Source organism: Tyto alba, unplaced genomic scaffold (genome assembly GCF_018691265.1).
Source record: "Tyto alba isolate M040663 unplaced genomic scaffold, T.alba_DEE_v4.0 Super-Scaffold_49, whole genome shotgun sequence".
In the NCBI taxonomy this organism is placed as follows: domain Eukaryota; kingdom Metazoa; phylum Chordata; class Aves; order Strigiformes; family Tytonidae; genus Tyto; species Tyto alba.
In genome coordinates this window covers 3,830,161-4,077,351 of record NW_024881325.1, presented here as the reverse complement: position 1 = coordinate 4,077,351, position 247,191 = coordinate 3,830,161, and the positions used below count along the sequence as shown (strand labels likewise).

Here is a 247,191-nt window from a genome sequence, read left to right as displayed (position 1 = left end):
GTTTAACAACTCTTATGTCCCCAGGTAGGATTCCTAGAACTACTCTGTTTATCGTTTACATACTTGGTAGCAGTCAGTTGCATTACACCAGCTAGTCAACATAATAAATACTGTAACTGGAGAGCAATATGACAGTTTTTACTTTAGGCACTGAAAATACTTGTTGAATTGTATGCAAGAAACTAGCAGAGTATATTTGCTAGAACACTTGTCGTGACTATATAGTTTTGCATTTGCTATAATGGGAGCTTTATCTGCAGGGTGATCTAAGAGAGAAACATTTTATAAAGATATATATGTGTGCAAATGTCAAAAGAACAAGAACAAACCTGTTGAAATAGTAGAACAGTGTGACTCAAAAATGCTTTAGTAAGAAAATAGGAGAATATTTAGCTTAAAAGCTTGTCTAATGAATGGGTATTAATTAAAACATCAATTTCTTTGGCTTTTCTGTGTAGAAAAAATACAGTGCCAGGAGGGAATGTTGCCTGTGCTGAACTGGGAGGGTGGGTCACCCGCTACATTCCAGACTGCAGATGTTGCTGTATTTAGTCTCCGGGAAAGAAATCTGCCAGTTAATATAACACTTCTGCTTGCCACAGATTCAGTAATGCAGTAGTGATCATTTGTTTCTTGCAAGTAAGGCCTGAAAACAAGCTACTAGCTTCCCAGAGGAGGAACAGGGCAGATTTTCAGATGTACTTAGATGCCTGAAAATAGAGAAGCCAACCTGAAGGTCCCCGTGTACCTAGTTTTGTGGGATGAAGATGAAGAAAATTAAGACATAGGTGCTTTTTGGACATCCCATCAGATAAGATGGTAAAATTCAGCTCCACAAATATTTACAGAAGTTACAGTTTCAAAAATATATTCATATTAAGGGGTTTTTTAAGGCTGATGATGTAGATTGACCTACAGGACCAGGAAAAGGTATTTTTCCACCCAAGGACTTAGTAATAAAAACAATAAAAAACTATAAAGATCACCTCTGTGAGCTCAAAACAAGCAAAGTAGCTAGGTAATATGATTGTTTTGAATAGATTCTTATTTTGAGTATTGAGTGTTTTTCTATAACAGCTTCAAGCAAACATTCATTAGTGGTTGCTGGGAAAAACACTCATGCACAAACTAGTCAAAAGATTACTTTATCCTATTCCTTTTCTTCCACTGGAGTTGCTGCCCTTTCCCAGTAAAGGGGGGGGGGGGTTGCTGCTTCTCAGTACAAAGGCAAATTTCCACAAGAAGGAGCCATCACAGCTGCAAAGCAAACTTTTTTTCCACTGTATTCGGAGCATAGTATTTCCAGGGTAAACTGAGACGTGATTTTGTACATCAAATCTGTATCAGCCAGCCTTACCTTAACCAACCCTGTGACTTTGGGACACACTGGTTTTAACTAAGTCATCAGATGTGATAATTGTCAAGTGAAGTGGTTGTAAAATGTCTTGGATCCACTGATTGTTTAAAAAAATAAAGCAACAGCAAACAAGCAAGCTGGATCTGGTTCTAGATATTAATGTAGAGTATTTCTGAAGTAATATACCAACGGGGAGTAGTGTAATGAAAGCTGATTTTTGTGATTATGCTGGAGAAAACCTGGGAGTTTAAAATTTACTTAAAACTGAATACAAACTAATACTTAACTAGGACAATATATGTAATGTACTACTTGCTGATTAAGGCTATATACATAAGAAAGCTAGAGTTAGCTACATATAGATGAAGTGAATTTAAGCTAGGCTGAAGTGAATTCTAAATACACACACCCAGATTTCCACCAGCTTAGCAAGTAAGAGTCAAAGTTGGTTAACTAAGCTGAAAATTACTTTAAGGACAGAACCCACAAATACTATGGCTTTTTACTGAATCACATGTCAGGTTAGAACACTGGAAGGCCAGAAATGTACCTGCTTAATTCTCTTTGTTGCATGAATTTTGAACAACTTTGGTTTTTTAAAATATCTCTGATTTAACTTTTAAAAATGTCAGCAGGTGGACACTTGAGTTCTGAATGTCTTGTGCTAAAATACTGTAACATGCTTAACAGGCAGGAGAAGCTTTAAAACTGATGATCTAGTATATAGTTTTAAAGAGATCATATGTAATAGAAGAGCAGAATTTTTAAAAGTAAATTTGTGCTAACACTTGCATAATCCATTCTCAGTCACAGTACATTTTATCTTTTTTGAAACTGATTATTTCTGCTGTTCAAACAGCAATGTATTTGAGGAATTATAAATTTTCATATCTGAGGAGGAAAAAAACAACTGTTCATTTTAGTATATGTTGCTTCATATTGCTTGACATTAAAAAGATAGTTTATATTCTCCTTGAAGCCTTGCTCCCTATTTTTTACACAGAAATTTTAGGTTAAAACAGTGTCCCAATATTCAGGTGCACACTATCTCAAAGCTAAGGAAAACACTCAATTTGGCAATTTCATAATCACAAACATTTTCCCCTTAATTTCTAGTGATGAGACTGTTCCTAACTAGGACAGTTTGTACCCTTATTCCAAATTATACTGAGTAGACATTCAGGCAGCTTCTAGTAATCTCAAATGTTATTTAGCTTATTTTCCTGTATGGTTTCTACCCTGGAATTCAAATGAATGCAGCTCAAGGCTTCATCGAGGGATGAAGAGTAAAGAATTTGATCCAGTAGTAGCACATTAGCTTCCTGTTACCACCAAATGAACAATGAGCCTTTATTAAGCCAATTATCAAAGCGTTGGAGACCAAGCATTAATACCCCTCCCTTCAGAAGACAGACGTCTCTGTCAGGAAGACTGATGAGCCTATGCTATTGACAGTTTTGGGAGGAGGTTTGCCTGGATTGAAATAGTAGCCTGAATTTGTGCCTTATTAGGATGGGGAAAGCATTAATTCTTTTCATCTGGCAGTCATGTGGTTCTTTGGTAACAGCACTCAAAACCAGGATTCACTTTGTAAAAGCAAGTTCCTTGTAGTTTTGCCTTTCTCCATAGGGACACAATTCCTGGCTATCATCTATCACTAGTATATGCATGCTTTTCATGCTTAGGGTGGCAAGGTTTTTTTGGTTAGTGCAAATACTTGAGTCAAACAGCAGAGAGCTCAAGCATGACCAGAGCAGCCAACACCCCAGCACCTGCTGGCAGGGAGTTGCCTGTGTGGTTTTAGCTGCAGGTGCTGCTAGTCAGTTTAGCACTGGTAGTTACCACTACAGCCTGACATGCCAGAGGCTTTCTGTGCTTCACATTTGTTGGCAAAAAGTTGTTTACTCTTTCCTGACTCTGGATGCTTTAATCTGAATAACAAATTTGATAACTGGGCAGATTCAGAATAGTGTGAAATTCTGTCAAAGTATCTGAAGATGCTGTCATGTTGGAGGATGCTGCAGCTACTCAACTGAGCTGGAGATGAAGTGGCATATCTGACCATGCTTATAAAACTGGGTCAAAAGAAGACTTACCGCACTGTGCCACTGCTGTTAAGTGTCAGACCAAGGTCCCTGTCTTCCATCTGTTCTCTGACAAAGTAGTCTTTGTCTTTCAGATGTGATGCCTTCAGATCTTGCTGCAAATGTGAGCACTGGCTTTTCTCTTGCAGGTTCTTGTCCTGCTGTTGGGTTTGTGAAAGCTGCTAAGCAGCCATTAGGTATCAGTTTGGTCTTTGTTGACATTACTTTAGGAACCAGCTGGAACAAGAATTAATCCAATTTTCAGGCACCATGTAATTTGGTTTTTGGTTACAGAAACAAAGCCATCTGACTCTAAGACCTGCTGGCTGGTTTTTTTACAGGGCGATTCACTGTGGCTGGCACCTTCTGTTTTGCTGCTGGAAATTCATCAGAGATGGTGGCATCTTACAGATGTCTCTGAATTGCACTTTCCTATGGGCTGCCAATGAAACTACATGCCTGACTTTGCATCACTGATAGTGTTTTTTAGGGTTTGTGGTTTTCTTAAATTACCACTTTTAGGTACAATAACTAGAATGGTTCACAACTCCCCAAAGTTATCAACAGTCCAAAGTAGAACTGGAATTACAGCCCAAAGAAGGACTGAGAGCTAAAGATGATCTTTGTGTTCTGCCTTTTTAATCTAACTGCAGAAGCTGGTTGGGCAGTGGAAAGTAGAGTAAGAATACATGCCGCCTTCTCCTCCCCTTTGTTTCTTGTTACACTTAGCATCATTGTTACCATCTTTCCTGATTCCTTCTCTGGCTTGGGTTAGACTCTTCACTGTCATCTGGAAGGCTTTTCCCAGAGGTGTAAAGTGAGACTGTCGTTTTTGCTGCTTCATATCTACGGAGCTCAGGACTCTTTTAAGAAACCTGACAGAACATCTGCCAGCAAAGGGACAAAAAATATATCTTCTTCCATCTCTTTGTCGTTTGTAGGAGGCAAAATTGTAATTGCTGTTTCTCCCATTCTTCTGAAGGCCTGTTTTCAGCAGTGTCCTGTTTCAGAAGGGATATTACTTTCATGGAGGCAGAAAAAAGCTAGCAAAACCAGCCACTGGTCCAATCCCAAATATTTATTTGTAGAAAACCTAATGTGTTTCTGTGGGGGTGAGGAGAAGGGGAAGTAGCAGGAGGAGAAACAAGAAAGTGGGAGGAAAGAGTGTAAGCATGAAGCAGATTTTTTTTTAAGAAAAAAAAAAAGAGGGAGGTATGCAAGACTATGAAAGAGGCAGCAAGGGAAAAATGGCAGCAATGGATTAGGATGGACTGTTGAGCAACTTGGAGCAGCTGGATCTGCCATGGGCAGGAATTGTTTGGCATAAAGCCTAGGAGCAACTCAATTCCATGAAAGCAGCTGGCAATTTAGTGTAGTCTAGTAGTACAGACTGCATAATGTGCATTTCTCCATCTTAAAGGGGTCAGCTAACACATTGATTAGCCGTCAGGGGTTAGGAAGAGGCACATGAGACTACAGAAAGAAGGAACAGTGCAAAAAAATGAGGAGAATGTGTGTGAGAGGATTATGTTCCCTGGCATATTTGAATGCTTTTGTCTGTGGTTTCAGAATGTCTCATGAGTCTCCTGGGTTGCAGCAATCCTCTTTCTTTAAGCTTCAGTTTATAGAATGATTACCTATCAAAGTATGTAAAGATATTTCTTCTAATTAATACCTGAGTCAATCTAAAGACACCCGTACTTATCTGAAGTCAATACCAAGTGTAAGCAGATACATTTGACTAGCCTTAGGTTAGGTTGCTTTTAAACATGGTTTTAATTTAATTAGTTTCTATGCTGTTATATTCAGAGAACTACATTTGCTGCCCCAGTTGCCTATGGAAAGCTACCAGCCAAGTCAGTGTCTGTGTCAGTACCAGCTTTCAAAGCTAAAATAGCCCAAACACTGTGCTACCTTATCCTAGTGATGGACACATGCCTGGGAGGGCTAAAGGATCTGCAACCTTCAGTACCTTCTAGAAATTGTGCAGAATGTCATGGCTAGAGGGAAACAGAAGGGCAATTAGGCAGAGAGAAGAAAACCAGGCAGTGCAAGACAGGTCCACAGGGAGGGAGCCATAAGATTGGTGTGGGTGACGTGGCAGTCAGTCCCTGAGCATTTTAGAATTTAATATTCAGAGCTGTGGTATCACTGTGATAACCACATAGTGCTCAGCTCTACCTTATTCATTTAGAGCCTCCATCTCTGCAGCATCCTCATGAGAAGTTCCTCCTTTAGCCTGCATTCGGTGCACACAGCTAAAATGTGTAAGTGCAGATGCTGTTGTAAGTCTGCTGTGGTGGTATGTTCACAAGAAAAAGGTTGCAGGGTTTGTGCGATTACAAGGCTCCTGACATAAAATACAATTATTCTCATGTGTAGTTGTTCATTACTGGGCAGTCTAAAACTGGTTTAAGTGGTGTGAAGGAAGTTTGTGAGCTTCAAGAGGGGAGTCAAGAGTGCAAGTCCTTGCTAGGCAGGACATCTGCCTGTTGAAGACTTGACAGGAATGCTTGTTCTTTGACCTTGCTGGCAGTGTGTTTTATTCTTAGTGCCCTGCAAATCAAGGCATAAATTTGGACAGATGAGTTAGAATTTGTACTAGCAGATGAGTTTATGCATCGTGGCTGGAGGATCTGGCCAGTATGAAGGTGCCTATTAAACTGTGTTCTTTACAAGTCTGGCCACTACTGACGATCTGAATAGTTTTTTTCTTCTACATGGCATTTGTGCTGAAAGCACCAAATTTCCTGTTCAGTCCCCTCATGCTCTGTTAATTACAGACCTGCTAAATGTCTGGAACAGCTCTCTTTGTGATCTCAGCTCTGTGAAATAAGATTCACTGTGGTCTAAGAGAAGGGAGGAGAATCCAGAATGGGAGATAAATCTTTTTCCCATCTTTCCAAGAACTTTTCCAGATATCGGGATACAGAAAAAATTCCAACTGTAGAAGCCCAAATACCAATGCTTTATATTTAGTGCCAGTGCCCGGTTTTGAGGTCTTGCCTATAAAACATTAAAATACTTTAAAAGGTAAAAACCATGATTAAGTTCACTGAAGCTCACAGAGAAAAGACTGGATGCCCTCGTAATTCTTCTCACTGGCTTTTGGGAGTCTTGTGAAAGGTTATTTCATCTTTGTTAACTCTTTCATTCCAGGTTAAGGGTATGTTCCTGCAATAAGTACTGTAAAAGCTTCGTGTCCAGTTCGCAGCTCTGTGTGACATACTTCCAATCATAACTAAATGGTAAAAAATTTAAAAGGGATACGCTCATTATTCTTCAACATGCAATACCGTTGCTTGCAACTCTTTGACTGCTTTATTTTGGAGCAGTTCTGCCAAGCAAACACGAGATGGCAGCACAATACAGGGCGGCTCAACAACGCAGGCGGCGCACAGTATCCTTGACTGGCTGTAGAGAAAATGTGTGCTGATAGCAAAGCAAAAATTGTCATGTTTCTTCCATGCTAAAAGATTTTACTTTTGTCTTAAGAATTCCTATTCCCCCCCAACACCACTTTTTCCTCTGTTTAATGTTGCCAGTGTTCCCCATGGCTTTTTACAGCTCATCTTGAATTTATTTCTTGCTCTTCTGACAAGTTGCTAGCTTGGCAGGTTTGGAACATAAAGCTTTATGAATGGTTACCACTGCTGCAACTAATTACCCTAAAAATCACATGATAGACAATAAATGGAAGCACAAGTGTGAAGAAATTTTTCTACTTTTTTTGTTTGCATCCTTCTGGTAACTCCATTTGGTTCTTGAGTGCGTGCCATTAGTCAGTGCGCCACATAATCACCTACTTTGGGCTTGTGCTGGACCTGCCGTGACCAGGAACCTGCCCTGCCTGCTAATTTTAAAGCCTTTAGTATGAATGGGTTGTGGGCCAGCAAAAGCTGTGTTTCCAGCTGCACGTTAGGTCAACAGGCTTGATCGAGTGGTTGTCAACCAGAAAGAGCTCAGCCTGCGTCTTCCACTTTGCTCATCCTTAATCCAGAGCTTGAGAGCGCTGTTTCAAAACAGCAGGGCCAAGATTTCATCATGGGTGAGTATAGCAGACTGTGGTCAGTTCTGGGGGAGGTCGCTGCAAATAATTGAGTACTTCTACATATTTTCAGCTCACCACTTACCACCATTACCAGTTTGCACAGGGTATTTGTATAAAGGTAAGAAGCTAGACAAGCACTGCAGAGGGTCTTGCGGCAGACATAGAGTCCCATTGCACAGAGAGGAACAAAGCTAAAACTATTGTAATAAATCATAAATCTCATTACTTAATGGATAGCATGGTCACACATGCACAGCAGAGAGAAAAAACTTGGATATGGAATATTTTATAGAAACTGTTGTGCTTTGGCTGTCTTCCCTGTCATGACATCACTGTTTGGGATCTCATGCTATTTTTAGGAGTCGGAGAACGAGGCATATGCTCTTGCTTTGCAACTGGATCAGGAAAAGATTTAGAGCTGATGGGAGAAGTACATTGGGCTTCCTGCCACCCCTGAGCTACTTTCCATTAAGGAGCAATGGTGAATTCCTGCATCTCTGGTCTCCTCATTGGTCGTTTCTTGCTGTTTCCATTCTAGCTTACTCTGACATACATTTTGGGAAAGGGTTCAGGGCTCTGCCATGCACTGAATCATTCAGAGATATGATAGCTTTGCTTATCGAATGTTAAGTGCTTCAGTTTTGTGTCCTACTCATTATGTCTTCAACAGCAATTTCCTTAATAACAGCTGGTTTTTTCCCCTTTTTCAATGACTGCAGGAAAATGCAGTGTCTGGTCACAACGTGATCAACTACTCTGGAAAGTTATGAAGAAAGATGGGTCTAGCTGATAGCTCTCTTCTGCACTAGAGCTGAACTCATGGTGTATCTTTTCGGTTACTAACACTCTTCACAGAAGAGAAATAATGCCATAGATGGTTTTACCACCTGGTAAAAAGCAACCCCCAGTGCCAAACAGCCTGTGTCTGTGATAAAACTGAATGCAAACCTAGACTTCAGTGGGGAGGTATGAAGGCAAGAAAAAGAGGACAGAACTTTACTACTGAATCGTGGTAAGATGTGGAAGTCCATAGAGACATGGACAAAAACTGGCTCAAGAACATTTTAAGGGAATTTGATAAATACACAGAAAGGACCTTAATGGTTTGCACTAATGCTGCCACCTTTTCATTTTTTAATGGTTCAGCCTTCACAGAGGTGGACTCTTCCTCTCTTTCACAGAAGGGATTTACACACAGACATGTTTTGTTCCTTTCTGGACACTGGTGGAGAAATGTCTGAGATAGGTTACTCAGTTGTTAATAATACTGGGAAGAAAGCCAAAGTTGAGCAAAGTGAGGTCTAGGTGACCAAATTCTAAGTACCAAAATGAAAAGTCTAGTTTCACTAGTTTATGAAGTTTTGCTGCCTAGTGTTAGTGTAGAAACTACAGCAATTAATTCCAGTGGCATACCTTCTACAATTGGTGTAGTTTCTCAATAGGAGATGGACTTGCTACATCAAAAGTAGTAAATAATCCTATTATTTAATAAACAATTAAAGGCTAATAGCACTCCAGGATAGACTTGATTTCTTGCAGCTATTTAAAGAAACTCCACTTCTGGGTCTGTAGTTCATTTCTATTTTTTCCCTCATGAGTAAAGTCATGTGGTAGAATAGTTGGTGTATTTAAGCCATACAAATGGATCCCTAGTTAAGCCCATGCTACTTAAAGCCTGCCTTTTCTCATTACAGTGACATCTAAGAAAATATAGGTATAAAGAAAAACAGGTAGTTTAATATCCAAAATGTATGCACAAAGTAAAAATTACATCTACTATATAATTCAGTAGATAAAGATCTAGAAATAAAAGTCCTTTGGCTAAAAAGCCGCTCGCAGATTCTGACTTTCAAGGAAGTTCAGGCTTTATACAAGTACATACATTAGGTCAGATTTTAAAAACTCGTTTTTGAAGAGGTCACATAAGATGCTTATGCTGATTCAGCCTACCCAATAAATTCTATGAGAGGGCTGGCCATCTGACTCCTTGAAGACGAGAGATGAAAATTGACTGTGCTTTAATAAATTCTTTCCTGGGGACACATGTAGTACAAGGTCTTCCATGTGACAGAAAACAGGCACATCATCGCGGTGTAGGAACTATACATAGACCTTTCTCTCCCCCTCTGCTTTATGATGTAGCTAAGACCAATCATGTGCTGGTCAGAACTGTAATTATCACCATATTAAGATGTGGTTGTAAGTGCAGCTTTGAGGGCTGAAGGAGTAAACTGCGGGTAATTCTTGATATTATTGCATTCATCAAGATCCTGATAACACATAGACTATGTCTGTGAGAAGAGCAATTGATGATGGCTGGTTTGAAACTTTTATAAATGATCATTCAAGAATGTTATAGTATGATAACCTTTTAGTAGTCTCATAAAAGGTCAAAGAGAATCTATTTTTAAAGGATATATGTTTGTACTCTGGTTGATTTAGTAATAGATTACATAAATATTGTGCTAACCATTTTGGTGACTTTTTTCTTTTTTTTGTTGTTTTTTCTTCAGAGTAAATAAGTTCTACTAAATATTTTGGCTTCAGCTGATTTGCAGTGTTACCCGTAAGTCGCGGAATGATCACATAACTGATGTGATGTATTTAGAGTAACAGAAAATGATACAAGAATGCCTTTATCAGAACTCAAAACAAGTCAGTGTTTGTTTCTGAACACAGATTAACAGTGACCAGGATGACAAAAATCAAGTGCTGTAATTTCCTCTTCCTGTTTAAAAGCTAAACCTTATTGTCTGCCAGACCGTTGTGGCATGTCTTAAAAGTCAACATTTCTAGCCTCTTTCAGGCCAAAGCTGGAGCAGATTTCTAATTTAATGGTGCCCCGAAAAACAGTATCTCCCTCTCTTCCAATCCAGAGATTACTGTTTTAGTATCTCTCTAATCAAAGCAACTGACAGAATCTAATTTTGGCTGATCTTAGGTTACTGAAAACTTTGGGGTAAAATCTCCAATGCCCTTTAGATTATTTAAATATGTAACTAATAATTTCTGGAATCTCGCTCAACACTAAGAGCATTTAGGTACCTCTGTCCTTTTCCTTTTGAATAATGGAGTTTATGTTCCTGAAAGACATTGGTTTTGAAAAATATCACCCTCGATGCATCTGTGCCATGTCAGATGATTCAATTCATAAACCATATCTTGTTTTTGAGGGTAGTATGAAAGTCAGTGTTGTTTGGAAATGTTTAATTGAATGGTGACAAGTTATAACTCCTCATTTACTTTTTAATGTAATACAAAATATATTACAAACACGGGAGTTGAAAGGACCTTCTGGGTCATTGAGTTAATCCCCAATTCTGCAGATGAATATACACATGTGACAAGTCTATTGCTTTCAGTAATCTAAAAATATAAATGCAAACCCACAGTAAACAGAATCTAATATATGCATAGAGGTTTCTGTAATGCTACTGTGTTCTGTCGTAAGTTTAGCTTTGGTATTCTGGTTGCGGCTAGCAGACACTCACTGAGAGATCAAGAGTCTGCTGGCTGCCACATGTTGGCTTTTAGCTAAAGAGGTCTGTAACACCTCCTCATTCTCATCATCGGCTCTTGTGAGTGTGGATAGTCACACATTAAGTGTAGCTTTTCTGGTCAGGATATTAGAAGTCCCCCCATTTTACATTATGTACAACCTTCATTTCACACTGAACACAATGGTGGATCCACCACCATTGTAGCTCAGTGTTACTTGACAAGTAATAGGATTATTGTTTTTCCCAGCCCAGCATTTAAAAGATGAAGAATTGCTCTGTTGCCCACCCCAAGAGGTACATTTTTAGCTGTGAAGATCAGGCTCTGGAAAGAGGTGGGACACTCTGATTGTTCATTATCTGTGATATGAACCTGCTTCTGCTTTCAGAGAGTCCGGATAACAACTTTGATGTGTATTACCTTAAGAACATCTGAATCAATTTATATGAAAAAACTGTTAAGCCAGTGTCTAAAGAATACCTGTGGAATTAGAAAGTCCAGGATTTGAAATGTCTCAGTATTAAGGAGAATTAACACTGATCCAGAATACAAGCCCCAGTAAATATTCAAGTTCAACTCCATTATGAACAGGGGATAAAATACAGACTATTCCACTCTCCTATAAAAATCTTATGCCAGAGCATAAAAGCTGCTACAGGACTTGTGTCCTGAATGGAGCACTGCTTTACTTCTTTTATCTGCAGTTCCTTATTTTTGTTTCTCTTGGTCTGTATGTTGTTTTTTTTTTTTTCCTCCTCCGGATTCCTGGCTGCTCTGGTAACAGGTGTTGGTGAATATGGAATAAACTTGCTTTTGCCTAAAGTATCATTAAAAAAACCTCAAACCCTACCTCAGTAGGTTTTTAGCTTAAAAGTACTTGCCCTTGAAATCTACCTTTCATGAATCATTTTTTCCTACTTTTTTTGAAATTTAAAGTAAAAGTAACAGAATCAGTTTCAGTGGCTGCCATAATTTTTTTTTTTTTTTTTTTTTTTGCAATTGCTGGTGTAATCTCATTGCGAATGAGAAATAAAGCAGTACTTCTTTCTCTGCAATTGAAAAGGCTCAGTTTCAGATTCATGAAAATGAGATTGTATAAATATTCAAAAGACATGATCCAGTAATCTTCAAATCTTCATCTTCAAATGAAAAGTTGTCTCTTCGGAAAGGAATAAAAAAGCTCTAATCAAAATTCTGAGAGTTACAAATAAGGGCTTTGTACACAAAGGAACCTTGTATATTCAGTAGAGTGTCATAAGATGGCAAAAGCACGCGAGGGTCACCCTGAGGATTACACCATCCGGAAGAGAGCACGACATGCATCTCTTACATGAAAAGCATGAAGCATGTCAGACAAAACCCATGTATTTGCAAAGCCTTAGTTTCCTGGTCTCCAATGGCTCATTAAATCTATAAGAGGTTATTTTTACCCTCTTTAGATTTATCTTTCCTGGATGTGCAATGGTAATCCTTATTTAACTGCAAAGCCTACCATGAGGGAGAATTAATTTGTGTTGAAAGAGCTCTTCTTGTAAAAGAATTTTAATGTGATATGACAGACCACTTTTTTCTTTTGGGGGGGGAGAAAGAATGAGTATTTGTGTGAACTTTATTAACTGCTTACATTACATTTATTGACCCTTTTCTCTTACCTTGGCATACATGTGCATTAGACATCAAAGGTTTGAAAACAATAAAAAATATCCCACAATGAAGAACACATTCAATGGACATTGCTCAATGCCTCAAAGTTTAAAGGAAAGAAGTATACTGTACTGGGTACAAAGTGCAATGCATTTACAAATAAGATTTTAAACTAAGAACTTAAGGTGCTCAGCAAGATCCAGTTCAATGAAGAAGATTGCCAATCAATTTCTATTCTATTTAATAGAAGCTTTGACTTCTTTGAGATTAAGCCTGAGGTAACAGAAATGTTAACAAGGCGGACTTGTTGCCAATACAACTTCCTTCAAGAGACACTGAAGGGAAACAGCTTGGGTGCCTGAAATAGGTTAGGTGGAAAGGGTTTAACAGAGCTGGATATGGATCTACAGCCTGCAACTTAATAAAAGTTTGAGTCCTTTTACTCAGGAGTCATAAACTGTGCATAGTCCCAGGTTTTGTTCCTCACACTTTTAAAGGACTGGATGTCTCTCAATTCAGGGGGAGAAAAGTTACAATATTCAGAGGATGTGTCCCAGCAAAGGCTTTCCTGTTCTGAAACCAGATCTGTGCTGGTTTGCTTTTTTTGCTGGTAGCATCAGCCTACCTTGTCAGTTGCTTTTATTCCTTCAAATCCCTAGCACAGTTGCAAAAAAGAGCCCATCTTTTCTTTGTTGCTTATCTACTGACACTGTTCTCTGACTCTGAATTACTCACCTTGGTTGAAGAAATAGCCTATTCTTAGATGTGAAGAAACTTACACTGACCCTCCTTTGTTACAATCTTAGCTGGCCAAAAGTAACTGCTACAATTTAATGTTTGCTTAAATTGTAAACTTCCTCCAGAATTACTCAACTGAATCTGGTCAGAGATACAAATTAAATACCGCAAATGCTCAGACTGGAAGAGTTGAAAGCACCTACACTGAAAAATGCTCTAATGCTCTATGAAAAAAAAAACAACAAATAGCCACATTGGGGAAAGAGTTGAACAAGAAATAAAATAATCCTTTTAAAGAACACAGGTTATTTGGTGTTCTGGTGCAATATCAAATATGCTCAGCATTATTTACTCCTTGCAACGAGGAGCCAAAGATCTTAACTCTCAGAAAGCTCTCCTTTAACTGTGTGTTAGCAATCGCAATCATGAAGAAAACTCATCTACATAAAGTAGATAAGAAGGCACTTCTTTATTTCAGCACTGGGGAACATGGGGGGTAGCTCCACCAAAAACATGTTCCCCAACAGGTACAAAACACGACATATTTAGGCACTTTTTTAGCAGAGTCATGGTTACATAAGTTCTTTTACATAAAACTGCATAGAATGTTCACTTCTTAATTTGACCTTTACAGTGATTGGTTTTATCAATTACCTCACCTTACCCATACTCCTATTCTAAAGTAAGCATTAGTTAACTTTACTGATTGTAATCCTTGATATTCAAATCAAAGAGGGGAGGGAATCTCGATAGTAGTGAATAGCATATTCAAACTATTTCCTAGAAATCATTATCATATGCCGATATCTCTAACGCATGTGTGGTTATTTTGGACAGGGGTCCTCTGGTGGTCGATAGTCTTCCTCACTGTGTCCGCTGATTGAACTTCATCCTTGTGCATGGTCATTTCATCCTTTGGCTGATCTCCCAAACCAAGGGCAGTTTCTTCCGGTACCCGTTGTTTTAATTCAGTGACCATAACGATTTCCATAGTAATTGAGGCAAACACAATACTAGTTACTTATTCCTAAGACCTTAACTTATCCCATGTTCTCATAGCTACTCTAACTCTTTATCACCCATATAACCAAAAATCAAAGTAACGTTCTAAGATTCAAGCTGTAATTAGTGTAATTGTTAACACACGTACCTCACCTGAAAAGGCGAGCTTTTACCTTGGCTGCAGCACACCCTCTGTGGAAGGAGGACTTCGCCAGCTCCCTGTTACCATCCTGCCACCCGTGAGGGAGAACATCACCCTTCAGCTCAGCTGTGATTGCTCCTGGCGAGCCCTGCTCCCTGGGCAAAGCACAGAGCAGCAAGTCTGGAGGGCACCTCCTGGTCTGACTTTTCGACAAGTCCTCAAAGACCCTGGCGCTTGGGGTAGGTTTCTAGGAGGTGGGAAGAGGCTGGCTGAGGCGACTGAACAACTGGTCTTGTATCTGCATTGCTCCCACCCGTGGCCCTGGGACACTCAGACTCAGCTGGGCCTCACCACATGCAGCTGCATCAAGGAGCTTTTGGCTCTTAAGGCAACAGGTGGTGTGGGAGCCCATAGCCTTTTGAATGCTCCCTTTCTGTAGCCTTGGATGTGATTTTGGACTTTGCTCCGGGGACACCTCCCATTTCTTGACCAACGAAACACGGATGAACCTTTTCTATGGTTTGGTGTGGCTGTCCTGAGGGGCCTGCGTGCCCCCTTCTCACCAGCTGCGTGCAGCAGGCCGGGCCTCCGGGTGGGTTTACGGGAGGGGCAGCAGGATGCGGCCCTCTGTCCGCACGGGGGTTTTTGGCTCAACGGGGGCCACACAAGCAGTGGACGTTGCTCTACCCGGAGTCCCTCGGCGGGCCGGGAGGGACGCGGTGGGGGTGTCTTCTCCTCCCCGCCACGGCGGCCTGCGGCGGGGCCCCCGCCTCCCGACCGTAGCCAAGCGCTAGGCCGGGCGGGCGCCCTCCTCCCCGCCGCCCCCGGGCCGGGGACTGCCCCTGGTCCCCGGGCAGCCAGCGCGGCGCTCACGGCGGGTCCCGCCTGGGCCGGGCGGCTGCGGGAAGCGCCTCCCGCCTCCACCGCCTTTGGGGGCGCCTCGTCCCGCTCGCGGCGCCTCATGGCGCGATGCAGCTGCAGTGGGAGGGAGAGGAAACCCACCCCCCTCGCTCGGCGGCCGCCTTTGTAACCGCTCAGCCCGGCGCGCCGCCTGGCCCAGCTCGCAGCAGCTCGGGGAACGCGCCGGAGCGCCGCGACGGGAGCAGATGGAGCCGGAGGGTAAGGCTGCGCCCCCTTCCCCCACCGCGCCAGGCCCCGCTGCCCGCCCGCGGAGCTGCCCAGGCGGCGGCACGGCTGCTGCCCCCGGCCCCCCCCCCGCCGCAGCCCCGGGGAGAGGTTTCCCCGCTCGCCCGAGTTTTCTCCTCAGTGAGGGCTGGGGCGGCCAGAGGCCGCGGGGAGCGGGGCGGGGGGGGGGGGGGTCTCTCAGCGCGGCGGGAGTCGGGCAGCGGGCCGGCCCCGCTCTGGGGGCGCGCGGGCCGCAGGGGCAGCGCGGCCGCCCCGGGAGCGGCGACCCCCGCCCGCCCCCTCCCTCTTCCTACGGCTTGGCGGGCGCTGCCCCGCCCGGTCCCGGCGGCGCCCGGGGCCGGGGCCCCGCTCCTCCCCACACGGGGAGCTGGGCCCGGCTCGGAGCGGCGGGGGTCGGGCTGCCCCGCGCGGCACAGGCCCGGCCTGGAGCGGAGCAGCAGCCTGAACAGATCGGAGTGATGCTTATCTTTTTTTTTTTTTTTTTTTTCCTTTTTTCCTTGCCCTCCCCCCCCAACCCCCTCCCCACCACAAGCAAGCTGGCGTGTTTCTAAGGCAAACCCATTGTCAGAGGGGCCCAAACCAGCCCTCCGTAGGTCTGAGCTCACCAGCTGGGGCTGGCGAATGCTGCTGCCCTGGTCTTCCCCCTCGGTGGAGGTGAAGCACTGGCTGCGGGGAGTCGCACCTCGGTGCTTCCCTTGCAAACTTGGTGGTTGCCTGCAGGCACCTAGGAGAGCCTTGTCCCTGCACGGATGACAATGCTCATAGATTGCACGTTTGAGTAAATGTAGTACTAAGCTGTGTAAATATATTTTTAGTTCTAAAACCACATAAACCCGCTTTTGTTAAACACTGATTTTGGTAAGACTATTATTAAGTGCATAGATCAAATTTATTTTCTGCCAATCCATATTTAGGCACTAGTGAAATGCTAAGTTTTTTTCCACTCTCTTTTTGAAATACCTTTTGGAGCTGTTAGTACTTAAAATGTAAACCATTTCTAGTTGCAAATTGGAAACCTCTGAGCCATAATGGTCTGTTGCATTTAGCTGGCTGTCTCATGTAATCTCTACATTCTCATGCAAAAAAAGAAAGGAAAAAAAGTGCTCTAAAAAACCTTATGAGATGCATGTTTAGAAAATTGGCTGCATACGTCGTAGCTGTTTTTTAAACCTCAGTACCTAAGTCACATTTTCCATTCCAAATATTAAGAGTGGTTAAGCTATGTTAAAGGGATATACTCTACCTTAGTTCCCTTGCAAGCTTTATGGAATTTTAACACAAAGGAAAATGGCTCTACAATTTCATAGAATCAGGGACTAACCACTTCTTGCAGTGTCTGATACCCAGCAGCACCAAAGAGTGGGAGAGACTATTGGCAATTGTCAGTGACCAGAATTGGTTTTGTTGTCCAAGCGGAGAATTATGCAGAATGTAAATAGGATATGTATGGTGACAAATGTGTTGATAAAAGTATTTTTGGATTCTTTATGAGAAATTTAATAAAAAGCTAGTTTTCACAATGCTATTAGGAGGTTTTAGTTACACAGTTCATACTCAAACTAGCAGAGCTGTGTCTATAAAATCATACCCTGAAATAAGCAAGCTGGTTTTGTTCCTGATTTAGCTCGTTTATGACCCAGTTCTCTATACTGTATGTCTCCTTACCTTAATAAAGCTAGAGAAAAATGATAAAAATAAAACTGGGTTTAAGGGAATTACTTATTTTGAAGAAATAAATCCTTATTTGTTAAAAATGGAAGTTGTCTGCCCTGCTTCTCAGGTGGGTAAAGGCTGGATCAACCCAAAAAAGATTATGGTGAGTAGCAGATCTCCTGAGGTTCCCCATCTGCCCTGGATCCAGCGATATCCAGGCAGTCTGACTTCTGGCACCTCCTGAACTACTTGGGTACCAGTTTCCAGTACATTAAGTTTGGAGATGGGTCCTCCCACATGGATTGGAGCCTGCAGGAGCTGGGGTACCTGTGTTAGCAGCCTCTCTCTCCATTAGTTATAGAAGGAGCCAAGGCTCGTGCATTAGGTGCTCGTAGATAGTTGCTATACATATCCCACCGTGTGCGTGAATATGGAGTTTTGTTGTCTGTGGTTGTCTTCAGTAAGAGTTATTTCTGTTTTCAGAGTTACTGCACCTAGAGTGTTGATCTAATAGAATTCTGTAGAGGCTAAGCTTACCTCCTCTTGTGAATTTGATCAAAATGTGCTCTACTTGTGTAGTCCTGGCTGAAGTTATTCTTAAATGAAGCTGGAATTACTGTTGTCTAGTCTCATTTGATGCGTGTCTAAAACTCTTGCTGAAAATGAAGCCAGGACTCTTCCCACGGGAGCTCTGCCTCTTTCCAAATGTGCAGATGCAAGCCCTGTCAGGTGTCTTCCTCAGAGACAGGGAGGAAAGACAGGGGTTTGATACTAGGCTGTCCTTTCCTTAAGGAAATCCAGTATGGTATAGTAACGCCAAGGGAAATACTGACCCACGGAGTTCTTGTGGATGTTCCCCAAGCTCCAAATGTTGACTGAGGTGATAATGTGCGAGGAGGTTGGGACTTCAAAGCTTGAAGTGTCTCAGAGATGCAAGAGAGAATGTTATGTTCAAACCGATTAAAGTGGTGGAATCAAAAATAGGGTGGTGATATTCCTCATGGCTGGCTGTGTGGTATGAGCTTTCATAGCATGATCCAGAGTGAGGAAGACCCTTTTAGGTCAGTAGCTGTGGAAGCAGGTTGTCAAAACCCTGGGAGGGAAAGACTTGGGAAGTCAGAATCCAGGGTGATTATTTTTTTACTTGTTCATTGTTTACATTGCAGTGTTTTCAAGACAGGCTTTGTGGCTGGGTTTTTCAGAGCATCCAAAAGGTCTCAAACAAGCTGTGTGAAGTGGAATGATTTGGGAACTGCTGCCCTCTGAAAAGCTATCTAAAATCCATGTTTCCCACTGTTTTTCAATGAAAAATGAACAACTAACTTCTGTAGGAGGTCTTTGGGAACAGCTTTGTCTTCCTGTGTGTCTGTAAAGTGTCCCGCTCAATGGACACTGGATATTCCTCACTAAAGCTTGTCTGTTACTACTAATGCACCTCAATAATAATTAATATATGGGTTTTTTTCAAATTGTTTGTATTTTTTTTATGTTTTAGGGATCCTGTTAAGGTTATCAGACATCAATGAGATTGGTGCAGATGGTCCTGCTTTGGTTAGTGAGTGTGACCAAGTGGTCTATATGAGAATAGAAAGGACAGAGAGACAATGATGTGATTAATAGTTTGTTTCCTCTCTGACTGTACACTGGTTCTGGTTTCTGCAAAAGCTATGAACTTGTAAAATGCTTTTGAGTAAGATTAATTTTCTTCTTCAAGCTGTTTTGTAAACATTTAAAATATTTTTCATTTACTAAATACTGAAAACTCGAAGAATTTGAAACTGTTTAAAAGAGGGGTCTGGTAAAACCTAAGTAACACATGCTTCTAGCTCCCAGGACTGGATACAGATACTGTGTTAGAGATTTGAGCTATTGATTATGTAGATGTTAATTTGTCTGAGTGGAGTAAATAGTGTGGCAGATTAAAAGCAGTAATAACTACTGTGGTATTAATTTCTGTTGGCGTTAACAAATTTTTATGTGAAAATGATGCCATTTGCAAAATATGGCTCTTATTCTAAATTCTCTAAACTAGTTGAAAATTTCTTTTAAGTTAAAAAGTAACTTCATATATTTTCCAGACGTGAAAACAGAGAATTTGAGATAGCCTGAGATACGGTGAACTAGTGAGAGAGGGAAGAGAAATTATGAGCGAGTATCATTGAACTCCTCAGCTAGTTTTTTCCATGATGTGGCAACTCTCAAGCCATGCTCCATACCCACCAAAAGCTCTGAGGTCTGTCATTTTCTTGTCCTCTGACAACCCCTTCTGACAACTCTCCACTGAGCACCGAGCTCAGTTCCCCAAGCACAGGACCCTGGACCTCCACCGTGAAAATCCACATGAAATTGGGAATAGATGTTTGCAGATCAGTGTTGCATTTTCTGGAGCGTATGGTAATTAGAAGGCAGTCAGTCACTGCATGAAACTTTGGCTGGTTTGGAGGTTATGAGTACTGAAATTTGAGAAGGCCTTTGTTGGTGAAACAATAGTGGAGGTACACTGAAAAGTGTTTCCAGTGAAACTTCTTGCCCCTCCCTCTACTCTCCCCCATCCCATTCCCCAGCCCTCTCCCAAAAGCAAGGTTTAGTATAACTATATTTACATTTCATGCTTTGCAACGTCTTAAAATTTTATGGGTCTTGAATTTTATTTCGCAGTTCATGGCTTTTCACTTTATGTGTACCAGCTATCATTCATTTGTGGTACTGAAGTACTGTGTGTTTGCTTTACCTTGGTACTGGGTCAGTGTTATAGGAACCAGTGCAGAGAAGAAATGCTAATCCATGGTGACTTGGATGCTGCAGTCTGAATGGAGCTACAGCATGATGTTCATCTCCACTCCTTCATTGGTATTGCCATTGCTTTTTCTGGTCGTAGTCACCATGTACTTCTGTGAGAAGTACCCAGGGTGTGCAGTTGTAACCTGGCTTCTCAGAGTTAATTTACTGAGTTTAAATGGTGTTATTTAAAGTACATTGCCTCTGTGGTCCCTGACCGCTACCGCTCAAAATGCTGCTCTCCCTGCTTTTTCTTCTGGTGTCATTGACTTTTGTACTATTTTCATCTTTCTGTGAAACACGATTGTATTTCAGAATATATTGGTATTAGCCGCTTCCTTGTTTTTTGAGTTGCACTTCTCTTATTATTTGTCCAGGCTTAGGACCCTGGTGTGGGACAGAAAGCCAGCGATTTAACTGCTGTGGGAGGGCTCCGTGGGGAATTGAGCAGGAAAGTTGGGGTGAAGAGGTTGTTTACACATTATAACCTCAGTCATCTCATGCGGGATTCCCTGCACAGTCCTTGGGGGACTCAGAGAGGTGATTTCATCAACTCTTTACCTCTAGAAGTTCCATTAACAGAGGGTCGAGGTGCCTACCTCAGAGCTGGGCTGTCTTGAGTAACCCTTCAGATGCCGTCAGGGTACTTTTTTCCCTTTGCCTTCTTTCTCTCTTCGTATGATTAATGTTTTGGTTGTGAACTCTAGAAACCTATGGCTCTTTGACAGTCAACTGTCAGCATAAAAAAGTTGCAGAAGTGATAACAGGGGATTTTTCTTCAGTGTTAAGACCCTTAGTACTGCCTGAATGATGTAATAGGCATTGGTGGTGGGACTGGGAAGTCCAGGCTTACTGTCTCATGGCATCTCCGAGAGACCGGTGTGACAGACCTTTGTGGGTTGCACTCTGTACTCCTGTTGGGCATTAATAGCCTGGAGAAGGAGCTTTTTTGTTTTGAAGAAATGTGCCAAGCATTACCAACTTTTTGTGTCTTAAATGCTGGTAGCTTTCTAGAGGGCTCTGTTACTAAAAGCAAGAATAACCATGTCTAAGTTTTCAAATTGCACAGGCTTTTATGGTATGTTTAAATGTGTTGGAAGTATTGGTTGCTGTTCTGAAGCAAGCTCCTGACATTGGGTAAGAAGCTGTCATCGGGCAGTGAACGGAGTAATGTATAATTCATGGTCTTCAAATATGTTGTTAGTAGTAGGAAAAGGCATCTCTTGGGATGACAGAATCTTCAGGGTGTTAATAGAGAGGGATGGAGCAGACCACTGGCAACTGCTGTGAGAGGCAAGGAACTGCTAAACATTGTAGGTCTTAATGAATTTCACTATGGCTATGAATAATTATATTACTGAAATTATATTTTTAAATGCTGAAGCACCACCTTTTGAAAGATAATTCTAGTTCTTTAATTTCTTCAAAGACTGATTTGATGCTGCTTCTTAGAAATTCTTTGGCTTAAAGAAGATTCGAGGAGAGATTGTTTTTAGGCTGGATGGCTGTATGAACCAATTTTGCATTATATTTGCCATTTTCTTCTCTTCAAGCATTTTGCATACTCTGGTGCTGAAGCGTATAGAGCCACTGCTTTAAGTGTAGCTACCTCTACTGTTAATTTATGATACTCATTGAGCTGGTTAATTAATGTGAAAGGCTAAAACACTGACACTTTGGACTCTGGTTAGGTGTCAGCCTGTTATTGGAAGCCCAACCTGTGTCCTTTGGAGGAGGCATTTGGGTACAGTGGATGCATGCAGCATACACATCTCTGCATGTCATCGTGGCAACCTGGATGGAGATTTCTGGAAGCTACCAGCCTTCATATTAAAGAATCTTATTTCTAGAAGTCCAAAGAGCCCAGTAGTCCCAGTATTTTGTGAAAGGCAGGGAGACATCTAAATATCGCTTGGATGTCAGAGGTTTCTCCTGTTTATTTTAAACTTCTGAAAAGCAGGCAGGTGTCTGACTATAATAAAGGAATTTAACACTGGGCTCTAGTTTTCTTAAACTCTTGGCCTCTTTCTTCTTTTTGAGCTTGCAGGCTCTGAACAAAAATTCTCTCTTGGTAACTTAACCCTGAGAGCAAATATTTACATTCATGAGATTCTTGCTACTTCAGCAATCAATTTTGGGCCTTGAGGTTGGAACAGGGTGAAAGTTACTGTACAAAACATTGGGGCTGGGAAAGGAGCGGGGAGAAGAAGCCTGAAGAAGCCTCCAAATATGGTTTTACTGTGTTTGGTAGGAATCACCTGTTCCGTGTATTTTGGTTGTGACTCCACAAACACTGTTCTATTCCAGAATGAGTTTTGCAGAGATACCATATTTCCTGCCACTGGCCCTATGCATCTGATGGGTGCTTGTGATGTAAATTTCACCCATGTCTTCAGAATGCTGAATAAAAGTGTTTGTGTGATAACTGAATTAAATGGAGCAGTAGAAGGGAAGACTGAGATGGAGGAAAAAGTGGTGAGCACAATGCAAAAAACATTGAAAGGATTGTAGGAAGAGATTTTGAAGAAAGAGTGTTTTAAAGTCAAAATTAGCTAAGAAATCTGAAATTTGTAGAAGAGGACATATTTACAAAACACTGTTTGAAATTAACCCGTGGACACTGCAGAGATAAAGGAAAGATTCTCCAGGGTACAGAACAACAGAGAACTGAATAAGTAAGAAAAAGGATGGAGTGGTCTCTCCCAAAACAAATGTAGAAAAATACCACCATGTCTCAGCCTCCTGTGTTTTTTTTACTGCTGTCATCCAACTGCGTGCCCTGTGCTGGCTGTCACCATTCCTGGGAAAGAAAGAGGATCACAGCAAACTCAGTTCTCACCTTCTGTGGGAGAAATAGGCAGGTTTCTCATGCTGGTTCACAGCAGAGGCTGCACACTGCTGCAGCTTCCTCTCCCCAGCCCATCTCTGATGCACGGCTTGGGACTATTTTTGGAGCCCTACACTAGTGGTTTGGCCCTGGGGCTGAACTGCAGCTGAACGTTCCTGACGGTAAGCTGCCACGAGCATGGGAGAGAGCGTACGCTCGCATCGGAAAGCCAAATGCATAAGCCAGTGCAAACTGTGTACCGTATTCCCTCTTAAATTTGACAGAAAAAGGGATTGTGGCCCCAAAGCTACATTTGTACTGTTGATGGACAAGGTTCTACTGGAGTGGTGGTTCAATCTCCAATCTAGCCCTCAGGCTGTAACAACATATAGCTACATGTTGGAGCTGTTATGGTTTGCATTGAAGTAGCATATACGGTTTTGCTATTTAATTCCCCGCCCTCTCCTTTTTTTCCCCTATTTGTTGAATATCTGCAAAGCCTGGGATTGGGGGTGTATGAATTTTGCCTGGAGGAAAGTCTCAGCTGTTCCAATTTCCTGTGGAGCCAGGTGTGCCACCTCTGTGCATCACTCCTACCAGCTGTGGGAGTTGTTCACTCGGAGTGAAGTTTCCCATAGAGCAACAAACAGTGTTGCCTGCTGAGCCCTGCTGGATCTGTTTTACTAATTGCTATTGAAATTCTTACAGCCTGTTTCTTGGCTGCAAAAATGCAGAGCCAAATATCAAAGTTGGGGGGAACCCCCCCCCCCTAATTATTATGCAGTTAGGAAATTAATTTTTTAAAAATTTTTTCAACTTAACCAAATACATACCTTGCCATTCGTAGTTTACTAATGGAGGTGCAAGTGTTCACAGCTAGCAGAGAGTAAGACCTCCTCAAAAAAGTAAACTGAAAAAAAAAAAATAAACAATTCCCCTGTCTCATCCATACTGTCTGGAGTTGTTGGAATTGGGTTGTTGGTCTGAGTTATAGCTGCTTGATTTTAATGGTTGTGCAGTCGAAAAAGTTTCTTTACTTGGAATGCAGAACAGATGCTTATTCACTTGAAAGGATAGTCTAATTTTTTTTTTTTTTTTTTAATTTCCCAGACCATGCAAGGCCCACAAGTTATTTTAAAAATTGCTAATCCTCTTGTTAGGACAAAGAAACTGTGGAAGTAAATTTTGAGGGTAAAGGAACTGTTGAGTTAATTGTCCATCTAGTCCAGGGTTCAAGCTTTGCCCTGGTCACAGCCACTGCTTCAGCTGTGAAAAATTTTGTAGCAAATGGTTATGGAATAGCTGGCACCAAGATGTGGTTTTATTTTTTTTTTTTCTTCCCCCACACCCAGTTATTTAAAAATTGGGTTGTGTCTTAAATCAGGAGGGTTCATAAACTTGCAGAATTCATGGACTCCACTGAAATAGAAATTTTCTAATGACTGGTAACAGATTTAGTGTTGTTATAAGTTATAAAAAAAGTTCATTTCTAGTTGCTGAGAAAATATCTACAGACTGGTGCCACTGTTTTACTTGTATGTTCAAAATGTTAAAACACGGTATTTTGACAGTAAACTTGGGGAGGTGCGGGGTGTTCAGCCCCATTGCTGTGTGCACAGGCAAAATGCTGCATTTTGAATTTAAACTGACTCTCCCAAAGCAGTAAGAAACCTGCAGATAAGTTGCCTCCAACTGGAGCACAGTGTACGCTGTTTTGATGCTTCATTTTCTCTCCTCCCTCCTTGTTGAATTAGGTTTCAAACAAAACCACTATTTAAAATTGAACAGGATCTTGCTTAATGATTATCTATGGCAGCAGAGCTTCCATAGGGTGATGTTTTGTTTTCTGTTCAATGGAGAGGTCAGAAACCTAGGAGCTGCAGGTGGCGCCTGTAATTTGGGAATGGCTTGGTGAAATGCTGTTATGAGATCTTAAACCTTGAGAGCACAGGTTTTAAATGTGGTCATTTGATTTCCACTACACCTGCTTTTGCACCTACATTGCTTGGGTCTCCCAACCACACAGGTATCAGCTATGAAGAGTATATTCAAAATCTGCCAAACACATTAGATCATCCTGTTTCCTGATTTATTCCATCAGGTTCATTGGATGAACCTCAAACTCCTGCTGAGTCCTGGTCACTTGTTTGTCCTACTCCAGGGTGACTGAGGAACCCTCGTGTGCTACAGGTGGAGTTCAGCATCATCCTCCTACTTGCTTTTTCCATTTCTCACTGTTCTTGGACCCTTACCTCTCCTGACATCTTGCGGTTCTGTGGTACCTTCAGGATATTCCTGATGACATCTCTTTTCAAGATGTGTTTCTGTTGTGGCATCTGCTTGGCTGACAGTCTGCAGTAAAAATTAATAAAAAGCAATTTGCTACAGTTATAGGCTAACTTAGCATTGATCTTCAGATCCTTCTGGTGGCCAGATTGCAAAAATGCACATTCAGCCCTTTGAAACTTTTGATTTTAAATCCTGAACCTTGAGGCTTAGATAGATCATGTGTGTGCAACTTTGATAACTGCATAATTATGCTGCTGTTTCCCCCTTTCTTTTTTTCTGTTTTTTTTTTTTTTTTTTTTTCATCCCTATAGAATTCATGCTCCTCTATTTTGCCATGGAAAAAAAGTTCTTATGTATCATCAGACTTTTGAGCACGTTGGCTCTGGGTGTAGCTTGCAGAATTCTGAGTGTGGTGGTATGATAAATCGTCATTCCCTAGAACTGTGCATCTTATGGGGAATTCCTCAGGTACCCTACAGAGGAGGCACTTTGCATTGAAAACTGATTTTTTATTTCACCATGTAGTAGGGAAAAAAAGATGAAGGTTCATCTGATATCCATTTGATTGGTAGATTGATATATCATATTGATCTATCTTTTGAATGCATTAAAGATGTCTAAATGTCATGCATCTTAGTTTCTGAAAATACTGTAAAATCAAAAATTTGCACTGAAGTCCTTCAAATACTTTTTTTTCTGGAACATGAGTTATTTTTAAAATGTTGGTTAGAATTTTCAAAGGGAGCACAGTTAAAAAAGGGGACCAGTTTAAATGTGACTTGATTCTGTAACTTGCATTTTGGTTTTGTTTATTTTTTTTAAGACTTGAAAATCTGGTGGTTGTTTAAGTTTTTTTTTAAAGTTGGTGATTGTGACTGCAGTGGTGCCATATGCTTTTTCAGCAAGGAGACAGACCTTAAAATCAAAATTACTATTTTTCATTCAGGGGTAATGATGCAAAAGAGAAGACTTTCATTTATTTCACTTAGAAGCAGAGTATAGAGAGTGCTCTGGTTCTTAGTTTTTCAGCAACTTTGATATTAAAAGACATGACTCAAAGGAATTTTGCATTTTACACCTGATGCTTCTGCTGCCAGATATTGAGGCGAGGTCACACTTAAAGGGATTAACAGAGGATGGAGCAAGATAAAGCCTTGTCTGAACAGCCTAAGTAGGTAGTACTTTGCATGGATATTGATTGTTCTTGTATGTATTATAATGTCAGTGGATACAGAACTAGAGTCAATCAGTCTAGAGATTCTTAGAGAAAGGGAATCTGTTTGAAAAATGCTCATCCAAAAGGGTGCCTAGACTGGAAATATTGCTGGTGATGTTCAAGTTACTGTTAGATTTATATGCAGAGTTCTGCTTAAAATGCTGCTTCTTTATCATATGTATTTGTAGGTGGTGTTATAGCTGGGTAATAGACTCATGGAAATGTGTCTGTTGATTGAATGTGTAATTAATGCTGTATGTTATGTCCAGAATAAGAGGTGTAATTCACGAGATTTTCCTTCATGAAGACTGTATTTAGCAAATAGGTTTGATTTTTGTATATGTTAGGAATGTGCAGAAGCTGGATGTAGATTGTTACACTTCCTTGTTTTGGCTCTGACTTTCATTGAATTTGGTTTTTAGTGATGAAAAAGTGTTGCCATGTCTTTAGCTGACCCTTCAGCTGACTCTGAATTTGTTCCCACTCCCTGCACCCAGCTGGCCTATTCAAAATAGTGTGTAGAGTCTTCATTTAAATTGATTAAACGGTAGTGTCTGATTTCTGCCCCTGCCCCCTTCCCCCCCGCCCTTTTAAAATACACTGAATGTATTTTTAAGAGCTCCATGCTGGATCTCACAATTGCAGGATTTCAGCTAGCTTGTTTAAACAAAAAACCAACAATAACTGGAAGTCTGCATTTTTTCTGCATTGTTATTTTTACATTTATTTAATGGCAGGCATGATAAAGTCTGATTTATGTAGGGTTTGTAGTATAGACTCAGCTGTGGATTTCTACAAGCAGAATTTTAGAGAGCTAAGAAGTGTTTGTAGAAGTTAGATAATGACAGTATTTGGTGCTGTGCCCTGGCTAAAATATGTTGTGTATTAAGTAAAGATATCGGTATATCTGGTCTCTTATTTGGAGCTGGTCTAAATGAGTCAGTGTTGCTTCTCTCTTCAAGCCTACCCATTAAATCTGTTCTCTGTGTAGTCTGAATATAGGGGCTAAAAATCAAGTTAAATGCTTTTTCAGTTTTTGTTGACTAGTGAAATTAAATCTCACATGGTTTTTGGCTTGGGTTTTGTCTTGTAGTTTGTTTGGGTTTGTTTGTTTTTTAATATCAGTTGTAGCACAGTCCCTGCTTGACAGCAGTCAGGTATATGACTTCCTTCTGGGCTGTTTTTCAGCACTGACAGTTGTCTTCTAAATATTTGGTCCAAACTGGCAGATTCAGACTCCATCAGGCAGACCTGCTTCCGAATCCATTCCTGGTGCAGTAACTTTTCCAGAAGGTTAATGCAAGTGCTTACAGTTTCTTCCTTCCCTCAATCTCTATCATACTGATCATGTAAAAATAACTATTTGTGTTTAAATTTTAATTGTTTCCTTTTTCTAGTCGCCAAATCTAGGAGCACTCCTTAAGCAATATGATCCTTGGCAGTATGAGCTCAGCTTTAGTTTGCATTGTATGTTGCCAGATCCTTCTTGTCTTCTGAATTCAGTTTGGCTAACCCACTATTAAAAGTGGGCTTGCAATGTTTGTAAGCTAGGGCACTTATATTGTGTAGCCTGAATTATTATAAACAGTGAAATGCTTTCCACTCTCTGCACAGTGATGTTTAGTTTCATGGTTTTGGGGATGACACTCCAAAAACAAGCACTGATACCTGATTTTTAATTGCTGTAGGTGGTCTACAATACTAAGCAGACCCAGTACAGCAGGAGATAAAATATTTACCAGTGTCTTGTCAGGGGAAAAAAAAGGTTCTTCTGAGTTCATGGGGATTCATTATATTCCCTTGCAGTTATATCCAGCTTTGTAAGAAACTTGGTATTTATTTTGCTCAGGTTTAGGTCATAAATATGCTCAAAGACCTGACCCAAACAGATTTCCCTGCAAGTCATGGCATGAGTTTTCTTTCCTTCTTGTTCAAATGTTTGGTAATCCTTAGATTATTTTAAAAAGTGTTTCAGTATAGAGATTGTAAAGTAATGTCAGTGTTTAAGATCTAGGGTGCTTAAGAGTTAATGATTTTTTTCAACATATCAATATCATTAGGAAAAAACCCAAGCTATTATAAGTTGTTTTTCTACAGTCTTTTCCACTCTCTAATTACAGGTTTGATCCAGGTTTTATTGTTTAGGTGGCATGATAGACTTTGGTCAATAAGAGCAGGAAATTACAGGGACAAATGTTTACTGTATGCTACATGCCTCTGTTTCAATGGGAAAATAAAAGTAGGGGCAAAACTTTTTTTTTTTTTTTTTGCCTTCGTTTTCCTCTTTGTCAGATGGGTGTGAGTTCATTACAATGGAAATTAGTTGAAGAGGCTCCATTTGCCATACTGCTTATGAAGAACATGGATACATCTAGAAAGACTAGATTTCTTTGAATTTGGGAGATGATGAAAAATTAATGTAATAGAAGATGTTCTATGATCAGTGGCTTGAGGATTACATATATACTTCTGAGAGCAGTGGGGAAAGTAAGATGCTGGATGCTGAAAAGTGAGGGGATTTGGGTTCTGTCAAAGAAAGGAGCTTTGCAATGATCTTATTCAGTGGGGAATGCTCTAAACCATTGATGCTCCTCTGCAGCAATTCTGCGTCTTGCAGGGAGTCACAGTGGTAGCAGAGATTGTCTTGGCATCTTATAATGGCTAATCAAGTCTCAGAGAAGAAAAGCATTTTCTGCATTTCAGCAGCTGTTCACCAGTGCTCTGCTGGTGCTGTAGGAAACTCCTAATTGTTAATATTGTTAGGAATGCTCCCATCCCACCCGCCCCCCCCCCCCCCTCGTCCCTTCCCCCCCAAACACATTGCAAGCCTGAGTGACTACTGTGCTGGCAGACAGCATACTTGGCACCAACAATAAAGGCAACACTAGAAAGATGTGTATTTAAGGAATCTGTAAGATGTATGTCAGGAGATTTCTTTAGCTGGAAGCTGGTGCTGTGGTGGAGTTATGTCTGTTTGTATTGAATAAGCTGCCATTTAATTGAGTCCTCAGAAGACCACAGATCTCCTCTACTGGAAAAAGTGGGTGTTATAGGAAACTCTAGATATAGCCATGCTAATTCTTATAAATCTCTCAGCTTCTTTTCATGCCCCTAAACATAGGGTTTGCAATCCCTAATGGGGGTATGAAGACACCACATTGAAGTGGCTTTACTTGGCACTGTGTTAAGACATTCTGGTGCCTTGAGCCATAACACAACTTGATTCTGGCACTTTCACTGCACTGCAGTTCATGGAGGAGGGCTCTTCTTATCATATATGCAGAGTTAGGAACTTTTTATCCTCCTAGGACTAATAGCAAGACCATATTTTCACCTTGGAGCACCAAGGGGTATCTTCATGGAGCAGTATACCAATTATTACTTTTTCAATTTTTAATAGATATTTCAACCTTTAAGGTTACCTTTAAAGTAACCGTAGTTACTTTTAAGTATTTTTAGATTTCACCCAAAACCATTGGGCATGGAATTAGGAGGTTACTGGGAGGTAAGGTGTTGCTCAACTGACTATTCTTTCAGCTTTTTCTGCAGTTTTTAGGCAGATCACATTTTGCACTTAGTCACTTGAGAGTTTTTAATCAGGAGAACCAGAAACTTGTCCTGTTTTAAGTACTGACACTTTATAATTTAAACAACTGAACCTTTAGATGTTAGTATACGGTACTTGCACTTTAATCTGACTGTGAATCAGCTACCTTTGAGCCTTGAGGTAAAGCTTTTTGGTCTTTGTCAGCTCAGTTGGACTTCTGACAGCTATTGAGAAAGTCAAAAAGAGGATTGGCTTTGTTTCTTCTGATCTGTTGGAGCTTTTTGTTTCTCCTTACCTCATCTGGGGCAGTTGAGGACTTTATTTGGACTCTGTAAAAAAGAGGATTAGGTTATTTGGACTGACTGGAAAACCCTGCTGAACTTGGGAGGTTCAGCTTTAAGGATGCCCAAAATCTTGGGTTGGATCGAGGCTAGTTTGTTAAAGTAAGACAGGACAGCTCTTTGCATGAAGAGCTCTGCCTGTTGGTGTTTTGGATAACCTTTAAGGTTTCAACTTGATTTAGAGTGTGTAAACACATGATCTCCCTTGCAGTCAGATGGATCAGCTCTCTATCTGTAGCATTGCCATCTTATCAGTAGCAGCTGTGACTTGGGATGCAGAGGTGAGCAGTCCCTAACAAATGTTTTTGCAGTGGGTGCTGCCTGTTAGAAATCCCTGCTGAGGAGCTTGCTCTCGCCTCCTTATGAATACCCTTGTTTAAAAAAAAAAAAAAAAAAAAAAAGGCTGCAGCGGTTGGTTTCTTTCTTGTGCCAGGTTTGGGGGAAGACTGGATTTGTCTAGTAGGGGAGGCATGTAAACAGTTCTTGGAGTATTTTTCTTCCTGGTTCAGGAGTGGGAAGCAGTTCCAGTTGCTTTTGTCCCTATTAAGATGTATTCTTAGTTTTTAATGTTTAGCAGTAGGTTTTGCTTAACATTAGCTTTTACATTAAAATTAGTCAAAGAAAGGAAAAATAGCTTCTGTCAGTTCTGTCTACATCAGCAATAAATGCAGCCTATGGAGGTGAATCTATGGAAAGCAGCTGGTGCTGAGGGCCCTACATCTGCCTGGTGTATTTGAAGGGCTTTAACATTGTATCAGCTCTAGGTAGGCCCTGCGGGTCAAATGCCTGTTAGCTGCTCTTGTATGCTAGAAGCACTCAACGAATGCCTCTTCTCATTTAATTTCTTCTGAAGGGAGTACAGGTCATACGCTCTGAGACTGTGCTGAGCTACAAACCAAAGCAGGGTAGGGTGAGGCAAGTTGAAAGACTGGCTTCAAAGGACCCTTTTGGTCAGAAGGGTAATGGGGGTGGGGACATCTGTAGCCAGCCCCGCTGAAACCCTGAACAGCGGCTTTGGACAGCTGGCTTGGTAGCGCCGTGCTCCAAGGCTCAGACTGAGTCTTGGCCGGTATTTTCTGTCCGAACCTTTGATCCCGCACAGGAAAGGAGCATCAGAGAGTGGATTGATTCTATATCCAAAATATACTTTGCTCTTCACTTTAACTTTGGATTAATACTTGAACTTGATGGAGTCTGACTTCTGTAGACCTTGACAAACAGAGCCATGTTGTGGAGGCCGGGTTGTTTTCTCTGGCAATCAGATTTTGTAGTAGTTTCAAACAGTTAAAAATCACTTTAATACCATCGATAGCCATGATCTTCCACAGCAAGTGATTAAATTGTTTGAAAGGAACATACAGATTATTTTTCTACCTTGTAACTTAATAAACATTCTTCTTCCTAAAAACTTGAGTGTTTCCTGACAGTATCTGCCCCATGGTTTGCTTAACAAGTTTGCTAAATAATGTATTACAAAATCAATGTCTTCAAAGTAATAAATTTGTCAGGGGGGAGTTACTTTTAGAATAGAAGCATTAAAAATAATAGAAAATAATCTTTTGGTGGTGATCCTGGCAAAGGATTTTTTTTCCTTAAATTTTTTTCTTTTTTTTTTTTTTTTCTTCTCTAACTTCATCAGGAGTTTGTAGTCTCTCTTCTCTTCTTGACAAGGTCTCTTACTTCTCTTCAGTGATAAGAAAGGAGGTGTATATTTTTTCAAATCATGACATCAGAGGTAGTTAATCTTGGTTTAGAGAGAGGAAACCAAAATGTGTCTTGAAAGGGCACAGAAAGAAATAGGTTTGGTTTCTGGTTAAGTATTTGCTCTTTCATTTAAAGCATTGGAGCATACTTTTTGGACTTAAGGCATCTGATTTTTTTTGATTCTCTTTTTTTTCCACATGAGGAAAAGCAGTTTGACGTACCACTGAAGGCAACTGTTTTCCTTTAAAGCTCCGGTTCCAGTTTCAGGTAGTTACTTATGGATCTCAGATTACATTTAAAAATGTAATTTGACTGAGGTTTTTTTTATGTCTTTGCTGGAAACATACAGCTTTTTAGTAGCTTTTGGGCAGTAAGTCATAAATAACTCAAATTTCCCAAATTTCAGTGAGATAAGTCCATCAAATCCCTAGGTGTGTTATGAGAGCTTTATGACTGATCCTCTTCTAAACTCCTGCACCTGATAGAGGTTTGTACTTCTATTATTTGCATCTCTGAGGTCACAAGTAAATATTATCTCTGCTTAGTTTGTTTATTTTTACTTCCCTAGTAAAATTTGCTCTAAGGAAAGGTTACTTGCAGTGCAGTTCTGTGTCAGTCCACCAGATGACACTTGATGCTTAAAGATTAAAAGATGAGTGGTCTTGCATTAAAAATTCTGTATTCCTTTGTTGATTTAGAAAAAGACTAAAATTCGGTAAAAATGTTTTCATATGGTACTTTTAAAATTTTAGGTGTGCGTATCAAAAATGCTTATATGCTCTACTTGGGCTTTTCCTGTGTGCCCATAAGAAAAAAAAAAAATGAGGGGAGGCTTTTCTATAAAGACTTTGAACAGAACTTTACAGAAGATAAAACCACAGACGTCATCAGCTTCTGATAAACTGTTATTAGAAATTATACTCTTGTTGAACAAGAGGTTATTAGTGGGAGCAAAGACACTCAGAAGGGTGTATTCTTACACTATTAAGTTCATTGGAAGAGGGGTGTGTTTGTGATCCATTTGTGTGGCAGAGTGCCTTTGCAGGATTTACCACAATATTGACAGTAATTACAAATATGTAAATGGTTTGGACACAACTTTGTGTCGATGCAGAATGTTCTTGAACACATACTCATCTGTGCAAGCCAAGCTGTGATGTAAAACCAAGGGAAGGTGATTCTGTTTTGAACCAATGCAGTGCTGAGCTCACTCTACAGAAACGGTGTGATAAGCCAGAGGGTTGAAATCCAGTGTTAGCATATGTGTCCTGTGTGTATAAAAAACAGAGTAGGCAAATGAGCCAGAAAATTTTGCTGTAGCAGTATTTCTTTTCTTAGGTCAATGAAATAATACGTTGTAAATGGTTCTGGGTGGTGTTTTTTTTTTATCAACCTGGACTCACACCATCAGATACCAAACATGAGGTGAGTGCCAGAAGGCTCACAAACGATGAGAGAATTGAAGCTCAGATCTTTTGCGACAGGTCCTGGAGGCATGTACATCCGCAGCACTGTCATCATACCATATTTATCTCAGCAATACTTTTGTACACATGTAACAGTTTCTCAGTGCTGTTCATGCTAAGAAGCAATTCATAATTAGAGAGGAACATATGAGATGGGTCACATTTTGCTGTTCCAGTTCAAACTGCGTGGTATTTAGGAGTCTTACACATGTGTAAAAAGTTGATGGCTGCTTTGTAAGTAAAATGCATAATTTTATAGGAAGTAATCTCCCTTGTGTCAAATTACCAACTTTGTTGCAACTTCTGCTCTCTCATATCTTTTTCTTTACTGTCTGCTGAACATATTACTAAGGTGTTGTACCTAAGCAATGTGATCAATTCCAAAGTTGCAGTGTAAGTAATGTGCCTCACTGGTGTTTTTAATCAAAAGCTTTAAGATTAATCTAAAATGTAATTGATACTATTTTTGAAAGAATACAACTAAAATAGCTAGCACATGAACTAAGTTTCTTCTCCCAATCAAAAACATAAATCTATAGCTGTGCCTTACTTGTTTTCCAAGGTACCTTACTTGTGTTGCCTTTGTTGTTTATTAAGCAGCTGGTTTGCATTGCTTAGCAAAGTGTCTGCTTTGAGGCCCTCAGTCCTGGGAAGCGCTTTTGCTTTATGGGGTTGTGATGTGGCATTAGTGGTTCAAGGGACTTTCTCCAAGACACTTGACATTCTTGTTTCTATTCTCTTGATGCCATTTGTGAAAATTAAAGGAGACACACTGTACACAGGTGTTTAACAGAGACATTTTCAATCTGATACGTTGGGGTATGGTCCCAGGATTTGGGAAATTTACTGGACTGACTGAAGTGATTTTCCTGATGGAATTTTTCTTTTTTTGTTTGCCTAATTGAAAGATTCCAAATCATGGCACCTGATGTAGTTCCTCTGAAATGCTTTGCATTTAAATATACTCAGCATCCAGGATGTAGGCAGTGAGGTGGTGACAGCACCCACTGAGGTCTCTGCGGACCTTCCAGGCACCCAGGATGCTGATACCTCTGCTGGAGCTGGGAGGCTGCGAACTGTGGGATGTCCTTGCAATCCTGAGCACTCAGTGCTGTATTTTGTTCTTTGAAATTAACTTTTCCAAGGACCAGTATAAAGTTTGAAGAATTTAGGGGTTTATGGGGAAATTTTGAAATATCAATTTCATTTTTTTGTTTGTTTGTTTTATTCGTTGTTATTTTTGCTTTATTTTTTAGTAAAAATGAATCAAACACACCCCCACCCAACCCCGATAAACCTGGTCTACCTTTGCTGTTTTAATGCAATATAACCTATTACTCTCTGGACAACTAGTAAAGGGCAAAAAATCTACAGAACTGAAGGGGAATGATATTTCTTGCTGAACGTGGGAATCATCTGCTTAGCAGATGTTTAAAATAAGTCTTGCAACTGTTCTGCTTATAGATGTGTGTGTGTGTGTGTGTAGCTCACGGATTTATGCACATTCTTGATATAATGACTGAGTTTTCCTGATAAAATCCATGATCAGTTAGTGACAGTGCAGTATATATATTGGCAAGTCCACCTGTGTTTGAAATCTGTCCGAACATTAATCTTGGGAGAATTGGGGATGGGTCATTTTCATTATTGGACCATTGCTCAGGAATTCAGTTCAGTCTGCACAGCTGGGAAGATTGGATTGCTTCTCTGTTCACTAATTTTAAGGAGCTGCAGATTCATGTTGCATGGTCCACCCTGTAGGTTTCCAGTGTTTTGTTTTGGTTTTCTTTCCCCTTCCTTAAATTGAAGAATATGGAAAAGGCTTGGATAATTGCTCATGGATATTGATCTGGCTTACTGGTAGGTTTCTTTCTAATGATTGTAGGAAAAAAAAAAAAAAGAGGGGAAAAGACTGGACATGTGGAGCTGCAGGCACCTCCTGAGAGCAGAGTGAAGTGGCAGGATGCGTGTCTCTTCTGAAGAGCTGCTTCTCAGAGCTGGATTAAGAGCCACTGGAGCTGAAGAAAGGTGTGCATGGTTATCAGCATTGCCTGTCAGCCCAGCAATTACTTTAACTAAGGTCCAGATTTGTAGTGTTCAATGTAAACGAACAATATTTCATTTATAGTTGCAGGATTTAAGCTGATTTTTGAAAATCTACAGTTTTACATTTTTCAGTTGATATACATTGTCTTTAGTCCAGGCAGAAGTTAAAATGTTGTATAATTCAGTCAAAGGGTGAGTCTGGGATCAATTTGGAAATATGGTTAAGAACGGGTCACTTTTAGCATCTCGTAAAGCTCTGGTAGTCAGTTTGGATAAGACATGACTGTCAGGTTACCTCCATTTAGATGAGACATGGACAGCCCTAAACACAGCTTGGAAAGCTCTTAAATTTCAGGAGGAGCCTTAAAGTTTGTGTTTGGAGGGTTGGTAAAATCTAATTCAATAATTGGTACCCTTCATCATTTAAGACTGAGTTTCCCTTTGTCTTTTATCCTGTGTACTGACTAAAAACACATTGTCACCTCTCTTCCTCTTTCGCTTCTTCCACCCCTCATACCTGGGCATTATATTAAACTAGAGGTATTTCATGTCTGATCACACAAAAGCTAAGCGGGGATGAAATAGTTTACAGGCTGTGATATGCATTTGTAATGTTCCCTGCTGCTTTCCCTCTTCCCTTTCCATTCAAATCATTTGTTCTTCACTTCCACTCTTCTTTTAATTTTATTTTTTTTTACTTACAATGCTTATAGTCAACTCATTTTACTCTTTTCTTCAGTTTTGTTTCAAATACCATGAAAGAATTCTACCAAAAACATAAAACAATAATACTCAGACAAGTCCAACTTTTAAACTATGTGTGTTGAAAGGAGGTTTGAACTTAGGCGATGGAAGTTTATGCATCCCTCATTAGAAGCAAAGCTAAATGAGCATGACAAATTTACTGATTATAAACCTCACCCTGATTAAACATCTGTTGAAGCTCAATTTAATAAACTACAGCAGATTATTGCTGCCTGAGATACAGTTACTGGGTGTTTATGGGGCTCTGGAGGAGCTGCATCACGATGTGTTTGTGGGACCAGTAACAGCAATCCTGGGGCTCTCTGCTGTGCAAGTCTTGCTGCAAGAGTTAAAGCCCGTTGTCCTTCTTAAGATCAAAGCAACTTGTTTCATTTAAAGATCCAGGATCTTCTCAACAGGTACTATTGAAGGGGACAAAAGATAGCACAAAAAGCTAAATTTTCTTTTTAATTAAAAAGGGTCTGAACAGATCCTGAAGGCAGGCAGAAGGCTGTAAAGTTCCAATAGCAACAAAATTGCTAGCTTAATATGAACTCAAGCTTTTTACGGGGCGGATAAGAGTACATCAGGACAACAGTCACAAGTTGGTTCAGTGAAGCTCTGGTTTAGTGCTGTTGGAGGTAACCTGGGGGCACAGGTAATTGTTTAACTCCACATTTTCTCAGTGTGGGAAACCTGGGTATTTCTTGAATATGGTGTTTTGCCTTTCCTCGCTTCACTTGTCCAAGTTGCATTTTGTTTTGTAACCAGTACAGTAGTTTTCCACCTTTTCCATACAGGATCCTCTTTTTTCTTATTCATTTAGCAATATGGAAAGATATTTCCTTGAGAAAATGGGTTTCTTGAGCCAAGAATGCATTGCCAAATGTTTGTCTAAAGCATGTCATTAGTATGGATGAAACAAACAATAACTAGCCCAAATCCAAACCTCTTGGCAGCAAGCTAGAACAAAGAACTCTTTTGACTGTCTTGTGCCAGACATTTAAACCCATGCAAGAGACATTCAAAATAGAAGCTCTGGGTACCATAAAATAGTCAAGTCAGTGCAAGATGAGAGGGCCTGGTAACCTTTAGTCCTCAAGCCAGGATGTAGTTTCATGGCTGTTTGAAAAGTAAGAGAACAAAAGTAAATCCTCCTGCAAATACTGAGCTTGTTCTGGGTCCAAAGCATCTCAGGCCAGGCTCTGGTTATGGAGCCGATCTCCTTTCAATAGCCATGCTTGGCGCCCAGTAAGGATGCTGCAAAATAGCAGCTGGCAGAAATCAAAGGATTCAGTATGTTTCCTTTGTCTGGTTCCTTTAAGCAAAAACCTGCTAAATCTCAGCTGGGAGGTGATAGAATTTCTGTAGTTGATACATTATTCTATGTCAATAGAAATGTTACTTCATAAAGTACTTTGGGATTGATTTTTTGTTTTGTTTTGTTTTTTTTATCTTTTATTAGATGAGATTGTCATTAAGCCTGATTAAATAGGATGGAACACATTCCAGAATCCAAGATGAAGGCTCTAGAAACTACAGGCCTGAGTTATTGTAATTTTACAGATCTTTGTACAGGCACCGATTTTTGATGTATTCAATACAGAAATGCCCATATTTACTTATTTTTTTAAGTGGTATCAATACAGTTTTAACTTTTCCCTTAGTGTAGCAAGATGCATTGATTTGCCATGCCAGGCAAGTGTGCTGCTGCTGATTCCTGGCAAGGAAAATAGGTCGTTTGTACCTCTTAAGCCTGGTACAGAAATGAGCAGTTGAGTGAATTGTAACCTTTCTCTTTACAGCAAAGGATAAAATGAAGGGGAAAATTAAAAAAAAGACCTTTGCTTTATTTTACTTGAAAGCATACACATGTACAGATAATTGCAAAGCTGCAGAGTAAAGCTTTTAATGCAAGGGCTTTTTTCATAAATGAGGAGTAATAGTCCATACTAAAATTGCTAATATAATCACAGTCTATTTGTTACTGTGCAAATTTCCACAGAGTAATTTGTCTTAACACCATTTTTGTTGTTCCTGAATCACTTTGAAAACAGAGTAAGAGAAAGCAGAAGACCTCATGGTCCAGTTGGGTATTTCATTAGAGGAAAGCAGTGTAACATTCTGTCTGCCCCAAGGAGAGATGCTTGTGCTGAGCCTGAAACCAGCGCAGAGGAGACGACTTTACTGATGCGGTGTTCTGTCACCTTTACTCGTGAAAAATAGCTGTTAATTCAATTAAATTAATTCAGTTAAACCTTTCGGTTTCTTTTGCTGACCACTGTTTTTTTGGACTGTAGATGAGAATCAGTCCCTGTTTAGAGCATTACATATTTATATATAGATCCTTATAAAAATACAGTTTCTGTTCTGTATAATATCACTTTGATCTAAACTTATATATGAGCCCACCTGCCTCTTTCCATGTGCCAACGGATACCTTTAAAAGCAATTTTTAATAGACTTGTGAAAGTAAATCCAGTGCTCTTCTACTTGTGGAGGACAGGACCTTTCAAACATTAAACCTTGTAATGGCAGCTGTGAAATGACCCTGCTTCAGCATAGCATGAAGAGGAAACGCTTCTCCGAAAGACTTGAAGTTTTGCTTAGAAGCAGTAATTTACATCTTTTAAGGGAACAATTTCTTTACAAATATATTATTGCTCAGTGAAAATGAATCTGTATGGTAGAATATTGTGTTCTTTTTACTACCTCTTGCATGAAATGCTATTATGGTACTACCTTATTTGCATGATGTTTATTCTCTGCGTGCTCTTTTATGTTTTGTTTTGGGTTTTTTCTGCAGAATTGCATATTCTGTTTGCATTGGACTATGACTAATGTATGGATTTGTTTTCTGTAGTGCCAGTGATGTTCTGCCAGCGTTTTAGCAGGGGATTCCCACAAGAATTTCCCTGCCTCTCCCATGTGCCAGTGAGGAGTTCTATGCAGCAAGAATACATGTACTTCATTTATTTACTTTGGGGAGTGGGAGAACAAAGGCGCCCATTTACTTTTCTTTTTTCTGAAATGATAGCACCAGTTCAATAGCTGGTGCCAGAGGGGGAGGCAGCCCTGTCACAGGAGGCGGGTAGGATGACCACTGGCCAAGAGTACATGCTCCAGTTCTGTTCCCACTGTGAAACCTTGGCAACACTGTCCCTTTTTTTTTTTTTTCCTTCCCTCCACTCCCCCTTTATTTTTCTTTCATTTTCAAGCATTCTTTGTTTGGACTGTGAACAAAGACTGTTTTTAGTAAGTATTTGTACAGTGCCTATCTCACTGGGCTCTGCTTTCCTTTGGGATTGTTAGGTGCTTTTGTAGTAACAGTAAAATTAAAACTAGACACTGGTCAAAGAAGCTGCTATCAAAGTGCTCTCACCTAGAGCAAGGGCTGGCCTTCCGCATCCCACATCTTCCAAAATACGCGTGAAATCCACAGAAGTGCAGGCAATGGGCTACCTACATCATACATGTACACATATTCAGCTAACTGCAGATATTCATTCTCTTCACTGCCTCTTCCCTTCCTCCCCCTACCCATTACCCCTTGAAGCACGTACGAACGCTTTGGTCAACTTGAATGCTGCATGGAGCACTCTGTAACCGTGAGGCTCGGGGGAGACCACCTCCAGGTTCTGGTAGTGGGGGGAGGGTTGGGGTTTTTTTTGTTGTTTGGTTGGTTTGATTGGGTTTTTTTTTGGGGGGGGGGGGTTGGGACAGGTGGTGGTGGTGTTTGTTTTTGGGTTTTGATTTTTGTCTTTTGGTGTGTCCTGACTGTGTCCAGGATTTGGTGGGAGGATACATAAAAGTGGTTTTAGAAAATTCAGCCTCTAATTAAAGTGTCTGCTTGCTGTTTGCCCCATGAGCTATATTGGGAAGGGTCCATGGATTAAGTGCTTCTCTTCCTATTTGGAAAAATAAATAAACATGATCATTTTTCAGCCTGCCTTTACTGATAGACTTTCTTCTAGCACCAGGGTGATTTAAGAGCTTCACAGACCTGAGCACTAACAGTGTGCTTCTGCTCTCTTATATTGTCTGCTATGGCAGCAGAGAATGGTGTTTTTGAAGAAAATTGTTCATTGATACGTTATTTGTGAATAACTTTTTACTCCTATTGCTCTTAAAGAGAGGATGCGTAAAATTAATTATGGAAAATTACTGTAACAGGAGCAAACTACTGCTTTGTAAGTTTGTAGGTATTAAAGGTGTATATATATATACGCATATATATAATATATGCATGCGTGTATATATATAAAAGTGATAATTATATATAGAAAAAATTAAAAATAATTGGCCTGGCTCATGCTCTTGATAAAGCTGTTCAGTATTACACACCATTCAGAGTAGACAACAGTGGTTCCCCTTGTATAAAGGCTATCTTTGTTTTTCTTGTGAAGTCATGGTCTATTTAAAACTCCGTTTTAATAATGAATTTCGCTGGAAACTGGAGAAAGCAAGTCCATGTGTTTTTGTCCTGATAAAAAACAAATTGGAAACTGCAAAGTCAACTGTGAATAAATATGCATGTCATATTTTATTGGTTTTGCTTTCCAGTTATGTTCCTCTTTTCTAAATGTTTTGGAAGAAATTAGAAAGTTCACATCAGTGACTTCTTACAAGTAAGCTCTAATTTCAAAGTGCATGGTGACCATGAAAATAAATTGAGAATGGAAAAAAGCACTTTCCATATTTTATATTTTTTTTTCTGATAGATTGCATTTAATTCTACTTCCAGGACTAACTGTGCTACCCCCCTTTCCCCATTTCTCGCTGGCTCGATTTTTGGCTTTCCCCTGGCACTCCCTGACATGGTTCTAGAGTAGAGCACTGTGGTGACATGCAGCCCTAGACTTAAAGTTCGTCATAAGTGTTTGCTGCTTAAAGTAGTTGCTGGTGTTGATGATTATAATAATATTAATCTGTTACTAGTACAGTGAAATTTAATGCTCTTCTTGAACATGTGGTATGAAATGGATGTATCAAAGATCTCTTATATAAAAACCCATTCATCTAGATACATTGCCGAATAATTTTTGTCATGATCGAAATTATTTTAAAGTTCTCTCTTTTCTGCAGGATCTTAAGGGGAGGTGTATGAAATAAGTTGCAGAAATCCATATGACCAGGGCAAAATTTTCTGTGTAGTTTGTTTAAGCCTAAAAAAGCAAAGATGCTGAGTTCTCAAAGGAATGTATTTTGGCAGCAGATGTGACTGACAGTAAAGCTACTTCCATTTTTTCAAAATTTATTCAGTTTTCAAAAATTTATCTTGCAGATAAACAGTGTTAAAACCCCATTGCTGGCTTAGTGCCACCAAGGAAACTTCAAGTAGATTGGAACAATTATGCTTTAAAGTTGGAATGCTCCTGTAGTAATTGCAGATTCAGGGGGTAAAAAAAAAAAATTACAAACACTGTTTCCTGAAAATTTTTTTAATTTATATTTTAAACCAGCTTTTTTTAGGGAAGCATCTGTAAATCTTACTAATGCACATGAGGAATTTTTCTGCTGTTGAATGAAAAGGAAATGCTGGCCATTAGCAGAGATGCATTTTTAAATGTTGAAAAACTAAAGACAGTTCGAAAAGTCATCTTTTAAAAAACTGCTTCAGCTTCCTTGCTAGTGACTTGGACTAGGTTAGAATATGTGGAAATTCTGTATAGCCCACAAAAAGCATACTGAGTTGTCTGCCTTCCCACACGGCTCTGCACAGGTAAAAATTGTAAAAATACATACTGCAAACCACAGACCATCCACATATATATACCTCTATAAATCTCCATTTTCATGAGATGGTGTAGCATTTCACTTTTAGTTGTTTTGCTTGGGAAGCTGTAATGTAATCACACAGTGTGCTTTGTAGCACTCAAACTAGTAAGTGTAACTTTTTTGTTGGTTATTTAACAGTTACTACTCCATTTGAAAAAAAAAAAAGTTTCTTTTTCATAGTATTACTGTATGGCTTGAGTGATTTCTTGCGTCTTCTGGGGTTTTTGGTGATTTTTGCTGCATGCAACTACTAATACTGTTACTACACAGCAATTCAAGTGTCTGCATCAGATGTACAGTGTTGCAGTTAGGCAAGCTGAGAGTATTTCCTTAGTTTCATTTGCAGGTGAATGTAGTTGTCAGAGTATTAAATAAAGGGTAAACAAAGAACAGGTATCACCTTGTTCCGTGTTTTGCTGTGTACATAATTTGAAGTGTTAGTTTATCCTTAACCTCATTTTCTTTTTTTTTTTTTTTTTTTTAAATTATATCTCTATTTTCTTCTTCCAGCAAGAGGTTGTCATTAATCTAAAAGCTACCAGCAACTGCTGAGAGATTAATTCTTCATTTCTTTTGAGTGTGAACAATTCTAATAAAAAGCTTCAAGAGGGTTACAGGAGGATCACATAGTAATCAATAACTATTCACTTGTCATTTTTGGTTATTTTATTCTTTCAATGAAAGACTAAAGATGTTGGGTTTGTTTTTTTTTCCCTCGGCTTTGCACATCTGGTACCTTGCCTTGTTACTAGGAGACCTGGTATGATGTGTATGTTGCTTTCCTTGAGCACTGTGGTATTAGCCACTTAATCACAGGAATGTAGGCTGGTAAAGCTCTGTTGCTCTTTAGGTGTTAGGAAGTCTGAAACAGTAATGCTTTTTTATTTGTTCAGGGATTCTTTGAAGAAACCTCCTGGCTATCCTTTCTGGATATACCTGGATACGTATATGCATGTATATGTTTATGTATATATACACTTATAAGTATATGCATATGAAAAATATATATATTATTTGAATTTTGATAATCAATATATGCTATTCCTGTGATTTCTTGGCCTTCTACTGTGCCCCAGATGTTACCTTTGTCTCTCCCTGGAAGGCTACGCTTTAAAGAAAAGAATAATACATCTGAGCCACTCCCATGTGAATACTCCTGATCTTGCTGAGCTTCCTTGGTAGTGGACAGTGTGGCTTTTTAATCTGGCTTCCTGAGGAAGTGAAGTTTATGCAATCGTGCTAGCTGTCCCTCGTTGCTCTTGAGACTGCAGGCTTATTTCAGAGCAGGTTGATAAAAGGGATAAAGAGCTCCAGAATAATTTTTTTTTTTTTCCTTTCAGTTTTTCCAAAATTCATTAGCCAGATAGACAGGTCCCTAGAGAGAAGGAGACAAGTGGGCAAAACCATCAGGGTGGCAGATGCCAGCTGGGCAATGGACACATGAGTTGCTCCAGTCTAGTCCCATCCTGTGCTGGTCTGTGCCTGCTGGGGATGTGAGAGGGACACAGTGAAAAGCTAGCATCGGTGTAAGCAGATAGAGCCAGAAACACGTAAGCCCAGGCTAGCTGAGCCATGCAGAGCTGCCTCTTGGCTTTTGGCTGCAGCAGTAGCTGGGCTACTCTGTTTTCTGGCTGTTTGGATTTTTAAGCTTTTTTAGGTCTTCCCTATTGCTTTTTTATAGCAGTTGGTGTTTTGTAGTGTTTTGCTGTGTTTGCATTGGCAGATTTTGTTCTGCTCTTCCTTGACTTCATGTAGGAATTGCCATTTTGCTTTGAATGAACCTTTGCTATTAGTGGTTACAAAGATGTGTCAGTGAGGGTAGGTGTAGGAGCACAGGAAAGCACAGAGAATCTGGATGTTGTGGGTACCTTGTAATCAGCAAAACTTATTTTTATTGTGATGTCATAAAATAAGTAAGATTTGTGCTTTATTTGTAATAGGCTTTTTGATTTGTGGCCTACTAAAGAAACGTTGGAGTCCTGTTTGGCTGGGGAGTAAAATGGCTAGAAATATGTGGATTAGGCTGTTTGCTCTCTGCTTTGCAGGAAGATGGACTACCTTCCCTCTGGGGTTTCTCCACTCCTGTACCAGCCATATGTCTTCTAGGGATGCTATATGCATAAATGTAATATTACTTCATCTTCCTGCTATGAAATGTTTTTGAGGAAAATATTTTTTCATACTTTTTTTTTTTTTGGGGGGGGGGGGAAATGCTCTTGCACAAGCTGCATATTGTCAACTCAAACAAAGGCAGAAATTTCTGTGAGCGAGGAGTCAGAAAGGGACCCGGTTTAGGATATTTCTCCCACCAGTTCTCCCCTGGCCCCACATCAGTGGGAGATACCACCCACCTGTTTAGGGGTGCTGGGACCCCAGCGGTGTCTCCTTTGCCCCTGCGTGGAACTGGGGGGATGAGGAGGGAGCTCCAGGGAGAAGGCAGCTGCTGCTGGGGCTGGCTGGAGCCGCTGCAGGAGCAGCCACAGCTGGGGCTTTCTGCAGAGGGACTCTGCAGCCTGACAGGTCTTTCCAGCCTTGTGCCCAGCTGGCTTGTAACTGTTCCCACGGTGTCCTTGCCTCAGCTTTAATCCCCTTCTGTCCTTTCGTACGGCCCGCAACTGGGTTCCCTTCTCTCTTGGCTTAACTTTTTAAACAAGCCCACTGGAAATGATAAGTAAACATACGGTGGAATTTGGAGTGGGCCGCGTTTAGCTCCTGTGCTTGCAAACCCAACATGGTCTGTTGTATAACTCAGGCTTCTTGGTGTCCACTAAGGAGAAGCTGAGGAGAGAGAAGGTCTGGCTAATGTGCCAAAGTGAAGCTCTCTACTTAATAACCATTGTTAAAAAACCTTTAGCAGCTCCTATTTGTTCAGAGACAGTACATGGGGACTTTTTTCACATGCAAAATATAAATACATTAGTAATAGTTAATGGTAAACTGATGTCTGTGGAAGTTGCTGTTGCTTTGTGGTAAATACTGGACAGTGAGTATTGCGACTTGACTAGAAGCATTGTGTTGTCACTGTACCTCACAGCTCTTGAATTGATACAAATTAAATTTGTATCAAATTTAATCAGTTTGATGGAATTGTGTTGGACATCCTCATCGGGATTTTGGTGCCAGGCTTCAGCCTACCATGGATTATTTTGGTTGACTTTTAATGGGAACTCTGACAAAACCCCAGAAGGGGGAGCATGGTATTGGCATGAAGTCAGGGTCTCATGGGAGGAGCAGCCATGAGTGGTGTGTTGCCGTGCCTGCCTTGCTTTTGCTGGTGGGCTTTTCTCAATTCTGCAAACAGCAGCAAAAACATTGAGGTGATCTGTTTCATACTATGCATGATAATAGTCTGTAACAGAAATGCTACCTTGCATTTTAACGATAAACTGATGCTCCTTATCAAGCCTTTCTGAAATTAGCCATCCTTGCTACAGCCTCAGCTCTGCAACAGGTTCATCCGTGTCAACCAATTTTTAATTGCAATTGAGCATTAATTCCCATCTGTGCAAATTCCAATATGCAAATAAAGTTCCAGTTCTCTGGTTCCTCTTTGGAGGGCTCTTAAGACTGCAATTGCTTCAAGCAGCAATCCCCCCCCAGCATCTCAGAGAAGTTTCATGCTTTTCAACGATATGGAATTTGGTGAAAATTAAAGTAAGTGCAGGTAAAATTATAGTGGTAGTAGTAAAATGCATTTTCTTCTCTTTCTGTGCAGTCCCGCTCGGCCCAGCTTTAAAGCATCTCCACGGAGTAGCAGCATTACCATCAGCGAAGCACCCTCCCCTTCCCACATTTATTTCCATGGTAACCCAGGGAAGGCATTCTGCAGCCTCAAAACTACTTTTGCTCTTTCATCATGCAAGCTGGCATTGTCAAGGGCTGAGCGTTTTCCTAGAGCTTTGAATGAATATTAAAAAAAAAAAAAAAAAAAAGGCTGAATTAGGATGGTCAGTTGTTATTTGGGAGGCCCTGCAGCAGGAAAGAAGGGGCAACCTTCAAGTGACCTAGTGTCTGTACATTGCTTAGTAAGGAAAAAACAGTCTTGCTTCATTAATTGATTAACTTGGAGGGTGGGGGATATCAGAATTATCCTTCTGTGAAGCGAACGCGGCAATTTCCTGAAACAGCTTCGAGGTCGGGGGCAAAGGGGCAGATGGCTGACCAGGCTGTGCTGGCGAGCCGCTGGTAAGCTTGCATGCTGTGATCTGTTGCAAATCTTGCTTTCTTATGGAGTCTTTAATGTCTTTTCAGGTATCATTTAGGAAATGGTGTCTTAAAAGATGCCTGCTCTTTGACTGTATTATGCATTTGCCTTTTATTGGTGTAGAAGTGGGACTGTTTAGTGGCATTTGGCAATGCATGCTCTGTGTGAGTAATTTAGAAGCTGGTAGTAAAGTGCTGTGTTTCCTGCTGTAATGAGCTGGATTGATTTTATGATTTCTACAGTGCATGCTTTCTAAAATCCCTATTTATGCAGCATTTGTGTGTAGATATTGAGAGGATTTTATTATATTTGAGCAGGCTAAGGCTATTTGATTGCTATGTGTGATAAGAGTAGCAGGTGGAACTGGTAGTACTTGGTAAAAGAAAACCAATGGCTTGCAAACAGTATCTGCAAACGGGGAAAAATGAAATTATGTAAGTAATTATTTTTTAAATATTCTGAAAGCAGAAACCCGTCTGAGACAAGTGTGGTCAGAAATGTTTCAAACAGTGTCCTCATCTTGTATGATAAATAGATTGGACAGATTATTTTTAGTTTTCTGCTTATGTCTGTTCCCATGTTGTTTGAGTACATGAATCACAGTGCAGTAATAGTATCGATTAAAATATTTCAGGAGTGCTGCCTTATCAAAGGATTGGATTGCCCTTTGGTTGACTTGTGACAAGCTGGCAAGATTTTTCTTTTTCCTTCCTCGCATTATTTGGTTGCAGAGGGGTAAAAATATAGCTTTCTTCTAAATGTGTCTGAAGTACATAATGGCTGTGAAGTCACCATGACAACATGGGGACCTGGATCAGATTTTCCCTCCACTCCTTTTCTGTTTTGTTGTTTTCTAAACATTTGTTATTTATGCATTCTCTTACAGCTCCTGTTGGTACAGGACTTTTAATGATATCCACATCTTAAAGTAAATTATGTTTGCAGGGTTTTCTTTGATTAAGCACAGTCCAGGGTATATAATTTTCTAATTTGCTGTACAACTAAGGTGGGATATAAACAAGGACATGAGCACTTCCAGCAGGAGCTGAGGGTCTGTGTTTCCTGCTATTCTGGCACTGCTGCCCTGAAAATTTCTGCTGAGCTCTTGCATGGTCCCCAGGGCTCCCTGTCTTCTCATGGCATTGCCACATGGGAGGTGAAGCCTGGGGACTTCTGAAAGTTATGTATGAGCTAAGGTGTAAGAGCATCTTCATTCAGGCATAGATGGGTTTTGAGGCAAGCTCGGGGACAGCAAGAAAAAAGTCTGATCATGGTCAAGAAACAAACAGTTCTTCCACCCTTCTTTGCTAATTGGGTGCTGAGTGCATCTCCCAGGTAGGAAGAGGGTGGCATTTTTTTGCAAGATGTGGTGCTAGCAGTTACTTCTCACTCGTTGGGACTTAACTAAAGACATGCTGCCCAAGGTGGAGTGAGATTTTTGTTCAGTTGTTCGGTGTGAGGCACTCAAATTTCACCACTTGCAAATTTTTCCAGCCTGTCAAGGGTTAGACTATGTAGGGCACTTCAAACTCTTCTGAAGTGCTGGCACTGTGTTTAGAAGGGAATGAAAGGCTCACCGGCTTAGAGAGGGTGTGCAAGAAGGGCAGTGGCTGTAGTACAGTGGTTAAGAGGCTTTGTTGGGGTGAGGTGGTGGGAGAGCATCTGGCTTCTTGGTCTTCGCTGCCATAGCTGCCGGCATGTGCATGGAGTTAGGTGGGTGCTTACTTTGTGGGTAGTGTTTTGGGGTGATGCAGCTTGGGAATCTTCTGGCTGAGTATTTATTTCGGGGGGAAGACACCTTACATGGAAACCTCCTTAGTGCCATCTTCTGCCTCCTGGGTTTGTGGGATGGGAGGAAGGGTGTTTGTTTCATACTTGTAACAGCAACCTGTGTAATTCATAGTGAAGTTAGTGGAATAACAAGTAGTAGTAGATGTTCTGTGGAGGTGATGTTTCAATGTCAACAGGGGAAAGTAATTATATACTTCTAAGTTTATCATACTTTTGGATGGGAAATATCATTGTAATTGGGGTAAATGGACGTAAAAATCACTGCAGTTGTCACTTGTGCCTATGTAAACCTGGAGAAGCACATATCTTTGAAGTTTTCTGGGAACATACGGATTTACTTGCCCATGTGGCAGAGTTGTGAGCATGTTTTAGTATTGAGGCAATTAGAAAGCAAATACAACATGACAGGAACTTTTGTCATTGTCTTATTACCCTACATGCTTGACATGAGAAAATGAAGAACTGGACATTTTCCTCTACACTCCCATTAACCAGAGTTTTACTTGCTGCCACATGAATAATATAATGACTTTTTTTAATTTGGAAAAGTGAGTTCTGCCTAATGGTGGAGCTGAAGTTCCAAGTAATGTTTAACAGGAATTATCTAGAGCTGGATAGGATTGCTTCCTTTGAAGGACTGCATGTGTACATGACAGCCTATTTCCCTTTCTCCTTAATGTTACATTGTGTCATTATTTTGATTATAGCAACTGTGTAGAAAATCCAGTCCTTTGGAAATTCATCTTGAGTATTTGAGAAAAGATTCCATTTCAACCAGAGGCTCAAAACAATGAGATATATCAGTGATGAGAACAACAAATAAGAGCAAGAGTCTAATGGGGTTAGGTTATATAGATTTTTGTGGTTACATACCGTGCTTTCTAGATCCTTAAAGTTAAGAAACATAGCATAAATTCTAGAGACTTGAAAGTCATGAATTTAGGAGTAGTTAAAAAACAAAACAAACCTAAACCAATTCTCCCAACCCCAAAACAACCCAACCACAACAACAAAACAAACCCCCCTCTTATTCCCAAGGTCTGAGTGAAGTTTGATGCTGTAAAGAAATCCAAACTGAAAGAAACCTCTGTAGATGTATGAAGGCCCAATAAGGATACGACAGATTGCCAATGAAGATGGCATTACATGATTCCTGGTACGTAAGAGTCCTGGAGATTGAAGTTATGCTTTTTATTCCATCTGATGTTATCAGTAGTGCTTTAAGAGCCCACTGACCCTCACCTGAAATCAAGACATTTGTATTTTTTTGATTCTATTAATTTTGTCTATTTCTAAGTGGGGAAAGGAAAGACTGGATTTCAGTCCCACAGAATAGTCCTACAAATACTTGTTTGCAGTATTTTATTAGGATCAACCTGGTTTTGTTCTGTGTCAGAGACTGGCACTAGCTTGCAGTTTAATTCTTCTTGGTCTTTCCCAGCACGTGGGGAGTGCTGGCATATGGACTGCTATGAAGAACTGCATCCAAGGTCCAGAAATTCTTTCCAACTATAGGGTCCCTCCCTTGACCCCTCCAAAAAGTGAATAATTCACCATAGTGGTTAAATTAACAATTAATTGTTAAAATTTAATCCTGATTTTATAGAGCTATTGTTCTTTGCCTTTCCCCCTCCCTGCCCTCCCAAAAAAAAAACAAAAACCCACAAAAACAAAACCCAAAACTTTCTGCATTTGCAAGTTCCAAAAGGAAACCAAATTTGAGCATTTTCACTTAAGCATGAGATCAGTTGAAGTTTCATTCATTTCCCCTATAAAAGCAGATGTGGCATTAAAAACCCTTGCCACAAAAATGATAGAGGTCTGGAAAAAATGCTTAACTGAAAAAGCTAAAGGTCTCAACCTCTTTGGTTATCAAAGACAAGCTAGTTTTAACTTGGGTTAAATTTATGGAATGACTGGTCAAAATGCAGTGGTCTGAGAAGGTGGGAAGATGAAACTCTGGTTATTTTGCTTGTAAAGGTGACTTTGTTTTTAAGAAGACAGAAAAGTATCAGCTTTTGAATACTTCTTTCAATAGAGCTGATTCCCAGTGGAAGTATTTTGTTGGAGAACATGAGGTTTCTATTTTTTTTTTTTTTTTCCCATGTTGTTAGGCAAAAATAATTGAGATTTGGTGCTTCTGCTTACTGGCCAGTTGAATTGCTGTAAATTGTATCATTCCCAGGGTTCTGCAGAGCGTGGGACCTGTCAAAATAGATGCCCTATCAGTTGTACCACAGTAGGAAACATCTTGGAGACCAGTTCTGCCTTCTGCTGTCTGTGGTCTTTCTGGCTTCCACCCAAAGTGCAGCCTGCTCTCATACCACTTCCACGTGCACAGGATGAGCTGAATCAATTCAGAGTTGGGTCAGTTTATTGACCAGACAAAAACCTTCTAACCAAGAATGATGCAGTGTCTGTGGTTGAGTGAGCAGGGCAGGAAGACTCCTTCAGTTGGAGGAGGTTGTGTAGTATAAAACTGCACCATTATGAAGGACCACCATCTGTATTTTGCACCTGTGTTAAAATCTGTCCTTTAGCACAGGATTTACCATTTATTTCTGCTATTGAATGTTTGGTCTAGTTTGTTAAAATGTCGTTTTTTGGAAATGTTGCTGTGAGATGCAGAATGAATGGCAATTGCTGTTAACTTGTTATACTATCATGGAAATAGATATGACACACAGAGGGCTAATGGAGCTCCTGGGCTGATTTTGCAAGGTGTAGAGTTTCTCTTCCAAAGGAGCTGCCCAGTGCTCTTGTGTTCCCTCTGAGCAGGGATGTAGAGATACAAAGGGCTTCAGGACTGGGCCCTTAAAGAGTTAAATGCACAGAAGTACTAATCAGTGAATATTTAGGTCATGGAGGACTGAGACTGGAGAAAGGCTGAACATTACTGACAGCTGGTGGTTTTTATGTCGGAAATAGACTGTAGAATATCTTCTGTCTAGCATTAGCACGAGATTTTGAGTTTCTAATTGTACTTTCTGTTGTGTTTGTGTTCTTAGTTGCATTTCTGTTGCTTTGCAAGAGGTGAGGTGTGCAGTGGGTCTCTAAATGGGCATTCTACAAGCCATTACTTGTGTCTTTCATCATGTCCTACAGCACTAGTTGGAGCTGACTTCCTAATAATAGTAGATGTTTTGAAGATGGAATACCGGTAATTTGTCATTTTTTCTGAGACAATTCTTACAAAATTCAGTGTCTTACTGACTTTCTGCAGTTCTCTGACACAAACCACTTCTCAACCATATAGGTAGTCCTGGTTTTGAAAACTGTGTGTGACTGCATGATACATGTTGTAACTGTAGTCCCGTGAGTAGTCCCAGTGAAGTCCGTGGGTTTACTCCTGAGTCTGGCCATGTCCACATTCAGGCTTGAGAAACTTTAAATTAACATCCTGGGTAAGGTCTGCAAGAGTCAGGTCTGGTTTGTTGTGTCTTCTCTCTGCTCTGGGCCAGACTCACCCTGGAAGCTTGGTGTGACTGTGCTTGCCTGTACCTGTTACCTGAATGAAACGGTTCTTCTTGGGAGACTTTCATCTGAGCACAGCCATGGTAATGTGGCTGGAAAAGAAAAGAAGTTGGATTAGCACAGAATTATTAATAGTGTTGTAAGAAAGGTTCGGTTTCGATGATTTGGAGAAGAATCCACTGAATAAAGCTTACTGAAAATGCTATATTAAAAGGACTTCTTTTATGGTTAGTGTCTGTATTTACATGGGGAAAGTAGTGTGGGAATGACTAAGGGAGAGCAAAACACTTGCTGCTGTAGCAAAAAAGTGACCATGTTTCCTAAAGGGTAAGATCTGGTTTTGGAAACAGGTTTATCTCATGCCTCTGGTCGTGGTGCTAGAATTTGTCAATTGTCATTCAGTGAAAGTAACTCTCAGTAAATTTTTTTTTTTTTTTTTTTTTTTCTTATCACTGGACTTGGTGTTTCTGGTTAGCTTCTTGTCTGCTTCAGGAAAGGATTATCTGTAATTTGGAATGAATTGGGGTTTTTGCTTGGCATTGTTGAGAATTGCTCAAACTACAATATCATCGATGTTCATAGGAAATGAAAAGGAACTTCAGTATAGGTATAAACCCTGAGTAGCCACCACACCTGCTGCACTCATGATTAGAAAGGTAACTTTAAAATGTCAAGGCAAATATTCCCTTTAATATGGTATTTTCTCCTGGTTTCTTATATTTTCAGGGAAGTGGAATTGCGTGCTTTTTTAAACTTAAAGGTTAAAAATAGGTAGCATATACTTTGCTGTATAGAATGGAACTTTCATGTCTTTCTACTTTCATAATAATTTTGTTTGGCAATGATTTTTAGCATGGGTAGATCAAGGCAAGGGCATTGCTGGTTAGATTAAATGGTGGTATCTTTGCAATTGAGAGAGACAAAATGTTCAGAAAATTCAAATGTAGCTGTATCTAGTGCTCTTGAAACAAAGAGCTTTGAGAGAATATCTGTAACCTTAATTTGAAAGATCATTCTGTCTTTTTTATGAAAATAAGCAATTTCTACCAAATACATTTTCTGAGCAGCAGTCTCTTGTGCCTGTTCTGTGCAGGGTATTCTGAAGGCAATGTTTCATTAATTGTTCTTCTATTATTATTTTTAAAAAGTAGAAATAGAATCTGACAGTCTAGTGCTCTAAAGTATTCAGTTAACAGCTAGATTATCTAACTGCTACGTCTTAATTTATTTCTGTACTTGTCCTATGTTGTGTTCCCAAAGTACAGCAGTTTGGATGAATGTTTGTTTTTATGAGGTGGTAGGGTAAGAGAAGACTAAGAGAATATTTCCAAGTAGGGGAAATCCTGTTTTCCTGTTTGTTTTTGTTTTTTTTTTTTTTTTTTCTCCTTCATCCTTATGTACTTGGAAACCAACTAAAGAACTCTCGACCAATATGTGAATGTTTATTAAATTAACATGAAATGAGTTTATTTCTAAGCCACTTAGTTAAATCTAGGGTGACGTGCAAGTCTTTCAGGCGGCTCGTTTGCTGCCAGTTTGAAGCATCCCCAGAGAGAAGGGATGAACTCTGTGGGATCAGGCAGCAATGCACTACGCTGTGTGGTTTGGGTCAGAGTACTAGCATGTAAGTGGTGGGGAGAAAGTTGTCTTGACCTTAAAGAAAAAAATAATTGAAAAAGATCAGAAGAAAAGCATTTAAGAAAAGGAAGCTATGCATATCGAGAACCTTCTACAGACACATTTTATGATTAAAAGTGGTGTCCAACATTGGTTTACCTGTTGGCTCAGTTACTGAATGGAGCAAATAGAGGAAAAACAGTATAATGTGCTCACTTCATTAAATTCAGCTTCATTAAAAAAAAATTTTTTTTTTTAACTACATCATGTTGACTCAGTGGTGTTGCTCATGGTTTTAAGAAATTCTTCAGAATAAATGATTGAGAGCCTACATTTAAAGTGGGTAACGTTTCCATCCTTACATAATTTGTATTGTGTTCAGGGATCAAAACCCACAGTTTCATGGAGAAAGAGATAACTGTGCTGTGTAAATTAAGATTTGCCCTGCTGATAGCAATGGCAACTGCCCCCCTACCCCCATTGCCATGATCTATAGTCTGTGCCCCTGTGGTGTGTTTGGAGCTCATCTGAGGAAAGCAAAGTGAGGACCAAGAACACAAATTTAACATGTCACCAACTTATCAACATGATATCAGTGACTTCAGCAGTGAGGCAGAAAGAAGACGCTACATCTGCTGGTCGGAGAATAATTCCTCTGATGGATATGGACAGATCCATTGCTACACGTAAAGTAGCTCCCAATAATACTGTAAATCATACTTGGGGGGGGAAAATAGAAGTGTATTCAATATGTGAAATGCAGCAGGTGTGGCCATCAGCTCTCTTTAATGTAGAGGAAGTTTGCCGTCAACAAAAGTTGTGTCTTAGACAGGACCTGCAGCAGTTGAAATGTTTTTCTACCAGCAGGGCTAGCTGGTAGTTATTACAGGGCTAATGGCTGCAAATTGCATGATTGTGTCAGCCCAAATTAGGTTCCATGCTGCCAGATCTGCCGAGTTCATGGGTTAAAATTTTGATGAGGCAAGTCAAAACCGGAATAATTCAGATGTATCTTTTAGAGAGATGAGTTAAAAATACTTTTGCCACAGATTTACCTATAATAATAATAATAATAATAATTACAATTAGACTGATACGAGTGAATGGACTAATGATAGCCACCTAAGGATGCCAGATTTCATATGGTTTCATTAAGCCTTGGATGATCCATCTCTCTTGATAATGAGGTTTCCACCTAAGTACTTACTGTTTCTCAATACAGCTATGCACAATGTAGGTAACTGGGTTTTGCAAATCAGTACTGCTTTTTCATGCAGTGATAAAATACTGCTTTATTGTTTATCCTTCACTGATAATACCACTCTTAATACTTTCTTTGGTGGTATACATTACATTCCTTTCAAGCTTGGTAATTATATCATCTTCAATGTGCAATAAAATTTAAGCCGTTGTCCACCCAGTGAGGACTGTCTGTTGATGAATAGCTGCATTCTCTGGTACTCAAACTCACTCCAATTCATCTGTGAAGAATTGGATTTTCAATGTTTATTATCCAGACAAATCAGCAATTGGTTCAAAGCATTGTTAAGGACAAAGCAAAGAATAAATAGCTTCTGCAAAATACAGCATTGTGAATGATGCTGATACTAGCTGCTATAATTTCTCTGTCTACCTTTGAAAGCACTGTGCAGGAGGAGAAGCTTAGCTTTTTGAGATAATTACCCATAGTGAATACAAATGCTAGCCTATTTCTTCCTTAATATTAAAAGACAAAAGAAAAATTAATCATGTGCTTCTGTGAAAATAAACAAACAAAACCAAGCTAATTAAAACTTGGCCTGAATCTTGCAATCCTCAAGTGTCACTGATTGCAGTATTTTGTCTTAATAGTTTTGTGCTATCCGAGAAGTGTTGGTAAGGTGGGAAATCTGTGCTTAGAACTGTGCTGAAGTAAACTGCATGTTGGAACAAGTTTGGGAGTTGATTTATGTCAGACTGGGGGGAAGATTTTGTGTATATATATATGTATGCAGACAGTATTTAAGCTACGGTAACAACAGCAATGAATCCAGCTCACAGATTTATTCTAATTATGAGAAAGGAGGTGAATGCACATATAAAATGGGGGTTTGACCTTACAAATGCCATGTTGTGCTAATGAATAAAATAGCTAATGAATAAATTCTCAATTGAGACATAATTTCTAACGTAATAACAACTTCAAAAGCTTTTTTTATCTTAAGAAATGCATGTGAATGGTTGTGTGACACTTGTAAGATCTTTAAACCATTACCCTTTATGGTTTAATAGACAAAGATTAGGGCCTGAATTATCTAGAAATACCTTCCTACCAAGCTATCTTGCTCCCCATGTTGTCTTGCTTAATCTGATCTGTTCCCTTACCCAAGTACCTACAAAGTAAAGTGGATTTAGAAATAGAGAAGTGTTGATTCTCTTTTGATTGTGGATGAGTGCTGCTTCTGGAAGTTTTATTTTTGCTTAATGAGACTTCTCTTTTAACTTCTTAAAAGAAATTCTCATTTTTATTTGAAAACTGAAAATTCTCCAGGAATTATTTCTACCTCTCCTTCCCAATTTTAACCTCTGAGTCAAGTGAGAAAAGGGGATTAAATTAGGCTTCTGCAGTGCAAGATGCTGGATCCTTTTGTGCTGTTAGGCCTAGTATCTCTTCTCAGGTAGCCTGAAAATGTTAACTGAGTTGAAGTAGTTAAGGAACCAGTACTGGCCTTTGATATGCTTCTATTGAAGTTGGGGGGGGGGGGGGGGGGGGGGGGGAGGCAGGGGGTGTTGGGTGGTTGGTTTTATTTTTTCTTTTCTGTTCTTTTTCATTTGTCCTAAATCAAGGAATGTTCTAAACCAAAATAAGTATTTTAACCTTTTAAGAATCCAGGAATGCAACTGTTTGTAATCAAATTATGGCAGAACAGTAAGTTACCGTTTATCAGCTCAGATCTTTAGTCGTTAATGTGTGAACTCTTAGCCTGCCTCAATTTTGAGATAAAATGTGTCAGTTTCAGGTTTCTTGTTCTCTGTGATCACACAGACAATGATGGCAGGTCTGAGAGGGCAGTAGTTCGCTGAACTGCAGTACCTGGGGGTGCCGTGTTAATCCGAGTTATGCTCGTGCTGTGTCCCTCCTGCCTGGAGTCATCATCAGAGAAGGAGAACAGGCAGTTGGTTTTTGTGGTATTAAATGTTTACAGGCATTTCTTCCTATTGCTTGCCAACTTCTGGAGCGCTTATTGCTGATACACATCTTATGAGGCAATGTCAGGTAGAATATGGATTTGTACCTAAATGAAAATGGAATGAAAAAATTATATTTACTGCTCGATAGCTGGTACCACACTGGGGTGACTGTCTGCATCTCTGTGAAATGGTGCAAAGTGCCACCCATAGGCAAATTAAAATACTAATTCTTACAGCCATCTTGCAAGGGAAAATAAAGGCTGTCAAGAAAGGCCTAAATAGGAGCAGAGTATTTTATGTTATTGCCAGTTCTTACCTACTCGTGCCCCTCTGGTCATAGGCTGACCTTCCTTCTCCTCAGTTTGATGATACCCTGTTATAACTTGTAATTAACTGTTTGACATCATGTCTGTCATTGTAGTATCCGAATGTTCCCAACACATCATCTGCTTATTCCAGAGAGTTTCCAACTTTGTGTTTTCCTTCCTTCATCAAACAAGGAAAAATCAGACGGGGGGTGGGGGGGGTGGGGTGGTGGAAATTGGCCTGTAATTCAAGCTAGAATACATTTCTAGACTCCAAATTCTCCCTACCGTTACTAATGACTTCCGATCACAGAGAGGTTCATGCGGCCAAGTGCTTTCTCCATGGATCTGTTCTTCCCTTCCCAGAACAGCCAGAGCTCTTTGGTGTTGCACCATGAGTCAAACAGGGTAGGAGTAAATGTCCTCACTGTGTCCTGTGTGCTTGCTGCTGCAAATGTGCTGAAGGGTTGGGTTGAAATATGTACATCGTATGCTTGGGCTTGCTCACAAAGGCTTATGCAAGTCCTACATGATGTAAGTTCTGATGGTCTTGCAGTGTGGTATATCTCTCTGGGGAGAGCAGAGACTCCTGCCCCACCATTCCCAATCCCCGAGGGGTAGGTGGTGGTGACTCTTAATAGACTTGTTTGCATCCTCTTTGAACACCAAAACTACTTGATTTGGCAGCCTTTGCCACTTTATATGCAGTCATTATGAATCCTGCCATCAGCCTTACAGGTGATTTTTTTTTTTTTTTTTAAACGTTTAAAAGTGATTTTTTTTTTCTTCCGGTTGCCAAAGCCCAGTAATTTTAATTTAACATTATCATCTGTTTTTCCAACAGATTGTTGAGTGGCTTAGGATTTTATGCTGTTAAATATAATTACAATTCTGAAAGTGTTTTGAGGTAAAAATATATATTACTGGGTAGAAGAAGGATGAACCCCAGCATATAATACAGTTTAGAATATGTGATAAATTGAATTTTAGTTGATATGAAAAAGTAAATATAGTTTTCATGGCTAAAATTATTTTATTTAACTGTATTGTAACTGTTGTAATTCCATCATCAAATTAGATTAGTGATCTGAAATACTTAGGGAAAATCTATGGTTGGGTCACTTATTTTGAAAACTGTATGTATTTTGTGTATGCTATACACTCTGGTATTCAAATATTATTTAATGCTTTTAAATTACATGTACGGAATTCTAAGGTTACTAAAACATATGTTGGGTATCTACTTAATTAAACTTGTCAATGCAAAAAGAACTGATCATTAACACACTAAATGTTTGTTACACTTAGGCCAGTAACACTTCTCTTTTATCAAGTGCATCTCCTTGTTTCAGGAAATGGAAGATTAATATTTTATTCCTCAGCTAGTACATCTTGTGTTCTATGTCTTTCTCTTAACATAAACCTTTTGTAAGGCACGTTGCCTTTTTGTGCATCTCAGAATCCAAAACTGGCTGCTTTGTGGGGAGGAAGAAGTATCCACTGAGTCAAAGAATGTTTTTCCTAGATACCTGGTTAGGAAAATAAGTCTGTAGAAGTTACATTCCTGTGTCTGGCCAGGAGAAAAAGGTGCACAACGGTGAGAAAGAAGAAATCCGTTCTGATCTGTGACCAGAAAATTGGAGAGATTAACTTGAATTTTTTCCATTTGTCTCTAGTTTTAACCTGGTAATTGTGTCAGCAGCCATGCATTTTGCATGAGCAAAATATAGGAATCTTCCTGATCGTTAGTGCAAATGTGCTTTTAAATTAAAAACCACCTCTAAGCAATTATTTTGCTTGATGGTAACGGTTTTTCTTCTGCCACAGTCCATAATAAAACCTGCCCGGAGTTTTTCCATTTTGAGAGCAGAGCCTCTCCCTGGAGATGCGGGTGGGTCACTCTGGATCTGTTCCTGTGGCATGTCTGCAGGGGGGCGGGGGGCGGAGGCGGGAGCAGTGCCTGGGCCTAACCCTGGAAATGGCCTGCAGCGGCAGTGCTCCTGCTCGGGTTTCTCCAAAGAGACCTGTCACTTCCTAATAAGGGAGGTGGGAAGATGTGGCTAATGAAGACTTCACACATATATTTTTGTATGCCGGATTTGGATACAGTGGGGGACGGCACCTAAACTTTGAGAATCTCCTAGTTAGCCCCACTTTCTTTGTGAGGGGGGATAATACAGCTTAAGGTGCTTCTTGAGCACTAACTTTGGTGACAATCATCATGTATTTTGAGGGATTTGCTCATCATATGCAAAAGCAGCCCTCTAGTGCCACAGGTCAGTGGTGGGTAAGCGACTGTGCGGCAAGTCGATGACAATCACTTGTGAAGGGGAGCAAGGTGGGCCAGAGCAAGCATAACAGCATAGTCAGACTTTGTTGCATGTCATGTATGCATGTGCTTCAGCGTTTTTTGCTTGTTTGTTTTTCTTTTGGCTGGTTTGGGGGGTTTTTTGGCTGGGTGGTTTTTTTTTTTTTTTTTTTGTTTGAAGGACTTTGGAGTGCTTGTAGCATTTGCTGACACTGAACATTGTGATGCCAAGGAAGCAGAAAGTGTACTAGGGAATTTGGAGATATACTCATATTACTATTTTATTGCTTTTTTGATTGATGCTAACTCAGGTTCACGCTTTAGGTGTTGCTCTAGGAGGTGTCTAATTCATCTCCTTCTGACGTGATGTTTGCAGTAGTTGAGGCTAACTGAAACCATTATGCAATATAGATCTAAAAAACCTCTAACCAAACCAAAAAGTTATATATTCATAACCCATTCTAAGGAACTGATACAATTATGATGATGGAAATAAATTATGCTTTCACCGTCAAGGATTGTAAGAGCTCAGAATTATAAATTCATTACAAGAGTCATTCGTTATCTGAAATGATCTTTTTTTTACTGTTGTTCTTCTACAACAAAAATGATTTGCATTTTTCTTAATAACTTCTAAATTTATGTAATCACTTTTACTTTTAAATCCCTCCATTATTTTCAGTTGTCCTTTCTCCTTAATAATGCAGCTTTGACAGCAAGCATACGTTGTATGCATTGAATATTCTCCATCAATAAAAGGGCAATATGGAACAATGATGAAGAAATGTCATGATAACCAGTAATTATTGAAAGAATGACTGCCATACAGTAAATGCTGTTTTATAAACACAAATATTCAGATACGTCCTGTGCAAGTAATGTGGTTTATAATTATCCTTATTAGCTATACATTTATATTTGAAAATGCTAGTTGCCAGTTACATTTCATGTATTGATAGACCAGACCCTTTCTTAGTTTATTTCAGGATTGAAAACTATTATCTAAGCAAGAGGAAGTATTTACTATTTTAAAGGTATTAATTTGAATACGTATTTCGAGTTAATGATCTGACTCTGAAATTGTTACCTGTTTATGTTCATCTTGAGCTTCAGATTTCTTCAAAATTTCTTTAAAATCATTACTGGCAGAATTGTAATGCAATTTTGATATGAAGTATGAGATGCTTTTTTCTTTGGCATGAAGATTTAGCAGTAAGTCATAAGTATTTTATTGTTCATGATTTATAACTGTTGTCCCAAGTAGTCACCTAGGTGCTTACAAAATGTCCTTGTTTTTACATCTTGTAGTTACTGATTTGATGAAAGTGCAATTATAGATAACAGGAGATATTAAATGGTTGCTACAGATACAATAAATTAACTGGAATTTTCTCTGGAAAACTAATAATAATTCCTTTTACGGCAGCTTTTTTCTACAGTCTGTGTTACAGGCCTTTGTGCTGGTGTTACTTTGGAGCTTGCGAGGCTGAAATAAATATAAAGGATGCATTATACTATGCTGTGTCCACTCTAGGATCCAAAATACTGGAGCCAGTTCAGTGGTTTTCAGTCTCTTCCAATTTATTTATCTGTGTGTTGTTTCTGTGGAACGCCTTTAACCTTCCCAAGTTCTTCTTCTTGCTCTTCCTTTAGACCTTAGAGACTGTGGCTCAGAGTGAGGAAGCATTGATCTTGCCTAAGGAGATGTAGTGCAAGGGAAATAATGCTTCATGCTTGGTTCCTCCATCTGCAAAGTGCAGGATATGCTTCCATATTCCCTTGGAGTTGGAAGTGATGCGAGTTTGACATTGGGAGCACCTGTGTGAAGCCCCTGTGGAATAACCTGGCAGGCTGTTATGTGCTTCGTGGGTCTTTGATGGAAGCAGTGTTCAGAGCCTGAGGCTGCATTGATGGTGGTGTAAGGATTGTGTTTTCTAGTTAGCTGAGAAACCAGTGCAGTGTAGCATGGCCCTTTGGTCATGGTTGTAGGCTGCCTAAAGTCTCTAAAAAGTGGTATGTATTTAGGCTCTTGGTGGCTGAATCACTCTGAGGCTTCTACTGTGATGGCTTTGCATCAGCCATGTGGGATTGTTTTGTTAGAAGCACAGGCATGAGGAAGTGGCACGGGACCAAGGATGCTTTTAGCCTCTCAGTGCTGTACAGACTTCCCTAAATTGTGAATACTGTTGTGGCCCTGTGTGGCACTTGATCTTCCAATATGCAGCAGAGGGTACCACAGCGACCTGTTTACTCCCTTCCACTTCCTGCCCATCAAGACAAAAATAAAGTTTTCTTTTGACTCCTTTTCTCAATAAAGTGCTTATTTATTGTTTCTTCTACATTACATTTGTATTAAATGAAATATTTTTTTTTTCCTATTTATAGATGTTGTACCATTATATGTGTGTCCATCCCTGGAGACAGTTAAATCAGGTTGTGAGGAACCAGTTCTACATGACCCTCCTTTGAGCAGAGGGGTTGGACTAGACAATCTCCAGAAGCCCCTTCCAGCCTCAAAGACCTCAGCTTGGTCATTTTCTGTATAGTCAGTAAACTTCAAGTAGGGAATTATCAAGCAGGACTAAGAGCTGAAATATGTTCTTCTTTAATAACTGTTGTGAACTGGAAATACACTACTGTGAAACTGTTCTGTATTTTGCAGTGTGCAGCTCTGCTACCAAAATAGTGTATCAGTGTAAAAATACTCATTATGCTTTTCAATAATGAAGTTAAGTTTTCTTAACTTCTACAGTATGGAGTGACAGCACATTCTGATAAAATAGAAAAGCTAGTTTATCCTCCTCCCAGTCCCCCACAAAGATCAGTTCCATAACAAAAAATCTGAGCTCAGTTGTGGTTTGAGCCTGGTCAGCAGCCAGAGACCACACAGCCGCTCACTCCTCCCTTCTCCCCAGTGATGAGAAGGGGAAAATAAGCCAGGCTTGGGGTTCCAGATAGGACCGGGAGGGGCAAATCACCCATTATGGTCATGGGCAAAAGGCAGACTCATTAGGGGAAGAAGAAAAGAACCATTTATTGGAGACACTAACAACAACACTTAACAGAGTAGGACGGTGAGAAGCATTGCCACATCTTGAGAACACCTTCCCCCACCCCTCCCTTCTTCCCAGGCTCAGCTCTGCTCCCGATATCTCCCCCAGCAGTGCAGGGGGCAGGGAATGGGGGGTGCAGTCAGCGCTGCTGCTTATTCCATCTTTGGTGGGGGCAGCTTCTGGAACTTGTTCCCCCTGCTCCAATGTGGTCCCCCTCTCACAGGAGACAGTCCTCCACAAACTTTCTCCGATGTGAGTTCCTCCCACGGGCTGCAGCGTTCCCCACACTGCTCCAGCATGGGACACCAACTTTCTCCGACTGGATTCCCTCCCACGGCTGCAGCCCTTCCCGAGCTGCTCCAGCGTGGGACACCCCCGCATGCTGCAATCCTCCCAGCACTGAATTACAGCAGCGGGGCTGCCTTTTCCCACAAGACCCCGGCCTTCTTCAGGCACAGACACCTTGCTCATCCAGGTGATAATCACAGGCCATAAATCAATGTCTGCTCCACGATAGATCTCCATGGGTGGCAGGGGGGGCCGCCCTGCCGTCTCCCCACAGGATACAGGGGGGTCTCTGCTCCGGCACACCTCCCCCCTCCTTTCTTCCTCCGTTCCTCCACTGACCTTGGTGTTCACGCAGCTGCCACAACTCCTCCTCACAAGTCCTGCTCCTCCTCCTCACATCCCTTCTTAAATACGTTATCGCAGAGGCGCAGCTCATGGGCTCAGTTTTCATGCAGAGGCAGAGCTGACTTGGAGCTGGGGGAGCTTCGAGAAGCTTCTCACAGGGGGCCGCCCCAATAGCCCCCTCCCCCACCACTCAAACCCAGGACAGCAGTTTTACCTGCTTTTATTTAGTACCTAAAGAGACTCTTGAATAAGATGAGGCTAATTATTGGTTTACTAAAACTAATAATTCAGGATTAAAAAAAGAAAGCCGGTTGGTTGGGACACTGTTGGAGATGCATTATATTGTCATTAAATCTTAAGCAAATGATAATTTTTATTCTCCTTGTTGGTTAAATGGCAGTTTATTCACTGTAATGTGTGCCATTAAGAAGATTCACAAGCATATCAACTGTGCTGTGTGAGAGAGTCTTGCATGGTGTTTTTGTCGTTAACAAAAAAAATTAATAAGCTTCTAGTAAAAGGAGAAATGAAGCACATGAAACCTTTTTTATGACACAGTTTTAAATGAAGGCTGGAATCTTGTTTACAGGGACTAACATCTGCCTGTTTCTCACTTTTGTGTAAAATAGTCTTTTAATTCACTGAAAAGTGGACAGTGTAATGCTTTTCCTTATTTTTTTTTCCCCTTCCTTCCCACCATATAAACTATTCTGGGAATTGCAGGTCTTCCTCTTTGTTCTTGGGAGAGAATCCCCAAGTCAGTAAATCACCTAGTTGCAGGTATTCTGAAAAGGAACAAATTGAAATGGCTTTGGCTGAGATAATTTGTTTGTGTCTAACCAGTATAAAATTCTCTTTAGGTTTTTACAGTAATGGATTGCTCTGGTGTTAGAATTCCTGTGTTAAAGCAGTACAGATACGAAGTCCCAGGAGCGTTGTTAGCTTGAAATATGTTCTTTGATTTGCATAATCAGTGTAATTATAAATCAGGACTCTTTCATCATAATGAAAACCCTGTTACCTATCAAGGGGGGGAAAAAAAAAAAAAAGAGGCAAGCTCTGTGCTTATCTAAGAGGAAAGTCTCAGGAACACTGAATAGTAGTCCTTCCTGCACCCCTTCATCAGGGGTCCAGCATATGCGTCTTCTCAGAGGAACTGTGTTGCAGGCATCTGGCATTAGTGAGGGCTCTGAAGTTGTCAGATAGACAAAATTATAGCTTTAACATAGGAAATCCATGGTGAAAGTGCATTTATAGTTGCCTCTATATATTGTACTTCACCCTCAATGGCCTTTCAGCTGGTATAAGAGGACACTGTGTATAGGAATCAAAGATAATTTTTTATGGAGTGTTCCCTTCTGGGGGACCAGGAGTGGTCCCTGGGTAAGCATCCTCATGTTATGCAAGAAACATCCAGGCTAAATCTGAGACCACAGCTATACTGAGTTGATAACTAGAAAAACATGGGATGAGAAGCCAGTTTGAAGAGGGAGAGAAAGGTAAGTTGAAACACTGCTGCAGGACACTGCAGTGGTGGCATGTGGGACTTCAGCCCTTCCTTGTCACCTTGCTAGAACAAGAAGTATGATGGTAAAATCATGGTGAGAAATGCTTGTCTATCACCGAGACTTCTTAGTATTCTAGCCTGTGTCAAGAGCTGACCTTATTTTTATCTCCGGTCATGTTATTTGCCCAATATGATATATAATACCAACAGGGTTTTTTTAATAAGAAATCTTGAATAAACTAGGGAGTAGGGAGCATTGTCTTACATCTTCAATTAATCTTTTTGCAAAAGAGAAAATCAAGGCAAAACGAGGTTTTATGAATTAATGAATTCTGGACTTCTGATATCTGAATCTTGCCTGCTGCAGGAATCAAGTCTGAAATCTAGTGCTGAAGTTAAACAAGTTGCTTTATACTTCAGAATGCAAAAGTAGGACAGGACTTGTATGCACCAAGGAGATAAGTCTGGCTGCTCTTTTCTTGCCTACCTTTCCATTGTAGAGGTACGTCATTTGACATCCCCACCTGATGGCCAAATCCCCTGATGCTTGCTGTGAGCAGTGTTACTGGCAGTGTCAGACTGGCTGCCATCAGCCCTAGTCTACTTTACTTTGTCACTCTTTATGCTGCAATCTTTGTATGTAATTTAACCTACTTTCCTTACTAGATGGAAGAATCTTAGGTTTTTTGTCTTCTACCTTTGATCTTGGTGCCACAGAAAGTTACTGCACTTATTATTTTAGCGTAGAGTAATTCAGTTGTACCATTTGGGAGGAAAAGTCAGATAAATGCTTCTTCCAGAAGAATGAGTTTTTTGTAGCCTGTCTGTTTTACTTCATTAAATCACAGAAGTTCATAACTCTGCCTTCCAGTTATGGAGGTTTGATGTTCAGTATCCCCCAATGTTTACTCTCTGTATGCCTATATGAAAGTAGGTTGAGTGTAAATTTTGAGAAAACTATAGCTAAATTCAATAATTGACTTACCAGTGAATAGTCTCCAACACTAGAGTGAGAGATTAATATTTTTTTTGAATTAAAAAAAAAATCTATTTCCTGTGTACCTTGCATGAAGGAGGCTTGAAATTGTATTGCCAAAGTTTGAGACCAGATCTGATAAGATGCATCCAAATTCTGAGTTGTGATAGAAATGCTATTGCACTGAAAAGGTTACTGGCAGGCATCTGTGTTGAAGTCAGCTGTGGAGATGAAAGCTAAGGGCTGACTGATATTCTCCAGAGGGGTATAAAAATATAAGTAAAACAAAAAAGAATTACTTTGGTACAGGTTTGTCAAAAAATAGCAAGAAAGAGCTTGAGAGTTGCCACCTAGATAAGGTGGAGAGACACACATTTTAATGTTGGCATCAGTCAGGTCATTGACTGTGTAGTTTGTTATCATAGCTCAGAAAGCAGCGTTATGGACAAAGGAACAGAAATCTGAGCTAGAAATTACAATATTTAAATTAAGCCACAAGAGACTACTTGTGACTACTTAAAAAAAAAAAATAAAGCAAACAAACAAAATCCATCAGCCCCCACCTAAGCTCCAGCAGAATTTAAATTTAATTCACTTAGAAGTTTATTATCCAAGACATAATTACATGTGGAGTTTGAATCCATCCAGTGCTTGGATAACAGTTGTGCACGATGAGGAGCTGCTTCCTCGTAGACCCTCATCCTCTGAATGCGATGGGATGAGATGGTGTCCCTGGGATGCCAGCCTAGAAGAGCCAGGTGCCTTCCTATGGAGACGTTTTGGTACGTTTGGGACTGACTCTGGTGACTGAAGGCAACTTGGGGCTGTGCAGCACAGCCAGCCATGTCCTCACTGTCCATGCAGATGTTAACAGAGGGCTCTGTTTGGTTTAAAAAGACAACTGCTTTTTTTTTTTTTTTTCACATCACTAATAACCTCAGGAGGCGAAGGTAAGTGGTTGCTGACTGTGATACCACATCCTGTTTCATACAGGAAAATAAAGTATTTTTCTTTTGGGGCTCTAATATGCCTATTGTTAGTCGTGACAGAAAATGTATTCTGTGGTGCTTTATTCGATTTCTTTCTCATTTTCTTTTTAATTGAGCGTATTTTTATTTTGTTCTCAGTATGGATTTTCTGGTTGCTAATTCCACTCCTACAGCCCCATTGGAATTGCCAGCATCTGGAGCTGGTACTTACTACCTTTCAGGTGCTGGGCTTTTTTTCCCTTTGCCTCATTTTTGGTGAGAAATGGCTTGGCAGCCTGATATAAAATAATAATAATTTTTAAAAATATTTTTTTTTTTTTTGCTAGGGAAAAATTATCTTCCACACAGTTAATGCTAGATTCTGCTTTTTTGTCCTGGAAAGTAGTTTAAATTTTCTCTGTCAGTGGCAAGTTGAGTTGATCCTGTATTACACCCCAGCAGATATTGTCATTCCCCTTTGGTGGGAATGTGGAATACTGAACAGTCTAAGAGTCCTTGCATTGTGTTGCCTGTGGGTTGTGTGGTGGCCAGTTGCATTCAGAGCAACATAAAAAGCCTAAAAGTAGAAGTGAGCATGTGCTTGGTTTTTTTCTCTTTTTTTTTTTACCTTGCCTCGGTGTGAGGTTGTGCGTAATGACTTTCTAGCAGCAGGATTTCTGTGACATGCTCGTGTTTCTGCCTTTTCTTTACCTTATCATGTAATAAGTATAAAGATCTTGGCAGGAATTTGGCTTACATGCATATGTTGAGTGGTGCTGAAATACAGAATCAGATGTGAAGCTCCTCATTTCTGTTGCTTGGAGATCTCTTGACTGTTGTACATTGTATAAACATATATGAATTATATACATACATATAAATGTAGAGCAAACACTTAAGAATCACTTTTCCAGACAGTTGTTAATACCAGTTTGCCCGCTAACCCATGTCTAAGGGGGAAGCCCTAGTGACCAAGCTGCACCCAGCGATCCTGGGAGGTGAGAGCCCATGCCGACACCAGGAGTCCTGCCTTCTGTGTTAGGAACTAACAGGTCTGTTGAAAAGCTAATTCTTTAAATGAAATTAAACCAGATTAAAAGAATCATTCGAATTCTGTAACAATTTCTTTAAAGCAGTTGTGAAGTAATCCCTGGCTGTGTGATCAAGAATGAAATGTCCCAGAGGCAGAGGAGGGTTTGAGTGGCATCACATAGGCAGCTGGATTAGATGCTGTTCGGGATGGGGTAATAAAACCAAGATTGTAATGAGGGATACAGAGACTTCACTGAGCTGAGCATGTAAAAACAGTGAAGTGCTAGAAAGAGTTATAAATCGAGAGTGAAATCTCAGCATCCTCTAAAGACAACAGCGAAATAGTCAGTGGCCAGACAAATATCCTTAATGTCAATGAAAGCTCTATAGGTACCTCTGTGGCTCTCTAGCGTGAGCGTGCAGTACAGCTGTACTTGGGGAGCTCACTGCTGGGAGCAATACTCAGTGGAGCAACAGGCCTTTGGGACCGGTCTCAAGAACAGAAAAAGTCAGAGCTGAAACCTGATTTCTCAAGAATGTGCCTGTTGTGATCCAGATGATGAGAGGTATGTGTACCCGTGCCAATAAAGCATAGCCTTGAATTATTTGGGTTAGAATGCAGGAGCTTACTTTAAAAGATTTTAATGAGGTTAAAAGTGAGAAATCTTGATGCAAGTTTATGGAAAATACTATGGTAGCGTTGTTCAATAGTCACCCTCAAAACACTATAGAAATGTCTGTTAAAGGAAGCGTCCTTACCTAAGGCATTTAAAAGTAGTCAGAACAGGATAAAAGTACACCAAATCCTGAATTTGAGCTGTTTGGTTCTTTCTGTGAAAAATCCTCTTTTTTTTCTGGATGTATTTCTGTGGTGTTGTAAGTGTGTTAAACTGAATATACAAAATTTCTTGCAGCCCTCCTCATGGTTTGGCATTGTTTGCAGGCTTTGTGTTTTTCTTGTAAGGACACAAATCAGCAGCTCTTCCGCAGCTCCCCAGGGACAGCATTTGCCATGAAACGAAGAGTTTCATTTGAAAATTTTACATTTTGTTTCTTCCTTTATTGTTTTGCTTGGTAGCATTCTGCTGGGAGAGCAGGAGGAAGGGGAGAAGGAGTGTTGAAAATTTTCAGGACTTTTGATGGGCTTCTTTTAACCAGCTCCATCCCATGCCTGCTGAATTGCATTTATTGTCACTTCCAAGGGCTGTTTGATAGCAGACTTAGCACCTTCACCTTTAGAAAGCTCTTTTGGGAAATCAACATGTGGTTGCACTGGGGCCCATCATTTCATAGAGGAGCTGTGAAGCAGTCTGAGAGTTTGAATGCTGAGAACTGGGATTTTTTGTTTCTGTGGCATGTCAGTGCTGTTACTGACCATTCTTGCATTAATATTGAACTGTAAGCAGGAGGCTTTGTAAAGAGGTCCAGCTTTCTCTTCTTTTCTACTTCAGAAAGATTGAGGCTTCTAAACTATCTGCATTTTATGTATTGTGTTTCAGACGTGTATGAAACTTAAAACCAAAGAGCATTTTTCTGCGGACTTGCAGCAATCTCCTGTAACTTCTGCTTAGTAAAGCTCCTCTGCTCGCGTTTGCCACATTTATTTATATTCTTTGAGTCACCTAACCGCACTGATGGTAGGAAGTGGGATGGGGGAGGTCAGTTCCTGTGAGCATGGCAATTTAGGCCATGAAATGAGAGCTGCAGCAGGAGCTAGTCTCCCTTATTTTTGGTTGTATTATAACTTGAGCAAGTAAGAACAAATGTGGGGCTCTCTTCTTGAACACAAGTAAGTAATATACATGTCTTTTGATTAGAATTGCAATCTATGCCAGATTCTCTCTTAGTTTCGAACATAATGTTTTCTTGATTCTGTCTGTTTCTGAAGGCTTATGGTGATAACTTTGTTGTTACTATTTTTACTGAAGCTGTCGTTTTGGAGTGCCAAGAAAAAAGATAGTGTGAAATAACCATTGTCAGTGTCACTGAGCTGGGTTTGAGTGAAGGGCGTGCTGCTTTACACCCCTGTCAGGGGGTCTTACAGGCCATGGGCAGGAGGAAGAGGTGAGGTTTTAAGTGGGTTTGAGGAAAATGCTAGAGATTATGAAGCAGTGTAAAAGAGAAAAGAAGGATGTGCTTGGTGGCAGAGCGGGAAAGTCTTTGCTCCTTTCTGCTCAGCAGGAGGGGTTTGGGAGCTAGTCTAGTGCAGGGCAACATGAAATTGGGGAGATGAGGAAAAACATGGTCTCCAGAGCTGCTGGTCATGGATGGCTCTGAGGGTGGTGTTAGATGCTTTGTAATTGCCTGTAACAAGCAGGATAACGTTGTGCTATTGCTAGAGCTGACACCATGAAATAAATTTCCTTTCAGTGTGTGGCAGGTAAGACTGTCAACGGTAGGTTTTCCTATGGTGTAGTGAGTGCTGTAGCTTCTTTAAAGATGTCCTTACCCAGCTGTGTCTGTAATAACAGCCGGAGCATGAAGGACAGAGAATTATACCACTCTCCAGTTTCCTGCTGACCTAAGAAGACATAATCAGCACCTTTTAATTTGTGTCACAGTTCCTCTTAGCAGGATTCTTTTTTAAATTCAGATACATACATTAACTCTGGCCTTGCAGCCCTTTGCTTTCTAGCAGTCGATTTCTGTATCTCTCCTCCTTGAAAGGCTTTAACTAAGGAGGAAGGAATGAAAAGAATGGGAACTTCACTATCAGTGACAGCATTAGGGAATGCACAAGTGAATGTTTCTGTTGAAAATAGAGGGGTGCTTGAACATAATGAAACCTGTTGGCAGAGGTTAGAGGTACATGGCACATGCTCAGTTTGTAGCCAGACTTTGGGAAGAGCTAAGTTCCTGTTAAGATGTCTATTCAGATGGCTAGGCAAGGAATAGCTTTCAAAATTAGTTCCACATGTTAACAGCTGAGGGCTTTTCTTCTTGTTATTTTAAAATCTGGTCAGTTCTGGGCACATGCTCAGTTGTCCTGACTCCTGTTAGCTGCAGAAATGTCTTTTACCATTATATAGATTCCAGCTCATTTATCTTTTGTGTATTTTCCTGCAGGCAGGTTTTTAATCAAACTGGTGATGGTTCCTTATCCATTTGATGTGCATGATGCGTATTACAAAACAGCATTAGAAATGGAGACACCACTACTGTATGCATTTCTGGATGCATCAGCCAGTTTCCATCTGGAATAGTTTCACTTCTAGATGCTTGAAGAAAAATAAGAGAATTATAATGTCTTCCCGTGCTTAGAGTTGGACCTGATGGGTCACATTACAGTGAGTTGCCTTTTGGAGCTGTTGACTTCACTGATGTTGCAAAGAGCCTAAATCGGCAAAGAATTAGGAAACGGGAAGCTCCCAGAGCTTGTTTAACTTGTGGACAACAGCAGTGGGTGGTAGCAGTGATGGCAGGAGTAGGAAAGCCCTTCAAGTGATCGCTAAGACTATTTTCTCTTCCCTTGAGATGGCAGGGAAGGTTGCCCCAAGGAGGAGCCGTGGGGGCTCCATGGCTGGGGTTGTGCTGCCTGTGGGGCAGCCGGGAGCCCTGGGGAGAGTCTCCCCTCTCCTAGGGGTCCCAGGTTTGGGCATGGCAGAGGACTTGAGAACTGACCCTTGAGCAGGCATTCAAAGTCATGTTCATCATTGTGGGTGGATGGAGAAATCCCCCAGTGGTATTAATTCTTGGTGAAAGCAAACTTCTAAAGTAGTTGCTGTTTATTAATGCCTTTCCAGTGTGTCTAGTCTGTAGAACCTTTTCCTGTTAGTCCAGCATTTGTCACCCCTTTTACTTCTTGTGTACTCTCCATGCCTCTTGTGGGGGTGTTGGAGGTGGGCTAGCCTGGTGAGGTGTAGGCTTTGTTTGTTTCAGCAGAATACTGCAAAAATCTCTTCCTCTAAAAGAGAGCTGGGTAAGAACTTCTGTTGGATCAGCAAACATAGGACATGCCAAACCAGTAGCTTGTTATCATACTGGGGTACTTGCTGCTGTCTAGCACAGGCCTCCAAGATACTTTTTATTTAAACTGGGATTATTTTTGAATGCTGCTACCTGGGGACTAGGTGCGAAGTGCAAGATCTAAATCTGGCTTGTACACTGGGAGAAAAGCCTGAGAACTGAAATTCAGCTGCCTACGTTCAACTGGTCCCTACACTCAGTGGAGCGCCCAAAATCCTTATATTTTGTCTTGGTCTAATAGAAAAATATATCACAGTTTTCAAGTTTTGAACAGCATCTAAGAGAAATTTTTGAAAAACATGGGCTTTTTTCTCGGTACATACAGCTTAGTGAGGATAATGGGAGATAGTTGAGAAATTTCTCTGTGCCATGAAAGTTTCCCAGTGGCACTGAATTCTCTCAGACTGAAGTAACTTTTTAAATTTTAGTAAAAATATAAACTGTACATTATCTTAGGCATTTTCAGAAATTTTGTTTAAGTTTTACCTTTGTAGGAGCCTTAAATGTATATATGTCATGGTTTGAGCCTGGTCAGCAGCCAGAGACCACACAGCCGCTCACTCCTCCCTTCTCCCCAGCGATGAGAAGGGGAAAATAAGCCAGGCTTGGGGTTCCAGATAGGACCGGGAGGGGCAAATCACCCATTATGGTCACGGGCAAAAGGCAGACTCATTAGGGGAAGAAAAAAAGAACAACCATTTATTGGAGACACTAACAACAACACTTAACAGAGTAGGACAGTGAGAAGCATTGCCACATCTTGAGAACACCTTCCCCCACCCCTCCCTTCTTCCCGGGCTCAGTTCTGCTCCCGATATCTCCCCCAGCAGCGCAGGGGCAGGGAATGGGGGGTGCAGTCAGCGCTGCCGCTTATTCCATCTTCGGTGGGGGGAGCTTCTGGAACTTGTTCCCCCTGCTCCAATGTGGTCCCCCTCTCACAGGAGACAGTCCTCCACAAACTTTCTCCGATGTGAGTTCCTCCCACGGGCTGCAGCGTTCCCCACACTGCTCCGGCATGGGACACCAACTTTCTCCGACTGGATTCCCTCCCATGGCTGCAGCCCTTCCCGAGCTGCTCTGGCGTGGGACACCCCCACATGCTGCAATCCTCCCAGCACTGAATTACAGCAGCAGGGCTGCCTTTTCCCACAAGACCCCGGCCTTCTTCAGGCACAGACACCTTGCTCATCCAGGTGAAAATCACAGGCCATAAATCAATGTCTGCTCCACGATAGATCTCCATGGGTGGCAGGGGGGGGCCGCCCTGCCGTCTCCCCACAGGATACAGGGGGGTCTCTGCTCCGGCACACCTCCCCCCTCCTTTCTTCCTCCGTTCCTCCACTGACCTTGGTGTTCACGCAGCTGCCCCAACTCCTCCTCACAAGTCCCGCTCCTCCTCACATCCCTTCTTAAATTTGTTCTTACAGAGGCGCAGCCGATGGGCTCAGTTTTCATGCAGAGGTGGAGCTGACTTGGAGCTGGGGGAGCTTGGAGAAGCTTCTCACAGGGGGCCGCCCCGATAGCCCCCTCCCCCACCACTCACTCAAATCCGGGACAATATATTATTTTATTAATATAATGCAAAAAATTATCTCTGGAAAGCATCATCTTTGTCCTTTTTTGCTTGGATTGGTTTTGAACATACAAATTGTAAGCAGCATTGTTCGTGTGAGTAGAATTACAAACAGGTGATGAAGTACTTGTGCATAAATATGTTGGAGACACAGGGACTGCGCATAGTGGAGCAGTTTTACAGCAGAGTTTTATACGTTTGGAAGTGCACACTCCGGTTTTTAGCGTTCGGCCTGCTGTGCGTGCTTGGGAGGCACTGGCACGCGCCATGGCCAGACAGGCTGTAACTTTCTGCCCAGAGCTGTCGCAAGTAACCAGGGATCAGATGTGAAGTCAGCGTTAGGCAGTCTCTCTGGGAATAACAGTTTATTAGTAGTAGCCTTTTATAAGGTTTGGACACAAATAGCCATTTTTTGTCAATTTGCACATACCAGTACACTTCCCAAGTGCTTCCATGGCAGTTAGAGCTAATCCAGTGTAGGGAGGGTTTGTGCGATCCAGTGCCGGACCGGAGAGCAAAGAGGAGGTGGTTTCTGCGTTGAGTTTGGCCAGTTTGGTAGGTGCAGGAGGGTAGGCAGTGGGGGGGCCTGTCACCTGCTCCCCTCTCTGAAAGTGTCTGGCAGAACCATGGACATCTTGGGGGTGGCTACCTGGGCTACACCTGGAGCTTATTTATGTTGTCCTCTCATTTTCCATTCCCAGGAGCACCCTGGAGCATGCTTGGCAGACAGTGGGTTTTACTTTCAGAGAATTCCATGTGAAATAATCCAGTAAATCTTGTTTTCACAGATCATTTTATAGCACTTGAAAAAATATGTAAGGAAAGCGGATTTTTGTCTTGTGTGCAAAAAGCAGCCCTTAGGGGCCACATCAGAGATGAATAGAGAGAACCATCTTGGCTTAAATTAAATAAAACAGAATAAAAGCCACTTCTATGGTTTCACCCATGCATATTTTTCTTGATTAAGGGCCAGCACTACATTTGGTGTTTAAGGCACTTGTGGCTTTCCATGTTCCTCCTCTTTCCAGCTACTCATATCAATTTTATTTTCTGCTTTGTGCCCACTTGCTCTTCGGATGTACTGTCAGTAAACTCATGGGTTAAGCACAGGCAGTAGGTGAACTGCGATATGTTTTCAGCAGCAACTTATATCTGCAATATGAAAGATGATATAATGTATTTTTAGAGAACTATGGATTTTTTTAATTTTTCATATCGTGTCTTGATTAATGGGAAGTAGGGTAAGGCATCACTAAGTATTTGCTCTGCAAATGCCTCTGAGCAAAATCCTGGAGCATTTGGAATCAAGTTCAGAGATTGTTTTGGGCAAGATAGATGCATTTGTTGAGTAATTACCAGTGGAGGTGCCTTTACTGTTGGACAGGATTATGCAGCAGGAGAGGAGAATTTTTATGTGGATTTATAAAATAGGGATTGAAGCACTTTAATTTTCAGTAACACAAGCAGGTCGTAAGAGCTTTTAGCCTAGACATAAGAGGTGTCTGGTGGTGCCATGCACTTGTAAAGGAAACAAATAACCACTAGCTGTTATTTTTATCAATAAAGACAGACAGCGGGTCAGACCTGCATTCACAGTGGTGGATCTCAGTAGGAAAGAAAAAGGAATTGGTTTTTAGTTCTTTTTGAAACTTACAAAGTGATGCCAACAAAAGAGTCCCTTTCTGTGGCAGTGGTTGAAGAGGACCAAGGAATGCTTAGGGCAACTTATCCCAGGTCACAGAAGGATAGCTGGGATCGGCTTAGGATGCATAGCTGAGGACCCGCAGAGATGCGGTACCCAAGGAATGGAGGAACTGTGGGTCTCCTCCCTCAGCCGCTTCAGGAGACTGTGGTCACATCCCGCATCATCTGGGACGTTCAGCTCTTGCCAGAGACTAGGCTGGTGCCATGATTCTATGATCAAACGACATAGCGTGGTCAGAGGTGTTTTCTGGAAAGCTGTTGTAGGTACAGAGATTTGTTCACTGACAACTGGATCATTAAAGTAATTTTTCGGAAAATGCAACACTGCTGGATTGCCTTCCAGTCACAGGCACTGGTGAATACCTGCTGAAACAGTCTTCTGTATGTATGCTGCCCTTTTTATTTTCTTGAATTAGAGCTTTTCCCTTGTGCACTCCTTTGATTTCTTGCTGTGCTGAGCTGCTGTTAATTAGGAAGAAGTCTCAGCCTTTTCCCTAAAAAATCTGGCCTCCCTGCTGTTGCTGTCACAGGAAGCTCTCAGTACCCAGAGCTGAGGCATCTGCATAAACTCCTTCTGTGATGACGTGTTTGCAATAATCTATTAATCTTCTCTAATAATCTACTCTACTTTCACTCCATTTTCCTGATAAATAAAATTATTTTTAAACATAACCTAGTACTTATAAATTTGTGGTTTCACTTGGCAGGATGTTATAATAGCTGGTCTCAAATCTGCTGAAAAGCAGATTTTATGGTAGAAATGCTAATGAAGTTTCAAGAGCAACAACTGCCAGCCATACCGAGGAATTCAAGGGTTATATGTTTGGGTGGCAGAGAAAGTGAATAGATTTGCACCACCTGAATCTATTTTTGTCAGCAAATTTGACTTTAATATTTTATGATTATTTAACAAGTAAAAATCTGTATCACTGTAAAAGTTTATGCATTTTGAGGCCAGCTCTCAGCTAATCTTACCAAGCAGTCTGTATGGCTCAGATTTCAAAGTCTTTATTCAGAAGGTCACATCCTGATTTAATACCATTAGTAAAAACTCAGGGTAATTTAGTTGATGTAGATGAAGGTGCTTGTCAGTTCAGTTTTTTGATCTTTATATCAAATCTGGCCAAGAGTAGGTTGCATTTGTGAAGCTAATGCCATGTTCTTGAACACATCACTGGAAGGTGAAGATTGATTTTTCGCATTTAGATGAATCCTTTCTATATGATGCAGGTCACCTCTCACTCCAGCAAGATGCTGGTGATTTCAACTAGTCCAGTTTAAAACAGGAGTGTGGAAAGAATGTTTGTCATGTTTTCTTTGCCCTTTTTTTTTAATGGATTAGCATTCAGATTTCTACATTTGATACATTTTCTGTTTCTTGGTACTGCTGGAAGCATATATATTTATGTATTCATATGCAGAAATTTTAAACTGCAGTATTTTTTAAACTCTTTGGTTTTTGCCTTCTTGTGACACACTGGTAAAACTGGCATGAGGATTTCATGTAGCTGTAGGCTTACCACAAGTCAAAAAAACTCCCAAATCAAAAAGTGACATATCCACTGTGAAAGTGGATATATGGGTTTATTCCCACAGTGCCCACAAAGATGAATCAAGAATGTTAAATTAAAAGACAAGCAAACATATTAATCACTTAATTTTCTGTTTTCCCAGTGGGCCATATCTTAATGGCATCTTCTAGACCAGAGCCTTTTGAAGGAATGTTAATATTTTATGTAAGGAGGAATAATAATTAGCAGTAAAATGCAGCTTGAATCATTAAATCTCCTAAAGGAATGGCACTTGTACCATTCCTCCCGCACAGGACGCATTTCTAAGTCAACATAACTTAGGTGTGTTTTACCAAATAACATGATGTTGTATGCTGAGGCACCTGTATTTCTGTTTGGAGAAATGGTCTTTATCTTTTATATTTCCTCTTTTCAGTGCCCATAATAAAAGAAGTAATTAAAGATAGGATTACCAAAATTCCATCTGTCTTATCAGTCAGCTAGTTTGACATGATTATTAAGGCTGGATATATTGGTTGTAATAACCTGTGAGTGAATGGATCACCCCTCTTCTGTCCCCCTCCCTTTCCTCAGGAGCTTGGATGGAGTGATATGCTTCTATAAGTAGCTCAATTTTTCTTCAGCATTAATAGAATGAAATAAATATTGACTTTTCTCCCCTCCCCCCCCCTCCCTCAGGTTGCCCTTGTTCCCCTTTTCAAATCAAATGTCACATTGAGTCAAATCCGGCGTTGGAAGCATGTGGGGAACTGCAGCACATCAGCCCAGCGCAATGTATCCATCAAACTGGAAGGAAGCCCAAAACCAGAACTCCACTGGCCAAAATGCATCCTCTGCAGAAACCCCAAGGCAAGTGGCTTTGTCCTTCTAGCAATTGTACAAGCTTCTATCTCACGTGAAGTGTAATATTTTTAAATGAATTGTTTTGATTTTAGGTCACAACAAAATAGTCATTTTTATGTTCTAACATTACAATACAGCTGGTAGGGTTTTATTATCTGAATTTTTTTCAATATTAGATAATCTCTTGGGAAAGCCTTCAAGAAGAAATGATTCAAGAATAACAGATTACTTAACTTCTCAATTTATATTTCCTGTACAGCTGTTACACCTCACGCAGCTCTGAAGTGTAAGTTTAATTTAGCAATATTGGTTTTGTTCTTTATTAATTTTTTAAAAAAAAGTCTTTAGGTAGGAATGGCTTATTGTTTAAACCTAGTCTGTTTTTCATTTGTTGTCAGAACTCTTCATAGCAACAGGAAATGTCTAAATGGAATGAATATGTTCTAAAAATGAGAAATAGGAGATAAACCAGTCACATGTAAGGGTAGCATGTGCGCTGTGGTAATTCCACAGACCATCCAGAATCATAGACAAATAGGTGGCAATCACAAAGTATGGCAGAAGAGAAGCCAGGAAGAAGCATGTTCCAGCTGGTATCCAGGCAGGTCTCAGGTCCCCCAGGCTTTTCTTCCCTAAAACTTCTGAGTGCTAAAAAAAGTGAGTAGTAAATTTCTTGAAAGAGGATAAATGGTTTTCATGTTTCACCATCAGTGAAATGGCATGTGGTCTCTCTTTGTGATATCAAGTTGCCAAGTGCCTTCGCTGCCACCACCCTCTGGATTGTAGAATTGATTAAAATACTGTATATAATGGGTGCTTGCTTTAAGGTAATTGTGGATGCAGAAAGCATATAGTTTGAGAGGTGTTTGGAACACAGGAGGATGAGCCTGGAGAAGATACTAAGTTTATAAACCAAAAATTTTCTAAGTATGTCCATGTGATAGTTGGTAGTTGTAATGTGAGAAAAGATATTTTGGCTGCCATTAGGGTGTGCAGTACAACTGAGCCTCTGCACCACCACTCCTTCCCAATTAAAATGCCTGTGTGAAAGCAATTTTCTGAAATGCATTTAGCCTTAAACAACTACAGAGAAAGCAGTGTATTTTCTGATTCTGGAAGTAGACATTAAATGTTAAAGTAGTATACTAGTTCATGCTTGAAACATCTCATGAGGTCTGTGTATTTATGAAGCTTTCACGTTGAGGTCTTGGTTCTCCAGGTTTAATTAGTGGGTGTTCCATGAATGTTGTTAATACTAACAATAAAAAGGAAGAGCAGAAGTGTCTGTACAGTAAGAAATTGAATAAATTCAACTGGTGTAGATTCTTTGCTGTTGTACTGTTTGCACTGATTTCCAATTACTGAGGACATAGCCTGTTTTTTATATGTAAGTATTTCAGAAAAGTTGTAGTGAGTCTACTTAACTTGCTTCAAATCATGCTTAAATACCCATAGTAGATTAGTATAATCTGTTTCCATTAATGAGGTAGGTACTACTTCTTTCTGCTGCTCACAGACATCCAAGCTCTCTCTCCCATTAGGGCCATAAGCTTGAAACCGAAGAAGTCAATATATCTTACTGGATGGTTAATACTCTGAAAAGGATGGAAATTTGTTAATGAGGTGAAATAGACACCCAAAGATAACATGCTTTCTTGACTCTCGCTAATACATTTTTTGACAGAACTCAGTTGGGCTTTTCTTGATGTCGCTGTAAAAGTAGTCCAGGAAGAAACAGGAGTCACAGTGAAAATTCCCATGGGAGACTGTTGCACAGAACCCAATACTCAAAAATCAGACCACCTAATGTTGTCTTAGACTGAGCCTGGGTGATGGGTTGACCCTGGCTGGACACCTGGTGCCCACCAAGCTGATCTATCACTCCCACTCCTCAATGGGACAAGTGGGAGAAAAATTACAACAAAAGGCTTGTGGGTTGAGGTAAGGACAGGGAGATCACTCACCAATTACCGTCATGGGCAAAATAGGCTTGACTTGGGGAAATTCATTTAATGTATTACCAATCAAATCAGAGTAGGGTAATGAGAAATAAACCCAAATCTTAAGACAACTTCCCCCCCACCCCCCCCTTCTTCCTATGCTCAACTTCACTCCTGATTTCTCTCCCTCCTCCTCCAAAGTGGTGCAGGGGAGCAGGGGATGGGAGTTGTGGCCAGTTCATCATACACTGTCTGCTGCTCCTTCCTCCTCAAGCTCTTTCCTCTGCTCCAGTGTGGGGTCCCTCCCATGGGAGACAGTCCTCTACAGATTTCTCCAACATGAGTCCTTCCCTCAGGCTGCAGTTCTTCAGGAACTGCTCCAGTATGGGTCTCTTCCATGGGGTGCAGTCCTTTAGGAACAGACTGCTCCGGCATGGGTCCCCCCCCACAGGTTACAAGTCCTGCCAGCAAACCTGCTCCAGCGTGGGCTCCTCTCTCCATGGGGCCACAGGTCCTGCCAGGAGCCTGCTCCAGCATGGGCTTCCCACAGGTCACAGCCTCCTTTGGGCATCCCCCTGCTCTGGTGTGGAGTCCTCCCTGGGCTGCAGGTGGGGACTTCCTCCACTGTGGACCTTTATGGGTGCAGGGAACAGCCTGCCTCACCATGGTCTTCACTATGGACTTCAGAGGAATCTCTGCTCTGGTGCCAGGAACAGCTTCTCTCCCTCCTTCTCCACTGACCTTGGTGTTTCTCTCACATATTCTCACTCCTCTCTCCCGGCTGCTGTTGTACAGCGTTTTTTTCCCTCCTTAAATACATTATCCCAGAGGTGCTACCACCGTCACTGATGGGCTCCGCCTTGGCTAGCAGCGGGTCTGTCTTGGAGCTGGCCGGCACTGGCTCTGTTGGATATGAGGGAAGCTTCTGGCTTCTCAAAGAAGCCACCCCTGTAGCCTCTCCACTAGCAAAACCTTGCTACACAAACCCATTACACCAGGTTAGTGAAAGCTACAAATCAGTGTTACAAGTCTTGGTCATCTTCCTGAAAGACACACTTTGTCAGACATTTTAAATAATGATTTTATTATTTCAATCCTTTATACTAAACCTATTTTTTAAAAGTATCTGCAGTTAGCTTACTTATCACAGTAGAGGACAAAATGTGATACTTTGCAAGGAGGGGAAGATGGTACAAGTTTTTTTTCTCTTCGCTTTTATTGACTTTGCAAATTTGAAAGGGCTTTTCTCCTTTGATAGTTCATTGGTCCCCTATTACTGTAAGGGTTGTATACCCGGTAAAGAAAGGGAAACACTTTATGTGTCTCCAGGAAAATGAAATTGTCAGAGTAACAAAAAAAAAAAAAAAAGTTGTTTCTGTAAAACTGACTGTATTCCAGCTGACATTTTTCCTGTAAACCATCCTTGCTTCTTCTTGGTGGACTTGTCCAAAAAAAAGTAGCTGTGATAGTGTGGTGCATTTCCTTGCAGCAGACATAAATCTTTCCTCAGTTTCTTGGTTGGTATTTTTATGCAAGAACCTTTCTTCCTGGGTCTTTCTCCCTAGAGCTACATGGATTCTTCATTATGGCCTGTTTTGTTGATTTGTTGGGTGGGATTTGCTGGCATCACCACCTGAGACTCTAGGAACAGATCTCTATCCCCACCCAAGGCTGTGCTGTTGGGTCATTTATTATTTTTTTGAGAGTATTCACTTCCCAGGGGATAACCCTTCATAATCTGTTTCATCATGTGTATTATTTTAAGTCTCTTCTAAGGGACTGTAACTGAAGCAAGGGCAACTCATGCCACTTGTATTTCTGTTTATTAGGTCCTCCCAGCTTTCCCAGTGAGTCACGACACACCCACCACAGCTGGAATGATTGATGGGAATGCCTCCATCAAATCACTAATAACTGTGTGCTGACTCTTGGCATTACTGTAGAGGAGACACTTGTGAGAGAAATTCATGTGGGGGGGGACACACTGAAGTAATGCAAAGGCTGAGGTGCTCATTTTGCAGTGGAGGAATGCTCCTTATTCCCTGCTATTTTACAGACCCAGGGCCAAGCCCAGCCTGTACCTTCTCCCACATATTTAACATTAGCTTTCCCTTTTCTAATTCTGTCCTGCTGCTTCTCCTTATTTCACTCATTCCTTTTGCAACAAAGATTTTGCGTCTTGGTTTTTGCGTCCTCCAAATAGCCATGAGCTGCTATGTAAAACCTTCAGCCTTCAGGTACCACCTGAAACGTACTCTGTAATACTAATAGCTCTTCCATACAGCTGGCTTGCTTTCTTTTCTCCACCAGTTTACCTGTCTGTGAACAGGACGGGCAGTGGAAGCTGCATGCAAGGTCATGCTGCTTTGTGGCTGGAATCCAGAGCAAGAAAATAGCAGCGTTGGTTCCTGCATGGGCTGGGAAGTGTGGAAGGTGGCTTCAGAGCATGGGCAGGAGTTCTGCTTGGGCTTCCATTGTGGGTCCTGGATCCCTACCTAAAAGTAGCACTTGCTTTTTTTCTGTGGCTGATTATTCACTTAGTACGGACAATGATGGTGCACAATGATGGAGATCATCTGGTGGTGTTTGGTTTTAGTGTGCAGATCCTTCACTCACTATTTTGTAGAAGTCTGAAATGGTTTTGAATTTAAAAGTCTGTATTGTGATACTGTAATTCCACTTCCTTGTAAATTCTGAATGTAGTCTTTTTGTGTTAGCTCTGGAGTAGACATCCTGTGTAGTTTAAATTTTGCTTCATAAGTAGTGCTTTATAAGGTCAGCGGCTTTGCCTCCAAACCAGTGTGCTGTTTTTCAAAATTATTTCAGTAAATAAAAAATCAGAACTAACAAAAATGTTTTCCTCCTTCCTTCTTGTCCAGTTCAGAGTGTGTTGTCTCAGGTGATTCAGGTGGAGTCCGCTAACAGGAAAGACATAAAATGTTTACATGGACAGCAGTGATACCTATTGCTGTTAATGTAAAGGCTTTGGGAGAGAACTTTGGATTCTGAGTGTTGTGGACCAGTCTGAAACGATGAAGGGCCTGATAGGGGATGTGGGGTAGGTTCTTTCCTGTCTGCCTGACGCATTATGCACCTTCTGTAAAGAGCCTAGAGCTTTCTTTTTCTGGCTAGATGAGCCAGATGGCTGTGTGAATATTTTTTTAAAAAGTTTGGTTTGTTTTTACAAGGAAAAATGTGGCCAGTCATTCACTGATCACATGGTGTGCAAGTGAAAACCTGGTAAACAAAATATAGAGCTTTACCATCCCATTTTTTTTTTACCATCCCATGCAAGATGATTTTTTTTTTTCCCTGCTTATCTGTTATTCCTGTGTAAGATAGGTTTTGTGGTGGTGTTTTGAAAATTGAACTGTAACACCTTTATTTTAAGACAGGAATCTCAGATGTTTTTGGAGACAGGGCAAATCAGTCCTTTTATATGAAGTGTCCCTTTAAAGCTCAAATCCTTAGAAGATTTGATTTTATTCTTTGGTGCTGAAATTAACTCGGTAATGCAGGTAGTTTAAAATCTGACCTATAATCAGAGCTTAAAAACTCTTTAACAGTCCTTCATCACTGACCTCAGACAACAACCATCCATAGCAGCTCCCCATCCGCTGGAGCAGGGATGACATCTGGGCCAATGTGGAGCTTAGAACAGATGCAGAGCCTTCTGCAGGGTAGGGACATAGGAATTGGCTTTTTGGGCGCATATGCCTCCATTTAGCCTCCTGAAGAAAGTAACCCTGAAATTACATTCAGAACAGTTGCTAATTAAAGCACCATTACAATGTTAATCACATTATACTGATGTGCCATCTGGACCATTTGAAAATTGAAAATGCTTGAAATAAATTATTCTTGAAAATGTTATTTAATGAAGCACATATTTAGACTTTCCTCATCTAATATGTTAACTCTTTGGGTAGTCTAGACTGGAGGGGATACTTGGCAGCACCGCTCCAAGTAAAATGCACTTTTAAAGTAATCACACCATTGGTTTTCCTACCTTTGAGTGTCACATCTGCCTATGTGAGGTTGCTTTCACTATATGAAACTATAACAGCATGTGAGCCTGTTGCCATGGGTTACTGCTTGCCTATTTCCAAATTTACTCTGCAATCAATATAAGGTCTGAATAAATTTTAAAAGTTACATTACATTTAAATTACATTTTTCTTAAAGTATTGTATTAAACTTTGTACCTTCGCCTCCTAGTGAATCCTTTAGTAAAACATATACCTTCTTGCAACATGTGTTTTATTTATGTCATATATAACTCAGTGTAGAACCGAAAGAGGAAGGAAATTTATGAAGAATATACTACAGAAGAGATGGGGGAGGGATAATGAAAGGAAGAAAAGCTATTATGTCCTGTCTGTGGCATTTTTGACCAAGCAAACACAAGACACTGAAATCCATGGTGGGATTGTTTTTTGGTGGTTTGTTTTGAGTTGGTTGTTTCATTTTTTTGGTTTGGTTGTTTTTTTTTTTTATTTTTTTCCCCAGCATAAGAGATTCAACAGAGTGCCTGAGTTTTGAAAAGTCATGTGAGGGGAAACTCGTTAGTGAGATTGAGATGGTGAGCACATTTGCTGAAACAAAGTGTGAGCTGTGCATCCTGTTTGGTAACAAGGAAGCGGTAAAGTTCTGTGAGCCACTTGGTTCGGTAACACATCTGATACAGCTGTAGAAGTAGAAAATAGCAGCCTGTAGTTTTTCTTTAGTATACAGCAGCTTGCTTTGGTATTGGAAATACTTTGGGACTGCCCCTGTGCAGTTTATAAAGGATGGTAAAAAAATGGATACCCCTCATTCTGCATTGAGCTCTTGGATTTTGTTCCCAGTTTAGGATAAAGATGATGGAGATTTATCCTCCTGTTTTTTCCCCTCTCTTTTATTAGTACCTCCTAAGCCTGTCCATCTCAAACCTGGGCAGGAAAGAATTCCTCCTGCACCTTCTCGGCCTTTGCCAGCTGATCCCAAGTCATCGAGGAGCTTAGCATCTGGAGAGGAAGAAATACCAATATCAGCCGGAGTCAACACGCTCATTGAGAAATTTGAAAGTATTAGGTAAATATGGCTTTGCAAGATCTGCTCTAATCTCCATTTTCTGCATTTTTAACTTAACGTATATCAGTATCATGTAGAAACTGCTCTTGGGATGTTTTCTACTGTAAGTATAAAACTTGACTACTCAATGTTTGGGTTTTGTTTTTGTTTTTTGTTGTTTTGTTTTTTTTTTTAATAAAACCATGTATTTCAGTGACTTTTCGTTTGTAACATACAGTTGTTCTTAAGGAGTTTAAGACCTGCTGAATTTGGTAAGTGTTCTAAACAGAAACAGGTGGTTCAGAGTCTGCTTTCAGTAAGTTGTCTTGATGTTGGGATGGGTTTTTGCATTATAGGAACTTAGTTATTGCGATATAAAATAATTGAGTTTTCTGTCTAAGACTCAATAAGCATCAAATATAATGTTAGCTTGCTTCTTGGAGGCAGGGGAGAGTTAAATCGCAATGTACTGTGAAATGATGTCATGTAGAGCAGTGTTTCCTCTGAAACTTTATCTATAAGAGACATTAAATAGGTTAAAATGTCTATATTTTGCTGTAAAAACAGATTGTTTTACAAACACATGAAAACTCTTTCTGAAGACCAGATCTGCCAGATGGAGCTAAGTAATTTTTTTTGTAAAGAGGGAGATGGAGACAGAGACACCATACTGTGCCTTGGAGTGTATTATCACCTAGGTAAATTGTTAAGGTGTCTTTGGAAAGGAAAAAGTAGTGCCTTCTTGTGCTTCAAAAACATCTGGCAGAAAATACCTTGAGTCAAGGCTTTGTTCTGTTGAAGAATGTGAGTTCTTGTTTAAATGAACCCACAATGAAATGTTCTTTTAAACGATGATTCCTTTCTCCCCAAACCTTCAAACCAGACTGTTCTTCAGGGCAGTGTGGGGAATATTAAAGGCTCAGAATTCTAGTGTGGTGCCTTTTCAGTAAAACTTATGTCTAGGGTTGATGTGTTTGTACTGGAAACTGTTGGGTGAATATTATCATAGCAATGGTCTCACACTTGCCTCCTAGGATTGTCAGGGGGGTGCAAGAAATACAACCTGAATCAGGTGATAATCAGGCCCTCTCATTTGAGGCATTCTTGAAACCTCTGAATGTTAATATGAAGGACTGTGGTTCTTTCTTTTCACCCACAGACAACCTGTACATATTCTTCAAAGAAACCAGCTGAATTTAGCTCTTAAGATGGAACCTGGTCTGGACTCATCCAAACAACTGAGCTTGTGTGACTGTGACATGGTGGCTTCCATCAGATCTCCCACAAATGAAAAAAGTGAGCTAGATGAAAGTGAGTCAGGCGTACTACACAGCGCAGATCTATCCAACACAGATATAATGAAGATTAAAGAGCTAAGCATAGGCAATAACAAAAGCCATGAAGACTGTCCTGCTGGGACTGTGAGCAAGGAGCCTTCTGGAGAACTTGGCAATAAAGACTTAACTGCAGAACTGAATGGTAAAATTCCCAACAGAGACAGTGGCATTGACAGTCCTTCTTGTAGCGTGGCAGGGGAAACTTTCCCCAGTGAAGAAGGTGCAGAGCAGAAGCAGCCCAGTGTGACTGGGAACCCAGGGGAGATGGAACCCAACAAAAAGGCTACCAAACCTTCCTCTACAGAGCAGAAGAGAGACTCTACACAAGATGAAGACAGTGACATTGATGAAGGAAGCAGTGAGGAGCAAGAGGCAGCAGAAGTGCCGAAGTTAGAATATTTAGATGCAAACAAGGTAAGGTAGTTTGTTTGTTGCTGTTATGTGCTCTGAAACCAGTTCCTGACTCTGGCCAGAGATCCCTTGCTCCACTTTCATATATTGTTTGGGTTTTTTGTTTGGTTAATTTTACATCAAAGGATCATGACAGTCATTAGAATTTCCTGCTTGATGCAGGTGATAACTTGTTCCTGACCTAGATAATATCTTTTAGAAAGGTCCCCAGTCTTGATTTAAAAGGTTTCATATAAGAGAATCCATCATAGCCAGAGGGAAGTTGTTAAAATTTATGTGCTTTAGTAGGTAAAGACTCGCACCTTGTGTTTCTTGTTTGAGTTTGTCTAGGTTCAGCTTCTTGCTGTTAAATCATTTTCTTTTTAGTGGGGCTCCATGACATGCAGAGGGCTAATTGGATAGTGCATCTTGCAGGGTCAGGGCCTTGCATCCTAGTATGCATGATGGAAATCTCTTCTAACAGTTATTTTTATTTTGGTTTGTTTTTTTACACAAAGTGAGTGCTTCTGTTGGTGTGACTACTTCTTGAGTGCAAAGAAGTTGTTTTGAGGGTAGTTATATCAAATTACTCTTCAGGAAACTGTAGCCAGAAGGGGTTTTCTTTGAACCCAGAGTAGTGTGGTCCAGGCTGTTTCGTATTTGCTGCAGCTGTGTAAGATTAATGACAGGTTCCTTTGGTTATCTGTTTATCGAGGGAAATGGGAAGGACCCAGCAGAGTAGGAAGCAGTAAGGCCTGCATGAAGCGGGTCTGTTTGGCCCAAGCCAACTGCATTCTGTAGATGGGGAGGATGTGATCTTGTTCGCCCCCCTGTGACTCTGCAGTCCTAGCTGGAAGTTGGTGTGGATTCAGGAGGGAAGAACCTGTCAGCTTGTTCCACCTCCCTGTGAGCCAGGGAGGACACCTGTGCCTGGGCACAGCCTACATCAGACGCGACTGCCTGGCCATGGAAGGCTGCGGTGCAGATTGCCTTGGGCTTGCGCAGGAGTAAACCCAAGGTAATGTGAGTCAGGATCTCAGACTGCAGCGTCTGTACTGCCAAAGGAGACCTCTGTCTTTTATCTTGTTTGGAGGAATTTAATGTAGGGGTCCACAGGAAACATCTTAGTGATGGGGACTCCAGTTAACATCTATCTATTAGCGTCTGTTAACACACTGAATTAACCTTGAATGCATCCATTGACATCTGGTATCTCTTTGGTAGTCTGTAGTGAAAGATGCTTTGCATCTCAAACGCAGCATCACCATCACGGTGGAAGGCTTCTTGCCTGCTGCTAAATATGTATTTACACATACACACACACACACTGAGAAATATTTGAATTATTTTATATTCATAATATATATATGTATGTGCATGTCTACAACAGGAATGTTATTTAAAAGATTGTTTGTTGGTTGCAACATGCCAGCAAGAAAATAATACGTTAAATTAAAAAATCTTTAATCTGGTCATTATATTTACTGTTTGGACTAGGAATGCACTATCAAACAAATTGTGGCAAAGTGGAAGATTTTACCATATAATTAAGAAAAGCTTTTCTGGTTTTTAAGATGTCAGAGTTTTGATGGCTGTTTTTAGTCTTGTTCCTTAGGTTAAGCATCCATATAGTGTGAAATAATGCTGATAAAACATATGTTTTATGAGGTCATAATTCTCTGTAGCATGCTTGGTGAATTTATAAAAGAGATAGGTATCTCTAGAGGAAGGTTTTTTTGTTGTTGTTCTCTTGTGTTGCTCTTCTTCCTGAAGTGCATTTGTGTGATGCACTTCCGGTTGTCCCATGCATTTTGAGTTGATTTCACTGTCCAAAAGGCAGTTTTGACACTGTCCAAGATGCACTGTTAGCTTGTTTTTGCAGCCACGTGGAGAGGGAAGGCTTACAGATTTACTGCCTCTTCTGTAGTGTAAGGATTGTGCCCTCTCCTGGGGATGTGGTGTGTGAAGCTGACCTTTGTGTTAGGTGTCCACATGATTATCCCACTCTCCCCTTTGGATTGTGTTGCAGATTTGGGGCAATATGGACTAAGGGTTAGGGTAAAGGGTCATAGCTTCCAGCGAGGAGAGCCAGTGTCATTCAAAGTTGACTTGTTCAGTGGTTATTTTTAGGCTGGAAGTTCACATCACCCTTGACAAAACTGGTAATATGCCAAAAAACAAGGTACCTGCCCTGCTGGAAGGAAGAAAGGAGAGTGCAGTCAGCACCAGCTGCTGCCTCGAGAGCTGGGGAGACCCCAGCTCCTTCAGAAAGCTTTGTGTCAGGAGCCAGCATTTTTTTCCTGCTTCCCCCTTCCTACCCCTTACACCAGGCTTTGCAGTTGCATGACTAAGGTAGCCAGTGCTCTCATTAAATATGCAAGTTTCCAGAAAGCTTTGTCATATTTGGAGGAGGATGCATAAGAAATACAGCTGCAGAATAATTTAATGATGTCTTAGTAACTCCTAGGATATCAAGTTAAGTGAAGCTCATGAATAAATACAAGTAAGAAGAAAAAGTCAGATTTGCTTTTTTCTTCTCTAATTTTCTACTTGAGATACCTCTCCATCCACCACCCGAGCTTTCACGCATCCTATGGCTGATGAAGTAACATTGCGTAATATGTGACTAGTGTTGTTTTATTTAGTCTAGTTTAGCTCTGCAGTGTGATGTGACTTCCTTTGGGAGTCTGCAGCACAGTCTAACAGGTCTCACTATTAGCACAATGTTATTGGAATATGTTTTAAAATCTCAGGAGTGACTTACTGGGATTTACAGTTATCCTTTGTCAAAATGAAAATGAACAAGGGGAGCTTATTAGTTTTGATAATGTCTCAAGAAAATGTCAGGAGCTCCAGGAACTGAGGCATGTTAGCCTTGGTAGTTACAAAGAAAAGAAATTACATAAAAATGAGAATTGAGGGGCTGTCATGCTTTGTAGTCATATACTCAAGGCTTCTGCTGACTGCCTGGGAGCAAGAGAGTAATGCTTCTGAGATGGCTAGCACTTATTCCTATCTTTTTATTTACATATTTTTCATGAAGAATAATATGTGCTTGTTAGTAATCACCGAAAAAAAAAAAAATGCCTTTCTTCATCTGCCCCGCTTCCTGCTGTGTAAAACAGTAATAATGAAGTCCCACATGGGCCTCATATAGGCACTGACACACACTTCCATTCTGCCTGTACATGGCTAGAGTTTCACTTCTCATTTAATTGTACAGTTTGTGTTGGAAAATTTGGCCTGCAGTCTCCTACAAGTCAGACCTTTGCCTTTGGGTAAGGTTATCTCCATGTATATTCTGCAAAACATATGCATAGGTCAATGTTTTAGTCATAATGCTGGTCAAGAAACATCAGATACATTCGTTCTGTTTTGGTTTGGTTTTTTTTAATATTCTAAAGAAATTGAAATCTCAGTACAACAGAGAAGACAACCAAGCATAGGACAACATTTCCATATTGTTTTCAGCATTTTTGAGTAGGAAGTTGTCAGTAATCTTTCTGAGACTTTTTGTTCTTTGTAGGGGTGACTGGTGGGGCCTTAAAGCATAACTATGTATGATTTTAACCTTAGCTGTATCCCAGTGGCTTTCTTGCAAGAATTCCTGAAAGGCCCTTTTGATAGAGATACTAACCGAATATGGTTGTGCACAGCCAGTTGTATGAGAAATGATTGTTGTAGGGTATTGCCCAAGTTTTCCCATAGCAAGCCTCTGTTTTTTCTTCAGAATTTCATTTCAAATTTGCTTTTCATGATAGCCAGGTCAGTCTTTGCATGCATGAATCCGTGGCCTGGGCGTGCTTGGCGGGTGCCCAGCTGGGTTTGTGAGTGGGTTCGCAGGAAGCAGTGATGCACTTGTGGCCACTTAATTGCAGAAATCAGCTCAGCATATGTGTTCCCCAGTTTGTGTCTGTGATTGGGGCAGTGGAGGTGCAAATGCATTCCCACCGCAGGTGTGAATCTGACCTTTATGAGAAGCTGGTTCTGTTTGTTTTCAGTCTGGTGTTTCCTTTTTCTTTAAAATGTTGTATGGACAGTTGGGGCTGGAAGTGAAAGAGCATTGTGGGACTGCTGCTTGGAGCACTGCAGTGAGCTTCCTGTGTCATGAAGTCAACACCTACGGCTTCCCTTTTCTCATCTTTCTTGTCGCCCCGCCAGCTAAACTTGTTTTAACAAGGCTCAGCAGTAGAAGTGTGATTGTAAGGTATGACTGTGGAGAACAGTCGTAACATGCTGCGGCCATGCTGAGCAGTCAGTCAGCAAGTGCATTGGGCAAAGCAGAACATAATCCACACTTGAGTTTGCAAAGTTGTTTTACTTTTCCCTTTGAAACACAGACCATGAAATATCTCATTCACAGCGAACTGAATTATGGCTCAGGCTTTGTTAAAGCTGTCCTGCCATGGCACAAAATAAGGTTAGAAGAATGGGACTGCCTCACATTTAATTAATCCACTGTTTCATTTAAAATGTTATGTCCATTGAAAAGCAAGTATGTTGCAAATTAGTCTGAAAAACATGCCTATCTGCCCCTAGCAGAGACCAACTGGAGTTAGAGTTGGTCTTTAAAACTGAGCTCAAGCTGAGAGTCTGTTCAGCCATTGTTTGGTATTTAAGCAGATGTCAGCAAGTTTTTTGGAAATATAAACTGAATTGCAGGTGGTGAAGGTCAGGAGGTTAAAAAGTGTCCGTGCTATGTAAAGGTTTACTTCTGAGAGCAAATGTATCTGGTTGGAAATAATTATTTTTCAGATTCTGAATTCAAACAAATGAAAGGATGCTCTTGGTGGCTGGTGTACTGACCTGTTACGTCAGTGCCTTTCATTCAGGCGCTCTTCTGTGCCCAGCCAAACTGGAAGATAAATCCTTTCTCCATAAGAGATCCTCATAGTTACTGGAATTTGAATGGCCAGAAATGCATTTCATTATAAGCTGTAATATGCTATATTTGCTTATAACAAGTTCAAAGCTTTGTTGTGATTTTTTTTTTTCTTTTCCCCTAAATATTAATATACATCACATGAACAAACAGAGCAGGTTGTTGTGTAGCATGTTAGAATAGCTTAAAAGAGTATTTGAGTTTGCTTGAAATAATTGGAGTAGTGGAGTAGGCAGAGTGTGTCAAAGCTTTATTCATGGCTTGTTTGCCTGTCTCCAGGTTTCTGCCTAGAGAGAGGGATTGCTTTAAAGAAAAACTGATGCTGTTTCAAATCCAGAAAAGCTATTCACCTTCCTTCAATTAATACTTATATCATGGAACTGTGGGTACTTCCTGCCAAGTGGTATCTCATTTCATGTAGGATAACTGTGAGTCTGGTTGGTTTGAATTCATGGCTAGCTTTGAAAAGGCTTTGAGGTCTTTCTGTTGTATTGCAGTTTGCTTGAATAAGGGGGAGTGTTATTTAAATCTTTCTTGTCAGCTTTGTTTGGAAGCAAAATAAGCTGATGTTGAAGAAATGTAAAGAAGGCATTTAATCGACATTTTCTAACAATCTGATGGTGTCCTCCAGGGTTATGTCTAGAAATGCCTGCCACAAATGCTAGCAAGTGCACAGAGATAGGCATTTGGGATAGAAAGTGCCGTTGCTGATGGGGACCCGAGGTGCTTCCTAAACTGGAATCAGCCCTGCGTGTTTAACAGACTTCAGCTGGACTTTTACTCCATGGATTTGTCCAGTCTGTTCGTGAACTTGCATGAAGACTTACTGTCTGCAGTGGCATATTGCCTGAGGAAGCAGCTCTTTGTCTTGAAGCAGCACCTTGGTGATTTTATTTGATGGCCTTTAATTTTCCCATGGAGGAAATAGTGAATAATTGCACCCAGTTCATGCTCTCTGTTCCATTAATCATTTATACATCTCTTACCCTCATTGCAGTTGTCTTTTTTTTTTTTTTTCTGGATCCAGCTCAGTAAAATTTCCCTACATTTGATCATCCTTGCTGCCCATTTTGAATGTTTGCATTCCTGAACACAGAACAGCCAACCCCCAGTTCTGGACTGTTTGGTTATATGTAAGCATGACATTTAAAGTCTAGGTCCTTTAAAAAGTATCTCAAATTTTTCAGAAAGCTAAAGCCTGTATCCGAATAATTCAAGTATTTTTAAGCACTTGGAGAGTGAAGAGTCTGTGTAGCTTTTGGCTAAACTGCGAATAAGGTCGGTGCTTCATAACTGCGTCCAGGTTTTTTAATTAGTTCTTTCTCATTTTATTTTTTTAAATGAGATTAATGAAAGACTCAACTGAGTGACTCAGGTTACATTGCCGAAAATTCTTTCCAGGGAATTGGCTGGTGTTTAAAGCTGCACAAAAGTCTAAGGAATATGTCATAGAGAGTAGTACTATGCTGGCCAGGGAGAGAAATATATGGCCAAACAGGTCTGGTTTGTAGTTTTCTTTTTAGTCACAGGACCTGAATCCAAAAAGGAGAACAGTTGATTTACAATCTCGTGCCTTAGTTACCAAACAGACTAGACGGCTAGACTTATTTCCAGATTTGGAGGATGATTCTGGTTCTTTATAGAAAACTATAATGAACTAAAGCGATATCCTGACCAGCCATTGACTGTGTTATTAATTGCTCTTTCAGAAAATAGCTTTAGAAATCTCTCCAGAGGACACTGATCCTTTGATGAGGAGTGCAGAGCAGGTTCTGAAATGTGTTAGTCTCCTTCACTTCAGGCTTCTCTACTGTCAGGGAATTTGCCTCAATGAGAAAATGGCAGAGAGAACAGCTGATGATACTTAGGTTTGTAGGTGCCGATGGATTGTGTTATTTGTCATTTTGTTTTGTTTTGTTTTTTTCCAGTGTACAGAGCCCCAAAAGCTATTCAACATTGCAAATGAACTGCTCCATACAGAAGAAGCATATGTTAAGAGACTCCATCTGTTGGACCAGGTAATTCAATTTTTAATGAACTATGTTTTCTTCTCTGTGAGCAGCAATGATGTCTCCCGTTCATCCCCTAACCTAGAGCCCAATAGTGTAAAAACGCTGTTTATAGGTGGGAGATGGAGTTTGTTTGCCAGGCTGCGTGCCATGGGTCCCAGAGGTGAGGTTTTGGCAAGAAGGTTCCCTCAGCTGGAACCTAAGGGCTAGGAAGTCAGAAAGAGGGATGGGAACACAGTAGCCCAAGATACAGACACCATCAGCATTTGGTTCCTCCCTGAGCATACGTAGAAAGGAAATCACAGAGATGCTGAATTCACTGAGAAATTATGAAAACCGTGATTGCTCTGTAACATGCAAGAGGTTTGAGTTTTATTAAATTCAAGCCACATGGTCCAGCCCCATAGTCACAGTGGATTATTTTTTTTCTTTACGTACCCTGTTTCATAATTGTTATCCATCATGTTTACATGTGAGGATAAAGTAAAACTGGTGTGATGAGTCTGAACTTTCTTCCACATAGACATTGAGGTGAGTCTACACAGTTCAGGCATTTCTATAATTATGTCAAAGAAAAAACCCACATGAATGTGCAGGAAAGAAGTAAAAATGAGGGTAAGTCATATTACTAACTAAGTGCTTTTTAAAAAACCAAACAAACCAAACAAAAATTGTCACCTGGCTAGAAATCTTGTTAGAAGCTATAACTTGCAGAGCCACCTACCTTCCAATTCTAGGACCTCTGCCCAATGGTTGTTTTGGATGAGCAGAGACTGTTTCAAGACCTTAGAAATTTGAAGAGTGTCTTTCCCTTTTGTTCAGTAGTGTAATTTTTTCCCAGTGTAATCACATGGTTTATTTTGCTTCATGTAAATAAGAATAAATGCTCTTCAGGGACCGGTTGTTCTTTGCAACTTGCACTCCCGAATAAGAGAAGTCTGATCTTCTCAATAGTTTCAGTCTTTTTTTGACTTACCCCTGATTTTTTTAAATTTATGACTATGGCCTATAGTCATAAATCTAACCCTAATTGGCAGTGGTTTTGTGAACCTCTTGAAGGACCCCAAGGACTGACTGCCGGAAGTCAAAAATTGTAACTCTCTTCTGTCAGTCAGCTTTGTAATATTGGAATCTAAAGCCAGCATCTCTGGGATTGTTTTTTTTGTAAATATATGTTGGTACTATCTTTTTGTCTTCTGCAGGTTTTTTGCACAAAGTTGTCAGAAGCAGGTATTTCATCTGAAGTGATAACGGGCATCTTTTCAAATATTTCTTCCATCTATTGTTTCCACGGGCAATTTCTTCTTCCTGAGCTCAAAACAAGAATTAAACAAGAATGGTGGGTAACTGTCATTAAAATTATTTTAAAAATACATTTTCAAGAAACTATAGAAACTGTAAGGCCTAGTCTAACTCCACACTTTCAGTTGTTTAATGCAGTAGTTCACTTGTTATTTAATACATTAGTATGGAGTCTTGTAAGCATTTCTACCTAGAGAAATAGACCTGAGCACTCAAAATTTCCAGACTACCTTGTGAGAATTTTTTCAGTCCAAAGTATTACTAGAGCTTTTTTTCTTACTGTATATCCACTCTTCTGTTATTGCAGTAGTATGAAATTGCAGTATTAGGAAGGAAGGAAATTGCTTATTTTGGCCCCATAGATGAAGTATTTTGGCCCCACTGTGAAGTATTAAAAAGAGTAGTTACTTCTCAGAGGAAAATGCGTCATCATGTCACGGTCTAGACTTCACATGCCATGTTGGAGACTTCATCAGAAATTTCCATTTCATATTTGCTTTCATTAATTTTGTTACGGTTATGTAAAATTTAATTTAACGTTAAAATTAACATTATAGCAGACAACCAATGGAAAATCTGGACAGATATGATAGATTACTTCATATCTATAAATCTGCTTATGTCTGTTATGCAATCACTTGTGTTGTTGAGAACCACAGCATTGCACAAGTTTTTACCCCAGAATTTGTTGGCCTCCTGTTCTAGGAGATTATTACTGGTTACAGTGTATATGTATTTTTCTTTAAGAAAATAGGTGTAGGGGTTTTGTTTGTTTGTTAGGGGGGTTTTGTTTGTTTGTTTTTTCAATGAGTAAGAAAGGTCAAATACCAATTAAAATTTGCCTCCTGTAGTAAGTTGTAGATAAAGCAGAAATGCGGTGATAGTTAGAAAGGCAGGTTTGTAAGGCAGATCAAAGAAACTTGATTTGAGATGATATGTTGGCTGCAAAGAGTGTCCTGAAGGAAGATGCAGATAGTGCTGACACTGCACCTTTCCAAGTACCTTAAATGACAAAGACAAGACTAGAGTTCGCAGATTTCTTGGCTGAGTCCAGACTTCACATAGTTCATCAGTGACCAGAAGGAATAAAGGAGTCTCAGCACCTTTGCACTTGACTTGCACTGACAGGGACAGCTGTAATAAAAGGTCGGGAAAACTAGGGAGTCTGGAAGTCAGAAGAGGGCAGAAGCTTTTTAAAAGGCTAAAGAGAGTCTAGTTCGGTCAGACTGCAAGTCACAAGTTCAGCAGGAGAGAAAAGCTGTGGGAAAGATGTCTGGCACTCTTCCTGGCTGAGAATTTGGAGGCAAAGATGTGTTGCTACGTTTGCTCCCAGCCTTGATGGGGGAGTCTCTAGGCAAACATGTATCTGGTCCCCTGGGACTACCCAGCTGAACTGAGTGATCTCTTTGCATTAAAACCTCTTCAGATGTTTGGCTGTGGTGGAAAAGATGATTTTTTTAAAAGTAAACGTTTACCACAAAATTTTGAGCTGGACAGCAGGGAGAGATGTTTCTTTAACAAGTCAGTTTGAATCTGATCTTCACTTAAGAGAGTGACTGTAGGGGCAGAAATACCATCCTTTGAACATCTAGATTCATGTTTAAAGTTTCATCTAGGGTACTGTATGGATTACTTTAAAGTAAACTTAGCCTGAAATATATTGATTACATATGTGTGTAAGCACTTGCGAATGTGGGAGACAACTTCAAGTCTTACAGTTGTGTTTTCTCTCTGAAGATAGTATTGATTTCCAGAGATTTCAGTACTTACCTGTCTCTTTCTCATAGGAATGTCAACCCACGGCTAGGAGATATCCTACAGAAACTTGCTCCTTTTCTGAAGATGTATGGAGAATATGTAAAGAACTTCGACAGGGCAATGGACATGGTGAACACATGTATGCAGAGGTCCTCTCCATTCAAAGATGTTGTTCAGAACATACAGGTATGTTGTTAGTTGGCATAATATAGCTTGGAGTTCCTCATTTATTTGTGTGAGGGTTTTTTTTTTCCAGTGCATGACAAAGTGTTTAGCTATAAGATAATACTGCTCTGATACTAATTCTCTTACTCATTACTAATTTTAATTGCTTTTTAATAAATACATTTTCATTCTGATGTGGGTATGTTTGAGTTTGGGCATGTCACTGGCAGCATCTGCTGTTGGTCTGATTTTTCTAAGGCTCACTAAGTGGCATGCAGGTCTTGGCGATCACAGCTCTGCAGGAGGATGCTTAGCATTGATTTTCATATGTTTTCTCTTAATTATATCAAAAGCTGTGTGGGGAGGGGGAAGAGATCTGCTTATGCTGATGTATTTGTAAGACCCCTCTCCCCCTCAGGCCCTGGGCCAGCTGAAGGGGGGGATGCCACAGGCTCCAGCACACTTATAAGTGTCGCTCCACTGGTGCTGGGAAAGCAGATACTGTCCTTTGGGAGGGAATGGCTGGCAGGGAGCACGTTAAACTGAGGAGGAAGCACAGCTGCCTGCCCTAAATGGGAGGATTGTGGCTGGGCCAGCTGTTGGGAATCAAGTAATCCCTCAGCAAGCTGGGAGAGGAGAGGCCCTGTCTGGAGGGTCAGAGCTGCTGGCTGACCGGTGACTCAAGCAGAAGCTTGGAGAAGCAGAAACTGGGGAAGGTCCTCTCCTATCAGGCTCTCACTCCATGTGGCCTTTTCTTAACTCATTTTCTGTCTGAAGCCAGCCTGCTGTCACCGAGATTCTGCACAGCAAGCACTGTAAAAAAGAAGCAGCGCACAGGTGTTTTGCTGTCTTCAGTTTGTGCCAAGCCACCGACATGGCTTTCTGAAGTATAAATCAGTTTGTGACTGTTTTCCCTACAGCACAGGCTTTTGCCCACCCTAAAATTCATCTGTCTCTTCTCACCACCAAGCTACCAACACAAACGGTTTGTGTTAGCTGTCAGTCTGCAGCTGAGACAGTATTTCTACTGTTTCTTGAGCAAAACTTTGACAGGCGGTATGAGTGCAGGCAATACATATAGGAGATGCAATTCCGAAGCCTACTGATGACAGTATTTCACTGTAGGTTATTTTAACAGCAGCATTACAGCACCTTCTGCTTCTGTCAATGACCATAGATACAGGAGGCAAAGATTTGACCCAGAATACTTACTCCACTCATCTGACCTATCTCTGTGCTATCAAAACCCACAGTTACTTTTGAAAGTACCAGCTGAAGTCTGCTGAGATCCTGCAGTAGCACATTGTCCACCTAAGCTGTTAATGGAATACAGCTTAAGGCATTAACAATTATTAATTATGCTAAACTAGGGAAAACAGAAAACAAAAATCAAATGGTACTTACAAGTGAATGACTGTGACTTATCAAGTTTACTTTTGCTGACCTTGAAGATAAACATTCTTTCTATTCTGTTCACATCCACCTACTGGAGCCAAAAATTGATAGCTGGTGAGTTTATTAGGACTATTCTTTTGTCAGCTTTCTCCTTATACCATCACATGAGTACTTTTTAATATATATTTCTATGGTTTGGATTATCACATGAATTAAATACAGAATAAACTTTTATCCTTCCTCTAGTAAAGTAATTTCAATTGCCATGTAAACTCTGTAAAATTTTAAGAATTGCATATCATTAAAGTTTTCCCATTTGGAACAGTTTATTTTGTCACTGCTGACTTTTTAGAGAGGATACACTTGGCATGTGAATACAACTGACGTGAGCCTTCAAGTGACTTCCTCTGCTGCTTTCCTATTGCTGTTCAGTGTTAAGTTTCATCCTACTGCAGGAATAAAGACAACGGAGAAGGTTACAGTGAGTGGATTTGGGAATATAAACCAAGTGCTAATATGCAGTAACGCAGTTCTGTGCCCCTTCTAGTTCTTCCCAGAAGGGAAGGATAGCTTATATTTTTCTATCAGACATTCATCCCCTTATCTCCAGGCTTTGCTTTGACAATTTGGCAAGTCAGCAGTGTGTTGTGGGCTGCATTATTTATAAGGAAAATTGCAAATACCTGAAACAAGCAGCATTCTCTGAGAAAAGCTTACTGAAATTAATGTGGTTGTTGAGGGGCTGCTTATACTAGAACAGACCAAGACATGGCATTAGTGAGCTGACATAAAACTAATGCTGTGGACTACAGCATGTGTGTGTATATGTGGTTAACATGCTGATGTGTGATTCAGGAGTCTGATTACATCGCTAACAGAAACTTCCTGTGTGCTTTAAAGTGAATTACTTATTCTTACTGTTTCTCATTTCTCCTCCCCTCTTCTAAATAGAAATATTGCTTCCCTTCACAGGGATCTTAAGAAAATAAGTACACTGCACCACTCAGTACCATTGCAAGCAAAACAGATTGGTGCCTTATTAAGTAGTATTTAGTGTAATCCATCTCAAACCTACCCCCCTTTGTGGTCAAGTGAAAAAAAAAAAAAAAAAAAAAAAAGAATTTGAGGCAGTTCCTTCTTCAAAGGTGCTGCATGAGCAGTGTATCTGCTGCTCATGCAGTAAGCTCTATCAAGCAATATAGATCCATGGGGTTTTTAATTTTTATACAGTCTCTGGGGGGAAAAACGCTGCATAAGGCCATGGATGGGAAGACATTTTCTGAGCCTGTGAAGAAACATACAAAATCTAAAAGAAGGCTGCTACATATCTTCAGAAAATGCCAGGCATGGGATAAAGGTTCACGTGAAACCTGTGAGCTCTTGTCTTGTCTAGTCCTGTCTGCTTGAGGGTAGGAAGGCTCTACATAGTGGGATCTGAACAGGCTGGATCAGTGGGCCAAGGGCAACTGTATGAGGTTCATCAAGGCTCAGGGCTGGGTCCTGCACTTGCATCACAACCCCACGCAATGCGACAGGCTTGGGGAAGAGTGGCTGGAAAGCACAACAGAAGAGGACCTGGGGTGCTGGTTAACAGCTGGCTGAATATGAGCCAGCAGTGTGGCCAAGGTGGCTGTCCTGGGTTGAGTGAGTGGTGGGGTTTTTGGTAGCAGGGGAGGGGACTATAAAGGTGGCCCCCTGTGAGAAGCTTCTCAGAACTCCCCCAGCTCCACCTCTGCACCAAAACTGAGCCCATCAGCTGTGCCTCTGCAATAACGTATTTAAGAAGGGATGTGAGGAGGAGGGGGAGTGGGACTTGTGAGGAGGAGTTGCGGCAGCTGCGTGAACACCAAGGTCAGTGGAGGAACGGAGGAAGAAAGGAGGGGGGAGGTGTGCCAGAGCAGAGACCCCCTTGTATCCTGTGGTGAGATGGCAGGGCGGCCCCCCCTGCCACCCATGAAGATCTACGGTGGAGCAGACACTGATTTATGGCCTGTGATTTTCACCTGGATGAGCAAGGTGCTGTGCCCGAAGAAGGCCGGGGTCTTGTGGGAAAAGATAGACCCTGCTGTTGTAGTTCAGTGCTGGGAGGATTGCAGCATGCGAGGGAGTCCCACGCCAGAGCAGCTCGGGAAGGGCTGCAGCTGTGGGAGGGAATCCAGTTGGAGGAAGTTGGTGTCCCATGCTGGAGCAGTGTAAGGAAACGCTGCGGCCTGTGGGAGGGACTCATGTCGGAGAAAGTTTTTGTAGGACTGTCTCCCATGAGAGGGGGACCACACTGGAGCAGGGGAAACAAGTTCCAGAAGCTCCCGAAGATGGAAGAAGCATCAGCACTGACTGCACCCCCCATTCCCTGCCCCTGTGCCGCTGGGTGGGCAGGTAAAGATATCGGGAGTAGAGTTGAGCCCGGGAAGAAGGGAGGGGTACGGGGAAGGTGTTCTCAATATGTGGCAATGCTTCTCACCGTCCTACTCTGTTAAGTGTTGTTAGTGTCTATAATAAATGTATGTTCTTTTTTTCTTCCCCTAACAAGTCTGCCTTTTGCCTGTGACCATAACGGGTGATTGTCCCCTGCCGGTCCTATCTCAAATCCCAAGCCTGTCTTATTTGTCCCTTCTCATTGCTGGGAGAGAAGAGATATTTGAGCAGCTGCGTGGCGCTCTGTTGCCCTCTGAGCTCAAACCATGACAATGGCCAACAGCATCCTGGCTTGTATCAGTCATAGTGTGGCCAGCAGGACTAGGGAAGTGATTGTCCCCCTGTACTCTGCACTGGTGAGGCCGCACCTTGAATACTGTGTTCGTTTTTGAGCCCCTTGCTACGAGAAAGACATTGAGGTGCTGGAGTGTGTCCAAAGAAGGGCAACAAAGCTGGTGAAGGGTCTGGAGCACAAGTCCTGGCTAAGGGAACTGGGGTTGTTCAACCTGGAGAAAAGGATGCTCAGGGGAGACCTTATTGCTCTCTAGAGCTACCTGAAAGGATGTTGTAGTGAGGTGGGGGTTGGTCTCTTCTCCCAAGTAACAAGCGACAGGATGAAATGAAATGGCCTGAAGTTGTGCCAGGGGAGGTTTAGATTGGATATTAGGAAAGATTCCATCACTGAAAGCATCACTGTCAAGCATTGGAACAGGCTGCCCAGGGAAAGTGGTGGAGTCATCATCCCTGAGGTATTTAGAAGACTTGTAGGTGTGGCACATAGGGACATGGTTTAGTGGTGGACTTGGCAGTGTTGGATTTACCCTTGGACTCAATGATCATAACATAAATGAGTCTCGAGAAGTTGTTTTATGCTCCTCTATATGAATGGTCATTTTTCATTACTATTTAACACCAAAGGCAGAAACAAACCCAAACCCTTCTGTGTTTGTTTTCTCTCTGTTACAGAGACAGGAGGTTTGTGGAAACTTGACGTTACAGCATCACATGCTTGAACCAGTGCAAAGGATTCCTCGTTATGAGCTTCTCCTAAAGGATTATTTAAAGAAACTTCCAGAAGAGTCTCCAGACAGGAAAGATGCTGAAAGTAAGTGTAAATTCTTCTCTGTCTAATGAGAACAATACAGTCTTGGAGAATTTTTTCTTCACATGTTCAGATACTTTCAGCTACAGCTATGGTAGAGAGAATGAAGATTTGAATTAATCAAATTATTGCCAAAGATAGCACAAAGGGATTTTGAATGCTCTTAGATCAGAGAAGAAAAAAGTTGATATGTTAGCTCTAGGAGTGAAGGGAGCTTTAGCAAATAAACATTGACAAAATTCTGAAGTTTATGGTGGTAGAACATCTGGCATTTTTATTTAATCCATTATATGGCCAAGGACAAATACAGGAAGACATCCTTGCAATAGCCAGAGGAAGAAAATAAGAATGGCCTTAAATGTATATGCTTGCCTAGGAAAGCAGTTTAGACTCTAACAAACACAAAGAAACTGGAGAAATGGACTTCTGTTGGAAGTCTTGAGGAGTTTGTGATCTTGACCAAAACAGGATTCATGTTTCTGTAAGCACACAAGCCCTGGTTTAGGAAAACACTTAAAAACATTCTTGTGAAGACTTATGTGGGATTTAGGTTAACTTTTAGTAGGTTGATTCCAAGAAGTTGTGGTTTGGGTTTTTTTTTTGTCACTGTGATTTGGCTCACCTAAACTTTTAGGAGAGAAAGATTAGTTTAGATGCATGTGGACTGGCTGAACATGCAGAAGTGATTGTGTATATAGCTGCTTATAGGCATTCCTTTTACTTTATGGAAGGAAAAAATACACTTCTTGCTTTTGCAACAGCAGTTTGAAGGAAAAACACTAATCAGGGAGGTGAAAAAAAAACAAAAAAACAAACATAGTGCTATAAACAGATATAATCTGGAGAATGCATAACTGTTGCTACATTTATTGCAGAGTCACTGGAGCTCATATCTACAGCGGCGAACCATTCAAACGCAGCCATCCGAAAGATGGTGAGTAGAAATTGCATAATGGAACTGTAATCTGACTGAAACACTTGGCTGAACCAATGGGCCCCCATTGCAGTAGACTGGGGAGTATTTTCAAATATAGTGCATCAGGCTTGAAACATCAGTCGGATATCAGAGTTCTCTTATCATAAATTATCCTATTGTGGTTGCCATGGGTTGTTGGGCCTAAATTTCATTTTTCTTGTTCTTAAGGACCCAGTGGGTTGAAAAAGGAGGTCCTCATAAAACTCATTATTTGCTCATTGCTTTATCAACAAAAATGTTAAAAGTATTCCAATTAGGTCTGTTCATAACGTGTCCTTGCAGATTTTCACACTGTTTTTTCAGTCCTACAGGACTTCACTAGACTGGAGGTTGTTTTGGTTTGATTTTGGCTCATCTTAAATGCACAGTGTGCATTTAACTTGTATCAGTAGCTTTGGTAAGGTATATTTCTATAGCTGGGAAGTCTGAGACTGTAGAGGTTTTGAACATTGGCATGTGCTTTAGGTGCAGAACACCTAGTGCATTGCCATTAAAGCAAATGGACTTTATAGTTACAGATGTATCCTTTTTGTGCACCCAAGTGCCTGTCATGATTTAACCCCAGCTGTCAGCTAAGACCCACACAGCTACTCACTCACTCCCTGCAGTTGGAATAGGGGAGAGAATTGAAAAGATAAAAGTGAGAAAAATCATGGTTTGTGATAAAGACAGTTTAATAAGTAAAGCAAAAGCCACGCACACAAGCAAAGAAAAACAAGGAATCCATTCACTGCTTCCCATCAGCAGGCAGGTGCTCAGCTGTCTCCAACACAGCCGGGCTCCATCACACGTAACGGTGACTTGGGGAAGACAAACACTATCACTCCGAACATCCCCCCACTTCCTTCTTTTTACCCCAGTTTTATATTGCTGAGCATGACACCATAGGGTCTGGGATGTCCCTCAGGTCAGTTGGGGGCAGTTGGTGGGGTGGGTGAGAGGCAGAAAAGGCCTTGGCTCTGTGTAAGCACTGCTCAGCAATAACTAAATCATCCTTATGTTATCAACACTATTTTCAGCACAAATCCAAAATATAGCCCCATACTAGCTACCATAAAGAAAATTAACTCTATCCCAGCCAAAATCAGCATAGTACCTCAGGAGCTTTTGTATCTAATAGATCTGAAATGCTACATATCTGGATTAATACTCACTGACCATTTGTGGGTACAAAGTTTACATCCCCTTCTATATCAGACCCTTACTTTCTTCTCCTGGCTAGCTGTGACACCATGAGACTGTGTTTCCTGTGGCTGCTATGAGGAAGTAACCAGCTGATGTCTGTGTATTTTCAGTATGTCTCAGTGAAGACTAGTTTTGAAACCATCTGTTTCTATTTGGGTCTAGCATGTTCTCATGATAAGGATATATTTTGGTGGAAATTTTTCTGATTTGGGGCAACTATTTTGCTGGGGACTGTGTACAGTATCTCCACAGACAGCAGAAATACGAAGCCACCAGCTAGTTGCTTTATGTGTTAGATGCTTGTTCTGTTAATACATAAAAATATATTAGAAAAGGCTGCTGTAATAATTAATACTATAAATTATATATTTATTGCTGATAAGAACCTGAAGCCTCTGATTAGAGCTTCTTACTGCTTTGAATTCTTCTGTAGTTAATAGGTTTTGCCTGAGCAGAGACTCGAAGGAAAAATATCTGAGTAAGGATTTCAGGTTTGATCTCCTGTTTTCCCAACTCATGTGTCCCAGCAGAAGGTGCTGCAGGTGTGTTAGGGCAGTCGGCGAGGGCTGGGGGGGAGCAGTGCAGCTACAAAAGTCTCTGTGGAGCCCCATGGGATGGCACAAATGGCTGCACGAGGTCAGAGCCAAACCCAAAGAAGAGCAAGGGCTGTAGAAAAATCTCTGAAAGTTAGTGGGGGTTTGAATAATTGTTGGCTGCTTCATCCTATTTTGATGTAATAGAAGAAATAAATCAAAGCTGACTTTTCCTAGAAGTGCAGTTGTCCCTCAGGTTTTGGATCTGCTCTTTGTGTTCTAGTTTATCCTTTAAAAACAGAAAAATAGCTTGGTAAGTTCACTGGTTTTTGTTTGTTTTTAAATTAGTAGGATCTCTTGCTTATCTTCCAGTTTGGTGGGAAAAAACCTACTGCCTTTTAGGGCTTAGTTGATTTGCTTATTTGTTTTTAGTCCACAGCCCCCCTTCATTTGATGTTGCTTTGCAGTGTGTTTATTTTAATGGTTTGGTTCTGTTTGGGTTTTTGTGGTGGGGTGTTTTTGTTGTTCATTTGTTAATCATTGTTCAGAAGAATTGATTAGATCAGGAACTGTTGTGATGTATATTTGTGGAGAAAATTCTCAAGTCAAATGGGGGTAAACAAAGTGTGTAAAGACCTGAGATTCCAGCTTAACCTACAGATAGGTAGAGGTACGATTTAGAGATGTGTTTGGGCATATATTTGGGTGTAATAGCATAGATCACTGTCCTCACTTTCTGACCATTTGCTGACAGTGCCATTTTGAGCACATCAGTCCAGCTTGTGGATGAAAGCCAAACCGTTCCAAATGCTATAACTCAGTAGCAAGATTTACACACCTTTCTTATTTTGACTTGTTAAAGCTGCTGCAGTGGTTAACATAGCAGCTGCAAGTGGATAAGCTAGTTACCTTTATCCATCTGAATACTGTGTAGAGGGACTTAATATAAAGCAGAAACAGTTCTTTGCTGAAAAGGAAAAAGTAATCCCTTCATAAAGAATTTTGACCAAGACATAAGGATGCCTGGATGACATTAAAACTGTATTTTAAACATTTTGTCCTGGCCTATTTCAGAGGTACTTTTTGCCATGGAGGGCCCTGCATAGAACTGCAACATTCCCCATACAGCTAAGGTTTTAGACTTAGCTTAGAAATGCAGAGTATGACCATACTTCCTGATGGAGACCTACTTGCCATTCTATCAGCAACAATACAGGAGAAGAAGCTTGTCAGAGGCTGAGAAGTGATCATACTGCAGCAGAAATCTTTAGTCTGAGATGTGAGGTGCAAGCTGAGTTAATAAATTAAAACTTGGAAACAATTTGGCAACATACTAGTCTCCAACTTGGCCATTGATTTTACGGGACCTGATGCCATTGCTTCCGAAGATACTTATTGATTGTTGAATAGGAATATCTAAAAATATAAAATAGATTGATCTCAAAATATTAAAATGGTACAATCCAAGTATGACTCATGAGTGACTAATACAGACTGGGAAAGAGTACTGAAGAGTATGAAGCAGGTATTAATTAATTTGAAAATGCAAAGCTGTAGCAGAAGTGAAAGACTGTTTTCTCCCCTTCTTATTTATACTTAACACAGAAATGATACTGTGGGTAATAGACCAAATGGGATTTTTTTTTTTTTTTATTTAAAATGTTGGGGTTTTTGTACGTGCAGGAAAAGATGCACAAGCTTTTGGAAGTCTATGAGCGACTTGGTGGTGAAGAGGATATTGTTAACCCAGCCAATGAGCTCATTAAAGAAGGACACATTCAGAAACTTTCAGCAAAGAATGGCACAGCTCAGGATAGATATTTATTCCTGGTGAGTTTTTTTATTACTCTCATTTTCAGAGTTGTGCTGTGAAATGGTATGTTGCCATCTTCCTAATCTCAAATACAAAAAGCATGCACTGACTGAGCCCAGCTACTCCTTCCTCTAAGCTGCAGTTTTCTCTTGATACTTTTTGCTGGAAGATTTCCTTCCTTCTTCCATGCTTGTGCCTTTGCTGATGGCTTGTCAGGCTCAAAGGGGTCTCTCCCACCTCCCTCCTCAGAGGCTGTGTTTTTGCAAAGTGCCCAGGGAGGTGCGTTTCCTGCTGTACCAACTTGCTGTGTAAGATGGCCGGCTCTTGCTAACACTGAGAGAATTGCTCTTGTTTGCTTTCACGGTGGTCGAATTGGTACTGGGGAGAAGAGGGGAGGGGAAAGTGACTGGCTGACATGTGTCTGTCTGTCCGCTTCTTTCAAGTAATGATATGTGAGCCTTGCTTGCTTCTTAAATCTCTTCCTGTGAACTGCGTGTTAGAGTAAAACCCACCAGAGTCCTAAACTGTCAAAATGCAGGCTCTGTCCAGCATGTAATCCCTTAATTTGAAATCTTCCCTTGTTACAGTTTAACAGCATGGTGCTATACTGTGTGCCAAAACTGAGGCTTATAGGCCAGAAGTTCAGTGTTCGAGAGAAGATGGACATTGCAGGACTGCAGGTTTGCATCTCTTCTTTTCCCCCCTTTTAATACTTCCCTACTCAATAGCATCAGATCCTCTCTGAATCCAAAAATATAGCAGTATATGTATGTGAAAATATAATAAAATTCTAAAATCCAGCTTTGGATCTCTTCTTTTTTTGGAATTATTATGAGGTAATCTTCCAAAGGTGGGTGAGAAAATGGTAAATGTACGTGCTTTGACTGAAAGCCTTCCCTTGTCACCTAGCTCACACCGGAGCCACCTTTTCCCCCTAATACTGTAGAGGACAGTACGGTGTGATACAGATCCACACCAACCTGTTTTTAGCAAGACGAGTAATTATGGAAACAATCCTTTGTTTTTTCTCCCTTTTTTAACTGTATTCTGAGTGATCCTTTCAATGAAGTATTTAAAAAGAATTAATATATTTGCAAGTTATTAAAAATGATCAAAAGACAATGGAGACTAGTAAGAAGCTGGCATGTTCTTTTTACAGGTCCAAGAAATTGCCAAGCAAAACATGGCTCATACATTTTCAATAACAGGAAAAAAGAGATCGCTGGAACTACAAGCCAGGTACGATGCTTGTTCTGTGTTTCAATTTCTGTGAATATTGATGTCGAAATTTATGATCTAGGGGATATGCCTGTGCTAGTATGACATAGCTTTAAACCAGATGAGCATCAGAGATGTGTAACTTACATATGCAAGAGAATGTGTTGGTCCTAAGTCAGAGTGTGCTAAAGTGCTGTGTCAATTTGCTTTATTGAATGCTTGCAGTGTTTATAATACCACTTGTAGGTTCCACTGTATTAATAATTCAAACATTTTTGGCATTTGGCAACAATTGAGGTCATTAGTTGTTAATAATGTTTATAAAATAGTGGATAGTAAAGCTAAAATCTTGATGGATATAAAGCTGTGAAGATGTGAATTCAATTTCCTGAAAATATTGGAAGTAGAATTATGACATTTTCTGTATTTTTCTTTTGTTTAAACAGAACGGAAGAGGAGAAGAGGGAGTGGATTCAGGTTAATACAAAACCATTATGATATGGGTGGAAATCACTATGCAGTCAGCACCTTCTGCTTTTAATATTATCTTTTTGGGGGTCTGAATGAGTCTGTGCAAGGAAGCTGGGTAGTCCCGTCTGGTGAAGCTGTTTATGGAGAAATGTGGAGCCTCAGTCAGGGTCCCACTGCTGACCCACTGTCTCCAGGCAGCTTACAGGGGCTTCAAATGCATTCCCATCTCCTGTAGTCCTCGAGCCCAGTGAGAGAAGAGACTGAGATGTCAGAGATTAGCTTTGTATATTCTTGCAGTCTGACTTGAAGAGACACTGTCTGATAGCAGTCTTGGTTTTTAACTTAAACAGTAGTGAGTTAACACCACCACTCACAGTTATTAAGGTTTTTAAGTTTCCATTTCATTTATGCAAGTGTGAGGGTTTTTCACTAAAATGATAATCCTAACCAATCTTCCTATGAGAGAATTTTTCCAAGCCTCCTTTTGTGACGCTTCTCATCTTTGCGGGAATTTTTGTCTCAGGTCATTCAAGCAACAATTGAAAAGCACAAACAGAATAGTGAGACATTTAGAGCTTTCAATAGCTCTTTTTCTCAAGAGGAGGATCATCTTCCTGATTCCTCAGTAAGTACGAGTACTTAATTCTGCTTCTTTTTATAATAGTTTTACCAACAGTTTACTAGACTTACACAGCTAACTTTAAAATCATGTAGTCTTGTTCTTGATTTTCATATTACATTATAGTACAGTCAGTTCAATTCCTCAGGCTCTCAAATGCATATCAGTCATAGTTACTCAACCATGCAGGTATGGAATAAATTTTCCAGGGTAATTCAGTGCAAGAGAGCTATCAGTCATGTTTTCCAGACCAGTGGCTCATTTAGCATAACAGATGTAATACTTCAATGTTTTGAGTGGTTGGCTGTCTGGAATGATATTTGTGTGCCTGGGAGATTTTGTTCATTACCTTTCCCCATCTCCTCAGAGGTGCATTTTGGGATTATTTATTTTTTCTTGTTTTATTATTATTTAAGAAGTTCTAGAGTTAAAAGGAAATTAATGCATTTTAAAAGGATCTTAAAAATACTGTCTTATAGATAATAAATATATTTCAGAAACAATACTCTTCAACTAAATATACAAAAAAGTTTATTCTGTTCCTCTGCAATTCTAATGTGTTAGTCTATGCTGTGTTTGCTAAGAATTTTGTTTTGGAAATATTCACATGAGGATGACAGCAGTATCTTTTCATTTGACTTGAAAAGGTGGTGATAACCTTAGCCATGGTAATTTGCTACAAGCTAAAGAGAAGAGGGCCTGTGAGAGGGAAATTTTCAGGAATTTTGTGCAGAGCTGCCTGTGTGTTGGTGATGGTGGTCAAACATAGTAGATTTTGGAACACAGGGAGGGAAGGTCCATCTGCAGAGATTGAATTTGGGGATCTTTCTTTGTATCTTCCCTCTCCCCTGCCCTTCTAAACAGTCAGTTGGTTTATTTGCTTGTTGGTACCTAACCATTTTTGAAACCTCTCCTTTCCCAGATCTGAATCAGTGACTCAGTAATGCTGGATTTTTTTCTGACTGATTTCTCAGGGGGCTCAGGAGAGGTGTTAGATACTCCTTTCACCCCAGCATTAATCAGACTGACATCAGAAATCCACAAACCTCCACAGAGTCTAGGATCCTGTAGTAGCCAGCAATGAACCATTTTCAGAATATGGCATAGCTTACTGATCATGAACTCCATCAGCTAAAAATACGTGGGGGAAAAAAAGGAAAAATAATCAATACCTATATTCTTAAGTTAACTCATGGCTGCCTTCAGAACCAGCATGCTCTGATGGAAAAAAGTCTTCCGCTAATAAGCTAACTTCTTTCTATCCAATTAAATCACGATGTCTGTTCAACTTCAGTATTATTATCTTGCTTTGTAAATTCCATTTTATTTTATTTCTGTTTTAATGGTGTAGCCATATGTTTATACTCTACTGGTTCATAAAAATGAAGCAGAGCAGAAATCTGGTTTATCTCCTGACTGTGATATTAATGTAGTATGCACCTTAATTTCTTTTATGCCAGAACACTAACCTGCATTTTTAGGAGATTAGCTTATCTAGATAATCAGCTTTGAAAACTGTTGTCACGGCTAAATGTAGCAGAAATTGCACTCCCATTAAAAAGAGCTGAAGGTAGTTCTTTAAGAAAAACTGGTCAAATACCAACAGCATTCTTAGTAGCTATACGCTGCTTTAGGCAGCATCCACCATACATATCTCATCATCTTTATGGAATATTGGGCAGCATGCTTTAGAGGAAAAAATGACAATAATCTTCCTTTTTTGCTCTCATGATTCAAGAAATAGATATGCACTTGTGGATTCCAGGCTGGATCTGTAACAGCTACTAGAAATTGGACTCTGGTTCTAATAAGCCTGTAGAAAAATAACCAAATTGCTTTTCTCCCATCCTTGGCTATACATTTGATATGTTACAGTGCTTATGATTGATTTCAGTTGCATGAGCAGTGCATGCCTTTGCACACAATTCTCACCATGCTTTTGTTTTCCCTGCTGACTTACATAAGCTCATACAAGCATTAAGGGTTGATCTTCAGCCTGTAGTTTGCCTACAGAAGACTTGTGGTTTCTTGGAGGTGCAGAGATCTGACATTTGGCCCGATTCTTAAGTTTATGCCTCTGCAATAATCTATAGCAATTAATGAACTCCCACCTGTCAGGAGGTGAATATTCACTGTCATGGCTAGTCAGTCCCATGCAGGGTGACTGTAACAGTGGTCTTTTCAAGAAGTCTTCTCAGACAGATCTCAGGGTCCCTTTGTGGCTTAGTTCCTTCAGGAAGAGGATGTTCGTTTCCCTGTTTTCTATTTTCAACTGCAGCATTTCAAGGGTATGTGAAGGGGTTTTTTTAAAAGCCATCTAAAAATGTTCCCAAGGAAAAGGACCTCTTTTACCACTGCTTGATCTCTGAAGAGTTGGAGGCTTGTGGTGTGGAGGAAGGACCCAGTTTGTGCATTATTAGAAGGCTGGCGAGGAAAAGTGTTGCAGAGAGTTGAGCTCTGCGGAAGTGGCATCTCTAAGATGTGAGACTTGGGATTGCTTCTGTTAGTTAAATCGTGATTTTTAGATCCTGTTAAATCATAAATTCCCAATCCTGTTTCTGTGCCTCCCCCTAGCTCTGAGGTAGTTCTGACAAACATGTGAATAAGTGTCTTCCTCTATACCAAATCTTACACACTTTGAGTGGTAATGGGACCATAAGCGGAAGAAGCCTTTTTGAAATCTTTTCCAGGTTAAGAGTAGAAGGTATTTGATTTTTAGCACATTATTCCAAATAAATATTAAAATGGCATGGGAATTTGAACAGGCAACTAGAAAATTTACTCTTTTCCCTAAACTTGCTGGGGATTTTCTCGATCACTCCTTTAGCCCCCATTTTTCTCTCCACATCTTTCATTTCCTTTCCCAAGTGTCACAGCACACAGGTATCCTTTTACCAGTCAGAGAGATCTAAATACCTGGGTTGATTAGGATTCCAGTGGAAACTGGGAAATAAATGTTGTGAAGACCCTAAGGTTGCTGGGTTTTTGCAGAGGCAGAAATAGGAGGCTAGAGTTGAGTATATAATGCTTCCCTTTAATTAAGTTGCATTCCCTGAGGAAGTGCTTTTGGGATGGCACAGCTCTAGCCCCAGGGAGTGCATTTGCTTGTTCTCAAGAGTCAGTTGATTGAATTAGTATATAAATAGATACAACAAGGTATCAGAATGAATAGCTCCTCAATTTGGCTTCTTACTCAAAGCTACAGTTCAAGTTGTTTCTAATAACAGAGATTAAACCTTTTTGCTTTCAAATGGAATGAACCTAGAGTGCAAAAATTTGGAGATTTGGATAACCTCAAAATATGAGATGTTGCCTAATTGGCAAAGGAAGAATGATCTATGGGAATAACAGAATATTTTATCAAAAAGAGTCTAATATTTTGAGAACCCTCTGTAAACTAGCAAACTCCCTGCAAGTTGCTGACAGATCAGATGGTTTTCCTTTGAGGATGTAACCTATGGTTTTGGTGTAGATAAGCTTGTTAATTTCTCTCTGTATGTATTGAATGCATGTAGATGCCAGTTTGCATTTATTAAGAAATTAAGAGATGTGTTCCAATTAGGGAAAACATAACTGAATGCTATTTGAGTGGAATATTCTTCGTCCTCAGAATCCAGTGACTACAGAAGACATTTGCTTGCTTGGCTTGCAGGGCTCAAATGGAGTGGTACAATTCAAAATGTGGCCATCTGCTTTCTGCAGTGCTTACTGGGGACAGGCACACGCTGCAGTGAAAAGCAGGTTCAGCAATGCAGTGCCACTTCATAGTCCATGCTGTATTTGAGGGTGGCTGAGTGTGTGTGCAATTAATGTGTATTCACAAGCAAATAGTTGAGGGGCTAAAAGCAAATGATGCCATGTTTTATTTTTAGGAAGAATGTCCATGTTGAATTTGTTCTGTCCATTCCATTTCCCTCAGATAGCAAGCACCAGCTCAGTGGAATCGATGCCAGGAGCAGATGGTGGTGCTGCATTTGCAGGGGTAAGTAATTTGAAGCTAATACTTTTGGTAGACCAAGACGGGGGCAGGTTATGTTTCTCTTGTAGCCGGAAAGAAAATCAGAGACACTTCAGTATATTCTGCTGTCTGTTGCTGCAGCTGTGCTGTCTTTAACTTCTTGGCTAAGTTACACCCGCAGCTACTTGCAGAGTTTGCACCATCAGTGAATTTAAATCCTCCTGTTCCAGATACTTGCTTCACATGTGTGGGAACCTAGCTGGAGGGAAGTTGATTGTTACATCTGTAGCACTGGGGCTTTTGGGGGGGGATGAGGTGTTTGTTTTGAAATTCTAAAAGGGAGCTACACTGAATGCTTGGCGGGGAGGAGGGCAAAGAAAGACAAGGAAACCTGGCTGATTAATACTGTCATATTGTGTAACTCAGGATTTTGTCCCCAGAACCAAATTTTGATTAACACTTCTTTCATAATGTGCTTTTCATGTTTCTGCCAATACAGAGAAGGATATGATAGTACTTTCATACATCTCTGGCCTGTAAGTGATTGGCTGCTGCAAAAGCAAAATATACTTTTAAAGGTATTTTTTATTTTGCTCTGTATGATGTCTGTGACTGCTGCAGAGTCAAACCAGAGGTTTTGAGTCCTTAAGTTCTATTTTTTAGCGTTCTTATTTCTCTCTTCTAAAATGTCTTCTGAGAATATCAGATTTTCAGGAAATGCCTTAGGGTCAGCTGAGTTTACTGAAAAAAGCCCCAGCAGGAAGAAACAACAACCAAAGAAACCCCTTATCTGCTGAGAAATACTATAGGATATTATGTATTAGCATGTGCTTTTTAGTAACAAAGGAGCCACTTAGTAGGCTCTTCCAGACCTCTGGCCAAGCTTGTAACCTGATGGTAGTTTACAGAGTATCAATGAGAAGCTGTTAAACAAGCCAGCAGCCTGACCAGCACAAACAAGAGCCTATTAAAAATAAGTATTTGTAATTAGTGTACTCCTTGCTCTTTATTGTTTGTTCACACTTCATATTTTCCCTAAGCAATTTTTTATTTATTTGTAGTCAGTTTTGCAGTTAGTCCCCCTGTTCCTTGAGTTACAGATGCTATAGTGAGCTACCTTCTTAATGAAAGAGATGCTTTATAAAGTATTTAAAAGCACACATAAAAATTTCTGTTCGTCTTAAGATTCTTGGGGAAATGCAAGTTTCAGTTGTAATTAAATAACGGAAAATGTATATCTTTGTAGTTGATTGTAAATAATTGTCAGTGATTTGCACAGTGTATCTTGACACATTAAGTAATTTTCCTTAAGTTGTGAATTTAAATAAAAATTTAATTCCTGAGCTAGAAATAAAAACAGAGTTATCAACATCACAAAACTAAAAGTATCCAAAATTGTGTATTATTGATTCAGAGATGTCATTCTGCTGTATGTAGCAAATGGATAACATCAGCATGAGCAATGAATTCAGATGTTAGTTGCAGCTTTAGAACATATTAATTTTTAATTATGACAACCCATTAGAAACATCTCAGTGAGTGAGTGAGCAAGTACTTTCCATGCTTAAGAGCTTCCACATGCAAACCACTTGGTGGTAGTGGTGGTCAGCAAACTCCTTCCTGTGGTTCTGCTGAGTCTGCTGAAGAGACTGCTGGGGTTTTCTTCCGTGTTGCATCTTGGCATAACCAGGCAGTGGAAACGTGCTGCAGGAAGTACAGTCTGCTTGCTGGGCAGCATTGTGGTAACTACTGCATTGCTAGCACAGTTTATGCTCAGCCTTTTGCGTGCACAAGGAAAGTACAATTCAGTGGAAGATTGTCTTGTATGTAACCTTGCATGTATGACATTGGCATTATCATGGTTTCAGCTCAGAGGACCACTGAGCATCACACAGCCACTCCCCCACCACTCCCCCAGCACTGGGAAGGAGAAAATAAGGTAAAAGGCTTGGTGGTTTGAGCTCAGAGGGCAACTGAGTACCACGTAGCCACTCACTTCCACCTTCCTCTCCAGAGCTGAGAAGGAGGAATTAAGCCAAGTCTTGGGATTTGAGATAGGATAGGGAAGTTTGAATCACCCAGTTACAGTCACAGGCAAAAGACAGACTTGTTAGGGGAAGAAAAAAAATCAATTTAATACAGACATTAGCAACAACACTCAACAGACAGAGTAGGATGGTGAGAAGCATTACAACATCTTGAGAACACCTTCCCCACATCCCTCCCTTCTTCCCGGGCTCAGCTCTGCTCCCGATATCTCTACCTCCTCCCCCAGTGGCGCAGGGGCAGGGAATGGGGTTGCAGTCAGTGCTGCTGCTTCTTCCATCTTGAGGTGGAGGGGGACTTCTGGAACTTCCTTACCCTGCTCCAGCATGCTCCCCTCTCACAGCAGACAGTCCTCCACAAACTTTCTCCAACATGAGTCCCTCCCACGGGCCGCAGCGTTCCCCACACTGCTCCGGCGTGGGACACCAACTTTCTCCAACTAGAATCCCTCCCACGGCTGCAGCCCTTCCCGAGCTGCTCTGGCGTGGGACTCCCCCACATGCTGCAATCCTCCCAGTGCTGAACTACAACAGTGGGTGCTGCTTCTTCCCACAAGATCCAGCTGCCTTCAGGCACAGCCACCTTAAATGTCCATGTGGGGCCCCCCACAGGCCCTATATCAGAGTCTGCTCTACCATAGACCTCCATGGGTGGCAGAGGGAGCTGCCCTGCTGTCTCACCACAGGATACAGGGGGGGGTCTCTGTTCCAGCACAGCTCCCACCCCTTTCCTCTTCTGTTCCTCCACTGATTTTGGTGTTCACATAGATTTGTAATTCCTCCTCACAAGTCCAACTCCTCCTCCCAGGTCCTGTCATAAATACGTTACCACAGAGGCGCAGCTGATTGCCCTGGCCTTGGTGCAGAGGTGGGTATGACTTGGAGGTGGGGGAGCTTCAATAAGCTTCTCACAGGGGCCACACCTATAGCCCCCTCCCCTGCTACCCAAAAACCCTGCCACTCACTGAAATCCAGGACAGGCATATAGAGAAACAAACTAAACAGTTTTGCTGCATTACAAAGTACAAAACATATTATGTAATTTAAATTAATTTCTCACATATATTCAGCATTTCCAGAAGCACCTGCTGATGTTCTGTCCCACTGCAGGTGTCTCTAAATACGTCATTTGTAAATGGAAAATATGCAACTGTGTAAAACATAATGAGAAGACAAAGATTTGAAGCCCCTTTCTTTCTCATGCATCTGCCCATATAAGAGTCTCATCAGACTGTGCACATATTGCATCTACATCATTGAGGCTTAATTTCTACCTACTGGCCCAGACCAAATGAAAGATATGGCAAGTAATCAATAACATAGCAAGTCTCCTGTTTTCTTGCTGTCCCTACCAGCTCTTCAGTTTCTTCCCTACCAGTTTTTCAGAAGCAAATGGAGGCTCCAGTGGTTCACTAATGATGTGATGTCTGCTTTCTAAGCAGGCCAGCCACAGGCCTTCACCTTGGAGTCACTTAGCTCTAGGCATGAGTTGCGCATCTTGCTGGGCTATGCACTTTTTTTCCACCAAGATTTTAAAGTTGGAGGAAACTGTCAGATTTAGACAGTTATATGCAGTGGTAGAGTAAAAGCAAATTAGTGGTCAAAACAGCCCAGTCTGAAAGAATTCATTGTAGATCCTGGCTCTGAACAGATTTTTTGCAAGTGTTTTTTCCTGTAAGGCTCACCAGCTTCAAAACAGAGCTGAGTACACCAAGAAAGATGAGAAATATGAGAGTTATTCAAGTGCATTAGTATTAAGATATTCCAGTTGAAGCTAGAGCAGCTCTGTATTAGCTTCCCTCTTAACATACATCTTGTAATAAAGGACACAGTTGCAAAGTGACTGTTAAATTTATCTTTAATGAACAAGGTTTGTGAATTACAATGCACATCCTTGTTTTCTACAAAAACTTCTCTCTTTAGGTGGTGTATACTTGAGAGTATGTGGCAAGGTCAACCTCCTGAGCTATCGCCAGGTGGGTTAGGGGGACTGCCCATGCAGCAAAGTCTCATGGTTTTCACATGGATGGAAAGCAAAGGACTTCTTATTTCTTTCCCAGTGTCAGCAGTTAAATAAGATTATATTTAATAAGTCTTTGTTCTATAATTGCTCATTGGAATTTGCCAAATTGTAAAGAAAATACATTTTCATTTTTATTATCTTTTCTACAGCTGCAATAGCAATGCGTCAAACTCTTGTGTTCTTACTGTATTCTCGTAATGTTGAGAAATATGAAACATTGCTGGTATTGATCAAATACTTAAAGATCTCTTTATACAGGGCCTTTTTTATGAGTGAAATTAGTATTAAATGCTTGTTGTATGATACAGCGCAAGTTAAAATATAATGGTCTAAAATACATATAATAGTCTAAAATAAAAGCTCATGTGTAACTGTCATAACAAATCTTGCCCAAATCTTTCTGTTTTCTTTCCTTTGTCAAATGTATGAGTTGTGTTCCTGAAAGCAAGCAAACACTGTCCAGGCTGTTTCACATTGAGGAAGTAAAGTACGAAATCCATTAAAGGAAGTATTCAACTTGAGTCTTATCGGTGTTACAGAAACATGCACGTAGGTGATGATGGATATCCCTATTGAAGTACAGCTCGAATTAACCAATTTCCACATGAAACAGTCCATTCAATTCATGTTAGAGGAACTTCAGCATTTTTCCTATGCAGGCACATGTAGGTTTTGATTGAAAGCCAAAAACTGGTTTTGTTTAACATTTGTCAAGTTTATCTTCCAGTCACAGCTCACAAGGCTAAACGGTGCCATCATTTATGCTCTTGCCATTACAGTAACACTAGTGAAATTGTGGTTAACATAAAAATAAAAAGCTTGTTATGCTATATGCAAATTTTAACTATTAAGAGGAGGAAAAATAAGGTGACCAGTGAGGAAATGCTCTGATCTAAGAACTTAAAAGGAATCCATTCCTAGCCAGTGGAAGGAAAATCAGTCTTCTAAAACATTAAATAGCATTGTCATCAAAATCAGAGTGAGAAATGTCTGACTTTAGCCTATCTATATGGTACAAATGAAAAAGCAACTCTGTAGATTGCTACTGATTGGTAAAAGTTTTTCAAATTGCCTTAATTATATGCTTTACTTGGAGGGGTCTAATAGAGTCTGAAAGGAACATTTTTGCCAGTGATTCATCCAAGGCATTGTTTTGTTGGTATAATTCAATGTCATACTGGTTATATCTGGTTCTTCCCAAGAAAAGTGAAATACCATGCTCATGTGTGTGGGAGGACTTGGATTTACTAGGTACTCTGTTTCACCAAGCAATTAATATGTGTGTATATGAGAATATAATGATTTTCCTGAATAAACAAATTCGTATGACTGCTTCACCAAGCTGAGTTGCAAAACATCCTATGTACTTGTATACAAGTTTGAAATATTGCAGTTGTAGCTATAGAAATGATAATAAAAATTAAAAGACCCAATCCAATTAGAAGTAATTAGTTGTGGTTTTGTTGTGTAACTCCATTACAAGCCAGGGTGGTTTCAATAGCTCTGCTGAAAGACAGTATGCTTTCCTCTGTAACCAGGGAATGGCAGGCCAGAGACTCAAGGAGGCTGAAAGACGGGAGAGGGGTGTTAGCTTATAAAATTAGATTTTTTTCTTTTTCTGATTAGCCTGAAAACCTGTATTGGTGACTTCTGCAGGTTAGTCGTAACCACTAAGTTGAGATCTTAGGGTGAATGGCAGGATTTCCTTAGCGCTGGTGGCACTTGCCTGGTGATCCATGGGCAGCCTCTGATAATTGTATTTGCTGCTGCCTTTCCTCCCACCCCCACATGCCCACATCCTTGTGTTAAATACAGGCTTTGAAGAAGGGGAAATCTGTTGAGCCAATTGTTATCTCTCAAGAGGACTTAAGTTGTGACTTAGTATGCGTGTATGGTTTAAGGGGGAGTTGTCAAGTAGTCCAGAATCTGTGTAACCTACAGTACCTCTGCTCTTTTGATTTAGAGGAAATGTTTCTTTTCCCAGTAGTTTGTTAAATGATTGTGTCAAGCAAATGAAAATGAAGAGAGTTACCAAACTTGTTCTCATGAAAGAGCTGTGCCATAGGAACATGATACAGTCACGTTCTTCTGGCTTGGATCTCCATGGAGATGCTACCTGGCTCAGGGTGCCCCAGGCTTACCCCCAGGGAGCTGCTGTTCCCTTACACGTAGCCATCCTGACAAGGAAGGGAGAATAGTATTTATTTATTTAAAAAAAGAAAACAGGGCATCTACTTGAAGTTTTATGTGAAGCTGTATTTTTGTGAGCTGCACACTGTCATGTTAATGGTCTTCAGTTTATCAGAAAATTGTACGATTGGGTTTAATCATACCAAGTGACTTTATACACCAGCTTAAGTGCTTAGCTTAAGGGTCTAAACTTACTTGGCTGTCTGTACAGCTGATAGAAAGTATCTCCTGCCAAGAGCAATTGAGAGCAAGTCCCTGGTGTAGGTATTCCTGTCTTCCCAAGGAGCTCTATGTTTCATCATGGGCTGGGAGGGAGCCTGAGGAAACATCTAAATTAAGCATTTGAAGTTGGGTGGTGCAAAAACCACTGCCAGCACCTTTCACATCTTCAGTCAAACAATTTTTCCCAAAACCTTTACATCTTTTCTCCATGAACAGAAGAGTTTACAACACACTCACAAATTCAACATTTACCTTAACCAAGTCACGTTGCAGCAGGGAGGAAGAGGTGAGTGCCAGAAGGAAAGCTCTTCTTGAGAAGCCCACATTGCCAGCTCCTCTTCCTCTTTACCAACAGACGGTGAGATGTGGTCGCTCAGTGGCAGTAAAGGACAAGTGGGCAGAGAGGGAGTTGAGGAATTTGCTTTATCAATCTGAGATCACATAATGCCACACCAGAAACACCCGATGGCTGAGCCAGCTGTCCAACCGTAAGCCATCAGCAGAATTAAGCTGAATTGTTTTCTAAAATGGTGTGAAACCCAAAGAGGATCTTTGTCCGTAGGAGAACTCTATGAATTGTTTTTGCAATCTTTTGATCTTTTTTTTTTTTAATTAAAAAAAAAAAATCACATAATTGTACTTTTTATTTCAGAGTGATTCCTGTAGGAAGTCTTCCAAATCCAAGCGAGACAAGGAGAAACAGGCTTGCAAGAGCTGCAGTGAAAGCTTTAACTCCATCACTAAAAGGCGGCACCACTGTAAGCAGTGTGGGGCAGTAAGTATCAGAATGCACTGAGCTTTTTAGTTTCTTCTGCGCAGACCATCGAAGAGAATTTTTTATTTTTTCAGTGCAGGAACTAAAAGATGTTCTGGATCATCAGAGGTCATTGATAAAGCCAATCTTTCAACTTGCTTTACTCTCTGGGAATCAGGTGAAAAAGAGCAAAACTCTGGTACAAAGGGCCTAGTCTGTGCTGGTTTAAGGCAAATACAGTGCCTCAGTGGATAAAAAGAAAGGTGGTGCCTTCCCTGGCCATATGCATGTGTCTGAGGAGGGAGTTGTCCCCTATATTTTATTTGCAGAAACAAAATGGCCTTCTGACAGCCTTACTTCACATAGCAGCTCTTTCTAGGATGAGCAGCTGAACACATAGTATTAAAGACGGATGGGTGGTTCTTTCACTTTATCAGAGTTGTCAAGAATTTCTTGAGTCGAAGTGGTTTCCTTCTGCTTGAAAAGTCAAAAAAAAAAATCAGTCCTTGAGCTTCAAGACCAGGATACTGAAGGCACTTAACCACCCTTCCCCAGTGCCATTCACTGACACCTTAATTCTCAGATTTTTTTGTGAAAATCACAACTATAGCCAAGATGAGATTGATTTCTGTAATGACATGAAACCTGCCTTCTGTGACTTGAGTTTCACAGTTCAGTGTTTCTGGTATAACTAGTACAGAATAATGTTATTTAAATAATAGTATTCATTTGAAGTGGAGATAAATTTTCAGCTGAAGAGAGAGCTAAATGAATAGTTGAGATGTTTAAAGAAACCTCAGTCTCAGCATTTGAAATAAAATTACTGTGGAGGAGACACTTTTGCACTGGAGTTGGTATTTTCAACCTTCTGGGTTTGTTTTTATTAATAATTACTAAAATCATGAAATACATTTCTGGAGGTTTAAAATGTTCCATTGCAAAGCTCCTTACTAATTCTTGTTCTCTCTCTGTCCATGGGGGAAATCTATTATTTCATTTCCTGAATAATACTGAGCTTTGCAATGGAACATTTTAAACCTCCAGAAGTGTAAACTCTTCTGTTCATGGTTTTAGTAATTGTCAAACCACAACGCATCATTAATAATTTATTGTTAAACAGTTGTTGGTTATGCAATGTTTTGTGATGTGGCAATAGCATTCAAATTAAAGAAGTTAATGCATCTCAAGGAAAGACTGTCATGTTTCTAAAAATGATAGCTTGCCTTTTTTACATAACGTGGCAGAATGGTGCTTCACTTAACACTTGCTGAATTTGGCCAGTTAGTGTCACAGAGTAATTAACAATTTTCAGTGAAGTGTATAATAACATATACTTGTATTGAGGGGCATTTGCGGTGTATTATTGTACTGTAAATTCAGCATGGCTGTTGAGTCAGACTGACTGCTCCTGCCTTGCACCCCACGGGCCAGCTTCTTTCCCTGAAGCAGCTGTGCAACAGCAAATGGTGGAGTCGGATTTTAAGCATGAAAACGGTTTCCAGAGCTGCAGATCCATCACTCTTCACAAGCGCTGGTTTCATGGGACTGATACATCATTGTGTGCCCTTGGCAGCTGAGGAAAGGGAATCAAAAGTTGTTAATTTGGCATCAGACAGTTTTTAATGGATAATATGTTGGACTACGTTCTTAAAATGATCAGTGATTTTTGGTTTCCTCAGTTCTATCGGACTGAACTGCCTAACTGATGAGTAAGTGTCAGCCACCTTTACTCTGAAAATCAGTTCTTCCTAGACCATTTTATGATTGGCACCAAAAAGCACTAATTGCTTTGTCAACCCAAGCCTATTTTGACTCATAAAGACTTATAAGAAAAGTAAACTTGCATGATGTTATTCATAAAATATTTCCCAAAAGTCATATGTTTTCTTTAATTAGGTATATTGCTATACAGCGTGGGATCACAAAAATGTTAATTAATGGAGGTAAATGAAGTAAATATTAAATTGGTCATTTTATCTTAACACTTACATTAGTTTTCAGGATTTTACTTTACTAGCAACTGTTCTGCAAGTCACTTTCTTAGGAGATAGGTCACATTTTTATGATGGCTAATAAAGCACCATCTTTCTGATACAGGTAATCTGCGCAAAATGCTCTGAGTTTAAACCACTTGCAGATAATAGTCGTCATAATCGAGTGTGTAAAGAATGTTTTCTGCAGTTACCAGCAAGCCCATGCAGCCCTGGAGTGGAAGCAGTTGGAGAACAAAAGAAAAGACTAGCTGCAGAGGTACAGTATTTAGCTAAGAAACTTTTTGTGTGCTAGCTGCCCTTGTGAGTGTCTCCTTTTTTTTAAAAAAAAAAAAAAAGTATTTATTTAAAACAAATTAAATTGTTTGGTTGTCTTTTTTCCCACACTGTGATACTTAACCCTCTGGCCTATAACTTGTACTGAATGTGCACAAGCATGGCATCCTTCTGAAAGCCTATTCACTGAAACTTTCTCAAACCTGCTATATAGCAGACTCTTTTCTCCAAGACATGACTTCCACAAATTATACTTTGTAAACTACTGCATCACAGTTGCCACAGATGTCACCAAGCTTTATACCATGATGGCAGCACATCCTACCCTTATTTTTTACAAGAACAAGAAACGTTTTGGCAAACTGACTTGTTTTGTCCTCACTCACAATAACTGAACCTTCTCTTACCAATGGTTTTTTTTAGACTACAGGCAGAGCTGTGAGTACCATTACATGCCATGCTATTCATGGGCCACCTTGAAGAAAAGGTTTTTATTTATTTTACCTGTGAAATACAGCCAGAAGTCACTGCATGTGTAAAAGAGGACATTCATCTCAATTGAAAGTGGACCTACAGGGACATCAGATTCGTGAAAGAGCCACTTACACACTGAGAACTTAACTTAATTGCAAATTATCTTTCCCCCTGATAATGCTGACCTACACCATCCTGCTTTGAGCATTGCATGGAAAATTGTGGAACAGTTGCAGCCTATACTGAAAAACATCTTACCTTGAAAAACATCTTTCTGGAAGCCACTTGTCAGAGCCATCAGACTGCCTCCCAGCCTTGTTATACACCTTATCAGAACCAGCCTATGTGGAAAAGAGCTAGACTCTGAGCAAGAAACATAAACCTGCCAGTGCATATCCAGAGCTTCTGTAATAAGTGCTTCCTCAAATAGCTCTCTTAGATCCTGCCCTGCGCTGCTTCCCAGCATGTCATATATATTTCCAGGCTACTAAATATATCTACACAGGTAAAATTACACCAGCACAGTGTCCCAGAGTGAACTCTGCTGCTCAGGCGCTTTGTCAGCTTTGTATGCAAACACGTCCAGTGTCTCAGAAATACAAAGCAGGATAAAACTAAAAATGCACTCTGCCCTTCCCTGAATTACTATGTCTGCAGAGTGTGGAGAAGATTCGGGATCTGAGGCTTAATACCATCAAAAACTTGAGATACACACTGCAGCTATGCTTACAGATCATGAGCACTTAATATGCATCAGTAAAGTTTGTGGTATCTCATGATAAATTTTCTAACTCTTTCATCAGAGCTGTTCACCAGTAAAGTGAAAACCTACACCTACCCAGCCAAGAGCTTTATTAATCTGAAAAGCCAGAAAGCAGACCAGTGAAATGTGACCTATGGCTTTACTTTAGAAAGATTACAGCAGAAAGTTGTAAAAACCCAAAGAAAAGAATAATGTTTCCCTCATATGCTCAGGCTTCTAGCCTTCTGCTCAGTCTTCAAAGGATCAGGTAAAATGCAAGGAAGTATCTGTATAAAAGAAAGATCAGAGCTGGTCTTTTTCTTTCCCTCCTATTTACATTAGACTTTCTTAAGCTTAATAGCAGCTAAGGAGATTGCCACTTTACAAATGTTAATAGCAGATGCCAGAAATCCCCAGGAAACTTCTGTGCAAAGTCTGATGTGAACACGAACTTTGTTTTTCTTTGTTTTCTATCAGAAGACAAAAAATTTGTTTCAGTCTTCTTTTTGCCCTAGTGCTTTCTGATTTAGCTCACATCTCTCTGCATCCATACACAAGAGTGTCTGTTAATACACCTTTTCCATTAATTTGAAATCATCTCCCAGCCTACTTTGCTAAGCAAGAAACTAGCTACATCATCTTAATTACCATTCTCAATTTACTTGGTGGAGGTGGAATTTAACTTCATGTCTGCTGGGAGCAGTAGTTCAGCATCTGCCTCTATTACATGGAATTGTGCTATTTCTTTACGGTATATAATAATGATTAAAGTTTTGTTCAGTTTTGGGCTATCCAGCGTTTGCCCTACAGTATTATTTGACTCTGGACAACTTAAACTGAATATTAAGATAATAATAATACTTAAGTATTTTGCCCATGTAAGTATCACTGGAAAGAGATTTTTTTTTTTCTTCTTTCCCCTTCATCCAGAAGCAAAGCATTTTAGCAGCTGAAAACAGCCTCTTCAACAGCTACCTCCAGTTCCTTGAAAAAGGGAAGACTTGGTACAAAATGTGGGTGACCATCCCCAAGACTGAACCTCTTGTTCTGTATCTGCAAGGAAGTAGCCAGGTAAAAAGACACTCATGAGGGTTAACACACAGCAAAAAAAAAAAAAAAAAAAGGCATAAGTTTAAATATCTTAAGCTGAAAAATAGGTCAAATGATTTGGCTTGGTTTCAACAACAAAAATGAACTTGGTATTCTGAATACAGTGCAAAGCCTTGGAGATTTGAGATTTCCCTGTTATCTGCAGTTACTGCTGATATGGTTGTGAGTAAATATTTAAGCTCACACCTTTTCTTTTCCATTTTAAAAAAAAAAAGGATAAAACAAGGATAATTTGGGTTTTGGGTGTTTTTTTTTGAGATTTCAAACAAGTATATTCAAAGGTTTTATTACCCTGTCATTAGGGAAAGCACTTTCCTGTAAAATGTATAGAGCTGCAAAGCAGTCTGAGTATTGCAATTGCTAGTTCAAGATTTTCTTTTTTTTTTAAAACCAAGTTTGGGGTTGAGAGGGTGGAGGAATTTGTGGAAATGTAGACGTTCTTCAGCCTGAAAAATGGACTGTGTTCAGTAAAGCTCCTTGTCATAACATCATGTGATTTTATCTTTACTTGAAATAATTACTGTGGTAAGCATTTTTTTTTTTAAGTGGGCTGTTGAAGCTAACCAGCATTCATGTCTGATGAAAATTAAGTGATAGATATTATCTATATCCAAGATAGAATATATAAAATAGAAATATCAGTCATGCTTCCTTAGTGCTGCAGATAAAGAATGACAGTGTTGAAATGAGAACCCTCACATCCAATTTTGTATTTGGAGTTTGACACATTTATATACAGCTTTGTTTTATCTCCTGGGTGAAATGGAAGAAGAAATGGGTCCAAATTCAGCCTATTCCTGGAACTGTAGTGGTATGAAGGGTTTGCTTTTTATTAGCATCGGTTTGTATGGCTGTGGCTAGGACAGTCTGCGAACTAAGTATTGCCCATGACCTGATAAAGCTATTCAAAGTAAAGCTTACCCCATAGCAAATGTTCAACAAGAAGTACACGTTGTCTTTAGAAGTCTGTTTGTTTTGCTGATTGTCAGCAAGAACACCTCTGATTTTAAACAAGTGTGTGTAATGTTTTAAGCGTAGAGCCCAAGAGTCTGGAAGCTTGAATTTGGAGCTCCAGACACAGCCCACTTGGCTTTGTCTGGCATTCAGACACCACACTAGTTAAACTTCCAATTCATCCTATGGGCAGCGAGCTGCCTGGCTTCACTCCTAGTCAATAGGAGATGCATGACTATAATTCTGAGCTGAAAAAGCAAATGGCCTCAGGCAAAACACCAAAACAAATGCAACAAACCCAGTCTTTAGATCGCAGAGTCTGGGGAGAGTTAAAAAAAGAGACAGTCTTTGCTGCACAACTTTTCAACTGAGTGAAAGCTGTCTGCCGCGAAGGACCAGTGGAAGCTCTATATCCTGTTACAAACCAAGCTGGAGTGTCTCACACAGGCAAGCTTGGGGAAGGAGACTGGGAATAGAAGGAGAAAGGTCTAAATTCTTCGATCTATCTTACATTCAATAACCAAGCCAAAGATTTACAATCAGGAATCACCAGTTGCAGGCTAAGACTATAAACAACAAAATTTAATCCTTTCTTCAAGGGCCTATCATTCCCACTTGTATACTTCCTTCAATTTGCATCCAACTGAAGAAAAATATTATGAAGCGAATCCCATTTCTTGATATTAACCCAACATTCTTGCTAGTCTAGTTTACATAGTATACACTAGACTTCTGAGAAAAATCTCTTCCAGAACTTCTTTCCTGGTGCCTGAGTGGAATCAGTCTGGAACCACTCATGTGCTTGAATGTTATTTTCCCAGGCATTGTTCTGTTTTGTACAACCGCTTCAATGCACCTCACAAACCTCTTTAGTCCTGCAAAGAAGCATTTCAGTACCTAAAAAAAAAAGGTGCCTTTTGGGAATAATATTTCCAACAATGATATAATCTTGAAACACAGACCAAGTGAAGCATGACTGTAGGAGTTTGAAAGTTGGAGGATTATTTTTAAAAAGAACAGAAAGAATAGCTGCCTCTTGGGAAGAAGTAAGCCAAGCTGAATCTGGAGCTTCTAATACAGTAAAAGCCCTACAGAGCTTTTGTCCTCTCCACCCCGGCCCTCCCACCAAAGGAGGGATGCCAGTGCAGATGGAAATATTACTTTTGCTTTAGCTGGTTGTTCCAGGAGAACAAATAAATCCCCTGAGTGTTCACGGTTTAAGTCTTGCATAGGCCTTATGTGTGATGACAAAATTCACACCTTATTTAGGTATGGAAATCATACCAATTTTATCTGTCCTCAAACTGAGACAGAATTTGTGCAGCTGTTTGTCATGTTTATCTGTGTGGAATTATAAGAGTTTGCTTATAAGCAAAGAACACCTCAAGCTTAAGGATCAGCAGTTTTATAGAAATTTGTCTGTCTTACCAAGGGTTTCACCTGGAGCTTTGGCCCCTGTTGGCCTTGTAAAATGTGCAGCTACTTCCACAGTTCTGACATTAACTTACACCTGACTGAGAAATGCAGAGTTAAGGAGTCCCACCCAGCTAGAGAAGTAATGAATTTTGGAGAAGTACGGGGGGTAAATCTAGTATAATGAGAGCTAGTGTATATAATAATTACCAGGTTTGATCCAAGATAAAATTTTGCTTCATAAATTCGGAAGAAAAATCTTTTAATCGTCATGTAAATGTTATTTACTCCTAGAAAATAATGGAGTAGGTGAGTTTGAAGTTGAGCTCAGGGTTTTAGAGAAGTATTTTTGTGACTTGTCTGTTGACCCTGTTTAGGTGAATCTTTAATTGGCCCTGCATGAAACTCTGCCTTTCCTTTTTCATGGTCCTGCAGAGCTTTGCATCTTGGCATGCCGTTGTGCCACAGGAGTGCCTCAGTGATTTGTGCAAGGTTGGGATTAGATCATAAATTGGTAGAGAGTGGAACTTGGGTGGAAAAAACAGGGATTTTTTAAGCCTACTCAGAAGTAGTAGGAGAAAGTGATAGTGGTCTGTCAGTGGGTAACTGTTGTTCTGTGTATTTGTGCGAGAGACCTTTATATGTTCTGAAGAGATGTGCAGTGCAAGAGGGATGTCTGTATGGAGGGGTGTATGAAATAGAAGTGCCTGTATGGTGGAATTGAGCTATCTTTCCCAAACCTTAAACCCTGGGTGTTGTAATGGATGTAATAAAGAAATAAATAAATACTGCTGTAATTACCTAGATAAATAACCCATTAGTATTATGCTGCTTGGAGTCAGAATGAGTGCACAATGCTTGTGATTACTGACAATATTACACATCCAGTAGATTTCTGTGTATCACTCACTATCTCAGGAAAATGACTGAAATCAACCCTAAAGCAAAGCTCTTCTCAGCACTGCGTAGTTTGCTTTGATGAAATACTGATATCATGCAACCCTAGTATCTTGAATACAGAAATATTTTTTAAAAAGGACAATTCAACCAGCCAAATCCAGTTAGCTCTTAAAAACGAAATATGAAATTTATCTCTCTGTAAGTCCTGTAAATCCTACTTACGTGCTCGGTGTAGGGCCTGAATTCCTCATGGGTGCAGAATAGCCCCTGGATTTGCTGGACTCCAGGTAGGAGCAGAAGGGCTTAGTGGCAGAGGAAATACAGAGGTGCTCATGGTGCTGCAGAGAGATCTGGTTTGGTTGTGTGGTACGACTCGAGGCTGAGTGCTTCACCTTTATCTGTCAGTAGTGCAGCTTTTCAGAGATAATTTAAATCCCTTCCTTTTGGATCAGGCAGGTACAGAGAAAGTGGCAAAGGCACCATATTAAGAAAAGGGAGGAAGCAAGACCAAAGGCAGTCTGCTTAATTTGCCTGTGTCTGCACATGCTGGGTAGGTGTAACATGTACAATTCAAACATCAGTTTGCTTTTATGCTGCACTTCTTGGCTGCAAATGATACAATTTTTCATTGTCATGGGGAACCTCCAGTTGTACATGTGACAAGTTTGAGTATGTATTTTTCTTAAACAAGATCAGCGAAGCAGGCATGGATGAGCTTGCATGTGCTGTTGTGCATTTTGTGTTCATCTGTCCCATATTTGCTTGCTTTAGCACTGCCACGTATGCAGGGTTAGAGCTACTCTGTACATGCCAGTTCAAACTTCTGCATGTGCAAGACCTCCCTGCTCATACTGATGCAGCTGTGGTATCAGGGTCTAGAAGTTGTGTGCTGCTTTTAAGACAAACACACTCAAATAGGAACTGCATTCATTAGTGTTTGACCTAAAGCTGCCATAAATCTCCTTGAGTAGTGTTTGGTCTTCAAGCAGACAAACTGTGGCATTTTTGCATAACAATAGCAAGTAGATTAATAAATCAGGAAGCCTGTACTGATTTAATAAAATGTCTAGACACATTTTTGACTGTGTATTTTTTGCTCCTTTAGTTAATGTTTGTGTTTACATTTATGTGAGCAGTTCTGAAAATTGAATTACTTTAGTCTGTTAGAAAAGTAGACTTTTTTGCCATTCTGCTCAGAGCTGTGGTCCCCTTCCAGATTTACTAAGTCACCTGCAGTCATTGTGGGGTGATAAAAGAATGACTTTGCCACCTCTTTGTAGGATGTCTTGATAATTTTGTTATGAGGCTGCTACACAAGTAGCTGCTACAAGAGGTGACGGGTTCTTACAGATGCTTGATGCCTGTGTGGTTTTGGGAACCCGCCTTTGAAAATGCTTTGCTGGCATCAGTTGAAATGAGTTGGTTGGTCATGGCACACCCTGCCTTGCAAAGTATGCCTTTCCTCAGAGCTTAGTAGAGAAGTTGGTTGATGCTCAAGATGTGATGGTTAGAGAGCTGTATCACTCCATAGATCTGTGCGTTAATCTGGCCTTTAAAGGTTGTTCAGGAATCTGAGCTTCAACTTCCATGACAACTCTGAAGGGCATCATAAATAACCCAAGACCTTCTGAGAAGATTCACTGATTGATTTAAAATCTGAAATTCTCTTTTATTTCAAAGTCTCTTCCCTGGTAGTTGTCTTTGTGTGTCTCAGTGCCCCGCTCTGTTTATTTGCCTTCTTTTAACCAATCTTACAAATGTCCCATGAGGTTTGAAAGGTATTACACTGCACTATTCTCAGCTGGATCTGATTGCCAGTACCTAATGCAAAGATTTTTTTTGTAAAAGACAACATGTATAAGTTATATGAAATGGCATGAAGGTCCCCAGCCATGCCACTGCTGGATCTGTATTCTTACTGCTAAAGGGAATCTGCTAAAAAAGCAGAATAAAGCACCAATAAGTCATTGTCTTTTATTGTTTTCAGTTAAGCAGTCAATACTGCCTCTTCACTGTTTTCTACACTGTAGTACTGAACGAGGAGCCAAACATATGTGTCCTCTGGAACTGCATTTGTGTGCTTATCGAAGCGTGTACGTGCATGTTTGCTCTGTGGGCAGGGCTGACCCGCTGTGGCTGTAGCACGAAGGCGATGTCAGCCAGCGGCACACACCGAGACATCCCAGTTCGGTGAGAGTCATGGTGTAGTGCCTAGCCTGAGTGTGTGCCTGGTGACCGTGTCTTGGGTGTAGGGTGATGCATCTCCAATCATATCTTGCTACTTCAGAGCGAGTTTTAAGCTGTTTGAAACAGGCTTTTCTTTAATCCCATTGAGAGGAGATCTTTCTTCCCCATGCAGTACACCCCTGCTCCTCCCATTTCAAATATCTTTTGTTGCTGAATTTTTAAATTTGTTCTTTCTTCTTTAGGATGGACGGAGCCCACGTCCTATTCCTCTGCCTGGATATGAAGTCAGCTTACCAGGTTCTGGTGAGAAGTTTGAAGTGAAGCATGTTTTTAAGCTTTGCCAGTCTCAGCAAACTCTGTATTTCAGTGCGGAAGATGAAGAACTGCAGATGAAATGGATGGAAATTCTCACCAAAGCAGCCAAAGGGGAAACTGAAGATAACAGCTGAAGGGCTCAGCAACCCATAGAGCAAGTTCCACTTAGTTTCTTTCCTATGTGCTATAAACCATCACTTGAATTTGATATTCATGGCACTTTGGAATCTGTATGGCTTTATATTTTCATGTGTCTGCATAGGAAGTTCAGTGGTTTCTCTCCTTTTATTGTACATTTCTCACGTACAGTAGTTACCTGGCATATATTATGTTAAAGGTAGTTGTAGTTGTTGGTGGTGTCAATGCTGGTTTTAAAACAAAAGACAAGGAGAAAAGCATTAATTTTAACAAACGTAATGGAAAACCTTTGGTCTCTTGTTTTCCTAAATGTATATTTTCCAGTCCTTTTGATTGCTGTTCAGTACAGGATGTGTATAGTCTGTGATTAGTTCTATAAATGCTGCCTTTTAAGTTAAATGTTGTAAAGGCTTGTGCTGGCCACTGACATTCTGTTTTCTGTCCTTTCCCTCCTGGTAAAAGGTCTTTGTGAAGTGTGAGCAATGTACTAAATATTTTCCCTTTGCTAAAACTATGTCTCTGCTATTTTGAGATGACCTGTTCACAAGACAAATACTGTAGAAGGGACTTCTAAAAGTTACTGCAAACTGTGCAGAAAAGAACATTAAGAAGCCTCGTTGATTTTAAGCATTTTTAATATTGTTTTGTTTTCTTTTGAAACCAATACCTTCCTTCCTTCTATTTGAACCCATTTTGATGTAAGTGAACAAACATTTTATACTGCAAACTGGGTTATGATCAATAAACAAGAACATTTTTAGTACACACAGTACAAAAAGGTGACTTTTTTGTTGTATTTGTAAATTTAAAAGTGACCTAGGATTTATTTATATAATTTGTAAATAATGTTTCATAAGTATTTTAAGAATTTTTAAAATATCTCAGCTAATTAACAGGATTTAGTGCATAGAATAAGAGATATTTGTATGAACTGAATTTGTAATTTAATTTTCCTGTTCACTTGTATTTGTCTTATTTTCAAACTTAAGTGCTTATCTATTTAAATAAAAATTCATGTAGTTAACTCCTTAGCCAGATTTCCAAGGCACAGCAAGCTTTAGGTCAACATTTAATATAGGTTTCAAAAAAAAAAAAAAAAAAAAAAAGAAAAAACCAAACCAGACAAACAAAAAGGGCATGTCTGTTCCTAGTGTAGTAAGCAGTAAGCATGTAGTACTGATCAAAATGAAATAAAATTTGTCACAGTACTGTATTTTTAAATGGTTTGGTTTAACATTTGTTTCTTCTTCAGCCTTCTACATTTTCTGATATTGGTAGAAAGAAAGAGCTACTCCATAGAGCCAGAGTTTGTTAGGATTGTTGAAAATTAGTGATCTGCATCAGTATTTTTCCTACCTACAGAAAAGGATTTATTTGGGGGGGTTTGTTTTATATTTTGGGGTTTTTTTGTTTTGTTTTGTTTTTTTTAATTGATATTAATAAATCATATACCTGAAATCCATGATGCTAAAATTAGAGGCCATGTATTTAAGTAGCTACTGGTAAAATTTCATGAGACTTGCATCTTCTCTCTCTTCCTTACCCACTCCCTCAAATCAGTTGGCATGAAAAAGGTTTCTTGCGGAGTAATTTTTGTCATATAGTCCATGAAAAGGAATTTTTTCCAGTGTGTGTTATTTCCTCCCCCAAGATTTCCTGAAAATGTAATGATGTAGAATGCTTGCCTTGAGAATTTATTCATTTTGTAATAATTCTGGTTTAGGGGGTTTTTTTGGAGGGCTTTGGTGGGGGGGGGGGGGGTGTTGTTTGTGTTAGTTTTTTTTTTTTTTTAAGTTTTTCCTTTATTACTCCGCTTGCTTGGTTCTTTTTCTTTGTTACTGGAAGAGAAATGGGAAGAGAGAATGGTAAACCAAAACAAAATTAATGCATTTTACATCTTTCATTTTCTATTTTTATTAACCAAGAAACAAACTTTTTCATGTTTTTTGCAATTTTTCTCCATTTTTTCTTTTTTATATAACTAAATATGTCAAAATACACATCAAATGGTTTTATATTCCTCAGTTCACCTTCTTTAAAAAAAAAAAAATTACAGAAAATATTTGTAGTGCACCTGCGATGTTAACATACAATGGCAGTGGCAGGCATTTGTGTCACAGTTCTCATGCAGCAACTCTGTTTCCAGCGTGTCTTTCGACTTTCAGGGGGCATGTCAAGGAACAAGCATGGGGAATCTCTGCATTATGACTAAGCCCCAAATCATCAAGAGCTTTCATAGTTTAAAGCCAGCAACTTAAACCTTGTCTGGAAAACTAATACAAGTCCGTTGCAGATCCCAGAGCTCTGCTTGTTCAATACTGCATGAAACTACTCAGCCTAGGGACTAAAATGAAACTGCTAATGGTGTTAGAGATTGGGATCTCATTCCCTCAGTCACGGTTAACAATATGACTGTTGTCCAAATCAGTGGTACTCCTCCAGTAGACAGTATTATCTTCTTTCAAATCCTGATTTAGCTCCTGGTGAAGCTGAAGGAACAGTCTGTTGATCACAGTTGAGGCTACATTGTGCTGGAGCAAGCTAACTCATCCTTTTTGAGGCATTATTCAGGCTTTGGATTATTCTTTTCTGTTCTTGAGACAGGTATGCCATTTACATAAATGAATTCAGTGATATAAAAGTTGGGAGCATGATCCTGGGAGATGAATGCACATCTTTTAAGAATGCAGGAAATAATCACTTCAGACTTCCTTGAACCCTGGTTAATTCATGCATCCTGCCACAACAAGGAAATAAGCTGCTTTTTTTCTGGTTTCTTTTTTTGTTCTGTTCTGTTTTTTGTTTCTTAAACTTATGAACACACAAATAGAAGGCCTGAGATCATAGCAATCTAGTTCACATGATGATAAACAGGCATGCTGAAATTGCGATCAGGTAAGCCAAGCAGAGCTCCATGAAGACATAAAGAGCTATTACATTTTAGTAGAACTTATTCAGATGAAAGGCAGCAATACTTGTTTCTTGTTCTTTGGGATGAGGTAACAAACGGTTAGGGGTTTTCTTGCCTGTTTTTCATCCTAGCATAGTTTCCCAGAAACAGCTGCCCAGCAATACTAAAACTAGAATAAAGTTGGTGGTTAACCTATCTGTCAGCCACTTTATTTCCCTTGTTGTGTTTCACCAGCAGCATGGAACATTTAGCTGTTAAATATTTTCTGTTCTTCAATCCATAAGGGGCATTGCAAGGTTTTTCACTGGGCTTGTGCTTTGTCTGAGTTTTCACTTGGCTGGGCACTCTGCAGGCCCAGGGAAGCTTGGTGGAGTTCAGTGATTGCATTTTGCTGTAACGTTAGTGATAAAACAGGCTTTTCAGAAAGCAGTTGCTGTCTGTCCTTGCAGATACTGTGTGGTCTGTGACCAGAGGAGATTAGACTAGAGTAAGAGTTCTGTTTGTTGTCTGAAATAGTTTTGGAGAGCTATAACCAGCTTATGTTGGATGACTTGTTCAAATGCATCAAAATAAACTTGGCCTTCTTTGAATTGCTGCTAGCATCAACAGTGTAAAGGGCTGTTTCTTAGACGTGTCTTATCAAAGTGATTCAAAATTCAAGCAACAAATCCTCACCTGGAATAAATTATCTTAACATCATCAGTGCATTTAAATGAACCTATGATTTGGCCTGCAATGTTGATCTGTTTTTGACTGACAATAGATTTGAAAAAAGCCTTCCCTCTTCAGAGTATTTTTACCCCCTCTACACTGTCCCACCCCAAAGAAAGCTTATTTTAAAAGCTGGTTTCAGAGCAGCATGCGCATGCAATGTGCGCTGCTCAGTGTTGAGTCATGTTCAGCTTACTGCAGAAATTAATAGAAATCCCAACAATGTAAAGAGACTCCATGTTCCTGTGCCTAGACTAATCCTGCTGCCTTGCAAAGCTGTAGTTTCCAAGTCCCAAAATTTGTTTCTCAGGTGGACCTGTTCTTGCAAATGTCGAGTAATTTTCCTGTTTCAGGAAGATGCTCTGCAGAACTGGGCATTTCATAGTTCCCTAGTCAGATCAAAGAAATTTCTTTATGGTCTGTAGCTACTGTATTTAAATCTGAAAAGGAATAACGAGTTACTCCAGCATCGCAGAATGGGCAAGAATCTGACAAGACATTTACACTGTATTAAGAATTAACTGTTTGCTCTATAAGGTTTTGCAACATAGTGGTCTGTAACTTGCAAGAACAGGTTAAACTGGAACATACAGTGTTGTCCCGCTTGTAGTGCTGAAGAAGGTGCTTTCAAATTCCAAGCTGAAGATGTCAACATTTACTGTGAAACTGGTGGCAGCAAGTACCAGCTGACTTCTGAATTTGGTAAGAATAATTAAACATTGTGTATTGGCGTTATATGTGCACTATTAATTTCTCCACATTGGGCAGCATATTTTTGCTTTGATAAAAGGCCCAGTATTGGCTCAGATAGCCACAGAATCATAGAATGTTTTGGATTGTAAAGGACCTTAAAGATCATCCAGTCTCAATCCCCCTGCCTTGGGCAGGGACACTTTCCACTCGACCAGGGGGCTCCCAGCCCCGTCCATCCTGGCCTTGAACCCTTTCTGGGAGGGGGCAGCCACAGCTGCTCTGGGCACCCTGGGCCAGCATGTTACCACTCTCACAGGGAAGGATTTCATCCTTAATCTAATCTAAATCCACGCTCTGTCAGTTTTAAACTGTTACCTCTCGTCCTATCCCTTCACTCCTTGATAAAGAGTCCCTCCCCATCGTACTCGTATACACCTTTAAGTACTGGAAGGCCGCTACAAGGTCTCTGCGGAGCCTTTTCTTCTCCCAGCTCAACAGCCCCAACTCTCAACCTGTCCCCGTAAGGGAGGCTTATGATCCCTTGTAAGGGATCAGCCCCCTGATCATCTCCGTGGCCTCCTCTGGCCCCGCTCGAGCAGCTCCGGGTCCTTCTGCTGTTGGGGGCCCCCGAGCTGGCCCCGGCACTGCAGGGGGGTCTCCCCAGAGCGGAGCAGAGGGGGACAATCCCCCCCCTGGCCCTGCTGCCCCCCCTGCTCTGGCTGCAGCCCAGGGCACGGGTGGGTTCTGGGCTGCCAGCGCACAGTGCCAGCTCACAGCAGATTTCCATCCACCAATACCCTCAAGCGCTTCTCCGCAGGGCTGCTCTCAATCCATCCTCTACCCAGCCTGGGTTTGTGCTTGGGGTTGCCCCGACCCATGTGCAGGACCTTGCACTTGGCCTTGTTAAACTTCGTGAGGTTTGCCTGGGCCCACCTCTCCAGCTTATCCCTCTGGATGGCATCCCTGCCCTCCAGCATGTTGACTGCACCACACAGCTCGGTGTTGTCGGCAAATTTGCTGAGGGTGCACCCAATGTCACTGTCCATGTCGCCAACAAAGATGTTAAACGGCACGAGTCCCAGCAGCGACCCCTGAGGAATACCAGTCGTCACTGCTCTCCACTTGGACATTGACCACAACTCTTTGCGTGTGACCATCCAGCTAATCTCTTACCTACCTAATGGTCCATCCACCAAATCCATGTCTCTCCAATGCTGAAACAAGGATGTCATGTGGTACAGTGTCCAATGCTCTGCGCCGTTCCAGGTAGGTGATGTCAGTTCCTCTTCCCTTATCCAGCAGTGCTGTAAGCCTGGCAAAGAAGGCTACTGAATTAATCAGGCACGATTTGCCTGTACTGAAGCCATGTTGGCTGTCACAAATCACCTCCTTATTTTCCATATGGCCTAGTACAGTTTCTAGGAGGATCTGTTCCGTGATCTTGCTGAGCGGAGAGGTGAGACTGACTGACCTGTAGTTCCCCGGGTCTTCTTTTTTTCCCTTTTTCAAAATGGGGATTATATTTCCCTTTTTCCAGTCAGTGGAAACTTCACCAGCCTGCCATGACTTCTCAAATATCATGGCTAGTGGCTTAGCCACTTCATCCACCAGCTCCCTCGGGACTTGTGGCTGCATCTCCTCAGGTCCCATGGACTTGTGCACCTTCAGGTTCCTTAGATGGTACTGAAACTGATCTTCTCCTCCCATGGGTGGTTCTTCTTTCTCCCAGTGTTCTGTGTCTTGGGCAGTGGTGTGGCTGGAGCACTTGCTGGTGAAGACTGAGGCAAAAAAGTCATTGAGTACCTCAGCCTTCTCCGTGTCCCAGGTAACCAGGTCTTCCTTTTCCTTCTGGAGAAGGCCCACATTTTCCTGAGTCTTCCTTTTATCACCAACATGTCTATAGAAGCTTTTCTTGCTGCCCTTGACGTCCCTGTCCAGATTTGATTCTATCAGGCCTTTGGCCTTCCTAACCTGATCCCTAGCTACCTGGACAGTTTATCTGTATCCCTCCCAGTCTCCCCATCCTGTTGCTTCCACCCTCTGTAGGCTTCCTTTTCTGTGTTTGAGCTTGTCCAGGAACTCCTTGTTCATCCACGCAGGCCTCCTGGCATTCTTACCTGACTTCCTCTTTGTTGGGATGCATCGTTCCTGAGCTTGGAGGAGGTGATCCTTGAAGATTAACCAGCTTTCTTGTGCTCTTCTTCCGCCCAGGGCTTTATCCCATGCTACTCTGCCAAGCAGATCCCTAAAGAGGCCAAAGTCTGCTGTCCCGAATCCAGGGTAGCGAGCTTGCTGTGCACCCTCCTCATTGCCCTAAGGATCTTGAACTCCACCATTTCATGGTCACTGCAGCCAAGGCTGCCCTTGAGCTTCACACTCCCCACCAGTCCCTCCTTGTTGGTGAGAACAAGGTCCAGCATAGCACCTCTCCTCATTGGCTCCTCTATCACTTGGAGAAGAAAGTTATCACCAATGCGTTCCAGGAACATCCTGGGTTGCTTGTGCCCTGCTGTGTTGTCCCTCCAACAGATGTGGGGGTGGTTGAAGTCCCCCATGAGGACTAGGGTTTATGAACGTGAGGCTGCTCCTGTCTGTCTATAGAGGGCCTCATCCAATCGGTGTTCCTGGTCGGGTGGCCTGTAGCATTCCCCCACTATAATGTCACCTGTTCCTGCCCTCCCTTTAATCCTGACCCATAAGCTCTTGGCTGACTCCTCATCCATCCCCAGGCAGAGCTCCGTGCACTCCAGAGGATCACTGACATAGAGGCCAACCCCCTGCTCCTCGTCTCCCCTGCCTGTCCTTCCTAAAGAGCCTTCCATCCCAACACTCCAGTCATAGGAGCCATCTCACCGTGTCTCTGTGATGTCAGTAAGATCACAGCCCTGCAGGTGTGCCCACATCTCCAGCTCGTCTCGTTTATTCACCATGCTGTGTGCATTTGCATAGAGTCATTTAAGTTGGGCCCCTGATGAAGCTGACTTACTGGCTGGAATTCCTGTGTGCTGCTCTTCAGGTGCTCTGCTGCTGATCTGTGACCCCTCTCCAGGCTCTGGGCATCTCTTGCTGGCACTGGCATCAAACTGGTAGGAGTGGCATGGATTGAGGTTCCCCTCCTCCAGCAACTTTAGTGTAAAGTCCTCTTTCCCAGCTTGGCAAACCTATGACCTGAGATGTGCTTCCCCTTCTCTGACAGATAGAACATATCAGCTCCCAGTAGTCCATATACTGAAGCTGTAAAGGGAACTTGGGAAGTTTTAATTTTCAACACTCTGAAGTTGCCTATGATATGAAGTTATAGCAGTCTGGGTGCTTTGGGCAAATCTGGAAGTGTTGGGATGTGTCCACAGGCATCCATTGATAGGAAGGTGGTTTAGGAACTCAGGTGCCATTGTGCCGTTCATAGGGTGGACAGTCCCTTTAATTTTTTAACAAGAAAAATTGTACATTTGGTTTTTAGAAGTCTTTCTTAATTACAATAAATGCCGTTGAAACCACATCATGAAAAAGGGAATAACCCTGCAACAAAATTAAAACAGGAAAACCTTTGTACTGAAAACAATGTGAAAAGGAAAAAAACTTAATGTGTGTGTCGTTCAACTCTTAGAGCTATGTAGGACTGCAGGGGTGGTGTATCAACAGCTGGGGAGAAGGAGCAATAATGTACTAGTTTGGATAGTAAAATACTGTATTAAAAGAGAGAGAAAATCTGAAAGGTATTCCTTAGGCTGTGCCAGAGACACCCATTTCTAAAATAATGCCTGGTCCTCTGCACATCCAATTTGCTTGGGAAGAGCTAGACCTATTTGTAGAACTTGAGTGCCCAGAGAGAGGGTATGGACCACATACCACTTGACTGACCATTTGTCAATCCCTTTTGATAATCAAGCTCCAAATTCCTCTGTTAACCAGTGTCAAGAAGCATCAAATTTGTGGAGTTGGGTCGCCAAATGTCTCCTTGAAGTCATGGTAAGTGACAGTGTGAGATTGGATTGATTTAATCAACTATAGCAGGCATGTCTGTTCGGGTTTTTTAGTAGCGTATGGCACAGTACTGTGCCCATGTGTGCTGTTGCATATCAATAGAAAGGGGAGTTGCCATATTGCTTTTATTCCTAAAAGCAAAGCTTAAAGGTAAGTGGATGGTGCTCTCCTGTGAGCAAGTGAGGCAGTGGGACTTCTGACTGCATTTTGTACAAAAGCAATCAGTCTGTGTTGTCTCTCTTAGTGGAAAAGTTTATAGTGAAAGGGATATGGGACATACCTGTCAATACCTTAGTTATTGCACAGAATGAGACACTACAGAATAACTTCCTCGGTTATGTGGATCTGAATCCTCTCTGGAGCAGCTTCATCCTGTGCACTGAACGCATATTGGAGTACTCACAGAGAAGGGGGATCAAATTAAACATCTACAGACAATGGATACTCTGAACGTGACCCAATTCTTAAGTCGTTAGTTTTGCAGAGTAATGTTTTTCAAGTAATTTCAGGAAAGGTGGGGAGGGTTGAATGTTTTTTGCTTAAAAGGGTAATTTCATTTAAAAAAATGTATTGTCTTGCTTCCACTTTGGTTATCCAAAGAGTTGCAACAGCAAAGATTTCTGCTGTAAGTTAATAAATGGTATCATTATAGGATGTTATCAAATAAATTACAAGTAGGGATTTGAGAGAGAGGAGTAGTGTGAGTGGTTTTGCTGAATTAATGCTTATGGAACTGAGGAGTGACCGGGACCTGGTAACATACAGCCTATAGAGGAATTCTGTAATTCATGCCTGTTCAGGACTGTAGCTGCAATTCATGGGGCATAAAGAGGAGTAGGGTTACTCTGATAACTCTGCACTAGCAGCTCTCCTTCTCCTGTCCTTACTTTTTCCAGTTGTCATGCTGTGTCTAAAGGTATTGCAGTAGCTGGTGACTTTGTAAATAGACAACGAGAAGGGAAGAGCTCCCATGGAGCCGTTGTGTCCATAGTTAGGGCTTAAGGCAGTCAAAGGAGGGAAAGGGATAGAGCTAGTGATAACATATGACCCAAGACCCCAGATACACATTTTAGCATAACATTAGGGAATATATTGCAAGGTAAGAAACCACAGGGTGACTGTTTTTTCTTATAGTCTGGTGATCATCCACAATTACTAGAAGTTTGCGTGATTTTTAAAGCAGCAAGTCCTGGGGGATATGGAAGAAAGGTCAATAAATAATACACACAGAGAGAAATGTCTAGGGAAGAACTGAGTTAAGTTAAACAGGAAAAAAAAAAAAAAAAAAAAAAGATATCTGAAGGATAGATGCTTACTGAAAATAAAGAGTGTGTTTGCCCTGTGAAGAATCTTTTCCCCTTCGTTCCAGCCATTGTGAAGAGCCACTTCATCCCAGTCGTGCCCTGGGTGGAAGTGAGTAAATCTGGCCACAAGCAAGTTGTAAATCCCAGAGTAATCTTGTAAGAAGGTGTGTTTTAGTACCTGTTTCCATGCAGGGGTTTACTAAGGTGGTAGGCACCAATGAATGCAGTTGAAGGTTAATTAGACACACAAAACCACTTAGAGGAACAAGGCAGTTCCTGAATAATTTCCATTTTCCTTCTGTCTTCTTTCCTGTTCTACCCTTTGGATGTACCTAATAATAGCTTTTTTGTTTTTCAAGCTTATCCTTTTTCCTATGCTTGTGGATCACCTTTCTTGCCTTCAAAATTCTACTTTAAAGGAAATATGTTGTATAGCCTTATTTGCATGTTCAGTTGAAGGGAAAAATACCAGCTGGAAGTGGGAACAGGACATATTTACTCTGAGCTGGGGGCTCAATTTAAGTCTTCAGAAGTACACCACATTAAAACACTAATTTTCTTACAAAGTAGCATTGGATGTACAGTGGGCACACAAAGTCACATTAAAACGTGCGTAGACTCTGTGACTGCAGTATAGTGCGGGGAGATGCACCGTGCCTTCTGGTGGACAGTGGAGAAGATGCAGTAAATATCTTCAGAGTAAGCAGAAGCACACAGAAACAGAAGAATACTTCCATCCCCTTTGGGCCACCCACTTTTCTTCACTTTTACTTTCCCTCTGCTTTGCCTTAGCTCTTTCCCCCATCACTTCAGATGGTTTACTCCCCAAATGTCCTTTCTTGTTCTTTGCCCACTCCCTGTCTGTTAATTGCTTGGGTACCACTCCTGTACTTGCTGACAAGTGTCTGTCCTCACAGGTCTCCCAAAGCTCCCTTCCACCAGGTAGTGATTCCTCATCAGGTTGACTGATGCAAACAATAAACTGCTATGTGGTGCTGCTCTAGCGTCTTTAAAAAGAAATGAGCCCTGTTCATTAAATATGCTCTGTTGTTGCTAATGAGGTCGCAAATCAACATCTTGGTGACAAATACCTGATGCTGCTCCCTTCCTCATGCCAACACAATTGCTTAACCGTGTTGTGAAATGGGAACTCTTCCTGCTGAAAAATAACTTTTTTCTCTTTTAACCTGGGTTATTTTACGCCTGATTCTGCCACCAAGTGTTCTTCTATTTACTCCTACTCTCCCAGCAACACTAAGTAGGAAAGAGGAATGTATAGCTGAGCTCTGCAGGGTGTTAATAGTTTATGGGCCATAGTCAGCTGAGCTTTTTGTGGATCACAGTGCAATGTCTTAAAGTTTTACTTTCCAGCAGAGGACTATTACCCTCCTTGCAGCTACAGTGATGCAAAAGCCAGTAGTTAGACAAAACCTGTGTCCATCCCTACTCCAGCTGAGCCACTACACTTTTTAGACACTGGCTTAAATGAGGTCACAATGGTTTGGGGTTTATATTTTGAGGCTTTTTTCACTACTACCGTGAAGTGGCCCTGGAGATGGTAACCTTCCACTGTGATGGGCAGTGGTGGTAACTTCATCTGCTACAACCATGTGGTGTCTTCCTCAGATCTAAGTCTCCAGAGACTTAAAGTCAGTGCTAGTTCAATTCCCACATCTTTTGTGTTTACACCCACTAAATAATTGCTTGCAAATTGCTATGAGCTTGCCCTGGAAGACGGAGATGCTCAGCAGCACCTGGCTGAAGGAAGAGCCTCGACAGTGCCCTGACTTGAGTACCTGTGGCCCAAAGCAAGATGTGCTCATGGCAGCTTCTAACTGGTGCCACCTCAGTACTGTGATATTCACACCCATAGTTACAATAACTCTGAAGAATTTCCACTGGGTGCCTATAAATCGCTTATTATTCAGCAGTGTCATCCTTGAAAACAAGTGGTTGCTGGATTTTGTGGTTTGCGTTTTGACACTGTATTTATTTTCTCAAATTTATGGATTTATCCTACTTTGATCTAGTGAGAACCAACAACATGTTGTTTGAATATTAATCACAACCCTCTTACCATGCAAATTGTGACAGGCTGTTTAAGCTCAATCTCTCTTACTTTTATGTTTCAGTCACTGACATCTATAAAATAACATCTTCTACATGCCATTTCTGCAGAGTAAAGCAGAAGGTAACTAGCTGTAGTTCAGGGCTCCTGGTCAGCGCTGAAGGGCCCATGAATTAAGAGAAAATGAGAAGCCCTGGCTGCAACTGGGAATGGTGTGGGAGACAGACAGATGTGTAGGGGTAAGGATGTGCATCTCCTTTCTGTCTGCCTGGAGCATTTCCTGTGGCTCCTGCAATTCACATGCCCTATCAGTGACATTTACCTAACACCATTTATATACACCCACTCACCTCGGCTTATGTCCTTAAATTGTGTCCAATTTGGTCCACTAATTAAAACCACATTTGATGCAGCCAGTCATATTGTTGCTGGGTACCAGGAGCATCACCAGCACAGACTGACACAGATTGAGTAGGTTGTGCAGCCATCCTTGTCACTTGGCCATCACCTCTGTCCCATTGGCTAGAGAGGGTCATAGAGCAACTGTGCTCCCTCAGCAGGGGTTGTTTTAATGCTCACCTTCTGTGCACTGCTCTAGGGAAAGGAGACTCATCACAAAAGTAAATAACAAATTAAAAAATACAAGATTTCCAGCCTATTAGTCATTTATGAGTCATAAAGTAGTTTCAGGTGGTGGTATTTTCTTAATTTTGCACCACACTATGTTCTTGAATGTTGCTATCTTATGGGCTCACCGATAATGATAGCTCAGTACAGGAATTGCCAATAATCTAAGTGGTGATTTTTAGTAATTTTCAACCATTACTGCTTTCTTTAATGGCAGACTTAACAAAGAATTCCACATAAGCATCAGAAAAATTGAAAAGGAAAACAGGAGGTGGCAGTGGAAGGAAAATATAAAAAGTGTGAAGCTTTGTTCTGCAATCTCTTTCTAAAAGTTTTCTGTATACACTGTACGTAATGAAACCCTAATTTAGAACGCAACTTAGGTTGAATTTATTTTCAGTGGACTAGGAGAAATCAATACCATCTTTTCATGAACAGAGCTAGGATTCAGTCCATAGGTTAGCCTCACTAGTTTTGTAGCGTTTTTGTATTTGCTCAAAGAACAAGCTAATCTTGTCCACAGTGAGTCCTTGAATTTGGCACTCCAGTGTCTCTGTGCAAGTTTCCCTTTGTGCATAGAGGATGTTGTAAGGAGCTTTTTTGGTTTGGGTGGATTAGTTCACAGCTACAGTAACGTTTTGATAAAATCTATGAAGGCTGCCTTAATCACAGATAATCTGTATACTTCCAGAGAATGCTGCAAACGGTATGTTTAATAACATTTTTAATAGACTCGATTGCCTGTTAAGAAATGCATCAATAGAATGCTGCTTTTGGTTAATGCAGAATGCAGGGAGTTGTGCAGGCTGCTCACAGTCATAACAGGCTGGACTAGGAGAGAAAACAGTAATTCCAAACCCTGTGGTTCAGGTTAAAATAGTAGCTTTTTGGGGAGAAATGGAGGTATTTCCCTTACTTATCTTTTCACTGTTTGAAACCATATCCTAGCTGCTTAGAAATCCAGTGGTAAAATTCCTACTGAACTCTCCTTAGACCTTAGACAAAGGAAAAATCCTTTGTCAAATACAACTTTTTTGCTCCCTCAATCTGTGGAATTAGGTTTTGGGATGGTTTGGTTTTTGTTGGGCTGTTTTTTGGTTTTTTGGTTCATAGTATTCATTACACCTTTTAAATTCCCAGCCCAGTAAACTGTAAGGATAAATGTTCTCAGCCAACAGAATTGCTAACCTGCATAGGGTTAAACATACACTTCAGACTATCTGTGGAGCAGAGTACCAGTGTTGCCTATGAGCAAGCCTTAAGAGCAGCCCAAATATCTCTCTGCCCTTTTCAATCCCTTATACAACTTCGAATTAAATTCCATATTTACTTGTTTATTTGCAAACCCAGTGAATTGGTGTGGGGAGAGCAAATGCAGTGTGCTGGGCCCCCCAGCTGCTCCTGCCACCTTCTCTGGCCCCAGGAAGCACAGCGAGAATCTGCCTGGAGATGGTCTGAGCCAGGTGGAAGACTGAAGTGTGGTTTAGATAAACCCAGAAAACTCCAAATAGCTCTCCCTCTTCTTCATTTCCAAAGTTCTGTTCTGATGGAGTAAGTTGGGAACACCTTATTTTTTTTTTTCCCCACTTTTAAAAAGATAAAAAATCCACCTCACTTTCCTCATTGACAAGTTCTGGTGGTTTTTTTCCCCCACTGAGGAAAATAAAAGCATAAAATAAAAGCTAGTACATGTTTTCCCAGATCGTCTTTCAGAGCCTGAAGAGAAGCATAGAGCCAGTCATGTTCTCAGCTGGTTGACTGCAATTCTGGAAAATTCACAGTGGCAGTAAGAGCAGCCCAAATAATCCTGCAAATTTGTATGTGTCTGTAGTAACCAAGGAGATGTATGAAATTCAGTCTGAGGTTGAGCTGGTCTCCTTGGACAATTTGTCTTTCAAGTTCCTTTCACATATAAAACAAGAGCCCTGATCTCGGCCTTCTACATCCCACAGATTAACACCATCCTTAGGGACTGAATTTATTACCAGTTCAAACTAAAATATAGAAACACGAACTCAGAGGTATTTTCTCTCCAGTGCCTATCTAGAAGCCCCTCATTGAAACTGTCTCCAGGAGACACCCAGCTGCCCCTTTCCCTCTCATCTCCACTGGAAATAAAAGGTGAATTCGTAGAAGCAAGGTGGTTGGCTTTACGGGATCAGAGTGACCTGATGGCAGACCCTGGAGTCATGAAGCAGCGTAGCACCCAGCGTACATCCTTTCATGCCTTCATCTTGTACAGCTCTGGGACATGTGATTTGGGTTTGAATCAGTGACCTTTCTCAGCACACAACCTGCCAAGCATGTAATAAGTTGCTCAGTAAGGACAAAAGTCCTTTTTTTTCCCCTGGCGAATATGAGTTTATTTTACTGAACAAGAATAAGGGAGAGCATATGATCAAAAGGGAAAAAAATGCTGATGGAGGAATGAATAATACGATTCATTGTTTTACAAAGATGCTTCTGTGTAACTCTGGACTTAAAACTCTGAAATGACCAGTAAGAACTCATCTCCAGTGTCTTTCTGTAAGTGTGTGGGTTTTAGGAATTTTAGGTTTTATTTCTAATTCTCTGCAGCACTAAAATGGGCATTTTGTCACTTCCTTGCCAGCACTGGCAGTAGACATTTGCTGGCCAGGTTTGTTCAAATTGTTCAAATTATAATGTCAGGTTTTTTTCAGGAAGAAAAGTGGGCCAGCCAGATCTAGAAAAACGCAGGGGAATAGATCTTGTCCCCTACCTCTCTGTGCTGTACACAACAGCCTTACATCAGCAATCCCTACCTTGCCTTGTTGTGTGGCTTCATCCCAGCCTGGAGGTGCAGGAGGTCTTGTGAATTGCCCACCAGACGTTGCCCATGATGTGTATATTTGGCTCAGATCCTATGAACCTTACTCTTCAAGTACCTCTGGAGGGGTTTTTGAGGTTCCTCACACCTGTTCACATGGCAAGTTACAGAGCACCACACCACAATCTCGGCCTGAATTCACCCTGCCTCTCTTTCCAGTACAACCAAGTGATAGAAATGGTGCTTCCTCATCCAGCATACATGACAAACCAGACTTGATGAACAAGTTGTTTAACTCATCACCCCTCTCAGACCTTCGTCAGTGCAGCAGATGTAGTGGAGGGCACAATGATGGTTGGGGTTCTTTTTCATGTCATTTTTCTTTCCTTGACAATGCAGCTGTGCTCTGAAAAAATGAATGGCAGGTGGGGAGAAGGGGAAATTTCCCCTGTAGGTCTGTTCTCCGTGTGTGAACTCAAACTTCTGGCTTTAGCAACTCAAATAAGATTTTACTGCATTTACTCCTCATTCCCTCTCCTGAGTAGAGCTGCTGCTGCAGTGCTAGCGGGAGAGGGCTGTGGAAGAGCAGAGCTCCCAGGGGGTCTAGTCCTCCCCACCTGTGCACACCACCTGGTAACACTTTCTTTCTTTCTTTATAATAATTTTTGTTTCAACATCACTGCAGAAGGAAGAGGATCTTCTTTTGACTTCTAATCAAGCAAAGACCAATTCATCATAACAGCATCTGCTACATTTCCGTTTGCAGAAAACCCCAGTTTCATCTACCATTCGGACTACATGCAAGTGTGGAAGACTGTAAAGGGATTACAGGAGGACAAACATGATAGGAACAATAATACTGAAGTTTTCTTCACATAAACACAAGTTCTAGATTACAGAACTCTTATGTGTGATTTTTATTTGTATTTTTTATGACTGCTTTATTTTTACAGCTGGCTTTAAGCAGACATCTACATTTATAATTACAGATTTAAAGCAATTATTTTCTTTGGGGTAAACTTGAACTGAAGTGATGCATTTATATTTAAAATAAATACTAAATATTCAGAATCTTGTGGCAAACTGTTAGACAAGAGATTTGGTTTCACTTACGTTGTCATCTTCACCACTGTTAATAATGGCTCTTCTGTCTTCTCAAAGCCATGAGACTGAAATTGAACTGTATCACCAAATATATCTCATGTCAGTATGAGTCAAGCTGGGAAGTATAGGCAATGCACTTCTCATTAAACTTCCTACAATCTACTACGTTGTCAGGTTTTGGTTTTTTGTTTTTTTTTTTTTTTTTCCTTTTGTAAGGGTAGTTGTATCTTTTCAGAAAACTACTCCAAAGCAAGCAAATTAGTTTCAACAGTTTTCACAGGAGTTGACCAAGGTAGAGCATCGTTTCTGCTGCTTTGCTGATACAGAAAACTCAAACATTTTATAATTACAAACTAGAAGAAACAGCTTTTTTATAGTAGATTTTTCAGTTATTCCAAGTATTCAAAGCATTTAGGAGAGGGAAGTGCTTGATTATGAGCTAACTTTGATTTAGGTAATGTTTCTAGAAATAAATCCTTCTGATAACAGCACAAAGGCTTAAGGCAGGTCTAAAGAGGTCTTGTTCAACAGGAGGGTTGGCGTAGTGTAGCAGAGTGGGCTGGAGGAAGAGACCAGAGAGTGACAATTTCTCTACCTGTTTCCAGCCTGCTCAATGACTTGTGACAATTACTGTAGTCTTTACTTACTCTTCCTCCTTTTTCTTTGTTTTTGAACATGGACCTTCTGGTTTACCTCTGTCTCTAGGTTTTCTACCCTTATGTGCCTCAACAGCACCAAGCATGAATGGTCTAGGATCTTGGTTGGAGTCTTTTCGTGCTATTGCATATAAATTCAAATCTTGCCACAAATCCGAGTTAGATCATTAATGTAGAGGATGTGTAATACACTAAATTTCCTATTAAGAGTGCTGACAGTTCATCTAAAGGTGGGAGAGGAGCTTTTCCCTATGTTTACAGAAAGAAGACTGAGAGTTGTCCACTTATCTCATTGAAGAACTGTGGAAACCATGTCAGTTCACTCTGAAAATATCCAAATAATAAACCTTACTTTACGAAAACCTTTTATGGCTTCTTTTGTTTTTCTTTTAATCTTGTCATGAATCTCTCCAATCACTTGCTAGTAGGCAAAACCTGTTTCCTTGCTTAGCATCGCTGCTCTTGCAATCAAATGCATTGAGAAATGCAGCAGGAGACCTGGATCTCATTTACTGTGACTTCATGAATATAAATCCTTTGGCGAGGTGCATTCTAAACAAATCAAGGGAAATATGCTTAGTGAAAATGAACACCTTAACAAAGCAACATACAGTAATGCAATAGCAAAGCACCATCAGAGAAAGGACGCACACTGCAAAATGCTTCTGTGGTAGAATCTGTCTTGGTCTGCATTGATTTCCAAAGAAAACAGCACACGGCGCTGCCTTCCTCTGAGAAAATCACAGCAGTTCTCTGGAGACTTGTCATAAACCTACAGCAGTATCTAATGTTGTCCAGATAAAAGGGTGTAGGGTCAGGACCTTAGTTTCATTCTCTTTCTTCATCTCCTGTCATTTGGAAGGAAGTGGGAGCTTCCAAAGCTGATGAAGTAGGAGTTGCTGGCAGTATTTGTCATAAAATGTGTAAGCTTAAGCCTTTCCTTTGCCCTAAAATCTGTTCTTCTGAGTACAGCTTGTTTCTGTGCAGAGGGCTAGCACAGGGATTAAGCATCACAAAAGTCTTACTTATGCCTTCATATTAGTGCATAAATAAGATTTAAGCTGCTCATAGACCCTTTCTAGCTATCTGCATAGAGCTGAATTTTATATGCTAGCCATGATAAGACTAGAGAAAAAAAAAAATGTAGTTGTGGCAACAGCAGTCAAGTTTAAGCAGGGGACTGAAATTAAATGAAGTGGGGATTGGAAGTGTGATAGACATAGCTGTGATGTCCTGACATCAAACACATTTCAGAAATGATGCCAAAACCAGGCGATTAATCAACAGCCTTCTCTGTGTGAGAGGTAGATGGTCTGTTCAGCTGCACCAACAAACCATTTCCACTTTGCTGGTTGCAACCATAAAGTAAAACACATCAGGTCTTTGTGATACCATCTGACAGATCAAGGCCATCAGGCCCTACCTGACTCAGAGTCACAAAATACCTTTTCTGAACATGGTTGGTACAGAATGAAACCAAGTTGTGGCGTTCTGAGCTCTTAAGTACTGCAGGATCACAAAATACTGCTGTGCCTGGGAGCTAAACCACTTGAATTTGTGACGGCTCGCTCAGTTCTCAGCAGTGATTAGGTGAGCCTCTTCTTTGTTTAGCTGCTTAGCCAGTAATCACTGTCTCTGCCTGAGGTGCCCATCATCCCCCTTCTATGCTTAATTAAGACGATGTCTGTAATTTTTTTTTTCTTTTTTTTAAATTGAGAATCACAGACTGAGGGATTGAAACAAAACTGGTTTTGTTTCAGGAGACATTCATTAACAAATTAATTAAGTGTACTTAATATCATTCCAGTGCAATATTCAGTCTGAGTGTTTTTCTATTCTGCTAAACTGTAGTGTTATGCCAGCATAAAGATGATTTGGAAAAGGCAAAAACACAAACAAGGGAGCTGCCAAGTGCAAGGGTAAAAGGAAGTGCCAGTGCAAGCAAATGTGGTGAGTCTTCAATTATTTATTCCCATCCTTAGATATGGGATGGACTTTGGCAGGTGTCTAATTTGGGACATGATGAGAAGCACCATGACGAGGGTGAAGAGCAACATGTGCTCATGGCTTGGATAGTTACAGCATTCCAGGGATGAGCTGGCTCCAAATGGAATCTCTCTTCTCCACCTGCATTTGGGCCTTTCATACTGAACAAGTGATAACCAAGCTCTTTATACCTGCACTGTGATCTCTGCAGTCTGGACAAGACCCACTGTCGGTACCAAGGCTTCAGAAATGCAACCAGTCCCTTAAGAGGTTTTTTTCCAAATTACTGTCACCACTTAAAATGTTGAAGGAGGAATGAGAAATGGTCAGGGTAGAAGTTATGTTTTTGCTAAATGATGTGTGACCTTTTAATACGTCTGGCCCTGAATTACTTGAGGGTATCCATGCAATCTGTTCTATTGTGCCCAGGGTTCAGCAGGGCTTGGGCAGGTACAAATCTAATGAGAAATGGGAAACTGTAAGATGGATGGTCCTTGTCTGCTGTGCCTGCTGGGGATCATCAGCACAGGGTAATCTGGGCCAGGTTTTGATTGAGGCAAATGGGACTCATCCATTCATCTAGATATTTAGCATTCATCTTGATCTTTTATAAAATATCTAGATTTCAGCATGCTCATTTGTTTTATTTATTCTCCAGCCTCTGTGTTGACTACTAGGGGGCACACAAGGATCATTTGACATTTTTTTCAAAAAGAGAAGCATGAATCTTAGGTTTTAGGAGAACTACTGCCATCATTTCAGAGCTTCATTGTGAGCAAGTGAGAGCTCCTGCTCTCTGAGCAACACAAGGCCCCGGTCACATAACTGTAGTAGCCCCTGTATGTAAAACTGCTTCTGAAGGTGGCATGCAACAGGGGGAAATGTGAGTCCCAGAACAATTTTCATATGCTCATGGGTTGCCTTGTTACTGACAGATGCTTACAGCTGCTTCAGATAGGAAGATGACAAAGCTCTGAATTTCTTATTTGATGTTGAAGCTGTTTAGAGAGAGAAAATACTGTAAAGCAGTGAAAATGAGGAGTACGTCTTTATGTTCATTATAAACATCTTTACAGATGGAACAAAGTAATTACTGTACTGGAGTACATTGCTGCTGTGTTTGTGCCAGTCTCCCTTCTCTGAGAGTGACATGGAGATGTGTCTGGCAGATTTGAGAGGCAAGCACCAGTACCAGCCCAGGACACAAAGCACAGCCAGGTGAGGAACCTGTCTCCAGCCATGGCCAAGAGCAGATGTGCAGGAGCACTTAGGGGTGCACTCCACTGTGACTGCCAGCTGCCTGATGCTCAAAGACATCCCAAGCTAGAGGATGTACCCGGCCCTTAGGAGATTTTTGTCCTAGAACTTGCCTGGTGGGGTTTTTCTCACTGTTTTGTTTGTTTGTTTGTTTTTAATATCCACTATATCCTGTATAAAATAATCCTGTAGCTACACTCCATTTTAGGTAGAAGACACCTTCCTTGGTTTTGAGGCTGCCGCACTGGCACCTTTTAGGTCTTGCCTGGGGAGCAGCACTGAACAATACCCCCCCTTAACCTTCTCTGGGCCCCTGAGGTTGTACAGAGCTCTCTTGGATCTTCCCGGGTGTTTCTGGGGCTGAAGAGTCTGGCCTGTTTACTCATTCCTTGCTGGGTAGCTTTGATCACATTTGCTTCCCCTCTCTGAAGCTCCTTTCTTTGAAGCTGCCCCAGTTCACTAGTGCTCTTTCTGGAACAACGCAGGGCAGGGGCAGGGATGAGGAGAGAGGCAGGGGCAAGGTAAAGGGCAGGGGCATGAATTGGGGCAGGAGGTGGGGCTGGGGCAGGGGCAGGATCTGGGGCAGCTACATGTTTTTGCAGGTGGCTCATCACTGGTTTATAACCTGGAGTAATGTCTGTTTGGTTTGTTCTCCCCTCCTTTCCAGGAGATTTCTTGTATCCTGTTTGTAAATATAACCATCCCAACATTTGCTAACATTTCCGGCCTGACCTCAGTCACTCCATTTAAAGCAGGCACTGGTGTTTGTCAGGGGGATGAAGGGGGAAATGTTCATATCTTCATGACCCTTGCATGCAGCCTGCTGGCTGAGAGCTTGACAGGTACAACAAAGTCTGTTGATATGAGGAAAGAGAGTAAAAAAAAATGGCTCCTTTTGATGTTCTGCAGTGTATGGAGTGTGGGAAATACGTTAGAAGTATTCCCTGGAATAATCTCCCCAGGGAATTGATGGATCCCACAACATTGGACACTTTTAATATTCATCTGGACAGGGTGCTGGCCCATCTTGCCTAGACCATGCTTTTGCCAAGAAAGGTTTGACCAGATAATTCTTGGGGTCCCTTCCAACCTGTGATTCTGTAATTCTATGACTCTATGAATATTTTCCTGCCATCTGACTGTTGCGGTGGCCTGGGTGACTTTCTATTTTTGCGTTTCTTTCCCAGACTGCTTGTGTCAGTGGGGCAAAGTATATTTTCCCTCCTCAGCATCTTGTGACATTTTGACTGTCTTGATCAACAGTGATGTGTCAGAACTTTGCTGGTTGGCATTATTTCCTTTGTTCAGTCATTTTAACAACCTAGAAGAAGAAGTATTGACCAATATCAGCTTCAGGCTTTTTTGAAGTTGATAGTAGACTTGTGCTTGTGTATCCTTCAAGCACTGCCTCTTCCTAAATGAACAAATTGATGATGTTGCAGAACATCTCTGTAATTATGTTTGAATACACCATTTAGAGACTGTGACAAATCCATTGTATGAAATGAAAAGGGCAAAAGGATAAAATAAAAATGTCTTAATAAAATGAATCATTGCAATAATACATTTAAAACTGCACAAAGGGAAATGCAACACTGAAAAGCACTGAGAATTCACCATGAAAAAACAATTTTTATTTGTGAAAATAGACAGTGGGCAGTTCCTGGACTGGTACAAATAGATGGATTTAGTTACAACTCTATCTGTTAATTCAGCTGAGGATCTGACCATATACCTTTGTTTGATCTATAAACATGAGAACATTTCTGCCTCCTGCAAAGCCTTAGCTAATCAGGGATATACATCATGGCTTTTCTTGTCCCTAGATGTACAGGAGACTTGTGCAGTTGTTCAGTTTCACGATACTGCTTCCCTCTTACAGCAAAGCTTATGAGGCTTTATAATTTCAGGTATTTCCCCCCACTGCCCACTGAAAACTGATGTGAAACTCCTCCCACACTTCTGGCTACAGGCAAGCCTGCTTTCTGCCAGGAGTGGCTGGGGGTGAGCTAGTATCAGCAGCTCAGATGAGGGACCCCAACTGGCGCCAGTTTTTGCTGGAGTCAATATGCTTGCACAGCTTGAAGCAGCACTTTCTCCCACCCTGAGTTGGACAGTCACATTCCCACCAGCTCCAGTTAAAACACACACTGTAGTTGTGCTGTGGGCTATGGCTCAGTATCCCCAAACCTTATGCACTGTGGCTTCCACCAGCACAGAGAGCAGGTGAGCTGGCTCCGTGCTGGGCAGGGTAGGCAGATGGATTGCCGCTGACATCAGCCTTGTCATGGACGAAGAAGACCAGGGTGGGGTGGAATGCACTGTCTGGTTTCATCTCCACAGCCGTAAAGATAAACTCGTAGTCTTCGAAGGAAAGAAACCACATCTATGTTGTCAAATACAGCTACCAACATTGAAGACTTCCAAGCTGGGACTTAAAAATTTGTCTTTGTTTTTCATTCATAAGTAGCTGGGAAATGATTGTCTGTGCTGGCAGCTGCACTGTCCACAGCGCCGGTGCAACCCACACTTGGGTGGCCAGGGGTGGGGGTCCACTGCTCCCACAGCCCCTGCGAGGGGGCTGAGCCTGACCACAGCCGGCACGGAAAATCATAGAAGGGAGTCTTCCAAAAGAAAAGAAAACCCTATGTAAATCTAGTAGAAATTACTAGCTGATGTGATAGATAGTTTTGCATATTTTTAATCTATCTGGATGTTGGTTTTAAGCTCATGTCAGTCTGCCAAATTATCTTAAGGCAAGGGGAGATTGCATTACCTAGCCTATACAGTGAAATCATGGCTATTTGCACTTCACTTCTTGAGTTGAGTGTAATGGAGTGCTAAGTAAATCTGTGGGTGGATGCGAGAGTACCTGGCTATGAAGAAAAAACACATTTGAAAAAACTACTACTTCATTAAACTTTTTTTGTTTTTTTTTTTTTCAGAGGTTAATGATTGATTTGTGGTATTTGTGACATTCATATCAGAAAGACATAAAGAAATGATGCTCTGGTTGTCAGGTCATTAGGTACTGATAAAGGCTTGAGAGAACTGCCTTGATGTGGCTGGATGTGAATGTGAATTAGACTATTCACACCATGTACAGCCTAGGAAGGTGGCAAAAAAATGTTGCAAAGAAAAGTATTTTAGTTCCAGTTGGTACCTGGGACAGGAAAAGTAATTATTTCTCTTCAGTTAAGTTTGAGGACTCCCAGAATAAGAAACTGAGGTATCTTCAGGGTCTGTCACCAATTCCATATAAAAGTGTGTTAGGGACATGGTTACCCGTATGAGGATGTCATTCAGCCAGTTGATGGAGTCCTTGGAAATGGAGCTTTTGCAACTAATCTGAGCTAAAGTCAAGCTGAACTTAAACAGTGCTGCAACGTGTTTGTAGGGCAGAGGGAATTGTGTAGTTGCAGCAACAAAAAAAGTCAGCTCTGTGATTGAATTGCTCTTTATCTTCTCAAAGGGACCTTTAGTATTAAATTGGGAATAATAATTGGAAAGAAAATGTACCTGTGGCCCATAGGGTTTTCATTGGATGGAGGCAGGGGGGTCACTTCAGTTGTGTCTTACTCTCCAAACGGGAGCAGGTGCCTGGGAGCTGGCTGTGGAAATGTGCCACTGGGCAGGAGCAGACGTCCCCCACCTTCCTGCCCTCTTTGGCGCAGGGGGTGACTCCAGCAGCCGCAGCTGCCCCTTGGAGAGAGGAAGGCCCACTCCCCACAGAGTCTTTTGGAGACCAGGCTTCACCAGTTGTCCATTGATCTTTGCCTGCAAATAGCTCTTTAGTTAATTTTCTCCTTCTTCGGTGAATGTTCCCATTTCCATTAACACAGAGACAAGCAGATACTACAGTATTATTGTAATAGCCTCTATTTTTTTTTGCCTGAGAGATCATTTTTGTGTCAAATCTCTGGCATATTAGCACTTCTTCCCTGATTTCCAAAGTAAGCACTAAGCTTAGGATAATAGTGCATTACCATAAGTCTGTAATGGAGCCATCACTTAGGAACGATACATTAATGCTTTACTATATTTCTTAGAGATTACTTCCTGATGCTGTTTTGAAGGGACGAAGCAAATCCAGCAAGTATCTTGTGAAAGTTTCTAAATCAGGTGCTGCTATCACATGGGTTCCATCCTCTTCTGAGTTACACAGATCAGAATCCCCAGGACTCATTTGACCCAGGGACTTGGCAGTTGCATATGTACCAGCTTTGTTATACAAACATTACCCTGGTTCTGTGGTTTGGGACACACTTGTCCAGAGATGAAGCAGGTTCCACTCAGTGAATGGCATGTCTTTGAAAACAGGATGACTGACTGGATATTAGAGCAAGTTGCTACCCCAAAAACCTCCCCAAAACAGGGTAAAATTTATTTTAAAATTATGATTCTTACATAAAAGACAGGCTGTAAAAAAACCCTGAGCTCATGTAGCCTAACATTGGAACAATGCTTTGGTTAAGAATTTCTGACAAAATTAATATTAGTTTTCACCTGGAGGAGAAACTTCAGCCAGACACTATAGTTGGACAAGTTTTAGGAAGATAAAACCAGAATCTAATAACAGCCAGTGCCAGGGCCAGTAGCCTTTGCCTGTGAGAGCCAGAACATTGACTCTGGCAGTAAATGCCATGGGTCTGGTGGCTCTTAAGATGCTCTGAAGTTTTTTTCTAAAAGTATGAACAAAATATGGTGACCCTTGGAGTCTTTCACTAACCCAGGCCAAGAATAATATTAGTGGGAGCTAAGTGGAAATGTCAGCACGTGGAAGCAGTAGGGCACTGTCATAAATTTAGGGGTTTTTTTTCCTTATGGTCAATCCATCCAATTACTATTTGTAGAAACTCAGGCTGGATACAGAATTTTAAGCATATTGGTCCAAGAGCAAGAGAACATAGCCCATCTATTCTAAAAATAATAATTAAAAAAATTAACCTTTCTTATCAGCCATTGTGAGAATGGTTTATAAAGTGATGGACCATGGCTCTTTTTTTACAAGTTTGTTTACAAATTACAAGATGACAGCTTTCCTATATATTACCATTATAAAAGCACTCTGCAACTGAATTTCGGTGGAAGACAGGTTGCTTGAAGTTATCTGCATTTACTTTAGAAATGCAGCACTGTTTTAAAGGCTGCCTGCATTAATATGAAGAACCACATTTATGAAGGAAAATATCATCACCTCAGTATTAAGGGTCCATGGTGTCCTCATTCCTTATTCAAGGCAACACAAAAAGTGATTTTCAACTTTAGTAGCAAACATGTATGAAAACTGATATTAATGCTTCTAAAGTAGTACTCAAAACCCATAGAAATTGGAATCTAGGAAAATAAACAATTAATACTATGGTTTAGCAAGGTACAGGTGACCTATATCATGGCACTGCAGGATCACGGTGACAGGCAACTGTAAATATCTCAGTCGGGGTATGAGCACCCCAGCACAGTTAGTGCAGGACAGGATCAATATTCCCAATAAAATGCTGAGCAAGAGAAGCAATTATTTTAGCAGTAAAACTGTAACACCTGGGTGACCATTTGTGTAAGGATTCTCCTGGACTATGTTTAAAACCATAACTCTCCAGCTCTTTCAGCATCATTTATATGAAGTATTTAAATAGGGTGTCATGGTTTGAGCCTGGTTGGTCGCCAACCACCATGCAGCCACTCTCTCTCCCTTCTCATCCAGCAGTAAGAAGGGACAGAGAGCCAGGCTTGGGATTCAAGATAGGACTGGGATGGGGAAAAAATCCCCCTTTATGGTCAAGAGCAAAAGGCAGACTTATTAGGGGAAGTAAAAAAAGAACATACATTTATTACAGCCACTAACAACACGTAACAGAGTAGGACAGTGAGAAGCATTGCCACATCTTGAGAACACCTTCCCCCCACCCCTCCCTTCTTCCCAGGCTCAGCTCTGCTCCCGATATCTCCCCCAGCAACGCAGGGGCAGGGAATGGGGGGTGCAGTCAGCGCTGCCACTTTCTCCATCTTCAGTGGGGGCAGCTTCTGGAACTTCTCTGCCCTGCTCCATCGTGGTCCCCCTCTCACAGGAGACAGTCCTCCACAAACTTTCTCTGACTTGAATTCCTCCCATGGACCGCAGCGTTCCCCACACTGCTCCGTCATGGGTCACTAACTTCCTCCGACTGGATTCCCTCCCACGGCTGCAGCCGTTCCCGAGCTGCTCTGGCGTGAGACTCCCCCTCATGCTGCACTGAATCCCAGCACTGAATTACAGCAGCGGGGCTACCTTTTCCCATGAGACCCCGGCCTTCTTCGGGCACAGAACCTTGATCAGGCGAGCAGGAGCAACAGGCCGTAAATCAATGTCTGCTCCACCGTAGATCTTCATGGGTGGCAGGGGGGCCGCCCTGCCGTCTCACCACAGGATACAGGGGGGTCTCTGCTCCGGCACACCTCCCCCCTCCTTTCTTCCTCCGTTCCCCCACTGACCTTGGTGTTCATGCAGCTGCCCCAACTCCTCCTCACAAGTCCTGCTCCTCCTCCTCACGTCCCTTCTTAAATACGTTATCGCAGAGGCGCAGCCGATGGGCTCAGTTTCCAAACAGAAGTGGAGCTGACTTGGAGATGGGGGAGCTTCGAGAAGCTTCTCACAGGGGGCCGCCCCGATAGCCCCCTCCCCTGCCACCAAAAAACTCCACCACTCACTCAACCCAGGACATAGGGAAATAACAGAAGCATGGTCTCACAGTTTTGTAAGCCTAGAAGGGAGTATTATTGTCATCTACTGATGCAGACACTAACATCCCTAGACTTCCCTTAGTTAATTTCTTTTAGGAAGGCATTCACTCCTGATGTGGAGACTGCTAGGGGCTGCAAATTCACAACCACATTTGGAAAATCCTCACTTGATAGTCCCCATCTCAGAGAATGTGTTCAGGCTTTCTAACATTCATCCATGTGAGCTCAGCTTGAGCCATACTATGATGTAGTTAGTTCGTTAGACCAGTGAGCCAAATAAATGTTTCGTCCCTAACTTTAGGTATTTATAACCATCCATGAAGTAATCCCCTTACTCTTACATCCATCAAATCTATGAGATTGTATTTTTTTCTAGTATTTCTGCTGCACTTGCCCAAGTCCTTTCCAAACCAGTGGTCTGCCTCTCACATTGACACCAACACTAAGCACGGTACTTCGGAAGATGGCAAAAGTGCCAGTTACAGAAATAATAGGATTTTCCAGCTGTTTCTCAATATTTCTGACTCTCCAATCACAGGTGGTGTTCACCTTTTGGGCCCAACACAGTGCCGGGAATACAAGATCAGGTATTTCCCTATTTAGACACTCCAGCTGCCTTAATCCACAGCTTCCTGAAGTCCCCACTCTGTGATGCTCTTCGGTCACAGAGCTGACACTCCACATTTTGCTGTTTTACCACATTTTGCTGTTTTAAAGTGCTTGTTGTTAGCCTACATCCACTTTACCAAACGAACTGGATTTCTCTGCTCCAGTTACCCACTTTCTTCTATCTTTATGACATTAGCAAAGGGTGCTTGAATAAACTTTTGCTTTTGCCTTTGTTTCATTTAACTAGTGAAGCACTGGATTAACTCTAAAAGATTGATTTTTAGCAGAAAAATTAACCATACTTTCCAGAAGTGTGGTTACCCATGTTTCACAGATGGAGGACTGTAAACCTCAAATATTCAATCCCAGATCTGTGGAGGTGTTTACATATGTAGCTCCTACGTAATAAGGAATAAGGCATCCAAATGCCTTTGTAGAGCTAAGCCAGAATTCTCACCCTTGACTAGAGAAGGAAGGCTTTAGAGTGATAAAAAGTCAAACCTGTCTGTTCCCATAGCCTGAGCTGTTATCTCAGTCATTCAATATTCAGATATTACAGGCATGAGACACTGTCACACTTACAAGAGCCCAAAGAGTTTAAAAATAAAAAATCAAAAAAAAAAAAAAAAGAAAAAATTAAAAAAAAAAGGAGAGAATCTATAAGCAACAAATCTTTCTGATGTTTAAAAATGAACCCTAGAACTGCATCCCATAACAAATTAGAAAAGAGCAAGGAATGGATATCTCTTCTTTTTTTTTTTTTTTTTTTTTCATTTAATGTTATTTACATAATCTCAAAGTCCAGAAAACATTATGTGTTCCTATTGACTTCAGTGGAGTTTAGGAGCCACTCAGTTCTCTGCCCTGGGGTACCAGCTGTAGCATAGCATGGCACATAGCTCTGATTTCTAACTTCTTCACTTGACCAGAAATCTTAGTTTTGTTTGAGGTGAAATGTGAAACTAGAATATTTGGACCATATACCAACCCTTGAGTGCTTCTGTGGGACCCACCAGATACATCTCAAATGTTCTGAAAGATCTCTGCCTTAGTGAAATATTTTGTACATGTTATCAATGTTGTCCACTGCCCACACATTTACCCACATTAACTGAAATAATTGTTTCAGCCTGTGCCAAAAGTATTGCCTACTCACAAGGGGAAAAAAAAAGTGCATATGTATGTGTGTGTATATATATATTTTTTAAAAAAGTTAAATATATATACACACATAAATATGTGTAGAAATGTATGTGTCTAGTGGTCCGTGTGTGCATATATATTTTATGTATTTTATATATATTACATATACAGACATAATATGCACTCATTATATATAGAACATATATATTATATAATATGTATGCACAAGCACAGAGAGTGACAGATCGAGCTGATGTGCTAAATAGTTTTTGAAAGATTATCAAGCTCCTGAGCATGGTGCTCTAATGTCCGATAGAAATCAACCTTGTACAGAGCAGATGCAGCCATCTAGAACAAAAAGGGAGTTGAATTGTTCAGTGTCTGTTGGGACGGAAGGGAACCTGAAAGCTTCCGGTTCTTAGCCGAACTCCCTTATGTTCTCTAAGTGCAAGGAGGATGGGGATTTGTAAAATTGAAAATGCTTTTAAAATGTATTGTGAGGTGGTTCTGCTTTTTATAAGACCTTTTCTGAATTCCTGTGTTAAAAACACAAATGCAAAAGTCAACAACCTCCAAGATGACATGTTGTATAATACAAATATATTAGGGAAACATCTGTAGGATGAGTTAGAGTCCCATTGTATTTTGTGCTGTGTGGGAATGAAGAGCCTATGCCTGGAAGGGTTGTTATACTACATAGACAAGCTAGCAAATGAGAAGGCAAATGGAGACAAAAGAAGGCACATTAGTCTTTGTCTCTGCCATTTCCCTGATATTATCATGTTGTTTAGAGACTGGAAGCCTGAGAATCAATTGGAGTGTCTGTAGCTCTGTTTGACTGATACTTTACCAAGTAATCCTGAGGGTAACACACTTCTCTGGGTCAGACCAGGGCTTTTGGCTCAGTCAGAGTCTGAAAGAACATTTTCCAGCTATCCCAAGTAAAAACCTGGAGTTTGAGGCAAGTGAAAATGTAAATCACAACTGTACATTCATATACACTATGGCTATATAAACACTGAAATTTAATTTATTTTTTTTTTAAGAAAAAAAGGTCTTTTATTTTTTTAATGAAAAAAAAAAAAAAAGCGGGTTTTCTTTTTTAAAATAAAACTCCCCAGATGAAGTTTTGTTTAAGATTCGTTCAGGCTGGTCTTTAGCTGAATGGTCTCTTTGCTCAGGTTTTGCCTTATCACTTGTGTTAGGTGCAGACTGAGCCTGGATCTGAAAGCATTGCACATTGTGTGCTCTATTAGAGAAGATAAGCCACACCCGAGCATTTCTCTAATCAATCTATTGATGAAAGAGTGGACTTTGTAACTCCTGCTATTAAAAGCCAACCATCTGGGGCCCAGGGAAGGTGCCCAGTTTCCAAGTCACCGTCACAAGGACCTTGAAGTATGTCTGGCATAGCGAGGGGGATTCAGAGGGGCTACCTGAACCGCCCTGGCGTGAGGCCCCACCGAGGTTCCCCTGGGTTCTTACTCTTCCCTGGGGGCTACAGGAAAGCCAGAGCCATCCCTAAGGAGAACAGAGGGGGTGGATCAGAGCAGATGATGACAGGACACTTTTATTTATAGTTTAACTAAAGCAGTGAGAAGGAGCTGTTTGGTGTGTGAGAGGGGAGTGAAATCACACTCCCCCTCCTCAGTCCCTTCTTGCAGAGCAGTTGGAACTTGAAAGTTTGGCTCTGCAGAACTTACCTGTCACCTTAACGGTTCCTGATTGCCTTAGGAGACAGTTCCTACAATTCTGCCAAGGAAAACTCACAGCCAAGCCCTGTGGCTTGCTTCAAAAGTGCAATTTGCTCCTTCAGCCTGCTACTCATTTTTTTTTTTTTTTTTTTTTAGTATCATCCTCTGCCTGCCAATTGTGTTTTATTGCAGCGATTTGGAAATGGACTCTTTAATCTTTCACATTGTTAAGAGAATGATGGTAACTTCACTTCCCACTTCATAGAGAGCAAGGGGAAAGTGATTACTGCACCATAATGTGATACTTGCTAAATACGGACCAGATCAAACCCTTCTCAGCTAGCATTTCTGCTCTTGAGCTGAGGGAGTTGGGGAGACTGATGCTTTCTTAGCTGCTTTGTGATTGCTAGTAAGATTGCTAATATCTAAAACTATCACTGGCATTCAGAATATCCAGCGTGTCACTAAGCATAAAGAAAGCCTGTATCTGCTGGTGGACTGTGCAGAGCTCCTGAAGAAAATTGATGTGGAATTTAAATAATTGGACTCACTGTAATTCAGGTATGTCATTTGTTGGAGTGATGACATATCCAGTTGTAAGGAAAGGTAGTGATTTTGTAAGATACAAGAAAAATGTCCTCCTTTCCTTCCCCTCTCCACCTCAAACTTAGTCTACTACCAGTTGAGATTCCTGACCTGAAGTTATAGGTAGATTCCCAGATAACTGTCTCTGGTAATAAGAGAATAAAGATGAATCTTAAGCAAGTAATCAGAGCAAAGAACATGTTTAGGAAGAAATTTTGTCATTAGTGTCCTCATCCCATGTAGCAGGAAGGAGATGAGTGTATCCTGATGCTCTTGGGGATATTATTCTCTTTGGGATGCAGTCAAAAGCCTAGCTTCATCACCAGTAATTTGTTTTGTTGTTTTCTCAGGGATCTGCTGGTGCACATAAGCACCTCCATAGTGTGCTTGCAGGTTCATTAGCAGAATTTAACAGGGCCTTTTAAGGCAGAGGTGAGGTGTATGACTTGGACCACAGGGAGAGTAGGACCATTTATACCAGTTGTGAGCACTCTGGCTGTGGGATATATCGATTAAATGATACTGGGTTTTAGTAGCTGTAGTACATGATATTCAAGGTTTGGATTGGTTACGTTTCTCCTGGCTTCTGTATTTTTTTGCACTTTTCTTAGTTTCCTGTAGCACTTCATCCAGGTTTGGATGAAGGGAGTATAAGGTAGATGCTGATGAACTGGAGCAAAACCACTGGAGGACAAGCAAGAAGGTAAGGAATTTAGAAGAGTCATTCAACGGAACTGGCCTTGCTTAGGGGGGCCCTGATATCCACTTGCTGGCACCAATGAGGAAGAGCCAAGCTCTTAACTGAGGGGGACTGCAGAAGAATAACAGACAGTGAGCATAAATTGAAGAACCAGAGATAAGGAAAAATCTTTCTCATTTAGGGGATAATGAATCACAAGAACAGAAGCCCACAGCACTCCAAGGACATCACTGACCTTGGAGGTCTTCAGCTCCCATCTGGGTAAAGTGCTGAGGAATGTGGTCTGAAATCAGCATTCACCCTGCTCTGAAAGCAGGAAGACTGGAGATCTCTCAAGGCTCTTTGAAAGCTGGAAGATTTGCTGGTTCTATAATGGTTTTTATTTAATCTTGACTCTATTCAGCATCACTCAGGTTTAATTAGGACTGGGATCAGAGTTAGAGCAGAAGGGAAGGCAGAATAACAAATGCTGCTTCTTGCTGGATCTCCTAGGGCTTGAACTGTTAGCTATAGACTGGTTTTTAATACTAATACTATGTGTCTGCCAAAATAAAACAACTTAGGCCACTTTGCTTTAAAAACCTTATATGGGAGAATGCCTAGCTAAGGTTCCCACATCAGAATCGTTGTCCTTGTTTTGCTAATGGGTGACTGAAATGGCATGATGGAAATGTCATTATTGACTGTGTAAGCAAAGTTGTCTTGTTTTTAGAATAATAACTCAAATGAAAACTTACATATAAAATTCAGAATCAAGGTAACACACTGTGGGATGAGCAGTGTCAGTCCAGCTAGTTGACTTGGTAGAATTTATTTGAATCTCCCAAAGGGAGTAAAGAAGCTGGAAAAGTTTACCTGCAGCAATTTGGACAGAAGATCTACTCCTGACCTTGTGACCACTTTGCTGGGAGGCTTGGGTTATTCCCAGAGAGCCACACTGTCAGCATCAGTATAGTCTGGGACTTCATCTTTTATTTTCTATCTTCTCCAAGGTTGAGAGTCTCTTTCACGTGGACTCAGTGGAACAGACATACAAGAGTCATCTTCAAAGAACAAGCCTACCAGGAAGTAAGTTCCCCTTCTCATTCATTTAAATAAGGAATAAGAAGCAGAAGGTTCTGTATGCAGCTGGAGCTCAGATCTTTTCTGTCAGACTCTGTACTGCACACTTAATATTATATATATGAAAGTTTGATTCTAAAATATCAGATCTAGAAGAGATTTTATGACCATGAAAACTGCAGATGACTGTAGTTAACAGATAAACCTATGCTTGTGGTACCTAAATACTGCTGGAAAATTCTCAAACTCTGGGACATGGCAGAGAAAGTTTCCCACAGGACTGAATCCGTATCTGTGCAGAATACAGTGCTCTGGGGTATTGCCCTGAGCAAATTTTCTGCAAAAAGCACTCCAGAGCAATATCATGTTGAGTCTCCTTTACGTCCCATTTATTTTAATTTTTCAAGTAAACATAGTAAACAAGCTCTGCAAAGCTGCGTTGGCGTGTGCAGAAGGCCTGCAGTGCTCTTCCCTCTTGTAAGCAAGAAAAATTATTCTAAATATCCTGGTTTGTTCTTGCATCTTCTGGATGTGCTATCCTGCCATTCCCAGGTCTCTGGAGAAACTCTGCTGGATATAAAAAGCTCTCACAGAACTCACTTTAACATACTTCTTTGCTTTACTGAAGTGGATTAGTTAAAATCAAGAGAGCTCTTTTGGGGGAATACTCATTTTATGTTCTACTTGGTTTTAAAACAAAATATGAAATCATCTCATAGTTCTCTCCAGTTTATTGTTTCTTACAGGTATAGAACAGTGTCTTACCGAACATATTGTTTCTTACAGGTATAGAACAGTGTCTTACCGAACATTCATGCCAAAATGAGAGGAAATTTGCTTTTATTTTTTTAAAAACCTATCAAGCACAAACTGCCACCACACTTGAGCACTTAATCTAGATGTGAGTTTTGTATTTGATGATGCTATGTGAATATCTATTCGTATCCATGTGTGTGCATCTTTCTTTATAGAAAATTAATATTTATCCATTTATAATTGTAGTATTTCAAGCATATAGGAATGAAACTGATATGAAAGCTAAAATTACAAAAATAAATTGTCTGCTTAGATTTGGGATATAGATTGAACCTCCTAGTCTAGAGACACTTTGTTGATAAGGACTCTGATTTTGCTGTTATGGAAGCAACATGATTTCTAGCCCAGGATGATGGTCTCATACAGTGAACAAAGACTCTGTTTCTGTCTATAAAGAGAACCCTAAGATTTGTAATTTGGACATTTTTGCTGCCCTTCGTTTCATGCCAAATACTCAATACAGAGGTTAAAACTACTGCAGAAACTCCTAGGGGTAACATTGTTGTCAGACACAAGGAGACAGACTGGCTGCAGTCTGGAGTCAGCCTGGTTCTATCGAAAAGTTTGTGAGGTCAAGCTCCTGCCTGTGCTCAGTATTCAAGCGTTTGCAGATGGTGGTGAAGCCATATCATCTTGAAGGTTAAATGCTTCACCAGCCAATGAATCATCAATATTTCCAGAGTTCATTTACATTCATTGATCATTTGTGTAATCCTCTCAGACATTAAGATCCTTGCGTGGCAGCAAAGGGTGACAAATGCACCTGTCCAGTATAAGAAAATAGATTATGTTAGCTTGGGAACACTGTCAGTCTCTTCTATACCTTATTTTAGGTAAGATTCCTTACAAAGGCAGACCTCCCTGACTTCTGATGGTCAGGGCCCGTTTTCTCTCAGCTGTCTGTGAGTGTTGTACTCCTCAGTGCTGCCAGCTCTGACCTGACAGCATTGAGGAGCTGAGAATTTTACTGACAGCTCTGCTAATTTAGGAGATAAGGATCTTGGCCTGTGATCATAATCCATCCCAAGGAGAAGTCACTGGGCCAGTCAGTAGTTCTTTCCCTTCTAACTTCTGTTGGGGCAACACCTGAGGAGATTAACATATGGTAGCATTAGGTACCATCTACTTTGTTGGCAAAAGAATACTCTGGGATTCTTTTTTATGCCCAGCAGCTAGAACAGAATTTTCCTTCCAGCTGTGCTGAACGTGCAGCAGTCTATTACCTGTGGTGATGGTGTTATGATGGGACACCATGGTGAATTAACTCCTACACAGAGCAATGCGCATGGGGGCAATTTTTAGCAGAACACAGCCCACAGTGCAACTTAGTAAACAGATGCAGAAATAAGAAAGTGAACTTTGGATTCTCAGAGTTTTGTGATCTTGACATCAATAATTTTTAGACAGCATTTTTTTGGATTTAAGTTCTCATTTGCTGCTAATTTGGAGTCAGGTTTCTGAATTCCAGCAAGCTTGATTTTTTTTTTTTTTTTTTTCCAGCTTATTACTTGCTAGATTCCTGATTTAGAAGAACCATGGTTTATGGTTCACCTGTGTGAACCCAAATGGTTAATTTGTAGGAATGTATGAACACGTACAGTGTTTCCACATACTCCACTACCACAATGGCTCGGTCTGTAGACAACAAGTAATTGGTGACAAGAAACTCTTGCTACAATAGGAATTGTGGCATTGCCTTTACTGGGTGCAGGATCTCAGTACATAAAACTTCAGTTTTGTCATTCACATGTCTAAAGAACGAAAGAAAGATGAACGTGCTATTTCAACAGTACATGGCTTTTAAAATGAAAGTTTATAATTTTGACTGGGTAGCCTGAAATGTGTCCAGTTCATGGTATTTTTAGGGCATATTCTCTTACCGCTTATCTGTGAACACAGTCTCCAAAGATGTGACACAGTTGTATTGCTTTTTTTCCACGTAATGCTGGATATTAAATGCTAAAGCAATACAGACAACCAAGAAATTATGTGTTCTATTAACCAGATAGCTAACTGTGCTTAGAAAGCTCTGTTGCAAATTTAATATATCACAGAGTAAAAACAATCTGTAATTCATTTAAACTGATGTAAGTAATTTCCATTAAAGATCACAAATTGTACATGGGTGTGTTTCCCTTTCTCATTTTTTTTCTCCCTCATTTCAATAGTTACTAGAGCTAGTCTTATTAGTTGCTAATAAGATACCTTTTTTGTCAGTTAAGCTGCAATGACTGTTGACGGCATACACTGGACTACAATTTTCACTGGGAAAGGTTTCATACAATTTCAAGAACGCTGCACATATCTACAGGTACTTTCACAAAGTTCTGCTGTCTAGGGAAACCCTCACCAGCAGGAGTAGGAGCATTCTGCATGCTTCAGCCAGCTGAACTCTGTGCTCTTCATATTTAGGAAAATATTTTTATATTTGTTTGTGTACTTTGCTACTCAACCCACTCTGGCTGGCATTGGTCTCTATAGCAGAGTGTGGCTGGCCTGAACCTGAGTGTAGGAAATAAAATGGCAGACTGTACATAATCTCATTTCTTCCATTTCTCGCTCTTTGTGGCTAAATGACTGGGATCCCCCCATCTATGGAGCAGTTTACACATTTGCATACTCCATAGCTGTGTTGTCTGCTGTCCTTAATTACTGTGGAGAACTTTGATGAGTAACTTGTGCAATGACTTTTCATTTTCTTCATTACTGGTGTTGTCTGAAATTTAACTTTTCCTCCTTCCTGACAATTCTGTCATTTTGACAATGGCAGCACTATTTCTTAACCATTTTGGAACCTTGAGAGATGCCCAGAAGGAATTAGTCATTCCCTCTGGCTAATCAGTTTAGCAGGATGGCCTGGCTGCTTTTTGTGGGAAAAAAAATCAGCAAACAGTTTTAGTTTTCATTTTATTATTTTATTTTCTTAACCTATTTTTTTATGTATTATCTAACTCTGTTCACTCTTTTCTCTCTCATGTGCTGCTATCCTTTTAATGTTTAGATTGGAAGCATCTGAGATACTGTGGGTGGCTGGCAGGGGACTGCAGTCAAGAAAACCACACCGGATAAAGATGAGTATTCTAATGCTGCTTCCCTTGCAACTCAAGAACAATCTCCTGGAGGCTATGGAAAAGATTTTCCAGAGACTTTTTTCACCTTTTTCAGCTTTTAATATTTCATTCATGCCTGTGATACCACTTGCAGATCCACTTTTTGTATTGCTCTGGTATTAGCACGTTCCTGTTTGACTTCAGGGGCATCAGGGATCTGTTTTGTCAACTGTAATCAGAGGGCAAAAGAAACTGGCTGACCATGTACAAAGGGTCTTGTAGTGCTGCTAACAAGTTAAAAACTTGAATTTTCTCCTGACAAACAGATTAGATCTGCTGACAGTGCCGCCACACACTTATTTGAGAATGGAGCTGTTGGAGGGCTATAGCCAAAGCCCAGCAGTTCTCAATAAGCTCAAGTAAGCCATGATATCACTAGTAGAATGAAATATTTTCTGTAAACTGCACACCTGGTAGACTTGGGTCAGAAAGACTGCTGTTCTTTTTGTCTTTTTTATTAGAGGTAAGTTATTTCTTGCTTGATTCAGATGGACTTGAGACCATCTCACTTAACAGTCCTTGTTAATATAATTCAATATACAGGTAATTCTAACAACAGCGCACATCAGTAATAGCACAGGTTTTCATTTCAGGCCAAATATTTAAGATATAGTTTTTCTGTTCATGCTACTACAGGGTAGACTCTAACAAATGATTATTACAGAAAACTGCCTGCATAAAGCTTCCTGCATAAAGCATAACTGTGTTTTATAGATAGTAATAAACAGAGAGCAAGTAGATCCACCTGACTTACTCTAGCTACGAGCAAATGTATAGTTTGCACTTTCAGAAGTTGCTGTTGTCTCTCTTCATAACTCCTGTCAGGAATATATTTCCTTCATTGCTGTACTCTTTAAAAATAAGCACCTGAGGTTTCATGGAGACTCAGGGTACAAAGACTGAGTGGATACAAGGAAGTAAAAAGTACTAATTATGGGAGGGAAGTCACTGGGATTTGGAGTGCTGCCAGATCACACAATGTGTTTTGAATGCCTGTAACTCCAGGGGTTAGTTTGTGGTGGGAAAATAAAATTAACATAAATATCCTAAAAATTACTTTGTTTGTCTGTGAAATCAGATTGACAAGTCCTGCAGGGTGAAATAACTCCTTTAATGAGCCTTTGCAAAGGTGACGACTGCTGTGCTCATTCTTGCTGGTATAAATTTGAACTTCTGAGAGTCCATTGTGTCTGTCCTGGCTACTTCTTGTTTTCAAGAGAAAAATAACAGGACATAGAAGTGTGCATTTATTTATTATAGTTTAAGCAAAGTAAGTACATTCAGGAATACAATTCATACCTTTGCTCAGAATCCATCTTAGTGGAAAAATTCATTCTTAAGTAAGACATATAGGCTCAAACTCAGATGCAGTCAGAACCCAAGCTCTTGCTGGATTCAATATTTTTTCACTAATGTGTAATAGGAATGAACTTTGCCCATCTTCTTGGAGATAATTTAAAAATTATCTCTTGAACCTCAAGTTTATTTGTGAACTTGTCAGCATTCTCCTCTTTATATGCTCTAAAACAGGCCATCTTACTAATGCTGTTAACATTATGAACCTATATTAATCCCATCTGTGGCATCAGATTCAATATCCTGTTGGCCTTGCATATTGTGTCTTGCATATTCTCCGTCTTAAATTCTCTCTGCTCGTTATCTCAGCCCTGAGGCTGGATTTACAGCTCTGAGGAAGAAGCACCCCAGTGATGAGGGCTGGAAATGCGGAAACCCAAACTCATCTCTGAATATTTGAGTACAAGGTGTCATTGAGTATGGTCATTGTGATATCTTCTGCCTCGTTTTTGGTAGTCCACAAGGAGAGAAGGGTTCATCCTCTCTGAGAAATTAATCCCCTCCCCCCCAGACAGTGAATTCTGATACTTGTTGATAATGCTGGGAGACGTGCTTCTTCAGAAAGCTGCTTCTGTCCAAAATCAGCAGCGGTCTGATTTTCACAGCAGATCTACTTTCCAAGAGCTCTAGGTCTCAAGCAGAGAGGAAAATCCCACTGCTTACTCTCACTTTTATTTCACCATACAATCCCTGTACTTAATGCCTCACAGCATCTTTCCTGTGAAAGTGGCTCCTGATTTTTTGAACTGTTTTCACATTCAGATCTTGATTATAAGAGTAAAAAAAGAAAAGAAAAAAAGAAAAAAAAAAAAAAGAAAAAAATCTTGTTAGAGCAAGTCTCAGTATGAACAGTACCCTAATATCTGAATGTCGTATATTTTGGAACATTCATATCAAGGACACCTAATGTGAATCTAGGTCAGTTCCAAATATGTAGTTTCCTGTTTTGAAATGTCCATATTCCAGGGGATGGGAGTGAGGGAACCTGAAATTTATCCTTTTCTTCTTCAGGTTCTCTCTGCTGGATCCCCCCAGGCCTTGGTGTCCATGGGGCCTCCTATCTATTCTCCAAGTTTTGGAGAAATCTCTCCAAAATCTCTCCTCAGCTTTGCCATTTAGCTCTTCCTCAAACAACAGCCATCAGCTTCCAACACGTGTAACCCACTGGTTTTGAGCCTTTGCTGGTTTCTTATCTCTCGTTGAGGCACCATGTCATCCCCTGCAACCTGCTGTCATATTTTTTCATGGACTCTGACTTCTCTGTCCTGCTGGAAGCCTGGAATTGTCACACATGCACATTTGTTACTTCTTTATTTTTTAATGAGCCACTTGCTTTCTGTCTCTCCTTTACCAGTTCCTCCCATCATTCTTGATTATTTATTTCCCATTCTTTTATGTATATTATTTCCAATGCTGTGCCTCAAAAACATCTCTACCTGCTCAAAACCAGGTATCTAAGCTTTAACGGGGATTGTGAAAGCTGGGCAAAACAGAAGCTGCTTTGTGGCACACTCTCTCACATACATAGCAGGGTCCAGGGCTGTCAAACACCATGATGTGATGCAGCAATCATGTTTGTAATGTAGGTATTTGCATGTTTTTACCATTTGTTTTGTTTTCTTATTCCTATAATCAACACAATTTAAATGGGGAAATAGAATTATCATTATCTGTTTTCCATTATAACACTGAGAAATTAAGATGGAAAAGAAAGTGTGACATATGCCAGATTACCACAGGCACCAAATCCCAAACCAAATATGAATTTGTAAGGCCATGTCTGCTTAACTGTAACTGTGCTGATTAGCTCCAAACAGGGTTGGAGGAGATAGTTTGCATGCAAGTGTTCAGAGCAACATATTATCTTGGATTGAAGACATAAATGGTTGTTTTCAGAATGTTTGTTTTTCAAAGATACTGGCAAAATGGTATGTATATTGATGCCACTTGGCCTGTCATCCTGTATTTATTAATTTCTATTTCAGAGACAACAAAAATGTTCCCTCTTCAAACTAGCTTAACATTTTCAGACTCTGATGGGATAAACATCACTGCGTGTTGCTGTATTTTTCTATACTGTGGCACTGCACCATACTTAGTAGTAGTACAAGAAAATAGGTCCTGAGCTATGGCCCCATGGCGAGTGCACCACCTCCTTAACATTTGGCTACATTTCCTGGGGGAAAAAGTGTAGGGTCACTAGACAAAAGGAAAATACATTGGGTTTTTTTGCAGCACGTGAGCAAGTCACTTGTTATCAGACACAAGCTGTCACTACATGAACACAACAGAGCTCTGCATCCTTGATAGCCCAAGAAAGTCAGTGGAGGGGCCGAAATGGAGTTTGGCATGGGCATGAAGCTTGTTCCTGGCAGAAATGGACCTTCCAGGTTCCTGTGTGCAGTATTCCTTACTCCAAAACCAGATTGGTTTCCCCCACCCTGAGGAGTTCTCATCATCGCTCTTCTCTGTTGGGAAAAGCAGCCCTTTATTCCCATCTTTAATCACATTTTGAAACTGTGTGAGGTCCTTTCCTCTTGTGCCAGAGCTGTTCAAGGCCCTTTGAGAAGAGATTTTGCTGAAAGCCCTTTTATGAAAACTCTCATAGAAAATATCAACTAGATTTTCCCTATCTTATGGCCTGTTGACTCCTTTAAACATCTCCAGAGGATTTTTGAGGTATAACTTACTTCCTTTCATAAAATCCATGTTGACTTTTCCCTAGTATATGAAATGTATTAATGTGTTCACTTATTTGCTAAAACTTTTTCTTCTATTGTGGCTGGTACAGATTTCAGGTTTACCAACCAGTAGTTTCTGAAGTCTCATGTGAAAGAAATCCTTTTAAAAAGCTGGTGCCACATTTCCTCTATTTCAGACCTTGAGTAATCAGGAAGATTTTATGTGAGAGGTTATGCACCATTGTTAAAAATTAATTTGGTTATTTCATCTTGAATCTCTTTTTCATTCTTGCTGAATGCCACTTGCTCTTGTTCTTTGTCTGCATGTTCCACAGCATCCTTTGCCAACACACAGTCCATCCTGTGCATCCCCTCAAAGAAGGGCTCTGGCTTTCCTCTTTGCTTTCCTCCAGGGTAAGCAAAGAATTACTTTAGCCTTTCTGCTGTGAACCTAATGTCTTTCTTTCAGATCAGTGTTTCTTTCAGATGCTGATCAAGGACCCCACCAGATATCTGACAGAAAGACTGCAGGGCATCCAAAGACAAATTTACGATTCATTTTGATGATTTTTGCAAATTGTTCTTCCATTCTTTGGCCTGCTTCTTGTGCCTTTCATGTTTAATCTGTTAGATTTTCTGCTTTCCTCATTTGGGCACAGCTGCAGAGTTTCAAAGTGATACCTACTTGCTTCTAACAACCTTTTCTCTCTGCTGCTCAGTCCTGCCAGCTTTTCCTTTCTGATCCTTCTCAAGTCCTTGCTGACAAGCAGGTGTGTCCTGCACCTCCCGGCCAGGGGCCACCAACACTCTTCAGTCTGTTTGGGAGGATTTGACTCCCTTGGCTCTTCTTCAGGGGCTGTTTTCTAACAAGATCCTTTTACCCAGTTCTCTCTCTGAGGTCAGTACAATGGTGGCGAACTGTCTGGCTCCTGCTGCTCTTGCAAAGAGGTTGGATCTGGAATCTTGTGGTTTGTAACACAGAGGCTCAAATGCAGCAGTCTGAGCTAGATGGTGTGCTCTGGGTCATGCATCCTCTGAAAGGTTCTTTAAACAGCTGCTCCATGAAAGCAGTCCTTGATTGTGTCTGAAATTGCAGTCTCCCGGGCAGACCTTGAGCTGCACAGAGGTGGCTGAAGTCATCAGTAACTGTTGTAGCTTAAAGCAAAGGTGAGGGCTTCAGGTTCTAGTTTCACAAGGCCTGGGTTGGGCTAACAGCCCCCTGTCAAGACAAGAGGATAGAAGCTGCTTTCCTGCTCTGGTTTTGCTGGGTTAGCAGGTTTTGCTGGTACACCTTGCTGTCAGAGCCAGCAGAAGGACGAGGGTGAAACCTATGGCTGGGAGGAGGAGGAGAAGCCCGGGGGCGGGGGGGGGGGGTGGGCAGAATAAAGCCATCTCCTTTGGGTGTTAGCACACCATTGTTTCAGGAGTACCCGGGGGATGGGAACTGTTCTTACAACCCAACAGATTATTTCACTGTCACTTCTAAGGGTCTAGTTTTTCTTTCAGGTATCTAATTGCTGAGCCCAAAGAGGACTTTTAGCAATTACACCTATGTCTGTGTTATCTGACTAAATGGAACCCTGTGGCTGAGAGCTACTATCCTTTTCAAGAGTTATTGAATAAGCAACCTGGCCGCTCAAGGTGTCTAGGCAATGTAGGCACACCCAAGTTTTGTTGCCTGAGGGTTGAGGGACTGATGCAGCTCAAAGGGAGAAACGGGGTGAAGAGGAAGTAGCAGTGGGGCTGGCTGCAATGAAGGAGGAAGCCAGCCATCACCTTGCTGCTGCTAGAGGGCTGGAAAGCTGCCAGGGCCAGGCTGCTGGGAGCATGTCCCTGCCCTGCAGCCAAGGAGGCTCTGAAGCCTCTGGCTAAGCAGGCAGCGCAGGCATGGGGACTGTCGCTTCAGCAGTCTTGTGCCCTTGAGCCAGCCCTAATAACTGGGATTAGAAGAAAGACAATGCCTTAGGGCATCTTAGTGAAATCCGCCAGTTAAACAATCCCTGTGCAAAGGCAACAAGTGTCTAGCTGGGGTTGCACTGCTTCCGCTGATGCTGAAGGCAAAATAAGGGCCCCAGCAGAGGAAATCTGGGCTGCAGCATGGACACATTCATCATTTTTAAGATGCACTCTGTTCTTTTCCTTCTCTCTCATCTTTTTTTCTTGTGTTTGTTCCCACTATACCAATGAGGTTTTTTTTTTTACTAAACTCAAAATGTATTTGCGTGGGAGGGGTGGCTTTAAAAGTGAAATCATGTCACCATTGTTGATGATGTCAAATGACAGCACCTTACTTGGGCAAAATTCCCTTTTATTACAGATGGATTTGAGGTAAGGATTGCAATCATTGAGTCAGTGGAGTTGGCCACCTTCTCCATTAAAACCAACAGCAAGGCTTCCAGTGATGGGGAGCACTAAGTTCCCACAGCTTCCCCACACAAGCACACTCCCTGAAGCCAGGGAGATGAGTTACCTCCTGGGAGGTTACAGCCAGTGCAGAGCAGCTCTTTGCCTGTGGTGCTCCAGGGCATGCTAAGCAAAACCACCTCTGCTAGATTACACTTTCGCTTACAGAGAAAAACTAAATGTTGACATGATGTGAATGCAATCTGGATGCTGCTTCCGAACTTGCTTCTGTAAGTGCCTGTAGGAAAAGATTTGACTTGCAACACGGTTGTGTTCAACTTTTATTGTATAATAGCTGCTGCAGTAACAATGGAAAAAAAATCACCTGCCTTTGGTATTCCTCTGGCTTCTCAGACATGAAGGACTTGATTGCAGGAGCTACAGCTTCTTTTTGACTTAAATTAGATTTATGAGTATTTGGCATTACTGGGAATATAGACCTAAATCGTAAGCTGCAGCATTTTCACTTTTGCTATAGTGTGACCAACTATTACTTTTAAAATGTGTTGTCATTGTAGAGATGGAAATATCAGTCATTTACATATGCAATATTTCTATGGACTCTCTGTCAAATAAGTTGACAGGAAAGACTACTGTGCCCAGCTGCACAGAGTGGTTGTGTCACCACTACCCATGGGTACAATCTCACTCCACTTGATGTTGCCAGAAGAGCCTTTGGAGATTTTTCTCAGTCTGTTTGGGTTTGGTGCATCTTGGAATTTCATCTTGCCAATCTGCTCCTGCAGACTTTTTTTCCTCCTAATTCCATGTGGAAAAAAATATTGAGAGGGTAAGACAAGGAGAATGAGTGTTAATAGCCACAGTGCTTAGTGTGGGCCCCAGCCCATATGCTCAGCACCGGCAAGCAGAGCTCCTTCAGAAGAGCCTGCTGTTCTTCCTCTTGCTTGTCCTGGACACACAGTGAAAACCACTGAAGTACTTTCCGGAATCTACTGCCAGTATGATCTCACCGAACACTGCTGAGACCCAAACTCATCCGTCTGAGGGAATACCGCTAGGGTAATAAGTGACCGTGGGTGATACAGCCAGGGTGTGATAGGCACAGTATCACACACAAAATGAGTTCAAGGCACTTGCGTGTTGGTGTGCGCCATCCAGTTCCCAGGTAGGATGATGATGGACCTTGACACTATTCCAGTGAGTTCAGTTTCAGATCCCGGTGAAAATAAACACAACTTGGAAGACCATAAACTGCATGTGTGTGAGAGGTGCATCTCCTGTCCTGGCGTACACTGGCACAATGAGCAGTAGGCGGCATGTTTGGAATGAGAAGACCGGACACAGGAGCTGTGAGCACCAGCCCAGCCGCACTGGGGGCCGAGGGCAGGCACTGGGGGGGGGGGGGGGGGGGGGGGGGCAGGCAGGGCAGGCACTGGGGGGGCAGGCAGGGTAGGCGTTGGGGGGGAGGGGAGTCAGGCAGGAGGGGGGTCAGGCTGCCCCTCGCCCATCGCCGCCAGGCAGTGCCGCATCCCCACCAGGCCGCTCCGGGGGAGCTGCGCGGGTCGGGAAGGGACGGGCCAAGCCCCGGGGGGCGGGGGGGGGGGGGGGGGGGGCGGTGTCACAGCACGGTGCTGCCCGGTGCCCCGGAGCCGCAGCGGGCCGGGCATCCGCTCCGGCGGCGCCTCGGCTCCCGCCAGCTCCGACTATTCGCCGCCTCTCGCCTTCCTCCTCCCCTTCCTCCCGCTGCTCCCCGGGTGCCGGCGGAGGGGCAGCGAGAGGGGCTGGCGGGGCCGCGGCGGCGGCGGCTCCCGCGGGACGGCGGCCCCCCCGGCCCGGCCCCGGAGGGCGGGCGCGGGCTGCACCTGCCGGGAGGCGCCGGGCGCTCGGCGCGGCCGGGCTCGGCGGGGCCATGCCGGCAGCCACGGCGCCGGGGCTGGACGTGCCCAGGACGGACAGCGGCGTCCCCCGCGGATACGCAGGTACGGGCGCGGCCCCGACCCCGGCTTCGCGGGGTCCCTCATCGCCCCTCGCACGAGTTGCCTGCTGCGCCGCACTGGGGGGGGGGGGGGGGGGGGATGCTAGCGGGGGCAGCACTGGACCCCGGGCAGGGTGCGGGACCCACCCCCTGCGTAGGGATGCGGGGTACCCGAGGCGGGATGCGGGACCTCCCGGACAGAGATGTGTGTCCCTCCGGAAAGGGCGTGGGAATCCCGGACAGGGTTGCGTTAACCGCCCCCCCCCCCCCCCCCCCCGCTTCAGGTCCGGATCGCCCCCTCTCCAAGCAGGGCACCCTCCCCGTCCCCCTCTGTGTCCGCTCCGGGACCGGTCCCTGCGGCCGCGAAGGGCGTGCGAGCACCTCGCCCTCGCCCCGTAGCTCTCAGGAACACACAACGAGTGTCCCGGAGCAGCCTCGGGCACCGGAGGGGGCTCGGCGGGGCCCGGGCGGCGCTGAAGAGGCTTCTGCTGAGGCTGCGTTCCGGTGCCGAGGGGGGAACGGCGGCTCCCGCGGGCAGGGGCTGCGGCGGCAGCCCCCGGGGGCGCGGGGTCAGGCAGCGTGAGGGCCACCCCGGGCACCGCCAGGGGTGGGGGGGCCGAGCAGCGCTTCACACAGCAGCCCCCTCCCCAGAGCCACCTCGGCTGCCTCCCGAGCACCAGCAGCGACCTGAGGAAACAGCCCTACAGAGGGGATCGGGCGCGGGAGGGCCCGGCGGGGAGGCGGCCGGCCGCCTGGGCCTCCGGTGTGCCTTAATTGCTCGTCAATAGGAAGCGCAGCGGTTAATCGATGGGAGTTCGGGGTCGGCTCGCTTGAGGGAGTGCAGGGTGCCTCGGTGGCAAGTGGCTCCCGGCTGTGAGGGCTGCGCAAATGTGAAATTGAGGATACTTTTAAAGAGGAAAGGGGTATAGCACGTATCTTCTTGCAGCCTGTTGGAAGCTGATGGTCCTCAAAGAGAAATCATCTCAGGGCAGATGTAAATTGGCTGGGTAAAAAATGAAGATGTTGTTTTTTCAATAGAATAGGATAATACACTGAGAAGTGGAATTAGAAACCTATCAAAGCTTTTTTTTGCTTCCTTTTCTCTCTCTTCCTCCTCAGTTTTGTTATTCAGTTTGATCACATAGATCATAACATCCTTTCAAAACCTCTTCGACTCAAACGGGTCCGATTAACTTGATGGTGATGGGAGCTGCTAGGGGGTCTGGCCCTGTCACAGGCGGGATGTGCACACCCCACGGGGGCTGGCAGCCTCTGTGGGTTTCTGGGTGTGGGAGGGAGGCAGAGCCACGGCCCCCAGTGCTGCTGGCTCTGCCCACGGGAGCCCTCTGGTCTCAGCCCCCGTGAGCGCTGAAGCCAAGGAGCAAGGGCAGGTGGAAGGAGTCTGCAGGAGCTTGCTGTGGCTGCGGACGAGCTGTTTTCGGCACAGTGCTGCTCACCCAGGTTTCTCCCTACCCTACTGCAGATTGCAGGGTAGACAGGGTTTTTCCCTGGCTTCCATGAGAGCAGGGCTGAGTGCTCCTGAAATTCAGGGACCTCCTTCTCCTTCGCAGCCTGTCCCCATGTTTCCCTGTGATTTAATTTGCTCATGTGGTTCTAACAGACTTTATCAATGACCTGATTTTGTTGTGCTGATAGAAATAAGCAAATGTGTTTGGGCCAACAGTGTAGTAATGCTTTAAATTGCATCCACTAAATGCCCTTAATTGTGCATTGAATTTGAATTTAATAGAGCAGTTCATTTTAAAAATACAAAACAAGTTCTGGGAAATCTACTTAGAGAATTAACAACTCAAACACAAGTGTAGACCCTGTTGCTCTGGTTTGATGCTAATGTTACTAATTAATGACTTTTTTCTTTTGTAAAATCATGTATATTTGGCTGCTTTATTTGTTGTGTCAAATTGTCCTCTGGGCTGGGTTTGCCCACAGTTAAGGTGAGGTTTGGAAGTGGCATGTCCTGTGTTACAATCAGCCTTTCTGTTCCTGCCTAGTCTAACCCTGGCCTATGTAGATCTGTGGCAAAACCCCCAGAAATGCTGGATCCACAAAAGAAAAGTTTGACATTGAGACTGGAAATTCACCCTCAGTTAATCCCTGAGATATCTACAAACCTGGCTTCTCTCAGCCATGTCTCCAACTAGAACAACAAACTCCATTTTTTCCAAACCAGCTACACCAAAACCATGGAGCAGGAGTTCTCAGTAAGGTGCTGAATTGGCATAAAAAGGGAGTATGCAGTATCAGGGCTTGGCTATGTCTGCATGTACCTGCTGCATCTGTTGCAGGACCAGCAGAGGTGCTTGGGACACACAGGGCTTTGCCAGGCCTTTGCTAGGTGTCATGCTCCCTCGTCCCCTCTCCTCTCTTTGCCCTGCTGCTTTATGGAGGTTTGTCTTGGCCTTCACCATCTGTGCAGATTTCACCTTCGCCGAAAATCCGTTTGTTACTAGGAATGTTATTGAGTTAGGTGCTGCTGTTAAATCTGAGAGGCTTAGCTAAAATTATGACTACTTGTATAATTTTAAATTAAACTCTTGTTCAGGATGCTTAATTTAAATGCAACTATCTTATGCAGCAGTATTTGCTGGAGAGGTAACCTCTAGAGAAAGCTGATGACAAATGTTATACAGTATCTTTCATTGTATCGTGTTGTTATTGGTGATCACTTTTCATGCTGCTTTGGTTGAGTGCCCCCCTTGTAAAATTTCAGGCCATGAGCAGTAATAAAGAATTGCATGGACAAACTCCCTCACACATTCCTTTTGCAGAGGATGAAAAAAAAGATGTGGCAACATTTCCATTTGAATTAAAGCGTGAATGTGAGAGAGATTAGACAAAGTTCCTTGGCACAGTCTGATCCATGTAGCACTTAGAGGGTCTTACAGCTTCCTGAAACACAGCTGTGAAATTCAAACACCCTCTGCTTTTCTTGGTCTTGCCTGTTTTGAGGACTGGTTTCTCCCCCTGACAGTCTCCCATTGAGCAAGGAGAATGATAGCACCCTGAGCTTGAGGAGGTTCAGCAGTGCATTTGCAAAAGGAGCTGTGGGAGCCGGACTTACACTTGGGAAGGTCAGCGTGTTGCTTATATATTCTGAGTATCAGAAGGGCAAATGTGCAGAGCAGGAGCATGGGGTAGGGGAAGAGCACAGGAAACATCTTGAAGCTGAGGAGAAGCTTTCTTCAATTCAGCCTTACATTTTAAAATTATACAGATGCTTCTATGTGTTCCATATCATACAGTGGTTGTTTTGCTGTCACAGCAGCATTACAGTATTATTGCCTTTCTGCGGTAGTTTACTGTGGACAGATACTCATCGATCGTCTCTTGCCAGGCTCATTATACTTTCTGGAAAAGCCTCTGAAATTCTGAAATGCTCATGTCAGTGGTGACCTGAGCACTTTCCGGCGGGTTGCTGTCACCGGCCCAGCTGCTGCATTGCCACTGAGGTGCTGTTGCCTCTGAAGCAGCTCAACTTGTACTGGGGGCTCTTCGGGTGGAATAGGAGAAAGAGGAAGGAGTAATGAATGTGTGCCATTATTTTTAGTCTCCATGTTGCTGGCACTGGGGGCTCTGACCCTCTGTTTTTCCAGGGTGGTACCTGGGTTTTTGCTGTGATTCCTCCTTCGTTCCTCAATGCAATCCTGTAGCTCTTTCAGACCAGGTCAGCACATACTTCTATAAACATGTAGGTGCAGCTACAGAAAAAGGGACTGTAGTAAAGAAATACAGAACACAACAGAAACAGTTGTTATGCCAGGTTATAAATCAGTAAATCCCTTGCTGCTGGGTTGTTGTCTGTAGTTGTAGTTCTGCTTCGTCCATCTGCCTTCCCAAACTAGAGAATAAGAGAAGTTGCCTAAGGTAAGGTGGAATGTGCTACAGGATGCTGTGAATACTACCTCCAGACCAAGCAGTGGAAGAAATTATCTAGCAGACACCATTTAAGAGAAGAGACATGATCTCTGGCTTAGGACAGACACAAGCTGCAGTTTGCTGGAGGATGAAGAGATATCACCACGTATTTGCTTGGTTATAGTCTGGATGACTGTTAGTGGCCATGGTGGGATGTAGGTACCAGGCTGGATGTATCTCTGGCGTGCCTCAAGGTACTTGTTCTTTTGTTATGAGCAGCTTTTTCTTCTGAAGTGAGTTTCCTTGCCAGTGCAGAAACCGTGAAATCATGTCACTGAGAACTTACAGTTGCTCTTCCAGGAAAGCAAAAGCAAAGTTTTTCTTCAAAGCCAAGAGCACTGCTGCTCTGCAGAAAGGCTGCAAGGAGGTTTCTTGCCTTGTTCCTGTGATCCTGAGATGCAGCTCAGTTTTCAAGCTGAGGAAGAAAACCTTGATCCCAAATTTCTATTTCCACAGGGCAGAATGTGACACAACTTGGAATATATGGGCTTGTAATTTCTTCAGGGTTATTTCTCCTTCCTTTTTCTCCCATGAGATCAAAGTGAAGCCTTTTATTAAATAAGGTAAAATAAGTGACAATTGCAGAATTTCAGCTAATCTGTTTTATCTCCTGTACTGCAAGATGTTAATCTCAGTGCTTAGGCATTCGCACCAGGCATTGTTACTGCTTTGAGGGAGTGATTTTTGTGCTTGTCAGAAGAATCCTAGAATGGTAGAAAATAGAGAAGGAAAAGAGTTATTAGGTCTTTTGGCACAGCCTTCCATGGCACAAGATGGTCCCTACAGTATCCTCCAATACTTTGTCCTAGCTACTCTTATATTACCTACGTTATAAAGATGAATTATGTCTAGACTTCTGAATTTCAGCTAGGGAATGAAGTGAGCTGAATGTTTTGGGCCCAAAACATTGATCTATCAGAAGTCAGAAGTCAGCCTCAAAACACAGAAACAAAACCACACAAATGACAATATATAATCCAGCACTTTCTGGGTTAGTTTTGAGCAGAAATGTGGTCCATTTTCCAATTTGGCTGTTCCCACTGTGGCAGAACCAGGAAGCCTTTGGACCTTTCCCGTGAAAAAGCGGAACCTCCCAATGCACATCTGCAACTCTACAACAGAGAATTTTAACTGTGCTGAAAGTAGCACTACTTAGCTTATTTAGTCACGATTGCCACTGACTTTTTATGTGCCTGGCACTACAGAGTCTTGCCTTCAATAACTTGATTGGGACAAGCCAACATGTAGGACAGTTGCTAGTTTTCATTTAGGCATTTTATTGACACGCTCTTTCAAATGCTGTCACAGATAAGCCAGCATGTTATTCTGAAGAGCAGTTTTGACCAGTGGATCAAAAGATTGACAGAGAGATGATTTTGCAGTCTTGGTGGAAGTCTGCCTCTCTTGTGTTTTGTTTTATTTTGTTTTGTTTTAAGATGACAGTGAGAAATGCAGAAGTTGCAGAATGAGCAACTGCTCACCAAAATAAATCCATTCCTGAATCTGTTGAGGGTCCTGGAGATGGGGTTGAGCTAGTGCCTGGTTTACATACAAGCTTTTGCCAGCAGAGCAGAGCTCCTATGGTGGGTGCAGAGGTGCTGGCCCAACAGCCCCCAAGGCTACTTGGAGAGGCAGCGCTCACCGCTGTGGCAGTGAGAATTGGAGCAGCAGTGGCTGGTAGAAACACTTGGAGGGGAAGAGGACAGGTTAACTGCTTGCTTGTCTTCTGACACAGCTGGAAGTGATTATTAAGTTATTTCTGGGATGAAACAAACACAATGCTGCTCACACGTACAAGTCTCCTAAGCAGAGGGCCTTTGATTGGGGAGTGATCTTATGGAAGGGTGAAAATGGGGACAGAAGCTGGGTTAGGTGAAGTGAAGAAATGTTGTACAAAACCTGAGAGCATGCATGGGCTAGGAAATAGTGTTTGAGAAGATGTCTTGGGCTGGTGTGGCTGAAGGAGGTGCAAGGGGTGTGTTTTCTTGTTTGATTCCTCCTGTTCAGGAGAGCAGAAATTTGTGCCTTCATGTAAAAGAGCAGAATTATATACCCAGGAGAGTTTCTGCTCAGAACTGCAGTAATCCCCAAGACTATGACCTTTGCTAGTTGATTGGGTCAAAAGAGGCATTTGGACTGGACACACAGGTTTTGCTTTGCTCTAAAAAAGACATGCCCTATGAAGCCCATGGCAGTTTTGCATAAGCAAGAGAGCGCTCTGGTGTTTGGCCTGTTATCATTAATAAATACAGAAATATAGATTGGGACTAAGTTTTTCACTCATTTTAAATATGAATTGCCCTGTATTCTGATCATCCAAAAGCTGCCAATGATTTAGCTGAATTATCTGATGGAGAGCTTAGGTTCTTAGAGATGTGTGGTGGAAGAAAGTGAAGGGCATGGGGCTGCTGTCCTTTGGTCTACTCACTTAAGCTACTTGTCATTCTGCATATAACTCACTTGCAATTATTGACTTTTTTAATGGGAAAAGGTAAACGCAGTGGACTGTTTCCCTGTCCTTAGATTGGCATCTCTGTCAATCTTCATGCCATCTTTCACTAATTCCGATGGCCAGGGAGGCCAAAAGCAGATGTGCTTATTGACTCATGCTGTTACTCATTGCCATGCTTGAATGGTTTCTGGCAGGGTGCTGTGTGACTTTCACACATTACAGTTATGCAGGTTGCTTTTCTGTCAGTGGCCAGGCTCCTGGCTGCATGCCCCTCTGCTGACCTGGGTTTAGCCCAGGAACAGGAAAGCTGAACCTAGCAGTAAAAAAAAAAAAAATAAAATGGAGAGAAGAAGAATTAAAAGTGATAAAACTGCAGAGGAGGTTTTAAATCTGGCTGTTAGTTTCTCAGTCCATGATTGATTTCTATCACCATAATAAATTGCATGCTATTGCTAACTCTTTCAGACTGGTGTCTAAAAAATCAATTATTCACAGAAATTTTTGCTGACAGTTATGAATGCAGCTCTGTGGTGTGCATTTAGCAGCTTAACACAGGAAACCAAGTGCAGGAATGGCTTCAGTTTGCTGTCAGGAAGGAAAAAGGACTTGCACATGCCAAAACAGGCCACCCAGGGGGAGCAAATGCAGGTAAGGTCTCTATCATTCAGCTTGGTTTTGTTTAACAGGACGGTTGGAAATTCCCCTAGAAAACTAAGAAACCTGTATTTAATAATCCATTTTAGAACAAGAAAGTAGTTTCAAGAGAAAAGGTTGAAAAGATTCTATATTCTTTACAAATTAGTGCTCTGTGTAAATGCAATTCCTATGTTTCAGGGCCTTTTGGCCAAAAAGGAACGTGTAACCATCAAGTAGCAAGCATTTCTAGTCCACCTAAAATTTCTTGTAGGGGGTGAATTTTCTGGTGCCTGAAGTGGTTTTTGACCAACTCTGGACCCTTCCCACACAAGCATTTTTCAGTCAAAGATAGTGCTAGTGCAGTGCTCACCTTGTGTCCCTGCTACTGGCAAGGATTTTTGGCATCCACAGAGGTTGTGCTCAGTCTGGCAAACACCACACAAAAGCAAGAGGCCACCAGCCTCATCATCAGGGGACATCTGCTCTTATCAGCAATGTTCATTACCCCAAGCATGCTTGCATGCTGCTGTACATAAACCAGACCAAACAGTTGCTGCCAGCAGATAACCTGGAGCCATTGCAGGCTGTACAGGGGCCAACCATACAGCTGGACTGAGCTCCATTTCCCCACGATGCCCAGGTTAGAGGTGAGGAGTGGGAATGTGACAGGGTGCAGCCGATAGATGCGCAGGGATGCTGCCTGCCTTCCCGGGGCGTGTGGCAGGAGGGATCCCTAAAGGGCAGCTGAGCAGGCGGCAGCACAAGGGGCTACGGCGGGGCATAAGCAGCAGCCTCTGCCCTGTAGAATTGTCTGGTAGGGCATCCTTCATCCTTCCTCTGTCTATGGCTCTTAACAGGTATGTGCTTTCCCTGTGAAAATAGATGTGAGGTTTTCGTTTGGCTTCTCCGGTGGCTAGCTGAATTTCTACCCTGTCTATTGCAAATTAAATACACTACTGAAAACCATGTTAAAAACAGATGTCTGACGTTGCCAAGGACATTGTAGTCAGACTCATTTTTCCGTCAGATGTGTTCAGTTAATAATTTTCTATCTTTTATCCTTTAATTCCTGAGATTGTCATTTAGCTCTGCCCGGCTCTCCTCCTCACCTCTGCAGTCCACTGGGGGTCACCAGAAGCACCAGTGATTTATATATTGAATCTGTGGATCCAGAGCTTAATGGACAACATTGCTGCTGATTTCTCTCTGCTTTAGTTTCCTCATCTGCAAAAAGCTGTAAAATCCGAATCTTGCTCAGTTTACTAAAGATCTATTAAAATGTTGAATGTTGGTGACAATATGATAATCATCAAAGGAAAGCAGGAAATATTGGATTTGTTGTTAAATGGTGCTCAGGTTAAATATAAAATTGATCCATTTGGATGTAAAAATAAATTGTCTGCTCTGTAGAGAAAAGGCTGAAGGGTTTTGCAGAGATCCTTAGATATTCTAAACCCTTTTGTAGGTGAAAAGCCACAGAGCTGAAACTTTTTGGACAGCAAGCCCTTTTCTTGGGCCCATTGATAGGATGAGTGCTGATAAGGTATTCGTATTAGAACTGGCCAGACAAGGTGGTTTTCATGTTTTTCTTTCTGAATTTTAAAGGGAACAAAAGTAAGAGAGTGGATTCTGTCAGAGCATCATCCCCTTTCAAACAAAAGTGTCAGGTTTTCCAATTCAGGTTCCTAGAAGAGAGCACTGGCAGCCTTCTCCAGACCCGCAGAAATGCCCGTCATCATCATCTGTGAAGGGAGAGTGCTGAAACAGTTTTGCTCTCGTAAGAGGTTGTTGGTTCTGTCTCATGTCAGGCTTCCATATGAGCATAGAGAAGGGCTCGCCAAAGACAGACTGTTAGTAAAACCTGTCTGGTTTCCTCTTGATATCCGATCCATCTTAGCAAGGTGCTAAATCTGGATTTCCCAAAATCATTTGCCTTCTGTAGTGTATTTGTTTGACTTTTATTTCTTTTGTGGTGATTGTTTTCTTGCATTTATTGTGATGATGAAAAATGCTTTGAGCATTGGTCCAAGATAATCTCTTATCTCAACCATGGACAAGAGAAGATTTTAACATTTCTGGTCAGCATAGTTTCCTTTGGAAAATAGACAGGGTCTGGTTAACAGAGCCCATGTATGGCTTAGCACTGTCTGCAGAAATGTTACAGCTGACTGCACAGATTTAACAAATGAGAGGTTTTTCATGAGCACTGGGGAAAAATAATGATGCAAGTTGAAAATATAAACCTATAGACTTCACCAGCCTGATGTTTCATGAAGAACACTTCCACCATCAAGAATGTGCCTCTCAACCTGGCCAAGAACAGGGAGGGACCTGGCAGCAGATGGAAGGTGCGAGGATGCTCCTACTCTTTGTTATTCCCTGGAGAGGAAGACAGTTATACAGAAACAGATTCCTGACCTGCAAATTTCAGATTTCAGAGTAGATTCATTTGTCTTGGTTTATGTTTCTCATGTCCCTGATTCTGCTTGGATTTCTCTAAAGATGGAGTGACAGATCCTGGGGTAACACTTGCATCTTGCTTATGATTTGAACCTCTCCAGAGACTGTGGATGTAGAGATGTATGGAGGAGGCTGAGGACCATTTGTAGAAGACTGTGGTACTGTGTAACCAGTTACTCCTGTTCTTCCTGTAAATATCAATGTTTATTATGCAAGAAGCAGTGCTAGAAGCCTTTGGAGGCAAGCAGAGCAAGGGCTGGTGTGGACAGTGTGCTAGGACTCAGCTCTCTACAGCAGTGGATTTTGGTTGCATCCTGGTGAGACCACCTGCCCATCAGGTCTGTCTGCTCCAGGACATTTGATACATTCAGGGTCTCAGCTGAAGTGCCAGTGAAAAGGTCATTCCAAGTTATTCCTCTTAATTTTATTCTCATTAGGATCTTTCTTTTAAAAGCTGGGCCACAAACTCTGCATTGTGCAAATATGTAATTTATTATTTTATTTAGAATGACAAAGAGGGGAGACCATCAGCAGTATTAGCTCCACTCACTAAACAATCAGTCACAACAGCAACTGTAGGCATCACTTGATTGGGTAATTTTTAATTAGGAACAATTTGCTTTAGGGTGTAATTCTCATGTGTTCCATAGTGGAGACATAGATAGATAAACATAGATATAAGATTAGTATTTTTATTTTAATATGGAAGTAATGGTGAAAAGATAAATAAATGAATGCTGCTTATACACTTGAGGTTTAACGGATCCTTCCTGTTCTCAAAAGTTGCACTATTATTATCTTTTCAGAAGTATCAGAACCTATTTTTTCAATTCTGCTCGTAAACAGACTAATAAAGTACAGAAACCCCATCTGTTCTTGCTTTACTGAGGACTTCATCAAATACCTAATTTTTCATTTAGTTCTTATTTCTCATTTAATTGTTCCCATAAGAAGAAATACTCAGTATTGCCTTTGTTGCTAGATCCAAGAGTAAAATCTACAGATTAGAATAACCTGACTAATGTAAACTGAAAAAAAAAAAATGAGTCATGAGGTATGGAGGTATGGTCACCGGAACAAATCCTCTCTTAAAAAAGTAGCAAAAAAGACATGAATGAGAATAATTATACAACAATCTTACACATTATTTATATTTGAAATAGGAGTGGATTGCACACGTCATCAAACCCTGATCTAGCACTTGGGAGATACGTAGCTTTGGATTTTACATGGATTAAAATTGCTTGCAGCCCTCTACTATCACAGAATCATAGAATGGTTTGGATTGTAAAGGACCTTAAAGATCATCCAGTCTCAATCCCCCTGCCTTGGGCAGGGACACTTTCCACTCGACCAGGGGGCTCCCAGCCCCGTCCATCCTGGCCTTGAACCCTTTCTGGGAGGGGGCAGCCACAGCTGCTCTGGGCACCCTGGGCCAGCATGTTACCACTCTCACAGGGAAGGATTTCATCCTTAATCTAATCTAAATCCACCCTCTGTCAGTTTTAAACTGTTACCTCTCGTCCTATCCCTTCACTCCTTGATAAAGAGTCCCTCCCCATCGTACTCGTAGCCCCCTTTAAGTACTGGAAGGCCGCTACAAGGTCTCTGCGGAGCCTTTTCTTCTCCCGGCTCAACAGCCCCAACTCTCAACCTGTCCCCGTAAGGGAGGCTTATGATCCCTTGTAAGGGATCAGCCCCCTGATCATCTCCGTGGCCTCCTCTGGCCCCGCTCGAGCAGCTCCGGGTCCTTCTGCTGTTGGGGGCCCCCGAGCTGGCCCCAGCACTGCAGGGGGGGCTCCCCAGAGCGGAGCAGAGGGGGAGAATCCCCTCCCTGGCCCTGCTGCCCCCCCTGCTCTGGCTGCAGCCCAGGGCACGGGTGGGTTCTGGGCTGCCAGCGCACAGTGCCAGCTCATAGCAGATTTCCATCCACCAATACCCTCAAGCGCTTCTCCGCAGGGCTGCTCTCAATCCATCCTCTACCCAGCCTGGGTTTGTGCTTGGGGTTGCCCCGACCCATGTGCAGGACCTTGCGCTTGGCCTTGTTAAACTTCATGAGGTTTGCCTGGGCCCACCTCTCCAGCTTATCCCTCTGGATGGCATCCCTGCCCTCCAGCATGTTGACTGCACCACACAGCTCGGAGTTGTCGGCAAATTTGCTGAGGATGCACCCAATGTCACTGTCCATGTCGCCAACAAAGATGTTAAACGGCACGAGTCCCAGCAGCGACCCCTGAGGAATACCAGTCGTCACTGCTCTCCACTTGGACATTGACCACAACTCTTTGCGTGTGACCATCCAGCTAATCTCTTACCTACCTAATGGTCCATCCACCAAATCCATGTCTCTCCAATGCTGAAACAAGGATGTCATGTGGGACAGTGTCCAATGCTCTGCGCCGTTCCAGGTAGGTGATGTCAGTTCCTCTTCCCTTATCCAGCAGTGCTGTAAGCCTGGCAAAGAAGGCTATTGAATTTATCAGGCACGATTTGCCTGTAGTGAAGCCATGTTGGCTGTCACAAATCACCTCCATATTTTCCATATGGCCTAGTACAGTTTCTAGGAGGATCTGTTCCATGATCTTGCTGAGCGGAGAGGTGAGACTGACTGACCTGTAGTTCCCCGGGTGTCGTGGTTTAGGCCTGGTTGGCAGCCAACCACAATGCAGCAGCTCTCTCTCCCTTCCCCTCCGGCAATGAGAAGGGACAGAGAGCCAGGCATGGGGTTCAAGATAGGACTGGGATGGGGGAAAATCCCCCTTTTATGATCACGAGCAAAAGGCAGACTCGTTAGGGGAAGGAAAAAAAGAACATACATTTATTACAGCCACTAACAACATGTAACAGAGTGGGACAGTGAGAAGCATTGCCACATCTTGAGAACACCTTCCCCCCACCCCTCCTTTCTTCCCAGGCTCAGCTCTGCTCCCGATATCTCTACCTCCTCCCCCAGGGGCGCAGGGGCAGGGAATGGGGGATGCAGTCAGCTCTGCCACTTCCTTCATCTTCAGTGAGGGGAGTGTCCGAAACTTGTTCCTCCTGCTCCATCGTGGTCCCCCTCTCACAGCAGACAGTCCTCCACAAACTTTCTCCGACCTGAATTCCTCCCATGGACCGCAGCGTTCCCCACACTGCTCCGTCATGGGTCACTAACTTCCTCCGACTGGAGTCCCTCCCACGGCTGCAGCCCTTCCCGAGCTGCTCTGGCGTGGGACACCCCTGCATGCTGCAATCCTCCCAGCACTGAATTACAGCAGCGGGGCTGCCTTTTCCCATGAGACCCCGGCCTTCTTCGGGCACAGAACCTTGATCAGGTGAGCAGGAGCAACAGGCCATAAATCAATGTCTGCTCCACCGTAGATCTTCATGGGTGGCAGGGGGGGCCGCCCTGCCGTCTCAACACAGGATACAGGGGGGTCTCTGCTCCGGCACACCTCCCCCCCCCTTTCTTCCTCCGTTCTTCCACTGACCTTGGTGTTCACACAGCTGCAGCAACTTCTCCTCACCAGTCCGACTGCACGTCACAACGTCCCTTCTTAAATATGTTATCACAGAGGCGCAGCTGATTGGCTCAATTTTCCAAACAGAAGTGGAGCTGACTTGGAGATGGGGGAGCTTTGAGAAGCTTCTCACAGGGGGCCACCCCAATAGCCCCCTCCCCTGCCACCAAAAATCTCCACCACTCACTCAACTCAGGACACCATGTCTTCTTTTTTTCCCTTTTTCAAAATGGGGATTATGTTTCCCTTTTTCCAGTCAGTGGAAACTTCACCAGCCTGCCATGACTTCTCAAATATCATGGCTAGTGGCTTAGCCACTTCATCCACCAGCTCCCTCGGGACCTGTGGCTGCATCTCCTCAGGTCCCATGGACTTGTGCACCTTCAGGTTCCTTAGATGGTCCTGAAACTGATCTTCTCCTCCCATGGGTGGTTCTTCTTTCTCCCAGTGTTCTGTGTCTTGGGCAGTGGTGTGGCTGGAGCACTTGCTGGTGAAGACTGAGGCAAAAAAGTCATTGAGTACCTCAGCCTTCTCCGTGTCCCAGGTAACCAGGTCTTCCTTTTCCTTCTGGAGAAGGCCCACATTTTCCTGAGTCTTCCTTTTATCACCAACATGTCTATAGAAGCTTTTCTTGCTGCCCTTGACGTCCCTGTCCAGATTTGATTCTATCAGGCCTTTGGCCTTCCTAACCTGATCCCTAGCTACCTGGACAGTTTATCTGTATCCCTCCCAGTCTCCCCATCCTGTTGCTTCCACCCTCTGTAGGCTTCCTTTTCTGTGTTTGAGCTTGTCCAGGAACTCCTTGTTCATCCACGCAGGCCTCCTGGCATTCTTACCTGACTTCCTCTTTGTTGGGATGCATCGTTCCTGAGCTTGGAGGAGGTGATCCTTGAAGATTAACCAGCTTTCTTGTGCTCTTCTTCCGCCCAGGGCTTTATCCCATGCTACTCTGCCAAGCAGATCCCTAAAGAGGCCAAAGTCTGCTGTCCCGAATCCAGGGTAGCGAGCTTGCTGTGCACCCTCCTCATTGCCCTAAGGATCTTGAACTCCACCATTTCATGGTCACTGCAGCCAAGCCCTTGAGCTTCACACTCCCCACCAGTCCCTCCTTGTTGGTGAGAACAAGGTCCAGCATAGCACCTCTCCTCATTGGCTCCTCTATCACTCGGAGAAGAAAGTTGTCATCATGGTTTGATCCCAGAGGTCAACTGAGCACTCTGTAGCCACTCGCTCATCCCTTCCACCTCCAGACTGGGAATAAGAAAAATAAACCAAAAGTCTTGGGAATCAAGATAAGGACAGGGGTGGTGACTCAGTTATTACGATCATGGCCAGAAGACAGACTTTTTAGGGGAAGAAGAACATAGATTTAATTCAGACACCACCAACAACAATTAACAGAGAGAGTAGGACAATGAGAAGCATTGCCACATCTTAAAAACACCTTCCCCCCACTCCTCCCTTCTTCCTGTGTTCAGCTTTGCCCCCGGTTTCTCTACCTCCTCCCCCACCAGTGGCGCTGGGGGGCAGGGAATGGGGGGTGCAGTTAGTCCCACTGTTTCTTCCTCCTCAAAGGGTGGGAACTCCTCACATTCTTTCCCTGCACCAGTGTGGTGTCCCTCTGACAGGAGACAGTTCTCCATTCCCTTTTTCTGACTTGAGTCCTTCCCATAGGCCACAGACCTTCCTGAGCTGCTCCGGTGTGGATCCCTCCCACACGTTGCAGTCCTCCCAGTGCTGAACTACAGAGTCCCAAACTTCTTCAGTATCAGTCACCTGCTGTAGTGTGGAGTCCTCTACAGGCTGCAGGTTGGCATCTACTCCACCATGGACCTCCATGGGTGGCAGATGAGTGGACCTCCGTGGGTGGCAGCCCTGCCACCTTGCCATGGGCTGCAGGGGACTCTCTGCACCAGCACACCTCCCTGATAAGAACCTTCTGGGTTGCTTGTGCCCTGCTGTGTTGTCCCTCCAACAGATGTGGGGGTGGTTGAAGTCCCCCATGACGACTAGGGTTTATGAACGTGAGGCTGCTCCTGTCTGTCTATAGAGGGCCTCATCCAATCGGTGTTCCTGGTTGGGTGGCCTGTAGCATTCCCCCACTATAATGTCACCTGTTCCTGCCCTCCCTTTAGTTCTGACCCATAAGCTCTTGGCTGACTCCTCATCCATCCCCAGGCAGAGCTCCGTGCACTCCAGAGGATCACTGACATAGAGGCCAACCCCCTGCTCCTCATCTCCCCTGCCTGTCCTTCCTAAAGAGCCTTCCATCCCAACACTCCAGTCATAGGAGCCATCTCACCGTGTCTCTGTGATGTCAATAAGATCACAGCCCTGCAGGTGTGCCCACATCTCCAGCTCGTCTCGTTTATTCACCATGCTGTGTGCATTTGCATAGAGTCATTTAAGTTGGGCCCCTGATGAAGCTGACTTACTGGCTGGAATTCCTGTGTGCTGCTCTTCAGGTGCTCTGCTGCTGATTTGTGACCCCTCTCCAGGCTCTGGGCATCTCTTGCTGGCACTGGCATCAAACTGGTAGGAGTGGCATGGATTGAGGTTCCCCTCCTCCAGCAACTTTAGTGTAAAGTCCTCTTTCCCAGCTTGGCAAACCTATGACCTGAGATGTGCTTCCTCTTCTCTGACAGAGGGACCCCATCAGCCTCCAGTAGACCAGGCTTCTCAAAGGAAGTCATATATTCTAAGTAGCCCAACCTCTGCCTGTGACATCAGTCCTGTAACCAACTGTTGATTTGCCAGATTTGATTGGCCCTTCCAAAGCCATTCCCTTTGACCAGGAGGATTGATGAAAAAAACTACCCGTGCTCCAGAGTCCCTTACCGACACTCCCAGGGCTCTGTGATCCTTCTTGGTACTCCTCAGATTGCTCCTGGCTGTATCCCTGGTGCCGATCTGAGAAAACAGCAGTGGATAATAGTCAGTGGAGCGTACAAGGTTCAGCAGTCTCTTGGTGACATCCCTGATACGAGCCCCAGTAAGCAGCACACCTCTCTAAGGTATGTCAGATCAGCAGATTGCTATTTCAGAGGAGAGTTGGGAAGCGTTTAGTGCTGACTCCTAAATCTTGCTACATCTTGTTCACTACACTGAGCAGCTCAAAAGCCAGATGAAAATTCTGGGAGGGGAAAAAAAAGAAGGCTCAGTATCATGAAGAGAGATGAACTGAATTTGTCTGCTTCAGATTTGGATGTAAGATTTTGCAGCAGCACAGCACAAGGTTTTCTTTTGCAGATAGGCATGAAAAGATCTTGACTTAGGCTTTTCCATCCTTCATACACCAAAGAGCACTATGAATTGTCAAGGACCACGCAGCAGTCATTACATTACTATATATTTTCCTATCTGGATGTAAGGATCACTGCTCTGTAGAGTGAGTAACCAGCAGCCCTGCACTAAGTGGGTGCAGCCATCCAGCAGCTCTGCATTGCACAGGGGACAGTACCAGAGCCTGCTGTGCCTCAGCCATGTTGACGAAGTGATTGAAGCATTGACCATGACTTCTCTTCTTGCTGACTTTACACCAGCGTTGTCCGGTTGGAGGATGAGATTTAGGAGGACCAGATTACCCCAGAAGTGTCCCCAGCATCCAACAGCAGCTGGGTCTGGGCTTTTGTTCACTTATCTGAAAAGGTCATGTTGGTGAGCACTCCTGCCCCTCTTGTGTTTCAGAGTCGCTTGGCATTTCACACTGTGCTGTTTCTCTCTTTTGTCTGGATGCATTTGCTTCTCTGTTCTTCTGTACATGCACCCTTCCCTGCTTCAAGCCAGGAAGGATCCTGTTCTGTCCGATAGCAGCTGCTGCCCAAACTCTGCCATGGCTGAACTGAAATCACAGATGCACCCCTGATGTAAACTAGTCACACATGAGGAAGCACCGGGGATGGCGAGATGTGCTCACTTGTCCTGGGGGCTCCCTCCTCTCTGGTGTCCCTGAGCATGGTGAGAAAGAAAGCAGTGCTGCCTGATGTGCCACCAATGAGTCTCAGCCTGGCACTGGAGTCCCAGCACGCGTTCACGCTGCAGGATTACTGCATGTTGTTAATTACATTGCAAACAATGTGTTGAAAAATCAGTTTTAGCTACTAACTAGACCACAGAAAAAAAATGAGGGAAGTTGGTAGGAGCAAGCCTAAGGTATCTGCTATAATAGAGGTGTGAGCAGAGAGTTCATTTTAGTATGGATGTGTAAGCACAGAAACTCGCTTCAAATACCTTTTTTCTCCCCTTCCCTCCTTCTCTCTTAATTTCATGGAAATTCCTTATCAATGGGAAAGTAAGCTTTTTTGAAAAAGCATTTCCACAAGTGTTTGATCATCTCCTGTGAGAATGATCAGAAATTGGGTTCCTTCTTTCACAAGTTTAAAATAAATTTTTCAGTAGAAACCCAGAATGTTTTATAGAAAGTGTTTTCATTTGGAAATGGTGAAATTGGGCAGATGCAAGACCCACGTATTGTTCACAAGCTGCGTTTTTTCAGACTATGTGCTCTTACAGATGTCTTCTGTAGATACCCTCAAGTTTTACTGTGTGCAGTTGTCCGGATGGTTCCTCCACAGAAGTGACCCCAGGCAGCATGGCTGCTGTTGCAGTTCTTCCATGTCTCCATCAGACTCCAGAGTGTGAAGCTTCCCTGGACAGCGGTGGCCAAGCCTGGCCCTGCCCACTGAAGGTGGCCTTACAGCGATGTGCATGCAGAGGGTTGTGGTTTGGTGCATGTAGTTTCTACTACACCTGAACCCCCAAAACCTCCCCCCAGGGGAATAACTTTGTAAGGCCCTACCCGCGTGTTGGAAGGCAGACAGGTCTGTGAGAGCTTTCCAGCGTCTTGGCTTTATAATGAATCTCGGAAACCAGTGAAATAATAGGTAAGAAAAATCAAACCATGCCATTTCTGATGTGTGCTTTTGTTAGAAAAGGTTGAAGTAGATCATTACCTGGTGCCACCAAGCTGTAGGAGGTCTCCGTAGCACGCTTCCTGGTGGCTGCGGCACAGCTGGAGACCTTCTTCAAGCTCTGCATATTCAAGAGCCTACACCTCCCTCCTCTTTTACGGCTGGGTTGGTTTAACATGATTAACACTACTTTCCTAAAAAGCCATGCCGTGTCTGAATTTCCCAGTGGGAGGATATGCTCCTCCTGGTACCCATTTGTTGTTGCAGCACTTCGTGCAACTAAGAGCCCAGACCTGTCAGGATTCATGGCCAACTCTGTGAGGGGGTAAAGGCATGGTTGCAAGGGGACTGATGCCAGGCCCAGGCAGTTTCATTCACACAAGATGCTTTACTACATCTGCTTTATTTCATATTTCACTTCTAGCTGCTTTTCTTTTGTTTTTTGATATTGCAAGCTCTTCCAAAAGAGCTCTTCTGTGAGCCTGCTGTGGATGTTCAACATTATGCCTGTGACTTCAGGGACACTAATTTCTAAGGCGTGCTTCTGTAGAAAAATAGACTTGCACAAATAATATCAGCATGTTTGTTTTCTGCAGGGTTTATAGAACCTAATGTTCTGTTTCTTTCTGGCATCTGGTTATTCCAGCATGTTTTAGTTGAATTAAATAGTCAACAAGAAGCAATGCAAAGGCTTGAGTTACATGTGTATGGGAATAATGAGGTGGAGTCATGGATTGCTCCCTTTCTGCATAAGGAGCGAGAGGCAATCTTGATAACATTCTTTCAGATAATTATTGCTGTGTTTTAGATCATTTTAGTATATACTTGCATGATATATTTGATTTTTAGTCTCTATGTTTCACTATGTAAGGAGCACAGGAAATGTTTAATGGGCAAGCATTTGGGCACTCTCATGAGAGAAGTTGCTCTCTCATTTCTGTTTTCTTATCAGCACAACATAAATCCGCAGGTTGCTGACAATGAAACCATATGATAGCTCTTTCTGACAAATCAATTTTGCAATACAGATAATCTTGGCTGTGTATGAGAAGAGATATTTTGGACTGTTTTGTCTTAATTCTTGCATTACTCTGTTTTTTCAATGTCTGGAAATTATGTATATGGCTATTTCTGACCTCAGAGGTTTGGGTAAATTAAGAATTTATGGTATATGCTACACTTCAGTGTCTTTACTTTGAGGACAGTTATTTGTCATATGAAATAATCTGTTTATTTGCTATAGCCAGTGCCCTTCTCCTGTCTTGTCAGACAGTAGCAGCAGATTCAGATACTTTTGAAACAATGGATATCCTCTTAGTGTGAAGCCAAACTAAGAAATGCATTTGTATAAAGCTGCTCTTGCTTTACAGGAAGCTGCAGAAGCAGCTGCAGGAACTTGAAGGTCTTTGGCTCTTTGAGCCCTGAAGGGAATCGGCCAGCTGATGACTGATGGTCATCCCGGTGCACCAGAGCTGATGTACGCTGGCATGGTACACAGAGCGGGCAAGGCAGTTTGTTAATCCTTTTCAATGAGTAAAATGAACAAGCTAGAGTCTTCACAACTTCTGTTGGACTTCAGAATAAATTACAACCAATAAATATTTCCAGCCTTTGCTTTATAGGTCTGTATCAGCAAGTGAGTTTTCTGCTTGAGCATGGAAGTAGTAGCCAGGATCTGGAAGTGTAAGCAGTGCATGAGCCTGGGAGTGGAGAACAACAGTGAGGAGTAATGGGAACTAGGCGCTGGAGACATGTATCAAGTCTAAGAATAGTGTCATGAAGCTAGTCAAAACTAAACAACACATCATGAATTTTCATGTTTATAATAAACTCCATAGAAATGGCTAATAGGCTGTTAATTCCTCAAGTGTTCCTCCTGGCTTTAGGTGCTGGCTGTCATGCATGAATCTGTGGGGTCTGTGATGCAGCTATTGCAAAAATCACGTGGGCCATAATTAGGGTTTTTATTCAATTTTAATTTCTGGATGCTAAGAGTTACTGCAAACCAAGGCCTTGAACATGGTGTTTTCTAGGTATTTAGAAAAGAAATATAAACCAAGATGTGAATACGGTCATCACAAATGTTTAGGCAGTATTTGTGTTTTAGTTCAGGAGACAATGCAGCCTCAAACACCAACCTTAGCTGAAAACAAAAATATAAATATTATATATTTCAAAAAAATAATAACATTTTTGATTGTAGTAGATGTAGTCAGATAAACATGCTTGAAGAGTATTCAAATAGTAAGTCTATGTGGAACATCTGCTTTTATAAATATGAGTATGGAAGCTTACCTAAATAATAATTTTCTGGAGATGGAAGGGTAAAATTAATCTAGCAGAAAAGTGAATGCAACAAGTAACCACAAAAACATTATAGATCATTAATAGCAAAGGATGCTAGAGTTTACAGGAGAGATTTTACAAATGAGTTATTAGAAGACTATTGCTGATGAAAATTAGGGCAAATTTTATCCAGAGATATTAAATCCAAACTTGGATGAAATTCACAGTCATACTGGCAAAAATCCATCTATACTTTTCAATAAAAGCATTTTTAAAAAGCAAAAAGTAGTGCCACATTTAATGTTTTGACTTTGGTGGGAAGTAATCATGTTGAAAAGCTCTTAGAATCTTAGAAGAAGAAGAAATGGTATTTCTACTCTTGCCAAATGAGGGTACACGAAATGCAGTTGATGAACTTTCAGCTCAGCATCTGTGTAAAGCCATGTATAGAAGCTTTCAAAAGTTTAGCTCTAGTTAGCTGTCATTAAGATGAGCCTCTGGGGTTCTTGACCCAATTACATTCACATGGGAATGACACCCTCAGGGGATGACATAATGCTGTTACAGCCCTTGTCAAAGCAAGGAAATATCCATGGTTTCAAGGGATATTGGCTGTTAGAAATCTTTGTAGTGCTCAAATGAAGAAAAATATTTGAAAATCCATGGCTAAGGAATAATGCTGACAAGGTCACTGATATTCAGAGGTTTTAATCACTCAGCATATACCATCATGGGCAAGGACAGTGCAGGAAAGGGTCAAGAGCACTTGAACCAGCTACAGCTGCACATATTACTCAGGATGGTCAAAGCTGGATTAAATGAAATATGTCCTTAAAGAAAGGTTCCAGTGCCAAATGATCTATTCTTTGGAGAACAGGGGCTGAATAATGAGTCCAGAGAAACTGGCAAGTCTCCTGAAAGCATCTAGTGAGGGCTGCTATGGTGGCTAGCAGATGTACTTTGAATCAAATTTGGCTCTGAATTACTTTTCTGCTTCTTGTGCAGCTAGAAGTGTCACTGACGTGAACTGTAGTATTTGATCCAGTATCTAAAAATAGCCTTGAAAGTGTAAAATGTAAAAAGGTAGATATTTTGCAGCTTAGGACAATGGTTTTTCATGGTAAGTCTCTGAGCGATTAAGGTAAAAAGAAAAGCCCAAACTCATAATGCTCATCTGGAATGAGGAAGATCGTGGTCCAGTGCACACATCCCATGTGTTCCAGTAATGGGATGTTGGAGAGAAGGACAAGAGATGAAACTACCCTCTAGAAAATATTTGCTCTCATTGAGGCAAATTGCTGCCATAGTAAGAGGCTGAAAGAAGCAGGAAAACAAACAGAAATAATCTGCATGGAATTAAAACAGGCATGTTTTTAAAAGCTAGTCCTCAGTACATATTTACTTAGTAGATTAGACCACTAATTGTCACTTTGTTTTTTGTTTGGTCTTTTGCTGAGATTTCTTTGTGTTTGTTTTCCAGGGGACTGGGGGTTTTAAGAGCATAAATTGAAGATAGGTGGTAAGCCTGTCTGCTGCGGTTTGATCGCAGGAGCTTAACATTAATTAATGACCGGGGGGGAGTTTTAGTATTAAAAATAAAATAGATTTGCTATCAACATGTGATTCTGTCAAGATGTTCTCAAGGACACTAATAAACCTCTACATTTCTTTTTAAGTGTGGGAAGCATATTTTCTTTTTAATTTTTTTGGTGACATCATAGTGCTTGCAACTCTGGACTTGCAACTGCAAAGCAGTTGCCTCTGAGTCTGCAGAAATAATTTGGAAATCCTGTGAAAGACAGGGAACTTGGGCTCTGATGCAGAGGCAGTTCTGGTATTTAGTAAATGTTAAAAAAATATATATATATATATATTTAAACAGTTTCCAGATTCTGTCAGTGCACATGTACGAAACCAGAAAAATTATTTCTTGTTATCTCTGAAGTATATATGGGTATTATATGTTGTCTTAATGACTGATCATTAAAATTTGTGCTTAAAATGAGTGCGAAACAATGAATGTTGTGATAATAAAACTCAGTGTATAAAGTTAGTGACTGACATTAGATGGCCTAGAGGAGAACAGCTCCATAACTCAAAGAACAGATGTATGAACAACAAAGAAAGAGAAAAGCTGAATGAACAAAAATGTAATAAAAATGAATGATATACTATAAAGCAGAGTTTATCGCTTAAAAATGGAGATAAGTTGAATGTAGTTGTGCTGTGCATGTATGTTTTTGTCCCCTCCCTGTGGCTTTTGAATCCCCTGGCTCATTTCAGCCAGGACTAACAGAGGTGTGGTGCTCTTGAAAGATAGAAAGTTTTTGTAGGATCATGAGAAGATGCTGAAATATGTGATCAGTCCATTAGATCTTGGAAAGTTTGCATGGGGATGATGTGTTATGAATAATCCCAACATGGAAAAAGTGTAAGTCTGAGTACTTAAACACAGAGAGTGCAACAAGACAGGAATCTGTAGGAGACCATGCCACACACAGAATGACCCTTTTTTTTTTTTTTTTTTTTTATGTTTAATATGTACCAGTCTAAGCAGATAATGTTGCAACACGTGTAAAACCCTCCTTTGCTCTGGGGCTCAGGGCAGTGAGCTGTTAAGTGGCACCAAAGGGGGTTTGGCCTTGGGCTGGTACTTGGCAGGGCAGTCAGAATTGCCCACCCCAAGGTTCTGTTGTTTGTTTTGACCATTAACTCGGACTCGGATTTACAATCTGATCACAATAAAATTTAAGTGGACCTTTGCTTTTGGTGCTGGCACTGCATTGTCTTGCTTTGGTTTCGTTCTGCAGGGCAGTGCAGCCGTGTCTTCCCTCCACAGCTCGGCACACTACAGATCATTCATGGCAACGGCACAGCTGTGGGGACAGTGGTAACGTTCCAGTGCTCTGCCGAGCACCAGCTGGAGGGACCGGGTGTCATCACCTGCATTTGGAAAGGGAACAGTACCCAGTGGACAGCTGGAGTGCCTTCCTGCAAGCGTAAGGTCCTTTCCAAACCATTCTCAGTCCTCTTGGGCTCCATTATGTTTATTTAGCCCCACCTATCTTGTAGAATGCTAGGATTAATTCTAGACATCTGTGCAAGGAAAAAGACAAATTCAATTTCCTTCAAAATTGCCCCCACTGACTGTAATTGTGCTCTGTATGTGTTCTGACATCATTTATTATCATGACATAGAAAAGACTCAGTCTGATTTATGCCTGATTTCATGTTGCTGACTCTGGTAGTGTTGCATACAGAATAACTGAAGCTGTACCCTTCTTTAGAAAATGTATAGATACCATCAACTAATGTGCAAGCATATTTGCACACCTTCTAATCTCCTGGATTTCTTTTCTGAAGATACTTTTGCTGTAAAAGAAACACAGGGTTTGGTTTTTTTTTTAACAATCCTAGGTTGTGGCCTGGAGGGAGCCACATGGGAAAGTTACCATATTGACAAATTGTGTTTGAATGGCAACAACATTAGACTACCTTTCACGCTGTATTCCTTCTTATTTATTATAAGGTTGTTAGCAATTTGACAGGAAGTAGGCCCAAGCAAAACATGGTACATCTGAGCTTTGTCTGTGTCTCAGACCTTGTATAATATTAGATAATAAGTAGATGGATGGCTCTTTTAGACACTTACTGCCCTCTCACAAACTCAGCTATTCTCATCTCTCATTTGAGAGATTCCATTACAGAAAAATGCAAGAAATCCTTCTCTCCAGAGGCTGCAGAAATACAATGCTTTGTGTGGAGCTCAGCTGAACCATTTCTGATGCTGATCATTGTGATGTTGGAAGAATTATATGAGTTCTGAACGCTTAGTGCTCCAAATGAGATGGTAGAGATCTATGTTACCTGTGCCACACCACATTCCCACTCCTCTTTTTGTCTGGATAATTCACTTCCAGCATCAGATGACTGTGAACACCCAGCCCTGCAGATACTGTCCCTTCTTAATCCTGCATCCTTCCCCAAACAGAGGAAGACCTGTTGTTCGTTCCCTGCCAAATAGAATGTAATTATATGGAACTGTCTCCACTCTAAAGAGCTTCTTTAAACCCATTTACCCTTGTCAGTATTTGTTTTTGCAGCTCCAGTCCTTGTTAATAATTGCTTATAGGAGTCTGCTAGCTCATCTGCATTTGATATACTGACAAAGTTGTGCTTTCTAGCTACTGCAGCACTAAAAGCATTGTGTTTAATTAATTGCAGTGGTGAAAGACTTGTGAACAATTCATTAGTAGGTTATAAACAGGAGATTTTTAAATAGTCCAATTTGAGTCTTGTGTAGCTCTAAGCTGAAGCCAAGATACTCTGGTATCTTGACACATACTAACGTGAAAGTCCTCCATGAGCTATTATTAGCAGAAGTGTGAAGCAGGTAGGTTTCAGCAATGAAAATATGAAAGATAAATTCATGGTTTGACCTTAGAAACATGCTTCTGTGTTTGCTTTGCTGCAGCCATATCAAAATATGAGACTTTTGGATTTAAGGTCGCAGTGATTGCCTCTATCGTGAGCTGTGCTGTCATTCTGCTGATGTCCATGGCTTTTTTAACTTGTTGTCTTATCAAGTGTGTGAAGAAAAGTGAAAGGAGAAGGACTCAAAGGTATGTCAAGAAAATATTTTTAAAACCAGCCTAAGACTGAACATCGTATGGAACCAATTGCTGTAATAGCAGAGCTTCAAAGGACTTGATGTTTGCAACACCGCAATTATGTTAATTACTTAAAATCCTTAACTTGTAGGTCAGGATTTAGGCATAGTAGGACTTGGAATTCAATAGCATTTAGGCACCTCATGTCTGTTAATATCAGATGACCTCAGCGGGCCTGGGCAGATCTGGATTTACCCAGGATTATACAGAAACTGAACTTACAAGCCCTTTTTGCTGTCCCAGTCGTTCCCTCCTTTAATTATTTAAGATTATTTAAGTTTTCTCTTCTTCTCTCTCTCTTTCTTTTTTTCCCTTTGCTTTCCTTGAACACTGCTGGGAAAATTAATCTACCTGTGCTGAAACCATCAAAGCCCTCAATGTCTGCAAAGCATACTTGAGGCTGACACAATGCTGTGCTGGAAGGACGCAGGATTTTGTCTTCTGTCTTGAAGTGCAAGTCAGTGGGCAGGATTACAAACAGGCATGGGAAGAAGTAAAATTTACCAATCCAGTCCCTTATAAAAACTCAGTGTGAAGGGTGGCTGTGTGGCCATATCTGGCTGTACACTAAAGCTGAGCCACTCTTGTTCATGAGAGCGTCCACCCGAAGTCACCTGCTGCAGAAGCCTTTCCTCAAGCACCTCTTTTTCATTTCCTGCTCTTTTTCCCTGCTCGTTGCACGTAGCTCGGTGGTTTGGCTGTACCCTGACCTGCTGATGCCTGCCATGAAGACAGTAAGCTGCACTTCAGGTTGATCTGAAGCCTCTTCTTGCTTCGGAAAGGTGTTTGGAGTGAGGCAGGGTAGCAGTGAAGTAGAGGGAGACTGGGGAGGACACGAATTAAGGTGTCTCTGCTCCAAGCTGTGTTTTATCTAGAGCTGTGTGGGAACCAGCTTAAGGGGGAAATTCTGTGATTTCAAAATCTGGTTGTAACCAGAATACAGATTTTCTATTTCCCTTTAAAGGATTTTGTGAGGCAAAAAAAAATGTCTTTGGTGTTGTTCGTAATACTATGTTTTCACTGATAGCATGAAATAAATTTTGAAACGAAAGGGTTGATTGGCATTTTTGGAACTTTTCTTTTTATAAGACTTTTCATATAAAAATCCTTGGGTTTCATTTATTTTAAATGAAGTTTTGTCAGAATTAGCCATTCACATGACTTTGATGACTTGATATTTTTCTCTTATGAAAGAAAAGCCCTTCACACTGGATGTTTTGACCTGGTTGTATCATCAGGACAAAAATTATTCCCTTTGCTGGAAGCTTCTCAGTTCCATGCTGCTTTCTGTCCTCCCTTCATTGCCAAGAAGCTACTCCAACCCAGACCATCCACAACTGAGCCGTGCTCCTGGGGGGAGAAACCTGGGGGCACTGTAGACACTGTGGCTTGGCCCCACTGCCAGAAAGCAACTGAGATGATGTAGAAACTGTCCACGTCATGTGAGAAAGAGTAACTCATCCCTGTATGAAACTTGCTCAACCTGCAGTCTGTGCTGCAGAGTGCCAGATGCGGTATAGCTTTTCTTTTGTTGATGTAGTTGGAAAATGTGGATTGACTTTTGGACGCACAAAGCATTAATCTGAGGAGAAGCTGCAGGCTTGGTAACTTAATACAAAATGAGAATACTTGGTAGGGGATTAGTGAAATAAGTGTCTCTTAGACCATCTCTGAAAGAAAAGGTAGTCTGTGCCTGTGGAGTAGGAATGATGTCCTCATCTTGCCTTTAGATTTGAAGTCTGCCTGCCTACATTTCTTTGGCTCTTTTAATTGGTCTAATAGAAGAAACCAAGCCTGCCTACAAACCTGTTTTGCAAGGTATCTGTGTGATGATCTTTGAACTGCCATCTTGTGTGTTATCCTTGCATTTGGAGAGAAAAAGGACAAAGGCTGCTGAAAATCCACACATAATATAGCCTTCTCACAGACCTTGTCCCATTGCATGAGCAGAGCTGCCATTTTCTTTGGTAGGAGCAGGACTGCATCTTGAGAGGACAGAAATGACATCAAAATCAGCATCACCAGCCCTCCCAGTTTAATCCTGTCCCATCAGCTAGTGTGAATGTCTGTAATTATGTGAATCTTAGACTTATTTTAAAAACAGGAAAAGAAATCGTGATTTTTTTTTTTTGCCCCAGAGTTGTAGAGAGCAGCATGAAAAGCGCCTTGAGCGTTTCGAAAAGGAAATCCCGAAGGCAACTGAATAAACCCTGCTCTTAACAAAGACAACATTACCCAGCTCCTCCATTTTTAAGTTAATTCATATTTTCAACCTGCCTGGTGATTTTTGAACCCTTAGGAATGGAAATGCTGCAGAAATTCACATAAAAATCTTCTTTTTCTGAAATAAATTATTCCATAAAATGGGGATGGTCTGTAGTCTTTTCACATACAACAAGATCTGGCCTGATGTGTGTCACTGATGAAGATTCATGAGTGACACAACATCATACCTTAAGTGACTTTCCCTATTACCTGTAGTCTCAAAATCCACAGAATCAAATTGACATAATTATTGGGGTGTTGTCCCTTTGAACTATCCACAGGTGCTCATAAGAAAATTGCTCTTTTTTTGTTGTTGTTTGTTTGCTTGTTTTTTGAGAAGTGTTGAATAATACTTAACACTATTTTACAGAATAATATTTATGCTATTTAAGAACCCCCTACCTTAAGGTATTTAAGCAGGTATTTAAGCCTCTGGAAATTTGGCTTATGCTTGAAGTTCAGCATGTGTTTAAGTGCTGTCTTCAGTAAACCTGGATTTAGATTTAAACTCTAGTGAGTCCGGGCTGTGATCAGATCAAAACTCAGATATGCAGCTGTGTATCACAGTAATGTATTTTACCCCTTGTTTTATTCACAGAGATATGCAGCTGTGGTACCAGCTCAGAACTGAAGAACTAGAGCACATGCAAGCTACTTACTTTGGTTTTAAGGGAAGAAACAATAACAATAACAATAAGAAACTCAGGAATAAATCCGTATTTGACAATGTGACTAAAATGGCATATGATAACCAAGGCTTCTACAGGTAAGGCTATTAAAATAAGAGTGGGTTGGAATAACTTTGTTGAACAAATTTTAGAAAAAGGACTCCTCAAAAATGCATTTTAAAGCGATGCCCCTTAAGAGGATGTAATGCCAGTGGATTGTTGGGGCTTGCCCTTGAACTTGCCCGTCTTGTCGGGAATTAACATTGCCAGAAGATGAGACAGAAGAGAAGCTGAGTGTGACCAACCTCCTTACAGCTTCTTTCATCTATCCCTGGTAGTGCTTGGTTAAACCTGGTCTGCAGGGGAGGTTGCACCAGATTATCTGGAGAGAGGTTTTAAACTGGCTTTCTTAAATGGATGCTAAACTGCAGCAGGAAAGGCACTGCTCTGTACTGGTTAGTGGTATCAAGGTGCCAGCTTGCCTAAGAGCCTTAGGAGAGGAGGCAGCCAGGGACACCTGGGGCTGTGGTTCGGCTCAAGATGAGCATCAAGTATTACCGTTTATCCCTTGGTGACTGTGAAAGCTCCCTTGAGAAAAATTGTTTTGTTATCAGGGTGTGCAGAGCAAACACAATGAGATCCTTATCCACAAGGCAGTGTGAATGCCCACAGCGTGGGAACTCTGACCCTCAGTTAGTCCAAAGAAATGTCCATGCTGAAATAAATTGCATCATATGCTGTGGGTGGTGGGCACAGGTATTTTTTGTCAGTTCAAAATCACATCTGAAAGTGTCCAGATATGTTACGGCTGGCTGTGTTGTTGCCATCAAAAGAAAAACAGCAAAATGAATACATGTTGCATTCTAATGCTGTTTTGCTGTTACCATTCCTGTAAACAGACGTCATTGTGTCTTTTATATCTTTTGGGTTCTGCTTCGTCATCATATATGATAATATATATCACAGCCCCAGTTTGCTTTTAATTCACTACTCACTTGCACAGCTTTTATGTACAGCAGTATCGGTGATTTGCAGTGGTTACCTGCAGAAAACAATTTTATGCAGATTATAAATCTACTTCCATGTCACAGTGCAGCTGGAAATTATATTCAAATGGAGCACTTGAACAAAAGTCTGATGGCTGCTTAATCAATTCCTAGCTTTGGGTGATTTCAGAAAGATGTATAAACCTAATTAAATTCTGATTATAACCTAAACTGTTTTTAGAAGACTCAGGATGCAATTTTTATTTTTTGGGCAATTTCAATCTGCTACGATGCTAACGTTTTGTGTAAGTATAATCTGCCTTTAAAATATCATGGATAAACTTACAAAGGTCTGCAAAGAGTGGTTAGTGCTCTGCTGGAGTCTTGGGCTTCTTCTGGGTTCTTACCTGCACCATTCCACGGAGCGGAAACTGCTATATTATGTTTACCAAACTCGACACCTTTTCTTAACTCGAAGTAGCAGGGTATATACAATTCCTCTGGATAAGCAGCTTCTCTGAGGTCAGAAAACAACAAGTTTATTATTTCTTTAGAAAACTGGAGAATTTATAAACTTCAGTGGGGAATTGCAGAGGGCAGGAGGAGGAAAGCCTCTGAGCTCATTTTTTTTTTTTTCCTATGTAGAACAATACACATGCCATGTTAAATACTGGTGTACATGCCCACCTCCTGATGCATGAGGTCCACTATTAATCAAGGTCTACTGTATTTCCACCACGCAGAGATAATGTGATCCTGGCTAATCACTAGCTAGAGCAAAAATCAGCTAGGAGAGCAGTCTGTGCACCCCAGAGTCAAAAATCTGGCTGTTTCACACGTGGAGAACGGGCACTGCTTCTAATCAGAGATTGAAATGGCATTGAAGCTATTGCAGACTCTGAATAAAACTGTCTTGGAATTGCTCTAGGAACAGGTGTGACCATTAATTTGTACCTTTCTTCACTCAGAAAAGATCTATTTAATCAAAGTTAGTAAAAGATGTTAATTTCTAATGTTTAATTCCATTAAACGTATTTCATCCCAGCTCTTGAAAACAACAAATGATCTGTCAGCTTTGTGCTTCACTTGTAAGACTTATTTTATATGTGTAGCGAATTAGGCTGTTTCATCATCCTGTGCACATCCAGTTTACAGGGAACAGCAGGGCAGTGTAGGCAAATCCCTGGGGAGGTACAAACATGAAGCTGGCTTATGCTGGGAACACCAGTGTGAAAGGACATGTTCACTACCTGGGTTATGTCTGCAGAACCTTTCTCCATTTAACATGAAGTGAACATGTTGGCAGCCTATACTTGCGGGAAATCTCTAACCATGTGGGTGTTGCTACAGTGGTGAAGCTGTTATAGCATTGATTGTCCAAGGAAATAAAGGCAGGCAGGCATCATGGTTGGAAAAAAAGCAGCAGAACTGAGGGCAAGCAAGCCCAAAGGAAAGAGTCTATATATTGCTGCATACATGTTAACCAAAGTGTGTGTCCACGGTCACAAACAAGCCAAAATATAATTTAACCAAGGCTCCTCAAGGAAGGTTCAGACTTGATATTAGGAAGCATTTATTTACCAAGAGAACAGGCTTCCTGGAGAGGTAGTCAATGCCCCAAATCTGCCAGTGTTTAAGAGGCATTTGGACAAAGCCCTTAATAATTTAAGTTTTAGTCAGCCCTGAAGTGGTCAGGCAGTTGGACTAGATGGTTGTAGGTCCCTTACAACTAAAATATTCTATTCTAGTCTATTCTATTCTAGCCTAGCCTAGTCTAGTCTAGTCTAGTCTATTCTGTTCTGTTCTTGTGTTAATGTTTCAGACATTTGGAGGAATTAATGCATTGCAATGCTAGACATCTGAGCAAATCAGAAATCCTACTTTGTTTTTCTAATAAGGAAGTGTCCTAAGAAGCACAGGAGGCTCATCATTTTCTCCCTGCCTTTTTCAGGGCTGTGGTATGTGTTGTTCTCTGTGATACAGCCATGGGAACTGGCTCTGCAACCCACTTAGAAGGGGAAGGCTGAGAGATGAGTGTTGCCCATCTGAGAAAGGAGTGGGTGGAGGCTTGGCAATTTAAGTAGTTTTTACGATAGCATTTCCTTTTCTTAAAGAAAACTGTTCTCCTGCTTCTTCATGTAACATATGAAGTATCTGGAAGAGTGAGAACTCCTCCACCCTTGAAGAAGACCCTCTTGAATATATCTTAGCCTATTTTTCACTTGAAAAGGATGTAGGTCATGCTGCTTTTCAGACTTAATTGAAATAGATTTAGAGATTAACTAGAAATTAACATTTTGGTTCGCCACTTTAAGGATCAAAAATACTGTAAGAACAAATAAAATAAAAAGCCATTTTTTTCAGGTAAGCCAATATAAAATAAAACAAAAAGCCAATTCTTTCAGACAGATAAGGTATATTTTATGGTTTACAGAGTAATTTAGGATTAAAAAACTATCATCTGTTAAAGCAGTGCCTTAGTGTGCCGATGAGATAATTTTGGCTGTAACAAGGTGACATAATGTGGATACAGAATGCCGATGTATAGAAGTTATAAATAATGTAGAAGCCCAGCTGTTGGACAGTAGAGGCTCAAGTGTGCTGTTTTGGACTTGTCTGCCACAAAATGAGATCTTTTTCCTCTCATGTTTGAAGCATGGAACAAATGTGATGAATATAAAGTTTTGCAGGGAAAGATTGAATTTTAGTGACAGTTGCTCCAATTATAATGAGTCTCATTCTGGCTTCTTAGCTGCTTGAACAAATTGCCTTGAAATGCTGAGAAACATGTCTACAAATACCTGGGATTGTTAACTACAGAATGCACTCACTGTTGATGCCACCTCTTTCATTTGGATGTAATACGGAATCCTAATGAGGATAAAAAAAATCAATTTTCAGCAGGAAGTCTTATATGCAGCAGCTGCAAGCATTTACAGCGTATTTGTTCTTTTATAATATATGAAGAGCTAGCTAATGTTGAGCAGGGAAAGACAAGTTACAAGGCATGGGGCCACTGTGAGGGACATGTTTTCCCCAGTATTGCTTCCCAGAAGTTTAGAGCATAGAGCAGAGATAGCAGGTTGCTGCATGATGCAGAGGTTTGAGACAGATTAGCTGAAGCAAAGGGTCTGCCACCTATGTGAGGGAGATTAGCTGTAGTTCTGGGCCATGTAGTTAGAGGAGAACAATGTGCATGAACCTCCAAATCAGCCCCCCTGGGAGGATTGCTAGGCAGAGACAGGGCTTGTCAACACGGAGATATACTGGGAACAGCTCTCACAGCCTGACCACAGTATGTGTCGGGAGAAAAACCTAAATTCAGTAAAATATATTCTGCTCTCTTTAACATTTGAAGATTTAAAAGTCCTCCCAATTCTGCATGAGAATGAAACCCGGACTGTTGGTGTCATTCATACAAAGTGAGAGAACTTCCCTAAAGCAACAGAGAACACCACATCTGCTTGGGGTTAGACAGGCACTGTGGGTCTCCCAGGGAAGAGCCCTGAGCACCAGGGACATTTGGTTTTGCAGAGCAACTTGCATTTGAAACACCATGCTGGGTTTAAGATGTCTTTTGAAATCGGCATGTTCCTGAGCAGGATATGTTATTTTTGAGTCAGTTGTTTTCTGATGAAGAGTAATAGGACTCTGCAGTAATCCTTCTCTGGAATACTTGCTTGGAATACTTACACCACCCAAGATGAAGAGTCCTCTTCCATCCCCAGCAAACAGCCATGTGGGAGAGCTTGGACTTAGTCAGCTGCCTAGTCAGGCAGGTTATCTTCTGCTCTGACAGGCACAGGGTAAAATATCAGTAAAGAGAAGCTTAATGACAGCTGTCCTTCCTCTGTGACAGCTACTGGTAATATTTGAGAGATGGAGGTGAATGTCAGTAAGAGATGACCTTAAAGCAACTGGCGTGGAGAAGAGTGGGCACAGCCTAATGAGGGCACGGGGGGGTGCTCACCCACTGCCATGGGCCAGCTGTAGCTGTTCCCCAAGGGAATGGTTGGTACAGGTCACCTGAGGCAAGTTTGGCTTTGGGATCCCATGCCTGGAGTAAGGCGGAGAAACTCCAGCAGCTTGCTTGTGACTCCCAAACTGAAATAGCAGCCTCCTCTTCTCCATTAAGTAGTCCTAGCCATGCCTCTAGGAGAAATAATAAAAATATGCACAATCTAGCGTAACCATTGTGAGAACATACAGCAAACCCTTTTTGGCATGTGAAGACATTAACGAACTGAGCACTTCACTTTTCGAGCCACAGTATATTTATACATCAGCGTGCACAGAAAGATAGTGTCCCAGGAGAAATACAGATAGCTAGTAATAAGAAAAAGCTGAGAGAGCTCTTTTCAGTTTGCATCAGCTTCCTGTTTGTGGTAAGAAATAGCCACACCTAGGGAAGCCTCTATTTTCTTTGCTTTTTCAGCATAACAGTCCTGTAACCTGTCTTGGAATAGGTGCTCCCTTGACTCAGGGATGTGCTGTTGTTTTGCAAGGGACAACTGATGCTCCAGTGTTTTCCACACTCAGGGAGAGCTGAATTTAGCTGTACACTAACTCCCTTTCCTCCTCTGTCAGCTAAGATGACAATCAGAAAGAAACTAGTCCAGGTCAAAAATATATCTAAAAAGCAGAAAAGAAATTTGGTGGGTTTTTTTCCTGGCATTTGGAAGAAGTTGTGCATTCCACATTTGGACGGTTTTGAGGTGAATTATTTTACACAGCTCTAGGCCAAGTTATAAAACATTCTCTATGAAGTAGCTGATCTGACTGCAGGAGTGAGTCAAATGGAAAAGCCCATGTCTCAGTAGGTTTAAAGTTCTCCTTTCATATACCCACTACAGCTGGGAGCATATTATCAGGAAGAAAAAATCTCATCTGCCGAGAAACAGGCTAGTATATGCTCTCACAGAAGATATTTTTAGTACCTGAAATTTTTGTACCAGTGTATCTGGCAAAAAGCAAATAAGGACGATCCAACAACAAGATGCCCACATGAAAAGGTTTTGCAAAAAAAACAAAGCCAGCATGCTCTTAAGAAAGGCAACTCGGCATTTTCAGTCAGTCCAAGAAGTGATATGCAAGGTTGGCGAAATTAGCTCATGGCTTTGGCCTCCACAGTAAAATGAAATGTGTTTTCTTTTTCTCTTTGATTTAGTGGCTATAATGGTTGAAGTTTTCCACTACCTTGTGTAAGAGGCTGCAAGGAAGGCGCAGATCAGAAATTCAGGTTGCTCTAAAAAATGTTCCTGTCTGCCCAGGCTTGCTGAGGAGCATGGCTGTAAGCCAAAGGACCTTCTAGAAATATGGGCAGGATGAGATGGGACTCTTGTCCGCATTCCTACCTAGACCTCTGCCCTCTTGAGGGCACTTTCCCAGCTGATTTTCCCTTCTGAACACCCAAGTAGGAGAGATTAAAAAGCTGAAGGACCTGAAGGAAGAAGGGTAGTGTGGTGTAGATTTACCGCAGTGAAAGGGGACAACACTTGAAAAAATACCAATGTGGAGGGACAGACTTCTGCAAATCTTGTTGGAAAACAGTGTGTGCACAGCTGCTATTATTGTCTTCATAACACTTCCATGATTACCCCAGGGTCTTGCACAGTCACCAGACATACAGCAACAAAAAAAATCCCCTCCTGTCCTCCAGTATAAAAATATCTTTTCAGAGCCAGTGCCAGCACCAGGCAGCAATGTGGCAGCCCCACTGCTCTGAGTTTTCGTGCTTCTTAACTGTCCTGTTAACAGCAGTTTCCCCTCTAGCTGGGAAGAGCTCTCAAGTCACACAAAACAAAATTCTTGTGAATCCTTTAAAACCCATTGACAAATGCTGTAGTGGCTGTTCTTCTTCCCAGATGGGAGCTCGGACTGTAAAATGAAAGACTGCCCTTCTCAAATGTATTGTGAATCTAGCTAGACTGTTCAGCACCTAGCATCATTGAGTGGGTTTGCATTTCCAGGTAAGAGTACAGGGGGGTCTTCTAATCTTCTTACTGTGATGTTTTGAAGTATCACATCTGGAAACTGGAGTTAAGGAAAGTTGACGCACTTGAAAAAAAGTCACACTTATTTGGGATGAAGTACAGAGCTCACAAGGATGAGAGTGCAGTCTGAAGGCCACATCTGACAGATAGCCATGCATGCAGAGGAGAGCCCGCTGCGTGCACATTTATCTGTCCTTTGTCAGCACTGCAGCCCTCTTAGTAACTCTTCTCAGCCTCTGCTTAGGTGGAGCTCTACTGACTTCCCTGTCCCTCTGATGTCCACAGGGTTTGATGTACTGCAGTGAATGGAGGGTGCCTACTGTCTGCTCATCCTAGACTTACTTCAGTCAATGGAAGTTTAATAGTTCCCCAAATGGGAGGAAGAAGTTGCTTAGCCAGTTGTCCAAGTACAGTTTTAGCCAGTTTGGCTTTCTGAGTTGGTGTTGGACTGTGGGTAATAGCAGAGCTTCACAATGCAGAGCTTTATAGGAGAAAATGTCAGAATGGAATGAATTCTGCCCAGGTGAACTATATTTATTGCAAAATAACCAGAATAGCTAGATTTGAACTATACGCCTGGCAGGGCTATTTGCAAAGGCTGTGGCTACCCCATGCAAAACTTTAGCCCAGTTCTTTTCCCTGTACATGCTCTTTTGATTCATTCTGTAACACTGACTACCACCTCAAGAAGATGGAATTGAATTCCTCATGCTATTAAAAAAAAAAAAAAAAAAAAAAAAGCACAAAAGAGCACAATAGCAAGTATCTCAGAAGATTTTTATTTCATCAGTGAGATCTGCAGCATTACTCCATGTAGCTTCTGTTCCCTGACGGCAAGCCACAGGGGTACTCAAATAGGTGTTTTGGTGTCCAGCACAAAGATACTTGAGGACTTGTTGATGCACCAAAATTAAAAGGCAGTTAAAACAGTACAGGTCCGTAAAAAGTGGGTAAAATTACCATGCTGTTTTTTTGAGAAGTAGATGAGTTTGTTGTCCAAATTAGAGGTGCATAAATTCTGCTTATCTGGACTCCTCCTTGATGAGTATATTCTGACTACACTGATACAGTGCCTTCTCACATCAAAGGCCGAAGTACTTTAAGATGCCCTTACCCTACCTGACTGTAAGTCATGCCCCAAATAGTTTTGTAATATAGCTTTCCAGTGAAGAGCAATATTTACTCTCCTTTACAGGAAAGATGTATCTGCAGTATCTCTGTACCAGAACAGCAAGAACTCAGTCATCTGGTTTTATTTTCTGTTATTCTCCTGTGGTTCCTATATGTATGCATGTTTTGTGTATGAGCATTTCTGCTGGCTTTCTGCAACTGATAACTGCAGAATGCAGCTTCTGTTTCCTGACCAGCTTTTCATGTACAAAAGGGTAAGACCATGTTGTCCTGGATGTGGGTGTGCAGGCTGCTGCTATCAGGGGCCAGCACCCACAGCTTCAGAGGAAGCTAGAGGAGCAACGTGAGCTAGCTCCCCTGCAGTGAATGTGGAGCACGCAACCTCAGCAACTGCCCTGTGTGTAAGCAGCTGCCATGGAGTAACTGATGTTTTACAGAAGCCCACACACTCAGACTACAGTAATTTGCCACAAACCCAAAAGGGCTGTGTTTTACCTGCTTCTGGTTCACAGATCTGTGTGTTTAAATCCTGTTGCATCCATCCCGCCTCTTGCAGCAGAGTTCAAGAACAAGCTGATCCCACCTACCCATTTTCCTGACCGAGTTGTGTGTAGTTTACTGAGCATCTGTTCAGCAGCTCCACCATCTCTGTCTGCCACTGCTGCTGCTCTGCTGACACCATCCAGTGCCGGGTTATTTGCTGTCTGGGTCAGTAGCCTGTGCTCCTGTGCTGAGTTACCCCATAGCTGAGCAAACGCTCCTTTGCTGGTGTGGAGAGGTGGGGTGCAGGATGGATCAGTGCTGCATTCACACACAGCTGGCAAATACAGAGTCCCAGCCTGGGTCCCTCCTGGGCGCCTGGCTCCTGGTAGCCAGGTTGGGCAGTCAAAGGCTAGCACAAGCCACGACGCGACTGGGCTGCATCACCATCACTGGCAGCTCTGCAAATAACACCTCCAATCCCACTGAGCACAACTGGCTCTTGTGCTCCCAACAGCGCTCCGCTAACCAAGCAAGGACTTTCCTTCTGCATCAGTCTCAGCATTCAAATATTCTTAGTAATATTCTTCAGATAGCGTAGCATTAGATTGAAGCTGGGGACTCATTTGATGGAAAGCGAGCAAGTAACATCTGCCCCAACCCCGAATAAAACCAACCTCACAAGTCTTTCCATCAGTTTTGACAGAGACACCGTTATTTGCCCCACTGCTGCCAAGGGGTTTAATGCTAGGAGAAGTGAGTCCGTATGTTACAGCACAAGCTGTTTGCAAAGTGCCTGATGTGCAAATAAAATGCATTAGAAAGTTCTGTACCCTTACCAGAGCAAATGAAACAGAAATAACTTTTTCCTTCATGCTTACAGGTTCCAGGAAGAGTGGACTCGTGACATCATAGCTCCTGAGTGCTGCAAAGACAACAATCATTTGCCTGAGTTAACCAAGAGCAGTAGTGCACCTGTGAAACAAGTTGTACCAGGACACAACACTGCGGTACAGGCAGTGAATTCAATGCATGTCGTTGAAGTCTATGGACATAAGGATAGTTATAACAAACCGAGCTATCAGATACCTGGATAGCTGGTGTCTGAAATGCAATTGCTTTTCTGGACCAAAATGAAATTTGGATAGAAATATGTGCCTTAAAGACAGAATCGAAAGTTAATTATTCATATGAATTTGAAAGTTTTCTATATTACAAGATGGTTATTTAACAGAAATGCTTCAAGGTCTGATACAAATAAAAAAAAAATAATATCGAGGCTGGTAGTCCTTAGCCATTCTCTATGGTGTGCTATGTATTGTGACCATGACAAAAGCATAATATCATTCTTCTGTGCATCTAGAGAGAAATGGTAGGCAGTTTGTATATTTGCCCTATACAAAGTCACTGATGATAATTACATATTCATAAGATTGCAACCTTCTTTTAACAAGTGGTTTTTGTAAGCATTTCAGAATGACAAATCCCCCATATTTTTACACAATAGTATGATAGAACCGCAATAAAATTGTAATTAAAAGCCCCTGTTGTTTTGTATCAGGAAGGCCTTCTTGTTTAATTCATCTGCTCTGCGTTTAGAGACCGTGTGAGACTGGGTGCACTGGAGGCACATTCTCAGACCCATCAGCCTGTTGAAGAGGGGAGAGCGGATGGAGGGATGTGCTGCCTTCCCACGGCACACTGCCCTGTGAGGGAGCAAACCACTCAGCACCTGTCGCTGGTGTACGGGTCCCAGTGCGAGAGAGCAGCTGGTGTGCAGGTTCATGGGTGGGGAAGGCGGTGCAGCCCTCCTGGAGCAATGTGTCTCAGGTGATTGTGGCAGCATCCCTGTGAGAGCATGCTAAACAAAGGGGTGATGCAGTTTTTTGGAAACGTGCCTTCTTTTCCTATTATTAATCTGTTCACGGTGCGAGGAAACAAGGTATATTTTTTTATTGTTTTGTCCATTTTAAATAGTTGAGTAACCAATATGTCTCTTAATCTGCTGTTTATATGCACACAGAAGTATATCTTATAGTCACAGTATGGTTATTTTTGTTCAAGTTTAAGCCTTATTCTCCTGTCATCAGCTGTCTAATGGGTATCGTCACATTTCTGTCATGATGGAAATATGATCTTGTAGCAAGCTCCAGTAATCGTTTTATTGTATATCTCGCTTGTTATGAATCAGGTATTCTCTTAAGGCCTTCAGTTCTGAAGTTTCAGTTTTGAAATTCAAATTATTGTAGCTTGCCGGCAGGCCTAGAAATGCCCTGTTCTGTCCTGGTCATACTCAGCATAGATCAAAACCACATGCTTGAACTTCAGCTATGTGGAAGTTGCAGCAAAGGAGCTTTTTTTCTGTTTCCAATAAGCTCCGTTCTTCTATACATACAGCAGGCTGCACCCCTGCAATGCACTTCTTAATATGTGCTGCAAGAAGGAGAATGGATATATCTCTCAACACTCATTCCAATTAAGTTCTCCGTTCATTAAATTAATACTAGCCAGTGTTTATCAGGACATATTCGTGCTCTGAACCATTTTGCCTGCAATTTTTCAGTACCCTGCCAGACCCAGCCAGCTCCTGTATCCAGGTGCGCTCTTGCATCCCACGTGCAGCCTTTGCTTCTGGCCGTGTGCATGGCTGGGGCCGGCTCTGCTGCCTGTCCTGTCGGCTGCAGGCACCACCAATCTGGCTGCAGCTGTGCCAGGCAGCTTGCAGGAGCACTGTCAATGGTTGGGAGGATGACAAGAGGTCAGAAAGATTTTGAGAAGATGCGTTAGAAACTCTATGTGTGAGGCAGTCCCTAAGAGAGGCCAGCTGGAGGCCCTAGCAGGGGGCTTTCAAGTGGAAAATGAGATGCTAGGATGTGAAATCTCAGCACAAAGCTATGCACACAGCTGTCACAGCGGCAGCTCTGCCTCACTGCTGGTGTGGGGCTCTCTGGCAGGACATCTAGGAGTGGCTGGGCTCCATCTGCCAGAGGAAAGTACTTCCAGGTCCCATTTGAGAGCGGAGGCTTGAATAGCATCAGTGGTGAAAGTCCGCAGGTGGATGAATATAAAAACAAAATGTGTGAAAGAAGCACAGAGAGGAACAAAGGCTGGAAAAAACAGCCAAACATTTGAAGCGCTCCTCCTATACATGTGGCTGATACATTAGAATTAAACACAAAGAAGTTAAAGACTTTCCACTTAATAAAAGGTACAACCTCAAAAGAATTACTAATGCTTGTGGGACAAATGATAGGACTAGGATCTCAGCATGGTAAATGATAGCTTGTTCCAGGTAGGGCACATGAGAAGAAAGGTCTATACATTCTCTGAAGTTCAGAATGAGGTGAAACACTCATTACATAATGCCTGTGGCTGGAGAGCAATGGGTGAAGGTGGCACATGGGCTGCTGGTCATTCAGCACTGACTCTGCAGTTAGGAGAAGGAGCTGGCAGAAGTTTACTTGGAGAAATAACAGAACTGTCTTTGATCTTAGGTGACTTTATTTGTCTAATTCTCTGCTGGTAAAGTGTACAACCATCAGGAGTTCGAACATACGTCTTGGTTATTGCTTTATTTCTGAAGGTGGGGTGGCAGTTCCTTCTAACTATAGCAGGGAAAAACTTGTTAAAAATCAAGTGACACTTGAGTGAATGTGAAAATAAATGACATCACGTTTTTAAGAAAAGGAGGAAGACCATCAGAATAAGGAATATTGACTTCAAAAAGGTAAACTTTGACATACTGAAATAACAAGTAACAAAGGATCTATGCAGAAACAATCTGATAGATGATGTGCAGGAGAGCTGGCAGTCACTAGCGGAGACTTTTTAAAGGCATGCCAGACAAACCCAGTGCAGAAGACAGCAAAAATCTGATACAGCTGCCTCGGGAACTCTGAGGACATGAAAATCAGAGTGGAAAAACTCAAAAACTGGAAATGTGACAGATGACTGAGGAGCAGCACAAAAAACAGTGAGTAGAGCTGTTCAGAAAAGTAAGAGGTAATGTGAGTTACAGCAAGCAAGGGAAGTGAAAGAAGAGAAAAAATACGGTAGAAGAAACAGAGTAGAATGTCAGGTAAGGTATTTCTAGGGAAAAGCAAAAGTGGACCCAGAGATGACAACCCCCTAATGTCTACTTTAGATCAGGCATCACTGAAAAGTTCACTGGCTAATGTAATGAATTTTCACACGGGACTAGGTTTGCAGACAAGAATAAAGCAAGAAATAGATCTCAAATATTAAGATAAATTTGGTTCCATGATATAATTCATCCTAAAGCACTAAGGAATTAGCTGACCAATACATGAACCATCATTGATACAGCTTCAGGAAACTGTGAAGGGATGAGGGAGGTCTCACAAGATGGGAAAGGGCAAATCTAACTTTAATAAGGTGAGAGCAGAGAACGTCAAGAAGTACCAGAATGAAGGTGCATCTCTAATACCCAGAAAGAGTGTAGGACAGATGATTAAATGATCAATTTACAAAGAAGGCATGTCTCAGGGTAGGATGGGAGGGAACTGTTCTGTTCTACTAATAATATCATGCCTGATTTTTTAAAAGCAGATAAGGTACACATGTGAAGGGTGGCCTAGTTATGCTTGATCTTGACTCTCTGCAGCTCTTTTGAATTTTCTTTCATTTCCACATCTCTGCGATTATGTTAATTAGATTTCATGATTTAGCTCCCTGGCGTTTTTAAGATGTGATAATATGATTGCAAGTCACTGAGTGAAATAAATTCACTTTTTGGGATGTCCGAGTCACCAGAAGGCAAAGGGAGCCCAGTTACCCTGTTCTACAGGCAAGGCCAGTCTGTGTAATGTTTGATGGGGGAAAATAAAACCTTGAGATGACAAGGACATCAGTAGCCATGGGAAGCAACAAAGAAGGTGGGTAAATTTACTGTCTCTGTGCCAGAGCACTGGATTACTATCATTTATTTAGGTGTCTAATACAAGAGGCAGCAAAGTTGCAACAAGATAAGGAAACAATACCCATACTGTTTTTATAAGATTTGTGGCTTGGTTTCCTCTGGGACTGTGCTTAGTTTATGATGACTGCACCCCCTGGAGTTAGCTTTATTGCTCATGTAAACATTATTTATTGTCAGAAGGAAAATAAGTGCTGTGCAGGAAGAAGATGAAAGCAGCTGAGAATCCAAAATAGACATTTTAAAACTTGTATTTATTAAGTTAACCCTTAAATATTTGCCAGCCAGTGGTTTCAAATGGATTCAGGCTCCCATTTCTGCTACAGAAAGCTTGCATTTCCTTGTGTATTTTATGGAACTGATGTCTTGCACTTAAAGAACAAGTTAAAATGCTACAGACTACATAAACAAGCACTAAACAGCCCCCTCCATGCATGGATGCTTATCATTTAGTTGATGTATATTACAATATGACAGGATAATTCTTCACAGTTTTAAAAACTGGTAACAATATTTATGAGAGCAATTGCTTGTTTGCATTCCCTCACCCTGTATTTTAAAGCTGTTTTCCTAGAGCAGGCAACTCTGCTGAGGCTGTTGCACTGGTCTGTTGTTAAGTTTTGACTGCTTGCAGAAAACCAAGATCTTATATTAAATACTAAACTGGGAATGTTTTTTAAGGCATCTGACATACTATTTGCTATAGCAGGGCATCTGTTTTTTACTTCCTTTTAAATGAAAATTCATTCTTTGAAACAAAGGAAAGAATGCATTTGCCATGCTGGAAACCTGGAGTCCCTGAGCCTGGGAAGTGCCGGGTGCTCTGCCCGGGAATGCACTGAACCCCATACCTGCAGCAGTGAGTCCTTACAGAAGTATCTCCTGTGAGGAACACCCACTTATATTTGTAGGATATCACAGAGTATAGTGCTGCCTGATCCTGTGATTTTTGTCACAAGTCTCATGATATTTCTTACTTTCTTAAGCCACAAATGGTAGGGTTGAATGAATATGTGAAAATCACAGCTTCTATTTAAAAATAAATGTGTCTCACACTTATATTTGAAGGGAGAAGTTTCAGTCCTGAAGTGTCAAACAACAGAAAATACACAAAAGTCTCTTAAGTTTCTTTCATGGTAACGACATGATTTGGGGAGGCCTGACTCATGATTCAGGAATATTTGAAGCTGTCAAATGTATGTTTGACCTTGACACATCTTCTGTGATTGAAAGAAAGAGAAGTACTACATTTTGATCTGAACGGAACAATGAAGTTTGAGATGGACACCAGAGTATCTGCCCTAGAGTTAACATTGCTTTCCTGGAGCCTTCCACATGGATTTTTGGCCATGCAGGCTTTCTCCTGGACACCTTCCCCTTGGGTTTTATCCTGGAAGTCTCCAAAGATGCTAGTTACCTCAGCGTGCTCTGCTGCTGTCAGTCTAACTTTTGGTTACATGCTAGCGTAATTCAAGGTTTCCATGTGAAGCCTATGACCCAGAAAAGAGGCAGGACTGCAAGTGTTGGAATGTGACAACCTGCAGGAGGAGCTGGTCTGAAATGTCATGGCATGGGCAAGCAGGAGCCCTCTGGGTACACCAGACAGCAGCTGTAAGAACTGGATGTAAATGACTGATTGTTTGGGGTGGAGAGGAGGCGGAGGTCTCTAACAATTTTGTATCCCAGTCATCAGTGATGATTTGGAAACAGAGTAACTAAATGAAGCTGCTATAACTTGTTGTCAGATTTAAATAGCCTTTGAAACTTTTTTTTTTTTTCTTGACAATGTCACACAGCACAACTTTTTTAATAAATTTAATTAAATGGTAGATGTAATTGAATCTTCTGTTTGGAAGGACCAAGAAGATTTGCAAAACATGCCCGGTTTTGAGATGACCTACAGGTACAGCCTTTCATAATGTTGATAGCTCAGCAAGAAGCTGTTAAACTGTGATACATAATTTATTTTCTTTAGGGATTTCTTAACTGTTCTTTGGAAGTTTCAGGGAAGATCCACCTAAATGCTACCTAATGACATCTGATGTGGTTTACAAGTTATCTGCAGAATGTACACTGTATTTAAGTACTGTAGTGCAGTAGTTCTTGTGCCCAGAAAAAAGGGCTCTTTCCTCTTCACCCAAGGAAAGAATAGAAAGCAACGTCACAATGAACACCTTGCAGGTGGAGGACCTCCAGCCAGAGCTGGGGCTTGCATGCTCCTCTGGCTTGCTTCAGAAAGGTGCCTATACTTGACTGCATCTATAGGACTGTTTCATCTTCAGCACATTTTGTAACTGTTGATTTTTTATTTGGGAATAGGGTAGGGTAACTCATAGATAAGCAAAAGTCCAGAAAAGCTAGTGGTGTATGTTTAAAATATCCTTGGGACTTGTTCCACCTCATCTTGTGTTCGTTTCCCCCGACGATACAGCTCAACAAGTCAGACCACAGGCAAGATCCAGATAACATCCCCCAACAGGGGTAAAGCAAGGCTCCTCTATGACATTTTAATAAACTCTTGCTATGTGCTAGAGCAGTACCTTTCAGCTTTAGGTTGGTATTTTGAGTTACACTTCATAACACATGACTATGTAAAATCTGATCAAATCCTGTCCCCCTAAAAGTGATTCAAGGAACCTCGTTTTCTTCTTCCTTCAGTAAGAGGAGCAGATGATCTTTTCGACTTATTTTATAAGGACTGTTATGAAGAGAGATATAATTGACGGACCCACTGTTGAAAGGCTCTTCTACAATTATTCCACAACCAGTAGCCATTTCTACTGTCACTGCGCCCAGAACATACCAGCTGGTGGGAGAACTGGGTAGGCCCCAGCTCCCTCCACATCAAGATGTTTCAAAAGCCAGTCTCCATTCCTGGTAGCTAACGCTAATGCAATGATGGAAACCTGAAACTCCTCTGGCACAGCACCAAGTGAGGCAGTGAAAGTTTATCTGGTGTAAAGCAGGGCAGAAGCAGCTTGTTCCCTGGATCCCTGACGCTGTACTTAAGCATGTGTGTGTTCAGACTGCTCATGTGTTTCAAGGTCAAGGTTATGTGGAAATCCTCACACTAGTGTTTCCCATAGGAGGTATGTTGCATCTATGAGCTGGAGTCTGCAGTGGCTTCTAATCCATTCCCAGATGCTGGCCTTTAATTCATAAAATGCCTGCACCCCATCCTTTCTGTCTTTCCTGGCCTGCGATGGCCAGGTGAGGCACTCAGCTGGCAGGGTGATAACTTCCATGTGAGGGCAAAGTGAGACAAAGTGGCTTTGTTGTCTTCCTGGAGCTCTGCTGAATGTCAGTTTGCCAAATCTGTCAGTTGTTTGTTTATACACCTGTTTTAAGGGGAGGATGCTCAAATGGCTTTATGTGCTTCCTGCCTTCAAAGTATTTTAATGTTTTCGGTTTCTTAGAAAAAAAGAAAATAACATTAGTTGAGTATTTTTTCTGGTATATAATTCGATTTGAACTTTATAAGGGATCAGATATTGAGCTAAGTGTGGCTTTGAACATGTATGTGAAACTGGCTGTTCATTATCCCATGTACAACCTAACAGCCAACACAGTAACTTCTGTAATATTTATCAAGTTGATTTATTATCAGAATACAAGGTCTTATTCTACATGCTGGTTTTTCCATTGTGCCAGGAAAAATAAGTACTTGATTTTCCCATTATCTGCATCATCTTCTTGTTTTACTAACACCGTCAAAATTTCCAAGGATATGGTGTCATACAGTAGAATCAAGGTGCATGTAACTCACTCATGAAATGAATACAAGAAGTTAAAACTGACCAGGGATTTACAGCCCAGTGAATGCTCCAGCCTATGCTTTCACCCAAGTCCATTCTGTTCACATCTAATAGTTCAGCTTAACTGGTTGGGAATAAAGACCTAAGAACTTGCGGCACAGCTTCTGCCCTTGTGTTTGGAGTCAAAGTATTGTTTTTCTACATCTCCTTCCAACCAGTGAAGAAATAAAAGGTGATTATACCAATAATAATAGTATGACTATATAAATAAGACTGGAAAATTACCCATTCTATATGCAAAGCAATCCTAGCACACACACACAAAAAAATAAAATAAATAAAATCCCATAACTTTGAGTAAACAAACATCTCGGGTTTTAGAGCTCATTACACGTCCCTTAAAATGAACAGCAAACTGCAGCTGGCTGGCAGGGCCGACGGAGCAGCCCCGCATGCACAGTGCCGGGGCTGTGCTCCCGGCAGCATGACCTGCACCCTCCCGGGAAGCCTCTGCTGGCTGCGCACAGCCGGACCCGCTCCCTCCCTGGGCACTTTTGCTTCTCCAGCTTGCCAGTGACCTCTGCTCAGGCAGGCAAGGAGGACGGCACTCCGGCTGCCCCGCTGCTGTACGGGTACTGGGCACAGTGCAGAGCCGTGAAACCTATGGATGATGCTCTACAAGACATGTAAGTGCATATTTGTAACGAGAACTTGGACAAAAGGACCGGTCTGAAAAGTCCGAATATGCAGGAACGAAAGCGCAGAGCTGGGAGGGGCAGCGGCTCTGATCCGAGGGGCCAGCTGGTTGCTGCCTTCCCATTTTTTTTAACTTCTTAGGGTCTGTTTTTATAAATGATTAGCTAAAACTTGCTAAAGGGAGCCTAGTGTGCAATCTGAGCTTTTAAGAAATATTTAATTCTGTTTTCTTAAACACAAAGAAAGACTTTGTTAAAGGAGCTCCCTGCTCTATCTGGATTTAATTTGTTCCTAAAGAGATCCAGTCCTTTTCAGCTGTGGGAAAATAAGAAACCATATTGTGATTTAACGGTTAACAGATAAAACAAGAAGACACTACATGATGATGCTGCCAGGATGAGGATAATATTTAGTAAATCAAATAATTCACTCAAATAAACAAACCAGTCGGTTCAGCAGGGAGGAAATGGCAACGGCTTTTGAAATGAGCTAACCAGGAAATACATCTGTTGTCCTTTAGTCTCTGGGAAATGCAGTATCGTGAGGCAGGCCACTTAGCTTAGCTACTAAATTAGGAGACCGAAATCTGCAGTGCATCACAGAGTTTCGGAAGCAAGCTGGGCTCTGTTGCTGCGGCACGCGGGCCGGCAGCGGGAGGCGAGGGCGAGGGCGAGGGCGAGGGCGAGGGCGAGGGCGAGGGCTCTGCCCCGCGCCGCCTGCGCTGGGGGCCGCTCGAAGCCCGGCGCTGCTTTGCTCAGAGCGCCGGAGGGGGTTGTAGCACCGTGGCTGTCAGCAGCACCGGGCGTCCCCCCTGGCCGGGCCCGCCGAAAGGCACGGACCACGCTGTGGGTGGGCGCTGGGGGCCCCCCAGGGACAGGCCCCACGCGCGCGGCAGGGTGTCCCTCGGCGCTGGCTCTGCCACGGCCGCGCGGCGCTCCCAGGCCCGCAACCCCGACAGCGGCACGGCGGCAGAAGGCTGGCGTGCCACGGGCGTGAGGAGGAGATATATTTAACCCTTGAGTCTTGTATCATTTTCCGAGCCTATAGGACAAAAATATCTCCAGGCGATTTGGCGCTGTACACCACAGCACTCCTGAATGGCTGACTTTCGCTTCCATTTCAGTCACAGTGCTCAGAAACACTGCCTGCTGAAAACCATTTTAAGATTTATATAAGAAGTTTCAGTCTATGTCACATTAAGACCACTGTGTTTTCAGTTTTGTGGTTTAGATTCTAGTAGAGATTCCAGGGAAACTTATTAGCAGAGCACAAAATGCAGTGAGTTAACAACGGTATAAAATGGTCGTAAAAACAAATCCTCAGCATGCCATGCTACCACTGCTTCTTAGTTCTAGGCAACACCTTGTGCTGTAATATTTTAATATACATATGAAATAGTCTTAAAAGTATATGATGAAAGGACTCATAAAATTACAGTTTCCTTTCCACAAGCTGCCTGTTTCTGTTACCACAATACATTGCCAAAAATCACTCTGATACAGGCATGATCAGGGTCTCCATGTGCGATAACAACAATTTTAAAATTTTCATGCTGTTCAGAAGATCTGGATTCCTGAGGGTAAATGGAATAAACTCAGGATATTTCTACTCTATTCATCTTCCCTAGGACACACACCATAAACATCACAGCATTTGACAATACTAAAAATATTTCAAGGAGGGTTTTTTTCCCATGTTGTTACAGTTACTAGAGATAAAGAAGCTGCTTTAATTTGTAGCAGGGTGGTATAGGCCAACATTTTCAAGTCTAAACATGGGAATGCAGGTATCTCGTTTGTTAACAGAGGTGCGTATAATGGCGTGGATCAGAGCAGCTCTACCTGTGCTCACCAGGAAGGTCTCCGGGGTGAGCTCCTCGGAGCGTGGCACAGAAAGCGCAGGGGTGTGCAGTGCGGTGCTGGGGTAGGACACCGCTCTCTTTGGAGAGTTGTGCCAGTCTAGAAACTGCATCCTGGCAAGGAAGGCACTGCCAAAAAAGGCGAGCACATAAGAAAAAGGAATTACCTGGAAGAAAGCTTCTGGACTGTGTGGCTAACCCTGCCAGGCAAATTGCTGCCCCAGGACATGCCAGGAGCGCCCCGATGTGACCCCGAGCCCCATCTCTGGGGTTGTGCTGGGCATGACACTTCCCCCCTGGGGCCACGGAGCGGCAGCACTCACAAACGTCCAGCAAACTTGTCATTTCTTTCAGCTCCCAGGCTAGCTGGAGCTGTCTCTCACAAGAGGGTGTACAGCATGTATCCAAGTGCGGAGTCAAGTCCTCATTAAATCCTTTCCTACCCCCACTTGGCAACTCGTGCCTGCCCTGTCGGCTTCTGCAGTCCCAGCCTGTCAGTTGGAACATGCCAACTTCCATCGTCAGCGCTGCAAGTTCTCAGCATGCCACAGCCCTCAAAAGCATGGGGCCGTACGCTTTATTATCTCGCCGGCTATCCAGTCCTGGTATATTGGTATAGCTTTTCCCCATGCTTGGGCCAAGGTGGCACAGAGGCAAAACAGGGCAAATCTTTCAGGATCTTGTGGTCACCCACGTCATGTTTCTGTTTCCTGGGTAAGGGTGTGTCTTGGTGCTCAGGGACGTGATACTTAAGAGAAGCAAACTTTTTTAATGAGAGGTGTCTGTGCAAGGGCAGTTGAGTGCTTGAAGCATTTTATGTGCCAGTCTGGAGACAGCTTTGCCTACTGTGTTTTTAATCCCTCTGGAAGATTTTTGTCCCCGTTCAACATAAACATTTTCTTCACGGTTTCAACACAAGTCATAATTACAAATCACCTTGTGTCTTTACCATACTAGAAATCCATCTTTTCCAATACATTACAAAAATATCAGATTTTGCAGTAAAAAAAAAAAAAAAAAATCTGCAGTAATAAATAACGTATCCCTTTCTTTATTACAATTTGCAAAGCTAAGGTCCGGCTTTGCTCCTTTGCAGCATTTATACCTAGGAAGGCATATTGTCCTCCAGAACTTGCTGGCTAATAAAACGCTGATGAAATTTTGTGCAAACAGGGGTTTTTAAAATGCACAGATTTCCATGTACTTCTTCCCTCACGAAGTTAATAGATCCCAATTAATTCGATGCTTCACTGCAAGCTTTTCTCTGAGAGTTGTCCCACCTATCTGTCAAATTTGATTTACACAGCGTAGCTGCACTTAAACGTGTACAGTGCTGCGGCACAAGGAAAGGAAAAAAAATATAAATTGCATATGGATGTTATGAAAATGTAGACATGGTACTTTGAACAGTTAAATTACTTGTGGAAAATCGCGTCATTACCAACCGTGCAATGAATCGTTTCACACCTGACAGTGGTGCAAGCAGAAACTCCCGCTTGCACACCGCGCCGCGCGCTGGGCGCACTGCAGCTCGGCCGCCGCCGCCATTACAGACGGGCGCGTGTTACCCCTGGGGGCGGGCAGGGCGATGGGACACGGGCCCGACTCCGGGCCCGGCGCTTCCCCGCCCCGCCCCGCCTCCGGCCGCTCCGGGCCCGCCCCGGCCCGCCCCGGCCCGCCCCCACCGTCGGCAGGAAGGCCCAGAGCCCGCCGGCGGGCTGGGCACGGCCGCGGCCGCCATGGCCGGTGAGTGCGGGGCGGGCAGAGCCCCGGGGGGGCGGCGGGCGCTCGCTCGCTCGCTCGCCGAGGCGGCGCCGCCGCTTCGCTCCGGGCGGTCGCGGCTGAGGCCACCGGGCCGCCGCGAGGGCGAGTGTTTGGGGGCCCTCAGCGCCCCGCGCCCGGCCCGCCGCGCCGCCGGCTGCGGGGGAGGCTGTAGCGGCGGGGGTCGCGGCTCCTCGGGGCGGGGCGCTGGGCTCACGGGGACGCTTCGCCGTGGCCCTGCCGGCCGCGGGCGGCAGCTGCGCCTGGCAGCCGGGCCCGGCGGCCCGGGCTTCGCGGCGCAGCGGCGGGTGGGCGTCGGTGCTGGGGTCTGTGGCCCGCAAGCGTGCTGCGGCGCGCGTCTGAAACGGGGCGTTTGTGGTACCCCGCCGAGAGCAGGCGCCGGGGCTGTGCCGGAGTTTGCACCGTGGCGTGCCAGCCGCACGCGGTGCGGCGGGGAAGGGGAGCCTGCCGCTGACGCCCGGCCTCCCGCTTTCCCCGGGGAGGATTCTGCATCGCCACCTGCGGTTTCCCGGTTACTGAAGGGCCCCGTTGTTTCGGCCTTTCTATGAAGTTTGGAGGACTGGTAACATGTAGGAACTATTGCCACGCTCAAGCATCAAGAGCATTTTAATATTTTGATCACCGTTTTATTATTTTTTCTCTTATATTTTTAAAAGATATTTCAGATAAAGATAGGTTACAGAATGTGCTGTCAGAGACTCTTGACCTTGGTTGCTGACTTGCCAATAGCCCCAGCATGTGGCAGTAGGTGGGAGGTAGCGAGCGTGATGTTGTCGTTCACCTCTGTATCGCCGCTCCCAGCCCAGAGGATCAGACCAGTTGCTCTTCATCAAGGGTGCGTTTGGTAACCAGTGCAATCTGATCATCTCAGACCATTTCTCTGCAGCCAGATTCCTTCTGAAATCCTCAGCATCTCTGTCTCGGGCTCTTGAAAAGGAAAAGCCAAAACCTAAATTAGTGTTAAGCTAACATTTTGTGGAGAGACTTTTTCAGCTCTTTCCTGAGATTCTTCATCAGGGAGTTTGCATGGACACATAGAAATGGCAGGTCATGTGCCTTCAGTGTTTTGGTTGTCGGCTTTGCCTTTATAAAGTTTATGAAAATCATCCAGGAGTTTTACAGGAAGTTGTGACTTGTGTTTACATTGCACAGCAGATACCACTGAGGTTCCTGGAATGGAGGTTTACAAATTATGTGTGTTGTTATGCAGAATGTCAGAGAGATGTGTTGGGGTTTTTCTGTTTGTTGTATTTAAATTTATCTGCTTGTGATTAACCTGTCTGTCTGCTTGGTAAGTTGAAGGAGGCTTTTAAGGGGAAAATAAACAAAAGATGGAACCATAATAAAGATACAGTGGTGTCAAGACCATATCAAAAGTCCTTCTGTAAACACTGATGGAGTTATTAATTGGAAATACCTACTTGGCAGCATTTATGCTCTTGGGGCCCAAGCATGGATGAGAGCAGTTAGGTGATTTTATTCATTTACTGTGATAAACATGAGGTGGCAATGCAGACCTAAGCCTAAGGTGGCAGGTCCCTAGGGCCACGTGGTTTTATCCAGAAGGGCAGTGAAAGTAGTTTGTAGAGGAGTGCATGTAGGGGACTGTGAGAGAGAAAATCTCATCTGATACTTCTTGTACAGAAAACAACATGGGGTCTTTTATGGTAAGAATAATTAAGCAGAGTCAAAATTACAGAGGGTGTTTGACAGCCACTGTAAACAGAAAGTTATGTTTTATGTTATCAGTGTGTTGTGCCAGCGGCTAGTATCACTTTGGAGGGACTGGGTGGCTCACCACAGGCATATTAGAGCAAGAGACCCAACACCACAGCTCTTCTCTGACATCCTGGCTGCTGCCTAGGTTGGGAGTTGTCTCTGAAAATCCCTCTTTGAAAACACTCTGCTAGTGTATTAGGAAGAGCTTTGGGAAGGGTGGCTCTGTCACCTGTGATGTTTTTCCTGCTGGTGCTGTAAAAGACAGTCTGGCATATTACAGTTGCATAGGATCAGATTTTTTTTTAATGAGCCTTGTTCCTTCCAAGACCAACATGTATTTCAGTGGCCTTCAAATGCCAGCACCTAGTATAATGGCTGGGTCATTGTGTAGCTACTGCCAGAAACCTAATTGCCCATTTGGAAGGAAGAATAGAGATGTGTCATTTTATCAAGAGTTGCAAAGGAAGTGATTTTTACCTGCAGGTGAAAAGTGATGAGTGTGTTGCTTTGTTACTGTCATTTGCTGCTTGTGAATTTATCATCACTGATTTTATGTATTTTATTGTCTGTTTGAGGAGCTGCTGGCTACAAATAACCGGTAATCTCCTGCTTTCCTCTGATATCTCTTAATTATATATGCACTTCCTTCCGTGTGTGGTCAGGTTCAGACTGTGTATGTTAGCGTGGTGTGGGTATTCTGTATGCCAGAGGCCTTCTGTACTTTGGGTAAGAGAAAACAGTGGTTGTGTATGATGTGTCATGGGCTTACAGTAATTATAAGTCAGTGACATGAAATTATTAGTCTTACTTTCTTCTCAACTGTCAAAGACAGTTCCTGAGTTTCCTGTCAGTCTCTTTGACAAGTTTGTTTCTCCGAGTAAGGAAAATACTGACCTTTTTTTAAGCAACCTTTAGGTCAGCTTCAGTGATGTGGTATCCACTCTCAGCTGTATTTGCTGCTCCTCTCCAGTGAGGCTGAGCCCAGTATGCTGCCAGCCCTCCAGCTGTGTCGAAGCCTGCAGGCTCCTCCACTGCAGCCGCATGCTTGAGCAAACCTGTGGCTGGGTCCAAAGCCTGTGGACAGGATTAAGCCCAGTTAGATTAATGTTCTGGTTGTGGAGAAGGTGTAACTGCAATAACATCAAATTACGGATTTGGAGTTAGATGCAATCCTTGTGCAATCTGAAGGTGTTAAAATGCCTGACTGCCACACCTGTGCTGGAAACTGGGGTTATTTGACCTGTTCTCCCAATTTTGCTGCTCTGAACTTTCTAGGCAAGTACTGGCTAACAGCACAACTGTCTTTTTAATGCTGGCGGGACTCTTGCTTCAAGTCTTCTTAACACAGAGATTTTAAAATTTCCTTGTGATAACTATCGTTTCTTTGAGACAATGAGATAAAAGGTAGATATGAAAAATATGCCAAACAAGTGCTCTTTAAATTCTTAAGACCTGACAGCACATCAGTAGCCTTGCTGCAGTCGTGAAGTTACCTGGTTTGGGGTTTCTGTTGCTTTAAAATGTAAATAATGGGCATGTTTAATATTAAAAGGCTGTTGCTCATGTACAGTGATTATAAAACCTCACAGCATGGATATGTTTATACACCCCAAACTGGGCCATGACTGGCAGTGCATGGGAGCAAGTCCATGCCATAACAAAGCTGCCAGAGCTCCTGGGGCAAGCTGGGCCCAGGAGCATCGTGTGGTGGCTTCACATGCACACGTGTGCTTTCCAGATACACTTATCGCTCCAAAGCAGGGTGCCATGATCCAGCTGCTAGGATTGGTGGGGCTTTTTTTTGTTTGTTTTCTTTAAATTTAGTAGTTGGGGCACAGTTCTGAACTGGTAGTTGGTGTTGGTGGGCAGAGAAGACCACTTCTCTGGTCTACCAGGAGCCTGAAGGCAGTTCCTTGAGTAGCTTGGGCAGAGATTTCTCAGAGGAGAGCTGAAAGATTTTGAAAGAGAGAGGTGAGATACTGGAAGGGTGAGATGCTTCTGCTCTGCTTTTATTGAGCTAGTGTTTAGCCTGATAACTGCTCTTCAGGAAATTTTAAACATTGCACCCCATCCTAAATACTGAACTGGAGGAATTTGGAGGAGGTGAGGGTGAAGGCAGGTGAAACATCTCAGTGGGGTCGGGGAGGAAGCAGACTGCTTCATGGGTGCTTCTTAAAAATGGAGCATCCGATAGGATAGGAGAAGCATCTTGCAGATGCCTGATCCAGGCCTAAAACCTGTCCTTGGCAGGCACAGTTTAGCAGTAGTCAGAGGTGCCAGGAGCATTTCTCATTCTCCTCTCCTGCCTTTTGGCTTAGATGGGAAGAAAACACCCTGAAATCTCAGAGAGGCTTATGCCCTGTAGTACAGTGCCCCAGCGTGCAGGTTTCAGGTGGCAACAAAAAGCCCTCAGTGAGAATGGTGATGGTTTAATCAGTGTATGTAAATGAAGAGTGCTGCAATGCAGTGCTCCTGACTGCTGAGAAAATGATCTTGGGTTAAATTCGATCTTCAGTTGGTCACAGTTAACTTCATTGGTGTAATTGCTGCATGCTGCCTGTGCAGGGATCGGTAATGACAAGGCAGCAACAAGGCAAGAGGCATGATTTTATTTTACTTTGTATACTCTGCTGGATCCTTGTCATGCTTTTAGCACTTGCTGCGGTTTGTTGTTTGAATGTCAGTGTTGTTTGAAGTTTAATTGCTCTGCTAGCTTTAAGACCCTGGTTTAATGCATGTTTTTTGTAAGTTTGCAGAAGGCACAGAGTTGTTGGTGACACTGAGAATCACTGCAAATCATGTAGCTGAGGCAGAAGAAGGAGAAACCTACAGGGAGCATGGCGCTTCATTCCCCAAAAGTATTTGCATGAACAGACACAACTTCACAGTCTCCTGGTCCTTGCATCAGCCTTTTGTGCATACCAATGAGTTGATTTGAAGAGAAGTTTGATCTCAACCCTGCATCAGATAATGTGGAACTTCTTGCAAAAAAAAGGGAGTTGCACAAGCAAGTATGGCAGGGCAATATGTTTCTGACAGTACACTAAAAAGCTGCCTTGACAGTGAACCATGGAAAAAGGGAGGCATTAGAAACACATGGAAATAATACAGTGTTTGCATAAAAAGTAAGAATGTAACTGAAATCCTGTTGTGCCTGTAGAATCACAGCTCTCTGTGCAGTATCAAATGCTGTATGTTCTTGTTTGAATAGGAGTGACACACTAATAATTTCTCCAGTGCCAGTGTGATGGTCACACTGGGAGGTTTTCCTGAACCCTTTCTTGTAAATATTGCTAGTGCTATGCAGATACAGAAAAAGGACAGTGTAATAAAAAACAAACAAACAAACAAACAAAAAAAAAAATCATGATATAGAAAGGGCAAGGGTTGTGTGTAGGTGCCAAGTTTTATGGCTCTTTTCCTTCATTCTTTTCTTTATCTTCTCTGAATTGCAGGGTACAAAGGACTGATGGTTATGTATTTTTCTGGTAGCCAAAATACCATAAAACCTTAAAGCATTTGGTTTAAGTGGGGAATGTGGTGGGGGTGTAGTATTTTGGGTTTGTTTTCTATGCTGCTCAGTTATGAAGTGCTGTACTGACATTTTAACGCTTATTTCAGACGTGGTCATAGATGTTCTCTTTCTATATCTGATAAAGGCACAGTAACCTGTGGAACCCCTCTGAGCCTGGACCTTAATCTGGGGACTATAGACAAGCAGCTATAGGGAAAGATATGTTTCTGCAAAATCTGTTGCAGTCAAATTGGAAATGGTACCTAAAACAACAGCAAGTCTGGATTTGTGTATTTGCAGATGTGTGGGTTAACAGAAAAAGATGTGTTTTATTTGTATGTGTGTTTGACTGTACTTCCATGGTAAAAATATATTGCTTTTTGAATGCACTTTCTCCCCACTCCTACGTGACGTGAAGACAGAAGTCATTCCCTAAAAAACTTCATGGCTCTTTGACAGAGATGCTGTTCCTGATGTTCCAGTTCTGTTTCAGTCTGGGCAATTTCTTCTGGACAAGTCTCCCATTAGACCAGAAGCAGCAAGAAACTCTTGAGGGGTTGGGTGAAGTTAGAGCCAAATCACTCCAACCCCCAGTTTTGCCTAGCTTTCTGCGTCCTACCCCATGCTGTGCTGCAGTTGTCAGGTGCTAAGCAGCAGGCAAAGACCAGCCTTATGCTGTATACCATCAACAGGGATGTATATAATTTGAAGACAAATTGATGTCCTTCTACCATTCTACATCAGAGAGGACCTCTCTCTATGAAATACATATTTACATCAAAAAATTTTTAGAACACATTAGTTTTAAACTTCACAATCTGCCTTCATAAATGATAGAAAATTTATCCTCAGTGATTTAACAACTTCAGGACTGCATTTGATTAAATATCCATCACTGCTTGACATCTAGGTAATTTAGAACCTTTTCCATTTAGAAAGAGAGAGGCAGCACAAGGTACCAGCCAGGAGTTCAGATGTGTGTAGTTTTAAGTGGATGGGTCTTTGACAGTAGATGGCTATGCTTCCCTAATAGATAGTTTGGTTTTCTAAAATTATGTGATGGTGGTAATTTTATTTTAGCTATTTAATCACTGTTAGGAAAATTAAATGTACAGAATTTAAAAATGGCTTGCTAATTAACCGCTGTGGTTTGTTCTTTGTATTATTTTATCTCCAGATCAGTCGTATTGTCATCGGCTGCAGCACGACATGTACTTTCTTACAAGCAATAGTCGACTGAATGAGCAAGTGGTTGATAAAATTATTCTTCAGCTTAACAGAGTCTACCCCCAAATTCTTACCAATGCAGAAGCAGAAAAGGTAATTTGATGACTATACCTCTGAATGTTGCATTGTGTTTGCGGGTCAGTAGCTCAGCTGCCTTCTTCCTGACTTGACTCTTGGTTCCACATGCAGCCAATCTTCCTCACCTCTTACTTGCTGACCAGTTGTATCTGGGATCTCATATCAGAGGAGAAGTCACAGGGCTGGCACGTTCCCTGTGCCAAGTGGTTATGAGAGATGGCACTCTCTTCAGCAGCAGCTTAATGCCACGGTCCCTGCCATGATGTTTGATGCTGTGCGTGCAGAAGCACACTATCTTATAACTGTTCTGTGGTCAGGATTGCACCCATCCTGTGACCAAATGCCCTGCATGCCTGCCTCCTCACGTAAGTCTGTGTGGAGTGTCGTGTCAGATGATCTGTGCAGCATCCAGCTGTGTACACAAAATCATCTATATTAGTTTAATTGGGTTTAGTTGCTGATTAATGTGACTAATAACTGAGTATTGGTAGAGAAGGGAGGCATTAGTCCCATCTATAAGTGTGGAAGCTGTGGGAAGTGGATGGAGATGGTAACATCTTCCAGTGGTGCTGCTCTGGTATGAAGGAAAGCTGCCCTCCCTGGCATGAAGCTTTCAAAAATAAGGAGCTGTTTCTGGGAAGAAAGGTATTTTAAACTTACGTGGAGTGAAAGTTAAAGTCCCTTAAAAGCTTCCCAAATGCTACCTGTAACAGTTTGTACTTGCCCTTTGCTGACTTGATTGTCTGCACAAGGCTCAGGGTTTTGGCATATTGGTATTTCATCATTAGGAAGAATAGGTCTAATGCTGTCATGATCAGACTCCATGGGGATGAATAGTGTTTTGGTGGTGTAAAGCAGTGCTAGATCATCAGCTTAGCCAGTCTAGCCACTCGGCTATGATAAACAGTGTGACATGCACAATTAAAGATCATCTCATTCCCTCGAGAGGTTCAAAATAAATGCATAAAGAATCTGTGAAATGTAATTTGCGACTTCTGCACTCAGCAGAGAGAAATTAACTGCTTTTGCATAGGTGCAGGCAAGTTCCTGTCAACTCTATTGAGTGTTTAGGAAGTTTACAATCTCAGCTATATCTAGTAGGCCTTGTAGGAATTTTGTCAGAATAAGGAGTGTTGTATAAGGTATGTCACATTCCTGTCTCCCTAGAGCAGGAATTGATCCTAAGTATACTACAAAGGCTATCTGCTGTGATGGTCTGAAATATAATGCTTTGCTGAGAATGACTTTGGACATTTTCCAAATAAGCTGAAATCAATTTGATGTGTGTAAGGCTAGATACATGTTTTCATTCTCTTTGTAAGGTCTCCTAATACTCAGCACATTTTGGACTATAGGAAAAAAGTACTTTCTTTTGCAGCTGCTTGTCATGTTGCCTGAGTGATGAGAATTTGTACATGTTGCACTGGGTACACAGCAGTTAATTGTGCTGGAAACAATGAAACATGTAATCTTGGGATGATGAACACTCCAATATTGGGATTAATGTAAGCAGTATAAACTACGTTTTTGGGTGATCATTACTAGGCAACTAAGGGAAAACTTGAAAATATGAAATTTTATTGTAAGATTTGTTGGTGTTTTCTAACAGCTCTAAGAATCAAATTGTAGAACAGCAAGTACCATGTTAGGTTGAGTGCAGGGAAAACATCAGAGTAGCTGTCACTTTATCAGGACAGAAAAAAAAATGAGGGAAGGCAGAGACAGTATGTTCTCCATCGAGCAGTGCTGACCAGATGGAGCTTAGTGTCTTGAAGACTGCCGTGCACTGCATGTATGACCTTTTTAGGTTCCCCTCATTTTTTTGGCCCATTCTTTCAGCAAATGTAAAACAGGCTCCATATCTTCACTCCTTGGCATACTGTAAAGTGGTGTAAAATTGATCTCCAGCTATTGTAATCTCTCTTCTGATGAGTGCTTTTCTCTTACAGTTCAGGAATCCAAAGGCATCACTCCATACCAGACTTTCAGATTTGATAAAGCACCTTCAAAAGAAAGGAGACAGACACTGTCAAGAGTTTTACAGGGCTCTACAGATCAATGCTGAACAGCTGTATAATGACCTGCCAAGCAGGAAAATCTTGAGTAAGTTGATTTGTAAGTTGATTGAGTTGTGGATTTCCCCGTCAGTGTATTATAAAACCTCACTTCAGATGAGGTTTAGGTTATTTAAAAACTTTTGGGGGTATACTTTAATTCCTTCTGTCTGGCATTTTCCAGAAGCCATAAGGGGATTTGACTGCATAGTTCTTGTTACTTGTTGACTGGTGTGGGCAGTCCAAAACTCTGATTGTTTTGAAATATGTACTTCAGAAGGGCTGAGGCTCAAACTGATTTGATTCTGTACTGCAAAGGAGCTCATTTATTTAAGGAGAAGTATAAAGTCCGACTTGCCAACCTGGGTTAATGCTTGCTACGTGTTGGTGGTTTTTTTTAAATTATTTTTATTTTTTTCCCATTTAACAAACTGGAGAAAATAAAAATGTTCCAAATGGATGGGAAATACGTTCAGGCATTCTGCATACTGAAATGACTTGAGGAGCTTCACTGGTCAGTTGTTTTCTAGTTGTAAGAAATTCCACAGTTAGGTACCAGGGGTAATTTTAGACATGCGGGTCAAACTCCAGTGAGATTCAAACCCTTACATCAAAAAAAAAACCTAAAACAAACAAACAAAACAACAACAACAAAACACAACCACAAAACCAAAACAGTTAGACCTCTTTTATTTCTGGAGTGAAAATGGTATGTAAAATTTTAATTACCCTTGGAGATACTGCATTGTCTAGCCTCTTTTCACCTTTAATTTTGAAGGAAAAGGTTTGTATCTACCCAGAACAAATACATACCAGTGGAAGACTGCACCATTTTCCTGCCTGCACAGGGAGGCTGCAAAGTTACCTCAGGTCTCCACATCCATACCCAAACCCTCTTGAGCTGGGAAAGTCTGGACCCATCCCTGCCTCAGAATCTCAGATGAGCATGAATCCCAACTGATTCAGCCCTGCAGCAGCTTTAGGGCAGTGCTTTCGATCTGATATTCACCTTGCAGAAGTCATGCCTTTTGAGGGAACAGGCTCTTAAATCAAGTGCTCTTGGTTCTATCGCTTTTATTCAGCAGAGCTCAAGAGCGACAGGTTTTTCTGACTAGAAGGCATCTGACAGCCTTTATTAATTAAAAGGAACTTATTAAGTTTTAGTGTAGTCACTAAGAATAAAATTTGAAGAGTGTGTTGATGGTTTGAGAGTTTAAGCTCTGTTAATGTTCAATAACACCTTCTATAAGCCATTTCTGAAAAAGTATGTTAACATACATGTACACAGAGTAGCCGAGGCCTGACTGCATCCCGTATAGATGATCTGAATTCACTTGGGTACTAGAAATAGCATAGTTGTGACCACGTTAATCCGTACCCATAAAACTCACATTGGAAATTGTGCAGATACTGTGAAGATACTCTCGTGCTGTTGTCACAAACCAGCCGAAAGGAAACTTGCAGAGGGTGTCTGTGTGATGTTTTCCCTTTTAGCTAGAGTGTAATCATGCTCATCCTTGCACCTGATTTACATGGTTGCTTCTGAGAGCTTTTACATGGGTAGCCACATGAGTATGCAGGGTTAGGGCTTCTCATGTTCAGACTGTGCACAACAAGTACCTGTACTAGAAGTTCTTTGCAGAAAAAAGAGCTGTTTGTGGTGCCTCAAAACTGTTTTGCGTTATGCAAAGGGGCTCCAGTAACCATCATAAGTCATTAAATTCTGTGTGTCTTGGTACACTCTCTTATGTTACCATCCTCAGAACGGTAAGAATAATTTAAATAACTGAGTTAAAATTACTACTGCATGCTGAGATTCTGCAGTTTCATTATATTGACCTGCGAAGGAAATAATGATATGATTGTATTAATATGTTTGATGCTTCTTATGAGTTCTGTAACTAAAACAAATGTCTGCATTCTGGATTGAATAGTCGATAAACATCTGTGCAGCATTTTAAGCTAAAACAGCAAATAATTTTATTCTTCAGGAAAAAGAATATGAGGTGTTTTTTTTCATTTAAGTGAACATGGACATTTTCAATGAGGTGTTATTTCTCATTTAAGTGAACGTGGACATTTTGAATATTAAAGGCATTATCCTTCAGACCTCTAACATGCAGTTTTATGTTACTCAAATGTTACTCATAGCAGTAATTGTTAAATTTGTCAAATTTAGCACAAAGCATTTACAGAATTGACCGTAGAGTTTGTAAATGGGAAGAAAAAAAGGGAATCCCTAACATGGGGACTTCATTCTAAATGCAGATTGAACTGAAACAAGTAGCATTTTAAATACTTGGAGAAATTATTGGTGAGGACACTGATGAACTATGGACAGGACAGACTTTTGTAATAGATTACCTGCAGCAGTACATATGAAAAATGTTTTGTACAGAGGAAATCCTTTCATGGATTTCTTTTGCATTTTTAAAAGAACTTTAAAATTTGTGCTAGAACAAAATTTCTTTGCCTCAAGTATAATATATTGCAAGAGAAATGTTTAGTAATGTCTCAGAATTCCCACTAGAGGGTGGGTAAGGTGCACAGCATGGGCAACTTTGGAGCTATTGAAGCCAAACAGGATCTTCCAGGTGACTCAGAAAATGTTTGTATTTCTCTCAGGGCTGACATAGACGAGAAAGATAAAAGATCACATCAGCCCCGCACAGTGATAGCCTGGCACAAGTGCGGAGATTTGGCTGTGCTCTCCTGTGAAGTGTGAGGATTTCTTAGCTACAGTACTTAGGGAGGACATGCCTCCAAACAGGCAGGCTATGTAACATTGCCATTGATATTGAGTGCTCCACGGAGGCTTTGAAGCAATCCTTTCTGCTTCAGCGACTCTCAAGCTTTTCAGCAAAGTGCTTCAGATGTTTCTGTTCTGCTTGAATGCCATGCCCTGTCGCCCCACCAAGAGGGACTGACTTAGCGTGGGAGACGGATGTTCACCATCTAATGTTGGCTGGCAGGAGGTCCCCTTTGCTGACTTGGTGTACTGGGCAGTTTTCCAAGGCACCTCACCCAGGTCCAGATTGTCACATAGAAGAAGGAAATCAGTTGAAACCAGTCTCAAATTCTTTCCTATTGACAACCATATTTTGAGTTCTCACTTTTTTTTTCTTTTCTTTTTTTTTTTTTTTTTAACCCTCTTCACCACAAAGAGTTTTGACTAAAAAAGTTGTTTTGTAGCTTCATGATGCATTAAAGGAGAGTCATTCCTCTGCCATTTATGGTGACAGCAGTGTTCTTTTGGTGTTGCCCACATGTTCTGTAGACAATGTCGGCTCCACATATGTATGGCAAAGACACTTCTAAAAGAGCTGCTGATCTTTCTGCCCAAAGCAGAAGCTGCTTTATTGCTGCTGGCTACTGAACATCTTGTCTTAAGCTCAACCTCCTTTTCTAATAGAATTTGCAGAAAGATAGAGGCCAAAATTATTTGCACCAAATGGTGGCATGTAATACCTACACACTTTCAAAAAAGATGTATATGTCTTTAGCTGAGACCAGAATTTAAATAAATAATCTGTGCCAAGCAGGTTGTTTCAAGTGCTCCATCTGCCAGATACATTAATGCCCAGAGATTTACTCAAGAACAGAAGGAATGGGGTTGTATTAAATTACAGGGGTGTTTTCAGATTAGCACATATATTAACAAATAGTTTGTATTTATTACAATGAAAATTTCTGGCATTATGGAAGGATTAGCTCCTGCTTTCCTCACTTGTGAAACAACTGTAATGTTACTTAAGTCATCAGTGCTTAACCAAATCAGAGATGTTGCTGCAGCTATTTATGGTTCCATTCAGATGACTATGTGCCTGTGTCTTTTGATCAACGTATATCCAGATGTCACTGTAGCAATGATTTACCTTTGGAGGGGTTAATATTTTATGTCAAAATTGGATATGTTTCTGAAATGTGTTGTTTTGCACAATTTTGCATGTGCTGAGTATGTTTGTTTGCTTGAGCTGAGTACTAACGTTTCATGTGTTGCTTTTATTTCTAGAAACCACAGATTCCACAGAGATAGACACTGACAAGGAGAAATATATGCTAAATGACAGGGGTAAATAAATGCATACAGTGTCACCGGATGGAATGGCTTTTCAGATTAAGATGCAATTTATTTTATCATGTAATTCGCATTTCATGTAACGAATTGTTTTATGATGTCTTGACTGTCACAAGTTAAGTGAAATTAATGGAGGAAAATGTACTGAACTGCTGTTGAGGAAACCAGTGCCAGGAAATTCAAGAGACTGTAGAGTTTGATCAATATTTACAATGGTATTTTTACTTACACTGTTATAGCTAAACTCTTCATTTCCTATGTTTCAATGCTTGAATGCAATTCAGTGCTTGAATAGTAAGGTCTATTCAGCTGCTGCTGCTGTCATTTTGCATAAGGCCATCAATAATTTTTTTATATCACTTGCACATTTTTTCAGGTTTTTTTTAAGCTTTCAATTTAAGTACAAATCTGTGTTTTCAAATACAAAGACAGACAGGAAGATGGGCGAGAGTGAACTTAAATATATTTTCTTTAGGAAAACATGTTAATTTTTTTACCCTTTCTCTGTTCAATGCCCGGATTACAGAGGCAAATATTTTATTCGCTGGAAGATATTTTGAAAAGAAAATGCAGATCTGAAAGAAAGATGAAGAATTTTCAAAATTTATAATGAACTACTTTGTAATTTAAGTTTAACTGATATTTTATTTAGAAATCTGGATGCAATTATGGGAGAATAAAAGCACCTTCTATGAACAATGCCTTTTTGCTGGTTTTACCCTAAGAGAAAACTGAGAACAGAGAAAACTGAAACGAGGGGCAGAATCACAGTTTAACTCCATGTATATTTTTGCTTGTGGTGTTGTTACTTTGAATATTGAACCAAATTGCTATTCAGATTTTTCACATCGCAATTGCTGACTGCAGCATAGCAGTACAGGAAGAACAGAGGAAGTGCTTGGAAATAAGAAAATAAAATAATTTCTACTTTTACTTATGCTGATGAAAGAGCTGGCCTGAGACAGGAGGTTGTCTGGCTGCTAGCCACCCTCAGTGGGAGACTACAGCCAAAGGAGCAGCCAAGTCCTTGCTCCATTGCTCTTTCTCCAGTGTGCTTGCCCGCGCAGTCAGCTCCACTCATTTGTCAGTCTGCAGTACCTTTGCCCTTAAATTGACAGGTGCAGTTTAATTGTAGCTATATTCACAGTGAAGTAATAAATGCAAATAGAATATTAGATAATTAAGAAGCCGATATAAACTTCTACGAGGTTTTATCTGTGCGTAAGTATGAATTAGAAAGGTTTTATTGAACATCAGTACTGACCATCAGTATTAAACTGCATGTAATTCCAGGCAGGCACACAAAGGAAACGTTTCAAGTGGGAGATTTGTTTTAAGTGTGTATGCAGCTCTGCATTTCAGCTCTCAGCAGAATTGTAAACAGGAACAAGAATACTTGCTCTTGTCATGCAAATGGAATTTATGGAACATCTGTAGGGAAAAATCAAAACCCTAGAAATCTGCTTCTGTGGGACTACATTCTCATATAATGTACTCTTACCTGCAAGCAGTGCGTTGGTCCAGTGAGGGCTCTTTGTGAAGTAAAACGTTACACTGTGTAGGGAGGTCCCAGTAGTGCGATCTGTATTTTGCTGTAGTGTTTAAAGGGGTTTTTGCACAAAGTTTTAACAGTGAGAAGGCATCTAAGGGAGCTTTCACTTAAATTTCATAGGATATATCTAGATGAACAGAGGTGAACAGTGAATGGTGTCAAAGCAACCGTAGTAGAAATTAATTAGTATAGTAAATGTGCTTCATAGTAGATTAGCTACAGAGCATACATAATTACAAATGTTTTAGCTTCATTTGAATATACTTAATTATGCATATTAATAGGAATTGATGATTTATGAACTGAGCTAAATTTCCCCTGCTCTGTTCTGCCTTAATGTGTTTTCTCTCTTGTTTTCTTTAGGTCCAGTGTTTTTCGTTGCTTGTTTCAGCGTTGCTGCAGGATTTGCATTATTTTGGTATTGCTGTAACTCAGGTAATCTACTCCAATATTTTTTCTCTTGATTTCCCGACTTTAGCATGGGACAGGAGTGTGCCTCTTGATCTACCATGGCTTACTTAATAGAGCAGGTCAAGGCGTCATCATTCATTAATGAGGCTGGGATACAAATTGCACTTCAGACATGCTGAGATATAAATAATGGATAGTTTGCTTACAGAAGATGCCACAAATAGGGGCTCTTTTTAAAGACAGTAGTCATGTGAGCTCCTGTTGCTATAGCAGTGGGTCATGATTCCCAGTAGTCATGAGACATACCCAAACCTTCTGGCTTCCACGTCCCTTGGGAGCTGGTTGAAGCATGACCAGTGCCAGGGCTGGAGGACACTGGCTGGATTTGCGTAGCCTGAGCAACTAAAAACTGTTACCCCTGCTGCTGGCTCTGGGCATTAGCTCCCCTTGTCAGCTGAAAGTCACCTTCACAGCAGCTGGCAGAGCGGAGCTCCTGCTCCCCTTCACAGTCCTACCTTCCACTAACCTACCGTTGCTGTGAGAGCAGCAGCTCTTGGCAGAAAGCGTGTTGATGTGGCCACATGAATCGGCTTCCGTGAAGCGGTGAGTCACTGCTAGTGGGAGAAATCCAGGGGGAGAGAGTAGCTGATGCAGAGGTGTCGCTTTCAAGTCTTCGCACGGTGCTGTGGGAAGTGCCAGTCCTCACATGGTAGATGGGGAGCAGAATCTAAACTCCGTTTTGGTTTAGTGCCTTCTGCTCCTCATACCCTGGTCACAGCAGTTACAGTTGGACATTGTTCTTTACTGCTTTTTTTTTCCCAGAGCTATAGGCTACGATAGCACCAGTTCATGATATTTCAGGTGATGTGGGAGTCTGGGCTGTGTTACCCTTCATTCCCAGATCGGAGTCCATCAGCTGGACTGTCCATGGAGTCAGGGTTTAAGGCTAAAAGGGAACCATTAGACCTTCGAGGCTAACCCCTGTGTTTCCTTAGCTGCCATCACTTCATCAGGTTCAGTCACCACCATTTAATAGAAGCATTTTCAGAAAAGCATTCAAGGACTGATACCAAAAATCCCAGAGAATCCCTCACTTCCCTTGATCCCAGTTAGTTGTCCATAGTATTAGAAGTGTGTGTTCTATTCTCAGTTTGAACTGGTTTCAGCTCCAGCCTATCATTTTTGTTAAGCCTTTATCTGCCACTCTGCAGAGCCCCTTAGCCCCTTGTTTCTGTGCCAGGTCACATTTCATGTTTTCTCTCTGTGGATGTCCTTGTGCCTCAAGTCAGCTCTCTGTCTTTATTTTTGCTAAAATTACCAACTAGTCTCTCCAAGTCTTTTGTTCCAAGGCTCGTTTTTTTCCAGTTTTTAGCATCTTTCCTCTACCTATGCAGTATGTCAATGCCCCATATGTAACAGGGCCACCAGACCTGGATGTGGTGTTTCAGGCTTGCACCGTGCGGTGCCGTGCTCAGATGTAAAGCTGCCCCCTCACCTAGCTCAGTAATCCCCCCTTCGTATCTCTGAACGTGCAGCAATGAATCCTAACAGAGTCATCGTTATCCTGTCTTCACAGCTGATATATACAGTATTGAGGGAAATGGGCTTTCCTGTAAAGTAACTTTTTTACATTGTTTTTTATTTTTTGTAGATGCTGCTTACTATCTAGAATGATACTTGACTGTGTTCACTTTCTCTTTTTCATCCTGTCTTTATTCTGTTTTAGATACGAAAGTCATAGGAAGAGCCAGGAGAATCTTGGGCTTTTCTCCTATTATTATAGGAAGACATGTTAGAAATATTTGTATGTTGTATTTGGAAGACATACCAAGAAATTAAGGAAAAGCTGCCTCTTCATTTGTCTATACAGTATACCTGCCAAGGGAAGACAGCGGTGCATGAATATTAATGTACTATACTCTCATACCAAAGATTTTATTAACTCGCATCATTAATAATTGTGTTGCCTCAAGATGTATTCAGAATTTCAGCTATGTATGTCCTTCCTGATGGGAATGGACCATTTATTTTTGTAAATGCTTATTTTAAAATATTTATCATTTGGAGAAAAAATATTTTTAATACAAACTTTAAAATGATATCCTAAGTGACCGTGGGTCTTAAGCCATGTTTGCGTATGTGTTTTATACTGGAATGAAGGATCACAACTGTTTCAAGAATACTAGCCTGTCTTTTGTGATAATTCATTTAAAAAAAGCACTTAAAAGAAGACGTGCACTCAAAGCCTTACTAAGAAGTGGATCTCCATCTCAGGATTGTCTGTTTTGTCTAGATCCTTTGTATTTACTGCCTGAGCTCAGGTGGGTGCTGGCACCTACGAAGTTTATCAGTGCCAGTTAACTCTGTGTATGCCTAGTACTTGCCGTGTTTTGTAACTCTCCTGTTCGTGCCTCATCCCAGCCTGCCTTGTTCATGTTCACACTCAGCTGTTGGCTGTGGTTTGCATGCACTGGAGCTCGTGCAGACTGGCTCCCAGCCTGTGGAGGGTCCCAGGGGCTGGAATGTCTGATCTGAAACACGTCAAACTACCAGGAAGATTTTTCAGATTTGTTTCGCTTTTCCTTTTCCAGTGAAGTGTTTTGCAGTCTGTCTATCTAAGAAACTGAAGTAATCGTAAGATACTTTGCAGGGACTTAAGTACCACGACATGGGGCTTTTTTTATGGCCAAAAATGTGTATGCTTACTAGAAGAGCCTGAGGTTGTTCCTAATGTCATTTGATGTTATGTTTTCATTCGGTGAGTTGAAACCTGAAAGACTTGCACAAACCATTGTAATTCTTGAGAGAGATGCAGGGAGCTGGGGCTGCAGGTGAAGCAGTTTGGGGTTTCTTAGCTTGGTCCTGCCTAGCTCAGTACAAATGGCAGTAGTTCTGAACTGGCTGTAAGAAACGACATTTTAAGTGGATAGTTCTTCAGTTAGCTGCTCCAGAGTGTAAGGAGCTTGGGGAGACCATGTCCCTGTACTTGGTGAGAAAGATGCTTTGTGGCTCTTCATTCACTGACTGAATGAAGAGATTTCCAGATCAAATCAAATATCACCTGAATAAAAATTGCAGCTACATTACAAGTTACCATGCACTGGAGGATCCCATGTGAAATTTTCAGTCATTTGGAGTTGTTTTTCTCAGAACAGTCAGACTGAAAATTGTCTTCCAGCTTTAAACTTTATTCATGCTATAAAAATGTCACCGTCTTCTCCAAAGCAAATCATCTTGTAGTAATTGTATGTCCTTCCAGGACAGCATACACCTGATACAGTAATAAGCATATAGTCCAGAGGAGGAATTGGGTACAGGGCTAAATTTTCAAATAAAAGACCCCAAGAGTATTTGTGGGAAATGTCTTGAGAGATGAAAAAGGGCTCAGAGGATGCTGATTTTACTCTTCTGATAAAATGTTTTTACCTAAGGCATTGGTGTGTGGTTGGGACGTGAGGCAACCCCATGTAGAGGTAGCCACAGCCTTCATTAGGTCGAATCTCAAGAACAGATGTTGTGTCTTTGGGGCCATCGCTCGTGGGAGTGCAGCTCATCTCGAAAGACCCAGGTGGAATCAGATGGGCTGCAGGGATAACCCTACAGCCACGTTGTAAGTCAGCACAAGCTGTTTGGTTCAGTATTTATTCCAGCTCTGGGAAGACGAGCTCCCAGGTGCCGGGTTGACACTGTGAACAGTGCCTTTGCCAGCCACGCAGCTGCAGCCTGCTCCTTGGACTGTAGAGCTGGCCGTTCCCTGACCGACAGCTCCCCTGGTGTAACTGTGCAGAATCTACAGAAGAGTTTTCTGTGGAGACAGGTAGACATACCCCGGGATCAGCAGTGGCCTGAGAGATATTATAAGCCTGACTGCTGCAGTGTAAAATGTGGAATGAGACAAATGCCGTGTGAACAAAGTACCACCCAGCAGGGCTGTTTGTTTAGACCTCTTTGCCCCTGTTTCCACCCCACCAGCTCTTGCGTCTCTTCAATCTAATCTCCACGGGGACTCATTAGTGAGAAAATGCTGATGGAACTGAGCATGTTTCCTACAAAACTAGCTAATCGCAAGGCTCTGCTGCCCTTGTTACACAATGATCTGCTGTTGTGCTGCCTTCCATCTTGGGAAGTGCTTTAATTCTGTTGTTTTTGTCTCTGCCTTGCCTTGTGTTCAAGGTGACAACAGGTTTTGGGTCTTTTTCCTCCGGGAAAACAGCTCTAATTTATAACATTTGAACTGAAATGCTCCTTTCCTCACAGATGCTTACCTCCTATAGCAGCCCCTTAAGGGACTAGAAAAACTACACCTGAAATCTAAAGGGGTTTTAAATCTTTGCCTTGAAGCCAACTTTGAAACCTCATTAGATGAACAATATTCCATTTTACAGAAAAAAAAAAAATTCTTCAAAGTAATCACAGAAGCCACATCTCATTTTGAAACAGAAACAGAGGCCTTATTTCTGCTAGGCAGATTCTTCTGTTTAGATTAGCCACCGTGTTACCTTTTGAATAACAGATTGCAAATTGTGAGCTGTTACTGAAACCTACAGAAGTTACCAGTGCCTTATTTAATCTGAAGGTGAGAATCTGCTATACTTACTGGGTCAAGGATGCCTTGCAGTGCAAGGAACCTTCTCAGGTTGATAAAATTGCCCCAGGAGTACACTGGCTGTGCATTAGGACACGGTCCTCCCAGTTCCTTAAACCCAGGGGCTTTCTTGAGCCTTGTTAACCACAGGGAATAGGAAAGCTTACTAAAGGCTATGGCTGTATTTCTTCCCTTTCTGAGGTTGCTTGAGATGAAGATGCCTTTCAGGGGAAAAAAAAAAAATCCAGGATGAGCTATGCCCAGTGTTAGGACTGGGAAGAGAGAGGAAAAATGAGTCTTGGTTTATCCCAGTGTTGTTAGTTAAAGGACGCAACAGCAAAGAGTAGGAAATAATCTGTTCCTTTATTATTGCTAGTTTTTAATTTAAAAAGTAAAAGTGAGGGTAGCTGTAAAATTGTCACGTGCATAAGCTGGGAGACATTCTTTCTCTTGGAAGATTTTTCTTTAGGGAACAAAAAGTGAGGTTTAATACACTTCTCTGCAAGCACATCTATGCAGCACATGCAGACAGCAGATGAAGTGATAATTCCATCTTCAGTTCCTTAAGGAAGCTTGTATGTACCTGTGTGGGAGTCAGGTCCTTCTAGGCAAGCAGTGTTATTTACTCTGAAATAAATCACATGGGGCCTTGGATGAGCTTGTGTTGCTGCAGAATGCCAGCTTCCCTGTCGAGTCAAGAATAGCTTGGCGTTTGCTGCTGAAACTGTACTGGTATTTAGGAATGTGCTTTACTTTATGTGCAGGGAAGTTGTCCTGGCTGTGCAAAATTCAGCAGGTGATTACATGTGCAGAGGATAGAGGCTATTCTTGTGAATGCTGTGGTTCTTGTGCTGTAGACAGTAAACATACAGGAGCTAATAAAAAGCAGACATATTTTCAACATACCCTCTCTCACCTTGTGCAACTCTCGTTGAAAAAGTAAAGTGTTTTCTTTTCCCTACAGCATAAACAGCACTGTCCTTTAGCGGCGCTGTGGGCTGAGGAGTCAAATGGCTATTGCATGAGGGATGCTGTCCTGGCGGGCTGATCGTGGCTCTCGGGAAAGAGATGAGCAAGGAGAAGCTGTGGGCTCTGGAGGGTGGGAGCGTGCAGATTGTCAAACAGTTGGTGTCCCTGCCAGCTTAGACTCTGCTCTGCAGCGAGCACCTTGCACATGGAGTTGCTGCAGCTCCCACCAGGGACTGTCCCCCTTTGCTGCTTTGTGACTTGGGTGTGAATCCTGAGGGGAGGGAAGGGGGGATGAGCTCCACACTCTTCAGCCTGGAGGACTCCTGATACCTAGCCATAAACCATCTTCCCTCCTTGTCTTTTTCTTATGAATGGGCTTTTTGATTTAAAGTAAAGCTGAACTGCCTCTGTCTTGGTGGTAATTTTGAGGCTATCTGGATTCAAGGACAAGAGTTCGCCAGTGTGATAAGCCCTCAGCAGAGCATGCAGGCAGCTGGCCCAAGCCATATAAACAGTTAAGGCAAGAGTGTCTGCATGCAGAGAGCGCTAGGAAGCAAAGTGACAGATCATGCAATTAATTTTCACAGTTCCATTTAAAGACAGACTGCTATTTAAAGTACTTCAGTGAAGTATGATGTGCCTGCAAGCCAGAGCTGGAATAAAGTGATAATTCATTCTGGGACATACTGGGCTACTTCATAGCTGCTGGCTAGAGTTTTCAAAGCTGCTGAGGCAAAGTTACTCTTTTTGTTTCTTTCACTTGTGATTTTTTTTTCTCATACTGTAATAAATTGAAAACAGATTTGGTCAAAGTTTGCAGTTGTGGATGCTTTTCAATGCTGTTCTGTATGCACAAATGTTATTCCCGAGAGATGCCATGCCATAGCTGCATAATCAGCGTTGATGTTACACTAAGAAATGCAGTTTGCTGTATTTCATAGGTCCTGTGTTTTGTAATAATTTCTCCTAATGTATGTCTTCTTGAATTCTGTAGACATTAATGGAATTTGGTTTTTAATGAGGTGAAGCTGGCAATTAAATTGAAATAAAATCTGTACTGAGAAAAAAAATGCTGCTGTTTTTCTTGTAGTTAATGCTTTGCACTTCCTTGTAGAACTGCTCCTCAATGTGTTGCCCTCCTGTGGCTGCTGTCTGCCAACTGACTCCCTCCTCATCTCTGCTCTGTCATGGTTAAATTTTTATTTTGGTTATTTGTGGCAAGATTTTTAACATTTTCATCTGCTTTCAGAAATCTTTGCAGTTTTTCTGCTTAACTTGTTTAGTGACCTGAAGTTAAACAGAACACATCAATGCAAAGACTGAGTGACTTCTGGATAAGCCTTGACTTTGTGTCATTTTGGTAGTCCAATGAATCATTGCCTATCAAAACTTGTGTGGAGCCCTGCCTCTTCTTGGTAGAAAGTGATTTTGATACGAGATTTATTTTAAGGGCTACTTTGGCCACCCAAATAGGGACTTTGGGTAAGAAAAATATACAGAAAAATCTATTACTGGCCTGTTCTTTTGGGTAAACTTTGAAGGAGGATCTGCTGGCCCACATGCTACTACAGGCAGCATTAAGGATCCTACCAAAGCAATGTGTTGCTGTAGCAGGAGAAGCTTCAGGGGCAGTCACTGACCTGCAGCCTGTATTTCATCCCCGGCTGCAACACTTCCCTTGAGGTCCAAGAGGACCCCCGGAGCCTTGCCACCTTCCCGTCGGACATGAAACGCTGATAACAGGGGTTGGGTTGTCAGTGTCAATGGAACACGGTCTCTTGTTGAGGTTACTTGATCAGCAAGAGAGAGTGTCTTCACCCTTTGCCCTCCCTTGGAGCGTCTCTGTCCGATGAGCTGGAATGAGAGTCTCTCCCCACCTTTCCTACTGACTGGTGTGTGGCTCTTCAGAGGAAGAGCGAGGGGAGCAGCTCTATTACCAGGAGGCCATGCTTCAATCTGTGCTGAGCAGACACGCGGTGCCCTGGCGCGCCTGGTGCCAGGAGAAGGGACTGGTGCAGAGCTTTTCTTCATGGATGTCACCAGGGTTTTGATGTGAGTGAAAAAATAGCCTGATTAAGCTACAAACCTGTAGGATTTGGGGGAGGGGGGTTAATTTTCATTATAGCTTCAACTCATCTACTACATAGGGCTATTATTAATGCCAAATGCAAAAGAAACCAGTGGCTAGAGATGAGACAGGTATGCAGCAGCATCGCCCTGTTTAATTCAGTGTAGCTGCTTTGGCATAAAAGAGCATTTCAGGTGAATCCTGACCTGCCCTTTCTATTTTGGAGCACAGGCCGCTATACACTGCAGTTGCAAGGAAAACCTTTCTGCCATGTTGCTGCCATTAATTTTTACTAACATTGTGCCTAGTAAAGCAAAAACCTTTCAGACTTGCTCTGCGCTTCATGAACTGATAACAGGGGAAATCAGGTGCCAGCAGCCGGAGTGCCACAGCACCTGAAGCCAGCTGGCAAGATGTGTCCTTATACCAAGTCCCCTCCTTTCAGTAGCAAAATACTTCATCACACACACTCAGCGGGGGTCCCTTTTCTTTTAGGCCACAGTTTTAGCTACCCTGGGGGTTTTGCAGCACCCAAGCCCCCTAGCCCCCATCTGGATGATGCTCTGTGCCATGCAGCAGCTGTCTCACACGCAGCACCAGCTCCAGCAATGGCCTTGGATGACAGCCCTGCCTGGTCCCTGCGGCTACCTCCCTGCTGAATGCCACAGCACTGCGTTAACAGAAAGGGAGAGATCGAAGATTATTTTTCCTTTGTCTGCTCTGAGCTAATTAATTTTAAAATCTCCTAGCAGAAGTTGAAAATAGGATGCCCGTGCCTCTTAAATATTCCTGATCCGTAATGGTTGCACACAGCTGGGTTACGCTTCTCATCTGTAGAGGAAGAAAACCACCCACTGAGACTAAGATCTCCAAATCTACCTGGGGCTGAGAAGCACACTGTAAATCTCTGGAAGAGGTGTGTTACCCTGCTCCCACGACTGCCTGGGAAGAGCTCAGCCCTCTGTCCCTCTCCCACCCATCTTGTGCCCTGGGGTGACCTTTCCACTTGCCTAGGTGTTTCACTTTTAATAAAGATTTATTAAGAACATTCCCAAGCACAAAGTGGATTCTGGGTATTTTCTGGGAGGGAGAAGAGGCAAAAATATCAGTGCTCTCCATTCTACCAATTCCAGCTTAGGGCTTGTCCTGACTGGGAAGGACAATACATTCTTTAATATTCACAGTTCTCCAAACCAAAGGGTTGCTCCTGAGCAGAGCTGGTGCTTCCTGCCCCTTTCTCCTGCCATACAGGCTGGCGGGGGGGCACAGAGCTGCCCAGCCCCACTTTGGTGGGATACAGTAACCCAGGCCCTGGGGTGGTGCTCGGGATGCTGGCGCAGGGGAAACAAAGGGTGGCACAAGGGAGACAGGCGCCGTGCTGCAGTAACCAGCCCTGACTGGCGACAGCTCTACTCCCATGCTTTTTCCTGCACACCAAGAGAGAAAAATCCAGAATTCATCACTACTTTCACATGCAAAATTCAACCCATTGTGCACAGATGAGCACTGACTGGTCAGAGGCTGTGCTGGATGCTTCTAGATGTGTTACAGACTCCAAATGGACACCTTCATATGCTCCTGGTAAATTTTGCTTGCTGCCCTACACCTTACAAAAGCTGGCTGTGTTCTGGAGGATTAGGGTCCTGCAGAGGGGATGTTCTTGTCCCATC

At 41.9% G+C, this 247,191-nt stretch overlaps 3 protein-coding genes across 4 annotated transcripts; all 3 read left to right on the top strand.

Moving 5' to 3' along the window:
* The first annotated feature begins 15,277 nt into the window (after window positions 1-15,277).
* On the top strand, window positions 15,278-130,175 carry FGD3 (FYVE, RhoGEF and PH domain containing 3). The gene is given in 21 exon segments (XM_042807033.1): window positions 15,278-15,596; window positions 15,599-15,635; window positions 76,544-76,714; window positions 83,553-83,721; window positions 84,860-85,451; window positions 92,238-92,327; window positions 93,521-93,657; window positions 95,408-95,564; window positions 100,320-100,458; window positions 101,331-101,389; window positions 104,833-104,979; window positions 105,550-105,642; window positions 106,122-106,201; window positions 106,627-106,657; window positions 107,175-107,276; window positions 111,190-111,252; window positions 118,361-118,483; window positions 120,560-120,712; window positions 122,876-123,016; window positions 128,752-128,949; window positions 128,951-130,175. Coding segments are annotated over 21 exon segments (2,820 nt in total). The 5' UTR covers window positions 15,278-15,485; the 3' UTR covers window positions 128,978-130,175.
* A 43,330-nt stretch (window positions 130,176-173,505) lies between these two features.
* Window positions 173,506-211,796, top strand: SUSD3 (sushi domain containing 3). The gene is made up of 5 exons (XM_042807038.1): window positions 173,506-173,870; window positions 196,857-197,045; window positions 198,521-198,668; window positions 201,580-201,747; window positions 211,123-211,796. Exons 1-5 carry the CDS (start codon window positions 173,801-173,803, stop codon window positions 211,334-211,336), a joined length of 789 nt encoding a protein of 262 aa, XP_042662972.1. The 5' UTR covers window positions 173,506-173,800; the 3' UTR covers window positions 211,337-211,796.
* A 7,770-nt stretch (window positions 211,797-219,566) lies between these two features.
* Window positions 219,567-244,523, top strand: CARD19 (caspase recruitment domain family member 19). Of its 2 annotated transcripts, XM_033003858.2 has the most exons (6): window positions 219,567-219,616; window positions 229,677-229,819; window positions 231,754-231,907; window positions 235,871-235,930; window positions 237,852-237,923; window positions 239,626-244,523. In XM_033003858.2, the coding sequence occupies exons 1-6, from the start codon at window positions 219,598-219,600 to the stop codon at window positions 239,736-239,738; spliced, it is 561 nt and encodes a 186-aa protein (XP_032859749.1). In that variant the 5' UTR covers window positions 219,567-219,597; the 3' UTR covers window positions 239,739-244,523. The 2 variants fall into 2 exon arrangements, with proteins under 2 accessions (XP_032859749.1, XP_032859752.1); XM_033003861.2 differs by lacking the exon at window positions 235,871-235,930 and having other exon boundaries at window positions 219,568-219,616.
* Window positions 244,524-247,191: the final 2,668 nt, after the last annotated feature.

Excerpts from the sequence above, each read along its gene's own strand:
- SUSD3 (XM_042807038.1), top strand. The coding sequence starts at position 173,801 with ATGCCGGCAGCCACGGCGCCGGGGCTGGACGTGCCCAGGACGGACAGC. Across the intron at positions 173,871-196,856 it reads CGTCCCCCGCGGATACGCAG|GGCAGTGCAGCCGTGTCTTC; the intron begins GTACGGGCGCGG and ends TTCGTTCTGCAG. Across the intron at positions 197,046-198,520 it reads TGGAGTGCCTTCCTGCAAGC|CCATATCAAAATATGAGACT; the intron begins GTAAGGTCCTTT and ends GCTTTGCTGCAG.
- CARD19 (XM_033003858.2), top strand. Across the intron at positions 229,820-231,753 it reads CCAATGCAGAAGCAGAAAAG|TTCAGGAATCCAAAGGCATC; the intron begins GTAATTTGATGA and ends TTTCTCTTACAG. Across the intron at positions 235,931-237,851 it reads ATATATGCTAAATGACAGGG|GTCCAGTGTTTTTCGTTGCT; the intron begins GTAAATAAATGC and ends TGTTTTCTTTAG.